This window comes from Episyrphus balteatus, chromosome 4, assembly GCF_945859705.1.
Source record: "Episyrphus balteatus chromosome 4, idEpiBalt1.1, whole genome shotgun sequence".
Taxonomy (NCBI): domain Eukaryota; kingdom Metazoa; phylum Arthropoda; class Insecta; order Diptera; family Syrphidae; genus Episyrphus; species Episyrphus balteatus.
This window is the reverse complement of record NC_079137.1, coordinates 36,827,363-37,109,813: the sequence shown is the minus strand read 5'-3', so window position 1 is coordinate 37,109,813 and position 282,451 is coordinate 36,827,363. Positions and strand designations below refer to the sequence as shown.

Sequence of the window (282,451 nt, the reverse complement as noted above, 5' to 3'; positions counted from 1 at the left end):
GCTGATGCACTTTTGAAGTACATTTGTCTGTACTATTAATGGAGGGGAAATTTATTTCATCTTGCATGCAAAAAAGAGATAGCTGCTTCACGTATTCTTATATACAGAAAGTATATAACTGAGTTTTTTCCCGAGCTCCTATCTTTTTTCAGTGGAAAAGAAGTACTTCTTTTACGTACATATTTCACTGGTTTTTTCTGTAGTTCTGCGTTTGCTGGGAAAACACATCTGAAACGCGTCCGAAACGCGTCCAAAACGCATCCAAAACGCGTTTGAAACGCGTTCAAAACGCGTGTGGGTGGTTTAGTTTTTTTTTTAATTGATAACACTGGTCAACAAGGTTTTTGCCACAAGAACCAAAATATACTTTCCTAGTAGTGTTGGATGTGTTGAACTCGAATCTGAAGTCAAAATTTTTTTATTGGCATCCGTTTTTGAAATATTACCGTTAGAAAATGCCAAAAAACGTCATTTTGGTTGTTTTCGAAGTTATGTTTTTATTTGGGGTAGTTCATTATGAATAAATTTGTAACGGTGCCTATATTAACTTCTAACTTCTCTGCATGCACAATCTCAGATTTTTCTGACATATTATCTGATTGCAACATGAAGAGCTTTAATGGCACCATCTCGTTACTAAACTCTGGTTCGATGTCGTTGGAATAATAATCGAATAGACCAGTATTTGTCTTGGTATTTAAACGTGATATATTTTGAGCTGACTGTTCTGGGTTGATTTTCCATTTTTCCCTAATCAAAAATACCGAAAAAAAAACAGGAAAAAATCCTTTAATCTGGCATCGCTGGGTTGGGCCCTTCAGGATGGGATGGGAGTCATAATTCATTATAAACACATGTATATTAAGGGTACCCAAAACCCTTTTAGTGCGCGCTCATTATAAAAAAAAAAAAAAAAAAAAAAAAATAGAAGATCAGTGGTAGAAGTAGAAGATCATGTGGTAATTATAGTACTAGATCAACTCATGAGTAAACTACCACCTCCAATGAAACGGGGCTAATGTTTAATGATTTGCAAACGTTTTTTTATTCTTCTTTTTTCTTATTTTTACTAATACAAATGTAATGCTGTTTTTTATTGAAGGTACAACTCCAAGAAATTTTGTTTGTTCGTAGTCGGGGCGAGGGGCCCCTAGCTGAAGTGGGGCCCCTAGGCAGCTGCCTAGTTTGCCTTGAGGCTAATCCGGCACTGCACCTGTCAGAAAAATCCTTATAACTAGTGATTTCGTAGGATTTATTCCAAATTTTTGCTCTTAAGGCATTCAGATGTGGAATTTTTTTCATACAATTACCCGTACCGCTACCGCTTGTACCCTTCAGTGTGGCCAAGACTTTAAGGCTTGGCCACATTGGAGGGTATGCGGTAGCGGTACGGGTAGCGGTGAGGGTACTTGTATGAAAAAAATTCCAAACTGACACATCAACGTTCAGGTGTGGAATTTTTTTAGTACAATTAAGGCTTGGCCACACCGGAGGGTACGCGGTAGCGGTACGGGTAGTGGCAACGATATTTGTATTAACAAAATTCCACACCCGAACGTTGATGTGTCAGTTTGGAACTTTTTCCATACAAATACCCGTACCGTTACCTGTACCTCTACCGCGTACCCTCCGGTGTGGCCAAGCCTTTATCGTTACCGCTATACCGCATACCCTCCGGTGTGGCCAAGCCTTTAATCTGTTCTTTCAAATGTCTCTCCTAAAATTACAATATTCTTATTATTCTTGTTATTCAGTTTTCTTAGAAAAAAATAAGTTTTTGTGAAGTGATCCAATCGGGTATGGTTTTTTTTAAATTTTACTGCCAAAACCTACTATCGTAATAAGTGTTTTGTGGAAACAATTTCGGAGCTAATGCTTTGAAATGTTGTTTCTCTTATTAAATATATATTATTCTTCAAATAAAATAGGTTTTAAATAGGAAAAAGATGTGAATTTTGGTAATTTTAAGGGGGGAAGGAGATAGAGCACAAAAAAAAGCTTTGAAATTCAAGAGTTTCCTGTATTGTTTCCTTTTATTGATAAAAATTTAAAAAATGGGGAAAAATAAATATACTTTTAAATCATTTGATGTTATAACTTATTAACAATCAAAATTGTTTCTAAATTCTTAAAACGCAAAAATTTAAATAAAAAACATTCAATTTATTTAAGCTTGACCTTATAAAGTCAGTGGCCGGAAATGGGACACTTACTAGATGGCCGAAAATAGGAAACAAAGGCCGGATTTATTAGAATCCGACTTTTTAATACAAAAATTAAATAAAATATTTTTGGGAACTATTAATAACTATTTTTGTCTTCATGAGCTTTGGTTGTGGAGTCTTTGGGCCTTACCAATAATGAATCGCTAAACACACGTTTAAGTATCGTCGGGTTAAATTTTACCGTCGCGTTAAATTGGGTGTATACTAATAATCAAAATAAACACGCGTTTAACTAATTGTGCTTCTATTACCAGATCTATTACATTTGTTGTCAAAATGACATCATTGAAGTGACTTTTTTTGCATGTAATGTAATAATGAACAAAAACATAACTACAAAATACCTACATACCTTCATATATTTTTATTTTGATTGTAAAAGTTAAAAAATGGAGCCCAAGAAGGCCAAAAGTGCATAAAAAAAAGTTCATTTATCGTGAAGTACGACGATGAATATGTGCAGATCTATTTCTTTTTAAGTTTTCTTTTTCAGCCTATTCTGAAAGTAATGAATATTTATTAATAAAAAAGAGTAAACAAATTAATGTTTCCATTTACTTATTTAATAATTTGCCGCCAATACTTTTAATTTTTCTCAACAACTTGTTTACTTGACAAATGTTTTTTTTTTTGCTGTCAAATGACAGTGCAAATCGTGCGTTTTAATTTAACCGTGCGTTTATAGTTCAGTTTCCCAACTATAAAATTAACGTGGCGTTAACCCTTAACCTGACTATTAAATTGGTTATTGGTATGGAGAAATATTTAAAGCTCAGTTAAATATTTAACTGAGCTTTAAATTTGATTATTAGTAAGGCTATTTAACTACATCAACGCAAACAAAAAGTTAAAAGTTATATTCCTCTATAACATCCCTGCAAAAACACAAACAAAACGAAATGAGAAATGAAAAATTAAAACGAAACAAAAAATGTGCCAGTTCCATCATATGTTCGAGATCCGGCTGTCAAATGTCAAAAGTTTTTGTTTAGCTTTTTTCTATTTGTCTCCAAAATCCTCCCCCTTCATGTTTTATGTTTTTTTTTTATTGAAACTTGATTTCATGAATTTGCGCAGTATAATCAAAATAAATCTATAATTTTTCAAATATCCGTTCTTCCAGGAGAGAGATCAATTCGAACTCAGTTTGCTAAGGGATGTCCATTCAACAACAATGTTCGGAATTAAATAGAACAAAAGAAAAAATCATTCCATAAAAAAGTGAACAACTTTTTTTTTTTAATCAATATAAAAAATGTCTTAACAAAAAAGTACAAATATAATATATTAATTTTTTTTACCAACATCTGTGTGCTATAAATTACTTAATTCTGACGAAATCCAAACTCGAAATAGTGGGGATTTACACAAAATATACAAAAAAAAGTAATTTCCTCAGCGAAAACTTTCCTGTTCCATAACTTTTTCCATCGTCGTTTTGGTTTAACAGGAACGGAAAAAAAGAATCCAAAAAAAGATGGCGTTAGCCAGTGGATCCTTGTTAAAAGCTCAAACACCATTGCAGCAATTATTGGAGGATATTAATTTTCAAAGAACAAAAGAAATGCGACAATTGTTAAAAGATGGTAAGTTTTATTATTTTCTTTTCTTTTAAAAATTATCTCTACTCTTCTATTGGCAAAATAAGTTGGTATCGTTTTCAAAGGACATTATTCCTACCCTACCCAAAAATTTTAAGTCTGTTATCGATTTTATCACAGAGACTTCTTGATGCCACCAACATAACGTCGTCTCTCGTCTGTGTAGGTATACGTTAAATAAAATATTTATATGAAAAAAGGGTAGTGGGACTCCCCTGTGCATCTCGCTCACCTTGTGCATTTTAATGACGCCCAAACAAAAGATGAGACACGACAGGGTTGAGTTTATTGTCTTTTCACAGATAATAATAAATCGATTGATTGAATTGTTTGTAGAATAGAAAAAAATCCCCTGAGTGTAGGAGTCATTCATAATAAAGATCCATGATTATAGGTAGGAAGGTATTTCGAGAATTTTTTCATTTAATACATATTTTCTGGGTTTTTTATTTCTACCTCATTTTTTTTTGTTTTGTGTTCGTTTATATTCAAATGCTTCTCTTATCTTCTCTTCATAGAAGATGAAGATGGCATTGTTCTTTTATGACTCGTTGAGAGGAGATAATGTAAAGGCATCGTCTTTCTCTTGTGTTCAAAACAATTTACCCCTTTAATACTTCCTGAAGAACTGATAAGTAGGTAAAATAGATGACAACTTTTTTTTGAAAAGCTGTTGACTCCCAATCATTTTCAAAAAAAACTTTCGTGTAAGTTCCCATTTTATTATGAATGTTTATTAGGGTGGGTCAAAAAAATATAAATTTGTTTGTTTGATCTTATAAGTACTCCGTAAAATCAATTGCTAGTATATACACACCTCTAGAATATACTCACCAAACATGAGCTCTTTATATTAATGAGAAGGCTCTCCGCTTCACATTTTTACATCAATCTTCTACTAAAAAAAAATTTCTTTACAAATATTCTTGTAGAAAATTGAACGCTCTACAAAAAAGGCTTTGTACACTTTTTTCGTTTATCTAATCGTTTAAAAGATATTTGAGGTCCAAAAATTGAGAAAAATTGGGTGATTCCCTTGAAAATTTTTTTAGGACCAAAACTAACGGTACCTGACATAAAACGGAAATAGAAAAGTTAAATTATTTCATAAACGGCTCTCACGATTTTGATTAATTTTTTTCTATTTAGAGTTACACATAAGAGCCTTCTTTTGAAATAAAAAAAAAAAAATATATTTTGTACCGTTATTAACGGTACCTACCATAGAACGGTTTTTTTTTCTATTTATGAAAATCATGTAAACGAAAAAGAAGATTTCAACCAAAATGTTTATACAGAAACGTTAAAATAAACGTTATCTTCGTTGCACTGAGTTGCAGATCTGCAACATACCTCATTTCACGGTATAAAAAATGTATGTATCGTTTTTTTCTAAATCTAGGCATGACCTTTGTTCGAACCCGCTACATGACTTGTGCTCTGTGCTCTCATTTGTCAAAGTATATTTTTAGCCCAAAACCCAAAAATATTGGTTTTACACAAACTTTATGCGAAAAGTGTGCAGTACGCCTATGCAATAACAAAACAAATAATTGTTTCAAAGATTTCAATTGCAAGTGCTTTGTTAAAAAAAAATGGCACAGAAAGTGAAATTTGGAAAATCTGCAACATTAAAATTTTCTCAATAAAGAAATAAAAAAAAAAAATTAAAGTTTAATTTTTTTAATTATTTTTCCTTGTATTATAACTGTTTTTTACGTCTTTTTTGAAAATTTTACCAAAAACTGAGTCATTGCGCTACGAAAGATTATATAAAAGTTTTATAAAATTTTCTAAAAAACACATTTTTTTTGAAAAAAATCAAATTTTTGAAAACGGGTTGATGAATTTTATTGAAACTTGAATAATATTTTCTTAAAAATGGCATACCAACTTTTTTTTTGAAATGTTGGAAAATTTTTATATATGAAAAATTATTTATTTTTTTTTTAAACGGCTCTTACGATTTTCGAAATTTTATTCTAAAAACTCTCCGTTATACAAAAAAAATCAAATGACATGCTTGGTTTTGTGTAAAAGAGCATTTAAAACGGCATTTAATTAATTGAAGGATCCAGGGGAAAAACAGCACAAGTCCATTCCAACTCATTTCGAGAAAAACGTATTTTTAAATTTTGTTCTCCATACAACTTAGTACTAAAAGCAAACAATTTATTTATTTTTTCAGCAAGACTTAAATTTTTTTATAAAAGTAAAGATGCCACCAGATAGTGCTCAGTAAGTACAACAAGACCTCATCATTAGTTTATTTATGGTAAAAAGTGGACATGTGCCGTTTTTCCCCTGGAACCTTCAATTATAAAAACTAATATTGTTCAATAAAAAGCTTTAATATTAGAGTTACTTTTCCCATAAGAGCAAGTACGTTCGACCCCATTCATGCATTTTATTTTGTTTCATCTTCGTTTATATTCAAATGCTTCTTATCTTTTTTTCATAGAAGATGAGGTTGGCATTGTTCTTTTATGACTCGTTGAGAAGATAATGTAAAGGCATATCGTCTTTCAAAATACCTATTTGTGTACAAAACAATTTTTACCCTTTAAAACTTCCTGAAGAACTGATAAATACAAAAGATTTTCATAATTTTATAAGAAGAGAGACAATTTTTTTTTTGAAAAGCTGTTGACTCCCAATCATTTGCTACTAAACAATGAGATTCTTATCTTGACAAAAAATAAAAAAAACTTTCGTATAAGTTCTCATTTTATTATCAATGTTTAATATAATAAAAATGTTTTCAAATGGTAACACCCATAGACGAAGTTAAAACATTTTATGGGGATTAAAAAACAAAATCAGTTAAAAAAAAAAACATTTGAACCAAAAAAGGATATCTTCAAGAAATATAAGGACCTTTAAGGGGGGAAAACCCTCTGGAATTTTTTAATTTTTGCATTATTAATTTTTTGCCTAAAAAAGTCATTTATCAGCCGAAGAAACTATTTTAGTGGTCTTAGCCTTCAATGAAGCCTCAAAAGTCCCCAGATAGTCCTGAAACCCATGCATTACGACCCTACCACGGTACAAAAATGAAAACTTTAAACGAATTTTTCTCGAAACACGTTTTTTTTCCGCGCCGTGCAAGGTAACTCAAAAACTAATGAAGCTATCAACTTGAAATAAAGTGCAAATTACTCGTTAACTCATTGGTCATTGCATGAACCTAAAAGTTCAATATAATTTTCACAATAAATATTTTTTTTAACAATTTGTTTATAAAAAAACATTGTGTTTTTTCGTTTTTTTAGTCTATAATTTTTATTTTAGACTTTTTTTTTGCTAAATTTAGGTTCATGCAATGCGTATAAATATATTTTAAAGGAAAAAAATTTCTCTTTTGATAATAAATAATTAACTGCACCTGGGCATTGCACGGCGCAAACGCGAGGCATCAACTTTGAACTGCTGTAGAGCCGCAATTTTGTTTTTTTATTACTTCAAAAAAATTGTGTTAACACTTCATGATTTCAATAATATCATGTATTTTCCCAAATTTAAACAAATGCTTTCGGTTTTCCAAAAAAAATTCTTGAAAAACCCGTCGTCCAGAGGGATTTCCCCCCTTAATTTGCAAGCAATTAGGTATATTATGTTTCGATAAGCCAGGTGCCAGAAAATAGCTTTAAATAAATGGCAAACTGAGCCAAAAAACACTTGCATTTCATTCAAAAATACTGTAGGATATTTATTTGTCTTCTCAATTTCATTCTAAAAACGTACAGGAGTGCAAAAAAGGTATTATGTTAGCATCTAGCCAAAATTGGTTTGAATGTAATAGCATAGCTTTGAATTTGTGTAAAAAAAACTGAAACATTTTGTATTTATTTTGTAATCTAAATTTTAAGCATTGAACAGGATTTTTAAATAAACAAAAAAAAAACTTAACATTCCTAGATTTACGAAAACCCACAACTCCCACAGGTTAAAAATTGCATGCTACACCACTGCACTGACAACACCATTTCTTTTATTTTTATCTTGAATACAAAAAATCCCAGTTGCGATTATTGAAAAATGATGCCAACGAACGATTGAGCATAATAAACGTAGAGCTAAGGAAAAGTCAGGCTAATCGGATTCAGTAAAAATGACACAGATTCATAGGAATAATTTAGTTTGTTGGCAGTTCATATAGTAGAAATCAAATTAACTCCTTATAGCAGTAAAGATTTTACCGTTATTGTGCTTAAAACAGTTCGAGTGTAGATTAACCAGTTAATGTTAAGATTACCTACCTCCAGTGCGAAAAAATAGAATTATCACATTCTTTTTCCTTTTATTCGGCACTGTTTTTATTTTGATGTCGAGGATATTATAACTCTTAAATTAATACCCCTTTAGTGTTCGATGGGTTAATATCAGAATTCAGCAGCAAGCCAACAGAATGCTGGTGTTTTTGTATTCGCTTATAACATGAGGTTTTAGGCGTACCTTTCTTTTTAGTTCTCAATTGTATTGGAAGTATGTATTTTACTCGCTTTCTATCCGTATATTACGTATGTCATTTGTCCTAAAACGAAAACAAAACGACTCCCTCTAAGAGCGCCAATTTGCATTAAAGTATGTAAATCAGGCCCATTTCTACCCCCTGTTGACATTTAATCACAATAGCTTAAAGACAAGTCCAGCTTGGTACCACAGACAGGTATGCAAAGATAAGTACCAACTTAACAAACTTTCCATTTAAATCTTAAAATCAATTTTTATTTGAAAAGTTTAAAATGCATTCAAATTGGAAATTGCTAAAAATTACCGTATACGTTCTTAAATAGGCTCAAATGGTTTTAAATCAGAAGAATATTCTAAAACTGTCATTTGTAATTAAAACATTAACTTCATGTTAAAATTAACCACAATTTAACACGATATTAACAAAAATCAGCATGTGTGTTGATAACTCCTTCTTTATTGAACAAGAAATGTGTTAAATTGTTGTTTTGTATCAATAAATCCATGTTTTAAACAATACGAAACACTTCCTTTTTTGACTTATTACTATTAAAATATTTCATTAAGTTATTCAGGCGATTCGAAAAACTGTTGTCATATCGATAATACAGACTGTGATTTGAAAAATATTGATCCAGTCTTTAACGTTTATTTAAATTATAACATTTCAAGTAGTTGAACAGAAATACACCCTTTTTTCAAACACACAATCCTAAAGCTGTATTAAAAAAACTGAGGAATAGTCAGCCTTGTTCTCCAATATTATTGGCCTCAGAAAACTTACATCTCTTCCTGGCTTTTCTTATTACTGTCATTGTTAATGTGTAGAATTGGCTTGTATGTTTGCCAATTAGCATCGATAAGAGTCAATGCTACTTACGTAATAAGATGCGTTTCAGTGTCGATGTATTTTCATTGCCATTCATCATCTTTTATGATTTCAAATTACCCTAGAAACATTTTTTTCATTTGATGTAAATATTTGCTATTTTTCTAGAATGTGGCTTTGTGGTACTCCAAGGAACAACCTATTGGACAGATCTTTTTGTGAGACATTTCCTGTTTCAATCCGAACCAGTTCATAGTATTGACTCTGATGACTTGTTATTCTTTGTTAGAAAAAAACATGTCAAGAGTTCTTCCAGGCATATGCCGAAATATGAGGTAAGTAATCTAAAACAGAATTATGACCTAGAATAATTATTTTTATACTCTAAATTGTTGTATTTTCCTTTTTTTTAATACAGACTGAAGTCGATGTGTTTCGAAAGGATTCACGTAAACTACCCATTGGTGACCCAGATGTTGATTGGGAGGAGACAGTTTACTTAAATATGGTCATACACCAATTTGACTACACACTAACGCTGGCAATTTGCACAAGAACATCCCCAAAAGAATTACAAGTTCTAAGGAGACATTCACAGCGTGTATATGCCTCGCCAAGTCGTAGAAAAATGGACACAAAAGGTGAAGGCGAAGAGATGACTTATCCGCACATTTGTTTCATGGTCGACAATTTCGATGAGGTGTGTAGTTGTTGGTTGTCCTATATATCTTCTATTTTGTTGTGTTCAGTTAAAATAAAAAACCCACACACAAAATTGCTTTAAGGCAGTTTATGGTGATTAGCAGTAAAATACTTTTATTCTTTTGTTATTTTTAGGTTTTTAGCGACATTTTGGTTCGTGATGGGGAAATGGTTTGCGTCGAGTTGGTTGCCAATGACAAAGATGGTTCTGTACAAGGTGTTATATTTTTGGGTTCTATTCGTTATGATGCCTTAAAAAAGGTCTACGATGCAAGGGTGAGTATTTATATCTCTTTTAATAAAAGTCCTAAAAAAATGTACACCTTTTTTAGCAATCAAGTTTAAGCTCTAAAGTTGCTCAAAGAATGTCATTCGGGCTGTTTAGTAGTGGTGCTGGAGTCCAGACACGTTGCGAATTCGTTCGTATGAAAGGTCCACAGGGAAAAGGACACGCTGAAATGGCAGTTACAAAACCAAAGGGATCTGGTGTTGAAACACCCACTAGTGAACCAGGGTATGTCATCCTATTTGCATAATCTTTATTTCAATTTCAATAATATTTATTTTTGAATCAGTCAAGTATTACATTTTGCTCATTGAAAACAGCTAGAACTCGTTAGAAAATCAACATTTTCGACAATTTGCACAAACAAAAATGCACACCCGTAACACATTTTACATGAATTTTATTTTATTCTTGCTACCCCAGACGAATGGTCATGAGGAATTATTTGAGGTATCATCTAAAGTAGAGTAAAGATTTGCTGTATTGTTGTTTTAAATTTGAAATGTGAATGACACAAGAGCAAAGTCTAGTTTTATAATGAAATTGATTGCAATATAGAAAAAGAGTTATGCACAATCATCTTACATTTCATAGCACGATCGATTTATTTCAAATAGTTAAGCTCGATTGTAAACATGTCAATGTATGAATCATTTATTTTTTATAATTCGAAGCACTCATTGTTCAGGGAGGAATACTTTCGACATGCAGTTTCAATTGATTAGTTAGAAATAATGACAACTCAATGTTTAAGTTCTCCTTGTGAATTCAAGCTACAATTTGAGAGGACAAGAAGATGTAGGTTAGGTTAGGTTAAGTCTGCGCTGTATGAATTGACATCATTTTTTTGAAGAACACATTTTGCCTTATTAAAATAAGTCATTTAACTGTTAAATCATAACTTCAGTTGTTTCAGTGATCGATATAATTCCCAAAAGAGTAAACATATAACACATTTTCAACTATTTTTCTTTGTCTTCCCTTTAAATAAATTATAATTATATTTAACTGTGGTCTTACTTCCGACAACACACAAAACTAACTATCGCGTAGTTGTTTAGACTAGTAGGAAAAAAAGACATTCTTTCACTTTCTTTGCCAATGTCTTGCCCTGGCTTCGAAGAGAGCACTTTTTCTGTGGAGTGAATTTTTAAAATGACATAGATCTGCTCTCAGAAATAAAGATCAAAGACTTGATCAAATTTTTAAATGCAACAAATAGGACAGCCTTCGAGCACCGGGCTGCTCTCCCTATGTTGGTAGTACAAGCAGGTATCTAATAAAGGTGAGAGACTAGTTTTCAGGGGAATTGTTTAAGACCATTTTTTATTTTTACATTGCCGTAAAAATTAACTTATTACTCAAAGGTTTCATCAGTTTTGTAATCAAAACGGCGCGCGCGCGCGGCGCATTCCGCGCTAATTGGGTAATAAAGCGAGTGGAGACCCCCATCTCTATTTTAAGTGAGTCAATTAATAAAAATGTATACAAAAAATACGTGGTCCTGGAAATACTATGTTATAAATAAAATCTAAAACCTTAAACCTTATATGCTCAAGAATTTCAAAAAATTCAGTTTTTATCTTTCTTCTCAAGTTTGACTACGATACTTACTTACATAAACAACGTTTATTTACGAATCCCTCGATTTATTAAAAATAATGGCTGAGAAAAAAATTTTAAACGATACCCAATACAAAAAATGTCAATTCAAGCTTCCATTCCATTTGGAAGTCAGAAGACATGAATATTTTTCTTCAGTTCATAAAAATTCAAATTTCTTTATTGATTGAATCGTTTAAAATATTTTTCTCTGCTAATTATGGAGACAATATTGTTACCCTAAGCTGAAAAGATCAATAAAAAATAGAAAAAGAAAGAAAATATCCACAAAAAAGTAAAAAGAAAAAGACATTTTTTTTTTTTTGGTGAATAAGAAACTCTCAACGATGTAAATTTTATTTAAACGAATTTACCTGTAAAGAAAATTAAAAGAAAATTAATTAATAAAATACAATAAATAAATAAATTAATAAAAGCTCAAGCCAATAAAAAAGCAAATCGCACAAACGATTGTTATTATTGACTGAAAGCCCATTTTTCTCTTTAATATCCGCTTAAATTTCCAAAATTTCATCTTCACCCACTGAACAAACAAATTATATTTCTGAAAATAAAAAAAAAAACATAGCAATCAAATGTCAAATAAATAAAAAATATTATTATAAAAATTAAATATCAAAAATTTCAACATATTTACCGAGAAATGGACCCTCCTATGTATTCTAACCACCCTATTCCTGGTCACAATTATATTTTCCCGCGGGAAATAAATGACCCCTATATTTGGCTGGAGGAAGAAAAAGAAAATTTAAGAAAAATGTCAAGATTTTTAGGAAATAAAATTAAACAAATATGAGTCTAGGGGCTTACCAGGACATGTGGCCCATCCCCGATTTTTTAATTTAAAATTCAGATTACCAAATTATTGGGCCTCCCAAACCAGGTCCTTGGATTGGACCACTCCCTGCCGCGGAACTAAATTAAAAATAAAATATAATTAAAAACCATTGTTTCAATACCAGAAATAATTAAACTTACATGTCTTATAAAAGCTCTATTCATTAAGTTATCCATTTCTTTAATTCTTTTATATCGATTTCTTTTTTCCTTTTTTAAAATTTATTTTTCTGTTATCGATTTTTTTTTTTGTTTGTATTTATCGATTTTCACTTTTTCGTCCGATGACACTGAAAATATTCATCAAAATTGCTGCTTAGGTACAACTTTTGGCAGTAAGTGGCTGTGAATTGTAAGATTTAAAAAAAATAAAAATCGATATACCAAACTTAGGTTTGGGTCTTTACTAAAAAAAATACCGATATATTTTTTTGGTAATCGATTTCGTAAGGATGATAAAGGAATTGTTGAATTGCCTTAAGAGTTAACAGTAAAAGAAATACTGGCAAATTGTTAAGAGACATCAACTGCACTTTTCCCACTTATCGAGACTTTCGTTGAGTTAGGAGCAAAACTGCAATGGCGTTGCATCGGAAATGGTAAAAATGCATTAGATGCACTTTTTTTCAAAATTGTTCAAAACAGCTTAACCGTAATTCTTTCGTTGAGTTAGGAGCCAAAATGCAATGGCGTTGCATTAGAAATGGTAAAAATGCATTAGATGCACTTTTTTTCAAAAATGTTCAAAACAGCTCAACGGTAATTCTTTCGTTGAGTTAGGAGCAAAAATGCAATGGCGTTGCATCAGAAATGGTAAAAATGCATTAGATGCACTTTTTTTCAAAAATGTTCAAAACAGCTCAACGGTAATTCTGTCCTTGAGTTAGGAGCAAAAATGCAATGGAATTGCATCAGAAATGGTAAAAATGCATTAGATGCACCTTTTTTCAAAAATGTTCAAAACAGCTCAACGGTAATTCTTTCGTTGAGTTAGGAGCAAAAATGCAATGGCGTTGCATCAGAAATGGTAAAAATGCATAAGATGCACTTTTTTTTTCAAAAATGCTCAAAACAGTTCAACGGTATTTCTTTCGTTGAGTTAAGATCAAAAATGCAATGGCGTTGCATCAGAAATGGTAAAAATGCATTAGGTGCACTTTTTTTCAAAAATGTTCAAAACAGCTCAACGGTAATTCTTTCGTTGAGTTAGGAGCAAAAATGCAATGGCGTTGCATCAGAAATGGTAAAAATGCATTAGATGCACTTTTTTTCAAAAATGTTAGAAACAGCTAAACCGTAATTCTTCCGTCGAGTTAGGAGCCAAAATGCAATGGCGTTGCATCAGAAATGGTAAAAATGCATTAGATGCACTTTTTTTCAAAAATGTTCAAAACAGCTTAACCGTAATTCTTTCGTTGAGTTAGGAGCAAAAACGCAATGGCGTTGCATCAGAAATGGTAAAAATGCATTAGATGCACTTTTTTTCAAAAATGTTAGAAACAGCTAAACCGTAATTCTTCCGTCGAGTTAGGAGCCAAAATGCAATGGCGTTGCATCAGAAATGGTAAAAATGCATTAGATGCACTTTTTTTCAAAAATGTTCAAAACAGTTGAATGGTTTATCTTTCGTTGAATTAAGAGCAAAAATGCAATGGCGTTGCACCAGAAATGGTAAAAATGCAAAAAATTCACTTTTTTTCAAAAATGTTCAAAACAGCTCAACGGTAATTCTTTCGTTGAGTTAGGAGCAAAAATGCAATGGCGTTGCATCAGAAATGGTAAAAATGCACTTTTTTTCAAAAATGTTGAAAACAGCTCAACAGTAATTCTTTCGTTGAGTTAGAAGCAAAAATGCAATGGTGTTGCATCAGAAATGGTAAAAATGCATTTGATGCACTTTTTTTTCAAAAAATGTTTAAAACAGCTCAACGGTAATTTTTTCGTTGAGTTAGGAGCAAAAATGCAATGGCGTTGCATCAGAAATGGTAAAAATGCATTAGATGTATATTTTTTTTAAATGTTGAAAACAGCTCAACAGCAAATCTTTCGGTAAATTAAGACCAAATTGCAATGGCATTGCATCAGAAATGGTAAATGAATTTAATGGAAATGGAAAAAATGCATTAGATGCACTTTTTTTCAAAAATGTTAGAAACAGCTAAACCGTAATTCTTCCGTCGAGTTAGGAGCCAAAATGCAATGGCGTTGCATCAGAAATGGTAAAAATGCATTAGATGCACTTTTTTTCAAAAATGTTCAAAACAGTTGAATGGTTTATCTTTCGTTGAATTAAGAGCAAAAATGCAATGGCGTTGCACCAGAAATGGTAAAAATGCAAAAAATTCACTTTTTTTCAAAAATGTTCAAAACAGCTCAACGGTAATTCTTTCGTTGAGTTAGGAGCAAAAATGCAATGGCGTTGCATCAGAAATGGTAAAAATGCACTTTTTTTCAAAAATGTTGAAAACAGCTCAACAGTAATTCTTTCGTTGAGTTAGAAGCAAAAATGCAATGGTGTTGCATCAGAAATGGTAAAAATGCATTTGATGCACTTTTTTTTCAAAAAATGTTTAAAACAGCTCAACGGTAATTTTTTCGTTGAGTTAGGAGCAAAAATGCAATGGCGTTGCATCAGAAATGGTAAAAATGCATTAGATGTATATTTTTTTTAAATGTTGAAAACAGCTCAACAGCAAATCTTTCGGTAAATTAAGACCAAATTGCAATGGCATTGCATCAGAAATGGTAAATGAATTTAATGGACTTTTTTTCAAAAATGCTCAAAACCGTTGAACAGTAAATCTTTCGTTGAATTAAGACCAAATTGCAATGGCGTTGCATCAGAAATGGTAAAAATGCATTTGATGAAATTTTTTTCAAAAATGCTCAAAACATCTGAATGGTAAATTTTTGTTTGAATTAAGAGCAAAGGAGCACTGGCATTGCATCAGAAATGGTAAAAATGTGCACTTTTTCAAAAATGTTCAAGACAGTTGAATAGCAAATCGTTCCTTGAATAAAGATCAAAATTGCAATGGCGTTGCATTAGAAATGGTAAAAATGCATTTGATGCATTTTTTTAAATGTTCAAAACCGTTGAACAGCAAATCTTTCGTTGAGCAAATTGCAATGGCGTTGCATCAGAAATGGGAAAAATGCATTTGATGCACTTTTTTTTTGAAATGCTCGAAACCGTTGAACAGCAAATCTTTCGTTGAGTTAAGAGCAGTTATTTATATAATGTATTTTATTTTATTTATTTAAGCTTAGTACAAGCTATGACTTAAAACTAATTAAAAACTAACTTAAATTACCTTAGACTAATTTAACATTTTTTTTTTTTTTTGGTTCTTGTTTTGTGTTGTTTTTATTGTATTAAGACCGGGCCCTAAGGCCCACCTTAATGTTGTTTTATGGGAAACAACAAAAACGAAAAAAAAAACCAAAAACTTAAACATTAAACACCAAGCTTAAAAAATAAGGGGATTTGGATGGAGGTGTTCATATCGGGGCATAAGATGGGAATGATTAGTGCAGCATTATATTCCGGAGATTTTTTCTAAGTGACGATTTACTTATATGGAAGTCAAAGGAGGGCATTGCTTCGTTCGAGTGCCTTAGCATTCTAGACATAGGTTCAAAGTGGCCATAATTGGTTCGATGACGGGTAAGGTATGCACTTTTGATCTTAATTTAACGAAAGATTTGTTTTGGAGCTGTTTTGGGCATATTATGAATAATAATAATTACATAACACAAATGGATTCAGAAATAAGAAGCCAGTAAGCAGGAAATATCTATGGTATAGAAGGCGCTAAATACGCTTTTTAACAATAGTAACTTCGAAGTTTTTGAAAATATTTAGTTTTGTTAATTAAGAAGAGCACATTTTATGTTGTACATACATATCTCCTTCAGAAATAGTTATAGCTCATAAATACGTTTCCAGAATTATTTTCAAGTGTGTGCGGAATTCTGGATAGCCATAGATCAGTTAGATATTTCAGTATGTAAACAACATGCCCAATAATTTTACTCATTCATTCGAAAACACATACCAAAATCAATTCGAATCAAAAGAAACACTAAATCATACAAATATCTATTTATCCTCTTGAGCTTTATAGCCATTAAACTCTTTGATGCTAGTTCATTGTTTTGCCTTGCTTATCTTTTTCAATTAATAAGTTTAAAATTAAATTTAACATTACAGATTCTGTGCCACCGACATGTGGGAAGATTGGGATGAAGATCCCGACGACTATTATAACTATCGTCATCAGCGGCGACTCAGTGATCCGAGTGCAAATCTAAATAATTTCTCACGCTATGGATGGCGTGCAAAGAATACCACCGACACAACTGCCGGCTCGAAGGCACGTTCTGAAAATGAAGGTCTAGATTCATTGGCCAGTGAAGTGTCTGAAATTGAAGCTGGCGATTTAAGAGATGGTAATTATTATAAAATGAAATTATTTAGTTTTTTTTTTAACATTTTGTTCTTGCTACCTGTTTTTTCGACATTTTTTTTTATTTTTGTCTCTATTATCTCTCTCTCTCAATAATCATAACACTACACAAGTTTTTTTTAAATCTTCCTTTAAATTGTTATTTTTTTATTTTTTTATAATTTGCATTTTTAATTCATTTTGTCCTGCAACTTTAGTATCGCATGAATTTTTTACTTTAATTTGTCAAAAATAAAAAAAATTATATATTCCTCGTTATTTTATATAATCTCTATCTCTCTTGTTGCTTGCTTTTGTACGAAATAAATATTAATAAATGCTTCAGAAAAAAAAAAATTAAAAATAATTTATGAAAAAAATAAAAAAAAAATAATAACAATTTTGCCGGGAAAGCAGGACTCTCTCTCTCTCGGGGATGAAATATATTTTCTCTCCTCTACTTTAACCCTATTTTAAGACTCAAGACAATACACATACACTAACTTACCACACACACAAACTAATTGCTTTAGTGCGCTCTGTGCCAAATGCAAGATTTGCTTTCAAGTTTTGTTTCCTTGACACTACTTGCCCTCTGCCCGACAATCCTTCCTCTCCTGCATTCCTCTCCCCTACCTGGTTTGATTTGAATTGTGATTTGTTTCTTTGGTTCTTCTTTTCTTTTTTTTTTTTGTTTTAAAAAATCACATGTTTTTGATCTAATTGTAGATCTTCGTCCTGCTTTCTCGGCATCGGAGGCAAAATTGAACGCAATCGACAGCACTGCTAACGCTACCGCTCCAACTACAGCTCAAAGTATCGCAGACAGCTTGACTTCACCAACAACAGGTGGTTGTGGTAATTGCTTTGGACGGGGCTCACCTTGCAAGCGATGGTCTGACACAGATTCTGCACAAATGTCTGATGTGTATTGTCGAGCTTGTGAAGATGAAGCAGCGACAAATTCTACTCCAGCCTGTCTCAATAATATGCCCAATAAAAAGTCCAAACCCAAGCACAAGACTATTTTGAGTGTAGAAAGTGAATTGGTTGTTGCATCGTCTTCTTCTTCTTCATCGTCGGAAGATAAGTCACGATCAAAGAAGGATAATAAAAAGAGTGCCAGTCCGAAGAAGGACAAATCTGGAAAGTGTGCCAAGGAGAGCCGAGCAGAGAAAGCCAAATCGTGTGATGCATCACTGAACGGTTCCAATAACAATTTGAAACCGCAACAGGAATATGAAATAGCCGACGATGCTACATCCCTAAATGGCGATATAGGAAGCGAAACAGTAGCATCGTCGGGTAAAATTGCAATTCTTAGCGAAACGGAAAGTAAACTAATGATAAGCGTTCGAGGAAAAGAAGAACTTCCCGTGGAACAAGCGCAAAAATCCTATTCATTTAAAAAATGCGTACCTGGACACTCTGACAGCCATCCACTACAACAGTCGAACGAAGATAACGACGATGTTTTTACGTCCCCACCAACCGAACCCCTGAAAAATTCTCCAGAAACAAAAGTTGATGACATCGATGTCGATGGAGATAATGCCACAGAAAGTACACCAATGTTGAACAATAATAGCCATAACGATTGCAATGGCAACAACGAAGGAGTAACGATTAATAAAAATTCCGCAGAGTCGACAAGAAAATCTCTATCCGAGACAGCAGCCAATGCAGGATTGGCTGACAAAGATACAAAAACCTCAACGTTACCCCGTACGGGAGGGGCATCAAAAAAATCCTCCGTACATCAAAATTTCTATAATAAGGCTCTAAGGATGGTGCCAAAACGAAGGACACCCGATGGAACTGATATATATTACTGGTGTGATTTGCCAAAAAAGGCGTTGAAAGGTTGTTTTTTTGGTTGTTCAATATAATGTATTAGTTTTTGTTATATTTTTTTTCTTGTTGTTTATTATTATTATTTAGTTGTTGTTGCATATTTTCATTTAAATTTATGTTTTTGTTATTGTAAATCGGTGTTGTTGTTTGTATTTTTTTTTTTGTTTATCACTGTTGTTACACTTAAATTTATCATTTTCCTCCATTTTTATATATTGGGAAATTTGTAGTGTGAACGAGTTTTTGTCGTTTTGTTTTGTGTTTTTAGGAAAAAAATAGAAAAAATAAACTAATTTTGTTTGTTTTCGATCGATTTTTACAGAACTTGATGATGGTGCTTATAATCCACTTTGGGCAACAAGAGGATTTACACAAACATTTCATTTTTGGAAGGAAAACCGAAGGCAACAATCGACACCGTTGAATGCGTTTTTAACTTATGTAACACTGCCATGGTGGAGTATTGCTAAAGGTAAATATAATGGTTATCTATTTTGATAATTTTTTTTTTGTTTGTTTAGGTCAATAGGTATTGAAGAAAATTGTACTATTAGAGTGTAACAATATTCGAACCATTTTTGTTTAACAAAGTGTTTCAAAGTAGAATGCGTTACAAGAAGCAAATTTAATCTCTATTTTGAATACCTACACTGTTTGTAATCTCCTATACGTACGTTAAAAAGAAAAATATGTTTTGATATCAATTACTCCCACATAAATTATAATCAGATTAAAATAAATCTTTAATTTAGAAAATTTCAAAAGGAACGGGTCGTTATACTGTATTCCAAAATTCTGTATCTAAATAAAAAATTCTGCATGAACATAATTCTGTATTCCATTATTCTGCTCTTCTTTTAATTCTGTATTTCAAAATTTTGTAAATCCAAAATTCTGTTTTTCAAAATTCTGCAAATCCATTATTCTGGTGTATAACAGTGTATATAAAACCTTACAAAAAAAAGAAAAGATTCTTCGCTAAATATTATTCGTTACTTAATAATCTTCGTTTTTCAGATATAGTTTTATTTGTTTATTATGATATGTCAATAGCTTTACTTCAAAGTTCTGCAAATAAAAATATCAAAAAATCTGTACTCCAAAATTCTGTAAATGATAAAAGAAATTCAGAATTTTGTATTTACAGAATTTAAGAATCCAGAATTGTGTCCCTAGAATCAAAAACAATCTATTCCACTTTTTGCGAAAAATGAGTTAGAAACGCAGTTTATCTCTTTCTTTGAGTGTGGTTAAACACTTTCAAAGCCAACTTGTTCCAGAGTTATTCATTATAGAAATATTATGGTTTGCATCAAAACGAATGTATTCCATATTTTTTGAGAATCAAAACAATATTATTCCTGATATAAAGCAAAATAATTTTATTGCTAAATTTCAAAACTAAACTATTCCTATGCATGGCTTTCAAAAGAACTCTATTCCAAAAGGAATTGTTAAATACTTTTCGAACGCGTTGGGTGACAAAAGAAAGCATAGTCAGTTTAAAATCAAAAATACAGTTTAAAATCAAAAATACATGTTTAATTCGATTCAGAAGTTGTTTTTTTAATAAAGCGTAACAAAGTGCTTAGGAACGTTTTTTTTTTCAAATAACTCAATTAAAGAAAAAGTGGAATAGATTGTTTTTTAATCTAGGGGACACGATTATATAATACAGAATTTCAAAGTACAGAATTTTAAATCCGAGTTTTATCACATACAGAATTTTGCTTTCAAAAACAAACAGTAGCAATGATTTTCATTGAAAAAAAAAAATATTTTAAGTATACTTGCTACCAAATCAATAACATGAATCGAAATTTTCGATCGAATAGTGCGAGTATAACAGAACATTGTTTTAAGAACGGAGCTCGTAGACATCACTCAATTCCGAATTTTCTTCTATTTAAGCAAATTCTGGAATTCCAAAGTATGGCAGCTTTAAATCACGGCTTTATATTGTTTTTAGGGGGTTTAAAAACGCTTCACAATTGATATGAGTATGCACACTATTTCACAATTTCACATTCTGATTTTATGGGATTATGCTCTGTCATTTTCCCTAAGCCTTAAGAACTCAATCTCGGCTATGTGACAAAGCTTTTAAACTAGCGATACCGGCTTAATTTTTACTGTGAATTTAGTCTGTTCATAGGAATTGCAAAACTTGCGTTTTTTAAACCCTTGAAATCAATATCATATATATATGATTTTAAGCTGCCAGACTTTTGAATTCGTTATAAGAACGCTTAAGGCTATAAAAGTGCCTACTCACATTTTTTTTATATCTCCACTCCCATGCTGTCGGCTTTTAAACTAATAGTAGAATTAATTAATTCATTAATTCATTATTCATAATAAATTAGTTCATGGCATTTTTATTTTAGCTTTTTTTTAGATTCAGCAACTCAAAAATCCTATAAATCAGGCCAAGCAATTCTAAAAACGTCAATACTGCCCATATCGGTTTTGCATTAACTCAAGTCTCGGTATTTCTTCAAAAGAACCAAACACGAATTTCTTTCACTCTTTGGAACAAATTGTGAAAATTTGAAACTTAAAAATTGAAAAATATTCAATTATACAGATTTGAAAAATTTACAGTGTAAGGAGTAGCGCCGTTAATCCTTACCCTATAAATTTTTTAAATCTACAGTACAGGGAATATCCCAATTTTTACATTTATTTAAAATTTGTTGAAAACTGTTATATTTATAATATAATTAATCATTCTTATTTTTTTACTTTTCAGATCTGCTTGATCACCGAGAGACGCCAATACTGACATTTTAGTATTACAGAACATCATCGATATTTCTTTATCGTTTAAGTTTAAATACGTTTTTTTTTTGTATTAATATATTGCGACATATTTATTTTTTTTTATTATTTTTAAAACATTTTATTTGTAAAAGGCATCTTGTGTTACTATTTGATAGTATTTACAGTTTAAATTGTGATCTTATTTGGTATTTTTTAATTTAATTAAACTAAAATACATTTATTTTATTATTTTATTTTTTTTATATAATTATAATTAATATATTGGTAATAGAAATAATTCAAAGGTATTTTATTTTATTTTTTTATATAACTTTATTTGAACAAAAAAAAAACTAAAACAGAATTATGGTTGATAGAAATTTAATGAATTTTTGAAAATGAGCATATTATACCCTGTCGATTTTAAGGGCTAAACTCATTGAAAGTTCATTATATTTCTATCCATATCCATAACAAAAAAAAAAACTATATAAAATATGACATCTTTGTAAAAAAAAAATCGAATTATGTGTGGTATCCGACTACCCAACTTTGCATTGTCTATTTATTGTATACAAACAAAAATAAATTATAATTTAGACTTAAAACAAAAAAGAAAGAAAATAAAAAAAATCTCAAAAATTTGCAAAAAAAAAGAGTTGTTTTATGTAAATTAGTATCAATCAAACAATTGTAAACACTTTGTCCTTCTTCAATTGAACGAAATCGAAAAGTTGTCCAAACAAAACTATTCAATCCAAATATAGAAAAATTATCATTTGTTATAATAATGTATCTGCACTCAAATGCGTGTAGAATTTTCTTTATAAATGCGACACACAATTTAAATCCAATTAAGAAATGCCACCAGTGTGGAGTGATATGGATGAAAAATGAGGATATATTACCTAGATGTATGTACATAAAGTTTTGTGCAATGTATTTAGAAATGAAAGGGAAGCCAAGGAGAAAAGAAAACTGAAATAAAAGGCCTCTAATGATTCTCAAAAGATGAACATCGTTTGTGGGGTAGTTTAGCATGCATGCGTTTGCATTATGATGACTATAAGTGCGTCCAAAGATCAAAACGAAAAAAGTATCATAGCGCGAATATGTTTGTCATTATAGATAGGAAAAAGTTGAAAGTACTTTTTGTGGCGAGGATATGTAGTTCCCAATTTACTTTGTGGAATTAGATGGACCAAATTTTTGAAAAATTATAGATACTTTTATGGTCATTGACCTACAGAAGGGCGATTCAAATTAAGAATATGAGAAAATTTAATAATTTCGGCAGCGAATTGATTACACACACACAAAATTAAAAGTTAAAATAATTTGGTTCCATCTGGTCCTGGTTTCCAAAATGACTAAATTGCATGATTTTGGTTGGTTTTTTGTACTTTACTCAAAACCTGCACCTTACGGGTCAAACGAAGAATCTAAAACCTTTCGAAGGTGTGGTCACATTCATAGACAACTTTTTTGTTTGTGTTTTTGTGTGCGACGGCAGAGGTTCTCCAGCACCAATGAAGAGTGTGTGTAAATTTTGCCGGGCCCAACTACTTAGGGCCATGTGTTTCACTGAAACCAAATCCGAGGTCCGTTTGTTCCGTAAAGGCACTGTATTGAACAAAAAAAAAAAAAAAAAAAAAACTAACAATTGTTTTTATTAAGTGGTATTTTGCACTTTTCTTAAAACCAGGATCTGATGGTGTTAAATAAACTTTGGATTCGAATTCAGTGCATCGAAATTCAAATTCATAACTCTAGGTGGGTAGTTTTCGTTGTACACGCCATTTATGTTTATATACTATACTACCCTTAGAGGTCACTATGGCGTATGCGTAACCTTTTTAAAGATATTTTTTACTGTTAATACCAATTAATCTATTCCTGAGTAATTAATCAGGAGGGATGAACCATTTTTGCATTTCAAATCGTTTAATTGATCATCAATTAGTTTCAAATAAGGAAAGTAGAGAATCTGCCGCATAAAATTCAATATGACACCCCCTGTTTGGTTTTAAAAACTTCTATTTTTATATGGAAAAGCGTTGGTTGTTTTTTTTTTTCAAAACTTCAGACAAAGTTAATTTGATTTTACTGCCATTTGAACGCTTTTTATTTGAGACTTTCAAGTGAATCGAAAAGCAGAATAGTGCTGAACTTTTTCAAATGTTCACTTCCTGGACTAAAAAAAAAAAATAAAATGCACGACTGGGTCGCACGTACTTGCTCTTGCAGGTCAAAGCACCTTTGTGTAGTTATTTTGCAGATTATAAGAGCTGTCTCTTTAATAAATTTTAAAGAAATATGGTTGATGTACGGCAAGAGCCGACATGGAAAGCAAATTTTTGTAACACTTTTTGTTATTTAACTTTTTGAGAATAACTTAAAATGCAGTTGTATTACAATTGCTTTGAATATGCAGAGGTTAATAAAAATCGTTAGAGCCGTTTTCGACAAATTTGCTAAAATTTGAAAATTTTGTATGGGAAGTAGACGTTCTAAGCTAGATATACAAAAAACAACTTTCAGAATTCCATAAAAATCATCTGTACCAAATTTTAAGAAAATCCATCTACCCATTTAGGCTGTGGAAATGTGTACTTATGGACGCGCAGACACCAGACTTCTTCTCCATCATCGTAATGTTGGTTTTGATTAAAACCTTTTTTTTTGACACGAAACCAATACTTGCCCTGTAGAGCAAGTTAAAAAAGTTGGAGAATTTTTTTTTCCGGTAGCATATTGCTACCCGGATTGAAAACGGCAAACATTTTTCGGATTGTAGATCCGTTCCGAATTGTGTTCGAAAAACCTATGAATCCGCAAAATGCTTTCGAATACGGAATTCGGAGCAACTAAAATTCGAACGGAAATCAGAACAGCCGTGATAGAATTTAAAGAACATACTACTTTTATACACCGAAAAAAAAAACAATTAAAATATCAATTTTGATATTTTATCATATCATTTTGACATTTTTTAATTTCAGGTGGAATAGTGAAAATTTCACTTTGACAATTAAAATATCATTTTGACATTTTTTTAAGTTTAAGTGGATAGTGAAAATTTCACTTTGACATTTAAAATGTCAATGTTGACTAGATTTTACGTTTTAGTTTGTTATAATGAAACCTATTTCTTTCCTTTTCATTTTTATTATTTTTATTATTTTAATAATTTTCTTTCTTTTTTCAAAACATTACTGAAAGGGAATATTCTTTACAAAATAATGGTGATATTATTTTTTCTATTATAGGTGATATAATTGTTTTGTTATTTTCTCCCAAACTATGTGAAGTAAAATCTTAGTGCCGATCAAAATTTCTCAGTAAATCATACATTTTACTTCGAAAAAACACAAAGCGCCTTTAAATTAGTACACATTAAGAATATTTTATTTAATATTTTTCAATAATTTGGAATTAGAAATTGATATGAAAAATTGATAGTAAAATATCAAAAAAAATTTCCAAAATGTGACATTTAAATATCATCCTGATAATAAAAATGTTGTTTTAACATTTTAAATATTATAAAACACATTTTATAGAGCATTTTTGGCTGATATTTAAAAAATGTTAATTTGATATTTAAAAAATGTTAAATTGATATTGGTTTTTTTTTTCAGTATACTCAGTTTAAATTATAATAGGTTGGAATATGTGGCTGTGGAAAAAATATATATATCATCAACCGTTATTTAATCGGTAGGATACCCTTGATGGGCCAACTTTTGGTTAGATAACACTATCTTGAGGATTATCACCATTTTGAATAATTAGCCCTATATTACTTTACTTTTGTATGATGGATATGAGTTTGGGTAAATTATAAATATTATTTTGAATTAATTTAATTTAAAGATTCATTGATTCTAAAAAAATTGAAAGCGTTAAAAGATGAGAGTTTAAAGTATTGGCGAAAAAGGTATGAATAATTGAAAACTTTGTTTTTTTATAGAGCAAACAATATATAAAAAAATTTGTTTTCATTCAGTCCTCGTATACGCATGTATGCAACATCTGGTGTGCAGATTTTTGTCCAGATTTCATAAATCCATCTCCACTTATGAAAACGCTTATAAGAACGCTCAGAACTCACAAAAGCTCACATAATTACTGTTGGAAAGTCTTGTACTGCATTGTTTTAATATTTGCCAATTATAAACTTGAGAAGATGCATATAAACCTTCAAGCAGCATAACTAATTATTGTTTCCCTTTCGTTACTGTGAACTTTGAAAATGCGAACCAATTAGCATTAAGGTCGTTCATGTCAATAAACGCGCTCCTAATTTATTATTGACCACCCTACCCGATTTTATGTAGGTATTATAAAGTGGTATTGTTCCAAAACAAACATTTAAAACAAAACCATGTGTCTTTCTCTTATGGTTGGTTCTGAAGTTAACTAAGTGCGGGCGGCGAATAAGTTTCTCTCGCACATAAATATACTAAACGGACGGAAGGAAAACAATAAACATACTCATACCGTTTATACGTACAAATACAAGAAAACATAAGACCTTTTATGAGATGAGACTGAAGGAAGCATCATTTCAATTGTACTTGATTATTATAATCTCATCACCAGCATCAACATCACTTCCAAGCGGGAGAACATATAGAAAAACGACGAAAATTCCACCGACCGACTTGGGGACTCGCCACTCACATCGAAAGTATCTCAAAAACAACCCCAGTTCAGTGAGATACTATATTGGCTTCTTCAGTCTACAAACGGTCGCCAATTAGACAAGTGAGTTTCTGTCTTGAGTTTCGAGACGTACTCCTTGGGGTTTACATTTTTTCTTGTTTTTGTTCGTTTGAACAAAAATATACAATATTTTTGTTTTATCTGTTAAAAGTTGAAAAGATCACAGAGCACACGCTATCAACAAATCCGTGGCTCTATATGGTATCGCATTTCATGCGAGTTAATTAGTTTCGAGGGGTGAATACTGAATATATACTTAGTTTTTGAGATACTTTTCCGTTGTGCATCATCATTTTGTAACCGTCTTACATTAGTGAGAGGTTTTTTAATAAAAGTTAAGTTCATGATTACAATGATGAATAAACGGAATTTCGTAACTAGCCTGCTCGTGATATTCAGTTTAATTATTTTAATCGGTGCGTGTCCTCGAGCTCCTAGCCATTTGCCACATGGTAGGCGGACGCGAGGTGATAATGGTTATAATTTAATTGTTGCCGACAGTCCCAATGGATATGTACCTGGAAGGACGTATAATAGTAAGTATAAAAGGATTAATATTCTTTTTTATTTAAAAAATACAAAAAAATGAGGTTGAATTTCCATGCTAAACAAATTGGCATGCTGGGAGAGATAAACCTTGTTGTGTTATCACCAGCAGCGATAACTTTCGTGACATTGCGGCATATTTATTTTTGTATTTTCTTTTTTTAAACATGAGCGTGAACTCATTCATTTATTGTTAAGAAATTTCTTTTTAACTAAGCTACATTTAAAAGAATTGATGACCTTTAGCTACTTCAAAGAGCAAATATGCTAAAACTCTGAAACTAAGTAGATATGCTCTGCAGATTTTTTTTTGTAAATTTGAACTAGGTACTTAGAGGATTTCCTGGCATGAAACAATTATTTTACATTTATAGCTTTCTTTTGAAATAACGGGAGACGGACACAATTCCCAAATTCTGAATCAAGAAAACTCCCAAAAACTCGAAAACCCAAAGCCTCGAAAACCATACATGCCGAAAACCCAAAATCCAGATGCGCAAAAATCCTAAAAATAAAATGGAAATAAAATAGAAAAAGGAACAAAGTTATAATGTCAAGAATTTAACAATAATAATGCCAGTAAGAAAGAAGGATAATTTAAGGGTTTTTTTTTTAAATACAAAAAAATTGTTTCACAGCAAGTTTTTAACTTTTATTCCCAAAACACAGTCCATCATCAGCATCACGACTCGTCCAAGCTGTGCAAATCTCTGGTTTTACTCTAACTATAGTAATGGGTGTGACTTTTCAACGTCTCACCCGTTACATCTTATTTGAAGATATTCTCAGACAGTACCTATTTTAATTTTTTTCCGAAATCTTCAATGCTGCGAATTCGTCAACACATTGGAGCAAATTCATGGTCAATTTTAGACTGGGGTTTATCTAATGTTTTTTGAATGTGATAAACTCAAGTCTTTTTTAGAAACGGCTTAGACAGTGTCTATGAATATGGCCCATTGCTTTAAGCCGCTATTGTAAAAGGTGTTTCTGATATTACCTTCGATTTTCAGACAAAGTGTTTTTTCCTACATACAAAAAGTGAATTAATTTTGTAGTTAAAACTTAACTTCGAACTGCAAGCCCCCTTGAAATTTTTTGGCTTTGGAAATATTGCTTAAGAAAATATATCATGAGCAAAAAATTTGTTCTTTTTCTTTGTATACGTATTTGTTCTTTTTCTTTGTATACTCTCCGAGTAATCGTCAACCTATTCACAAGTGTTTTTAGTTCGCTCCGCTTTATTAATTTATTAAATCGAATTTTAACCCAGACTCTTAATTCAAGTTGTGGTCTTTTGTTTGCCATTCAATTTTTTAAATCTGTACATATAACTGATTTATTTTCTTGTGTGAAAAGAGAATGTACTTTGCCGCTCTCAACATTTTTTGCTCCCGTTGATGATTTTTTGTTTCTTTCTCCCGGTGAGTGAAATTTTTAGCATATGTTCTGCCTATTGAAGCATTATTGAGACTACATTGTATCCGAACTTCTTGCCTACATTTTCATGTTGCTGCTTGCTACCAACTGAGCTTTGAACATAACCTGCTGCTGGCTCCATCCTGCATCGCATTTTGCATACCAGCCTGCCTGCTGCAATTAATTGTTTTCATCGTTCAACTCATCAGCAACAATAACAATTTAACAATATACTCTACTCATCGTCATCAGCTGTTATCTGTCATCAGTCATCAGTCATCACTCATAATATCTGCCATCTGTTTCAACTGCCACCTATCATCTCATATCATAACCAACATTTCAACCTCAAATTCATGGTTCGTGCATGAACTAAGTACAGGGTGTATCAAAACTTTTTTTTGGCAAGTAAAATTTAAAAATATTGATTTTTTTCATAAATCCAAAATTTAAAAACTAAACCAAAATCAAAAATATGTCTGCGTGTGCTGTATGTGATAATATTGCGGATTACCTTATTGACGCAATTATTTGTCATGGTAACTGTCGTAAATTATTACATATTAGATGTATTAATGCTCCGTTCAGCAGCATCAAACTTTTTAAAGAAAGGAAATCTTTTTATTTCTTTTGTGACGATTGCGATCCATTTGCATACAACAATATTGTTCGTGATGTACTACAAAATAAGCTGCATATCGAAAATCTTAATAACCAATTGCTCCAACTTAACAAGCAAGTTACAAATAATATCGCTTCTAGCCGCTCGCATATGTCAAACAAAAATAATCCCTCATCATGTGATACTGCACCCAATACCGACAAACGTCAAACGAGAAGTAAGACAAAAGTTAAAAATATTATCTCTAGACCTAAAAGCTCATCTAAACGCAAAAGCAATGAACTTGACGCAGATAACTCTCTTCAAAATCCATTAGTTAAAAAAACAGCAACATCAATATTTGATTCTGTTACACCTTCTCGTCCACTACAAAACTTCAACTTCAATTATGATGTACCAAACCCCCCGACCCTTCTTCCGTCGTCATCTATACCATTGCCTAAAACTCCAACTGAAAAATCTCCTACATCTGCTCACACCTCACCCAAAGTTACTGAACCAACAACAATAATAAAACCAACAACTCCAACACTGATAACCGGAACTGATGAATGCCAAATGTCCTCTAAACCAATAATTTTATCAGTTGCGACGTTACCAAACTTTCACTCAATGGGCGCAAATAATATTGATACAAGTAACTTTCCACTCCAAGCTTGTCATGTTCAAGAGCAGAACAACTCAAAAATGCCTTTTGAATCACGTTTAAAAATTGTTGAAGGACACAAAATTCTTTTCATTTCTAAGCTTGACCCATCTACTAATGCCTTAGACATAAAAAATTTCATAAAAAACAAGATTGGTACGCTACAAAGCATTATTGTAGAAAAAATGCTTCAACGGAATTATGCTAAGTACTCATCTTTCAAAATAAGGTGCTCAGATTCAGTTTTTTATCTTTTAAATAATGAATCTTTTTGGCCTTCTGGAATTGTTATGCACGAGTTTGTAAATAGAACATTGAAAAAGCAGCCAAACCATTTTCACAAACACCTGACAATGCAAACATCCAACTGCAGCAACTTCAACAAGTACTAATATACTATCAAAATGTGAATGGATTACGGACAAAGACCAATAAGGTCTACAAAAATGCAAATAACGTCTCACACGAAGTTATTGTCTTAACTGAAACCTGGTTAAACTCATCTATCGCTGATACCGAGCTATTGGACACAAGTTTTCAAATTTATCGCCGTGATCGTCATTCTCTTAATGAATCTGCTAAAGTTGGTGGAGGATTGCTGATAGCTGTCAAAAACTCTCTCGTTAGCACTCTAGTCGATGATTTCCTAGAGTCTACAATTGAAATTCTGTGCATTAAATTAAAGATGTCATCTGGTTACTTATTTGTAGTGGCTATCTATGTACCACCTAATTCCAAATCCGAGATATACGAAGGACTATGCAATTGCTTGGATAGCATTTCAGAGAAAACTGAATCAAATGATGAAATTATAGTAATTGGAGACTTTAACTTAGGAAGTTTACATTGGTCTTGGATAGATGAATTCCAAGAGCTACTTCCTGTCAATGCTTCGACTGCAAACGAATTCAGCATAATGGATAATATGGCATCATTAGGTTTAAAACAATTGAATGGAGTCAGCAATCAATTTAATAAAATTCTGGACCTTGTTTACTTTTCTGGATGTTTAACATCGGACAGCTATGTTGAACTTTGTGGCTCAAAACTTATTGAAGAGGACCGACACCACCCCGCATTATCAATTTCCCTGAGCTTGAGTGTTTATAATCTACCTAGTAATTGTAATGATAAATTAGAATTTAACTTTAAAGAATGTAATTTCAATCAACTTTTTAACTTACTTGATAGTATAAATTGGAATACCATATTTTTAAACTCAAACTTAGACGACATGACTATAAAATTTTATAATGTTTTATTTGATTGTTTTATCGAAGCTATTCCTTTACGAAAAATAAGAGAAAAACAAACTAATCCGCCATGGTTCGATAAGCATGTAAAAACTTTAAAAAACAAGAGAAACAAAGCCTGGGTAAAGTTTAGTAAGTCTAGGACTGATGAAGATTACAATGTATATTTGGAGCATAAAAATGAATTTGAAAACTACACTAATTTTATCTATTCAGAATTTATTGCAAAAGGTTCATGAGATTTTCGTTGCGTTTTCTTTCATGGTCCGATAGAATTGTCCTACCTCCATACTCGGATAGACTTAAACTTATTAATTTACCATCACTTTCAGTTCACAGAGAGTATTTGCAATTATGTTTTATAATTGGGATAATAAGAGGCTCAATATCTTCTTCAGTGTTGGATCGACTGAATTTTAATGTTGGGCGTGCTGGTTTAAGAAATAGGTTACCAATTTGTGTAGTTTTTAGTAGATCTAACTATGGCGTCAATAGCTCTATGAATCAACTAATTAATATTTTTAACAAAAACTTTCATATAATCGATTCTATTAATGATAATGTTAAATCCCATAAATTTAAAAATAGCTTCTTTAATCAATTTAATTAATTTACCAGAATGTTGTTTTTTCTGTTGTTATTTATATTAGTTTATTTAGTTTCAATGTTAATATATGTATATTTTATTGTGATTAATTGACAATTATTACTCTTATATTGAGTTTAAGTTAAATGATTCCATTGTTAGTAGGTATTTAAGCTTATTTCTAATGTTAGCATTTAACATATTAAATAAATAAAAAAGGGTATTTTGATAGCTGAGATAACTTCTGTTATTTCAATAAAAAAAAATTTTTTTAGGCTCACTCAAGTCTCAAAAAAGATTTTAAATCTTTAGATATATACATGTTTTTGTCTTAATGTATTTTCTTTCGGACTAACAGAACTTACATATTTCAAAAGTGATAAAAGTGGGAAAACTCTGTAGTTATAGTTATTCTTCTTTTAAAAAATATCTGTTTGTATTAGAAAAATGCAATTGGAAGCTAAAAAGGCAAGAATTAAAAGGCTTCATTTAAATATAAGATAAAAAAGTTTTTAAGAGGGAAAATGAAAAATAATTTTAAATTATAATTGAAGTTTTAGTTCGGAAATATTATAAAAGTCCCGTCAAATAAGGAACCCCGAAATGAATAGGCATAGAAAAATGCTTTGCCGAAGGAAATCATTTCGTTTTAAAACTAACTAGAACATTTACATATCCGCAAGTTCTTATTTTCCATGTCAAACCAGGTATAAGGTTTAGATTTAATAAAATGAAAAACAATTGTTTAGCATGAAAAAGATGCATTACTTTTCAGAGACATCCGGTTGTCTTGATTTTGGGTTTTTTTGGAATCAGTTTTGAAAAATACCTTTATATCATGTGGTGTATTTACTCCTATATACCTATGTATAAATCTAAAGTGTCGTTTTTTAGTTTTTTTTACTAGAATCTATGCTAGGGTAGGTAAAAAAATCAAAATTCGTTTTTTCGATTTTGTACTCCGAAAAATCAATTGCTAGACACCTCTAGAATATATACACCAAATATGAGCTTTTTATATTAATGGGAAGGTCCTCCGCTTCACAATTTTCCATTTTTACAAAAAAGGCCCAATACACTTTTTTCAATTATCTAACTGTTTTGTAGATATTTGAGGTCCAAAAATCGAGGAAATCTTTAAAAATTCTTTTTTTGTTCTTAATTTTGTAACAAATTGAAAAATTATAATAATCAAACGCGCATGACATATTCTTGTAGGAAACAGATTGCTCCACAAAAAAGGTCTTAATAACTTTTCATTAATCTAACCATTCTAAAGATATTCGAGGTCAAAGTTAAAAAAAAATTATAAAAACAATTTTTACTTTAAAAAAATTTTCCAATTCACTGAAACTTCATTATTTTCAAATTAACAAGATGTATTCTTGTAGGGGCTTAAACGTTCTACAAAAAATTTATTGGCATCAAATTGATTGCTTTAACCGTTTCGAAAATATTCGTATCCAAATCGCAATGCAATCGCAATCGCATAGATTCTATGCGCATACATTTTTCAACTTGATAATCTAACATCTAACTTTTCTTTAAAAGCTGTTTAAAAAAAAAATAGAGTCAATGAAATGATTTCAGGGGATTTTAGATCTAGCATTGAAGCTAAGATTTATTTTCGATGCCGATCATAAAAATTCATGAATCAATTTTTTCGGACCCTAGACCGTATCTTTCTATTTCTATCATAAGTACAAAAAAAATATATATTGTCTTCGATGGCCATTACTCCATTTAAAAGATCAAAAAGGTTTGATTGCTTTACTAATAGTCGACAAGAATGTGTATTATATATTTTCAAAAAAAAAGTTACACATACGCCACAGTGACCCGTTTTGGTATTATTTATATTAGAAGCTGTATCTCTCCCAATTATTTTTCGATTTTTAATGAATGTGATATTGAATGAAAGCAGACATAATAACCAATTATTGAACACATATTTATATTTCTACAAAGTATATTCTATATTTTTATATTTACACACATTCAAACATTTACAAAATATAGAATTTAGTCCTCAACATAAAACTTATTTCTCATTTCAGTTGTACTGCTTGGTTCCCGAACACATACCAAAGTTCAACATTTCACTCACTTTACAATCACAGCTGAGGCATTAAGTGGTTCAAGACGTTCATCCGTAGCAAGTCCTAGACGTGTCGGACGTTTCCAACTTTTTAGTGATTCACTAACCAAATTCAATGAGAAATGTGTTAATACAATTTCCGAAGCTGATGATCTACCAAAAACTGAAATCCAAGTAATGTGGGTAGCTCCTGAGGCTGGTTCAGGTTGTGTATCCATTTCAGCCATGGTCTATGAAGGCTCTCATGCTTGGTTCTCCGATGATGGACGTCTAACACAAAAGATGTGCGAAAAGAAATCCGACATCAAAACTGTTAAAAAGGAATGTTGTGCATGTGATGAAGCTAAATATAGTGTAAGTCTTCCTTTGTCTTCAAGTTATGACTTTATATTGAGCTTTTAAATAGAGCAAAGCATTTGTAGTTTGTATTCGAAGGAATTTGGTCAAATGAAACCCATCCCAAAGACTATCCATTTGCTGTTTGGCTAACTCATTTTTCTGACATCGTTGGAGCTTCTCACGACTCGAATTTCACATTCTGGGGTGAAAATCACATTTCTACTGATGGTTTTCGTTCATTAGCAGAATTCGGTTCACCATCGGCTCTTGAAACTGAGCTCCGTAGCAAGGGTTCAAGATTGAGAACACTCATAAAAGCTGCAGGTTTATGGTATCCAAATGTCAATCAAAATACTTCATCAAACTTTAGGACCGATCGGAAACATCATAAAGTCTCATTGGTATCTATGTTTGGTAGGTCTAAAGCTTAGAAATGCTTGAGTTTTGGCTAATAGATTGTTGTTTCAGGTCCATCACCTGATTGGGTTGTTGGTATCAGTGGTTTCGATCTCTGCACTGAAGATTGTTCATGGAAGGAGTCCATGGATTTCGACTTGTATCCATGGGATGCTGGTACCGATAGTGGTATAACCTATATGTCTCCAAATGTTGAAACAATTCCTAGAAAAAGAATGCACAAGATTACAACTATGTATCCTGAAGATCCTAGAGCACCTTTTTATAATCCCAACTCGAAGACAATGACTCCTTTGGCTAAATTATATATCAGAAGAGAAAAGATTATTTCAAGAAATTGTGACGATGACTTTTTGCAAGCTTTACAATTGGATGTTTCTGATGATTCTGAAGATCAGGATACAAGAAGTGAGTAACGGATAAAAAGGTTTTGAAAGGTTCTAACTTCATTTTCTTTGTTCCAGCTGAATGCAAAGTAACTGATTACTCCACTTGGAGTCCGTGTTCAGTAACTTGTGGAAAAGGAATAAGAATGAGGACCAGGGAATACCTTAATCCTGACAAAGCTAAGATGGTGAAATGCAGTCGTCAGTTGGTTTCAAAAGAAATGTGTGCAGCTGCTATTCCTGAATGTGGGTAAGTCCAAAATTTAGACTAATTTTTGAAATAACGACAAAATTGACAAGTTTTTTTCTTGTTTTAAAGTGCTCCAGCTGAAGAAGACGACGAAGGTGAGAATCTAGCCAAGAGCCAGATATCAGCTGGTGATGATGGAGAAGGTGCTGGAGTCTGTAAAACAACTCCATGGGCAGATTGGTCAGAATGTTCAGCAAGTTGTGGAATTGGAATTACAATGCGTACCAGGACCTTTATCAATCATTTGGGGCGAAAACGTTGTCCACATGTTACCATTGTTGAAAAGCAAAAATGCATGAAACCCGATTGTACTTTTGAACAAGTCGAGTTGCCTGATCCACTTTGTCCAACCACGCAATGGAGTGATTGGAGTCCTTGCACAGCGACATGTGGTCGTGGAGTGACCATTCGTACACGATTAGTGTTGGTTGAAGAAGATATGATGTCTAATTGTACCGCTCGCATGGAATTGAACCAACAGAAGGAGTGTTCAGTGCGTGCGGATTGTACTTTTAGCTATGACTTGGCGAAAGGTAATGAGGGATTGAAATTTAAGTTCTTAGCTTCACTGAATCATTGACATATTTTTGTAGAAATCTGCCGTGAGAAGTCAGATGCAGGTCCATGCCGTGGAGCCTATACCCGTTATGCTTACAGTCCTGAAATGGGTCGTTGTGAGTCCTTTACTTATGGTGGCTGCCGTGGTAATCGCAATAATTTCCTTAGCGAACAGGATTGTATGACTACTTGTAAAATGCTGAGTAAGTAACTGGTTATTTTAAAAACATTAAAGTTACAAAATTTTCCTAAAACGATTTTCTACAGGATCATCTCAGCCAGAAACCTTCCGCCCGTCCACAGAAGTAGCAATAGTTTATACTAAACAGGTCCTTCAAAAACCACCAGCAAATCTTGATTTACCCGAAGGATGTGTCATGTCAGAATGGTCTAATTGGTCTGAATGTAATGTTCGTTGTGGACTTGGTTATTCGGAGCGTTCTCGTTATGTTATAAGTGAACCAAAGAATGGTGGACAACCATGTCCAAAGAGAACTGTTAAACGTCGTAGATGTACTATGTCAGATTGTTAGAAAAAAACATAATTTTAAAGAAAGTTTTTAAAAGATCTTTTTTGATTTTGATTAAAATTACGGTTTTTAAAAATTATTATTATTATTTTTCTATGCTTTAATGCAATGTTATATTTTTAAATGGAATGCAATAAATACATCGAAAAGTTTATACAACTATATCCATAAGAGCTAATTTTCACCTACAAATGCTATTAGTTAATTTTTTTCATGAACTGGTGTTAATATATAGTACATAAAATCAAGAAATAAAAAAAAAATTGTTACACTCATGAAACTTGGCAAAAAGTTTCCTTTTGGTATAAGAACCAAGTACAAAAAAAGTCTATAAAAAAAAGTTGGGTAGAAAGGGTGTTTTTTTCGCGGACAAGAGGGAGGGGGTGAAGGTCAAAAATAAACTGAAAAAAATAGTTTGTCGAATATTAACATATGACACATGTTTTCAAGGTATTTTTTGATGCTGAACCTAATGACATAAAAATAAAGTCAATACGGCTGCTCTAAGAAAAGTTATTGCCGATTAAAAGCAAGGGTGCTTGTTTTTTGACTTCAACAAGTACAATATAACCGAAACCCATGTGAAAAACATGCTTTAGATAAAGCAGGGACAAGGGATTCATTAAGTTCTTAAAATTATTTTTGGCGAAAGGGTGTTTTTTTGGTGGGTTGAGTTGTGTGTGAAAAAGGTATCATAACAGCTGACTTATATTTTATTAATTTTTAAAACTTCGTGAAAAAGTTTTGTTTGGTAAAAGAATTAAGAATCCATAAAGTGCACAAAATTATTTTGAGTGAAAGGGTGTTTTTTTTTTTTAAAGATATGATGAAATTCGAAATTAGTACCACAAAAACTGGGAAAAAATTGTTACACCAATGAAAATTGGTAAAAATGTTTCATTTATAACAGAAACCAAGAACCCAAAAAGTCTATACAAAAATTTTAGGTAAAAGGGTGTTTTTTTTTGGGAAATAGGGAAAATCCGCGATAAGTCCGATAAAATCGATGGTATAAAAGGTACCCTTATGAAATTCATAAGATATGTTCTCTTCTCTATGAAATCTATAAATTTTTTTCATGTTTTCATGGGTGTTTTTTTTAGGTTTAGAGAAAATATGGGTATATTTGAAAAATTGAATAATACAAGAGTAATACTAGTGGTACCCTATTGAAATTCAGTAATTTTATTACTTTTAAGATAAGAAACAAGACTTCTAAAGGGTCTATAAAAATATCATGGTCAAAAGGGTGTTTTTTTGAGTGGAAACAAAAATGATGGGTCACCCTAATGAAATTTGGTAAACACATTGAATTTGGGATAGAAAGCAAGAATAAAGAGTTTTCATAAAACAAATTTAGGTGAAAGGGTGTTTTTTTCGAAGAGACAATACAATCTGTAATTGGTCCCAAAAATCCAATGAACAATTTTGTAAGTGTTATTTCTGGAACTCCAGTTATAAGATGAGTTAAAATAGAAATAATTTTTTTTCTCGATTTTTTTTTACAGATATGTCAATGGCAATATTTCGTTTAACGTTTTGGACAAAAAATATAATACAAAATATTGGAAAAATAACGTCCAACATTAAAGCATGAAATATTTGTTAGAAATCTTATTATTATTTTTTAACAATTTAGTACTTGAAAATTCACAGGGAAACGATATTTTTTTTTCTTTAAAAAAAAACTAATTTTCTTTAAAAATCATTGCGGGGGTTATATGGCAACTCTAATTTAGCTATAAAAATTGTTTATATACATTTTTGTTATTTTTTTTTTCTCATAGTTATTCGTTTTTTACAAATTCATTTTTGTTCATTTTTCAATGAACAAAATTCACCTCATCATTAAGTCAAAGAAGGGATGCTGAATTCTATTGTTTGAAGATGTTGGCAATAATGCAACCAAAATGACTTCTTTAATAATTTCGGCTTTTGGGTCATGCAATAAATTAAACAACATTGAACTTAAGGTACATTTTAAATCAATATACCTACCTAGAAAATTTGTTTAACTGCTATCTCGTAGCAGTGTTATCTAATAAAAACAATAGACATGCTCTACTTAAATTTTGTGTTTGATATTGGAACTGTTTTGCTACATCAAATTCACTTTAAACTTAGGGGTATAACTTGTTGCCTTATTATTACTTTTTAAGAGTTTTTGAAAACTCTGTTGATAGATATAGATATATTATACATATTCAGACTTAACAACTTAAGCGCCTACTTGTCTTAGAATTTAGAATACCAAAGTACAGGATTGTGTATGTATAAGTTCTATGCACTGATAAACTGGCCATGGAAAAGAAAGGACCTTTTTTTTTGTTGGATATTTGTTGCAAATGATATTTATGTTTCCTTTTTCAAGTTTGGAAAAAAGTTTTTAGAGAATACTAATACACTGACCTAAAAGAAAATTTTTCTTTTTCTTTTAAAAGAAACTAAAGTAGGTTAAGATGTCTAACTTTCAGTTAAATTAAAAATGAATTATACCGAAAAGGTTGTAGCAATTTGCACAAAAATGCATTAAAAAATGATATGATTTGCATTTATGTAAGGCGAATTTTTGTTAGAATTTAATAAGCTATTTGAAATTTAAATAACACACACACATTTTGTATTAGACCTTAGAAGTACGTTTTCGTTGCACATATGACAAGTCATCATGATCAGCCCACCAAAGAAAAACTTATCACAATTATCTTTTTTAATCAAGTAGTATTTTTTTAATAATGGAGTAACTAAAGCTCAAAAAATGGCAATATTAGGGAACCCTCTCGAACAGCTGCGATTTTGATGATCTTTTTTTTTTTCATACTTCGGTATTTCAAAAGACTTTAACCCCTATATATGTCAAAAATTGCCGCTGTTGCCGTATTTTTTTAAAAATTTTATTGAAGATTTTTTTGAACAAAAAAATTTGTTTCCTAATTTAAATTTCATAAATAAATTAATGCAAAAAGATAGGAAATTAAAGGAAAAAAAAAAATTGGGAGTGAAGGACAATCTTCCATCGTTTAGGCGATAGATGCAATTTTCTCACAAACTGACTTCAAACAAAAAAAAAAAATATTTTACAATACAATATTTAAATATACATTTTTAAAAAGCTAAAAGCTTATTCCTATATTTAAAATTAGAATTGAGTTAATTGAATCAAGTGTTTTTGCAAAACTGGTCTGAGGATTCAGAATTTTGAAAAAAAAATGTATTAGACAAATTTAAACATGTCGTTTTTAAAACTTTTTTGTAATAAAATATGCATTTTTGTTTTTCAAAATTTTCTAACCATATTAATTGTTATTTGAATTCATAAAAGAAAATGCCAATATGTAGATATTATAGTTTATGAAACAAATTTTAAAAGTATTTAATTTTCGAAGAACTTTTTTCAATACAAGAATTTAACTTATTTTTTTCTAAGTTCAACTTTTAAATATAAAGTTATTTTTCTTCATTCAACAGCCCTAATTGTTGAATGTTAAATAGCAAAAGTTTGAAGGTCTACGAAAGAGTTTAAAAAAAAGTATTTTAAAATTTTTTAAATAATATTTTTTTTCAAAATTCTGAGTTTGAGGACCATTTTTTTCAAAAACTCTAGGAATGAGCTTCTAGCTTTTTAAATATTGTTAGTGTTGCCATGTCAGTTTGATGTTAGTTTGTGAGAAAATTCCATTTATCTCTTAAACAATGGAAGACGTCCCTTACTCCCATATATATTTTGTCCTTAAATTACCTTAACAATCTTTTGGTATCATTTAATTAATAAAATTTAAGTAAAAAAATGTCTTTGTTAAGCCTGGACTACATCAAAACACAAAGTCAAAAAAGTACACAAAAGTAAACACGATGTTTTTTCTTCTTCCCTAGTAGCTTGTTTGTATATTTTTCTTTCATTTTAAAAAAGTATTCGATTCAAAAAGCTTGAACAAGACCAAGCTTTCAATTTTCACAAAATTTTAAAAACAAATACACTCAAACAATATTTTATATCCTTTCCGTAAGGAAGCTCTTCGATCACATAGTTCCTGTCATTTTGCGAAAAAAAAGCTCTTTTGGCAAACAATTGAAATTTCAAATACAGTCGGTTCCCTATAAGTCGTACTTCCTTTAGGTCAAATTTTCCTCTAATAAAATTTTTTTACCGTTTTTAATGAAACCGCCTGCAGCAAAAAGATTAAATAGATTCCTCTTAGTCGAATTTCCCTCTAACTCGAACCAATTTCGTGTCCTGTGACAACTCGACTTAGATGGAGTTGACTGTAATTTGTTTATTTTTCAATTTTTTTTATTTGAAATTTCAAAAACAAAAGAGCTTTTTTAGTTAATTTTTTTCCAATAGATGTCAGGTACATGTGATTTTTATATTAGGTCTGTTTAATGAAGAAAAACTAGAACAGAAAAGATCAGAACAGCACAAATTCTTGAAAACTGTCAGAACAAAAAAGATCAGAAAAGTACACCTTCCTATTTTATAGGGTTGACTTTTGCTTATCAGTTTTGAAACTTAAAATAAAAATATTTTTTTTTGTTATGACTTTTAATTCAAATAAATTATAATTATAAATTTTTCTTCATATTAAGAAGATTCTAAACAAATTTTCATTATTTTAAATTTATTTAAATATATTTTTGTAAGAATAAAACAAATCAGTTGCTGTTTGACACTTCTCACTCGTTTGCTCTACCTCAAAAGTAGGTGCAGAAAAACTTGAACTAATCTGTGCTGGAAAACTTCATGGAACACAAAATGACAGTTTGTAGAACAGTTTAGGGCAAGGTTTTTCTTCATGAAACACACAAACCTGTACTTTTCGGATCTTTTCTGTGCGGATCAGATTCATTAAACAGACCTATTTTTAACTTTGTTTACTTTTTCGTACTTTTTTGACTTTGTGTTTTGATGTAGTTAAGGCTTTAAAATAAATTAAATTTTAATTTAAAAAAAACTATACGGCAAGATCGAAGTCGGAGCTGTTCGGCCAGGTTCCCTAATAATTTGCTTTAGTTACTCCACTATAAAATTTCTTGTATCATGAAGTAAAAACAATAAAGTATACAATTTTATCCCGATACGTATTTCCATACCTCTCACATCAACGCCTTGTTCGAATGAATGATTCGTATACTCCATAATCCGCCACTGAATAAAAGCAAGTACGTACTTGATACACTTTTTCGTACTAAATCTCCTACACAACACATACGAAACACAAATGTACATCACATTCACATTGTCAACCCCCCATGATCATTCATTAAAAAGAAATTATTTAAAGTAATTTTTCTACATTCTCTATCCACCAACAATTACATTCACTTTTCTCTGTATCAAAACACAAAGACAAAAACAAAACATTATTCACCCAAAATGTTTCATCAACAATTCTCCAGTCAACATATTCCCTTATAATTATGTTGCATGCAACAAATCTTTATGTTTCATATGCATTTTTGTATCTCTCTCTCTCAAAAAAAAAAAAACATGTGTGTATTTATTCCTCCCCCCCTCTTATTGTTTATTTTTACCATTTTTATCTTTTCAACTTCTTCTTCCTCGTTCATTTCAACGTCATTATTTCATTTTTTGTTTAGTTATTTTCATTCGTCTTTTTTAAATTTCCTTCTGTGGCAGTGTGGCCTGGCCTTATGCCCAGTGTTTCTCATGTCTTGAAATTTGAGAGCAAACAGAAAAATACAAAAACGAAGAAAAAAAATAAAATAACAACAACTGAAATGTGGTGCTGCTCTAGAGCTAAACTAGGTGGTGGTAGGAGCTGATACGAAAGATTTTTTCCCGTCCAGTGTTATTTTTGGAGTTCTCGTATCTGCATCTTTGAATTTTTGTATGGATTTGGTAGTTAGATGTGAATTCATATTTTTCTTTCCTTTTTTATTTGAATTATATTGTATGCGCTCTTGTTGAACATAAACGAAAATTTGAGATACAATATACAAAATCGGTATAATCTGCGTGGGTGTTTTTTTTAATGCAATTTATCCAAGAAAAAAAGATTCATTCTTCCAAAAAAGAGAGAAGGTTAAACTGTTTTAAGGAAACCACAGATTTATGAATCAGAATCACATTAAAATTCCTCAAAATCCAACAAAAAAGATTAAATAGAGAATGTGGAAAAGTTTTTTTTAGGTAAAAAAGAAAAAAAAAATCTTGCGCCCAACGTGAGACCTCTTAAGAATCCATGCTTCTCCAGCTTCAGTGAATTAAATAAGAAGTGATAAAAAAAATAAAAAAACGAAAGAAAAAAACAACTAGCAAAACAAGAATTTAATTCCAAACCAGTTTTGCACTACACAATATTCTTTCTGCTCTCACAGCATTTCCAAGTTTCAATACAAAAACAAACCAGAAATTACGAATAAACAACAACAACAAAAAATATTGTATATTTAAAATACAAAAAAAAGAGAGAATCAAGATTTTTAAAAGCAAAAGAATAACCGACTTATGAATCATCGCGTAGTAGTTTTCCTTCAAACTCTGTAATTATATCTGCAAGAAGGAGTAACTTACAGAAATAAACAAAAAAGAGTTTAGTACTTAAATACGCACCTTCACGTTTGCCAAAAAAATTAAATCTCTTGTTTTTGTATGAACGCAGCTCCCCAGCAGCTACGTCAGCAACCCTTTTTTTTCTTCTCTTCGTCTCTTGTGTCGATTTCAGAACCAGTGTTCCAAATTAACGTGTTTTGTAGTCCATAAAGTAAAGGTACATACGTGTGCATTATAATTTCCGGTTCACAGTGCAGTGGTTCTCTGTTTTTTTTTCTTGTTGTTTTTGTTTGTTTCGTTGTTTTTTTTTTTTAATGTTTTATGGTTTTTTTCCCTTAATTTGTGCAGTGCTCATTATTATTTTTTTCCTTCTTCTTCTCTAAAGTGTTGGGTTTCAACGAAAATTAAAAAAGAACCCTCCCGGAACGGATCGGTAAATGGAAAATCCACTTTGCAGTAAGGGAATACAATAAAAGTGTTTTTGCAAGTTTGTTTGTTTGTTTTTTGGTCATTTCCGGAAGACCCATTGGAATTTTTTTTTATAATTTTGTAAAATCTTATGAGTCCTGTGAAAGTAGTTGTTGTTGGGTTTTTTGAATAAAAATTCAGTAATGTGCAATTGCAACTGAAATTTCGAAGGTGATTGTTGTTATAAAAAAAACTACCTACAATTGTATTTTTCCTTGGAGTAGAAGAATAATCTGTTTATTTTGCGGAGAATTTTGAATAGGTAAGTGCTGTTTATTTATAAAACAAAATAGAAAATCAGGTATAAAAGTGAATTTCTGATAGGAAGATATTTTTAAGAGTAATTTGCATAATCTTTCCATAACAATCTTAAGAATGAATATAAAAACAGTAACAATAGTTAAGTGGAAACTATTTTTTTTAAATGTTTCGATAGTTTCTTTTGTTGTGTGTGGTCGTTTAACATTTAGTTTTAAAAAGGTCGAAGGTATACAACAAAATCACCATGAAAAATTTGGATTAAATTTGTTATGCATTGAATATGAGGAAAACAAGATAAAGATGCTTTTTGAAAAACTACAGGAAAAAATTAATTAATAATTAAATTAATGACAAATCTGTTATCTTAGCAGCTAGGAGCTTTTACACTTTTTGCATAGTGAACTTGTACCTACTGAATATTCTCTAGTTATTTAAGATAAGGAGAAAAACCCAATCTTAAATTATTACAAAATTAAAACTGTCAAATAAAATTTGACTCCACAAAAATGAGCAGAGCGAAAGGAAATAATGTACATAAAAATTCAACCTTTTTTCAATAATTTATAATTTACAATTTAAAATTACAATTCGAGATCATTATAACAAAAAATTTGTTGCAAGAATTTCGTGAAAGGTTTTTTTGAAGTGAAAACTTCTTTAGTAGGTATCGTAGTGATTTGAAAAAAGATGAAACGAAAAAGCGATTATGATTGTGCAAAATTTCAATTAATTTCATATTCAAAATTCTGAGATAACGATGAAAAGATGTTCTTTTTCTAAACACGTTATATCTTTTGATCCAGAGCACATAACAAATTTATTTAACTTTAATACGCATGCTGATAATATTACCTTTCATTTGATATATCACACATAATGGTACGTGATCTACAAGTTATATAATCTTTAATTGAAAAACTTGAAAAATACCTCAAAACACCTGTGAAGATCTGTTGCCGATGACCAGCCACCGTAGTCTCAGTTCGAAATTTCTAAGGTTGGCTTTAAAAATGTTTACTTTTTTTGTAGGCATGGTAGAAATATGATTGAAGCGTCACATAAAAGGTGAAAAAATAATGATATAAAATTTATTATAGGTTGTCTTTTAAAAAATGGATTTAATAGCGTTAGAAGAGAAAAGAGATTGATTGTTTTGCTTTTTTTATGAAAACTAATTGGGTTAAAAAATTCTAACTCTTTTTGTAGATGTTGTATAGACATGGTCGATATAAATATTTTGAGCTGAGACAATAATCTTTCAGATGGTATAAAATGTATTGTAGGTTGTCATATAAAAAAATTGATGGAATAAAAAAAAGTTATGTTTTTCGATTTTTTTTTTTTTTTGCAAAAAAATGATTTTTTAAGGTTTCACTTCAACCACGAGTGAGTTGCACACATGATTTTTTTTTAAATGAGTTTTCATACCTAATTTTTCCTTATTTTGATATCAAGAACGATTTTTTGGGAGCGTTTTTGTTGAAATCATTTAAATCGTTTACAAAATCAGAAATCAAGAAAATGGTTTCATAATAATCTCTGTTAACAACTTCCTAAAAACATATTTTTTTAATCAAAATCGGGAGAGCTGCTTTTTAACATTTTAATTTTATTTTAAATGATTTTGAAATTGTATGATTTAATTTAATACAACTTTTAACATGTCCTTAAAAGCCTTGAAACTTATCTGGGTTATTTACTCTTTCATAATGTTGTTCTTTATTCGAATACATTTTTCATGGTGTAGTAACCAGACAAACAGAAGCTGGAACTAAATAATTGAAGAACATTAAAAAATTGAAAAACTTTCAATTTGCAACCACTGTTTTTGTGATTTCCGTACAAAGTTTTTAAAAATTTAAATACAACAATTTTAGAATTTGTAAATACGGGACAATCCCGGGACAAATTAGAAAATACGGGAAACTTATACGTCCTGGTTTTCTTAAATAAAAATCCGGGACAAGCTGTAGAAATACGGGACAGTCAAGGGTAAAGCGGGACGGATGGTCACCGTAACTATAGGACAAGTTTAGGATATTCGAGATAACAATCACACATGACATTACGATGTCATATGCAGTATACAATTATACATATATTTATAAAAAGTACGTAATGTAGGTTGTCGAAATACTGTGATGCTGTTTTTTTTTTTCAAATCAAGTGAACAATTGTAACACTTTTCTCTATCTGCAATCACGGTTGCCACTTCAAAATAAAAATTGTGACCAAGATTGTAAATAAAAATGACCAAACACAACTAAAAATGTCCAAAATAATTTGTTTCTGAAAACTTTAAACTAAAAACAAAATTGAAGGTTTTGAATGAACAACAACAACCTGTGTGTGTTACCACCAAGTTCATAGTTAGAGCCCCCGCACACTACAAACTTTCTATCGGCCGACAGTTTAGTCGGTCTCTTAATCAGAATGAAAATGTATGAGAGTGCGCACACTACAACGATTAAGTATCGGCCGATCAAAAAGTTTGTTTGATCGAAAAAAAAGTTTGTTTTGCTACACAAATACCTTCAAACTAAAATATTTTCTAGCGACCCGACTGTTTAGTCGGCTGCCTGTGCGCACACTAGGAGCCCAACCCGACTAAACTATCGAGCGATAGAAAGTCTGTAGTGTGCGGGGGCTCTTATAGCTATTTCACGGGGACCAACCCGATCATCAGACTCCTTTCAGTGGTGCTAAGTCGCTTATGTTCAATTAATTTTAAAAATTGCCCGAGTGAGGCTTGAACTCACGACCTAGCGGTTGGAAGGACGACGCACTATGCATCGCACCACCGCTGCCACTTGTGAATTCATAATCCCGAACAGGTTTTCCAATTTTCAAGTTCACTTGAACCGACTAGCATTTTTATTAACTCACACAAGTTCATACAAAATTTCGTTAGCGAAATCTTGAACGAAAAATCGTTTTAATAACGAAGAAAAAAATAACAAAAATAATAAAAACTTATTAAAATTATTTTTATTTTAAGTGAACCGATTGAATATAATTCAATTTATAAGTTCAAGTGACAGATCTAACTGATGAGCCCACTGTCGTACCTGGGCGAAACGCTTTATAAATTTTTGGAGTTGAGGTCACTTGAACTTATAAATTGAAAAATCGTTTTGCATTTCGTTTTTCAGTACGCAGCTTTAGCGAAAAATTGGAGAGTTTTCACTCATTTGTCACTTACTTGTTACTGTCCTGTACATTTTTCTTAACTCCAAGAGCAGTGTTGACGGTTTTTTCACTTTAAATTCATCTATTTCTTGCTTTAAAAATTATATTTTGTTGATTTTTCTTGATTTTATTAAATAATTTTTAATTTTTTCATTACGACTTTGACAGAATATACTCGATGATATTTTTTTGTTCGCATTTTCCTTGTCGACTTTGGAGACTTGAAAATTTTTCGTTTCGCATCAGCAGCGAACTAGGCTTTAGCACTTCAGATATTAGACCTTGCTTAAAATCTTGTAGAGTTTTTTATGATTACTCAAAAATGATCCTCATTTTTCGGGTTCAAGTGTCGCAACGGAACATTTTTTAAATAGCGGTAACTGTGTATTACACGAATTTTATCCCTTTCCAAGAAAAATTGAAATTTGGAAAATTATCTATATCCGAAATGGAGATCATTGATGTTACTTAAAATGTTTAAAGATAAAATTGATTGTTGTAGATTAGAAGTTTCTCAGCTTTGTTTACTATAAAAACATCTTCTGTTCTTCTAGACAAGAAGTAGGTAATATTTTGTCATATATTTATTTTCATATCCAACATGGCATACTTTCATTTTTTGAGGACATGAAAATTGAAAGTGGAGTTATACGTTGCTTTCACGTGAAGAAGTTTACATCTTTCCCTTCACGTTCGGAAAACTCCCCGTATTTCGAACTTTATTTCTGGTTATATGCTAGGTAGTCAACAACTCGTTTCCCACATACATTTTGGTGGCACACAAAAGAACTGTTCGAACAAAAATATTTCGGGTAAAAATTTTCACTGGAAACTAAAGATAGCGGAGGCTGATACTTTGTTCATTTCTTCAGAAAAAATGACCAAATGGAATAAAAAGTGACCAAATGAACAAGTGAACATTGTGGCAACCGCGTGTCTGCAATTTTCGTTCCAATAAAACGATTTCAGAATACTTCTGTATACTTCCAGACGGTTCTCTACATCCAATTGAAAACGGCATTAATTTTAATCATATCTTTTTTATTCCTAGATAAAGTATGAAACCCAAACACTTTGAAGCTTGAAAAAAATTTTAAAGTTATTGAAATATGTAGTTGTGAATAATATGTATCTTACCTGTCGATACTTTCCCTTCTAATACAATCTTTATGATATTTCTAACCAACTCCTACCACTCACGTCTATTATACTCTTAAACATTAATGTACCTTCATTTCCCACCTAAAAAAAAAAACTCTAATGTACCTTCGTGAACATTAAAAGGACAGTATAGAAAGCATAATGGTTAGTTAAAATTCAGTAAAACACAAGAATTATTATGAGCCTATGATTTATTATTTTCAGCAAACTTTTTATGGGCATCAAGCATCTTATAAAGGTCACAAAAAATGTTTTAATTAGCATCCAGATGATGTATACCTACGTTATTAGACCTAAGAGATGTGATGGTTTCTACGTGTTTCTTGAAAATTTTTATAATGAGATAAAGTTTTGTTGGACTATACGAATAAGTTAATAACCTAATGACTTTAAAAAAAAATTCTTTAACGTTATTTATTTTTATTTTTTTTTTATTGTGCCTCCCAGCAATTTTACCGTTTATCCCAACAAAATATGTCCCCTTATTTATTTAATATGTCTTCTGCCGTTGATAATGAAATCATTATAATGTATATATTGTTATAATGGCATGTTGAAAAGCAGTCGGCACTCAAGCCTCTTAAATGCAATATAGGGAGGTTTAGTGACCTTTCGAGCTTATGACTAATAACAAGAATTTTAAAGAAAGAACAACATATTATGTAGATATGCGCGGAGGAAAAAAAATAAATAATATAAAAAAATAGACATTGCAATCATTTTACATTATTCTGTGTTTTTTTTTTTTTTATTTTCTTCTTTTGACATAAACATAAAAAAAATGTCTGTGGTGAACAGATGACAATTGTTAAAAACAATGAGATCGTGGTGAGTATATATATTTTTTTCGATTTTGGTTTACAGCTGTGGTGAATTGAAAAATATTTCTTTCCTGAAAAAAATCTAAAAAATTCTCTCCAATAAGAAATGCATTGTTTTTTTTTTGCTAGAAGAACTGTCTTTTTGGTAAAAAAAATAAGTGGTGAAAAAAACAATTTGTTTTCTTGAAAAAAAAAAAAAAAATCTGTGGTGAATTTATTGAGCCCTGTACGGTACCAATACCTACCATCCTTTTTTGTTAATAACTTTAATCATTTAAAGCACTTATGTGCTTAAGGCCTTTCAAAGCTTATTCGTTACTCCAGCCCTGGAACATTCATATGTTGGTTGACACAAGGCAAACTGCAACATAAAAATAAAAATAAAAAGAAATGAGTAATTGTTGTGGTACAGTCATTTTTTTTTGCCAGACCATCACATCAAAGACACCACCACAATTGGATGAGTCAGTCCTGAAAAAAGTGAATCAACACAAAAATGACAAAAAGATATTCATACAAAAGATATAACACAAAATATTACTAAGAAATGCAACAAATAAAAGTAATGAGACCATTTCTATAGATACAAAAAAAAAGCAACCCCAAGTTAAGAAAAAAAAAAATGTAAACAAATATGAATACTTTCTTTTCTTACACAAATTAAACCAAAAAGCTAGACACTAGACACATTCGAGGTCATTTTCAAAATTATTAACAAAAAAATAAAAAAAAAAAACATTTTCCTGTCAAAAAATGAAATATGGAAAGTAATTATTTATATCCACTCCACAATGAATGCATTTTCTATTTTTAATTTTTTTCCTTAATGCACTTGCACCAACATCCAACATTCCAGCAGTTTCAACAAATCTTTTTTGTCAGATAGAATTTTCGTGAGAATATCTTGAGAAAAGATATTTATACGGATGTGTTACACTTGTGTGGGTTTTCGGTATTAAACAAACAAAAAAAAAAAAAAAATAAATTTCCGTCAGTAAGGTGCCATATGGAAAATTAACACGCGTATCAAATTACGGGATATTCAGAGACATCCTTTTTCATTTTTAAGGATGAAATCGAAGATTGTAGAAGTTTTTGGTTAACAAGGGATGTTTTCGATATAATTTATACGGATATAGGAGATAAAGTTTGTTTGCTAAGGATGAGGGTAAGATACATTTTTATTTGACCTTGACCGATTGCCAAATAAGAGGAAATACTTTTCAATACAAGTATTCAAAGTAGTTTAGGCTACCGCATTAAACAAACATGCCTATCTAGTTTTTACTTGTTTTTAAATCTTTCTTTAAATAAATTAGGGTGGCACAACTTGGGTCGCACGTACTTGCTCTTTGAAATCGAAATTGCTAAAACTTTTAAGACTTCTTACAAATTTGGTAAAATAAGAAGATCAATTCGTTCCTCAAATGAAAAAAAACTCTTTAAATGAAATTGAGCTCCAAAAAAAGTATGCAGTTTAATTCTTTTATAAAAATGCATTTTAAAGATAAGTATACAGTTCTTCTAGCAAAGAGAAAGTTTTAAGATTTTTTCCGAAAAAAATATTTTTCAACTCACCACAGCTGTAAAAATCAAAATCGAAAAAAAAATGTATACCCAGCAAGAATTTTTTTTTCGCTAAAAAATGTGCATCCCATTGTTTTTGCAGAAAAAACCTTACAATTGTCATCTGTTCACCACAGATATTTTTTTTTTTCAAGAAAAATTTTTTTTTTCACTAATTTTATCTTTATCGAAAAGAACTGCTATAGATAAAAAAAATTCAAAATCTTCTCTTAAAATACAAATTTTTCATAAATAAATTTAAAAAAAAAAGTTTTAAAATAAAATTGGTACCTATGCCATTTTCTAAGAAATATTAATCAATACCTAAAACCAAAATTTCAAAAAAAAAAAAAAAGGAGGTTGTCTATAAAGCCGGTTTACGGACGATGATTTTACGTGATAACGTCGTAAGTAAATATGTTTTGTGCTTTTGTTTGAAATGAGTCAATTGAACCGTTTATTTATTTCAAACAGTCATACATAATTTACAAGAAAAAGCTAAAAAAAATTACCTTTTTTCTTTTCTCATTTACAAAAAGAGCTGGAATTTTTTGAACTCGATCAATTTTCATCAAAAAAAGCAAAAAAAAAAACATATAATTTTATCTTCTTACGCTATTGAATCAATTTTTTTCAATGACAACCTATAAAAAACTTTATATCATGTGTAAGCTCCTTATTTCACCTTTCAAATGACGTTCCAATCTTATTTCTGCGATGCCTAGAAAAAAAGTAAGAATTTTTTAAAGCCAACCATGTTGAAATTCCAAACTGAGATTACGGTACTTCCCACACTGGTGGCTGTTCATGATCAACAGATCTCCACAGATGTTTTGAGGTATTTCGCAAGTTTTTTAATTTAACATTGTGTAGCTTGTAGTGAATGTACTTTATATATTATGTGTGATGTATCATGAAAATGAAAGGTAATATTATCAGGATGCTCAATTAAGTTAAATCAAATTTTTCTACTCTAGATCAAAAGATATTATCTGTTGAAAAATAAAACTTTATTTTACCGTTATCTACAAAATTGATTGAAATTTTCTATAAATAAAGTCCTGTCTATTATCTATCTACAATATAAATTTCATTCATTTATCTGTTGAAGAAAAAAAGATAAAAACAAAAAAACGGTCAAAAAACTTGGGACAAAAAAACTTGTCTTTCCCGTTATTCGGTCAAAAATCATTTTAAAATACCAATTTTTTGCACATATATGCGCACAATCATTGACTATATTTTCTTTAAGTTTGAGATTTTTTGAACGCTACGAAAAATTTAAAAAAATAAAAACTCACCCAAAAATACCCCAAAATAAGTAGGTGTTTTTCAAAAATTCACATTTCGAAACTCAGAGACTTAAAAAAAATCCTTATTAGACTCCTGACTTTTTTTTTTATTATCTTTTGAATGACGTTTTAAAAAATTGTTAAAAAATATTTCCCCTACCTATAATCACTACTTCGTCAAAGGTCTGGTTCATGTTTTAGTTTTAGAAAACCATTTATTACTTGGTTTTTAAATTTTTTAGAATTTTTTTCAATACCATTGTTAGAGACTTGTAATAAATTTATCTATCGATTAAAAAAAATTCAACTCTTTACATTGTTCGCGTTTAGAAAATAGCCAATTTTTTGCAATTTTGTTTTAGGTACCCCTATGTTATGTACCCTATTAAAAGATGAAATTTTTTAAAATCCTCCAAATGTATTCAACTTTAGGTTATTATCTTTCAAATAAGCTATAGAAGATGTTTGTATCTCTAATAGTTTATTTTTAATTTTGAATTGAAATTTTTGCAGCACTGCGAAAGTGCGAGAGTGGAACGGGAGAAAATGGCGTAATTTTTTTGTGGTGGCTGCCATGGTTCATCGATTTATAAGACGTAATCACGTCAAAAAAATCAATGACCCGTTTTCTAAAATTTGAAAATTGTTTTTAAATCCAAAAATTAATTCTTTCAAAGCTTTATTTTTGGCTTATATTAAGATTATATGTAGGTAGGTATGTTAGATGTATGTGTTAATGCTTTTTATAGAAAAATTTGTTGAAATCAAATGAGTAGTTTGGAAGAAAATCTGATTTTAAAAAAACTGTTCTTTGGTTTTCGAAAAAAAAAAAAAATTCACTAAAAAATATACCCTGTATAAAAACTAAGATTTGAATTTTTTGAAAAAATTAAGCCTTTCCAATCGGTATAATAACAGGCACCATTATTTTTGGTCCAAAAGAATTAACTCCAAAACAACACTACATACCGAGTTTTATGTTAATTAATGCATCTGTTTAGGCTGTAGTATAATAATCAATTAAACAATATTTAAAACAAGAGAAAGAAAGTGCAAGGAAGTAATTTTAAGGAAAATCATTTTCTCATACATGTGAATTTTTGATCATTAAATTTTTAGGTTTTGTTTGGGCTTTAATGATCTTTATTTTTGGATGCAATTAATGAAACACTAATTCATCTTTTTGTTACCCTACGTTTCGCCGGTTTCTTTCCAGCTTCCTCAGGGGATTTTTATTTGATTTTAGTGGTGAAAATTAAATTTTAGTACATTTTTATTATTGTTGTTTGAATTTAAAATTTTAAATAAATAATTTAATAAATTAACATGAAAAACTAAACAAAACACTGCAACAAAAACTTAGAGCTATTATCACAATTTCTTATCATACATTTTGGCTTTTTTTGATAACATTTCGAGGACGTATTAAGTGAATTCTATTTTTTTTTGTACCCAAAATTTTGTGGTTGAAAATTTATTTAGCAAAAAAACAATTTTTGCAAGAACTTAATTTAAACAAAAAATAACCCAATCAATTTTCAGCTTTCCATAAAGCTATTATGTTGTTAAATATATTAGTTAGTTTTAAATATTTTTGGTTGTGTTTTAAGCCATTTTGATGTTTTTTTTTTAAATATATACGGATGCAAATAGACCCTCTATCGGGTAAATCTTTTTAATAAAAAATTATAAGGAACACATAAAGTGTAATAGAAGTTTAACGTTTAAGTGATGCAGCACATCACAAGCTTTAAACTATTGCCTAATATAAGTGGTAGGTATCAAATATTTGACCAATTAAGGTAAGGCTGTTATGTAGGCAAGTTAATTAAATTAAGTGCCCAAATAGCTCCAAATCGTTTCATATACTTTATTAGATAATAAAATTGAAGCAGATGAAAAAACTAAGATACTTTCACTTTTGAAAATACCCTTCAAAATCACGTAGATATTTCAGACCAAATTTAATTGCATTAGACGAATTTTTAAAATTTGCAAATAAACTTTTATACAAAGTGAATTATTACCAAATAAAAAAAGATTCATGAGAAATAAATAAATACCTACAACAACAGCAAGCAAATAAGGTAAATTGCAAAATTTTCATTACGTTGCTACTTTGAATAAAAAAATTTAAAAAAAAATCTACTCACATTCACCTAAAAGTTTATGTGTTCAACATACTCTTTTTACTACTTTATGACTTGTGGCACAATTTTATTCAAAAAGATGCATTACAACAAGTCTGACTGCAAATTTAATTATATTATATTTTTGTCTTAAATTTTTTTTCCTTATTTTCTTAAGCAACATAACGAATTGTATCTAAATATGGTGATACTATTGTAAAGGTGTGTGCAATAATTGTATAGGTACATAGATAGATATTCTTGCCTCATGGTTTCATCTCTAAGAGCAACCTGTTTTGTTTTGTGCCTTTAGCAGCACCCACTAAGGCTATAAATTGAAATAAAAAAAAAAGAAAAATAAAGATAAAATTTATTATTGCAACTGCTCGACTCGGATCGAGTTAAATTATACTAACGTCACCTTGTAGTGAATGGTATTTGTTTGTGTTTCCATTTTTTTTTTCTTTCATTTTTTTTTCTAAAACATTTTGCAATCCAGATTCAATGAGTCACTTACTTGGAAATGTGGCTCTTGTCAGTGATGTTATATTCTTTTGTTTATACAGGGTGTCCCAAAAGTAATGGATCAAACGAAATATGCTGATAGGCCAACTTAAGGGCTCTCAGAATTTGGTAACTTGTTCAACCCAAATCCTTACGGTTTTCGATTTAATGCAGTTTTTGTGAAATTTCGAAAAATGCCGACTTTGCATCAGTATTTTGCTTCCTTCGCTCATAATTGATTTTTGTTTTTTACAATTCTTCCACTAAAACATTGCCTAATAATAGGAAATAATTAATTAATCAAAATATTTTTTATTTCGTACTCCATTTTGCTGCAAATTAATTAACAGTTCCATGTTTTATAAAAACTCAATTTTTTACTTTTATTTCAGAGCAGCATCCCGAAAAAAATTTGCATGGTGTGATACTGGTTTATCATTTTAAAAACTTGCCGTGTTATTGCAGTTTTCAAAAATGTATAAAAATTTCCAAAGTTGAAATGAGAACGAAAGATATTACAATTTAAATGCAACAAAACAGGGTTTTTCAGAGAAAAATAACAAAGAAAAATAAACACATTTTCTAGGCTGTTGTTTGTTTATTTCTTTTTGAATAAAAGTCTCGACTTTTGTTTGTTATTTTTCTCTGAAAAACCCTGTTTTGTTGCATTTAAATTGTAATATCTTTCGTTCTAATTTCAACTTTGGAAATTTTTATACATTTTTGAAAACTGCAATAACACGGCAAGTTTTTAAAATAATAAACCAGTATCACACCATGCAAATTTTTTTCGGGATGCTGCTCTGAAATAAAAGTAAAAAATTGAGTTTTTATAAAACATGGAACTGTTAATTAATTTGCAGCAAAATGGAGTACGAAATAAAAAATATTTTGATTAATTAATTATTTCCTATTATTAGGCAATGTTTTAGTGGAAGAATTGTAAAAAACAAAAATCAATTATGAGCGAAGGAAGCAAAATACTGATGCAAAGTCGGCATTTTTCGAAATTTCACAAAAACTGCATTAAATCGAAAACCGTAAGGATTTGGGATTAACAAGTTACCAAATTCTGAGAGCCCTTGAGTTGGCCTATCAGCATATTTCGTTTGATCCATTACTTTTGGGACACCCTGTATTCATTTTAGTATCTAATAATTGAAAAATCTGTTTATAGATTGATGAAAATTGTATGTAGAATGTAGATAGCAAATGACGCAAAGACGTAAATTAAATGTAAAGTCACACAATAATGATTAACTCTAAAGAAAGAGCCAATTTAGAATATAACAAATATAAGGTTTAATTAAAATATAGAAACAAGTTTATATTTGAAGTGAAAACTTCTTTAGGATCGTAGTGAATTGAAACCCAAAGAAACAAAGAGTAAAAATTAGTGATTTATAATAATAAAAGCAAAGCTTAAACTACATTAAAAAGATATAAAAATCGTTAATATCGTATATGTTGAAAATGAGCACTAAGAAGGGATTTTTTGAAATTCAAAAATTCAATAGGGTATACAGGGGTAAAACGACATATCAAAAAACAGCTATTTTCTAAACGGTAGAGATGTGAATTTCTTTTTAATCGTTAACTAATTTTATTGTATGGTAAACTAGGGTATTGAAAAAATTTAAAAACCAAATAATGAAGTTTTTTTTTAATGAAAACATGTGGTAAACATTTGACAAAGTAGTTTTTTTTTGACAATTTAAAAGATGCCACTGGAAAGTTAATAAAAAAAAGAAGGCGTCTTTAAAGATTTTTTTGTAAGGCGTTGCGTTTTGAAATATACATTTTTGAAAAATACTTATTTTTTGGGGTATTTTGGAGTGTTTTTTTTTTATTTTTAAGAGTTTTTTTTGTACATCTAAGAAAATGTTAAAACCGTGCAATCCATTTGGATATGCTTTTTGTCACAGTTTCTTTGGTACTTTCTTGAATTTAATGTTTGAGGTATCAATCAAAAACTTTAAATGGTTTCACTTCTTCCACGTGGAGAACTGCACACATGTGTTTTTTGTTTATACCTGTGGCCAAAATTGTACATCGAAAAATAAAATAAAAAAGGAAATTCAGTAAATTTAAAGGTAAATTTAAATAAAAGCCAATTAGTTGACAGGGAAATTTTCGATTCCTTTCCTTGGAAGTACCTATGTATGTTCTGCACTTTTATCTCATAGTCTTAGAGCTTGCACCAAGTTTCTTGCGTGAGCTGTTACCATTTCATAATATGTATTTAGTCATTATGATGATGAAAACAATCGACTCAGCATGTATTAGTGCCTTTGAGGAAAAATTGCATGAAAAGTAAAGTTTTTTCTAAAAATTTCGAATTAGTTGGATTCTGGCTCCCTCATTTTGCTGATTACAAAAACACCCGTAACAGACGTTTTAATCGCTTTTTTCCCGAGCTATGCATCTTTGACGCTCTTAGGAATGCTTAAATTTTTTTTAGTTTTTGGAAAATATTCGCTCACTCACGCTCTACTCTGGTACGTATTAATTCTAATTCCCACTCCTTTCCATGAGGCTCGAAGTTATTTATTTTAGTTTCATTTAACCCAATGATGGAAAAGAGTTGTTTTTGTTTTCAACCATCCAACTGCCAAAGAAAGAATACAAATGCATAAGGACGATAAAATACAGTGGAGGTTGCCTCTTGATGTGGGGATGTTTTTCGTATGAAAAAATTAATGAAATAATTTAAACCAGTTTGCTCATATTTGTCCAGAAAACCCGATATCCAATACAGACTCTTACTCTAATTGTAGATTACTCGTACTCATTCTAAAAAATAAAGAATTTGGATATTTCACCATTTAACATCTAAAAGTCATGCTAAAATGTGTAATTTGAGCCTAAAACCACAACTGTCTGTGAAGTATTGCTTTTTCGAAACCAAAGAGAAAATGATCTTCAAAAGTTGTATTAGTTACAACTTTTTACATTGTTTTGTGGTTTTACTTATATGAAAAGTGAAAAAAAAAATTTTAAGGAAGAAGTTTCAACGAAATAAATTTATTATAACAACTTAAAATAAGTACCAAGACTTCTTTTAAAGTTTAAATTATTTAATAAATTGTATTTTTAATATTTGTATAACAACCCTGTTGCATTCATGATGTATCTTTCTATCTTCTTCTACACAACCTCTATGTATTTTAATTTTTGTTGTTGTTGTTTATTTTTGTTTTTTTATTATTTCACCTGAATAAAAAATTCAAAGAGTTTAATTGTTTCACCGTTACGCTAGGTTCTTCCCTACTTACTTTTTTTAAACTTAAACAACAATCCACACCACAAAAAAGTGGAGTGTATAATGTCTGATGTTGGTGTGCAGAATTTATTATACCTACATTTTTTTTTCTTTCATTATTGCGTTACAATTACGATTCAGTGCACGACTTTATGATTTTCAATGTTTGGTTGTACCATAGTGGAGTTAGTTAGTTTAGACTTTTAGAGCTGTTATAAACGTTATAAAAAAAATATTATTATAATGTAAAGGTGCAGCTACAAGAAGAAACAAAAAAAATAAAAAAAAACAGGGGCGCTGAGAATTAATGTTGCTTGATTGTTAGTTTTGTTTGTACATACATTTATAGTTATAGTTTTTTTGTAGGTAATCGTTTTTATTATTACCTTCACTTTGATTTTCGATTTATGTTTATTTCACTTGATCATCACTATTTTTTTTTGTTTTATTTTTTTTTTCATAGAAACAAAAACAAAAAAAATTGAATTTGCATGTTGTGTAGCCATGATTGGCTTCACTTGCCAAATATACCTGCCGTTCTAAAGAATTTTAGATGTGAAAGTCAAGGCTGTGACACTAGGATTACGTAATCGATATCGAAACGTGCTCGCGATGTGTGGATTCGATAGTAGGTTATTAGGTGAATGAAAAATAAAAAGATAATAAATTAAACTAGGACAGAAAAATAAATTGCAATAGTGCATTAAAATTTTAGAGAAATTGCAACGACTTTAAAATTTGAGTAATTTTATTGAAATCGACAAATATGTAAATGGAATTTAATGAAGAAGTAGACAGTAAATATTGTAATGTTTGATTTAGAAAGCTTACGAAATTGAAACAGAGCGGATCTTTTAATTTCCTTTTTTCAAAAGAATTATTTCTTTAGCTTCTTCCTTTTTTTTTATTCACATTTATAGTAAACATATTTTTCCAATGTTTTCATAAATGCTATTGAAAAACCATTTGAAAATGATTTCCAGTTGAACAAATCGAATATATAACCTAAATAAAGTTCAAATATTTTTGTTTGTATTAGATGTTCTTTGAGTTTGTTTTTTTTTTCAATACACAATTTATTGTTCATGAGCTCTGTTTTATAGCCTTCTCCTATACCTTACAGTACTTGCAGCTTTACAACTGTTTGGTAAGTACAAATGCATATACACAAGGCAAACTCCATCTGCACGCTGTTAATTGACGCACAAACAAAACAATAACAAACAACTTTCAATTAAAATATACATTCCTATTAGGTATAGTTTCTATAACTTGAAGTTAAATAAAATAAGTAGGTACATTTTGTTCTCATAAATAAAGGTTGTGGGTGTTTCATTAATTACCCATTAACACACAATTTGTAAAGATAAAAAAAAAAAAAAAAACAAATAGTAGACCTTAAGGTAAATGAATTTTTCATTAGAAAAAAAAAAAAAAAAACAAACAATATCATATGGTGGAAGGTATAGCAGGTATTTTGTGAAGCTCGCTCTATTATCAAGGTTTATACCAATAACAAGTTTTACTTGAAAGAATTTTAAATGCATAATAAATTGATTTTGAACTATTTATGGTCATTGTTTTTTTTTATGTTACTGTTGTTCATAGTCAAGTCATTAAATTTATCTTCTTTTGTTATTCAGTTTTTTTTTTTTTTTTTTTTTTGAAATTTGGATCAAGTATTGGAACATGTTTCTATAACAACCTGTGTTTGTTTTTCTATGAAATTGTTTTGTTTTTAATTTCTTATTTTTTTTTAAGAGACTCAACCAAGTAGTTTTCAAAAATACACAATTTTCATAATTAAGGTTTACAGTTTTTTAGTTTATCAGATAAAGTCCAGTCAAACTAAAAAAAAAAAAAATGAAAAACCATAAACAAAACTCGCATAGAGCTGAAAATTATCAAATATTCCCAAAAATTCCATGTGTTAAAAAAAATAGTTATTCAAGTTCAAATTCTTGAAAAGTTCGTATGTAACTCTTAAAAATATTAATCCCTCTAATTCGATTTTTTGAAAAACTCAACTTGGCACCCCCAAATTCTAATTTTTTTCAAACCTGCCTGGTTCGATTGTCCAAAGTTAGCCCAGGATAGCCCAAGATTTTTTTTTCGCTAGCACACCCTTAGTTCTAAAATTATAAGGGAATAATTTTTTTTTCACTTCAAAAATCAACCAAAAAAAAAGAGGTTGGTAATTTGAAAAAAGTTTTTTTTTTGTCATAATTTTTGAACTAAGGGTGGGTTTACGATAAAAAAGTGTTTTAATTTGTTGGAATTACCAAGATTAGTTCAGAAAGGTCTAAAAAATTCTATTCGTGTACTGAAAAAGAAATCACTTCACACACCATTTTATATTTGTTGTTACTTTTGAAAAATTTTTGGATAAATTTTACTAAGCATGTAGCTTTTCTAGGTATACTTATATGGCAAACCAAAAAAATCAATGATTTTAACACTTGAAAAAATATTTGTATATTGTGGTTTTTATGGTGAAATGAAACAAATCAACTCAAGCATCTTAACAGGAATGTTATTGGATTACATTCAAACAAGTAAGAATTCGAAGTCAAATAAATTCTATTTATAATATTTATTTAAAAGGTCCCTGTGGTGTATGCGTACTATTTTTTTTTTGTGGTGAATAAAAATTAATTCTTCTATACCTAATTTTTAAACTAAGTGTAGGATAGCGAAAATAAAAGTTCGTATATACTGGGCTAACCTTAAGCAAACAAACCACGATTTTAAACTAACGATTTTTTGACAGGAAAAAAAAAATCACAATTTTTTCGGTTTCTGATATGAAAAAAGTTTTTTGTTGTGGAATAAAGAAAAAAAAAGCTGGGCGAACTTTGGGCAATCGAACAAGACAGGTTTGAAAAAAAAAAATTAACATTTGAGGTTGCCAACTTCACATAGCCCTCTAAATCGTACTAATGTTTTACATACCCTGAAAATTCGACTTACAGGCAGAGACCAGAAATAACAGTCAACCTTTATTTTCAATCGGTTTCTCTCTGAGAGTTACCACATTACTTTAAATAATTTCGTTTAAGGTTTGAGATTTATTTTAAAAAATCAAAAATAAAGGGTATCGGTTGAGATTTATTTTTTTATTTTTTTTAAATATCAATGGTTGAGATATTTACAAAAAAATAAATGGAAAATGCCCCCCTTTAATCGTTTTCGCTGAAAATAAATCAAAAGTGGTCAATTCAAAGGAAAATGTTGAATTTGTCAAGAATGTCTTTATATTGCAAAAATAAATATGAAAAGAATGTTTTTTCTAAGTTTATGTATTAAATAATGTATGAACTCTCAAAGTTCTTTAGACCCAAGATTATATATATCTCTTTTCGTTTAAAGTAAAATCTAAAGACAAAAATGTGTTTTCCACTGTGATTTGAGTCGCTGGGACGACAAGCATAACCAATGCAATTTCGATTTCCAAAAGTTCAGCTTCCAGAAACGTTTTCGCCCGCCCAACTTCAAACGGCTATATCTCGGAAAACGATGCCAAAAGGTAGCGGGGACTCTAACCTACATTTGGGTACAACTCCCATCCCTGTAGGTGTACGCGTTCTCAAACCGGGATAACTTAAAGGTAAAAAAAAAGTTAAGCCCGATTCTGAAAAAATAGGCATGATGTGGCGTTTTAACATGGAAGATGATTTTTTAACAATCTGACAATGTGCAAAGCGTAGGCCCATGACACAAGCTATCATTTGGCATCACTCCCATTGCTCTCAAGCTTCCAGGAGCGTTCAAAGATTCGGGAATTTTTCGAAAAAAGAATATAAGCTTTCAATACAAAATAAAGTTTTCTCTCAGACCTTGACCGAAATTTTTCTTTTTTAAAAATAAAGGTTATTTTATGACCTTTATTGAAAATGGCGATAAATAAGAGTTATTAAGGAACCTTTCAAAAGGTTGAGATTTATTTCTGATCTTTGCTTACAGGGATTTGACTGTGTAGGAGCAGTTGCTTGGAAAATATTTCGATTTTAAAATTATACAATTTCGAAAAAAAGAATCGGTTTGCGCGTATTACTCTTAAATCGTCTACGTTGTTGAAAAGTGGTGTATAAACAATTAAAACAACTTGTGCACCCGACAAACTAGCAGCTATTTTTAGATCTGTTGATATAAAAACGGATTTTTCCTTTAAAAAGTCAAATTTTCTGGTTTTCAAACTTTAGTTAAAAAATAAAGTTTTGTAGAATATATTTGATCCCGTTTATAAGCTATTTTGTTACTTGAAATTTTTTGTATAACGGTTTCTTCCTTTTTTACTCCAAAATAAATTTAGTTGACCAAGTTCCAGACTGAGTCCGTTATCAATTCATTTAACCTCGCCAACTTTCAAAATGAGGCCAAACAATTTCGCTGACACTTCAAATCGAAGCAACAATTATTGCATGTCAAACTGATATTCGATAAAATTAATAAATTAATTTGTATCGAAACGCATGGCAACAACACATAACATTTTGTTTTACAAGCAAAACATTATATGTACTAAAAAAGAAAGCTTCATAAGAGTTTAATTTCATAGAAAATAAAATCAACAAAGTAACAAAGAGTATATAGTCGATGGTCACACTACCAAATGAGGAGCAAAAATGCGTTAAAACAAAAAAAAAAAAACAAAATGCATTCTATGCTAAAAAATTTGTATGAAACTAATAGCTACGAGTCACGGATTTGCTGTATTTTTTTCTGTCTCATTTAATATTGCAAATACGATTTGGTTCATTAACCTCACCCACTAAAAATTTGATGTGGGAGTGCATTTAATTGAGACTCCAAAAAGTATCTATAGTTTTTATTAGGTATTGGTTTTATTTTTTTTTTGGTTTTTGAGTTTTATGTCACCCCTTTTATTTGGTAACAGAGTCTAAAAATATAATCCATTTTTTTTCACTTTCAGCTTCCAACTTATATGTACGATCAACACGCTGTTGGTTTTTAGTGTTTTTGATCAAATATCTTTTCAGACTCAATTAAGTGTTGTGTACATATTTTAAATTTGGAGTCAGTTGACTAATAGTATGAATGCTTCAAATAAAATATTTCAGTACGTGCTGATAGACTAATCGATAAATTTGGCGTCGTAGATGGAAAGAAGTATTTTTAAAGATGTTTTTCAAAATGTGGTAGTTTTTTTAGATTGAGTTGGCGTCTTGTAGTTTGTAACTTAATTTAGATCACGTAATTTTTGTTTTTGTCTTCAAAGAAGAGGGTTTGGAATGTGTTAAGAGATTTAAAGTTAATCATTTTAAATTGAGCGGCAGTCTTTTAATTTTTGTTTACATCTCTACAAAAATACAAAAAAGGACTAAAGTATTAATTTTGCATTCTTTTATGTAAACACAGAAATCAATTAATTTTGCAACTTTAAAAAGTAGGTACCTACATTTTAAAATCCTTAAAATGGGATTCCAAAAAATGTCATGGATCTGTTTTCGAAACACATAATCCAATTTTAATACTTTTTGTTTAAATTTCTTCAGAAGTTCAAATAAAGCCACCAGTTCTTTATTGAAATTTCCAAAGAAATTCAATCTATAACAAGAACACAATTCTGTCAGTTCAATTTACTTCTCAATATTTGTATATCCTTGAATGGAATTCGAATTGAATTAAATTGACGTCATCCATTAAATAATTGCTGGTTTTCACCTTTCAATTTTGTAAAACTTAATTCAATTAACTTCACAACAATGCGGTAGTCCTTGGACTTGGCACCACACATTCACAACACATCACACTACCGACCAATAACAATAAAGAAAATAATTAAATCCCATTCAATCCATTAACAAGAGAAGCTATATAAAAGATTTTTTCTCTCTCTCTCAATACATTTTTCTTTTTATTTTTCATTCAATACAAAATTTATGTTCAGATGTACCATTTAAACGCCCTTCACATATTATTATCGTTTGCACAGTTGCAATTGCAGCATTGATGATGGTATAAAGATTTTCACTTGAATCTTTACCACACGATTCAAAGTTTTGCTAAACCACTCAACATGACTTGCTAATTTAATTATCACATATATTAATGCCCTGCATAAAGTGCATTATAAATGTGGTATTGATGTACGGTATTCTCGTATTCACAACTTTTCCTTCAGCAAATATTATAGTGTATCCATTTTCATAAAAGCAAAGTCCAGACAGACACCATATACTCGTACCTGCAATATATTCGTGTTGAATTTCCATTGCACCATTTTTGAAACCACAAAAAAAAAAAAACATATGCAATGTTATAAGAGAAGATACTTGTATTTTGTAACCAGGGCCGTAGATTTGTGGTTTATGCTGACAAGAAACGAACTTGAGTGTTTTAAAAGTCAAAGGCTATTTAAAAAATTTTGAAAGTTTTTCGTTAATTGTTGTACAAAATTCAAAATTAAAGATGGCGCTATTCTAACTGACAGATTGAAAAAAACAAGCCTGTTTGTACTAAAATTATTTTGATACTTATGTTTTCGGTCCATAATGACCCTTTTGCAAAAAAACAAACTACCACACTGGATATAACTATTTCTCAGGAACTATGAAATTAAAAAAAAAAAAAAATGTGGGATGGAATTTTGAAGGTGAGGCTAAATTTTCATAAAATACACAGTAAATTATACAATATTTGTTAACATTGTTAAAAGTATTCAATAATTTAAAGCCAACCAATATTATTTTATCACCAGGGCGGTTCTTAGTTTCAAAAATTTGGGATTTATATGTTCCTAAAGGCTCATATACATAGCTGGAAATAAATATAAAAACAAAATATTTCCCCAGTTTCAAGTTTTTGAAAATAATTCTAACTCGTACCTCGAATCAACTGAATTTTCTTTTGGGAATAGCATGAAGTTTAGGTTCCAGCCAAACATGCATAATACATATTTTTAGCTTTTATAATATTTAAGTTTAAGTTTGTTTTTTTTTTTCAGTTTTTTTTTTTTAAAGAAAAACTGTTATAAATTAAAAAAAATAATTAATTAAAGAATATTAAATTAAAAAGTATAAATAATAAATTAAAAAAATATAAAATGCAAAATTATTTGTATACAAAATTGGTAGAGCAGACTCCTAAAATTTTGAAAATAAATAAATCTGTTATTTTTTTTTTTTTTAATTTATGTTTAAACTTAAAAACAATTAACCAAACTTTTTTGGAATATGTCAACAAAAACTCTACTGGTTCAGCAAATACCAACTTTTATTTAATTAGCACCCATCCCCTGTTACAATACAAAATTAATAACTTCATACAAAAACCCAAAGTTTGTGAGGAAAATTTCTCCGAAACGGCTGAACCGATTGACCTTATATTTTGAAATGATTTTCTTAGATACTTTTCCCAGGTAATGATCGAAAGAAAAATAGTTATTTTGATTTTTTAAGTCACTTTAGTTTTTTTTTTTTTTTTGAAAAAAGAGAACGATTTTTTTCTTTGAAAGCCGCCATATTGTCAAAAATCAAAATTTTGATTATTCATCCGATCATTACCTGTATTTATTTCTTTTTAAGTTAATCTTTTGGTTTTCTTAATTTTTGATATTTCGCATCACAGATTCCTCACTTTGTCGGAATTTTTCAACATAGTTTTGTTCTAGTTAAAAATCTAAAAAAAAATAAATGATTTCATAAAAAAAGTTGAACCGTCCCACAGAGGAGTATTCTACCCCAAAATCCGGTCACAAGTGAAAACAAAAAAAATAGCATTCGACCCGTTATTTTTTACTTTTCGCATTCCTCAATACCCATGTTAACTAAAACCGGTTTCAAATAATAACTGTTGACCCCCTCTAAATCTAGTCGATTTTATAAGCTCAGGCCACAAAAGCTTATTTTGTTTTTTAATCATTAACACTGCAGTCTTTTTTTTATTGTGATTTGTGATAATATTTCGAAAAATTTTTGATGCATGTCCAAGGTTAAGGTATGTACTTTTTGTAAATACAGAAATTTCCATATATTTTATTGAAAATATATTAAAAATTGAAATGACAAGAGTGCATAGAAAAACGTGTTATAGTCTCGGGTATGATCGGGGAAAAATTTTTCTTATATATTTAACTGTACATCTTTGTCATCTCATGCACATAAAAAAATTTCCACATGTTTCCACCTTTTTCTTTAATGGGTTTTTTTAGTCTTGAGGTATTTTATTATATTATATTTTAGTCAAATTGCCTTTCGTTACTTAAAAAACTACTTATTTTCAAATTTTTGTTTTCTTTAACCTTAAATATGAACAATATTTGAAAATTTCATATAAAAATTAATTATAGTAATGAATTAAATAAAATTGAAAAAAAACTTACTTAATTTTTTTTTTTAATTAACCCGAAATTTTTTTTCAGTGTAACTTTTTAATGCATTATAAGTTTTAAAATAATGTTTTAGGCCAATTCCAATAAGAAAAACATTAAAAATATTTTTGACCGGATTTTGAGGTCGAATACTCCTGTGTGCGTCCTAAGAAAGAATATGAAATAAAAACTATTTAAAGACTCTGAAATATTTACTGCTTTTACAAACAAATATTATATTTTTCATACAGCAACTAAAGAAATAAAATTGAAAAAGTTACTTTAACTTGCAAAACAAAATAAGACTCTTTCTCTTTGAATAACCTCGATGCTTGTAAACTTTTTCCATCACTTGCACGTTAGTTTCGATCCACTGAATTTCAACTTAAATTTCATAAAGAAAATTCCTTCCAAGGATAATAATTTATTTTTCTATACAAAACAAAACAAACCATCCAAACTTCCTAAAACCTTGAGCTAGCTTAGAAAACAAAACAAACTTACCTTTATCTCACATGAATAAAAAAAAACAAAGTTCAAAATAAATATACAACTTTACCTGTAAGGTTTTTACTTTATAAAGGTATCTACAAAAACTAGCAAACTGGAAACATAAACCAAATATGAATACCTGAGTAGAATAAAAAAAAAAAAAAAACAAATAAAATAATAATAGAACCACTTGTTCTAAATTTTTCACCTTCACAATATGTCTGGTGTTTCGTTTTTCTTATATTCTTCTACTATAAGTTTGTCGTCTGGTTCTGTGAGCTGCCTTCACTTAGTTTCTCAATTTTTCATTCCTTTTGACGGTTTTTGTTTTTTGTTTTGTTTTACACTCATTCGATTTTGAATTTGTTTTTAATTGAAAACCTTCGCACGGGTGAACACAACAATATCAAGTTGAAGTTGAGGGGCGTTAAGAGGGGCCGTGATGTGTGTAACGATTTTTAAGCCTAAATCAAGCCTCACATCCATAGCTTTTAAACAAAAATTCATTCTCACTCTCTAACCTCTCCCTACTGATACCTCTGGTGATGGGATGCCTCGGCCTCCGCCACCTTAGTTAACAAATTGTTTAAAAAAAATTATAAAAAAAAAAAAAAATAGGTCGAATATGTATTAAACATTGGGAACGTATACTCAAAGCTTATAGAGATATTTCCAAGAAGAGACAGACTTAAAGTGTTTAATGGAGACTTCGCTTCGTCTTCATTCCCCGACTGAAATTTCATTAATAAATAAAAATTTAAATCATGCGAGAATTCTGTTTCTGTTTGTTTGGATTTTCTTTTGCTGGTGAAAGTAAATAATAATTCTGACGGTATTTTGTTCTAAATAAAAATATAATAATTTGCTGCGATGCGTTGGTTGAATTTATTTTTTTATTTCCAATTTTGTTTTTGTAAAAAAAAAAATTATTGGGTTTTATGATGGAAATCGCGCTCACCAGTAATTAAAATGAATTGCGCATTGTTTCCAGGAACTAATTTTTTTCACGTATTGTTTTAATTTAATAATAAATACATAATTAGGTTTTTTATTTAAGGGCTTGCGCCAGCAGGCCATTCATGTTTCTACAAACAAAACAATTTTAGCATTTTTAGAAACAAAATGTTGGGATTATTCAAAATATTAGATATTCAAATAAGTTTGTAAGAATAATTTTGGAAATAATATTAAAAACAAAAAAAAAAAAAAATTTAAGAAGTTTTGTTGAATATTTTAACTTATGGAAATACTAAAAATAAATAGAACTTATAGTTTTGATAATTAATTTTTAATATTGGTGCCTTATGTTTTTTTTTGTTTCTATTTTGTATGCAGCTTTATTTATTTTGTAATTTATGTACCTTATTAGTTTTTTGATTTTATAATTTTATTTATTTTCTTCTTAAACATTAACTTAGATATAAAAATAAATTGAAAACTAGTAAGAAAGGGTTTCTCAAGCATTTTCTTTCAAAACATTATTAATTCTGAATAGGAAAATTGTTTAATGGTTCTTCTACTTATTGATTGATGGTTATGATAAATAAAAGTAATTATAAACTATCATTTATTTTAATAAGAAAAAATTTCATAAAATATTGCATAAAATAGTTTAGTATTTTTTTTATTATATTGTAAACGATAAAAGAATTAAAATGTATGAATTTCTCTAAGGACCGATTTTTCTTTAGCCAGGTAAACCTCAGATAGAGCTTATTTCGAGGAATAAAAGTTTTTTATTTATATTGACATTTAATACTTCTGATAGTCTAACTGACGATTAAACAATCGGAGCTAATTAAAATTAATAATTTTTTTTTAAATCCACTTCTTGATATTCGTTGGTATTGACGAATAAATAAAAAAAAAATAAAAACTTTAAAAAATAGAGAATTTTCTCTTCAATTAAATGCACTATTTTTGGATTTGTTCAGATCAAGAACTTGTGGTTTCATTTTAAGTGCACTTTATAACGGAAAAGTTTCCTTCATTTTGCAAAACAAATTTATTTTTCTAAATCAATCGATAACATTTCTTTGTGTTAAAAAATGCAAAATTTGTTGATTAGAAGATTAGGTCCAAAACTTTTCACATTTTGGTATCTCTATTGAGACCGAAAATAACTATAAATATTGAATAAAATTAAATAAATAACAAAATATTTTCTTTCATTTCGTGTACATAGATACATAATGTACTTGAAAGCATATTCAAAAGCATACAAAAGTATAAACAAAAAAAAAATTAATCCCGCTTTCGATTATTTGCGGTCCACAACTTTTATACAAATTAGTTTTTAATAATTTTGAAATCAATTTTAATATTATTGACCTTTTAATTTTCAATTTTTATTTCCAGTTGTTGTTGATACAAATTCAAGTGCCGTTGCTTCAAACAGATGTACACAATATGTCCATCCGAGATCATTGGTAAATAACAAATTAAAAATTTAAAAAAAATATATATATACAAATTAATTTCTACTTTGCGAATTGTATTGCTCATTCAATTCTTGTTCTCAAATGTATCAATATAGGGTGTTCTTATTTTCTAATTTTATATTTTTTAAAAACTATTGCTATTAATATTAAACCAATATTTGTTAGAACTTCATAAATTAAATTTAACCGAAAGTTTTGGTAGTTATGTTTAAGTAAAAATCTCCCGATTAACAGAGTAGCAATTTTCTCGAAAGTAAAAAGCCTATTTCATCAATTGAATTTTAAACGTCTTTCATATACTTTTTAACTTTTTTGTAAAAAAAAAACACATTTTTACTTGCGATATAGGTACTATATATCAAGTTATGCATTCGTACAAAAAAAAAAGTTGAGATAACATTTTTCCATGACATTACGATGGTAGAGAATGCCAAAAAAGTGGGTCCCGGAAGTCCGTCTGTCTGTCTGTATATGCAGCTACAGCCTAAACGGATGGACCGATTAATGTCAAACTTGGTATGTAGCGTTATTTGGAGACTCTCCAGAGGGATTTTTGGAATTAATTTTTTTGGACCAAAAATAACGGTACTTGTCATATACCGATTTTAGTTAAATTGAAATATCTCGAAAACGGCTCCAACGTTTTGTTTAAAAAATTCAAATGTTAGTTTTAAGCTAAGGTCTATCTCCTAATGAAAAACCTTTTTTTGGAAAATCATTATTAACGGTACCTGCCATAGAACCGTTTGTTTTTCAAATCCGATTATCTCCGAAATTGCTTATTCGATTTCAACGAAACTTTTTGTGAGGAAGCATTTATACAATTTAAATATAAACCAAAAACACAAATTTCCAAAAAAATAATTTTTGGATTTAAAAAAGAATTTTGAAAATTTTTTTTTTTGAAAAATCAAATTTTCGAAAACGGGACATTGAATTTTTTGAAATTTTATTTTTAGATGTTGATTATAGATTTCTACAAAATGGCATACCAATTTTATTTTAAAACATTTTTTCCAAAAAATTATTTATAAAAAATTAGTTTTTTAAAAAACGGATCTAACGATTTAAAAATTTTTTTTTCTAAAAATGCATCTTAATATATCAATCAAAACTGCATACTTGTTTTGGAGGGCAATTTGATTTCAGATTTTATTTTATTTTTTTTAAAAACGAATTTTATATTTTTTTTTCCAAATTTCTATATAAAAAGTCTTAAAAATTTAAGGAACTTTAACTCTAAGAGCAAGTTCGTGCGACCCAGTCGTGCATTTTATTTATTTTTCAAACTGAATATTAAAAAAATAAAAGGTATTATTTCAATTTTTTTTTTAAAAGAACAAAACAATATTTTTATTCAATTGTTTATACTAATAGGGATAATTTTTTTACCTAGGTACTAAACACAAGCAAAAAAAAAGGGTTAATTGGTACTTAATTGGTTTGTTTGTAGGTGGGTATGTTTGTTCCCTCATAGCTTCTAAACTACTTATCACCATTTGACGAATGAGGTATCGTTAAAAGTATCTTACTTGTCCGCTAGTTATAGGCTATGAAAAAAATGTTTAATGTGACACCTTTTAAGAGATAGTTTTGGGCAAAAAACGTAAAGAAGTTTCAGGTCAATTTTTGTAAAAGTTGTCTCTTTTTTCCCTAAGCGGGTGAAAATAGACTGCTGCCAGTCCTACAGGATTTTTTTCTTCAAGAAATCTACCGAAATTTTAAGTAGGTACGATTTATTCACAACATACAAATCTGTTGTAATTCCTATAGAACACCCTATTCATCAGACAAACCTCCAAACTCTATATCTACTTCAACTCACTTGAATTTACGGCAAAGTTTAATTACAGCTACGTGTATCTGTTTGGAAATATCTTTTGAACACATTCTCATGTAGATGCAGATATACGACCAACCACAACAAAGCCTGAATATATCTGCCTAACCTGATGATGGTGTTATTTAATCTCTCCGAGTTGTGTATAGCATTCGAATTGAATAAGCAAAACCAAAAAAAAAGTGGCTAACTCTAGTGTTAAGTTCCATCTTTTGGTTTTGGTCTCTGTGTTTTGTATCTTTTGTGTAGTGCTTTTTTGCCCATAGTGCCCGTATCTTAAAGAGGAGAAATTCGAACCCTTGAGCAAAATTGAAGTGTTTTTTTTTTTGAGGAGAGGTCACAATTGCAGTGTATATGAGTATAAGATTAAGGATCTACTTTATAAGAAAAATGATGGTATTTTGTACATTTTAAATGTAAGGAAAAAACTGAAGATAAAAACCATGTTGTGGTGAAAAATATTGCTTTTTCTGAATTGCATTCGTTTTTCTTTTTTATTTTCGAAAGAAATTTTGTGGTTTTGCTTTTTTGTGGCTTAAAATTTATTTAATTCAAAAATTTTTGGAATGATAAAGTTTCAAAGAATTCAGTCGGACAACTGTCAACAAAAAAGAAAACGTTCTTAAAACGAAAACACGATTAAAAAAAAAACCCTTTTTTATGAAAGGTTACTGTCCCCATTTATCTCATCATTTTAATCAAATAAATTATAAAAAAAATGATTGAATAACCTGATCTGTTCTACACTGCACCCAAACACACCTGTTCAAGTATCATTTTACTTTAAAAAAGCTGTTTTTCCAATCAATTAACAAAAAAGATTTACAATTGTCAAATTTATCTTTGGACAGGTTTTATAATTTTATATTTCTTTTTCTGTTTTTCCAGCTTCTAAGTCTGTGTGTGTTTATTTATTTTTTTTTTAAATTAAATTCTATACGCCGTTCTTCACATCGCACAATGACTCCAAACCATATATGGCTATGTGATGAAGCTACATCGCACAAAGCTCATTACTGCCTCCAACTTCCCGTGGCAAGAATAAAATCCAATCCCCAACCCGCATTATAGTATTCTATACGTATAACAAAAAAAAAAAAAAAAACACTCCTCCTAACATGTTCGTTTGTATCTCTTTTTTTACTCTTGTTTGTCTGTTGTTACATGTTAACGCTTCACTAACTCTTTGCCAGACCATTTTTGATGATACACAATGCCTAGCCTAGCCTAGCAGTTTGACTATCTCTATAGGCTTTCGCTGTTGCAAAGGGAGATCGCTGCCTCACTTCGCTTTCCATTTCCGTGCACAGAACAGAGTTGCCTTGTTCTTGATGATGCTTCAGAATCTTATAGTCTTGAATAGAGAAAAAAAAAGAGCGGCGACACACTAATAAGCAATTTATATGTTCTCGATACAAAATCCGCATCCGATCCAAACACAATGAACATATCTCATAGATTAGACTTTCTTGTATGTCATTCTTAGGTTTTTTTTTGTTTTTGGTTTTTGTTTTGACGACGGATTCTTCTTTTGTAGTTGTTCATTCTTTGTTGTTATTTGTTGGATTCTAAATGCCCATCCGGTAAAATGGTTGCTTCTTCATTGACCACGAATATATACGAAACCTTTTATTTTGTCGTCCTTTCTTTTCATACAGTTGTTGGTAGTTTTTTTTGTCTTCTTATAATTGCAATATAGGCACCTTAAGGGTATGTTGTGGATTCATAAACAAAAAAATAATTTAAATATTGATCACATATGAAGAAATTTGTTGTAAAACAATTTTATTCAAATATTGTGATATTTAATTGCATTTGATACTGAAGAAATGTGTAAGATTTTGAGATTTAAACATAAAATCTTCCTTGATTTAAAAATTTTAATAAATAAAAATAAATAAAAAAAAAAAAAAATTATTTAAGGACAATGGCAACACTTACAAAAATAAAAACTAATTTTTTTAAAAGCTTAAGCTTACACTACTATCTTATTTTTAAACAAATTTTTTGCAATGAGTTTAAAAAAAATTTCAAACATAAAATTAAAAAAAATTTTTTTTTTTAAGTTGAAAAAGTTTTTTTTTTTTAACTTACCCAATCAAGTTTTTTTCCAATTCTTAATTCTCTGATATAATGTGCCCTTAATTATGAAAGTGGACTAAGTAACTCCTAAAAATGGCCTCAAATCTAGCCTTAAAATAATTATTATTTCAGGTGTAAAGTTTATCTGAAAGCGAAATTGCAGTAAATAAAATTCTTTATTGCTCCTCTAGTGATTTCATAAAAGAAATATAATTAAATCGTTATAAGAAAATTATTATGTAAGTTTTTCTTTAAACAATGCAAAAAGTGACTTCGTCCACTTTCATAATCAAGGGCACATATTTTCATTCAAACATATAAAACTGAGTTCAACATAAGTATAAAATTAGCAGAAAACTGAAAATTACGAAATCTACTTCTTTTCACCAACGCCAACATTTCAGAGTTTTATTTTTACAGGATTTTCAAAATTAAATTTCACATCAAAATTAGATTTAATGAAAAATTGACTTCCCGTATCAAATTTGAGTTCAACTTGACTTGACCAATTTTAACATTTTAACTTAATTTTGAGCTTTTGTCATTAGATTTTAACGTTAAATTCTGTGGCCACAACCAATAACCGCTTAAGTGAGTTAAGACAAAAAATTTTCAGTGGTCTTATGATGCTTTCCAATTCAAAGTCTACATATTTTTACTGTTTTAACTATAAAAAACGATAGATTAAAACCATCTACATTGAGTTAATAAAAGATTGAGTTGTTTTTGAGGTAAATTAAAAAATGCGGTGCATTATAGTAAAACTTAATTTTGTTTTCTTTTTCGACTTAAGCGGTTATTGGTTGTGGCCACAGAATTATAAAGTATAACTGAAAAATAAAAAATTAAATTGATTTCAATCCAAAAGTATGTATGTTCAACGTATCGTTTCTCCAAATCGTTATTAGATCGTTATTAGGGTTGCCAACCGTACTCTAAAAAAGAATATTGTACTCTATTTCACGTATGTGTACTCTATAATCTATAACTCTGATAGAGTACGTCAAAATACTCTTTTTTTTACTTAAGGCTGAGTGTACCACCACATAAACATGAGCATCTTAACGTTTACAAATTGGTGGATAACTTTCATATTTCTAAAGATAGAATTGAATGAAAAAAAAAACGAGGCTAAAAATATTCGACCTTATAATTTCTAAATTTGAACAATTGTAATTTAGAGAGTACAAAACACTATAATTTTTTTCGTTGTTTTAGTAGGTACGACCTATTTGTTTTGTGTTTAGTCAAACTTAAAATTGAATTTTTTTACTAAAATTTAATTTTTTTTTTTAATTCAAATTCTGTTCTCTATTTTACTTTGTTTTGTTTAAGACCGCAAAATATTAGATTTTTTCTTGTAAAATATCAAGGTATTTAAAATTGAGTTAACCTTCTTATATATTTTTATTTCGATGAATTATATTGATAACTGCAAAAATTGTAAGCCATATTCTATCTGTTCTTGCCACTTCAGCATTCACGGAGAGAGAATTTTCGGTCTTGAATATGAAATGGCGAGAGGAGAGGAATAGAGCTTCGTTGAAATTGATCAAAAATGAGCTCTTAATGTATATGAATTTTGAATTTGAACGTTTAATCATACACGATACACATATTAAAAAAAAAAAAACAACAAAAAATTGTTATGTGCTGTAAGAAGCAACAAAAATTCATTTTCAAGACTTGAAATAAATGGTACTCTCCTTTTTTCAAATGTACTCTTTTTTTTCATCTCTGAAATCAAATATACTCTATTCCTTCTTAAAAAAGTTGGCAACCCTAAGCGGGACACAGAGGATTTCTTTTTTAAAACAATAACTTAAAAATGTTGCTAAAAAGTTAAATGCAACAAAATAATATTTCTATCCCTCTCCTCGTTTCATTACTGTCTACAAAAGACTTTTACAAGATTTGTTTTTAGGCAACTAAATTGAAAAATGTATACTCCTTCATATTAATCGAGGTGTGCCATATTTGCCCTTGCTTCTTTGCCAAAAAGTCATCCTCTTCAATGTGTGATGTTTTTCCATGGTGTGTTTTTGTATCATGCATTTTATGGTTTATGGGGAGTTGAAAAATGCATTTTTTCCGATTTTTGTGTGGAATATACACAGAGAAAAATATGACCCGCTAAAAACTAACAGATTGCCATATTGTTTTACCGTCCATACATTTCATAAGGAAATCTTATTAAAATCAACGATTAATAAGGTTTTTTTAAGGAGATTTCTTATTATTTTTATAGAGAAAATCTTATTAAAATTTGACTGAAAAGTTGATTTTTTTTTGCAACTTAGCAGTAGAACAAAAATCGCGATCAATATTTTCATGGCAGGTTGGTTCAGGTGGTAAGGTGGGCGACTAATGATTTGAAGTCTCCAGTTCGATTCCCAGAATAGTCATCGTTTTTTTTATTTTTTTGCAGATTTTAAAACAATAAGGAAAACCCGATTGTTTTAATAAGGTTTCCTTATTGGATGAAAACCATAGAGAAATCTTATTGTTTTTGTTCTATTTTATGTGGTCTATTTTTCTCTGTGTATAACCACTTTAATTCAAATAGAGCCGATAGAGGGCGATACCTTGATTCCAAAAAGTTTGGTCCCAGACGTTTTATTCGCAGCATTACCCTTGCCAGACGTCCTTAAAGAGTCGCGAAATAGCGATTTTCATACAAAAGTCTGAATATTATTTTTTGCAAGAAGTATAACCGTCTGGTGGTAACTCTTAAAAAATCACCACTAACTCTTGGTAGAAAATAAATTAGTGCCAGACGTTTAAATCACGGCATTACCCAACCATACGTCCTTGAAGAGTTCCGAAATAGCGACTTTTGTATGAAAATCGCTATTTCGCGAATCTTCAGAACTTCTTGAATAAGGATAGGAAGTTTTGGTCGTATATTGATCATCCTTTCTTAAAATCTACTTGTTTTTTTATTTATTATTTGGTTCATTGCATATACAACATTTGAGTGAACTTTACTTAATACTAATAGTGAAAAAAAAATACTTAGCATAAGCAAACCAGTTTTATTATTTATAAAATGTATGAAAAAAAAATACTCATACGCCACAGTGACCCTTCAAATTTAAGCTTTGACAATTGATACCAAAGCATAAGATAAAAGTGCGCAACTAAGATCTTGATATTTTTGTAACGAAAATGCAACTTCATTGTTAAAACAAAATTATCACAAATGAGTCCTTCAAAGCATTGCTCATTCTTTTCTACAACTTTTTGTCAAATCTTTCTGGTTGTGTTTGTGCCCCAATGAAAATTTAAGTGAAAATGTTAATTTTTTGAGTCTGTTTACGAATCAAGCCATCTTTTGACGCCTAAATGTGAGCGGGACTACTGATCATCATCCAAGTACCATAGAACGCTCAATCGCATCAACTAAAGTCGATATCGTCATTCATTGGATTCATTGGATTTCAGCAGTTCATAATTTAATTTGAAAAATTGGCCTTCTTTCACGCTGTCTGGACAGTTTTGATATGTCAAAATCAACCGACACTCGCCATTAGAGCTATCTATTGAAAAACGTTGGAAACTGAGTTGCGTACCTAACTTTTAATGTTCAATTTAATCTTAATCTGATCTTAATTGAATATTAACGTGTGGTTGAATGTAAAAATTGACTTTGAAAACATCAGCATCAGCATGCTTATATTGAAGAGGTAAATGTTTTATTTTTTTTTTTTATAAAATAATGCGAGCTATTACGAACATTATTCTAACTAAACAATTTACCCATCAGTCTTGATTGCCAATTCGTGCAACCCATTAGTTGACTTAATTTTGTTTTTTTTTTTTTGTAGATAATAAATCTCGTCTCGGATTATGGCGCTCGGTTTACATTCTGCATTTTCCTTGATATTTTAATGCGATTAACGTCATTATTTTGTAACTAGACGAGATATTATTATAAAGCTATAGATAAATCTACATTCATGAACAAAACAAAAATAGAGGAAGTACTTGTAGCTACACAATGTTTTTTAGTCTTTTTTTTTAGTTTTTTTTTTTGATTATATCCGAATGCAAGTATGTTGTTCATATCTCATTTCTTTTATATATTTTTTTTTTGTAAATTCATGTTGTTGTTTCTTTTATGAATGAAACAATGAACACTTATCTTTTTGTGTTTTACCATAAATGCCAAGGCTATAAAAAATGGCTTCTCAACGATAAAAAAAATAGATATTTATAAAGAAAACAAAACAGAACAGAACTTAATCACATGTAATGACTGGATAAACAAGGAAAATATTCTAGACTGATTGGCAACTAAAAAAGAAACGATAAGGATTTTTGGATTGGTTTAAGAAGTTCTTAAGGAAAAAGTCAATGACCACTTAAAGGTGATATTTTTCTTTTTTCTTATAAGATGCATTTTAATATGAAAAGTAGGTTCCCTTGAATGTCTTTGTAATATTTTTAGTACAGTATGAGGCAAATGAGGCAAATGTTTTGTATGTAAATACAAAACACTCAAGGATTTGTAAGACTAAACGATCCTTGAAGGTCTTTGTCATCACACAGTAATAATTCCACTATTTAAAATGAAAAAGAAGAACAGAATAAAGTATTAAGTGAAATTCTAATAATTAAATTGTGTATGACACCATTATCCTTGAGGATTTGTCAAAAAATTTATTTCGAGTTAAAGAGCGAAGGAAAAACTCTTATCCTCTTTTGGGGGACGTTTCTTAACGTCAAACAAATGACTAGAATTTTAAGACAACTAGAGTGTACTTTCATTGTATGTATAACACGCCTTTTTTTGAAGAAGGAGAAACTTTTTAAGCTGACAATGTTTCATTTTGTTCTTTCTGCAACTTTAACAGAAGGTTTTGTGTACTATTAGATACAGTCTAGTGGAAAGGCGATACAAAAAAAAAAAAAAAAATTAAAAAGAAAGGATATTTCTATTATTTTAGAAAACAATATTAAAATTTTGTCTCTTAGTTTAGAGGAAATATCAACTCAATTAATGGCGTTATAAAAGAAAGAAATCTCTGTAAGGAAGTTGCAAGACAGAAGTGGTTGAATCATTATTTCAAAGTTTTTAAATTTATATTTATTATGGTAAATAATTTAGAGCATAAATGACTTTATTGAGAAAACCTTCATTCGAACAGCGGCCAGAAATCTGAAAAATATCGACATACATAAGTATAACAAATCCCATGGCTCAGATAAAACCTTCACAGTAGCCCAACGTCCTGATGATGTGTTCTTTTTTTCTGGTAAAACATACTGCTTAAGCTGTTTACTAAACAGTGTTTAGTTTAGCAGAAAAGAGAGTTTTTCCATCTAAACCTTAAATTGTCAGTTAGCCTTAACATTTAAGTCTTCTTTTATGAGTACCATGTAGTGACAAATTGATTTCCCTTAACTCCACTTATCAACTGAACTATACTCGACTCAACTCGACTTAACTCGACTCAACTCGACTCAACTCGACTCGACTCAACTCGACTTACCTATCCTATAAAACAAAACGCTTTAAGTTTCAAAAAGAATCTATTTTCATTCTGCACTTTCAAGTTTGGCAAATCAAGTTCAGTTACTCGATACGGTTGTCACAAAGAAAAAATAAACAAATTCAATATGATCAGAAAAAATGACTGAGAAAAAAAGTCTTAAAACCAACTAGGTTAGGATATGATCAGGGGCCAAATTATTTTGTAGCCCCTCAAATCTTTATAATTTTTTTTTGGAAAAAAAGGTTGAAAGTTGTAATTTTTTACCAAGTGTTAAGGGGTTATATCTAGTTGTAAGTGCAAAAAAAACCTTCTTTTTTGTGGATTTTTTGTGAAGAGGCATTTAATTATATAAACATAAGGAATACATATCCATATAGCAAATTTAATGTATTAAAAGAATTCGCTGTGTATTTAAAAAAATATTGGGTTCCGTTATTTTTGTAGTAGATCTCCTAGACGACCTCCAAAAAAAGGTGTGTGGCGGTGAGCAAGATATCTCTGATCCAAGTCACTTAAAATTAAAAAAACCAAAAGATTCTTTTTCAGGATAGACGAATGCAGGTAATGAACGAAGGAATAGTCAAAATTTTGATTTTTGACAAAATGGCGGCTTCCCAAAGAAAAAAATCGTTTTTTTTCACGAAAATTTAAACTTTAAACTGGCTTACAAAATCGAATTATTGTCAAAAACTTTTTTCCTTCGTTCATTATCTAAGAAAATTGTGTAAAAATTTCAATGCGATTACTCCAGCCGTTTCGGAGAAATTTTGCTCACCGACAGACACCTTTTTTTTGGAGGTAGTCTAGGAGATCTACTACAAAAATAACGGAACCCAATATTATTTTAAATACACAGCGAATTCTTTTAATATATTAAATTTGCTATATGGATATGTATTCCTTATATTTATATAATGAAATGCCTCTTCACAAAAAATCCACAAAAAAGAAGGTTTTTTTGCACTTACAACTAGATATAACCCCTTAATCAACATCTAAAAATTTGTTTTTAATTCCAAAATTTTATTTTTTCAGAATTTATTTTTTAATTTATATTAAAGCTATATAGTAAATACTTTTGTAATAAAAACTTTATTGAAATTGAATTGGTGGCTGGTAGACCAGTGAAAATAATTTTTCAAAAAAAAACTTGCCACGTTAGATGCACTAGTGCTAGATTCAAATTCAGAATGTTAAATGCCATTAGAAAAGTATAATTTGGTTTCTGTATACAAATTTTTCTCGCCAATATTACTGTCATTTATTAAAAATACAATCTTAAAAATCGTATTTTTGTTTTTTCCATTTTTCTCAATATTTTCTGAAAAAAGGTGTAATTTTTCTACATAGCCTAAAAAGAATGTTTTAATCTAAATAACGGAATTCCGAATTTTGACAAGACAACATTTAAAATAGGTAAAAAAACATAAAGTAATTTTTAGCAACATTTTGTTAAAATCAAACCATTTTTGTAAAGGATAAAAATCGAAATGAAATAAATCTCATGTTTTCATTTTATTCAATATTTCTGATGTTATTAAAAAAAGGTAAAAGTTGTAGATCTTTTTGTTAATCCCCCAATTTGTTTGTGGGCAATATATTTTTTCCCTTATATACCATTTATCCAAAATTTTCCCTCCACCCTTATGCTGCTAATAATTTTTTTCAACTTTAGTTCCTTAAACAGACAGACAGACGAACTTACGAGACCCACTTTTGTCTTGATTTCTGTGTCTTCGAATTGAAAAAGTGATTATATGTTGAAATTGTAGTAGGAGAAAAAAAAACTATCGACGCGAAGAAACATAGTGTACAAAAAATAATTATCATAACAATTTTAATAATAAAATATTTTAAGTTTATTGATTTTAGTGAATGTTTTTGCACGCTTTGTATCTGTATCTTTGGGGCCCCTATATCCCGGGGGCCCTTTTACATGAATACAACTGATACAGCGGTAGCTACGCCACTGGATATGATAGTTTTTATATCAAAGTGGAACAAGGATAATTTTAAGTAGTTTTTTAAAACAAAAAGTACAGAAAGCGTTTTTATTCATCAGTTTAAATATTCTATCAATCATTAAATTTGAAAAAATGAATTCCTCAAGATAGGAAAAAAAAAAAATTAGCAATTCCAAATTATACAAATAAAAATCTTTTATTTTTAAACAAAAGTTAAAAATTAAAAAAATTAAAAGTTGCATACTTTGCGGCGTAAAAAAATATCAACAGCGTATAGCCGCTCGATGAAACTATTTACGAAACTGAACAGTTTGATAGAATTTAAGTAAAAAAGGTGATCTTTGATCGAACATTAACTTCTTATGATTTAAAAGAATAAAAACCAAAATTCACGTCATTAATTCGGTTCAGCTTCAGTAGCTAACAAAATCAAATGTCTTATTTTTCTGAACACACTGTATCCGCAAAAAGTAAAATTTTAAGTTTATAATACGACACTTAACACTCGTCTTTCACTTTCAAAGCTTGTGTAATCCTTTCGAGAAAAAAACCTGCACAACTGTTATAATCTTTTTCTTAACTTTTTTTTCAATCCTTACCTTCATCTTTTTTTTATTATTAAAAATATTAGAAATAAAAAAAAAAAGAAATGAACAAACTTTTTCTTATGTCAGCAACGACTGCGAAAGAAATGTGAAAGGAAAAAAAAATTAACTTCTTTTTTTCTCAAGTTGCTGTTTGTATTATACAAAAATCGTGCAAGAAAAAGTGTGCAATTTTTTATTTCCCTATATCATAATTTATCTACTCTCACCTTTGTTGGAGGATAGGGTCTTCTATATAGTCATTTTCCCGTAAAAAAAGAACTTAAAGTAAGAAAAGACACTTTAATCAGTCAACCATCAGTGTCTTAAGTTCATTAGTGTTCCCATAAGTCTTATAGCTGTCTTCTTTGTCTTTGTTGATGGTTCTTTAAGGGAATGAAAAAAATAATATGTCGACTGCGCCTTGATGAAAAGAATGTGGTTAAAAAAGAGTTATGTATACATAAATACCTCTATCCAACAACCCCCTTAAGTTCCATAGGCACAGAACAATTACGTAAGTTCGATAACCCTGTCTGTTGGCTGATGAGAATATATTGATCAAGCGTGTAATTTCGATTGTTGGCAGTTTTATTTCATGGCTGATGTGTTAACAAAAATTACAACCCTTGTTTTGTGTCATCGTCTAATAACATTGTATTAAAGCTTTAAAGGATTAAAACCCACCCAAAAATTGAAAAAAAAAAAAAAAAATAAAATAAACAAAAATAAAAGACAAACATTTTCTTGTTGAACAGGTTTCATTTTTGCAAGTGCTTATGCGTAGACTGGTAGGGAAATATAATAATTACAACTCGACCCTCATGAATATTTAAAGCAATTAGCGAAATTAATAAAAGAGTTGTTGTTTTATTCTACGCAAGTTTACTTTTTAACTGGTGAAGGAGAAAATGGTGTAAGCTCTGGTAACAAAAGGCAAATTATTATTATTGTTTGCCTACTTAACAAATTAATCTGACGTAAGGCTTATGACGGAATTTTTGGCGGTAAGACTGAGAAACTCTTACTTTTGTTTAATTTATTTTTGTTTTAGTTGTTCTTGCTACTTTATAAACATAGTTACGAGTTAAGCAGACATTGAATGTTTTAATTTATTTTTTTAGTCACGTTTGCTTCTTTTGTTATAATTTTATTCAAGTTTGGGATAAGTAAGTTATATGTGACTATTATGGCATATGCATATTACATTATAACTTTAAAACCCTATATTCATATCCTCCCAACATTATCAAGTCAAATAAAGTCACCACCCAAAATATTCGTTTGTCAACGCTTCACACAAATTTTAGGGCAAATTATTTTTTTTTTTGTATACGAAGTCTGAAAAATGAAAAATCGTTTAAAAAGCTCAACTTTTTAGATAGAACTATTTTGCAAAATTAATTTCTTGCAAAATATAATTTTTTATAAAACCCCAAGAAAATAATTTTTTTCTCAAAAATTCAAACGGCCACCGTTTGTCCACCTCGAAAAATGGATACAAATCAAAAATCATCGTTTGTCCACCATATTTTTAGGATGTAATGAAAATACAAATTTTCAAAATCTCAAAAAAAAAAAAAAGTTACGCATACACCACAGTTAGTACAGATAAAATAGGCATTTAAAAGAAAAAAAAAAAAATTGTTACACTCATGAAACTTGGGTAAAAGTTTCCTTTTGGGATAAGAACCAAGTACAAAAAAAGTCTATAAAAAAAGTTGGGTGGAAGGGTGTGAGGGGGTGAAGGTCAAAAATATACTGAAAAAAATTGTTTGTCGAATATCATCATATGACACATGTTTTCAAGGTATTTTTTGATGCTGAATCTAATGGCATACAAATTATTATCAATACGATTGCTCTATGAAAAGTTATTGCCGATTAAAATCAAGGGTGCTTGTTTTTTGACTTCAACAGGTTAAAAAATAACCGAAACCCATGTGAAAAACATGCTACACTGATGAAATTCGGGATGAAGGTTTTAGATAAAGCAGGGACAAAGGATTCATAAAGTTCTTAAAATTATTTTTGGTGAAAGGGTGTTTTTTTGATGGGTTAAGTTGTGTGTGAAAGAGGTATCATAACAGCTGACTTACATTTTATTAATTTTTAAAACTTGGTGAAAAAGTTTTGGTTGGTATAAGAATTAAGAATCTATAAAAAGTACAAAATTATCTTGAGTGAAAGTGTGTTTTTTTTTTAAGAAATGGTGAAATTCGGAATTAGTACCACAAAAACTGGGAAAAAATTGTTACACCAATGAAAATTGGTAAAAATGTTTCATTTATAACAGAAACCAAGAACCTGAAAAGTCCATACAAATATTTTAGGTTAAAGGGTGTTTTTTTTTTTGTTTTTTATGTTTTTTTTTTATGTGAAGTAAAGAAAATATGGGTATATTTGAAAAAGTGTGTAATACTTGAGTAATATTAGTGGTACCCTATTGAAATTTAGTAACTATGTTACTTTTAAGATAAGAAACAAGAATCTAAAGTGTCTATAAAAATATCATGGTGTTTTTTTGAGTGAAAACAAAAATGATGGGTCACCCTAATTTGGTAAAAACATTGAATTTGGGATAGAAAGCAAGAATAAAGAGTTTTCATAAAAAATTTTGGTGAAAGGGTGTTTTTTTCAAAGAGACAGTAAAATCTGCAATTGGTCCCAAAAAGCCAAAAAACGTGGAAGAACTTATCGATAAATGTTGAATTTGTCATCAAAACCATACATAATATGAATCATTGGCTTTTTGGGACCAATTGCAGATTTTACTGTCTATTCGAAAAAACACCCTTTCACCTATATTTTTTATGAAAACTCTTTATTCTTGCTATTTTTATGTCATTAGATTCAGCATCAAAAAATACCTTGAAAACATGTGTCATATGATGATATTCGACTGACAATTTTTTTGGGTATATTTTTGACCTTCACCCCCTCCCTCTTGTCCGCGAAAAAACACCCTTCCACCCAAATTTTTTTTTAAGACTTTTTTTGTACTTGGTTCTTATCCCAAAACCAATGTTTTTGCCAAGTTTCATGAGTGTAACAATTTTTTTTTTATTTCTTGATTTTATGTACTATTTTACCTGTGCTACCTAAGTGTATCTACGTACTGAAAATTTCAAAGTCCCCAAAAATTATTTTTTTTTGTCCACCTCGTCCCACATATATGCCAAATTTTGTCGTTAGTCCATCCAAAGTTTAAGAGATATTTAAAAACAAATGTATACTGAAAAAAAAGCTTAATTGACACATTCCCAACATGGAAATTGACGGTGCAGCATCGGATTAAGAAAAACGTTTTACTTCCAGATCACTTCCCCTACTTTGGATGCACGCACTTTGAATATATACATAATATTTTGCCTCAAACAAAATTAAAGCTTACTGAAAAATAAAACAACACATTTTGCCAAAATCTAATTAAAAACGAACTATTTTTGACATAAATACAAAAATTAAAATAAAACAAAAAATTTTTTTTTTTTAATTTTTCTATTTTCTATTGATCTTGTTTACGAATTTCTTTCGAACACCAAACAATTCCATACAACGTTTCTATACACCAAGTAAAAATATCACAAATGTTGGATTTGCAAATAATTTTGTATTAAGAAAAATAAAAAAAACTGCAAATAATATTAAAAAAAAAAAAAATAAAAAAAAAGAATTTGTCGATCTTGCCAGGAGTCGAACCTGGAATCTTCTGATCCGTAGTCAGACGCGTTATCCATTGCGCCACAAGACCGTTGAAATTGCTAGGTGAATTTTTTTAGCAGCAAACTCTTGAAAATGTTTCCCATAATATTTTATAAAATCACATTAAATTTAGATAATGCATTTTTATTTAATTTATTAAGAATTTATTTATAAACATGTAATTTTCTCAATAAATAATTCTTTAAATGATGTAAATTCTCCTAATAACATCACTAATTTAATCAAAAACCTAAACTCATCATTTTGAAACTTTTTTATTTCGAAAATCTTTCCAAACTGCAGCAGCTGTCTTGTTTGTTTTTTTTGTTTTAGAATTTTTCATCTGACATCAATTTTCAAAAAAAAAAAAAAAAACAAAGAATGTGTGAAGTTATGAAGTCATTCAATTATGATAAACAGAAATATCATAAATCACATTCTAGCCAAGACATTTTTTATTTACATTTGCTCACATAAAAACTGCGTGCGATCTTTTCCATGAGAGAATAGAAAAACAGAAAAAAAAAGTTGCACAAGGAAGTTTTGATTATTTTCAGTTCAGACATCATTTTTCACATCACACTAAATGGTTTCCCAACCAATTCACCACATGAATAATTTGTTTATGTGAAAAAACATTTCAAAACACCTAAATATGCATGTTTTTTTGTTGTTGTTGTTGTTTAACATATCATCTCACTTAAGATATGCGAAGTAGCCTCAGGATAGAAAAATACACATTTGAAGAAAGAAAAAACACTTATTTTATCCCACACCCTTTAGAACTCTTATATGTTTAGAGTTAATTTGAATTTTTTGTTAAATTTATTTTTAAACATTCAACACATTTCATGAGATGGAAATGAAAATGCAATGATGGCGATGATAAAACCTTAAGCTTATGGAATGTCAGAAAACATTATTGGATGGCAAGTTTATTAACACTTAAGTGTGAGCCAAAATAATGTTCAGACGTTGCCAAGAACCATATAGAAGAGTGATATAAAGGGAAGATATTCTTAAATTGCCTGGATGAATTCAGAATTTAAAAAAAGAGAAGAAGAAGAAAGAAACACACTTCTAAGGCTTTTTAAGTTATAATTTAATGTAAAACATTGCCAACATATCAAAAGATTTTGTTGACATATTAATGGTTTGAATTAAAGAAGGAGTTCTTGTGGTATTTCTTTGAAATTTCGATCCAGTAAAGCTTTTTAAGTCCGATGTATAGTAATGTCGGGGTTTTCCAATGTATTTTATAATTTGTTTGTTTGGCAAACGTTTATAGCTTCTATAATGTTAAATAGGCCTTTAAATGATTTAGGTCAACAAATTTGAAAGTAGTTATTTTGTTTAAGGGGTTATACCTAGTTGTAATTTTGAAAAAAAGATAAAATATTTTTTTTTGCATATTTTGAATGTACCTACATAATATCGTCGGCGTAAAGCAAAATTGTTCTAAATCCACTTTTTACCGAAAATGAGTTAATGATGCAGTTTTACTAACTTGAGGGTACTCTTTCCGAATTTGAAAACCGTTTTTGTCAAAAAAATTTCATTCCGCAAATAATGTAATTTAATGGGACATAGAACAATAAATACAGGGAAGTAGCATTTTGAAAATGAGCCCGAGTATTCTTGATTGTTCTAAGTCCCATCATATTTTGTTCTAAGTCCACTTTTTATTTAAGGAAAAAACGTACTTGTATAGGAATTGTTCTATGTCCAATTTTGGGTTTTTAGTTTTTAAAAATATTTAAAAATAGTATGCACCTACTAATAAGGTAAACTTTCAAAGTCGGTGAGCAAAATTTCTCCGAAACGGCTGGAGTGATTTGCTTGAAATTTTTACACAATTTTCTTAGATAATGAACGAAGGAATAAGATTTTTGACAATAATTCGATTTTTTAAGACACTTTAAAGTATAAATTTTCGTAAAAAAAAACGATTTTTTTCTTTGGGAAGCCGCTATTTTGTCAAAAATCAAAATTTTGACTATTCCTTTGTTTATTACCTTCATTCGTCAATCCTGGAAATGAAATTTTTTAAGTTTAGTTGATTTGGATCAGAGATATCTTGCTAATCGCAAGACACCTTTTTTTAGAGGTCGTCTAGGAGATCAACTACAAAAATAACGGAACACAATATTTTTACTTGCGATATAGGTACTATATATCAAGTTATGCATTCGTACAAAAAAAAAAGTTGAGATAACATTTTTCCATGACATTACGATGGTAGACAATACCAAAAAAGTGGGTCCCGGAAGTCCGTCTGTCTGTCTGTCTGTCTGTCTGTCTGTCTGTCAGTCTGTCAGTCTGTCAGTCTGTCAGTCTGTCAGTCTGTCAGTCTGTCAGTCTGTCAGTCTGTCAGTCTGTCAGTCTGTCAGTCTGTCAGTCTGTCTGTCTGTCTGTATAAGGAGCTACAGCCTAAACGGATGGACCGATTGATGTCAAACTTGGTATGTAGCGTTATTTGGCGACTCTCCAGAGGGGTTTTTGGAATTAATTTTTTTGGAACAATAATAACGGTACTTGTCATATACCGATTTTAGTAAAATTGAAATATCTCGAAAACGGCTCCAACGATTTTGTTTAAAAAATTTAAATGTTAGTTTTAAGCTAAGGTCTATCTTCTAATGAAAAAAATTTTTTTGAAAATCATTATTAACGGTACCTGCCATAGAACCGTTTTTTTCAAATCCGATTATCTCCAAAACTGCTTATTCGATTTCAACAAAACTTTTTGTGAAGAAGCATTTATATAATTAAAGTATAAGCCAAAAATAAAATTTTGAAAATTTTTTTTTGAAAAATCAAATTTTCGAAAACGGGACATTTAATTTTTTTGAAATTTTGTTTTTAGATGTTGATTAGTGATTTCTACAAAATGGCATTGGTATGCCATTTTTTTTAAACTTATTTTTAAACATTATTTTTAAACTTTTTTTCCAAAAAATTATTTATAAAAAATTAGTTTTTTAAAAAACGGCTCTAACGATTTTGAAAATTTTTTTTCTAAAAATGCATGTTAATATATCAATCAAAACTGCATACTTGTTTTGGAGGGCAATTTAATTTCAGATTTTATTTAATTTTTTTTTTTAAACGAATTTTATTTTTTTTTTCCAAAAAGTCTTAAAAATTTAAGCAACTTTAACTCTAAGAGCAAGTTCGTGCGACCCCAGTCGTGCATTTTATTTTAAATACACTGCGAATTCTTTTTATACCTACATAAAATTTGCTATATGTACATGTATTCTTTATGTTTATATAATTAAATGGCTCTTCACAAAAAATACACAAAAAAGAACGTTTTTTTTCGCACTTACAACTAGATATAACCCCTTAAGTAGGTACATATTCAAAAAAAAATTGTACATTTGCTTTAAAAGTTGAATATGAATGTGAAACGTTTGCTGAGCACAAAATTTTCATTAGAGGTTAGGCACTAAAAGCACTGTGAAATATACCAATATTTTATTAAAAGCATTAGAGTTCTAAATATTAAGTTGTTTATGTTTTACAACTTTTCCATTTAGAACAGAAAAGCACAAAATTCTTTTGTGTCATATTTTCGATTTTCCTAAATTTCAATATTCTACTTTAGTGCCTGGCTACACGGTGAATTTTCAATCGCCTAAGCAGTTTGTTTGTAGGCAAGACAGATTTGCCTCTTTTTTTCTTGCGATATTTTGATATACCTGAATATTCTGCTCATACATTTTTTTAATTTTTAATCACTTAAAACTGGTTTGGCGTTGGTTGTTCTTTAAAAGAATCTTTATTTAACATTTGAGCAAAGTCTTGCGACCCAGTAAAAATAATTAACGATAAGATTAAGATTTGTCATTATTTCCAATAAAAAATATTGAACCCGCAATCTCAACGGTCTTGTGGCGCAATGGATAACGCGTCTGACTACGGATCAGAAGATTCCAGGTTCGACTCCTGGCAAGATCGATGATAAATATATTTTTTTTAACTTCGTTCTTTATAATATTTTGTGTAATTCTTTTTATTTAAATACATAATAATGTCTTTAAATTACGTACAACTAAAATAAGAAAAAGTATTCTAAGTATTCAAAGCCAAGATACTGACAACATATAATTCGTAATTTTCCTACTTTACATTTTTGATGGTGATTAATGATTAAGATAAGAAAATTGCTATACAAACGATTTAGGTATTCAAAATAACATTTTTTTTCACCATTTTAAGCTAAAAATTGAATTTAATTAATTTAAACTATATAAGGAAATAATAAATTTTAAATAAATACCATTTTCCAAAAGTATACTACATAGGTATCTGCAAAATTCTTTTGTTCAAAAATAGTAACAACAACAATATTTAATTAGAAACTATGAATATCTAAAGCCACCTTACCTTTTGTGGTTGGCCATAATCGTTAGTACCGCAATTTATGCTGGACGCTTTACTGATGGTTTACCATGCAGAAAGACTAACTGACACCTCTTTGTATACCAATTAATTACACGCAACGTAGCTTTTAAAAAGAAAAAAAAAAAAAAAAAAAACGCAGAAAAAAAAGAAAATCCGCATGCTATTCATTCCAAGCTAAAAGACATAGTCAAAGGCCGGATTAAACCATTTGCATTGTGAAGGCCTTTATAATTATTTTCAAGGGAGCTTACTTTGAAAATCATTTCAATTAAAATCATTTAATTAAGAAATACGTAAAAGTGTAAGTGTTTCTCGAAAAAAAAACAAAATTTTCTAAAAAAAATTTATATTGAACCTCGACCCCTTAAGAAAAAAAACTAAATCCAACTTTTTCATTTCACCATATCGAAACCTAGTCCACCCATGGAAAGTTGTTATAATTAGTTGTTATACCTACGAGCTTTACAGCATTGACCCCTTTGGAGATTTATTATCATTTTTTTGTTTTGTTTTTTGTTTTTTTTTTCTTTTGCTTCACTAATTTAGGCGTATTATTCTCCTATCTTTGTTAATTTTTATTTTTGAGTTTCAACTTTTGGACAATAGAAATGTGAAAAAATAAATTTTGTTAATCTTAAAAAAAAAAAAAAATAAACAAAACAATCAAACCACAATACAAATTTTATCCAAAAACACACACTTTCTATTTCTTTTCAGATTCACTCATTTTATAATTCGAAAGGCTGTGCAACTGTGAAAAGGAATAAAATTTATAAAAAAAAGAAAAAAGATGCTTCAGATAGAAGTTGTTTTTGTGAAATTAACAGAACAATAGACAAATTATAATTAATAAATCCAGATGAAAAGAAGTTAGATTGAAATTTAAAGGTAAGTAAGTGTTAAGTAAGCGAATAATTTATGCATATAGTATTATAATGTTGCTTCTTTAGTAATAGATATGAATAGTGTGTTTATTACAAACTTACTTATAACAAATTATTTCATTCAGATCTTGAGAATATAATAATATATTTTTAAGGTTTCCAGGGGGTCAATTCCCGGTCTGTGAAACTGTAAAGTAATAAGTTTCATCACATTTTCGTAATAAATTCGATTTTGGATTAATAAAAAAAATTTAACTTCAAAAATTAAATATAAAAAATTAAAACAAACTTCAAAAACTTTTATATAAAGACTAAAATGATAAATTTTTTATCAGCGAAAAAAAACTTTACAAAAGCATTTTAGGTTAGGTATATTAAAAATAATCAGCAATGCAAAACAAATATTTTAGTACAGGTTAAATAGTACATAAAATCAACAAATAAAAAAAATTGTTACACTCATGAAACTTGGCAAAAAGTTTGCTTTTGGGATAAGAACAAATAATAAAAAAGTCTATAAAAAAAGTTTGGTCGAAGGGTTTTTTTTTTTCGAAGAGACAGTGAAATCTGTAATTGGTCCCAAAAAGCCAATGATTTTTTTTTAACTTCGAAAAATTCGTCGGAAAATGGAGCACTTTATTCAAATTAGTCGAACATTCAATTATTTAAGTCGAATTTTCTCGAAAAAAGTGGAATTTTTTGAAAAAAAAACCAAATTCAAGTTAGCAGAACATGAATTTGTATGGAAAATGAAAATATTTTTTTTTTATGGAAAATATCTTAAAATTATTCGGAAAATGGGATACTTAACTTAAATTAGTTGAACAATTAATTATTAAGATAATTTGAAATTTTTTTTTTTTCGAAAATCAAAGAAAACTAATTTTTTTTTTTATTCTTAGAGCACTTAATTAGCACCTAAATATTATATCATTTTTTACTAGCAGTTTAAGGCATTTTCTGGTAATTGCTCTGCTAAATTTAAATGAAGTTAGCAGATCATTCATTTTTTCCAAAAATAGTGGAGCACTTAATTTAATTTTTTGGGGCACTTACTTAGCACTACAAGATCCAATAACAAAACATATATGTTCTGCTGACCTTCCTCTGCTAACTTGAAGAAGATTTTCCCTATTTCCCCAAAAAAACACCCTTTCACGTAAAATATTTGTATAGACTGCTTGGGTTCTTTGTTTCTATTATAAATGAAACATTTTTACCAATTTTCATTGGTGTACAAATTTTTCGCAGTTTTTGTGGTACTAATTCCGAATTTCATCATTTCCTTAAAAAAACACCCTTTAACTCAAAATAATTTTGTACACTTTATAGATTTTTAATTCTTTTACCAACCAAAACTTTTTCACCAAGTTTTAAAAATTAATAAAATATAAGTCAGCTGTTATGATACCTTTCAACCCATGATATGATACTAACTCAACCCATCAAAAAAACACCCTTTCACCAAAAACATTTTTAAGAACTTTTTTAATCCTTTGTCCCTGCTTTACCTTAAACCTTCATCCAGAATTTCATCAGTGTAGCATGTTTTTCACATGGGTTTCGGTTATATTTTACTTGTTGAAGTCAAAAACAAGCATCCTTGTTTTTAATCGGCAATAACTTTTCTTAGAGCAATCGTATTGACTTTATTTTTATGTAATTAAATTCAACATCAAAAAATACCTTAAAAACATGTGTCATATGATGATATTCGACGAACAATTTTGTTCACTATATTTTTAACCTTCACCCCCTCCCTCTTGTCCGCGAAAAAACACCCTTCCACCCAACTTTTTTTTATAGACTTTTTTTTATTATTGGTTCTTTAACAAACTGCGTTAACAAACTGCAAAGGTTTTCATTGCATAAAATAATATTTTTTATAATTTTGTGTTTGTTTTTTACTAGGGTCACTATGGTGTATGTGTAACTTTTTTTTTATTGAAAAATCTTAACGGTTAATGCAAATTGTTCTATTGTTAAGCTAATTATATTAGACGAGTTGAGCTTTGTTGTTTATTCTTTGACCTTTCAAGTGGTCTAATTGTTCATGTGAATTTGTCCATTTGAGGTGCAGCAATTAGAATACAGTTGAGAATTTGCTAAAAAAAATGTGTAGCTTCAGCGATTTAGTTATTTTCTTTTTCTAAATTTCTTTGTTTTTTTCTGAAGATTTAAGGTAGATTCATATAAGTTTTATAAAAATATAACGTCAAGCCGAGAACTAAAGTTTACCTACAAAAAAAAAAAAAAAATAAATAATAATAATAATATTTGTATATCAGAACCAAAACTTTTGTCTAAATTTGTATCATAATTGTATCATATTGTATGCAAACTAATAAATTTTATATGAATTTTCTAAGCATCCTTCAAATCATTCAATTTTGCAATAAACCTACACATGGTTAAACACAGTTCGCAACCCTCAAAATTTAATGAACTTCATTCAAAATAATGACATCTTTTGACACAACCTACTTTTAAATTATCTCGTTTCAACATGAAGAATGTTTATACAATATAAAAGGGAAGACGACATCCCTTGTAGATGAATTGAAGTAATAAAACATGTTTATAACGCCGCGCCCGTTTCAATCATTTTGCAAAACGTAACGAACCTCCAAGGTGTCTTGCATGATATCGACACAGCTCTTAGCTAAAATTTACATTTTATTAGCACCAAACACATCAGGTATACTTATACTCTGTAAACTTGAAAGTTTATTTGTAAATTTTATATATCACTTTCCTACATCCTACAATCTCATGGGAATGGTTGGAAGATTCATATTATTTCTCTATACAGTCAATAAGATGAGCTCATTATGTCTCTTGAGTTGTGTTTTTATCACAAGAAGGACATAACATATTCACCTGCTTTTTTGAGAGTCTATAGTGTCATGATATTGCCACAGTATTCAACAAAAAAAAAAACATCAAATACGCACTTGTATATAATTTAAGTGTTTTAATAAATCTGAACTCTGCCATCAAAAATAATTTATTGGAAAATTAATTTTTCAATAAATTTGTTATTGAAGCTGTCTGATTGTTTTTGTCTGTTTATTTTAGTCGATAAAAGTCCTCCTTCTTGCTCATCAATTTCCAGGTCTTGTTAAATTCCGCACTAAAAGCTAATGTAAAACAAATCAATTTCATTTCATTGATCCATACAATAATCATCCATCGTCTATTGAATGCGAATGTGTCGATTTACAGGGTCGCAGTTTGTGAAAATGGCGATGGCGCCCTGAACATAAAATTTTGTTCTCTTATGGTCGCCTATAGCACCATTTTAGGAAGCCCTTCTAGTGAAGATGAAACAAGTTAGAAAATTGTGTCTGTACGTGACATTTAACTTATCGTTTTATTTAGATCATTTTACGAGATTTTTATAATTACAATTCTTAAAATGTAACATTATGGTTTATTTCACGTGATAACTTTAGCTTGTGTACTTTTTCGACCTCCATACAATTTTTGGTTGACCTTGCCTGTCTGTACGTGACGTTTTTTTTATTGTTTGTAAAAAGCTCAATTGTTATGTTTATTGAGTATGAATGATGTGTTCAGGAAAAAAAACAATATTTGTTTTCTGCCAATGAAACAGCCTAAAAATATGCAAAAATAATAGTCAGAATTGTCTGTACGTGACGGTGGAAAGAATTATTCAATTACAAAATTTGAAAAAAAATGCTTAGGTATTGCAAATCTGCAAGTCCAGCACTGCAAATTACAGACACACTTTGGCAATTATCCAAAATTGAAATTAATTTTGCCATATTGTCTGCGTATTGGTATACTTTAGCCTCAAGGATATCTTTGAAAGCTTAAATATTTTACTTATTATTGTTAGTGCTTCTAAAAAATTACATTAGGCAACATTTCTATTTGAATTTTATCACAAGAGGGTGGTATTGGCATTATACTTATACAAGAAATAATGATACTTATTCAAGTGTACTTGCAATGATTTTTATTAACTTCTTGAAACTTTTTTGTTTGTTTATACTTTTTTTTTTTATTTTCCTTTCAGTAATCTTTGTTATTATTTTCTGTTGTATATCTCTTTTATAAGAATTTATTTCAGTTTAGTTTAGAAAATATATTTTTTTTAATTGACCAGTGTAGCGTACATTTCCGGGAGATGTTTTTTATTTTGTGAAATTTTTATAGTTCAATAACTGGGGGAAAAGAATTTATAAAAAATAAAATAAAAACGAAGAGTTAAGTTGGATGGGTTCTGTCTGTTTTCTATGTACAGTAACTATTCTTTATATTCACTTACTGATGGTTTATTTTTTCTGTTGTTCAGGTTCAGTGATTTGACCCTCTTTGGTGATATTTTTTTTTCTTTTTTTACTTTTAATGACTTTGAATATGGGTTTTGAATATTGTGTTGCATTTGATTTTAATTTTTTTTACTTTTCAGTTTACTGGGCAGGGTGGATAAGTTAGGCATGTAATGAGGCGATAGCAAAATAAGTTATTGTTAAAACAAATGAATTACTACTTTCTTTTTACATTATGTAAAAATTCTTTTTAAATTGGGAACAAGGAAGCTGGATATTGGTCAGTACTTGGCTAGAAGATATTTTTTTCTTTTTTAAGTTTATTTTATTCCGTTAACTACTAACGATACACAGTGGCGTATTGAGGGGGGGGCTCAGGAGGCTCAAGCCCCCCCAAGCCTTCAAGATCAAGTTTTTATTTAGCTGATTTCATCAAAATGTACATGATTAACTGAAACTTGTTCGTAAATCTTAGAGATTTAGAGTCATCACATATGCTCAAGCCCCCTCCAAATTCTGAAACGGCTGTTTGGGTTTGTTTGAGTAAGAGCCTTAGCTGACGATGAGGGTTGTAATAATTTTTTTTTTTTTTTTTCAGATTTTAGTCCAATTCCGAATTCTTTAGATAATTTTCTTAGTATTTTGACGTCCAATTACATTACCGTTAAATTTTTGCAATACTTCTTATGCATTCTCAAAACGCCGTATTTGATCATATATTTACTTTTTTTTTAATAATATTTTTCTCAAATAGAAATTTTTGATATCTCAAAATCTAAGTGGTCAACAGGTTTCTTTAAGAAAATTGCAGTTTGCGCTTCCGATTTGGATTAAAGAGCAACATATTACGAAAAAACATATATATTTCGAATTAAACATCAAAAAGAATTTCATTCAAAAGTAGTTTTTGAGACTTTCACGTTCTGCATTTCACTTTTTGCGAATCCACTTGCCGAAAGTGAAATAGGTGTTCTGCATTTCTTCACTCATTTAGATTTTCTAATCGAATTCAAGTCACTTTGTTTCTGTTCGTGAATTTGGGGGCCTTTTTCAATGATCCTTCAGTTTTGACAATTAGAAGCAATTTCGAAGTTTTCAAAACCGATCGAAATGAAGAATATATATTTCATTTCACGTGAAATTAAAAAGTGATTTGATTCACTTTCGTTCGAATTGCGGAACATGGCCGCATATAACGAAAATATTGGTGAGTTTAGCCCAAAAACTCTTGACGTGATAGGAATAAATCTGTAAACAGTTCTGGATTCAGCACATGACAAAGTTCGAACGAAATAAAGAGTTTTTTTTTTAAGGATGACTCAACTCCTTGCTGTTTAAACTGTTTGGGACACAAGAACTTTGAAAAAATACTAGGTACCTACTCTGAATGTGAAAGGGGAAGACAGTAGTACGAATCTGTTTAGAGCAGTATAATGCTACTTTACCACTTTCAGTACCGCAGCACAGCGTTTAACTCTCGATGAAAGATTAATAAAAAGAAATGAAATTTTTTTCGCAGCCCCCTCCAACATTTTTTCTGGATACGCCACTGACGATACAAAGTTACATAAACTAAAATTAAAGGACTATTAGCACCGTAGTTTCATCTACTGTAAATGTTTTTAAAAACTCAAGGAAATAAGGGGGCTTTAAAATGAAAAAGGAAAAATGTTAATATTTTATAACAGAACATGCGAAATATACATACAAAAAAAAAAAAACAGAATTGTGGCCGTGTTTATAAATTATTCACAGTCAAATATTCAAACTATCAATTTTTCAATGTCAAAAATGAAAAAAATCATTTTTGCACTTTCCTCTCTTTGGATGTTGTTAAAAATAATTATACTCATTAAAAGAGATTAAAATAATTCGTACAAGAAGTTCTACGACAAATTTTTTGATCGATCTGTTAAAAGTTATTGCTATTCATACATCAAAAATACCGGATTTTCTATTTGCATTTTTAGGGTCACAGATCACTTGTAGGTATCGTAAAAAGAGCAGGTCAAAATTCTAACTTCAAAATTCTGCTTTTATAACGAAATTCTGTTTTTCAAAATTCAGTTTTTTTTTTCAGAAATTTACGTTTTAAAATTCTGCTTTTCAAAGATCTGCCAGAAAAGATTTAAAAAAATTAATGGTATATCTATGCGATAAAGCCGTTGACAACTACATATTTAGAAACGATGCTTTGGTGATACAAAATATTCTTTTACATGTTTGATAAATTAGAAATTATTATTTTTTTTTTCGAAATATTAAACATTAAAAAACTTTTCTAAATTATTAAAAAAAAGTGACAAAATAAATATGTAATGAAACAAATTTTGCAAATCTTGCTTAAATAAGAGGAAGATGATTTTACAATTTACAATTCTGCAAAAAATTTAAAAAAATTACTGACGGTGCTGTTCTAAAATAAAAGATGAAAATTGAGTTTAATTCATACTCCGAACTATAAATTAATTTTAAACAAAATGACATATAAGGTAAAACATTTTTTGATTTGCTTATGAACAATTTCTTAAAAATGGCATACGAACTTAATTTTTAACCATTTTTTTCAAAACTTTTTTTTATCAAAAATAATTATAAAAGACGCCCTAACGATTTTGAAACTTTTTTTACTTGCGATATACATAGGTAATATATATCAAGTTATGCATTCGTAAAAAAAAAAAAATTGAGATAACATTTTTCCATGACATTACGATGGTAGAGAATGCCAAAAAAGCGGAAGTCTGTCTGTCTGTCTGTCTGTCTGTCTGTCTGTCTGTCTGTCTGTCAGTCTGTCTGTCTGTAAACGAAGCTACAGCCTAAGCGGATGAACCGATTGATGTCAAACTTCGTATGTAGCGTTATTAGGCGACTCTCCAGAGGAGTTTTTGGAATTAATTTTTTTGGACCAAAAATAACGGTACTTGTCATATACCGATTTTAGTAAAATTGAAATATCTCGAAAACGGCTCCAACGAATTTGTTTAAAAAATTCAAATAATAAGGTCTATCTTCTAACGAAAAAAATTTTTTTTTGGAAAATCATTATTAACGGTACCTGCCATAGAACGGTTTTTTTTTTTTTCAAATCCGATTATCTACTAAACTACTAATTCGATTTCAACTAAACTTTTTGTAAAGAAGTATTTATATAATTTAAATATAAACCAAAAATAAAATTTCCAAAAAAATAATTTTTGGGTTTTTAAAAAAATTTTGAAATTTTTTTTTTGAAAAATCAAATTTTCGAAAACGGGACATTGGATTGTTTTGAAATTTTATTTTCTACAAAATGGCATACCAATTTTATTTTAAAACTTTTTTTCCAAAAAAATTTTTATATAAAAAATTAGTTTTTTAAAAAACGGCTCTAACGATTTTGAAATTTTTTTTATAAAAATGCATCTTAATTTATCAATCAATACTGCATACTTGTTTTGGAGGGCAATTTGATTTCAGATTTTATTTTATTTTTTTAAAAAAACAAATTTTATTTTTTTTTTCCAAATTTCTATATAAAAAGTCTTAAAAATTTAAGCAACTTTAACAATAAGATCAAGTTCGTGCGACCCAGTCGTGCATTTTATTTTTCAATGCACCTAAGAATAAGAAATCAAGTTGAGAAGTTTGTTTGGAGCTCGAATTATTTTAAGAAGTTATTTTTTTTTGTTTTAATTAATTAATTTACATTTACCAAAGATTTGAATTGTTTTAATTTCCGAAAATTCGTCAACTATATCAGCCCTCGAAAACCGAGAATAAAAACACAGTTCTTGGCTTATAATAACTTTTTTTACATCCCTTTGCTTTGGATTGGTCATTCAGGTGGTGACCAGAGAAGTTTCCAGGGAAACATAATCCCGCTTCCGCCTTTAATCTTTGTCGTCAACAAGCAACTTTATTCGGCAGTACCTATGTACATCGAAGAGTTCTCTATTTGACTACTTGCAACCGTCATGAAAATAATACTTTGTTCTTTAAATGATGTCAATATCATCAAGCTAAATAAAAAACAGTTGCTTGTCACCTTAAAACACAACAAAGGATTAATTAGTTTCCATTGTTAAATTCATCCAATAAAATACTCCAGATATCAAGGTTTTTTTTTTCAATTTATTGCTTCAACTTAATTTCTGTTGACTTTAATCCGCAACAGAAATTAAAAAAAAAAAATAAACAAAAAAACCTTGAACTTTAAATCGAAAGAGGCTTAAAACCGTATATTATACTCAAATGTTTTAAAGTTTTCATCTTAACCTTGACTGTTCGTGTATTCACATTTTCCCTGCTGAAAGTTAAAGCATTTAATTTTACAACAACAACAAGTGTATCACTACATTAGCTACCATATAACAATTTTTTTTTTTTGTTTCTGCAAAAGTCCAGGGACTTTCGATGCAATAACCTTGAAAATACGCGTTTTGCACTATACAGTTCCAGGCGAGGACATAACCAGGTCAAAATAGAGTAAACATTTTTCATCTTCACACACATAAATTCTCTCTTCATCTATGTCTGTAGTTTTAAAGTAAAACTTATTGTCAACAATGTTTCAGCAACATTTTACCTGTTCGTTTCTCTTTAGCAACATTGTACCTTTAATCATTTGACAGTTTACGATTTGACATTTCAATTAGAAAAACAGCAACAAAATTCACTTTCATCGTTTGCTTCATTCATATTGTTTTGCCCAAAAACCAACAAGAACAAACCCTAGAGAAAAGAGCGCAATTGAGAGAAAAGTAGAAAACCGCTCATCAAAAGCCGGAGAGAGTATGGAATAGGAATTATTTGTTTTTCTTCCTTATATGGAAATGTAGTTGAGTAGGTCAGAATGCCTTATGCCACCCGCTACAATGGCTCCATTGTACAATGGGTTGGGGTAGGTTTGCCGAACCCCAAAAAAAAAGCAACACACAGAATATCCCACATCTGATTTTACGACCAAGAGCGTAATGTTGTGTGTGTATGTATCTGCGAGAGTGACTTTTTCGTTGGTATTTGTAAATGTTGTTCTCGCTCTCCTTGACCTTCAAAAACAACGTCAACTCTACAACAACAATAAAATCCTTGTGCGAAACATTCTCCGCCGCCGTAAGGTGAACTCAGCGTAAACTCTCCACCATCACTATGATACTCCATCAGCATCTCCCAGCATCCCTTGCACATTTTTCTCTCCCGCAATAAAGTTGAATTTTCTATGTGTGAGTAGCAAAAAAACTCTATTTTGCGTATTAAAATCATAGTTTGTTTAGAGTTCTGCGATGAATCTCATATTGCTTCTGTGATGCGAATGCGAGTGGAAGAAATACAATTTTACAAAACTTTGTCAGGATAATATTTCTGTTGCGCTCTCGTCCTTGTCAATCGTGGTGACACACTGACAGAGTTCGGTCGGGTATCTCTCTGTATCCTACCTATTATCATCATCATATCTTTTTCTCACAGGATGATTTCCGTTTTTAATTTAATACGTCGTCCTCTTTTATCCAAATAGAGAATCGTCCTTTTTGAATAATTTATATGATTTTTTTGTATTTCCTTCAAATATCCTTGGTGAATTGAAAAATGAATCTCAATTAATTTTTCAATTTGAGTAAAAGAAAGAAAAAAAGTGTTAACAGAAACTTGATTGCCAAGGACGAAAAAAAACAGATTTAAATGTGAATGATGCACGTTGAATCAGCATCCTCTGATGACCATTTCCAACCCCAATGTTAGTGAGTGAGTTTGTTCGTGTTGAGGGTGGGCTATTGATTTTTTTTTTTGTTTGTTCTTCCGACAACGATGATGTTCTCCTCTGGGAAAAAATGGATTTAACGAATGAATACAATACAGACGGGGTGAATTTGTACCAAGAAATCCAAAGATTAGTGCGAAGAAGATTAAAACAAGGATATTGATAAAAAAAAAAACATTCGTAAAGGAAATGGATATACCTTTTTGGCGTCTGTATAATGAAATGGATTACGGTCGAAATTCCAAATTCTATTTAATCGAGTGAAAGATATTGATATTAACAAAAACAAAATAATACAACAAAAAAATTTGTATGTGTACCTACATAAAAAGGACTTAAAAAGGAACAAAACAAATTGTGTATAGACCAAGACCTGCTGTTCAATGGTGGTATGTTTGTTCATTTTACGTCATTTATATTATTGGTGTAGATGTAATTTTTTCTCTTTAAAGTTTAATGAATAGCCTGTAGAGATGGATGAACATTTTATGAGGAATTTAAGTGAAAATTATATATTTAAATACACCTTTTTGAATTAAATTTATTTGATTACGAAAAAATGTCCAGTCCGTATACAAAATTTTTCAGAGTGTTTCATGTACATACTTAATTTAAATGAGACATGATTAAAATTGGTGTGGAAAGGATAATGGAAAATATATATATTTTTTACAGTACGAAGAACAGAAATTCATGGCTTTAATTTGATAAAATTTACGCAATGCACAGAAACATGAATTACAATGAATGTCAATGAGGGAAATGATTTTCATTCGTAATTTATAAATTCTGTATAAAAGTATGCTTCAATTTTTCTTCATTAAAGAGTTACTTTTGTTGATCTTAATATAAAGGTTATCTTGCTTACTGTTTTTGAACTCCAAAAAGTAACAAAAGTACTTTAACAAATTAAAGTTTTCAAAGTTTTAAGTTTGAAATTTAGTTTTTGGGGTTTTAAAATAGATTTATTCAGAAAAAATTTGGGATTAATCATTAACTTTGAATGAAAATAGGAAAATTACATAGAGAATTCATTTCAAATGTATGCTCTAAGAGCTTAGTCTAAACGTTTAAAAAAAATTTAAATATCCTTTTGAAAAGTTAAATTAGATTCAAGATATTAAATTGAGCTCTTTTAGTTTTCATAAGAGTCAATACCCAACCAACATGCACCAAAATTCCAACGAAATTACCCACTAACTGGAATGATTGCACAATATAAAAATATAAAAACAAAAAGCGTTTAGAGACTCACTACAGGTCAAGTTGAAATTTTGTTTTAGGACCAAAATTTATTGTAAAACCTGTCATAGGTACATTAGTGTTGCCAATAGTGCAGATTTATCTGCATTTTGCAGATTTTAAACCTATTCCCAGACTTTTAATCACCATAAATCTGCAGTCCAGATTTTATCTGCAACTGAAACTTAGCGTTTCCAAAACGGAAATGGATTTCATTAAAACAAAATCCGTAAAATGGTAATTCAAGTAAGGCCAAGAACTTATTAAGACATCATTTATTTTGCCAAAACTATCATTTTTTCTATTTATTTAGCTTTAGTTTTTAAATCAGCTGGAGCGTGTTCATAATGTTCTATAATTTTCCTTCTTGATTTCTAGATTTCATTTTCTCAAATGCAAATTGTAACAAAAATTCAGTTCGATTTTGATTTTATAGAGGAAAAAGCATAACAACACAACTATTAAGAAAATTTAACAATTTGAGCGATTTATTAATTATCTGTTCGCAAAGTTTTAAATTGAGTCTCCCAAATTTAAAAAAAATCTGCATTGCAGATTTTTTTTCGTCGTTTCTGCAGATTTTACCAAACATTTTCATGGCAACACTGGGTACATATAACCAAATCGAAAAAAGATTTTAATACAATTTTTTGTGTGTATTGCGGAAATTATAGTCAGTAGATACTTTTTAAATATTTTTTTTTTATCCGTACATAAACTGAAGGAAAAAACGCATTGTAAAATTAAGTGTGAAAAAAAACGTTTTCGGATTAAAAAAGATTTTTTTTTGGAAAATTCAATTTTTTTAAAATGAACCATTTTTTTTAAATTTCGTTTTTATGTGTCGATAATCATTTTTTTTTTTCATAACTTGTACATAAAAACTTTTTCAATAAAAAGTTTATTTTTTCCAAAAATTGTTTTAAATCCTGTTTTTTAAACCCGACTCATTTTTTCACTCCACCGGTAATCTGTCACGATGCAATCTAATTTTTATCATATCCTTACCTATAATCCTAGATACGCTTATGTATCAATAATTTTTTTAACTGGCCTAAGCACCACATGTTCCAAAAAAAAATGGAAAAGGAGCACTTTGACTCGATTTTTCATTTAAAATCACGTTTGTTTGAACAGGTGCCATTTTACCCGGGTAAATTTAATCAGTGAAATTTGTAGACATCTTGAAAATTAAAAAAAAATTACTTTACTCACAAAGCAAAAAAATGTGAGAGTGATACATTAAACTTTAAAAAGTATATAGCTTTTAAGTTTGAATGTTACTCTTTTTCGAGGTATGGGACATTTTCCTTAGGGGCCCCCATACCTGCCCTACCTTTTTTATTTAAGGAAGTTGGCATCGCAACCATATTTAAATGATGAATGTTATGAAGCTGTCAAAGACATTTTTTGCTAAATTATTTAGCAAACGTTATTTTTGTTAATAAAATCAATACTTTAGAAACATTGCATACTTTTAGGGATACATATGAAACTTCGAATTGCATCAACTTCTAAACGGTTAATGTTATGAACAAAATTAAAAGCATGATCTCATGCACAATCAATTCTATTACAAGCTAAAGGTATATGTTTTGCAACGGTAAAGTAATTTTTTTTTTTTTGTAAAACTATATTTTGTACAGCAAACTAAATCGATAGGGCAGGTGGAATGCAATTGATTTTCGTCAAGAAAAACAGACACTGAAATGGTTTTTCATGACAATATTTATAATAAGTTCAAGCGTATTCTATGTCTGCATGCAGCCACTAAAACATTTAGATGAGAACAGATCATTGTGGGAACCATAATAGAACTCTTCACTATAGTTATAGTCGTGATTGTAGACAGTAAAAAAAGAAAAATAAGATAAAAACGAATAAATTTGGTAACAGTCGATAGTGTTTTTTTTTTTCTAATAGAGCTAGTAAGAGAAATTTAAAATAGTATGGCTTGAAAAAAAAAAATGCCAATAAAGCAAACACCACCAGAAAATATTGCTTCTCCATAACTTTTTTTTTTGTAACATAGACAGATTTATTTCGTTTCAATTTAAATTTTGGTCATAAATTCTACCCCATTGTCTGAGAGACATTATTAGTTTTTATGGTATAACTTTTGATTTTCCAAAAAGAACATAAATTTAAAATAAATCTTTCGTTTTGACCTCTGGTTAACCAATAAAGGGATTTAAAATGTTATATACATACGTAATTAAAATGACTATAAAATATAAAATTTCAAATGACATTAATTTAAAAATAATTTTCAATTATTTGTTCATTTGAGGATTATTCTTGTTTTTTTTTTTAACAATATAAATTGCCACAACAATAAAACAAATGCAAAACATTTTAATTAAATTTAAATATTTCAATTGAAATAATTTAATCCGTTTAATATAAATATAGCTTTCTGTATAGTTGTTGTTGGTGTTATTATTAAAAGATATGAATCAATAAAACAATCCATATAAACAAAATCAAATCCAATTGAATAAACAAACTGATTTATCTCCCTTTCTATAATGTTTGTATGCATAATTGTAGATATATATCCGTGATATGTATATCCCACATCTGAATTGAACCATGTCGCCCATTATTGAACTGGAGTATTTATAACTCCCCGTTAACACTCCCATATCAGAGATTACCTAATACAGGATAGGATAGGGAGATGAGATATAAAAGTCAAAACAATTTTTCAACTCGTGTCAGATAAATTTCATGTGTCTCATCGTTCTCCTCCGCAACATCACAGAAGATATTGAATTCATTCATCTTAATCGTTGGAGCTGTATACGTTGCTGCTTCGGGAATACGTGAGAGCTTAATCTTGTTTTTTTTTTTTTTCAAAGGCATTTTAACAACATATGCCTTTGGGCTTAGGCGTTGATGCCATAGTTAGGCCATGGTTTACTTTTTGTGGCACACGTGTATCAATGGAAAACATATCACAGTACCCACGTGAAAATAATGTGGGTAAACAAGATCCGTGTTTAACTCTTTGAGATGATTAGTAAAAGTTACTCTTAATGCACGAGAAAATTAAGCCTTAATGTTTTTTAACAATTTAGAAAAAATTAAAATTCCTTAAAAGATAGGAACGATGAAAAACCTAAACAGAGAAATGCAGACCGAATTCTTTCAACAGAAGATTCACATTAATCGAGCAATAAGAAAACCGTTTAGAATAAGAAGCTAATTTTAGCCCATGGCTTCTAATCCTTCTTATATGGCAGAACGGTTTTTGATGGTTTGGACCTTTTTCTTGAGATTTCTCCTTAATTTTGTAGTCCTAATAAAAAAAAAGGTTTAATAACATATTTAAATCTGGACCTTAATTTATTATAACTGCTGAATCTAAGCGTCTTTTCATGTAGAAGAAGGTTTTATTTTTGTTTCATCAATTTCATGCGACCCAACTTATACTCTTAGATAAAAATCTTGCAACAAAGTATAATTGCATCCAATATTTTCACCGCTTTTTATCCGTAACTAAATCCACTATGGCTTTCAAGTTTGGTTTATATTTATATTCATTCTGACATAATACAAGTAACAGAATAAATTACATCTAAATCCAGCAGCGTATATACGCTTGGTGCAGTGATTTTCTGCTATACACAGAGTTCCTGGGGAGTAGGAAAAACAAATTTAATACAAAAAAAAAAAAGTTGACTCGTCAGTGTTGGCTATGTGTGGTTTGGGTTCGGTTTGGTTTGGCTTAAAGTGCACAAACAGTGTAAGCTATATCTCTCCGCACTGTAATCCACATGCGGTCGTGGGTAACTTGAATTTTCAAATATTGAAACTTGAAATGCAAAAAAAAAAATCAAAAAAAAAATAATATAATATATATAAAAGCCGCCACTTTGGTTTGGCTTCTCGCAGATATAGTTTGTTTTGGTTTTAAGTTTTAAACTAATATACAAATATGTATATATGTTTTTATAAAACCAAAGTTCGACCTCAACCAATGCAGTAGCCAGAGGCGTATCTATCGGCCGGAAGAGCCTGGAAAAAAAAAACCATCAAGAGCTCTTTTTATTGTATATATTATAAAAAGATCTAGCTACGATCTCAGCTACGAGGCCAAAGTGAAAAGTTCTCGGCCTGACAATGAAAAGGATTAATTTTATCAGTTAAAAATTGTTTTATTCTCTACAAAATCTCTTTGAACCTCAACACACTTGGTCGTTCCCATTCTTCAAAAGCAGAATGGGAATTCCTTAACAATATTCATTTCCACTTGGAGCAGTTCCAAATTCTTCAAAAAGATTTTCAAAATTCTGATTTTTCACTATAATTCTGTTTTTTTTTTTTTTTTTTCAAAATTCGGTTTTTTTTCCTAGCGGGTCAAAATCTGGTTTTCAAAATTCTGCTTTTTTTGTTCTGTCTTTCAAAATTCTGCATTTTAGAATTATGCTTTTCAAAACTCTAATAACAAAATATTTGAATGAAAAAAAATTCTGCTAATTCTGTTCATTTTTTCATATGAAAGCATATACGCTTACTAAACAAAAAAAACCTACCCTCAATAAGTTTAGTACATTCCTTACTGTTTGTTGTTTTTTTGTTGTATTAATTTTTATTTGATAAATTAATAAATTTTTAATTATTTTTCAAAAATATTTAGCATTAAAAACCTCTTCTCAATATTTTTAAATCAATTGATTTATCAAAAAAATAAATATTAACAAAAAAAATGACGAAGTTCGTAGAAGTAATCAAATATGTTAGTACAGAAAATTTTGCGAAAATATGATTTTTCAAAATTCTGCAAAAAATAAGAAAAGGGTCTGGAAAATACAATAATAAAAAGCATAATTTTGAAAGGCAGAATTTTAAAAAGTAAAATTTTGAAAAAAAAAGGATTTTGACCCCAACCCTTTTTCACTTGTTTATTTGACCCAAATTTTGTGTATGTTCAGGAAAAGATGAAAGTTTTAGGGTATCAAATCAAAAGAAGAACGGGTGGACAAGTATCTGCATCATCCGCCTCAATCATTTTTGCAGGCTGGTGCGTTATCTTGGTGAATTTTTATTTCATTTCATGAATTTTGGTACCCAACTGATCAAGGAAGGTGCAGTAAAATTATCTTGTAATTGTTCTTCCCTTTTCGAAACATAGCTATTTCAAATTCCAAAAAACACTGGCCATAACCTTTTCAGGAGAGACAATCGACTTTGCTTTTTTTTGGCGCGGAACCGAAACGGCTTCGTTACAAGCACAAAATCCATCGGATATTTAACATTGCTCTAAAATTCTTTTTGATAAGTTGTTTTTAAAATAACACTTAGGAAAGGAACACATTTAAAATGCTTTTACCCGTCTTAGATCAGTGCCAATAATTTAAAAAAAAAATATTGGCAGCTATGGGTGGTAGAAGAATTTAGAATAAATGGTATAAGAAAGGGGAAAATAAATTGCCCACAAACAATTGGGGTGGTTATGGTCGAAATAAGTTGAATGCAAAAGTTATAAAAAGATCAAACCGTTTTTTATATAACCTCAAAAATATCGAGAAAAATGCACAAATACAATTTTTTGGTTTTTATTTTTATCGCTTACAAACACGTTGGGATTTTAACAAAACCTGGTAAAAATGTACTTTGTTATGTTTTTTTTTATCTATTTTTAATGATTTTTTGGAAAAATATTAATTTTTGGATTTTTGACGAACTTAATTTGAAAAAATAAATTTTTGAAAAGTTTGGAATGCAGTTATTATCTATAACTTACGCATTCAACTTTTTTCAATAGGAGGTCTACTTTTGACAGATATCGTTAAAAAACACTGTTTTTGACACCCACCCCACTTTTTCGCCCACCCACCCTTTTTCCCTAATTTTTTGTTTGTTTGTTTGTTTGTTTTTTTGATCGTAGTGCTGCTGTAGGTCACCTATGGTGCGGCTCTCAAAAAGCCGTGCGGCGGTTTTCAGTTGAACAAAGATTTCAATCTGGTTGAATTTGTGTTCCTGCTCGTTTGTGGAATTTTAATGGACTTGGGTTAAAATGTTTGCTCCAAATATTTATTTTTTCTTCTAAATTTACTTCAATTTTTACAGGCTCCACGGAGGGCAATTAACTGCTGTTGAGTGTTGACCTTCGGTAGAATTTTTTTCTTAAGACTTCATATAAAATAAGAAATTTTATATATCTCGTCGACTTCAAGCGATTCTAACTGTTTAGTCTTCTTCTGGAACATACAATATTTTTAATTCCTTCTATCACATAGAGTTATTGGAAGGTGCTAATTTTCTTTTAAAGCTGCAATATAAAGGCTTCCATTTTGACACGTTTTACTGAGCTCATTAGAAAACGAACTAATTTTTTTCTCGAAAAAAAATTCTGCCAATCGTAGTAATACTAGGATCCAAGGAAATCTTTTTTGAGATCTTAGCCCCTTTCGTAATCCAACAAAAAAAAACTTATGACAGTAACAAATGAAGAATGTCCCCCGATGTGCCATTGGCGCCTTTCCTCATCATATAGTGCCCACCTACATTGAATTGCCCCTGCATGCAGCCAACATCTATCACTGTTTTCATGGTTTCTTCGTATAGCACTCATTTGGTTGAAAATAAATGAAAAAAATATATTTTCCTATACAACACACATATATAATCCTTCAATAATGAGGAAATAATTCTTTTGAAAATGTGTATAAAACAGAAAATTAAAATTGGAATTCATCTTTAGACGAAGATTCTAAGAACTTTTCCATAAGTTATATAATAAATTCTAGATGAATGGGGGAAAACATTTTATTAAAATAAAGTTTATGCTTTTATAGTTTAACTTCAGTTTCATTTGAATTCATTAAGTTTTCCATTTAAATGGTAAAAGAAGAAGAAATTCAATATCTTCCACTTGATAACTATTTTTGATTGAAAATTTCTAGGAAACATTCCAGGTATTTAGTTTTACATTTTACTCTTGGAATACCAAAATCCTTCTACCACAACTTTTAAATTATTCACCCGAGTGGGTTTTTGTTTTCATTTCAAGTTTTTGAGGATATACAAAAAAAAAAACAACGTTGACACGCCAAGGGGTCCAATATCAGTTGTCATCTCCACTAACGAGATGTCAAAACCTAGGGCACGGTAACAACATCCCATAAGAACACCTTATAGTCTATCTTCACCAGTGAGTAACCTTTTCTATGATTCCATAGCTCGTGTTTCAAAAACAGGTAAAACAGGTCGACCATCCCGCATGTTAGACGACGACGATATGCACAAGTCCAGTCTCAGACATAACTTAAAACTATACAATCCGAGACATGCGTGCTCCCGCAGACTTCTTCATCCATTTAACTGTCCGTTATGTGAATGCATGCAACACCCAACTGCAATGACAGAATACAGCCTTGTATTGCTTGCTTATACACAACCACAGCACAGTGCAAGTGTCAAAACGGAATGCGGAATGCCATCTATTAGAGACTTGTCCGCATTCAATACACCAGGCATCTCAACACTGTACTCTATAGCAATGGGCCAGGCCGGAGCAGAGCACACGTGTGTTTTCACTCCTGGATGGAATCTAATTAAAATGTCAAAGGCCTTGTCCTGTTCTGTTCTTTTCTATATCTTCTATCCTGAATGTGCATCAGAGAATGTGTGTACATGTAAAGAAGCAGATAAGTCTATCGAGCCATGAATAATAGCAATCATAATGATATACATAGGTGGAGAAAATCTCAAAGAAAATTTATAATCGATATTCTTGGTTCTTGACAATGACAGCATGTTGTGTGATGAAAGATGGATTTTGTTGTTTTGAAAGAGCTTTATAGATTTGACAAACGATTTGATATTAAAATTTTGATTTTGACGATTTTAAAATTGACATTAATGGATTGATGAATGTGGTCTTATGAATTAATTGCTAACGCAAACCAATAAATGATTTATAAATGACCGTTGAACATTGAAGCATAAATTTATATAAATGTTTCTGTCCTAACAACAAGTGAGATAGTGAAAAAATATCGTCAACTACAGTAATTTTTGACATTTGACGAATTTGCAATCTGAACCGAATAATCGTCGAATAAATTTAATTTTTTTTCAGAATCACATTGACTTTTCAGCTAATTGATAAAGCAGCCACCTTTTTTTTAAATTGTTCTTTTTTAATATTATTGCTCGAGGTTATTCTCCATTTGTTCCGGAATGTTCCAATTTTTTCAATATTTTTTTTCCGGTAGAAAATGGATAATCCTGAAATGGCTGATAGGTGCACTTTTGACTGTTCTGAAACCGAATAGAAAAAGTTTCTATCGCAACCAGTTTAGAAAATATTAGCTTTTTTTCCTTCAGTGTATTTTAAATTTCATCATCTTACTTTTTCTTTAACCACAACGACGAATGAATGAATTTTATAAATTTCTTATTTTTATAATTTTCTACAATAATTGGCTCACTACATAAGAAGTTAAAAGATTTTATAACTGTTGCATCTTTTCTTTAAAAAAATTTTGAAATTTGTTTTTCGATGCAAAATGTGAAAAAAAAAATTTATGAAAATTTTCAAACACCTGTGGTATGAAAAAAAATCCATAGGAACGTAGGTGGCCAACTTTTTTAAAAATATGCACTTCCAAATGGGATTGCAAAATGGTTAAAGTTTTTATCAAATTTATAGTAACTAGGAAGTTATTGGTATCAAAGTGCAAAAAAAGCCTATTAATTTAATAAATTATTTTAACTGTAAAATCTTAAATTTTTCACATTGCTGCCACAAATGCATGGATTCTAACAGTTTTTTAATCAGTCATATTTTACAATAATTCTTTTTACACATAGCTAGGGTTCCCAGGTTTTCCAAATAAAAATCCCCTTTTTTTAACACCAAAACGTTTATTTTTTTCAGTTTTTTTCGTAAAAAAAACCTCTTTTTTCCAGAAAAAAAAATACAAGTATTAATTTTTTTTAATTTTTTTATTTAAATCCTTTTTTAAACATACTAATTTTGTATTTATTTTTATTCATAAAAATAATAAAAACTTTATAATGGACATAAGTAAATAAACAAAACTAACAAAAATGAAGCTTAAAGTACTATTTCATTTTCAAACTAAAAACAGTCAAAATAAAGTTTATGAATTATGAAACTACTTCATAAATTTTATTTTGAGGGTAAATCTAAAATATCAGTGCTAATTTAATAAAAAATGGATATTATTTTTTATATTTAGGCCCATTTGCTGAAACGAGTCTTAAATATTTATGTGAAACATAAACCCTTAAGTTATGCATATAGTGGTTTGCACGAACTTCAAATTGTGTCATAAATTCCTCTAAGTTTAACATAACTTAGGGGGAAGAAATAGTAGATCTTAAGGATTTTATGTTTTACTTAAAGTATTTTATTGACCAAAACAGAATGAACGCGGCTCCAAAAATTGATATATGTATGTAGTAAAAGAGGAAATAAATTATCAATTTAATTTATTATTTACTCACATTCATTAGCATTAACCATCTACCGATGGTAAAATTCACAACACACATTTTTGGAACACTGTTCATTTTTTGTTTTTATATTGGTCACATTAATTTTTGACAAACAAAAATATTAACAAAACAAATGCTGTCAAATGAATATTTTTTTCAATTAAATTTAACACATTTTTATAGCCACTTTCACTATTTTACACTTTTTTTCTGCAATTAAAATTGCCAAAATAATAAATTTGTTAAATTATTCCCGGTAAATTGCTCAAAAACAGTTCAAATTAACTGACGTTTGTGTCGTTTGACATTTTAATTTGAAATTCTCAGCGATTTATAGCATGAAAGTAAATCGTTGCTAGGTTGAATATAAATATTTTTTAGAAACTTAGAATAAACTAAGTTAAACATAGGAGTTATGTTCGACCTATCTAAGATTAGAATTTATGACTAGTATGAGCAAATGGGCCTTAATGTATTTTTGTAAATCATAGAGTATTTATGCCGATTAAGGCAGGCTTTTTTTAACAACGATGTCTTAAAAATGTATAAGTATTTTTTTTACTGCCGCGGCTGCTGGCTGAAAATTTCGTTATTGCGCTCGAAACTTTCAACAAACTCAAAAAAAACTTTTCGGATTTTTTTTTTTAATTTGTTTTGTATTCGAATTTATTTGAAGTCATATGTACTTCGACCCTCCGCTCCGGTGCATTAATGACATAACTGGGTTTTTATTCGAAACTCAATTTTGTTTTCAAATTCCATGACAATACCTCTATAAGTTTTTAAAAAAGCGCTAGTTTTTGGCTAGTGGCAAAAAAAAAATAAACGTAGTTTTTGAACATTTTGAAAAAATAAAATTACAATTACCCCTTTGTTTTTAATTTTTTTAAAACCTTATCTAACGATACCTGTGATCAAATATAATATTTCTCAAAAACTGTTTTAACGATAAAAACAAAATAAAATTAAGTGTAAGTTTTTGGACAAGGCCTATATTTTTACAAAAAAAGTTTTTTTTTTCGAAAGTCATTATTAACGCTACATGTCATAGAATCGTTTTTTGAATCTCTGAATTTCTCTCAAACGACCTTGTATCAAAATTTTTTATACAAAAGCATTTATATAGTCGGAATATAAATCAAAAACAAGATTTTGAAGAAATAAATTTTTTGATTTTTTGAAAATTTTCGAAAACGGGTCATTGGATTCTTTTGAAATTTTGGTTTAAGGTGTTGATCTATATTTACTACAATATGGCATACCAACTTTATTTTATTAAAAAAATTGAACTTTTAGGAATTGAACTTGGAACTCCGGGGTGTGATCCGAATACTCATCGAATTTTTTGAATTTGTAGGGTTTTGAAATTGCCGCTCAGGATTCCCGTTCAGGACGTGGCCACCTCTTCACTCGAAATTGCCGCTCCGGATTCAGACGCTCAGGACGTGGCCGTAGCCTAAGAAAAAAAAACTGAAATAAAAAAAAAATAGCGATTTTAGTGCACCCTTACCCCAATTTTTTTTAAATTTATAATTGCTACCTTACAAGAATTATTCTTACAAAGGTACGAAATTATGATTTTAACTGACTGCAGATGCAAAAATGTCAGAAGTCAACTGGTTTTATTATTTCTCAACAGCACAAAATTTTACATGAATTTTAAAAGTTTCAAGGGTCACTGTGGTGTATGAGTAACATTTTAATCAATTTAAACAAATCAAACTAACTCACTATTTATATTTCTCAAAAAATTGTATTTATTTATTTAACACAGCTAAATAGAAGCTTCATTCACATAAATGTACGAATTCATAAAAAAATTAATTCATAAATTAAATAATAGAGTAAAACTTTGATTCAAATTTAATTGAGAAAAAAAGCTATATTTAATTGAACATAACATTTAAATGAGAAAATCGTTCATAATTTGTACGATAGTTATAGAGAAAAATATTATATTTGGGACATTTCGGAAATTTTGTTGAGGAATATCGATATCACAGAGAATCTGCCTTTTTCAAGCCCCCCCCCCCCCGCTCCCTTTTTGAATTCTAAAAATCCAAAACATGGTAGCTCTTCTTAAACGTTGAATTTCTTAATTATTCTAACTGACATTATTCTTCGAATAGTCCAGCTATGATAACTAAAATTTACGAGCTTAACTAGAACTGAAATACCAATCTTAAAACCTAATTTAAATAAAAAATACTTTGCAAGTGCTGTTCATTTTGATTCCATGAATTTTGATTTTCCATGAAAATTATTTTCATATTGGGTGTAAGGTTAGTCCCCTTTCATTTTATTTAATAAATTACTCTGTTATTAGAAAAACATTGATCAAATTGACATTCAATTAAAAATAAATTAATAATACGTACCTACTTGCTTAAACGATTATTTAGGCGTAGTTTCTGACCTACATTCATTAAATTTCTTTGAGATAATATTCCTACCTTTCAGAATGTCTACACCTCAAACTTTCTCAAACTCCCATAACAATTCCTTAAGTTTAATTGAAGAATAATTCTTCAATTAAATCCATTTCCTCTGAAGGTGTTTGAGGCAAAATTATTTCAGCCAAGTTAAGTAGGTATTCATTCTTATACATCGCCACCATCATCAATGAAATTCTCTTTGTTCCCTATTTTCATTCCAATTCAAAGATGTAATTTCAAAGAAAAACCCCATAAATTGTGGTTTCCAATGAAAAGACTATAAGTTTTCTTTAAGAAGCAAAAAAAAAAGAAGGAGAAAAAAATCAACTTATAACCGCTCCCATTCTTCGAGTGCTTGGATAAATAATCCAAATTGCCTCTTGAGCTACTTATTCGTATTACTCTCCTCCTTCGCTAAACTTTATTCCTCATCGTCATCACTACCGACCGCCGAGATAATTGTTCCTTTCGAGGATAATTATTGCAACTGAATAAATTCATTTTGTATGGTCAATTGAATAGCTTCTTCGCTTTCTTCTTCTCTTTTTTTTTTGCTTTATGTCATTCATCATTATTATTTGATTAATACTCTCGTGTTTGTATCTTCTGCTCTGGAATTTAATGGAGTCAAGTAAAATGCCACACAGGACACTATTCATCGTTCCAGCTTCGACAACGATGAACGACAAGCCGACCGACGGAAGTGTTTAATTTATTAAGCGCATTCATTCAAAATGGCCGCATTTATCATTACACTCGATTAATTCTTATAGCACTGCGCTACTGGCGAGGTATTTGTTGCACCAACAAAACATCCAACAACTTACAACTAAGCTATCCTTTCCTGGCTGTCACAAGGGTCAAGTTCATTTGACACTTGACAACCATCAATTGTGGTTCTGTCTGTTATTTTAATTGTTCGGGTGCACCAATGTGGTGTCATAAAGTTTGTATACAATTTCCCCCCTGTGGTGGTGGCTGGCATTCTTTTGGGAATGGAGGATGGAGCTAGTCTAATTAAAAAGTTCAAGATGGCAGCAGCCAAAGCACCAACAACTACAGTAAACTAGTTCAACGGGGTTTTATGTTTTTTTTTTTTTAGTTCCATTTTTTTTTTTTTTTTGACAGAAAAGAGGTTTGGTTTGAAATTCTTTGTTTTTATTTTGCAAAATGTCTTTTTTAGTTTATTGTTTGTACCTACCAACGTATAGCTAGTTTGGGTTTTGTAAAATTCGTACCACCATCATCAGGGTGGGGCCTTTTGAATTGGGAACTCGGATCTGAACTGCGGAGCTGCTGGAGAAATGACAGAGCATTGTTTACTTCTTGATGTTGGCTGTGGAGCGGTGCGTGGGAGAGAGCACCCGTCGTCGTTGTTGGTGGCTTTTGTTGTACGAAAAGACTGAAATGTGCCTCTGAAATTACGTCTGCTTAGGTGATTAACCCAGTTTTGCGAAGCAAAATCTTTGTTTTGTTCAGAACAATCTAGTTTTTGTATTTGTGTGTCTCGAGGGTTCTTTCTCTCTCTCTTTCTCTATTTTAAAATGACAAAAGAAAAATCTTGTAATTTACAACGCGTCAAAAAATGAAATTTTACTCACACACAAAGTTTGATTTACGAGCACTTTTTTCATACTATAACGGAAGGAAGTTGGTATGGTGTTGTGTACTACTACACAAGTCTTTAAAGTTGGAGAACTATATTATAATAATTGAAAGTTGCTAGTTATACAAAAGGGTGTGCTTTTAATAATTGTTTGTTGCATTCAACTTTTTTCTAAAAGATGAGAAAGTTTATGATAGTGAAGTTTTACCAGCATAGTTTTAATGAAGATGTTTTTTAGATCATAATTAAAAGTGTATAGTTAAGAAAAATCTTACTTGAAATTTTGTAAATGTACCGACGATAGCCTACTTTTAAGACTTTTTAAGAGTTCTTCTGCTGGTTTGTATATTTCAATTTAATTTCAATTTCTAGCACTTATTTAGATATAAAAATAATTTTGAAGTGAAAACTTCTTTAGTATCGTAGTGATTTGAAACAAGATGAAACGAAAACGCGACACGAACATTCAACTTGTTATAACTTTTTTGTTTTAATAGATAAATGAATGAAATTTGTACTGTAAATAGGTAATTAAATACATACATACTTTACATGTACAAAATTTCAATTAATTTCATATTCAAAATTCTGAGATAACGATAAAAAGCTGTTCTTTTTCTACACACGTTATATCTTTTGATCTAGTGCACATCCAATTTGATGCGTATTTGGCTTTAATACGCTTGCTGATAACATAACCTTTAATTTATTATATCACAATTAACTGTACGAGCTCTACAAGTTACACAATCTTAAATTCAAAAACTTGAAAAATACCTTAAAACACCTGTGGAGATCTGTTGACGATGACCAATGTAGGAAGTACCGTAATCTCAGCTTGAAATTTCGACATAGTTGGCTTTAAAAAATTCTTATTTTTTTTCTAGGCATGGTAGAAATATGATTCATACGACATAATAAAAGGTGAAATAAACTTTCAAATGATATAAAATTTACTATAAGTAGTCATTTAAAAAAATATACTTAATGGTGTTAAAAGAGAAAAAAGATTGATTTTTTTGCTTTTTTGATGAAAAGTGATTTGGTTTGAAAAAAATAAGCTTTTTTTGTAGATGTTCTATAGACATGGACGATATAAATATTTTGAGCTGAAACAATAAGCTTTCAGATGATATAAAATTAATATAGGTTGTCATATAAAAAACATGTATTTAAAGGAGATAGAATAAAAAATAGGTAGATTTTTTCTTTTTTTTTTGCAAGAACATTTTTTTTTAAGGTTTCACCTCTACCACGTGTGAAGTGCACACATGACTTTTTTTTTTATATAGTTACTAATTACGTAAAAAATAATTTAGAATATCTCGAAGTCGATATTTTTAGTTAGCCAGGGGATTAATGTAAAAAAATATAAAACAAATTGAAAAATTTTTGAGAGGGTATACAGTCTATGTAATGTAATGTTCTTGCCGTCACGTACAGACAATTTTGATTTATTAATATTCATATACATAAATATTGTAGAGGATACCGCATTCATCTTTTACGAGCACAAAAATACTTAATTCTCTACTTTTTTATAATAAACAATAGCATAAAAAAAACAAGAAAACGTCACGTACAGACGAACACAGTCGAAAATCTATAAATGTTAAGAGGACTATAAATTTCCAGCAGGTTAAACCAATCAATTTGATGCTAAGTAATTTTTTGTAGAACGTTTAAGCCCCTACAAGAATACATCTTGTTAATTTGAAAATAATGAAGTTTCAGTGAATTGGAAAATTTTGAAAAGTTAAAATTGTTTTGATAATTTTTTTTTTAACTTTGATATCGAATATCTTTAGAATGGATAGATTAATGATAAAAGTTAAGAAGACCTTTTTTGTGGAGCAATCTGTTTCCTACAAGAATATTATGTCATGCGCGTTTGATTATTATAATTTTTCAATTTGTTACAAAATTAAGAACAAAAAAACGAATTTAAAAAGATTTTCTCGATTTTTGGACCTCAAATATCTACTAAACGGTTAGATAATTGAAAAAAGTGTACAAAGCCTTTTTTGTAGAGCGTTAAATTTTCTACAAGAATATGGAAAGAAATTTTGCTAAAAATTCAATTAATATTAATTAGTAAAAGCTTGATGTAAAAATGGAAAATTGCGAAGCGGAGGACCTTCCCATTAATATAAAGAGCTCATATTTGGTGTGTATATTCTAGAGGTGTCTAGTAATCGATTTTTTGGAGTACAAAATCGAAAAAACGAATTTCGATTTTTTTGGCCCACCCTAATACATAGGTATTCTAAACAAGCATTTAGATCTTAAGAAAATAGTGACTGATCACAAGGTAGTGTTTTAGGTCCAATTTTGTACTTTTGTTCGCTTAGACATTTTAGGTTTGTTAATTAAACCGCAATAATTGCAGTGGGTAAAACGATTTACAAAACTTATATTTAATTTTTTTTTAAATATAAATAAAATCCGAGGGATGTAGTTTAATGAACTAAAATCAGTTCGCGTGGACTTTATTTACAAAACTATCGTTAGGTTTCTCTATTTGCAAATGAATGACTCTCTTTTCCCATTTGACTTTCCGCCAATTATTATTTTGTTTAGTCCAAAACTGAGCCAATGAAAGTTTCTTTTTGGTTAAGAAAATGCCTTGGTAGATCAGTTCATTTATAACACGGTTGGAAAAGTCCAAAACTTCTATGAATACGTGTTTTACGGTTTTCACAGTGTTTTTGAAATTTTCAAAACCTACTCACTGACCAAAAAGAGGTTTGCCAGTCTAAACTGCTGTCTAACCTGTTTTTACATTGAGATTCGATGCATATTTTTATATCACAGTCCGTAAAAGCTCTTTTCTTGGCAAGGTTTTAAGATTGCTCATAATTCGTAGCTTTATTTCAATCTTTCACAACTTATGTGTTTTCTATGAGATTTAGGACATCCTATATTTTCTAGAGCTAAAACAAAAAAGCATAACGTTAATGTTTTTCTTTTGTTAAGGAACTGTACTCATGCGTTTGAACTGATGGGTAATAAAAATCATACCTATTTCAAACGAAAGAGAGTTTTTGTTCAAAATTTTTACAATTGTAAAAAAATGTTTTGCAATGAAATTTTCAATTCAAGTTTAGATTTTATGACAAACTTATAAAGAATACTTCAGTGACTTTAGTGAGTTTATATGGTACTTACAACCAATGAAATTTCTCCATATTTATTTTTATAACAATTCTTTTCTGTTCATTCAACTTTGTGCATTTTGATTCGATTAAAAAAAAGGGAGAAAAAACCATTTTTTTTTTTGTTCAAATTTAATGCATGAGTTGCCCACGACAATTCTCAAGTCTCAACCATAGAAATTTGTGTGCATAGAAGCACAACTCACATCTTCATGACAAATTGATGCATTGTACCATCATCGTTCGTTCTTGCATGTTTATTGTCCCAATATCCTTTTCATGTGTAATCCTTTATGCCTTCATCATGTATATTCACATCAGCCCACACCATATAGTAGACTCAACTGCATTCATCCTACAGTTCATATCCTTTATCAAATTTATATGATAAAGATATATACACATCGAGTTCCTTCGCTGCCAAGACGACACAACGACGACGACGACAGCAACGATGGGTTTTCATTTTATAAGTCAACTTATAGGGAATTACGATGAAAGCAACTTTAAATGTGTCATCAAGCATCTTTATTAAACTCTGCGACATGATTCTAATTGGCAACCATTAAGAATCCTCCTCCATCTCCTCAAGGGTTTCTTTAAAGTTAAATTATGATATACTTTTGTTATCATCTCTCTCTCTTGGTTTCAAGGATAATACACATCAGTGCCACTGTGGAGAGAAGAAAGAAAAAAAAAATGGAAGCCAAGACAACTTCTTGTCATTTCGAGAAACAATCAGAATCAGGTCACAGAATTATCATTAAATTCTTCAACATTCTTTCGAAATAGGTTAAAAATATTTCTTCTTCTTTTTTTTTTTTTTTGTTGTAGGTATTCTCTATTTGAGAAGAGATTGAGGACAAAATCCTGGGAGCATGCTTTCAAAAAAAAAAAGGAGGAATACAAAAAACGACAGCTTTACTGTTGCAATCGTCATTTATACGTGACATGTCAATGTTCTCATTTCGAATGTACGTATGCGATACGTGGTGCACGTGAAAATGTTTCTAGGTTTTTTTTTACATTTTTTTTTCTCTTGAAACAAAAAGTATTTTATATATTTCTCTGGATGAGATGCTTGCATATAAATAAATCTTCCAACTAAATAAAATGTTTGTACAATTGCTTTTTAAATTGTTGTGATATTGTGGGAAATACGAATTCTTAAGTGATTGAAAATTGGAATTGTGAATATGTATGCTACCTGTGGTACCTATACAATACACTTTGTATGAACTGAACATTGCATCATTGATCCTTTAGAAAGGACATATTGGCCGATCCACTTCAAACTTGGTATTTAGCAGTTTTTAGACACTGTAAAGATACATTTTTGAATAAGTTTTTTTTTTTTTACCAAAAATAACGGTATCATACACAATACGAACATTTTGGAAAAGTTTAATTTTTTCAAAAAAGATTTTGTTTAAAAATTTTTTGACTATTTTTGAAATAACTCGTTCAATCTTATTGAAGTTTCTCATGCTTTTGTTTTAAAATCAGGCAACATAAATTTGCCTGATTATAAATTAAAAACAAAATAAAAAAATAAATAATTTTAATACAGTCAAATAAGGTGAAAAAAGGGGTAAACCTCGGAATGAATGCTAATAGAAATTTTTTTGTTCAATACCTTCGTTTTAGCATTCTATAACATACCTAAAAAGTCTAAAAAAGTCTCATGTCCGCAAGTCGCGATTTTCAAGGTCAAAGCGGGAAATGGAGATTCTCAAAATTAGCAAAAATATACGATGGTATTATATACACATATGATACATGATTTCAATAAGGTATTTTTTAATGCTGATTCCAAAAAATCTAAAATCAAGGCAATCTGAAGTCTCTGAAAAAAGTTATACCTGTTTTTCATCTGTCAACCCATACTATTATAACAGTTGCTAACTTACTACCGAAAAACCCTTAAAAGTTATGGTAGCGGAACCAAATTTTGCATAAAGATTTTTACATTCATTATCATTAAGAATCAAGACAATGCAATGAAAAAAAAATTCATATCTATGAAAAATTGGTATTTGTTGAGAAAAGGTTAAATTTTGGGATACGCACTAAAAAAAACATCCTGGTACAATCTTGGAATTAGTGCTAATAGGCTAATTTTTTTGTTTCTTTGGATATTCTATAACTTATGTCAAAAATCTAAAAAAATCTCATGTCTGGAAGTCCTAATTTTGCAGGTTAAACTAAATTAGGTGCAGATTTAAAAAAATTAATAAGAAAAGTTTAAATTTTTATATGTATACCAACATAAGCGACATGATTTAAAGGTATTTTTTAACACTTATTCCAACAAAACTCACAAACAAGTCAACCTGACCATCCCTGAAAAGTAATGCACCTTATTCATGTTAATCTGACACAAATATCTGAAGTGTTGTTTTTCAATTTTTTAAAATCTGCACCTTATCTTCAAACCAGGAAAATTAGGACTTGCGGACATGAGATTTTTTTAGATTTTTGACATAAGATATAGAATATCCAAACAAAAATAGAAACAAAAAAATTAGCCTATTAGCACTAATTCCAAGATTGTACCAGGATGTTTTTTAGTGCATATCCCAAAATTTCCCTTTTTTTTTTTAAATACCAATTTTTCATAGATATGAATGTTTTTTTCATTGCATTGTTTTGATTCTTAATGATAATGGATGTAAAAATCTTTATGCAAAATTTGGTTCCGCTACCATAACTTTTAAGGGTTTTTCGGTAGTAAGTTAGCAACTTTTATAATAGTATGGGTTGACAGATGAAAAACAGGTATAACTTTTTTCAGAGACGTCAGATTGCCTTGATTTTAGATTTTTTGGAATCAGCATTAAAAAATACCTTATTGAAATCATGTATCATATGTGTATACAGGGTGTCCCAAAAGTAATGGATCAAACGAAGTATGCTGATAGGGGATCTTAAGGACTCTCAGAATTTGGTAACTTGTTCATCCCAAATCCTTACGGGTTTCGATTAAATGCAATTCTTGTGAAATTTCGAAAAACCCCTACTTTGCAACAGTATTTTGCTTCCTGTGCCCATTATTGATTTTTGTTTTTTACAATTCTTTTACAAAAACATTGCCAAATAATTAGGAACAATTAATTAATCAAAATATGTTTTATTCCATACTCCCTTTTGCTGCAAATTAACTAACAGTTTCAAGTTTTATAAAATTACAGTTTCTTACTTTTTTTTGAGAGCAACACTGTTAGAAAAATTTGTATGGTGTGAGAATGGTTTATTATTTTAAAAAGTTGCCCTATTATTGTAGTTTTCAAAAAAGTATAAAAGTTCCCAAAGTTGCAGTTAGATCGCAAAATATTACAATTTGAATTCAACAAAACAGGGTTTTTCAGAGCAAAAATACAAACAAAAATAGAGGCTTTTGTTCAAAGAAAAATAAACAAATAACAGTTCGAGAAAAAGTATTTATTTTTGGTTGTTTTTTGTTCTAAAAAACCCTGTTTTGTTGAATTAAAATTGTAATATTTTGCGATCTAACTGCAACTTTGGGAATTTTTATACTTTTTTGAAAACTACAATAATAGGGCAACTTTTTAAAATAATAAACCATTCTCACACCGTACAAATTTTTTTTGCGGTATTGCTCTCAAATAAAAGTTAGAAATTGACTATTTATTAAACATGAAACTGTTAGCTAATATGCAGCGAAATGGCGTATGAAATACAAAATGTTTTGATTAATTAATTGTTCCTAATTATTTGGCAATGTTTAAGTAAAAGAATTGTAAAAAACAAAAATCAATAATGGGCGCAGGAAGCAAAATATTGTTGCAAAGTAGGGATTTTTCAAAATTACACAAGAATTGCATTAAATCGAAAACCGTAAGGATTTGGGATGAACAAGTTACCAAATTCTGAGAGCCCTTAAGATCCTCTATCAGCATACTTCGTTTGATCCATTACTTTTGGGACACCCTGTATAATACCATCGTCTATTTTTGCTAATTTTGAGAATCTCCATTTCGCGCTTTGACCTTGAAAATCGCGACTTGCGGACATGAGATTTTTCTAGACTTTTTCTAGAATTTTTTTTATAATTTTGGTCTTAGGTGTTGATTAGTAGTTGCGCCAATGCAATGGTACCTATACCAACTTTATTTAATTTTTTTTTTTAATTAGGTATTTATATAAAAATTGTTTTTTTTTTCTAAACCGGCTGTAATGATTTTTCTTTTTTTTTATCTAAATATGCATCTTATTAGTAGAAATTAAATTGCATACCTTTTTAGGATCTCAATTTAATTTCAAATGTTGTTTTTTTAATTCGAAGAACGATTTTTTTTTTATTTATTTTGTTTTTCATACACATTTACGGTCCGTTTGAAAGAAAAAAAAAAAGATTATTTTGGAATTGTTTGAGTTTGATATTTTTTTTTTTAATTCAAAAATTAAATTTTCTTCAATTTTTTCTTATTTTTTAGTTTGCAGTTACTAAAAGGTTTTCGAACAAAAATTTTCGTTGACATCGGTAGTCGTTTATTAAAAAGTCAGAATTCAAGAAAATAGTTCGATGGCAATACCTTTCAAACGCTTATATGACGGAAAATAATAATTTTAATAATCATAGGTATTATATAATAACGGTTCGACGTTGAACGGCATGAAGTCCAATAAATTGTATTTTTATAATCTATTTACACCTTATTATGACTTCACTTGAGTCGATACACATTTGTTTAAATTTAATTTTACAAAAAACACTACATTTAACGCAAAACGATATAAACAAACACGTAACTAACCTGAATGCATTTCAGAGCGTATGCACTCCATCATCAGCAATCGCGACTAAGCTTAGTTGAGTTGCAAAAACATTGAAAGCGGTACTTTTCTCTTTTCTTTTAATTTTGTCTTTGGCACATTAGATTAAGTAGGCAAGACTCAATATTGCCGTTGTCTAAATTTAGTGCATTTGTGTCTTTTTGTATGTAAAACGATTCAAATGCATCCAATCGTCTGTGGTCATTTACTTGTTTGAGTAGGGTTAAATTTTCGATGTTTATGTTGTTATGTTCATCATTTAAAATGTGTGACGCAATCGCAGATTTTTGTGGCTGATTGAGACGGACACAATTCATATGTTCTTTAAATCTTGTCTCTATGCTTCGTTTTGTTTGGCCATAATATTTACGTTTGCAATCACCGCATTCAATCATGTAAATCCCTGACTTACTCAATGTTGTTGTTTTGTCTTTTGTAGAACCAAGTAAATTCACTAATTTTTTGTCATTTTTATACACCACATCCATTTCATGGTTATTAAAAACTTGTTTTAATTTATTTGTTATGGAAGGTTCAAAGGGCAACGCTACTCTTTTATTTTTATTTTTAACTACTTGTGAGAAAAAGGTTGTCATGTTGAAGTTTTTCACTTTTCGCGTATGTTTATAGATTAGTTTATCAATCATTTGTTCACTGAAACCATTTACACACGCAGTTGTTTTTATATACTCGTATTCTTTTTTATAATTGGAGATTGAAAGGGGTAAACGGCATAATCTATGAACCATAGAGTGATACGCGGCTAACTTATGTTGTAATGGGCAACAAGCACTATGAGAACTATTACTAGTGATTCTTTTTGCCCATTACAACATAAGTTAGCCGCGTATCACTCTATGGTTCATAGATTATGCCGTTTACCCCTTTCAATCTCCAATTATAAAAAAGAATACGAGTATATAAAAACAACTGCGTGTGTAAATGGTTTCAGTGAACAAATGATTGATAAACTAATCTATAAACATACGCGAAAAGTGAAAAACTTCAACATGACAACCTTTTTCTCACAAGTAGTTAAAAATAAAAATAAAAGAGTAGCGTTGCCCTTTGAACCTTCCATAACAAATAAATTAAAACAAGTTTTTAATAACCATGAAATGGATGTGGTCTATAAAAATGACAAAAAATTAGTGAATTTACTTGGTTCTACAAAAGACAAAACAACAACATTGAGTAAGTCAGGGATTTACATGATTGAATGCGGTGATTGCAAACGTAAATATTATGGCCAAACAAAACGAAGCATAGAGACAAGATTTAAAGAACATATGAATTGTGTCCGTCTCAATCAGCCACAAAAATCTGCGATTGCGTCACACATTTTAAATGATGAACATAACAACATAAACATCGAAAATTTAACCCTACTCAAACAAGTAAATGACCACAGACGATTGGATGCATTTGAATCGTTTTACATACAAAAAGACACAAATGCACTAAATTTAGACAACGGCAATATTGAGTCTTGCCTACTTAATCTAATGTGCCAAAGACAAAATTAAAAGAAAAGAGAAAAGTACCGCTTTCAATGTTTTTGCAACTCAACTAAGCTTAGTCGCGATTGCTGATGATGGAGTGCATACGCTCTGAAATGCATTCAGGTTAGTTACGTGTTTGTTTATATCGTTTTGCGTTAAATGTAGTGTTTTTTGTAAAATTAAATTTAAACAAATGTGTATCGACTCAAGTGAAGTCATAATAAGGTGTAAATAGATTATAAAAATACAATAGGTATTATAATTTCGAACTAAAATCTCGAACATTTTTTCTCTACGCCAAACCAATACTTACCCTTTAGAATAAATAAAAAAAAAAAAATTGGATTAACTTTGAAAATATGATATTGAATATTAAATAGGGAATCGTATCCCCTTCATAGAGTTCAATTTCAATTAAATTCATCCTTTGATCACACAAATTGCAGCTTGTTTTTCTACATCGATTAAAACTCTCATCAGTTGGTACATATGAATATTCAATCAAAACCACTTTCTGAGTTCAATGTGTTTTTATATGAATTTGAATCCTTGAAACATCAACCGCATTACCATGCATCATAATTTGATATCAAAAAATGAAAAAAAAAAAAAAAAAAAAAACAGAAATCAAACAAAAAGTTTATTCACACTTCAATCATGATCATGTCGGTATGGAAGCGACATACACTGACGCCTCAAACATGACGCTCTTTCTGTCACTACACCACTTTATTCCTTTACAATATTCACAAGCCTCAACCTCAGAGAGCTTATAACACACCCCTGTTTCACTATACTATAGCATCATCATCGCCTGCATGTTGTCAAACTGGCAGCAACTAGTGTCAGACTATATGTAGGTACAACGATGACTGCTATTGACACAAACATGACACTCGGATGGTTGATGATGATAATGGTCATGGAATTTTCATGTGTTTGTACCCTTACCCTCATATATAGTCATCGCCATCCACATCCACATATCAGGCATTCATCTGCATTGCGAATTTGTTTTTTTTTTTTCCTTTTTTGAATGTGGCGCCTCCAGTAATTCGTATACACACATTTCTCTCTCCTTTTTTGTTTTAATGGCAGTTTTAACGTTTCAAGATGTTGTGGTCTTTGTGGGGATCTTTTGTTAGTCTGTCCATTTTAGCCTTGACCTGAGCTTAAGTTGACATAAAGTGAGTTATTAATTGATAACTCATGCGTCTCTGTCATCTCTGGGGGTGACTATTTTCATACTTTAACACATTTCTATATCAAACCAGAAATAAATCACAGGGTCGAATGTACTTGCTTTCATCAACAAAAATTATATTATAAGGCCGAAAAACTTTTTGAAAGTTTCGCTGGAGTTTATAGTTTTTTTAAAAGTTCTTATAAATGTCAAATATTTTTTTAAAGTTTTTATCAAACCCTTTAACTTTTAACTAAAACGTTATTGAAATATTTTTTTTTTACAAATCCAATAATTTGCCTTAAGGAACAGTGAAAATAAATTAATCGAGCATGTTTGCTAACTAAACACTTGGTGTTATTTTGTTAATTTATTATTTGTTTGATGTTATGACTGAATCTGTTTCTGACATTTTTTTTTTAAACCCCTCAGGGCAATTGCAGACTTGTTATAGTGGTTATCTTTTTTTTTTTTGAGCATAAAACATTTAATTTTGAATACGAAAGCATTTGAAGAGCTGAAATACGAGTTTTTATTTCGTTTGTTTATTTATTTTTCATATCTCTTAAATTAAACTGGATTACTATAGAAACAATAAATATTTAGGTTTTTAGATAACACATTAACATTGAACATGACATTGAACTAAATGTCTTCGTGTTGAACAATGTTATTTGGAAAGTTACTTACATTTATTTGTTTTTACTGTTTGTTTTCTAATTTTATGTTCTTTTGTACACAAAGAATAAAAAATGTAACATGACATGTTGACCTTGAAGAAGTGGTTCAATTAACACCAAATGCGTGCCTCTGAATTTTTCTGGGAAAACGTGAATCACCAAAGACTAACAAACATATTTTAGTGTAGTACCTAGTTTCTTAAAAAAAAAAATAATTATGGGTAATAGCAAGAAATTCCTAATTGATCTGATTCAAATGAAGGTACCAACTTCGAGATGAATGAACTATTACGATCTAAAAAAAATACTTAGAAGAAAGTTAGTTCAACTTATGAAAACATTTGAATTCAATTTTATTATTCAGATAAGAGATTCATTACCGAAATCTTGTGGTTGTTTGGTGCCTTTTCCACATTATGTCCATAGCTTCTAAGTCCGAAAGTATTTTTCTCTAAATTGGTTTCTAAATAAAATGCACGTTTTGTTCGCACCTACTTGCTCTTATGGTTAAAAGTTGTTCAATAGGTAATACCTACTGATTTTTATAATAATAAAATACTTAAATGACGTCCTTTTAATAGAGTCCTTTTAAATATTTATCAGGCTTTTACATCCTAAAATGACGTTTATTCCATACAAAAAACTCCATTTAAAAGTTTAAAGGCCTGTTAAATGTTTTTCATTTTTTATCATTAACTTTAAAATAAATGTAAAAAAGTATTAAAAAGAAAATTCAGTAACCCGTTTTGAAAATACATATTGATTTTTCAAAAAAAAAATTTGATATCCTAGCCGCTGGAGTGATATTGATTTTTTTATGGCCAACACAAAAGGTACCTTCCATATAAAAATTTTCAAAAAGAAAAAAAATATCAATGAAATTTTTTAAAACGGATTGATGAGAGAAACAAAAATAATTGTTTAGTTTGTTTAAAAAATAGGACTTTTTGTACAGTTCATTTTCAAGGTACAGTTTAAATTAGTTTAGGTAAGTATGAAATAAATAAATGTAATGTCTTTTCTGTCCAAATATCGTATGATAATATCGAATACCAATTTAATTGATCTTATATGCCAGTGTTACATTACTTCAAATAGTTAAATAAAGCTTTCCAAAAAATTATTTGGATTTTAATATAAAATTCAATATTTTTAAATCGCTCAAGAAACGACCATTTCCCAAAGGTCAAAACACAAAATCAATTTTCTGTGAATATTTAAATTTTTCTAACATATAAATAAATAGAACTAAAAACTCTTTAAGAAACTTTAACCCAAGATGACGGACACTATACAAAAAATCACCACTTATAGATTCCCCCTTAACTCGAAATCTATGATTGTACCCACAAAAAACACAATTGCTGCATTCATAGCCCCCTTATTTCATTCCAAATTTGAGATAAGATATTCTTGTTAAATAGAAAAAAATAGTTTCTTTCCCATGTCGATGTCATCCTTTCTATACGAATGACATCTCTAACGAGATGAAATGGTTGAAAACAAATATATATGTATATATCCTTGATGCACCTTGTGAAAAAGATTTATTTGATATTTTTCTTCTTTTTTGCATTGAATTGCATTAAAAAAATATGACCACCATCATGATAGAACGGAGAGAAATCCATTCCATTCACACGACACGGTAAATACAAGAAAAATCTCATTTTCCTTTCAATGGTTTGATTATTTTGCTCAAATAAAAAAAAAAAATAATATCCTAGAGTATAAAACGTTTTCCTTTTTGAAAGAAGAAAATAATAATCCCACAAAGTCCAACCCACTTTTTTTTTCTCTCATCTTGACAGGAGATTTAGATTAATTTTTTTTTTCTTTATTTCAACTTGAGATATGAAATAATAGCTTTCAGAGATGATCATAGACAAGAAAAAAAAATGCACTTGGAAAATATATAAAAAGCGAACAACAGAAAATCGATTTATTCATATCTGGGTTTTCCCATCAAATATCAGAATGCGATTATAATAATTATACTTTTTTTTTCTTTCTGTTTGCTTTTGTATCTGGTTTAGGAGGAAAATTAATTACTCACTGATGTGTAAAACTATAAGGATCGATGTTGATTAATGATAAATAGTTGAAAGGATGTGGGGTTTTAGGGTCAAAATGAATATATTTCAGGCTTTAAATATAAATAATTCATAATTGTTTTTTATTGATTGAAAAGGGAATTTCGAACAATTTCAAAATATATGTATTTGCGAGGAACATCAAGATGAAAGGAAATTTATGATCCAAATTGACTTAATATAAAATAAAAATCTATTGACTTTTAATATGGAACTATCAAAAGCTTCATTTAAAAAAATTAAAAATAATATTTAATTTAAAAAAGTCTCCATATAAGTCAAATACATTTTTTTTTTGTTCACTACGGTGTATACGTATTTTATTTTATTTAATTCTTCGTGTCTTTTAAATTCTTCAAAAAATATTTAAATCCATTAACATTCTTAAAAAAATTCTATATTAAAAAATAAAAAAAAAATTGTTCACTCTAGCGTATACGTACTTTTTTTTTTAATTTTTTTGTTTCCTCTGTTGATTTTGTTCCATTTAACTAAAATTCTTATTTGTATTTTTTTGTTTATTTTGCAGAATGTCATCTGGCCTGATGTCGTGTGTACGAGAGAATTCTCCACCCTTAGATATGGATGGAAACGATTCCGGGGCTCTTTCTCTGCCAACGGTGGACGGAACAGCATCTTCAAATAATGCTCCTTCAGCTGGTGAGTAACATCATTTTCTTTTTCTTACTTTCTACTTTAAGTACCAGTATCGTATTTTTTTCTCTCCCTATGCAAAGTGCATTGTTATAAAACTAAAAAGTTATTTTCAAAGTGCAAAAGAAAGACACTCTTGAGCCTTTTTGTATGCAAGAAAAAAAAAAAAGAAAAGGTGAAGTTAGGTCAAGAACCAATCAAAAGTGGATCTTTATCATTGCTTTTGATTCTGAACAAATAGAAAAAGTCTTTCATTGAAAGTTGGAGTATTGGGAGGCGACATTTTGAAGTGACATTGATTGACACAGACAGTGTTTTTTTTTGTCCTCCCCTTTTTCTACTTTGACTTGATTTGATATGACGTTATTTTATCGAGTTAAAAGGGTTGAAATCAAAATGACACTTTAGATGAAGAAAAATATGAAAATTCAATATACGAGTAGGTACATTCTAAAGTAACGAAGTCTTGCTTTCTGTCTATCATGCATCGAAGATGTCAAAGCAAATTGAAAATTTTTGAAAACAAATTTTGTCTATAAAATATCCTGAAAGTGAATGAGCTCAGGGTTGCACAGTAAATTTAATAAAAACAACAAATGAGTCGTTAATAATGAAGGTGGAATAAGTCCATGTTCATTTTAATAGCTTTCAACAGTATTCAGTTAGTGTTTTGTTGTTTAAAATTTCATTTGACAATTTTTTTTATTCTGAACCTCAGAAGAATTAGTATTTAACTATAACTAAAACAAATTAAAAAAAAAAGAACTGCTAATTTACTTGTTAAGAATAAATGTATTTTGAAGAAAATATTATTTATACTTCATCAGCATATTTTTGTAACAAACAAACAAATCCAGAAAAGTGAGAATGCGAAAAAAGTTCATCCCGGAATTCTGTCTGTACATAAATCGACCTACAGACTAAGTCACTGAAGTAATTTGGTTCAAATTTGGTAGTAAAACGTTTTGAAAGTTTGATTTTCCAAAAACATTTAGTTTTGGTTTATATTAAATTTTTGAAAACAGGGATTGGAAAACAATACAAAATTTGAAAGAAAAGACAACGTTTGGAAATACTCTAACTTGGCATAGTCCAGATAAAATAAACATTAAAAAGGATAAACCCGCAAATAATTCGCATAGAGCTGAAAATTGGTGGAGAGAGCATTTAAATGTCTATTAAAGTAAAATGTCAAAAGTCCCCAAAAGTCCCATGTGTGCATAAAAAGTTATTCAAGTTTTAATGTCGAAAATGTAGGTATTTTATATATAACTTTAAAACGGGAGAAGCTATAAAAAAAAGTATATGGATGACTTCTAGGTTTTGTAATTCCCTAAAAAAAATGTTATGACACTATTTTTTCTACGAGATATCATTTAGAAGATATCGTGGTTTAAAAAAGGTCAAATGTCGAAAATATCGATTTTTTGTCTAATACTCTTAAACGATCAGTCCTATCGAAATGTTTTCTTTAAAAAAGTGGTAGATAATGAGCTAATTTATGTAACTATTTTTTTTTTGTTTATGTTTTTTTTTTTTTGTTAAAGTAGTCTTTCAAAAAGAAAAACAACTTTTTTGATTTGGTCAAAATTCAAAAATTGCTAATTTTTGTAGGTACCTAAAAATATGAGTTTTTGACATAAATTTTTAACTCATGTCATAGACTATAATGTTTTCTACAAAATAGCTGACGATATGCTTTAGTAACACTTATCGTTTTAAAGGTAGTAAAATAGTGGCATATGTAGAAAATATCGTTTTTTTTTTTGTCTATTTTCGTCAAATGGTCAGTGTTATCAAAAAAAAATTCATAGCATGTGTATGTGTAGATTATGAGTTTCCTTACATATTTTAATTCAGTTTTTATTTCTCAGAGCTATTATTAAAAACAAAAAATTTTTTTTAATTTGGACAAAAATCAAAAATAACACTTTGTCTGTCTGTCTGTACTTAAGTCTTCAAAAATGCAGTTTTTGAAATATATTTTAAATTTATTTTATATTACATACATGATGTTTTCTATAAAAAATATTAAGATGTGCTTTTTCATAGCTGCCCTATCGTTTAGAAGATATTGGCTTTCAGAGAAAGTACTATACGAATAAATTTAAAATATATTTCAAAAACTGCTTATGAAGCAAGTCGTGAAGTGTATTCATACAATTTTTGTTTGTTTTCAATTTTCAAATAATTTTTTTTTTTTTCAAAAAATATATAGGGAGAGTCGATTTACGAGTGCAAGAGATTCCCGTACATTTTGCACGTGAACTACTTCACGTCGCGATAGTTTAACTTCACGACGCGTCGTGAAGTTAAACTCTCCAATTTTTTTTTTTATCACCACGAAAGTTTACAGGAACGTTCACGGGTGACCAAAAACGTTCACGGGTGACGACTTGCTTCACCAAGTATGTAGGTACTAGGCTTTAAAGTATAAAATTATAAAGTATAAAAAACTGTTATTTTTGATTGTTGTCCAAATAAAAAAAAAAAAATTTATTTTTAATTACAGCTCTGAGAAATAATTTCCCCTCTAAGAAATCACTTAAAACCTTTATTTACGCTATTTTGAAAATATGTATTAAAATTTTGTTATTTGACACATATTTGAAGTTACAAGTCGATTTTTTAATTCTGGCATTGCACTGTTGTTTGTTTATAAGAGTTTTTCTGACTAATTAATCAAAAAATGTACTAAGCCAGTCACTTAAGACAAAAATTTGCATTAGGTAATAACATATTTCACTGTAGGTACTGACATTTTTTTAGTTTAACAGGTATCAACTTGAGTTATGAAGTTATGATATGAGGAAGTATGTTTTATTTCTTGTACCTTGAACTGGAAAAAATAATGTGCAGTACATAATATCTCTTGTACACCCTCTCTTAAAAAATACCAAGTGACCAATATCTGAAACTTCTTGTATATGAATATTGAAGCTTTAATTACAACGTGCAATAATTTTTGTCTAATGTTTCCAATTTGGTATAGTAATTAACTGAAATACAAAATTCCATACCCAATCAGGTATTAAAAAAAAACCTAAGTAAACATACCGAAGTTGAAAAATACCTCCGAACTACTCAATTTCATTCTATGAAGTCATGGTTTGCATTATTTTAGCATGGTAGTATCTTTCTTTTAGGCTAGGAATTACTTGGTATTAGTAGCAATATGAATTCCATAGGTTTAAATGTTTTTGCAAATTGTATCAATCTAATACGTCTTCCTCTGAGCTTGAAAATAAATAAAATGGAACAGGTTTTGTTATGTATTTTTACTTTGCCATATTTTTTACATAAATCACTTCAGCAAATATTCTTATGCAAAAGTTAAGTCTAATTCACTTAGCTACCAATTATGTTCCGCTAATCTTCTATTAACATGAAAGAAAACACCGAATAAATTACTTAAAGTAAAGTGGTCCTTGAACATGTCAAACTGTCCTGACATGAAGGTGAGTGATTTGATTGAAGAAGTTTATTTCTGGTTTAAATTCCTTTTTCCTAAACTGCCGACTTTATATATCTTTCAATTCACCGTTTCTACTTTAAATATCGTAAACTGCAGCTATTTCCTTGTTTTACTTTGTACACGATTTCTATGAATTTGATAATGTGAACCCCAACATCCTCACTCTTAAAATGTGTGTATTAGAATTTAAGAAAAGTAACCCCTAACTTATAATTTTCAAAACAAGTTCAATTATGTACGACCCATCCTTGACCCCAATTAATTGCTCTGTTTGACTTTTAAAACATCCCATTAGGATAAAGTTTTCGAACTCAGTTCAATATGTTTGGGACAAATTATTCAAAAGAGTTTAAAACTTTTTCATGGGTTTAATAAGGTCTTTGCTTTAAACCAGGTCATCCCATAGGTAAATCCCAATGAAATTTCTACCAGAGTTACCACAAAACTTCGCAACTTTTCAAAATGCCTCTATACACCTCTATATTATCTTCTTTGGAAAAGCAAAACAGACCACAATTTCAGTTCAATATCCGTTCAATTTCATGTTTATGTATAGTTTTCCCTTTCGACAGGCCAAAGACCCTTTGGTGGTCTTCACCAAGACCTCTTCATCCGTTTTATATCAAGTTTTCTATTTTATTTTTTTTTTTGTCTTTTTTAGTTCATAACCACTAGAGTACTTTGATTTTTTTTGTTTTAATTTTTTGCACTCTCGGATGCTGTGTATCTTTATCCCTTTTGTAGCTTTTTTTTTGAAGAGCATCATGCAATGGTGTGTGCATCGATCCAATAAATTTTTCCGTTTAACGAACTCGAAATCGGAATCTCAATCATCAGCTTGCTTCTTACATCACGATGAGGAGGATGATGATGATGAAGTAAACAAGACGAAGAAGCCTTTGAAAGCAATATATAATGGTGCGTGGAATTGGAATTGGAACTGTATCTTGTATCTTATGCAAAACAAGAAGACGAACGAAAATGATTTTATTTTTATTTTTTTTTTTCTTAATAATTATTCTCTATTTCAATGCTCAGATAGTTGGAAGTAATTTCTTGGTCTTTGGTTGTTGTGGTTTGTGTGTACCGAAAGAGGCATTTATTTCAAACATACGGATGTAGAGTATCTAGTACGTTTTTACTATTTTTTTTTTTCCTTTTATAGATAGAAACATTTTTTTTAGTTCCTTCACCATCACCTGAATGCGTTTTCTTAGTCGTAGTCGTTGTTGTTGTTAGATATCGTCGTCATCATCGTTGTGGTAACACACATCTTGCTAATGTTTTTTTGCGCGCGTTGAACTAAGTAGTGTCGACCGCAGTACCCCAGCCATAGTCAGCAGCAAGCAAAGGCCTCTCTTGTAGATACTTTCAACTTGCAGAACCACAAGAGTGAACTTTTAGTTATAAGGCTAAAGAATGCAAAGGAAAACCTCTTAGAAGATAGATGGTTAGAGAGCTTGAATGTGTAAGAGTGTGTATCGTGGATGTTGATAACGAACTGAATAAGGTATTGACATGCCTATAGGTAATGTATACCACTTGATGGGATACAGTCTTGTTAGTTTGCTTTCTTACAGTAAAATTTATACAAAATATACTTTTCCTTTTATATTTTTTCACTTTGTCCATTAAAATAAGAGCTTTATGAAACGTTATTAGATTTTAAGGAACATTGCATTTCCCATATTGGTACGCTTCTGAAATAACAGGTTAGTGATTTTCCGCACAATAATTTTAATAAAAGAAAGAACTCTATGAACTCACTAAAACTTCCCCGCAAGGATTACAGTCGTTTGATTGAAAATATTAAGAGCCCCGCACACTACAGACTTATCGGCCAAAAGTTTAATCGGGTTGGGCTCCTAGTGTGCGCACTTTTTGCATTTAATTGGGTATGCCAGCCGATTATATATATTTTATCCCCATTATTGAAAACTACAGAGGTGACATTGAAGAGAGTTAGCCAGCCGACTTTGGGTAATGGAAGGTAATCAATGTCCGCTATTCTCTAGTAGTACATAATATTTGATTTTTAAAAGATAAGAAAAATCTGGCCTGGAACTGGAATACTAATCGGCTTCTTTTATAATTGTTTTCACAATTTTTCTTAGATTGAACTTCCTTTTTTCTTAAATCGGTCTACACTGAGGGAAAAAACTCAATGTAAAATGTAATATGGTCAACGTTGATTTAACGTTGAAAAAAACTAACATGAAACATCTTTAAACTAAATTTGAAACAACGTAAAAAAATTTTTGATTTTTGTCGCACTTTAGCTTTTGTTGCATTTTATCACTCTAATTTTCAACAGTGAGATAGCACGGTGGTAAAGCATTCGCCTAGAGATCCAAGGATTGTAGGTTCAATCCCCATGGCTGCCAATTTTTTCTTTTTTTTTTATTTAAATTGGTGTTTTTTTCAAAATTGAAACAACTTTGATTTAAGTATGTTTTGTAAGTGAAAAACACTTTGAACTAACGATGTACTACTTTGATTTTAAAATTTTCGTCTTCAACGCAAAATCATTCCAAAAAAATAGTTGAATGAACGTGGTTTTCGTTAACTTTAAGATGTTTTTTTTCCCTCAGTGTAGAAGAAAAGTAACAAATTTAGCGTTCTTGCAATTTTGCTTCTATAAGGTTTTTCAGACGCCACAAAAGCATCTATAAAGCTTTATAGAAACAAAATTGTTTGTCAACAAATTGTTCAACCATTGTCTTGACTTTTGGTAAACTTAAAAATAATATGATACGAGTACAGTGGATATCAAACAGAATGTTATAATTGTTAACACATAAATGGCCTCATTGGGAACATCCAAGTATTTCAGATCGTGATAACTTCGTTGTGTGTTCGTTCTTCTAATCAATCGGTTTAAGTGAATTGACATAGGTATCTACATTGAACAAGTTTCATTTCCCAGATCCTCAAGATTTTCCAGATCAGTAAAAACCTCTTTTTGGCTTTTTTTAAGACAGTTGTAAGGTTTACAGTTCTTCTTTTTATGAAAGCTTTCACGGAATGGTTGGCTTTGAAGCAAAATATTTCCGATTTTGATGCCTCGAGTTCTCGAACTCGTTTAAGAGTGTTGGCATTATTGGTGATAAGAATATGAAGTATCCCTACTAACAATTTTGCTTCTATAATGCTTTACAGAAGCAACAATTGCATCTGTAAAGCTTTATAGAACCAAAATTGTTTGTCGGGATGTTATTATGAACCATCAGAATGCATGTGCTGTCAAAAGCCTCCTGAAACATCAATAAGTATGAGACTGTGACTTATTGGTTGTTGAGGTCTGCCCTCGTAATATCCTCTTTAAAACGAACAACTCTAATACAACAAGGTATTTCAATGCTTTCGAATTTGACCCTCTTCCAGTATTTCCATTCCCAGCTTCAAGTCGTTGGAGATCAAGTGATTCGGGGTTCTTCAAGCTTCTTGTACCATCTGGTTTTGCGTTTTAGATTTTACGGGCTAAAGCGTAAAGGTTCATCGTATAGTATCTTCTTTTTCACATGTTTTCCTTCCTATTGACGAGTGAAATTTCCTCCTCATGCGAGAAGTGAGAGATTCGATAAAATAGGGGTGGGTTTATGAGTGGTCTAGGTTTTCCTCAAAGGAACTTTATTTCTCAATTGCTTTCTCAGCCCATAAAAATGGTGAGCTGGATATCTGCGCTGATGATGAATTTGGCGAAGTGTATCTTGGTCTGGTAAGGTTTAAATAGATTATCAGTAAACGGCTCAAGAGCTTCAAAAGACAAGCCAACTAATCTTTTGCTAGTATGAAGCTTAACTGAAGCAACAATAGTATATGTAAGGCTTTAAAGAAACAAAATTATTAATCAGGTAATGTTCCTATAACTTTCGACAAAGAGTCGATAATCTTTTTTAAACAAAAACATTCAAAAACTAGAAACTACTGGTACCAAAAACTGTTTCAAATGTTTTTTTACACAAGTGGCCGAAAATGTTTGCTACATTTGCAAACAAAACAACAATTTGGTTCGTCAAATGCAGCCCACGCAGTTCTTTCTAGCCTCCTCTTTGTAAACTTGTTTAACCCATAACTAAGCATAACAAAAATTTTGAACTTGATGAGTCAAAAGCCACTATGCATAATTCCTCAAGAACAACCTAAAATACGTTTCTGACCTTGCTAAAGTTTAATTTAAACTAAAAAAGAAAACCTTTTTTTCAATACTTTTACCCACCACTGTTATCACTTCCTTCTTTGAAGGGCTCTCTAGAAGTTCTGCCTTCGATTGTACTTTTTTGTTCTTCTTATATTCTTCATACAATTTGCCTATACTACTATAAGCCTTTTATATGAAACCTCTCCTTGAGTTTGAGTGTCGTGTCATGTCTTAATGCCTTTTTTCCATCATCATCGATACAATACCTAAACTGATGGTGCATATACATACTTTTTTATACAGGAACAACACAGCTCAACTCTATACCAATAGCACCAACAACAACAACAACATCAACAAAAAAAAATATCGAATAAGAAAAAAAAAAAAAATCATAAATAAATAATAACAAATCAACAATACACAACAACGCCGCCGCCGCACCGCCAAGTCTCATAGTATCTCAGTGCCAAGTCAAGTCCTATAACATCGAACGCGCCGCACGTTGTTGTCGTATCAAATCATGTTGTTGTTGTTGTTGGTATTTTTTGTAGTAGTATAGAGAGATACAAGAGATATACCAAACAATCCAACGAATGCGAGTTCCATAGCATTTCGCTTTTGATTTTCATTCAGTTGGATTACTTCACCTGGTGAATAGGTGAGAGAAAGGTTCTGTCATTATATTACGGGCGTCGACGTCGTCGGTTTGATAGTGCTGAATAAAGTTGAATTTTATTAAACCACACTCATTTGTCCTAAAAAATAACAATTAGAGATACACACATTAGATTGTATCTGAATATTTTTTCAATTGTTTTCAAAAAAAAATTGTATCAAAACAGTGTTTTTGGTGAATAAATTTATTTTGGTTCACCGCCCTTAGTTAGTATAGAGCTTATGTAATTTTCAAATCAGGCCTTGAGCTCAAACCAATAAATCGCGTCATCTCAACACACTTTGGTGTCATCTCTCAAGCTCGTCGTCGTTGTTGTTCGGGATGAGACAGACACAAAACTCAATCTTTTTTAATCGCATGACACAAAAGATACATCATCTTTCCATCATCCTAACAAAGTGCTAGATAGAATTTGTAGTCAATGATGTGTGTATCTTCGTATCTGTCACCATTTGAAGATGCAATATATTGTAAGTGAAGATGCAGACGCGGATATATTGTTGTTCGAAATAATTATCCATCACACCATCTTCATAGTTTAGATAGTTTATGTCGCGTGTTAAAAGCGGGTTTCTTCTATTATTTTGTATCGATCCGGTTGTAACTAAAGGATACAAAAATTTTAGTTTTCATGTTTACTATTATGAAATATTTATTTGTGATACACAAAAATAAATAAAAACAAGCAAAATGCATTGTTTGATCGATATGAAAGTGAAATAATTTATGTTTGAGTGTACATATATCAGAAGTGGGATGTAATGATTTGAATTGTTCCTCCAATTTTTGTTTTCTGAGTCTCTCTTTCTAAATTGAGTATTTAATAGCATTAAAAAGTTGTTTAAAGTGATTTTCTATGGTTTCTATTGTCTAATTATATTCTATCAAAGAAATTACATTAATGAGGATACCTATTTGCAATTTTCTTCTATGGATTGAGAAATAAATCGATATCTACATCAATGGTAAGGTTATTTAAATTTTGTACCTACATTGTGATTTTTTTTTTTTTATTTTTATTTTTTACTCCGCAGTCGATTAATTGATTTTTCATTTTTTTTGTTTGTAGGCAAAAGAAAAATTAATTAACAAAAAGAGTATCTTGTATGCAAATAAACCAGATTAATTAGATTGTTTTAGCTAAATCATTATAAAGATAAAGAAAGTCAATGAAATATTGACGTAATTAAAAAAAACACACACTTATTGAAGGTTATCAGAAAAATCAAAATCTTATACCTTACTACTTTGAGTTTTAAAATTGCTTGTATTTTCAACTGAAGGACGCAATTAGTGATAAGATATGTCTTGCACTAGTTGAAATTGGTTATTGTGCCAATATATTTCTTGATAAAGTCCTACATACTTTAAAATTTCTGATAAAAAAGGTTTAAGTGCACGATCTTTTAATTTCGATTGATCCATCATCAATGTTTATTTTTAAGGAAAAAATGAGTAAAGTATAATTTTGAACAAAAAAACAATTAAAGCTAAATAATTATTCTTCTAAGTTTTAATATAGTCTTACTCAAAAAAAAAGTGAGCATAATGATTGGATATTATTGCCAGTCAACGTTTGTTCACCTCTTTGTTACTATTTTTAGGGTTTCGTTAAAACTTTAAATCGTTACCATACCTATAAAAACTCTTTTGTTGGAAAAAACGACAAGTTTTGTAGTCTACGAATCCAAATCCGAAGTCAAAATTTCACTGGCACATCACGTTTTTGAAATATTTGAATATTAACAGGTCAAAAACGTGTTTTTTTCGGTACTTTTGGTGTCGAATTACATAACCGTCAATTTTTTTTTTCAAAAATACTGCAATCTCAAAAATCCATATTTTATCGTCTTTAATATATATATTTTTTTTTTAATTATTGTTTTTTAAAGATATTTGAGGTATCATAAATTTTTATATCTCAAAATCTTAGTGGTTAACGTAACTTATGGTTTTTTGAAGCTGATTTTAAGTAAAATCCACTTTTCGATTCCTGATTTGGATAAAAAAACAAGCAAAATGTTGCTGAAAAATGTATATTTTAGATCAAGCATTAATAATCTTTTTTATCAAAAAAACAAAACCGACTTCCATGGATCAAAATTGGGTTTTATGGTTTTTCTAATAGTTGCTATGGATATAATTGGTTCACTCAGTCCAAAGTTAAGAGGTAACAAACATAAAAAAAAATTTAAAAAAAAAAAAATACAGGCGAATGAATACCTCCTCCTTTTTGGTAAAAAAGAATTTCATTCAAAATTTGTTTTTATTACTTTATAGCGAAAATAGTGATGAGTAGAGCTCAAAATCTGGACGTGGTGGAATAAATCTGTTTTGAATTCATCAAACTCAAGTTAATTTAAATCTCCTTGCTCTCGACTTTTTTTTTATGCTGACCAGTGTTATCAAACAGCTGGAATATTAACCCTTATGAACTGCAACCAAGATCTCTTTTTTTATTCAAAGGCAAGAGAGAACATAATTGTAATGAAAAAAAACCATCCTCTTTGTAGGGTTTTGTTTTTCGATAGGTTTCTAACAATAATTACTTAAATGAGCCTCTCCGGAAACTACCTAAACTTTGCACTCTTGCAAAATTTGGGTTTCCAGTTTGATCTCTTTCCTCATAAAAACGTCTCACACAAAAAAATGCAGATTCGTCAAAAAAATAGTTCTGCAAAAAAGTTCAATGTTAAATTATACTTTCTCCTACTGTAACTTGTTAAAACTTTGTATACGTTTAGATGAGCAAACCTGTGAGTAGCTGTCAAGCTTCTTAAGGTTCTCAGGAATCAATCCAAAAAAACACCTTAAATTTATGTGCAACTGTCTGTTTTGCCCAAGACAATGCTAAAAATTCAAGTTTAAACCAAATTACAAAGATATACAGACATAAAAAGATTCACTTCATTTTATATGGCTATCTACAAGATTATATCTTTAACAATATTCTCAAATTCTTATTTTGCGAGTTAAACTGGCAATCTCGTTTAATTCTCCAAACAAAAGGTAAAATCTATAAATTTTAAAACACATTAATGTCAAAAAATAATGTTATATCAAATTTTAATGATACTTATACAATAAACCAAATTCAAACATTTTTAATGACTTGAAAACAAAAAATCGGTATTTAGATCCGTTATTAAAAAAAAGTTTAGTGCGCAATGCAAATTGCAAGACACAGGAACTTCTTTTTTTTTTAATCCTAAGCAAGTTCTCTAAAAACAGAGTCTTACGTCAATATTAAAGTAAACAATAATAAATGGAATAAAGAATAATACCACACCCAAAAATATCTATCTATTTATTATTTGTCGCATAGATATTTGATATTTAAATAAACATTTGTCCAAAGAAAAAAATATTTTTAAACTTGAATCTATTCACTTCAAGATACAAACAAAAAAATAAATTAAATGAAATAAATTGCAATAAATTTTGACAAAATTGACAAAGAACACTTAGGTAATTCATGTCAGAAACAGTCTTAAACTAATTAATCTTTATTTTTAATTATATTTTCTTAAAAGGGTTGTGGGTTCAATCAAAATATGACGACCATATTGAGAAGTTTTCAACTCAAGGTTTCAACTTAAAATTTGTGATCAAGCACACTTGCTGGATTTTTTGTTTAAATGATTCTAGAATAATTAAAAGAGGTTTGACTGTTACAATATTCAAAAGATTTTTAGTTCCAGAATCCTTAGGACTTAAAAATCCAATTTTGATGATGATACATTTTCTTAAAGCTAAAGCTAAATTTATTTTAAAGGGATTTGTATCCCCTTTTTAAAGTTACTCCTTAACTTAAGCAATCACATAAACTTTTTTGGTTTATAAATCTCTTAAAAAAAATTCTTGTTCAGGTAGTCAAATATTAGATAGGTACACAAAATTTCAAGAATTCACATCTTTGACGGTCAATTTTTAAACAGTTATATAAACGAATTACGCCAGTAACATCAATTCATTAAAACTCCTTTAAACTGAACTGACGAAGAAGATCTGAATTCGAATAGTCGATTTATATGTATTTATCCTACCAGTTTCTGGTAAACTGATCTAGCTGAACTGTGTCGCATTTTCAAGTATTAGATTATTTTCTGTGGGGTCGTTCAGGGGCTTCAGAAAAATTGTAGGTAATTTTTCATCATTCAAGGAACTTTACCTCAGAAAATCGACTTTGTTTATCAATCCATTAAAAAAAAACACAATACCTTAGTGATTAAGTAAGTATCAATTTTTGCTTGGGCAGCTGGATACAATGATTTTCATGGCAGAAAAATTGCTAATGAGGCTTAGAGTTTCTTCAATGCTCGTTCAAAGAAAAGAACCAACGATCTTTTACTTTTTCTTAACGAAACTCAATTGTTATACAAAAAAATACTCTTATACAACGCAAAGACATAGACACAATAGTCTACCGCATAGATTAAGCAACTATTTTGTAATCGATAACTAACTCTTACGGAGCTTAGTACAAAGATCGTTTGATGCTAATTTGTTTATCTTAATTCTTAACCTTGCAATTCTAACTTTAAATTTGAATTGCTGTTTTTTTTTAATTTTGGTTTTGCAATTAAAATTAGTTTTGATGATTATTTGCCAAAACAAGACTCAAGACCATACGAAAAAAAAAATCATGAATCATTGACAAGATGATTTCAAGAACAAACTATTGATTATGTCATTCTTAAATATCAAAGCTAAAAAAGTTACTTGTTTTCTTGTGATTCATCTATTAGAAGCAAACCGGAATTTGTTTATATTTTTTTTTTCTTGCCATCTTCTAATGAATTTAATTAATTAGTAAAAATAAACATACAACGAAAAATCACAAGATACAATGTACATTGTACAGTATATAAAAAGCTTTTCAATTGCTTGTCTTTTTTTAAAGAAACTTTATCAATTTTTTTTTAGTACAAACCAAAACGTGCGGGTTTGTATTGTTTCGAAATGTTTCTCCTATAAATGGATTGTTTACATCATTTTGGGAGTCACATTTATAATCAATTTATTAAAAAAAAAAAAAAATATATTCTCAATAAATGATCATTGAACGTTATTGTGTCATAAAAATAAAATCGTCGAAGTCTATTATGCGTTGTCAGTTCTTTGTTACAAGAAAAAAAAATTAAATAGAAACCAAAGTGGCACACGAGTAGGAGTCTTAAATGTATGGTTTACATTTATTTGCACGATTTAAGCAAAAAAACTAAGCACCAAAGTATGAAAGAATTTTGTACGTACAGGTAGCTAGTTTCTTAATTGAAACTTGAGTTAAAAGTATTGTAGGCGAACTTAATTTAAAACTTCAAAACAACAATCACGATAAAGTTGGTCGAACTTACATAAATGGAGTTTCAAGAGTTGACAGATGGGAGTTATTTGTTAAATTAAATACTAAAAAAAATCGAAAAGTGTTCTTGGAATCAAATAATGATGGTGATATTAGACGTGATAATGTTGACCTTCAGTTAAAAAAAAAACATTTAAAAGTGCATAAAATTCTTTTATTAACTTTGAATAACTTTGAAAAAGAAAAACAAATATTTCAAATATTTTGTTTGGTTGCATAGGAGTAGTTTCGTCTTTTTGCTGAGTCCATTCTGCTTGCTAAGATCTAGCTTTGATCCTTGTGGTACTCCGGCTTTGATGTGTCTCAGTCCTGACCTTTCATTGTAAACCTGTATAAAAAGTGGCGATTTGTAAGAAATTTTTTGTTTATCTTAACCAAAAATTTCCGACGATTTTCTTAAAATAAAAAATGAAATCCCCATAAATTTTTTTCGAAAACCATTACTAACGGTACCTGCCATAAAACTATTATTTTTTTAGTTTTGAATTCCTTGCAAATGACTTTTTTAATTTCAATGAATTTTCTTATGCAAAAGCATTTCTAAAGTTTAAATGCAAATAAAAAAAAAAATGTTGTATTTTGTATTTTTGTATTATTTTTATTTTTTAACAATCAAATTTTCAAAAATGGGACATTAATTTTTATTGTTTGATATTTTACTTTTATGTGTTGGCTGATGATTAATATAATTTCTACAAAATGGCATCCTTAATGTATTTGAAATGTTTTTTTTTTTTTCAAAAATTATTTTTAAAAAATAGGTTTTTAAACAGAGGCTCTGATGATTTTGAAAATAGTTTTTCTAAAAATGCATTTTAAATAATACTCTTAAGGAAGACTACGTTTTAGCATATGTATATGAATTAAAATAGAAGATAATCATTTTTATCAAAAAACAAAACCGACTTCCATGGATCAAAACAGGGCTTTGTGGTTTTTCTAATAGTAGGCTATAACTGAACTATATTGAAATGGGACCACACTGCAGCCACCAGCTTTCCAATACAAAAAGAATTATCAAAATTGGTTCACTCAGTTCAAAGTTATGCGGTAACAAATATAAACATAAAATAAAATGCACGACTGGGTCGCACAAACTTGCTCTTCGATTTCAAGTTGCTTAAATTTTTAAGACTTTTTATATGGAAATTTTTTATACATATATAAAATCAAAAAAAGTTAAAAAAAAACATAAAATTCATTTTTTTTTTAATTAAAACAAAATCTGAAATCCAATTCCCCACCAAAACAAGTATGCAGTTTTATTTGATATATTAAGGTGTATTTTTAGAAAAAAATTTTCAAAATCGTTAGAGCCGTTTTTAAAAAAAAAAACTAATTTTTTATAAATATATTTTTGGAAAAAAAGTTTTAAAATAAAGTTTGTCAGTATGTAGAAATCACTGATCAATATCTAAAAACAAAATTTCAAAAAAATTCATCGTCCCGTTTTCGAAAATTTGATTTTTCAAAAAAAAAAAAAAAATTCAAAATTTTTTTAAAAATTCAGAAATTATTGTTTTCAAAATTTTATTTTTGGCTTATAATTATATAAATGCTTCTTTACAAAAAGTTTCGTTGAAATCGAATAAGCAGATTCGGAGTAAATCGGATTTAAAAAAAACGGTTCTATGGCAGGTACCGTTAATAATGATTTTCAAAATAAATTTTTTGTATTTAAAGATAGAACTTCTTTTAGAACTTACATTTAAATTTTTTTAACAAAATCGTTGGAGCTGTTTTCGAGATATTTCAATTTTACTAAAATCGGAATATGACAAGTACCGTTATTTTTGGTCCAAAAAAAGTTTCATTATTATTTACCACTGTTTGAGCTGACAAATTTAAATTTCCATAACATGTAACAATTCAAAAAAGTATCAATTCAACTCATTAACTCGTAGAAATAATTGTTGAAATCAGGTAGCCTGAAAGAAAGATAAGAAAATTGGGATTCCCTAATAATTAGGATTCCCTAAAATAATTATTATTTGCCTTTCCGTTTACCACAATGTCCATTAGGGTGGAGTGAAACTGCACTTTTTTTTCTTTTTTTTTTTTCTTCTTCTACATACCAGGGACGGGTGCCATTAGTCATCAAAAAAGAGCATACCAAATCTCAGCCCGATCAAAAAATATCTTGAGGGTTCACAACGCCCTTTAAAATTTACATGCTTGTTGGAAGTAATGTACTGCGAGCAATTTTCAAAAGAGATGGAGCAATGTGCCAAAAAGTTAGAGCGTGTAGGTTCGGTCGAGACAAGAAAAAAATCGTATGGGAGGAGGGTCTATTCAACTTCGTTTAGCGGGGAGGGGCAATTTAAAAAAGAAATTATTTAATTTGAAACAAAAAAATATTAAAAATCAACGGTTATACTTACAATAACGTGCTTTACCTTTTTGTAAAGCCAAAAACCTCGTCTTTTACAAAAATGTTTAATATAGCCATTTTCTGGCCCAGTTTTCGAAAAATTAATTTTCGAAATCAAAATTTTGAAAAAAAAAATTTCAAACTAATTTTTTTCAAAATTTTATGTATATAAGTACTACTTAAGTTTTTAACATTCGATGCTGTTATTTGTTTTCAAGGAAAAACAGAAAACCGAATCCAAAAACATCTTGTCATTTTCGAGAAATTAACAAAAAACCAAAACTATTTTTGTCTAAGAAATTTCTTTATTTTTTGTTTTTACGTGGCTGGATCATGGGGGTTGGGAGTGCTCGCCGCCCATGGATTCTTGTAGTAAGGGCCTTAAGTCAATAAAATCGCAATTTTTTAATGAAAATTGAACAATAAATAATAATGTACATGTTTTTCGAATCAAAAAAACTGAGTAAAACTGTAAAAACTCAAAAAACTCCATAAATTAACCTCTATGGTGTTTTCATTTTTTTCAAGTGACTTGTGAACCCTCTAAAACTTCTTTGATCGATCTGAAACTTTTTTGCCGTTATTTAAGTTCCAAATGGCACCCATCCTGGCTATGTAGAACAAAAAATAAGACAACTTTTTTTTTCACTCCACCCTAATGTCCATGTCTGCTTAAAATCTCAAGTTCAATTTGTTTATGAATTCAAAACATGCCCTATGGTACTTCCGAACAAATTAACCCTAAATAAACTATTAATAAATATTTTCGTTATTTCTACATACTTTTCAGACTCTTTAATTAACAGAATTTGTTTACCATCCAACTAGATAAAAACGTGACACCCAAGCCCTACTCAAATATATAAAAACAAATATAATTGTCTACAGTCGTATACATATTGAATTTATTTCAAATTAAAATATGCTAATAAACTCACCCACTTCACCTGCCATAGTCTTAAATCCTATTTAAAGGTGTCAAGAGAACTCTCCTCTCTCCCACATTTTTCACACAAAAATTGCGTGTCAAATTTTAATTCACCTTGATACACACTATAGCATTTTTTTTGCTGTTAGCAGAGTGTATTTTAGCACTTAATACCCTCTTATGCGATTCTGAATAGATTACAAACATTCTCACATGAACATATGAGATAAATTCTGCGTGTGATAATCCCTGTAATATATTTCAAATACGACGACAACGACAATGAAACGACGCACAACGTCGTCTTCTAACGAGACTTTGAGCCATCAAATTTCCTCAGAAACACGTTGTTTTCTTATCTCATCGGCCTTCAGGTTATTAAAGTGTCAGAGAGAGAGTATAGAAAAAAAATCTCATAAATTTGAACCGATAACTGATAATAGCTTTCTCAAAACCAAACAATTCCTTAAATAGGCATTTAAACTGTTATCATCAGTGCCAACAGCTAATCATGTCATTGTATCGTGTGTATATATTTCGTCAAAATGTCAATATTATGATTGCATGCGAGCAATAAGAAATAATATATTGAATGTTTATCAACACAAACACATATAAAAGCAACAAAGGTAGACTGATAATTTGTAGATACTTTTTTAAAGTCGGGAAATCACAAAATGTGTTAGGTGCGATAATACTGAAATTATTTGTATCGCAAGAACAACGTTTTGCTCTTCAACGAAAAGAAAGTAAACAAACAGAGGGTAGTTGTTGAGGGTTTTTCTTTTGCAATAATTTGTGAAATGAAGCGAAATTACGGAGAAAAAAAATCCCTTTATTGACAGACAACTTATACCACATCGATACATAACAATGTCAAATTGAGGGCTTTTGAGTAAATTTCCGATATGACATTCCGTAATTGATTTGGTTATGAAAGAAACTTATTCAGAAATTCATTCGCACGCAAAAAATAAACAAAACAAAAAAGTTGGAAAAGAAAAAGGTATTTCCTCTTATGTTTGTGTGTGTATTTGTATATTCATTATAATGGTAATAAAAATAAGGGTGTGTGTTTTTTTGCGTCTTGAATTCGACGACAAAGAAAAAAGGGTTGGTAAGAGGATTAGACGATTTGTTATTATTTAATTAAATGATATCATGATACAAATTTGAATACAAAAAACTTTTTTCATCATTAATTGAGATATGTCATTTTGTAAATGTAAACATATTAATAAAGCAGGTTTAGGTTATCGAAATTCTAGGGACTTTCGTAGTCTTGTGAAACTGAACACCATTTTTTTTAATATTCCCTGTTTTTTTTGAACAGTTATAAGATAACTATGCTTGTAAATTGGTTTCACAATACTAACTTGTTTTATGAAAAAATTCAATTTCAAGAATGAGGAAGGTAGGTCTTTTAATTGAGAAATCATCTTTGAGTGTTATAAAATAGGTGTGTTTTAGTGAAATTTATAGCTAACACATAATGATTACGTTGTATTGACTTTTCGATTAACATTTTCAAAGCATCAATTTTTTTTCGAACAGTTCATCTGCTTTTTGATGTGAATTGCTGTTGAAAAAAATTAAATGAAAGATTTAACTCAACTTCAAAAAAAATCAAAACAAAATTTCAAATTGGATTTTTTATATTATTTTTGAATTAAATTAATTAATTAATTAAGTTTAAAAGTATTTAAAAATATTTTAGTTAACGAATCCATTCATTTCCAGCATATAACGTTACGGCAGTAGCTTACTTTGCGGGTTTTTGTGAATTAACAATGAAAGTAGATATTTCTGGAATTAGGAAAATAGTTCATATATGTTTTGAAATGGTTTTCCACGAAGCCTTTTCCGACTGTCGTTCTTCATAAATAATGTTGTGTTCTAGAAGAATATAACAACTTTTCCTATTCTCCGTGCAAAATAATAGAAAACCTAATTACACTGGTTTACAGCCAAAATGAACACACAATCCCACTATTTTTTTCTTACGTACTTTGACGTACAGGGACCCGGAAATCAATTTTTAAAAAAATTACTATGGATACGTTTTCGAGTTATGAATTTTAAAAATTTTTGGTCTTTGTTTTTCCCAGCATACTTAGTATTCGAGCTATATCTAGAGTGATAAACGACTAATCTGAACAGAGAAGGCAGCGCCTGAAAGCTGTGTAAATAAACAAGAAACACTAGAACAACTTTTCTGGGTCACTCCAGATATTTAAGTGCTATGTATTAAAACATTTTTAAAACATCGATTTTATTTAAAGGAATTTTTTTGCAAAAAAAAAACTTTATTACTGAAAGAAAAAATCAAAATCTTTCGAATCCTTATAGTTTAAAATGTTTCATGTGTAGTACACTTTCTGGCAAAGATAAAAAGAAAATTTTCTTCAAAATCTATGGATAAATTATAAAGATATTGTAAAAAAACTTAAGAAAACCTATTAAAAAAAAAGAGAAAAAAAACTAAATTTTTGATGTTTTTACTAAATGGTCTATTGTTATCCTTTGAGCATATATAGATATTGAACATGTAGAGGAGAAAAGTTTTCTGGGCTCAAATCTATACGAAAAGTATAACGGCACTTGGAGTCCAAATTTTTTTTATTTTTTCTAAACTAGTATTATTATAAACTTTATGTATTTTACTTTCAAATGCAACTGCATCATCAGGCCACACAACCTGTTAAAATTAACTTTTAAAATTTTGCCATTTAGTGATGATCTCAGAGTTAAATACCTCCAAAATAAACCGGTTTTTAATTTGATACTCCATTAACAACACCTACAAATTTATATAAATAAAAACATACTTCAACGATCACTGTGGCGTATGAGTAACATTTTTTTCATATTTCTTTTTTTTTTTTTTTTCTTTAAAAATTCTTGATAGTTAAGAAAATATTTCCTTTTGCTATAAACAAAGCACATGACTTTAGCGGAGTTCTTTCTTCTTTGGAAGGAGACATAAAAGTGTAGAAGAGAATCATCGATATCACTTCATAAAGTAGAGCTCTAACGTGCTTAGGTTTTTTCAAATCATTTTTTTATGGACACTTTTTTGTTTGTGCACAGCATTCTATCAAATTTTCGTAATGTGCCGAATTTTATATAACTTTTTTTTTGAGTTGAGATAATTAAAATTAGTAAACTTTTAGATTTTAAGAATGGTGAAATGATAGGTTTACTCTAATTTGAGCCATTTCTATAAGTCTTTCTCGTTGTTTTAAACAAAAGCACGCTAAATATAAAGAGTTAAGAGAAAAACCATAAAAAATCATTTTTTTAATACATAGTTGTAAGGAATTCTTAGTTTTTTTTCCGAAGAAATGGTTGTCTATTGTCTTTTATGAACGGAACATAATAATACCATCATTTCCACTGCAAAAATGTGAAACATTTCACGCCCGTTTATTCCTTTACAATATTTCAACATTTTTCAAATCGATACATCAAACGATATCACGGAAATTATTTTGTCTCCTAATACCTATTCACCAAATGTCAAAACATGACAATTTGAGAAAATGATCATATTCCTAAATCATAACCTTCTCAACTATGCTCAATATACAAAAAAAAGTACAAACATTAATCAAATTATTACAAATCATACTTCCTGAACAATTTTCCATTTTTATATGCTTATGCGGTTCCAGTTACACTTACAGGCCGTTCAACCTAAACACTGTCTGTGTCTAATGTATGCTTTCCTCCACATATACTCACTGTGTAATTATAACCCACATCCATATCATCGTTAGTATGTCGTTATATTGTGTCACACCCAAGAGTGTGAGTTTTGCTTTTTGCACCAAATTTAGCAGTACTGCATCCGTTCCACAAACGTGATATTTTCAATCAATGAAATGAAAGGCAAAGCGTGCCAATCTATCAAGAAATACAAATCCGTAACTTAAGCTATCTATCTATGATAAATTATTATCAAAGCTATATAACAAAAAAAAAAAAAAAAAACAACAACAATTGAAATAAGTTATGAGCTCAATTCATATCTTATTCTGCACACACAACAGTCACACACCTCATTATTTTTTTTTCATTATTTATTTATTTTGCAATCGAGAAACATCACAACAACGATAGTAATTATACAAACCGCCAACAACAATAATGTCAAGTTGTTAATCATTATTTGTTTGCTGTTGTTGTTATTTTCTTGTAGAAAAGACTTACATCAAGGTCATTTGTATCAAAAGTATCTCTAGATATTTAAACGTAGACAAAGAAACAATCTACTTCAAACAAAAACCCACTCTTCGTTTACGTTCATTAAAATTAAAACAAAAACCAACAACAATAATGGAAAAAATGAAAAAAAGTTGAAGTGTCTAATTGCATTTTAGTGCAAAACAACTCTCTATATCTATCACTTGCAACCATATCGATACGATACACAACTAAATACCCAGCAAACGAAGAACCCAATTCCCACGCGCAAAAATTCAATTTATGACACTATAGCTCTACAACACACGTTTACGATCTTGGGTGCTAGTTTTTATTTCTTTTTAACAGTCAAACCTGAGTATAACTGAATTCGTACAACAAAATACATTGGAGTCTAAAATTGCTCAAAGTGTTTATTTTTTTTTTACAATTATTAAAAAGGACTTAGAGGAGTCACGGCCCGAAATTAGTTGTACAAAAAAAAAAACTACATCACCTTTTATTCTGTAACACTCTAAAACTTTCAATGCATAAAATGCAAAACTAAATACGGAACTCTTTTCTTGTCATTGAAAAGTTCTAGTATTTAATAAAATTTAATTAAATCTGTTGTAATAAGTAACTTTTAACTACACATTTAAATGAAAAGGTAGGTCCACTGTGGTGTATACGTAACTTTTTTCTTCAATAGAAAAATGTTTTTTATAAAATTTCTATCGCTCAACAATTATTCGAAAGAATTGATTTTTGTTGGAACATTTCTGATCTTAAAAATAATATTTATAAAACAGATCACAGAGAACTTAACATGTTAACTATCATTATACTTGAATTTTTACTTTTACTGGTGATAAAAAACAAAACAATAAAAGCTGCTATAACGATGATAAAGTTGTTCTCAAAAACCGTACTAAGGATTTTAACTCAACGATTTTGATTAAAATTTTTCAGAACAGTTTCACTGACCTTAATATGTATTAAAACAAAAATTTTCAACAAAACATACGTTTTTGATTTTTTTGATTTAAGTGTGAAGAAGATTCTCGTCAATTATTCCGGTATTGCATAGTTAATTAATTTTTTCGAAAACTTGTGTTTAAAATTTATATTTCCAAAACTATTCTTTGAAAGAATTTCATTTCAAAATGTTAAGCTATTTAGAAAGGTAGCACGTATTTGTTTAATGTTTTTTGATATTTTTACCCAAACGAAAAAAAAACTGTGTATTGTGTCGCAAGGTTACTTAAATAGGCCACCTACACACTTAAACCGTTAATGAGGTCCGAATTATTAAAAATTTAAAAATTTAAAGGCAAAAACTTTATTCTTAAATTAACCGCCAAACATCAAAAATAGCGAACGTTCCTTGAAATGTTAGAGGTCACTTCAAAATGACTTAAGGAATCTATAAATAGTATCAATTTGAAGTACTTAAATAAATAAAATATGTTCTTGTTTCGTCATTCAAGGACCAATTTCTATAAAACAAAATATTGTCAGAAATACCTTAACAATTACTGTTTTTTTCTTTAGTTTTTTTTATCGATTTCCAAAAAGGAGGAGGTATTCACTTCGTGTGTATTTTTTACTTGTTCCATAGGGCAAGTATTGGTTTCGTGTCGAAAAAAAAATTTAGGTTTTAATCAAAACCAACATTACGATGATGGAGAATTCCATCTGTACACATTTCCACAGCTTAAACGGGTGGATGGTTTTTCTTCAAATTTGGTACAGATGATTTTTATGGAATTCTGAAAGTAGTTTTTTTTTTTGGTTTTTTTTTATATCTCGTTTAGAACGTTTACCTCCCATACAAAAAAATACGATATTACGAATTTCTCGAAAACGGCTCTAACGATTTTGATTAAACTTTGTATACGTAATATTTAAAGCAGTGGCAATAAAACTGCATTTTTATTTTTTCTCAAAAAAGTCAAATAATTTAACAAAAATTTTGTCCCTAAATGTCGGCTCTTCCCCAATATCAATTTTTTTTTTAAATTTAGATCCAGCTTTTAAAATCTACAAGTAGACTAACATAAAAGTGCTTTGAACTGCAAGAGCAAGTACGTGCGACCCCAGTCGTGCATTTTATTTTTTTTATGTTTGTTACCTCATGACTTTGAACTGAGTGAACCAATTTTGATAATGTTTTTTTGTATTGGAAAGCTGGTACCTGCAGTGTGGTCCCATTTCAATATATGTTTTTTTTTTCACAATCTTGCTTGGCCTAACCCTTTAAAAAAAAAATAAACAAATTTCTAACGAAAAATTGATATAGACTACATGAAATTTTGATAAGTTTTTGTAGGAAATATAACTTTAAAATAGTGGCATGTTATTGAATTGTTAGATATAAAACTGAAATAATAAAATTTGAAGCAAAACGGAACAAGATATGAAGTTTTTTACAAAAAGAAAAGAGTTTTTTTTTGTCCAAAAACTATGTTTAAAAGTTCCAAAATAATAATTTTACTGATGGAATATCTTTAACAAATTGTTGTTCTACTAAAAGAACATTTTTATTTTATCTATAAATGTCGATACAAAACCAATAAATACTAAACAGGTATATATGGGTCTTTCTTAACTGAGCCAACTTTGAAAATCTAAGGACGACATCGTGTTCAGCATACTCGAATTATCTTCAGTAGATGGGAGTGCCATCTGTCGGAAAAAAAGTTGTAATTATTTTTTGTGAGACACTTAAAAATCTATAAATCGTCGGCGTAAAGCAAAATTTTTCTAAATCCACTTTTTACCGAAAATGAGATAATGATGCAGTTTAACTAATTTGAGGGTGCTCTTTCCGAATTTGCCCAAAAAAATTCTTTTCAGCAGATAATATCATTTAATGGGTCATAGAACAATATAACAAATAACTAAGGCGGTGAAAAATAATAACGGCATTTTGTAGAACAGTCAAATACAAGCATTTAGTACTATGGGGGTCCTTCAATTTCTATTTTTCTTAAGACTTAGGGTATGTAAAGTCGCCAGGCAGGCGACAATGTCAACATCGTTTTAATTAAAAGTATTTTGCCTGGTTCCCTTCGCCAGAAAAGAAACTAACCCCCCATTAACAATAACATCATTAAACGTGCAATACAATTTATTCATAAAAAAAGTAGTTTTCTTATTTTTCAATTTATTACCTTAAAATAGTTGTCTTTAATGATTTTGTTTCTAAGCCATTTGAATATCAGTTTTAGATTAATAGAAGCGTTCCGGGGATGTTTTTTTAAGTAAGTTTGTTAGATAAAATAAAATGAAAACGAAAACTTTTCTTACCAAAGTGAATAAATTGTTATCAATGACCTTCGATTTAACGAAACATTTTTATTAAAAAAAAAAAACTAAATTGAAAAAAAGAATTGTTTTTATTTAATTTTTAACGTTGAGTGCTCACGTTGCTTATCAAATTTTATACCGAATTTAACCGGGTTTGACCGTATCATATCTTTAAGTTTTTGTTCGTTGCATTCAAGTAAATTGGCACATTTAAGCTAATACTAGGAAAAGATTGCAATGTCCAATATATACCTATAAGAAAATCCAATTAACAAAAATTAATTTGCAGAAAACACACTTTCAAGTGCAAACCCTTTGAGTGTTACTAATTATGTTGTTTACGGTTTGTTATTTTTTTTTTTTATCAAGTACAGACTTTTGTTTGCTTTTGCTATATAACGTCGTTAAAAGCTTTGTGTAATGGTTGGTTGCTTTTTTATAAATCGATTTTCTTCTAGACGAACACGCAATTTATTTAATACACTTTGTCTTACACTCATTTCTTCTTACTAATTCAAAAATTTAAGGGCTCAATGTAGGGTACTTTAATTCTACAGATCATTGTTTTTGAAGATAGTTACTTTAAATTAATTGATTAGAATTGATTTTGCTGAAAAAATCAATCGATCTTCTATTTTTTTCATGCACTTAAGCGGAAACGCTAACTCAAAAGGACTAGAAGGTTTTTCAACTTGTGAATATGAAAATCAAAGGGGTTTATGTAGGCTTACCCTGAAAATGCTAATTGTTAGCCTTTAATCTTTCACCAACATTTGCCTCATGTTTCACCTTTTATTTATCTTGTTGTTGTTTTCATAAAAATTTCTTTTCAAATTTTATGCAAAACCTCAACAAAAACAAAACTTCAATAGCTCTTGAAAAGCATACTGCCTCTAGCAATGCTGGTATTTTGTACCCCTTCTATTTTTATAAATTTAATTATTCTCATATATGCAAAGTCAACAACAGCTGTGATTTGTATCCTATACCCAACCATGACAACGTGCTTTTAGTGTCTAACCTTGAATTATGTTATGTAAAATTTCCAATTGACTTATCTTATACCTTCCTTTATGGTTTTTTTTTTCTATTTTTTTTACAGAGCAACAAAAACGTCGACGATTTCATCCCTTAAGAAATCTACGTCGAATGTTTCGACGTCGCACTTTAACCAGTGTCGACTTGTCATCGCCGTCTGTCGTTGAAACAAATCAATTGTCCGCATCATCACCATCATCGCCGTTGCAACATCAACTACAGCAACAACATTCGCAACAGCAACAGCATTTGACCAAAAATCCACCCACCGTTGTTGGAAATACCTTATCCGTACCTGCGCACGGCTATGCCGGGACATCAGCCTCATCAACATCATTGCCTACATCACCCCTATCGCTGTCGCCGTCACCATCGGTAATAGCTGTTGGCAGTCAGAGTTGTGCCACCAACAAAGCTGCTTCGTCTTCGCCAAATAACAGTTACAATTACATGCAACATCACACGTCGTCAGACGTCACCAGTGCAATGTCACTCTCTACGTCACTACAACAGCATCATCAGCATCACCAGCAACAATATTCTACAAGTTCTTCAACCACAACCACAACAACGGGTCGTATCCTGGGTACTTGTGGTGGTATCGGTGTTTTGCCAGGAGCTTTCAATGGCCGCACATCGTTGTCGGGTGGATTTTTTGCCAGTAAGGATAAAATAATAGGGAATAGCAGCACAGTGGGCCTATTGGCTCGTGATACGAAGCTTAAAAGCACCGGAACAGATTCTAGCAATGATCTCGAGGGTAATCGTGAGATGACTGATAGCCAAAGAAGTTTAAGTGAAGGACGATTAGTCGATAGGTGAGTTTGTGTATATTTTCGTTAAAATTAGTTTTATTTCTGAAGATTTTAATCAGTGCAAGTAGTATGTTGAGAATGAATGTGAACTTTAATTTTTTAAAACAAAACAAAAAAAAAAACAATAAAAAAAAGGATTGCAAACAATGGTTAAACATTATTTTAAGTACGTTACAAAATTAAAAAAAAATATATATGTATGTATTTCCTTAAGTGGCGCCCGGGTGAAAATTTTTCTATTTATTAGAACTTTTTAAAACTATAACTGGGTTTTTCTTTTGTCTCCTCTCTTTTTCTTTCGATATTTTTTTTTTCTTAAATAGAGGGAGGAGAGTTTCGGCACAACACACATTTTTTTATTTTAGACCGAAGTTCTATAAAGTCAGTAATCAAATTGTTCTTATTTCACCGAAGTTTCAGTCGTTCAATGTCTTCAGGTTTAGTCATGATTCATGAAGAATACCATTAACAAACGAAGGCACTGAAATGTGGCATTTGGAAAATGTTATGGATTCAGTAGTTATCATTTTTCAAATTTTCGCTGTCGATTGATGCATCTAATTAAGACGAATACTTTACGTAACATTACGTTACGGTACATTACATTAAGTTATGTTACGTTACTTTACGTTATGTTAACCCTCTGTATCTGTAGACACACACGTGTGCGAATTTGGCTTCTACTTTTTCATGTCGCTAGAACTTTTTTATGTCTCATATTTTATAGAGAAAACGTATATGAAATTGATGTAGAATTTTCCGAGGAATTCGAATATTGTTTTCACAATTTAAAAAAAAATGTATTTACACCATTATAAAGAAAGTTTTTTGCACCCACTTTTTGAAAAATTGTAATTTTTTCATTTTTGGTGTGCTAAATTCGCACCCGTGTGCCGACAGAGGTAAAATTGCGTTGTTTTCCTTGGTCCAATGGTTCAATACACTGGTGTGTGTTGACTGAAATCCTTATAGGAAGTCGCTCCTAGTTATGTATTTTGAATCTCCCGAAGCAAAAAACAGCGAGTTTTAACTATAGACCAGTGCCAATAATTTTTGAAAATAAAAAAATTATTAGCAGCATATGGGTGGTTGGAAAATTTAGGATAAATGGTATATGAAAGGGGAAAAATAAATTGCCCACAAAAAAATTGGGGGAAAGTGGGTGGGTGGGCGAAAAAGTGGGGTGGGTGTCAAAAATCATGGTTTTTTACGATTTATGTCAAAATTAGACGTGATATCGAAAAAAAAGTCATATGTAAAAGTTGTAGGTAGTATAAATGTCTACAACTCTTACTCAAACAATTTTTTTCTATAACCTCAAAAATATTGAAAAAAATTCAAAAATACGATTTTTTTATTTTTTACTTTTATCTTTTACAAAAAAAGTTGGATTTTAACAAAACTTAGTTAAAAATTACTTTGTTATATTTTTTATCTATTAAAAATGTTTTTTGAGCAAAAAGTGATTTTTTGGACTTTTGACGAATTTAATTTGAAAAAATAGCCTATTTTTCAATCAAAAAAGTTACCCACAAAATTTTTGATTTTTACAAATTTTGGAATGTAATTATTTAGCTTAAGACCGTTTTTAAAAGATTGTGTGGAAAAACTATACTTTTGCTTTAGAAAATATTGAGAAAAATTTAAAAAGACAAAAAATCGATTTTTAAGATTGCTTTTTCCGTAAATGACAGTAAAATTGGCGAGAAATAATTTTCCATAAAAACCAAATTATACTTTTCTAATGGTCATTGACCTTTTTAATTTGAATCAAGCACTAGAATAGCTCTTACAGGCAAAGTTTTTGAGATATTGAATTTTGAACGTCCAAAACACTATTTTTCTGATTTTTGGCATGGTTAAATGTCAAAAACGTGATGTGATAGAATTTTTCTGACTTCGGATTCGAGCTCAGCGAACAAATTACCATTAGAAAAATATACTTTGATTTCTATAAAAAAAACAAGGTATTCTATTTTTTCTGCCCTGTTCGATTTCACTAGTCAAAAAAATGGTAATTTGTTCGCTGAGCTCGAGTCCGAAGTCAGAAAAATTCTATCACATCACGTTTTTGACATTTAACCATGCCAAAAATCAGAAAAATAGTGTTTTGGACGTTCAAAATTCAATATATCACAAAAACTTTGCCTGTAAGAGCTATTCTAGTGCTTGATTCAAATTAAAAAGGTCAATGACCATTAGAAAAGTATAATTTGGTTTCTATGGAAAATTATTTCTCGCCAATTTTACTGTCATTTACGGAAAAATCAATCTTAAAAATCGATTTTTTGTCTTTTTAAATTTTTCTCAATATTTTCTAAAGCAAAAGTATAGTTTTTCCACACAATCTTTTAAAAACGTTCTGAAGCTAAATAATTACATTCCAAAATTTGTAAAAATCAAAAATTTTTTCGGTAACTTTTTTGATTCAAAAATAGGCTATTTTTTCAAATTAAATTCGTCAAAAGTCCAAAAAATCACTTTTTGCTCAAAAAACATTTTTAATAGATAGAAAATATAACAAAGTAATTTTTAACTAAGTTTTGTTAAAATCCAACTTTTTTTGTAAAAGATAAAAATAAAAAATAAAAAAATCGTATTTTTGAATTTTTTTCAATATTTTTGAGGTTATAAAAAAAAATTGTTTGAGTAAGAGTTGTAGACATTTATACTACCTACAACTTTTGCATTTGACTTTTTTCGATATCACGTCTAATTTTGACATAAATCATAAAAAACCATGATTTTTGACACCCACCCCACTTTTTCGCCCACCCACCCACTTTCCGCCAATTTTTTTGTGGGCAATTTATTTTTCCCCTTTTATATACCATTTATCCTAAATTTTCCCACCACCCTTATGCTGCTAATAATTTTTGTTCAACTTTTGCCCTCTAAAAACCGGATTGGCACTGGTCTAGTAGACTTACATTTGAATACAATTTGTCAGTACTCAATACATACTTTAACAACAGAGATTTGTCGGAAGAAAACGTAGTATTTCGTTCCCAAAATGATTAAAATAAACGTTCCCAGAGTAGCTTATGCAAGTTCAATAAAATAATTGCCATGGAGAACAGAATTTCAAACTTTATTTTTTGATTCGATTAATAACACCAATCTTGACAGAAAATAATACAGTAAAAAAGATATGTCCAGAAATGAACGGGTCTTCCAAATCTTGTTCAACCTTGGCATGCGTTTGGCGTCCAAAGTATTTTTTAATCGCACGGTTTCTTATCTTCTTGTTGAGATCGTCGTTCTCATCTTATTTGCTTGCGTACTTGGGGTCAGGCTTGCTTCCCAAAAGCAGAATGTAGTGGGATTTGTACCACATTCACTATAATAGCATTCTTTACCAGCTTACTGGTACGCACCAACTCGTTGTTTGAGGCATTGTAGAAAACATCGATGAAAAGTGTCTTATGGTCAACACCCCCATTGCCGGTGTCCAAGTACGTCACGGGTGGGGACTTGGCTTGGTGGATGCCGGAACTAACGTGTTTTCTGTTGGAAGTCTAACTCGAACTTCCTACGGTGGGACCTGAGTTTGCCACCAGTGGCCTTTCGATTATGAGTGCTATCACGACTTATACCCATCTTGGAGTAAAAACAAAGATCACTTTCGGGAGAATTTCTACGAAATTTGGTTGAATCTCCTCGACCTCCCTTTAATCTGTTGGATTACCCTAGTTCTCTTAGCCAATAAATTGCTATTTTGACCTAATTCACCTGATAACTTTCGGAGTCGAACAAAATTATTTTCAGTAGTGGTTCTGCAATTCTTTTTTCGTCTTCAGCAGCACTTCCGATTACAATTCTTTCACTGATCTTGAAATAGTTTTTTGGTGCAGGCTATAGCCTCTTCAGATCGAAGCATTTCAACTTGGGAATTTCTCTGTTAGTTAAAACTTCTATCTTATTCTAATAACTAAGGACAACAAAGACTCTTTGTGAATATCGTGAAGGGGAATTATAAAATACTACTACTTGAGGTGGGTCGTTGATATTGTTTCACTAAAAAAACATCGAGAAAACTTAGGAAATTTTCCTTCAGTCTTCTCATGACCACAAAACCACACCGTAAAATCGGGTTCTTCTCATCAGTTTGACATTTTCCGTAACTAGATTCGCATTTGTTTCATCTTCCGCTCATCCAATTCCTAGAGTGCTGTTACGTCGCACAGTGGGGAACCTTGTATGGGAGAGTGGAAAAAACTCCGTAAAATCTAAAGTACTGGACCGTTTTTGATGAAATTTTCAGGAATAATAGGAAATAAGAAGATAAATCAACACCAGTAATTTCCGCCCACTGCCCAGCCCACTAAAGTGAAAAATGGCTATTTAAGTTGAAAAAAGTCGAAAACTAGCACTTTTGTATGAAATTTAACGAAGACAACGTGACTTGCAGTAACCAAAATATACTTTTCTGAAGGTTTTCAATGTTTTGAAATCGAATCCGAAGTCATAAAAATTAATCAGCTCCTGTTTTTGAAATATTACCGTTAGAAAATGCAAAAAAAAGTTTTTTATTGACTATTTCGGACCTTATTCTTTTATATAAGTAAAATTGTCTCAACATATTTAGTAACGGTTTATATAATAACTGATTTCCTTCTTTCAAGACCTGTTGAAATCTTTTCGATATCTTTTTTACTGCCTGAGATATTTTGAGTTGTTTGGCATGGTATATCTACCATATAAATTATACCGTCATTATCTCCTTTAATATATGAAGCCGAACCCACTTACTACATTTTAAGATATCTCGGGAAATAAAAAAGATATCGAAAAGATTTAAACAGGTCTTGAAAGAAGGAAAATAGTTCTAATAGAAACCGTTATTCACGTTGTATGGGGAACTGGAAAAAACTCAATTAAACCTTAACCACTGAACCGATTTTAATGAAATTTTCAGGCAAGATTATTAAAAGCAAGGGAACCAAAATAAGATTTTCTTGCAAGCTTAATTATTGTTTAAGACTTAGGAAGAAATTTAAGAAACAATTTGTAGGTTTTAATTTTAGTCATATCTTTATTTTAGTTTTTTTGTGCTCTGAGGGCCATTTGCTGAAACGAAACTTAAATAATTTAAGTTGAACATAAGCTCCTATTCTCTACTTTTTCCTCTGCGTAAACTGCTACATAAGAGTTTATTTAGAACATAAATGCTTAAGTTTCGATTCAGCAAACGGCTGTGAATCTAATATTCGTAAACCCCAGAAAAGTTTAAATAAATTGCACAAAACGTTGAAAACCGTCCATTTATGTATTTTTCGATTTTTTTTTTAATATGTAGGTATTTTCAAACTAACGTCAGATTTGAATTCATCGGATCAAAAAACATATTAAAACATATGATTTTTAAAAAAATCTTTCCATTTTTTATTATAATCTGCTTTTTTAGAAAATACGTTTTTCACATTTGCTTAGCTTCAAATTGCTCTAAAAAGTTTATTAGGACGAACTAGGATGAGATTCAACACTATCATATGATATGAGTCCGCCCACAGAGGCAAACAGAGGAAGTAGTTAAAACAATTTTTGAACTCAAAATTCCGGAAAATTATAAGTATTCTTAAAATGAAAAATCGAAAAATTTTTTTTCTGCTAAACTTTTAACTGATATTGTTAAACTGTTTATTTTTAATATATTTACAAACAAAATTTGTTTGAAAAGTCAAAATTTAACTGATTTTATACCATTTAAAAAATACTCGTATTTATATCAGTTTTCATAATTTTTCAACTTTGAATACAAATTTCTAAATCTAGAAATTTTTTTTGAAAGAAATGCTTTCACATCCTGATTCTACAACATAATTACTGTAAGAAAAACTTCCAACATATAAAAAAATCCAGCTATCACACCAATGAGTTTTTTCCACTTTTTTCCCACTGTGCGTCGGCCATTATTAAGCAAACGCCTCGAAAAGCTGTTCTGCTCGACGTGATTGGTCTAATGTACCAGTTATCGACAATATCAATGCATTCATCCGAGTTTTGATTACAAAAGAGTTTTTCCTTCATGGCCAGCTTTTGAGACCTGCTCAAGATTATTAAGATCTTTTGGTAGCTCATTCTCCCAAACGATATCTTACCTTGTATCCTTAATCCTGCTAAAGCAATTCAGTGTTTTCAAGTTTTTCGATTTAACATCGGTTTTAGTCCACCTTTCGGCTTGAAAGTGGAGTAAAGGTTACGATAAACATGTTGGCTCTATAATTTAGAAAAACAAATAAGTTCAAATATCGGAATTCGAATGGTGAGGTCTGTTTTGCTTGTTCTCTTAATTATGACAAAAAATGTTAAAATTAATGTTCAACCTTATCTATTTTTAAACACACATATCGAAAATTTGACTTTTTCTATCTTAGGAATAAAAACAAAAATTTTCCAATTGCCATTTCTGCGAACTCAAAGCCCGGGACTGCACCTGTTACAGTTTTGAAATGCATAAAGTGTAAAATTAAACACAATTCATACCAATGAAAGTGAATTTCCAACGAAATTACTAAAATTTAACCTTTCCCAACACATTGTTTAAATCCCAATTTGATTGCCATTGTAATTTTACATTTGAATTCCCAATTTCATTCGATTTGACTGCAGTTCGTTAACTTCCATAGAATTCCCACACTTAAAAAAACCTTTCCATGTGACCTAATTTCAAACACGTGTCCCTAGCAACTGGTATAAACACAACATACAACGCCAAACCAACCAACATCCTGATGATATAGTCCTGTCCTGGTTTCCATAGAAACTTCGTTGTTGAATCCTTTGTTTTCCAGAGCAAAAAAAAAAATAAATGCTTATCATTTTATTCTGGCCCCAATGCCTTTCAATTTGTCTGTGCATACAATTTGTATATATGTGGGAGGTGTATTTTCGTTGTTGTTCCTCATGCACCTCATCACACTCATCCACCTACCAACCTGCACTTGAGTAATGAGCAATAACATTTTGGCCCTTCTGGGGTAAGAAGTGGGAAGCTCTACAAGTTCCTATATTTCTATATACTACCTATACAACACCCGGCAAAAAACAACTTGATGATGGAGAAAACACTTTTGGCACAGGTTGTTGGTTGTAAAACACTGTGCAACTCAGTGCAACACTCAAAACTGCTATTTTGTGCAATTTTCTCAATCCCTCCACCTCCACCGTCGTCGTCTTTTTTTCTTCAGCAATCTCATCATCACTTAACATTAATCACAGTCTTGTTGAATAAAAAAGACGGTTGGTCGGTAGGTGGTAAAGCTGAAGTAAGACGCCGGTTACTATACAGTTGGTGTTGGTGGTGGCAGTAACAGTTTCCATGCCATGAATTCCGGAATGAATGTCGGGGGAAATCTGTTTACCACCATTTCCCTGTTTAGTGATCTTTTGTTTGTGTTACGTACGTTACTTGAGATAGCAGCTCACTGCTCTGTGATTATACAAAAGTTATAATCATCTTCGTCGTCACCATCATCATCAACGTCGTTGTCGTCGTCTTATCGTTGTCGTCTGCTAACCTATGTGTGTCTTTCGCATGGAAGTTGCACTCTATTCAAATCAAACGCATTAATTTGCCAGTTGCGTATATGGAAATGTTATCAAAGGGGTACTATTTAAAACGTAAAATTAGCAGTTCTGTTTGCTTAAACAGATCTGATTGTGATTTTTGATTGATGAGTCATCATCGTTCTTTTTGTTGACCATTAAAATGTCAAGATCTGGGATAGCTATAACAGTCCTGGACTCCCCCCCCACCCTCCAACACACTGTTTCACCATTTTATTTAAATTTTCTTCATCTCTTATCAAAACACAATTCTCATAACACCTATTTCAAAAAATTTAGACAAAATTTTCTTCTTTGGGGTACTATGACCCCCCTTAAAGAATCATACATCTCCGTACCTGTGACAAGCTAAACTTTTTATATGCTTGAGAGATTCATTAGATTTTATTTGTACTGCTTAATTGGCAAAAGTTGACAAAAGAATTGATTAGTATTTTTTTTTCTCTGCTCAAGTTTGAAAAGTATTATTAAGCGAAATTAGTTAAAAAGAGTGGAGAAAAGACGATGACATTGTTTATGCGTGAAAGTTGTAAATCATTTTGTTTGTAACCGGAAGTAGACAAACATACATATAATTATGCATACGTTATGACATTAATCAGTTTATTAATTGGAAAAGACAAAAATCAATAAAAATTAAACAAGACAGCGAGAAAGAGAGAAAATAATGTTAAATAATTGTGAAAATCTGTTGATGAAATTTAAAGTTAACAGCTGATAAATTGGCACTTAGTTTGAGGAAGTTTGTAAGAAAAACATCAACAAGAAAGTTATTTGATTTTAATTAACAAGATGTAGTAGATATAGTTTTGGGAAGTATTAAAAATAAATTAACAAGTAAGTTGGAATGATTTGAATTTCCGGTATATCTGTAGGAACTGATCATATACTGATATAGTCTAATGATCGATTTCTCATTGTGTAAATATCTATTGTGCTAGTGTGAAGAAGATAATAAACAAATAAGTGAAATCTCTAAGCGAAATGTTGGTTTTTCTAAAAAAAAATCCTACTTTTTAAATTACTTAGGGCTAATTTTTCAATAGTCAGATAACCCTCAGATAGAGCTTATTTCTAGGAATTAAAGTTTTTTTTATATTGACATTTATTTATTAACGAGCTCGCAATACTTGAAGGATTTCCCCATGAGGCTTCTGATATCAAGATTCCAGTCTTCTCTGGGCATTAAGGACATTAAACCTGATGGTCAATTCATTTTATCACTTCACAGGCAACCCTTTATGCGATTCTCAAACTCAATGTGATAAGATGTGTACTAAAAAGTACTAAATGAAAAAAACTTTCATTTTTGAAAAAAATAGCTTATATGAACAAAAGTTTTCATAATAATCAAATTCGAATTTGTCTAGTGAGTAAGGCGGTTGCCTTTTACTCTATCGACCTAGGTTCGAATCCGGGTGTAGTTGAGATTGTTTATTTTTTTTTTTTAATTTTGTTTTTTATTTGTTTATTATTTTTCACAAGAATATTGGGTTGTGATAAATAATTTATCATGTGAAAAGATTTAGACATTTGTTTTATTTCTTTCACAAATCAAGAATCGAATTTGTTATGAAACCGTGATAAAACTTATCACTTCACATTTTCACAAATCGGGAATTGACCCCCTGCAGACCAGAATTTTTCCTTAAGGGTAAAGTGCTATTATGAAAGCTTAATTCTCTATGACTCTTTTAAAGAGTTGTCGTACAGTCATCTTTTTCCTCTATTGGAAAGGGAGGGGAGGGGGGGTTATAGTGCAATAGATAAGCTTAGTATTATTTTTAATTTGGCATTCACTTAAATTCCGAGAGGTCACGATTCTTGGGTTTATTTTTCTTTTATTTAAAATTCACACCTGAATATCGAATAGCCCTTAACATTTTTCTGTTTAAATACCAAAAGTAATATAATGAAATGAGATAAACGTTGACATTTCTGTTTGTTCTGTAATTTTATTAACCTAACATGAAAATCCAACCAATCAAAAATCATGTAAATGAACAGAATAAGACAAACTAAATGGTTCAATTAATTAAAAACAAATGTTACGTATACACCACAGTGACCTTTTTTTTACATAAAATGATTTAAATGAAAACTTTCCTTTGGTCAAGGAACAAGAGCTCGCATATTGAAAAGGAATTAAAAAAACTAAAAATTTATTTATTTACTATTTGCTGTACTGAGTTCTTTAACCTAAAACAGAAGTTTTTTCCAAAATATTTTAAAATTTGTTTTTATTTTTATTTTTTTTTTTTTATTCTTTTAATTGCTTTAAATTTCGAAAATTTGCAATTTTGACCATTTTGATTACCTCAGCTTCAGTATTATAGTTGAAATAAACAATTTACACTGCGGTTCACTTGAATAAACGAAAATTCTTGTAAAAGCGACGAAAAAGTTCTGTTAATTGCATATAAATATTGTTAAAATTCTTAAGTGAAGTAAAGTTTTAGAACTTCCTAAAGAAAAAATTGTGCCCTTAATTATGAAAGTGGACTAAGTCACTCCCAAAAATACCATCAAATCTAGCCTAAAAATAATTATTATTTAAAGGGTAAAGTTTATTTTAAAGCATTAAATGATTTCATAAAAAAAATACAATTAAATCGTTATAAGAAAATTATTATGTAAGTAACTTTCATAATCATGGGCACATTTAATTCGTACACATTTTGCATTAAATTGTTTTTAAATGCAGAAAATTTTTTATTTGCAATAATGTTTTTTAATGCAAGATTTTTTTCATTTGCAAACAAAATTTGTCAATGTTTTTTTTTTTAATTGCAGTTAATACCTAATTGTTTTTAATTTAAAACGCATTTGTATGAATTTATGTTTTTACAACCCTGTTTTAGTTTAATGAGAATAGTATTTTGATCTTGGTTTTAGTACTAATCCAAAAAATCATTATTTCATATGTTGTCGTCTATCAGTGCAAAATGGTTTACCTTCAATTCATTATTTGAAAAACGATGTGAAAAATATTCCATAATTCTAAGAGATTTCAAAAGTTCAAAAGGATACCGACAGATAGAATTAGTTCTTAAATCTTGTTTTTGTTTAAAATCTAAACAAATTTAATTGAATACATAACCGAAGTAATATTTTAACTTTAATATTAAGTTTCTTTTTTTTTATTCAAAAAATTTTCCAGCATTGAATTTTATTTTTTTCGTTTTCAGTGATTTCAGTCGAGATGGTCTCTCACAATCGCACGATAGTGTATTTTCCGAATCAGCAACAGCCAGCAGTTTATCTATTGTACTTAAGGTGAGTTAATTTAAAAACAATCATTAAAATGTATTCCCTTACTCCAAACTATCAATATATCGTCATTGGACTTTAAAGTTTAAAGTCATAAAAAAAATAAACAAAACTATAAAAATTAAAACAAACTACTCAATTTCGAACAACGCAATTTCATCACACACCCTTCTCCAGGGGTGTCTTTTTTTTATTACGTGTAAAAAAGTATCTTACTTTAATGCAACAATCTTAATAACAAAGTTACGATGATTCTATCTGAAAATACAAACAACAACAACAAGAAAACAAATGTTTTATTATATCGTGCACAATGGCAAATTGATTTTAATCAAAATCAATTTTGATTACATGACTGACAATCACCAAAGTTACTCATGTATATGTCTTACTAGCCATATAGTGCTGTTTTTATTTTTTTTTAATAGTTGCAAGACAACGAGAAGTACAATATCTGCGCAATACTGAGCGCATTTTAAATTCATGAATCACCTTTTTTTGTTATTTGATGTTTGTAATAACGTAACTATAGTAATTGGCAATCAGAAAATGTGATGTTGATGTACATTGTTCCAACAGTCTGTTGTGAAAGTTAAGATACTTTCTATGTAAAGTATGAGTTTCAAATAAATATTTAGAAATTGACTAAACAAGTTGAGGACATTTAGTTTAATTTATCAAGTTTAAACATCAACTATAACTCCTTTCAAACATATATTGGTTAAATGATAAAAAAATGGCAAAAAGTTATTGTACCTATTCTAATATCAGTGCAAGAAGCAAACATATTAAACCTATAAAAAATGGCGCCCGGGTACTTTATTTTTCAAAAATATTTCTGGAACAAACTGGGCCAAATAATTGATGTGTAGGCAATAAGACATGACATTACGAATGAAAAAAAAATTGGGTCTCGCAATTCTGTCTGTCTGTGTGTCTGCCTCTATCTCGACCTACAGCCCAAACTACTGAACCGATTTTCTTCGAACTTGGCAATTAATATTTTTTGGTGATTCTTTAGACTGGAAATTGATTTTACTTTTTTTCGAAAACGGCTCTTACGGTTTTGATTACAAAAAATACATGTACCTAAAAAAATAAAGTCTTACTTTTGAAATAAAAAAATATGTTTTGAACCATTTATTAACGTTACCTGCCATGGGACCGTTTTCTTGATTTCTGACTTTCTCATAAACCATTAAACCCATTTTAACCAAAAATTTTTACACAGAAGCGTTTGTCTTAAAATTTTCAAAATTTTCAAAATTTTTTTTTGAAAAATTAATTTTTTGAAAACGGTTCCATAATTTTTTTTTTGAAATTTTGTTTTTATGTGTCGAATAATGATTTCTTAAGAATATAATACCAAATTTTTTATTTAAAAAAAAATGGTTCCTACAATTTTCGAAAAAAAATTTTATGTTGTACAAGAAATAAAATGGCATACTTAGTTTGGAGATGTAAGCCATTCTAAAAGATTTTTTCTCGTTTTTTTTAAACCATTTTTACATTTTTATAAATAAAATAAATTAAAATTTTAATTCTGTGAAGCAATAAAAAACTTTTACATTTTAAGCAACTTTTAATTTTATTTTTTGTAGAATTCTTTTCTGAGAAACCCCAACAAATATTCAGCCTTTGCTGATTATTAGATGGCAATAATTTTTTTAGATCGATTGAATATTGCTAAATACTGCCGATACTCGCTCAAAGTTTTAAAATTCTCTGTTTTTCACTGTTTTGCGAAGTATAGTTCAGTTTGTTGATTTGCAACTTACTTGAATGTGTTGATCAACCAAATGTGGACCCTGCATCAGATCCCACATATTTTCCAATTAAGTAAATGCCTGTAATAGACCTTTGTGAATCAGAAACTGAACAGTATAGATTTTTTATAATTTTCGTACTAATGCGGTATGCTTTTTTATCCTCAACATTCTCCCATAAACTTAGTGCTCGTTGCATGGATTGCCACTTATGATGGCTACATTATGAGCAAAGAATAACTGATTTTTTTTTGGATCTCACCTTATATTAAATCAGAAAGTCAAGAACTGTGAAAAAGAGCATTGGACTCAAGGAACTTCCCTGAGGCACACCAACTTTGATTGGGATGCCTTCGGTGACTCGTGCGGCACCTTAACTTCGTTTTTGCATATTTCTAAAAGTCCATGATCATCCACCAGTAGATTTCCCCAACCCCTACTTGTCTTAGGGAAACACATATCAAATTTCGTGACTGTCTATCGAATACCCTTTTCAAAATCAAACAGCACAATATGTTACTTGCTCTGGAGATATCCAATTGATTAATATAGAACGCATGGGAATCATAAGATTAACAACACTACGCACTTGAGTTATATTATTCAAACGAATTCTGCAGTTAACACACAAATTATTACTACTCATTTTATCAGTTTGTATTAAAAAATATGCACTTTCACTTGATATCAATAAAAAGTATGATTTTTTATGCTTTTTCCTCACTTAGTTAAATGTACTCTTATTATCAATTTTTTTCCGATCAGCTTGCTGAGTGAGTGTCAAGCGTCGGTTTCTAACGGTCGAGAACAAAATATTATCAAAAAAGCTTACCTATGTGTAGCATTGAAGAATCTTTAACCTGACAAAATATTACCGTTGAAAAGAACACCTGGTCAGCCTAATGTTAAGAAGAATAAAATGTTTTTTATCGCATTTTATTTGTGTGCATATTATATTTTTTAGGGCTTATAATTATTTTCATTAAAGAAAAACCATAGTTCTTTATTATCAATTATTATAATTAAGGTTTGAATAAAATAGAAAAAAATGATATTAATTTTTTTTTAATTAATTTTTTTTTTTGTAAGTTATTTTTGTTTATAATATGTTTTTTTTTTTTAAGTAATGTTACTTTTATGTATATAAATAAAAGGTTATAAACTGAAGATTGCATTGGTGTAAAAAAAAGTGTATGTCATAACTTATTTTTTCGAGATATCAGTCGTTGAAATCAGTGTTACGGAATTTTTTTCAAAAAAAAGTCTAAGAGCCATATATAAAAAAATACTGATTTTAGGAAAAAGATATGAGTATCAGTCGAAAGGTATGACTCTAACCTTTCATTTGGCACCAAAATTGTTTTTCTAGGTTCCATATTTCGGATGCTATGAAGAGTTGTTTCGAAAAATTCCGATTTTTTTTATTTTTCCGTCCGCAACTTCAGACTCAAATATCTCGAAATTCCCAAAAGCATTTTTGAAAATATTTGGCTCAGTACTAGAGCTCAATATAAGCTTTCATTTAATACTAGTCTCGTCGGTGTACGCCCTGGGCCCAGGCTCTATAGAAGAATGGGTCATCTCCTTTAGGTTGGGATTTCCATTCTGATTCTTATACTCTGTTTGGATCTGTAATTGATTTACCTCAAACAAACCTGGAGTAATCATCATTAAAATCTAAGCTTTTTGTATCATTTTTGTAAGTTTTCACTTTTGTACTTTTTCACTTCTTAAGCCAATGTTGCTAAGGCATAAGACTGCGCACTAGTAAAAATTTAGGGTCTCGTGAACTCGTCTTATTTAACTGAAAAAAAAAGAATGTAAATCATGATTATAAATCTAAAAAGTTTAAAATAGGTATTACAAAACATTTTTAAGATCATTTTTAAAGGAACTTTAATTCACAAAGATTTTCTTCTTACCCGCTTGTTTAAAGAATTTTCACAAATTTGCATATTCATATAAGATGACTCAGAAAAAAAAGTTCCTACACATTATTTTTCCCACCAGACTGTCCTCTAATCAGTCATGATTGGCATTGTAATAAACGATCATGATGCCTTCAATTCGTTCGTTTATTCGTGGCATTCGTTTTCTGAACAACCCTATCCAGAGTGTCAAATAATAGAGAATATGTCTCTCTCCCTGGGGGGTGTTGTTAGTTAGTTGTGTGTATATAGCTTTTGATTAAAGGTCTGCAACCCAAACTCTCGAATCATCATCATCATCATCACAATCTAGTGATGATGATGGTGGAATGCAGGCGAGCGAGGCTTCATCATCCAATTCAATTAGATTAATCTATTCTCGTTGTATTTTAATTTGAAAACAAATTCAAAACACAAAGCGAAAAAGGGGTTGTGATGTGATTGTGATGATGTGCACTTGCTTTGCCCGCGAGGTCTTTTTATATACATTTCAGATTTAAATTGTTTTAATCGATTAAAAGGGGGTTTTTGAATATGAAGTATGAGTAATTGAGTAAACAGTATCAGTATAGTAACCAGAAACTCAATTAAAATAAACTCTTCCAAAAAAGTATATAGAGGGCACTCAGTTATACTTTTTTTTTTGTTAGAAGTTAATCTAATCTAGGAAGCAATTTTCACAAACCAATGATTTTCAAAATACAAAAATTAATAAAAAAAAAAAAAAATATCAGCAATATCACACTTCACTTGAATTCATTGCACAAGATAATAGAAAAATACAAAAAAATTGAAAAAAAAAAAAAAAAAATTACAAGAACCAGGTGAAATTCCACCGACGAAACAGACCAAACCAATCGGTGGCGCACGACTTTGAATTTTTGCACATCCACACCATTTACTTGCAGCAGCAACAACAGTGGCAGAAGGCAGCAACACCACCGTCAAGTATTGACGTTTTAAAGTGATGTGAGCTCTCACTGGGTTTTAGTGCTGAGCCTCATTTCTATCTTGTATCTAGTAGATACCTCGCAAAAATAACAACAAATTCAATACTTATATGAAGTTTGACAAGCTCAAGCCGACATACGAGTACACACCATGACTTGATATCTAGGTACCTGTTTTGCTTTAAACCATCATCATGATGTTATACTTTTCAAGCCAAGTTTTTCTTCCTTTTAATACCTACTCTATACACCAGACTTTCCAGTTCTTTTCATATTGGCATAGCGCCCCACAATGGATTAAAATTGAACAAAAGAAGAAGAAAAATTGCAAGCCAAAGGCAATTTGATCAAGAAGAAGAAGAACATGTGAGGCAAAATCGGGGAAAATTAATATAAAAACAAAAAGATATAAGCTAATAGATATTCGCGTAAAAGATTACTATTAAAGATACACATTGCACATCTTACGTATATGTATGAGGATTAGATAGACACTAATAGAAAATTTGAAACAAAAAAAAAGAAGTTTAAAACAATCTATACTTGAGTAACCGGGAAACGGGTCTCACTATATTGGCTCCACAAAGTCGTCATCATCAGTAGCAACATTATTATCATGATGAAGATGTCGGCAAAATAGGAAAAAAAAAAATGAAGCAGTAGTAAACGAAGAAGTCTTCAAACTGCCATAGTTTGTTAGAGTAAGCCATCTAATCCGGTAGGCTGAAGTTTCTGCAAATTTAGTTTGGCTTGAGACGTTGAGATCGGATGTATCTTTACTGATTTTTTTCTGTGTGGTTTCTTTTATAAAAAAAAAACAAAAGAAAAATCTATTAAATAATAACAAAATTTCGGTTTTTTTTTGTTAATTTATTTAATTTATTAGTAAAGTTTCATAAATAAAGTTTATTTGTGAAAAAAAGTAAAGTGATAGAAAAAAAAAAACTTTATGATTACTGCGAATTGTTGGTGTGATTTAAGTAGTCTCTTTACTTGTATACCAAAATCTAATGCCCTTTTCTCTAAAAGAAAAAAAATCTTCAGCTATATGAGCAACTAATTATATTGACAAATTTCTTTTGTAACTTTATATGGAGACACTACTTTCTAATTAATAAGATTCAATTGATTTTTTTTCTATAACGTGACCTGTTTTTCTGTTCAACATTTATTAGTGTTTGAATGTGTTTGTTTTGAACATTATTGATATAGTGAACTAGTATAAGCTGTATGACCGTTTTAAGCTATAAAATAAGTTCGATCGATATCCTGCTTAAGCTTTTGTAAATTTAATCCATCTGCACTACATTTTTTGTGAAATTTAAAAAGTTAATTTAACAATTAATGTCAAAAAATATGGTTCCACAATTTTAATATATAGTGCAGTAAAATATTATTTAATTGGAATGTAAACAATAGTGAATAGCTGTTTGAAATCTTCCTCTGCTCCTATATTATTCATAGATGTGGAAACTCTCCAAGCTCTCCAACATCAAATAGAAGTGAAAAAAAAACTGTGAAACTATATTTGTTTGACATTTCACGCAAGTTGTAAAAAAATTACTCTGTGAAATTCACCTTTTTATAGTTCAACGTTTCCACATATTAATGTTGCAATCCTGAACCTGTTGTTTTTATCTTGGATAAAATTTTAAAATTAAAAAAAAAAAAAAAAAAACAGTTGCGGAATATATTTTTTTTAAATGAGTTTATATTCAAATCTGCTAAATACAAAAGTTTCTATCAAAATATACAACTTTAAGAAATCATTAAACTAACATAAAATCACGACAGTGGAGAATGCATTTTTTTTTTTTAAGTTGATCAATGTTTTGGCTTGAGAATTTGTTGCAAATTTACCTTAAAATTAACATATTAAACTAATTTTTTTCTCCAATAATGCAAAAATGTTGTTGATTAATATCATAATCAAAAATCAAAAATGACTTTATTCAAATTGAGATTAAATTTTCAAGAATTAAAATCGATTTTTTAGAAAATTCTTCTTAATTTTTACAGTCGGTTTTTTTGTTACAAAAAAGTTCATTGAAATCGGTTGAGTTGTTTACGAGAAAATCAGAAATGAAAAATATGATTCTGATAATAGCGGTTTAAAAAAATGTTTTTTTTTCATCCATTGGAAATTTTAGATATAAGAAGAAAAATGAAAAAGAAAATTCTTGTAAAAAATATATTTTTTTAAAAATTTTATTTTATTATTTTTTTTTTTTTTTTAAGTTTTGATACAAACAATTTTTTAAAATGATAAGAAATCTAGTTGTAAATTTTGAATAAAATCGGTCCAGTCCTATATACGCCATAGTCCATATATACGAGATATATACGCCAATTAAAAAAATGTCAGTTTTAGCAAAAAACGACAATTCCATATTTCACTATCAGAATTTTTTTTAAATAAGCAAATGGTTGTTTGCTCGTTTCATCTAGATGACTGACTACAAACTTTTTTTAAACATAACCTTAAATATATTAGGGGTATTCACGTAAACGCAGAAAACCCATAGGTAGAAACCGTAGAATTTTCTACCGGCAGAAATGAGCTGTCAAAATTTGTATGGGAAAAATATTCTGCAAATCATAGAATTTTATCTCACTAATTTGAAGCAGAAACCGTAGAAAAAAAATCTGACAAACTTTGGGTGTGTTCAATCACCTATCGGATAGGCTATCTGAGATACCCGTATCTGGAATATGTTTTTGAACGCGATTTATGTCTTATTATTCAGATAACCACAAATATTTGAGCAAATTACATTTTTTTTATTATTGTTGCATAGTATTTGCAAAATTAGCTTGACATATTTTTTTTTAATTAAACAAGTTCAATTTGACGTTTAACAAACAGCTGTTTGTTTCCCTTGTTTACTCTATTATTTTCTGCTGGGGTGTTCATTTAAACTTTTTGCGGAATTTTCTATTTTTCTGCAAAGTAGAAAATTATCTCGTTACTTGAATACCCTTATTAAAAAGCCCTTTCCTTAGACCGTAAATTATATAATTTCGCAAATTAGATCACTTCGAATGTCAAATTAAATGAGATATTTTGCGAAATTATCTCATTTGAACTTTCGTGAAAATAACTTTTAAAACTTACTTAAAATTAAAATAAAAAAGGACTCCTGGGAGCTACATTTAAAAGACTAAAATTTAGGACATACAAAAATATTACTTTTCTTATTTTCGTCAGATTATTTCAGTAATTATTTTAGCGGAAGTTTGCAAAAAAAAAAAAACCTTTGTGGCTATAAAAATTTGTCTACCTTCAGCCTTATTTAACTCAAAAACCATGCGACCTAAAAATTTGTGTTTTGCACAAAAAATAAGCATAAAATAAGCTTCAATTTCTATGATGAACATAAGGGGTATTCATGAAATGCTGCAAATTTTGGGTAAACCTGGTTAACGTTGTAAAGTTTCAAAATTAATAATAATTTCAACCAAAATTTTGAAACGAAAGCAAAAGTTGAAAAGAAATTTATAAAATGAATAGACTTTAAGGATAACGATCCATGAATCACTTTCTGATATTCTTATTTCATTCATAATTTCTTCGAAAATTGAGAATAAATCAATGAAAGTTATTTGCGGCTTTTGTCTTCTATCAAATTTAACATTTTCCAAATACAAGTTCCTGAATTTTCAACATATTCTGTAGTTATATTTGAACTTCGTTGAAAAAAATCCTTTGCCGTACGTATCTTCAATACAGCAGCACGAAGTTGAAGAAGCTGTACAAAATAAATAATGAAAATAGTTTGCTACAAGATATTATTGCAGCGCATTTAAAAATTGATTTAGGTACATTTTTAGGAGAACGTGACCCGAACTTTAAACACTGTACATCCATTATTGCTTCAATTATGCAAAGTCGTTAATAGTTTTCCAACCAACAACCACTAAACTTTTTGGGAAAACCAAAAAAAAAAAATCTTCATATTTTTACAAAGTAATGAATACTTAATCTATTACTACAGCTTTGTCACTAACAAATACAATAAAACCACAAACCAACCAACCAAAAACCCATCAATTTTGTCCAAAATCGTGTGCACTTAATACTCCTTGTGTTATTCAATCAAAAATATATCCGCACTAATAGCCTTTGTTCCATAACAAATTCAATTATATACCAACATTATTTTTTTCTATCTCTTGTACATATTTTTGTTTTGTCTTCAAAATTCAGCTCACGTTCCAAGTGCACCTACTAACTTGCATTCGAATTTGACGTGAAGTTGTCAATTTCTGGTGAAAATTTTAGCACATACATTCACCATTATGTCGCAGTGACAAACTTCACCATCGCCATCATTGATTTTCAATTACATTTTACAATCCACTATGAGTTTTGTTTGTGTGTGTTTGTTCATGATGATGACTGCGATACAATTTGGTATCTAATAGATAGTTTTCACTTCATCACGAAGTCAGTAAAGTAGGTAGAGGTTCATTACAAATACAATTACATATTATGCCGGTTGTATAGTTTTACAACAGCATTTCACCATTTCCCCAGCGGCGAGCGTGCTCTGCCGATGGCGGGTATCGGAGACAACTTGTTGCATAGTGCAACAAGCACTACAAAAGAGACACACTCTGCAGCTTACTCATTTGTTATTTGATTTAAAAATGCACACAACCTAGTTACCAAAGCAACCAAGGTCGGTCTGGAAAAAAAGCGATTAGTTAGGGCCCCTGATCATAGGGGGCGTAATAAGTGGAGTGCCGCAAGAGGCAATTCCTGGTCCAGTATTGTTAAATTTGCATTTTCTTTATGACTAAGACTAAGACTAAGACTAAGACTAAGACTAAGACTAAGACTAAGACTAAGACTAAGACTAAGACTAAGACTAAGACTAAGACTAAGACTAAGACTAAGACTAAGACTAAGACTAAGACTAAGACTAAGACTAAGACTAAGACTAAGACTAAGACTAAGACTAAGACTAAGACTAAGACTAAGACTAAGACTAAGACTAAGACTAAGACTAAGACTAAGACTAAGACTAAGACTAAGACTAAGACTAAGACTAAGACTAAGACTAAGACTAAGACTAAGACTAAGACTAAGACTAAGACTAAGACTAAGACTAAGACTAAGACTAAGACTAAGACTAAGACTAAGACTAAGACTAAGACTAAGACTAAGACTAAGACTAAGACTAAGACTAAGACTAAGACTAAGACTAAGACTAAGACTAAGACTAAGACTAAGACTAAGACTAAGACTAAGACTAAGACTAAGACTAAGACTAAGACTAAGACTAAGACTAAGACTAAGACTAAGACTAAGACTAAGACTAAGACTAAGACTAAGACTAAGACTAAGACTAAGACTAAGACTAAGACTAAGACTAAGACTAAGACTAAGACTAAGACTAAGACTAAGACTAAGACTAAGACTAAGACTAAGACTAAGACTAAGACTAAGACTAAGACTAAGACTAAGACTAAGACTAAGACTAAGACTAAGACTAAGACTAAGACTAAGACTAAGACTAAGACTAAGACTAAGACTAAGACTAAGACTAAGACTAAGACTAAGACTAAGACTAAGACTAAGACTAAGACTAAGACTAAGACTAAGACTAAGACTAAGACTAAGACTAAGACTAAGACTAAGACTAAGACTAAGACTAAGACTAAGACTAAGACTAAGACTAAGACTAAGACTAAGACTAAGACTAAGACTAAGACTAAGACTAAGACTAAGACTAAGACTAAGACTAAGACTAAGACTAAGACTAAGACTAAGACTAAGACTAAGACTAAGACTAAGACTAAGACTAAGACTAAGACTAAGACTAAGACTAAGACTAAGACTAAGACTAAGACTAAGACTAAGACTAAGACTAAGACTAAGACTAAGACTAAGACTAAGACTAAGACTAAGACTAAGACTAAGACTAAGACTAAGACTAAGACTAAGACTAAGACTAAGACTAAGACTAAGACTAAGACTAAGACTAAGACTAAGACTAAGACTAAGACTAAGACTAAGACTAAGACTAAGACTAAGACTAAGACTAAGACTAAGACTAAGACTAAGACTAAGACTAAGACTAAGACTAAGACTAAGACTAAGACTAAGACTAAGACTAAGACTAAGACTAAGACTAAGACTAAGACTAAGACTAAGACTAAGACTAAGACTAAGACTAAGACTAAGACTAAGACTAAGACTAAGACTAAGACTAAGACTAAGACTAAGACTAAGACTAAGACTAAGACTAAGACTAAGACTAAGACTAAGACTAAGACTAAGACTAAGACTAAGACTAAGACTAAGACTAAGACTAAGACTAAGACTAAGACTAAGACTAAGACTAAGACTAAGACTGAGACTGAGACTGAGACTGAGACTAAGACTAAGACTAAGACTAAGACTAGACTCAGAAAACTGTCTCGAGCCTTCATCCTAGAAAAATTATGATCCGCTTCTGTAAAACAACAGAAGGAAAGTTTACATAAGCTACTGGGACTGAGATGCAAACTTTTAGATACGCCACCGACCGACCGGTGTGTGCGGTAGGTCATTGTTGTATAACAAAAAAAAAAGAAAAACAAGTCTTTTGTAGAATTATCTATTATCTGGCAACCATCTCGAACTCATTCACTATAACTCCTGGACCGAAAGTGACTTCCTGAATGTCCATGATAAAAGGAAGTAATTTTACCATCAAAGCTTTACTACAAAGAGCCTTTTGGAACTTTATAGTTTGATGTGAGTGATCTCTCTTTTCCTTGATGTTTTATCTTTTCCTTACGGCTGATTAATTGAATGAACTTTTCTAGGACCAGTTTTGTACTAGGTAAGTTGTCGTTGATGTAGAAAAAGTCCAGTTATCTTTGAAAACAAAACACAACAACAACAAAACAAAAACTAGGTAACTAATGTCAAACAACATTGCGAAAGAGTAAAATATAGGTTGGGAAAAAGTGCTTTAACTTTATATTTTGTTGTTGTTGTTGTTTAGTAGGTTTACACGCAGAGAGAAAGGAAACTTGATATACTTTGTGACACATAAAACTGCCGCTCAGATGTTGCTCTGTTTGAAGCTGCATGGAGATGCATTCTGGGAAAAAAAACTAAACATATACACGTATAAAAGAAAGACACTAGAAAGATTGTGAAGGCTTAGTTATGCAGCACTCTACATTCTACGACAATCACCGGTATAGACAGAATTATGTTATAATTCCTTTGGGGGTAAAATATTAAAATGGAGCAAAGATGGTTGATGTGCCACTTTTATGTGAAGTTTTAAGAGATAAATTGGTTGTAGTTTGTTTTTTTTTTTTTCTTTAATGCAAAAATCCTGTTAGGATGAGAGTTTAATGGAATAAGTTTTTGATGATTGAAAATAATGTTTTTTTGCTGATAGACTGACTGGAAACTGAACTGGTATCTAGTTTTGATTTATCTTAATGTACTTTGTCAATTTAAGTGGATAATGCGACAGGATTGAAATGTAGGTCGAAGTAACTAGTTTTGGCTTGCGGCAATAGGTTTATAGCAAGATTAATCTTTTCCCACCTTAAATTTAAAAAAAAAAATCAAATAATATTTTAAGCTTTTACATAATTTGGATTTAAATGAAACTTTTAATTAAGATAATGAAGAGAAGGATTTACTCGTAGATTTTAATTTTCTATTAAAAATGTTTAAAAGCAAATTTTTAAATAAATTTTTCAAACTTCACAGTTTCACAGATCGGAAATTGATCCCCAACAGGCTGTGATCCCCTCAAAAAGCTTGAAAACCTTTTTTCGAATCCTGAAAAATAAACTGGCAGTTACTTGGGATCGATCCTACAACTTTTGGGTGACTAGGCGAGTGCTTTAAAATCAGGCTATCTCACTGTTAAAAATTAGTATATCTAATAAACTACAACTAAAGCTGAAGTATGTTCAAAATTCAAAAATTTGTTAAAGTTGTTTTAACTACCAAACACTAAGACGATTTCCACATTAAATGATTCAAATTTTTTAAGAAAATCTTTTAATATTAATATTTTGGTAGAGTTTTTTTAAGATGAAAATTCTTATCAAAATGGAATGAAGTTCATTTTAAATTTAAGTGGATTCTATGTATTATAAAAAGTAATCTTATTGTTTCAAGAATATGGGATTTAATGTGAGCGTCATCTTATTTTAAGGTGTCTTTTTTTTCCGTGTATCCACTTAGCAGTTTTACTCTATTTTTTTCAAAACTTGCCACCAGATTTTGGAAAAAAAATAACAACAAAATCGATAGTCAAAAATCGGTTTGTAACGATTGAAGCCAAAATGTCATTCTAACATATGAAGTTTAAATTTTGGGTCCTGTTGCTGAGGGAAATGGGCATCTCTGTTTTGCCAATTTTCTCAAAAATTTGTATGGAGAACTCTAAATCCCGCACTGAAAGAACATAAGAAGTAAAAAAAAAGAGGTTGTCTGTAAAGCCGGTTAACGGACTATGATTTTACGTGATAACGGCGTCAGAAAACAGGTTGTGTGCTTTTGTTTAAAATGAGTCGATTGAAGCGTTTACTTTTTTCAAACAATCATAATTTACAAGAAAAAGCTAAAAAAAAAACATATAATTGTATCTTCTCACGCTATTAAATCAATTTTTTTCAATGACAACCTATAAAAAATTTTATATCATGTGATATATTTCACCTTTCATTTCATAAAGCCACACTTAAATTTTTATAATGTGCAAAAAGTATAAAAATAATTTATTGAAAACAATCATTTTCATCAAAAAAAAGCGAAGAAAACATGAATTTTTATCTTCTCACGTCATTAATTCCATTTTTTCCCTAACAACATATAAAAAATTATACCATCTGAAAGCTTATTGTCTTAGCTCAAAATATATATATCGATCAGGTCTACGAGACATCTACAAAAAGAGCTAGCATTTTTTGAACTCGATTAAATTGCATTAAAAAAAGCAAAAAAAAACATTTATTTTTATGTTCTCACGCTATGGAAACAATTTTTTTGTTTGACAACCTATAAAAAATATATATTATGTGAAAGCTTATTATTTCACCTTTATTATGACGTATCAATCTCATTTCAAAGAAGCCTACAAGAGAAGTTAGAATTTTTTAAAGTCATATATGTCGAATTTCCAGACTGAGATTACGGTACTTCCCACACTGGTGGCTGTTCGGGGGGCAAGAGATCTCCACTGGTGTTTTGAGGTTTTTCGCAAGTTTCTTAATTTAACACTGTGTAGCTTGCAGTTACTCTATCGTTATGTGTGATATACCAAATGAAAGGTAATTGTATCAGTATAAATAATAAAATTTCTATCTGCTCTTGGTCAAAAGTTATAACCTGTTGAATTCTAAAATTTTATTTTACCGTTATCTCAAAATTGTGTTTACAAAAATGATTGAAATGATCGCACACATATAGTCGTAGTCATGGTCTATCATTACTCCATATACTTTATTCCTGTATCTGTTAAAGATAAAAATAAAAAACGATGAAAATCTGTTAAAAACGATAAAAGAATGTGTTTTTTAAAAACTTGTTTCTTCCGTTATTCAGTAAAAACTCACTAAACTATTCCAAGTTTTTGCACATGTACGCATAAGGCCAAAACCTACATGTCCTATAAGTTTGAGCACTCCAAAAAAAAGCTAAAAATCAAAAATTACCCAAAAATACCCCTAAAAAACAAGGTGTTTTTCAAAAATTCATATTTCGAAACGCAGAGTGTTGGAAAAAAAATCCGTATCAGACGCTTAATTTTTTTCCCTCATCTTTCACCTGGCATCTTTGGAATTGTCAAAAAAAATTTCCTTTACCCAAAATCATCATTTTGTCATAGCCCCAACACGTGTACAACGATCAAACAAAACGTTATAGCTTAGTTTCAAAATTTTTTAGAATTTTTTCTTAAATGCAGTTATTCTTAAATTAATCTCATCTATCTATAGCAAAAAAAATCATCAAATTCTCTACGAATTCGCGTTTAGATTTTATCCCAAATTTCATCTTTCCATTTTATCCCTGTTTATCCTATTAAATGATGATATTTTTAAAAATCCTTCATTTGGATTAAGCTTTAGGTTATTATCTTTCAAATAAGCTATAGAAGATTTTTGTATCTCTAATAGTTTATTTTTAATTTTTAATTGAAATTTTTTGCCGCACTGCGAAAGTGCGAGAGTGTAACGTTAGAAAATGGCGTCACTTTTTTGTGGTGGCTGCCATGGTTCATCGATTTATAAGACGTTATCACGTCAAAAATGTGTTGTACGCTCATACGAGTAATTAAGTGGCAAACTGAAAACGGTCCGATTAAGTGTTATGTGATCTATTTAAGTACTTTCAGTGTTCTTGCTAGGAACCTTGTATCATCCGTTAAAAATATCAAACACCTTTTCTGCTCAATTCAATAAAAATTGTAAAATTATGACGCCTTCGTCAATTTGTTCGTTATCTTTAATCAATGGATGGGATAGTTGGAAAACACCGCAGTATTTTCTGATTACGCTTGATTTTAGTCGAAAAATAGCTAACAACTTTAACAGTAGTTAACTTATAATTCTAATCTTTTTTCACTTCAGCATCTTAATCATGCATTCCCTTAAACAACAATGGTGAAAACATAGGTACAACCTTGTGAAACTCCACTTTGATATAATATAGCTTTCTTACAGCCTCGCAAAGTACTATAGATTTGGAAAAGTGCACCTTCATAGTCGGGACAAATGTCATCAGAGGTAACCTTCATTATCAAAAGCATGAAACCTTTGGTTCAAGTCTGCGACAGTAGTTTTATTGTCTGAATTTAAAACCACTGTTATTAACAGGCTTAATTAACAACATTATTCACGCTTAAGTGACATAATATTACGAAAACTTTTTTTTTTTCGTTTCTATGAAAAATGAAAGAGTTACTCATATTTTTGTGTTGGTACAATATTTGGAACCAACAGTCTCCGGAATCATCGTTGTGTATATTCCACGCTAAATATGGTTAAGTTAGGCAGACTTTGAATATATTGAACAGGTTGAGGGGTTCTCCTTACCTGGGGTATACACGATTACCAAAACTTACAAGATACGTGTTGAAATTCAATACACATTTTTTTCAATATTTTTTTTTTTTACATAAAGAGCAACAACAACAACAACAAAAGATACATGCTCCAATGGTATAGAGAAGATAATCTTCTGTCAACTTGACAGGTGATTATGCAGTTCCACTGTAAGACATGCTAAATTTGCATAAGCCACATGCAGACAGACCTCCATAAGAAGAGTTACATAACAGTTCCACTTCACAAACAACTGACTGGCTGGTATTGCTGCACTGTGCACTTTCGTGGTGTTTCGGTTGGTGGTGTCGCATTTTCAAATTATTACGAGACGACGACAACAGAACCCCCGTCAGATAAAAAATTATATGTAGCTTTTCTTAACTTGTTTGGGTATAGAAGATATTGTATCTAAGAGTCTTTAAATGGGACGCATAACCGTTTATCTGTCGTCTGGCCACCACAGTCACTCTGGCTGTAACCACCACCGCCTGACGCTCTGTCTTACTGGTTGAGGAGGTGTATATTTGTGTTTCCTTCTTTTTTGTCCAAACTCGAAATTGAACAAGAAATGTAAAACCTAAAGTATCTGAATCTGTAAGTTTTATCTGTATGCGTGGTGTATCATTTGTGAAGCCGGTTTGGCAAAACAAAATTTGGCACAATGCACTCTCCATCTATACCTGAGAGATCTTTAACCAGCTTGTGGTGGTGTCGTTTCGGAGTTCATGGATCTACAAAATGTGCATTTTGTATCGAGAACGTGTTTTTTTTTTTTCTTCTACCATTCAATTCCGCTTTTAATGGTGCAGCAGTTTAGAATATAATTGATTGCTGTCTTACATAATTCCGAATTGAGCTGGCTTGACCATTATAGTTGATGGATACTTCCGGTCAGAGTCCAATCGAAATTGGTTGGTTGGATTTTCGGGAGTGGACTTTTGAAATAGGGTAAAAGCGGGTGAGATGGCATACCTTTTTTGTTTTTGTCATATTTTACAAAGTAAACCACATTTCATATTTCTAACAATGCAAAAATGTTCTATATTCAATATCCAACGTATTATTTGGTTTACAGAATTTTATATTTTAAATTTATATTTTTAAATTAATATAGAAAAAAAGTTTAAAAAAAACCATCTCCCCCTATAGGGTGGGTGAGATGGCGCATGAGTTTGTTTAAGGTTTCTATTGCCAAATTCATTGCACAAATGGTTGAACGATGTGAAGGAGTCAAGCACCAATGCATTCCATATAATAGATTGCAACTAGTCGTCTTTTTTATAAAATTTGAGCTTGGCTGAATTACTTAAAAAAAATATTTCGAGGGTGATATGGCACATGCTAACACTATACTCAATTGAAAAATTCTTGTACGGAATGCGCCATTTCACCCGCAAAAAACTGCGCCATCTCACCTTTTTTCGCATAATTCCTATTCGTAAGCACCCATAAAAAGCAGATAGAACTAGAGCTCAGATTTCATGCGCAATCCATAACTTATACTCTCTTGTTTGTATTGGTGTATCAAGGGCATCTAAGATCCCAACGACTCACAAAATATCAGAACAAAAAAAAAAGAGCGAAAAAAAAAATTCGAAAAAAATCATCACATGATTTACTTTTAAATTTTTTTTATTTTTTGTATCAAAGACAAAGAAACGAATACTGGCTACTTCGATTTAAAATATTTAAAGAAAGCTAAAAATATTTTTCATACATTTTTAGAGCAATAAATGTAAAAGATATTTAAAGTGCGCCATCTCCCCCGCCGCGCCATCTCACCCGCTTTTACCCTATTGTTTCTGGCTATGAGACCTATGATTAATGGTAAAGCCTTAAGCTCAGTTCAAGTAAGTTTCAAAATAAGCCTGTGGGTCAAACCTTTTTGGGTAGATTTGTTTCTATATTTTAATTGAAATTTTCGACAAGGGGCGTGTTCAAGTTTTAGATTTATTTACTTTTTTAATTGGAAAATAATTTTTTTTGGGTTGAAATGGGTGTGTTTTGGTAATTGAATGAAGTGGTCTTGCGGCAGTATGCCAAAGAATTATTTAAAATCTATCTCAACTAACTATAACTCTTTTGATCTAAATTTTGACAAATATAGTGCAATGTGCCTGCTTTCTTATATGAAATCTTAAAGATAACACTCTTTATACTTTTTTATATTGACTTTGATTTATTAGACACTTTTAAAACTTAAATTTTTAATCTTATCTAAAAACTTTTGTCCACTTAAAGTCTTTTCCAATCGGCATTGAAGTTAGATAAGAACGAGTTACGTTTGACATGCTATCGGTCAACATTTTTACTTAATCTTCGATATTGTATGTATTTTCTTGCAACAAAAATTTCTAGCTCTTGAGGAGTGTGTGCTTAGTGAACTTAATATTTTCCTATCAAATTATGACATGGTGCTGGGGTTTTTATCAATTGAAGATAAAATCTTTAATTTTTTTCTTACGAAACAACACTTTTCAAACTAAAAGAGAAAGTTGGTCTCAAGGGGACTGAAGGCGGTGTTAAGGGGACTGAATCCTCTGTAGGAGGAGGGAGCAGACCATTCTGAGGTTCCATATTATGCTGGTTATTCTAGTCAAAAAATTTGATCTTCTAAAACGGGTTTTGAAAAATGCAATATTATAGCCAGACTTCTAACTAGATGAACTGTAAAATGCACCTACAGCAAGCTATACAACCTCTTAAGGGTAACATGTCAAAAGTAGCCCATTTATTGCTGATCTACGAAGCGCTGCACCGCGGAGTTAAATTGCTCCAAATAAATCGGTTTTTAATTGGATACTCTTAAGAAGAGTAAGCTTAAAATATTTTATTGGTTTTTTTTTGCACTCGAAAGCCTTCGATCGTTTCAATAATTGGTTAAGTAACGGTTTATTTCTCCCAAAAACAGCTTATTTTCAAACTTCAGCATCATTTTTGATTCACGTGCATTCATCAAAAAAGTTAATAGGTTTTAAAGTGTGAAATACGACCTTTCCAAAAAAGTATCATTCATCCGCGTACACCCGCGTCCCTGCTGGCTATCACTGTTTGTTTCAAGCCTTTTTACACACAATTTATGTATATGAAAAACGCACTTTTTGAGTTATAAAAATAACAATCCTTAGTGTACTTATGTGACAAAAACTTATAACCGAAATAAAAAATGTTTTTATACACTATTTACTTGCCAAGAGACTAAAAAATAATGTTAAAAGAAAAGATCATAAAAATCAGGCCGTTTTTAATTTTTTCCATACTTTGCACTGAATTAACGCACTGTCCCACACACAGTGCGTAGGACTTCTTATTAGGTTATTCGAGACGTGATCGGAAAAGGTCCTAGTAATCTTTTGCGATTCTAGTCTTTCGTGGTTAATTGTGTTGGTGATGGTCTGGATACCCGATTTATATGTATGTCTCTTTGTCAATAAGCCTAAATCCGTCATCAGAAGTGTTGTTGTATAGGCTATGTTTTCCGTCCGTATTTCCAATGATGCCTTCGTTTCCTAGCTTTTCATTAAAATCACGAAAGACAATGTTAAAAGTCATAGCTATGGGTTTTTTAAGCAGGTTTTTTTTTCGAGGAGCTCATATAGTAGAATCTTTCTTTGTGCTATCGTCTTTCTCATCCGTAGAGGCGTCACAGTGAGCCTGAACAAGTTTAAGGTTGACCTAAAATGACGACAAAAACTAAAGATGAGGCTTTGTTCCTGAAGGCCTCAGCAATAATAATCCTTTCTTACCAAAATCGGATTAGCTTCCTTTTTTGAGATACCCCCCGTTAAAGTGTTTTTTTTTCGAAAAAAATTCATATCAACGCAAGGCTCGAGTGCGATAACTTAGGCGCCAAGAATTGAAAACAGTTTTTAGTAGAGGTATTCAATACAAAATAATTTTTTGTTATGAGAGGGAGGGTCTATGTCCCCCCCTTTAGGCGGGAGGGGAAATTTTCTAAAAAATCATACAAAAAATTATTAAAAAACAATGGCAACACTTACAGTTATGAATGATACCTTTTTCAAAAGCTAGAATTGTACACTTAATTATAAATTTTAAATCAAGTTATTTTAATCAGTTGTTTTCGAAATAATCGATTTCAAAATCAACAGTTGTGAAAAAGAAGTTTAAAAAAAATACATTGAATACTATTTTTGTCAAGGCTTTGGATTTCATTACGGGATAAATTGATAAAGTAAAGTACCTCAATAAATTCCTTATCAAATACTTAAAACCATATATTTCTTTGCCTTCTAGTTTTTAAGAAAATTGAAAAATAGGAAAACTACTTTCTATAATAAATTAAAGGAGCATGGCAAATTCTTAAAGTAAAGGGATTATTCTACAAAAAAAAGTTCTGTAGGTACTTTTTTCATTAACCCTCTGTCGGCACACGGGTGTGAATTTGGCAAGACAAAAATAAAAATTGGTCATAAAAAAGTGTCTTTGGGTGATAATACATTTTTTTGGAACTGTGAAAACAATATTCGAATTCCTCGGAATATTCTTCATCAATTTCATATATGATTCTCTATCAAATAGTGAGACCGAAAAAAGTTCTAGCGAAATGAAAAAGTATAAACCAAATTCGCAAAAAAGAGGTGTGCCTACAGAGGGTTAATCTAACCATTCGAGGTCAAAGTTAAAAAAATTTATAGAAACATTTTTTACTTTTTCAAAATTTTCTAATTCACTGAAAAGTTATTATTATCAAATTAGTAAGATGTATTCTTGTAGGGGCTTAAACGTTCTACAAAAACATCCTTGGTCCCCACTGAATTCAATATAGTTTTCTTATGACCAGTGTGCAATTTTTTGTTTTTAAATATATTGCAGTATGATGACTTAACTTGTAAGATTTTGGATGTCTATAAGTATATTTTAAGCTTATTTGAAATTATTCAGGGTTCGTTCTGTCTCCTGTAGGGAGTAAGTTTCATAATGTCAAAAACTTTCTTCTTTACCTATTTTATTTATCCTGTGAGTCACTTAAAAATAAACGCTTTCATTTAAGCTAACTTTATCCATAATATCGTATTTAATAGATCCCATGACGAAAAGACCATTCACGGGCAGTACATTTTTAAATATCAAAAATCCCAAAACATTTATGTAAGCATGTAATTTCTTTTTATTTCAAAACCGTGTTTATTTTTTCTTTAGTTTTTTTTTTTTTTGTAGGTAGGGAAAATCTTTTTTGTGATGATAAACGTTGACATAAATCATATCACATAGGTATTAAACATTATAAACCAAACTAAAGACCGCCTTTGTCTCTTCCCTCCAGTTCACTTTTTAAACATCAAATAATTTATCTAGAAAATTGTTTTACACCATCTACCATCAACTTCATAAGTAATAGAATGAAAAAGTATTTTAAAATTCCAAAACAAAAAATTGAAATAGGCTAGTCCCAAACCGAAAAACGTTTTTCCCTAAGCCACTAAAAAGGTAATTTTCCTCCCTCATTCTTCCACTTATAGCAATTATACCTCAAAAAACATACAGATACAAACATATAGATACAACACCGACACCGTAGCATAATCCATTAATATTTAACTCAAGAGAATTATCCTTGTTTTCGTTCCCATTAACATCTTCAACACACATCATGTCAACGTTCTAATTTTAAGTGTGGAATAGGAAGGAATTTTGGAAGTTTTTCTTTCAAAAAACAAAAAAAAAAAAACATCATCTCTTCAGTTTGGAATTAGGGAAGGTTCTAGATATACCTAGCTTCCTACTACACACCTATGTATCTATCTACCTAAATATCTACACCCGGAAATCTGCATCCATATTTTATGATTCTTATTGTTTTTATTTTTGGGATGTTATTTTTTTTTCTCCTGGCTTTTCTCTTAAGGAATTAGGAATGATTGTGTTCTTTTTACTTGCGATGTAAGTACTATAAAAGTAAGAGGGTAATGTATTGGTTTTGAAAAAAAAATTGAGTTCGGATTTTTTTTTTGAGAAAGCTTTAATTAAAAAAGAAAGTTTAAATGATTATGAGAGTATATAACTGAAAGAAAGTGTAGGATTTCAAAAATTCGGTAACATTACCGAAAGTTAACCTTTTATCTGGTCACCCAAGTCTTTCTTACTAATTTAGCATCGCTCATTTTAAATATGCAAATAACGGGAATATTTCGGAAACTCAAGCTGATAAGAAAATTCTGATTTATGATTCGAGTTCAGCACACCCAAAACTTTTAAGAAAGTATTTTTTGTTTCTGAAATAAAAACAGTGTAAGCTAAAAGCCACTGCACAGTGGTTTGGGTTGTATGGAGATGGCGTCATAATTCAATAACTTCTGAACTACTTGTTCAATAGGGATGAAACTTTCAAGCATGATATAAAGTCTCAAAAGAATTCACCACACCAAATTTCCGCCCACTGACACGCCCACTCACAAAATTTTTTTCTGTTTTTTTTGTTTTATTAATTTTTTTTAATAGTATATTCAATTTTTATTTCAAAATCAAACTCGAAAAAGTAATTCTCATGTTAAAAAAATACAATCAATTATTAAAAATACGAAATTTCAAAAAGTCAAAATTTAACCTTTTTTTCTGGAGAATTTATATTTTCTATGACGGAATTGAAATTTTGTAATTTTTTCTCAACTATCTCGCCACTTTTTACTGCCCAAATGTCATAGACGTTTTTTACACACTACAGGCAAAAATAGATCGTACCTAAGGAAAATTAATATAAAAACAAAAAATCAAAACGGCTCAAAAAGGCTCAAAACATACAACACTTAAACCTCAATTGCGCAACTTGTGGTCGATTGTGGGTGCTAAGATTATGTTTTTCTTAAAGCTGACATATCACTCTTTATAACAAACAACTTTTTTTGCTTAAGTTAATTTAAGAACTATTTTAAAAGTTTACTTGAAGATTGACAAAAATAGAAAAAACGCGTAAATGGTACATGACTCTACCCACATAAATATAAAATTAAGCGTTCAAATATGACAAAAAAATTAATAAAATAATCTACACACCTTCCTTTTGTAATTCCATTTCAAAAAAATATTGATAACTTCACTTTTATAAAAAATAAAAATACTTGAATTTTATCAAATTTATTAACACCTGTTTTCAACGAAAATTGAATAATCAGTTCACTTTGAAAGCTAAAACAAAAAATGTATGCAGCAGTAAATATTGAACTATTATTTATTAGAATAAGTCACTTGGGACAGAAAAAACGAACTTTATTTTTTTTATTTTTGTCATATGGGCGAAACCACAGTGCACTGTAGCAAAAAATCGATTATAAGGATCTTATAACGAAATTATCTCGAAAATGCGAGCTGATAGATTTTTTTTACTTCGGATTCGAGTTCAGCATCTCAAAACCTTCTAAAAAGTTGATCAAACTTAATAAAACAAAACAAATATTCCATTTTGCAATACTCCAGTAAATTTACTTTTTTTTTCAGAAATTTTAACTTTGTACAAATCATTAATAATATGAGCAAATTCATGAAACTCATCACTACCCTTAAATGTGTTTTTACTGAGTTTTGTAAAAATAGATTCATTCCTCCTAGGTAGGTATAAGAAAGTAGGAAGGAAAAAAAAAAGTATTTCCCTATCCTTTCTCACCTTTTATTTGACGTGTTGCAACTTGCAATATTCATGGATGATAGCGTGTGCCGGCAGTGTTGACATGCTTTCTGTAGTATCTAAATATTGAATTTTTTTTTTTTTGTAAGCATAATATGAATGTTACTATATCTTAGGTATATTTTTATGAAGATATTGTACGTATTTAGGATTAGACTGCTCCTTATCTATATGCTTTTTCTTTGGAAAAATTGTTTTCTTTCAAAATTTTTGAAATTGTCTATAGAGAGAGATATTATTTTTCTATTTGGGATATTTCAAGAGACCTTCAACTTTATGCCTGCCAGTAAGATTTTTATACTCAAACGGTGCAGTTGGATTTTGGATATTTATTCTTTTTTTCTCAAATCAATGTTGGTTTCGTAAATTTTGTTCGTGAGTTGTTTTTATAAATATGACTAGGATATTGACATTTTCGGTAAGAATCTTAAACCAAGAACTATTAATTTTATTCGATATTGCCAATAAGTTTTAAAAAACAGCTTTGCAAAAGGACAAAATAAGTGATTGGCTTAAAATCATTCTATGTATATTTTTTAACTACATAACATACAGAATAAAAATTGTAGTCCTGTGCAGGTATCTATTTAAAAAAAAAAAAATTACCACAAAAATTCAAATTCTTAAACCATTTTGTGATATCCATGTGTGATAAAATTATAAATAAATTATTGCCAATTTTGAAGCAAAAATCTACCATTATAATCTCAAAATATTGCGTTATACATAGTTGAAAAAAATAAATATTAAAAAAAAAACAATAATGGTTAAACTAAGCAACCAGATCTCAATGAAACTCATATGTTCATTTATTAAAAAGCTTTAAAAGACCTTTGTTTTAACATCTTACTCGATCAATTTGCGGTAAATTTTTTAGAATGCATTTTTTCTTAAAGGGGTACCCCTTGATTTTTTTTTTTTCGAAAACCTGCAAAAATTAATTCGTAAATTAAAAACTTTGAGCATAGTGAACTTTAGAATGTTGTTAAATTTTGACTGCAAATAAGTAAGTTTCTTAAAGTATTTTAAACGAGTTAAAGCTTATAGGCAATAGATGGTATAAATAAATTGCAAGTGCTTTGGTTTACCTCTATCAAAAAATGATTTCGCTCAAAAATTTGCTGTGCCGGGTTCAGGGGCACTAGAGGTTTTTGTTAAGTAACGAATTTTCTCAAAAATTGATTTCATTTGACCAATTTTTCAAATCGATTTCTCAGAGTAGGAAGTAAGATTGCACAATTTTACTACGTATACAGATCTTAAAAAAAATATTAATAAATTCGTAGAATGGAGAACTTTGAGACTCGGTTTGTGTAGTTTAAAAAATTAACTGTTACACTGATAAGCCTCATATCTGGTGCACTTATTCCATGATATAAAATTTATATATCAATAATTGAATCCTTTAATTAACATAAAAAAAAAGAGTGTGTGTACACATGTACATGCGACTGAAGTTATACTTCTCACTCAGTATATTAAAATGAATTTCATTTGATATTTTTATTATTTTTGTTTTATATTATTATTAAAATAACACGGTGTTACAAAAATGAGGTTTTAAAATATACGCGGGCGGAGACCTATCAGGTTTTGTAGAGCTAGTCGCACTGAATACGAAACGGTATTTAAAAATCCCCTAACACCCCCAAAATCTGGAGTTACGGGCAAAAAACGGTTTTTTGGACCTTCATCCATTGAAAAAATTCTAGCTTCGACAATTTTTTACCCATTTTCGATTTTTTTACAGTTTCTGATAGAAGATAAATATACTTTTTTAACAATGTATAAAACATGTAACTCGGTTAAACCACTTAGAATTTATAAGCTGTCAAAGTTCAAAAATTCAATTTTTTTTGTCATTTGCCCAACTTCGGCATCAATTTAAAGTATATGTTTTCAAAACAACATGCTATTTAAAAAATATATTCTAAAACTATATCTATTTCCCAATTGATCGAGGTATTTTTTATGAAAATCACTTCAAAATTGGCTTAGAAAAAAAAAATTTTCGATTTCAACCCAGATACAGAAATTGGAACTTTTAGGTATAGAACAAAAATGTTGTTTCGGCACGTAGTAGGATAAGTTGGGCGCCAGGATTTGATGAAAGGTTTTTGTAGAGGAGCTCAATACAAACATTTTTTTTCTTTGGGAGGGGGGTCTATCTCCCCCCGTTTAGGTGGGAGGGGGCATTTTTCTAAAAAAAAATTATCAAAATAAAAAAAAATTATTAAAAAACAACGGCAACACTTACAGTAATAAATGATACCATTTCCAAAAGGCAAAATTGTGCATTTAATTCTAATTTTTAAATCAATATAATATTCCCAATAGTTTTTGAAATAATCGATTTCAAAGTTAAAAATAGGGGAAAAAAATTTTTTTAAAACTCATTTTATACTATTTTTGTCCAGACTGTGAATTTTAGTAAATAAATTACTTAAACAGAAAACTGCCTCAATTGATTCCTTATCGAACCGTGAAAACTATATGTTTCTACGTCTTCTAGTTTTTGGGAAAATTGAAAAATTATTTTATCAGATTTTTCTTTTTTCAAAATATTTTTTGTTTTTATTTGTTTTTATTTTTCAATTTTCTCAAAAACTAGAAGACGTAGAAACATATAGTTTTCACGGTTCGATAAGGAATCAATTGAGGCAGTTTTCTGTTTAAGTAATTTATTTACTAAAATTCACAGTCTGGACAAAAATAGTATAAAATGAGTTTTAAAAAAAATTTTTTCCCCTATTTTTAACTTTGAAATCGATTATTTCAAAAACTATTGGGAATATTATATTGATTTAAAAATTAGAATTAAATGCACAATTTTGCCTTTTGGAAATGGTATCATTTATTACTGTAAGTGTTGCCGTTGTTTTTTAATAATTTTTTTTTATTTTGATAATTTTTTTTTAGAAAAATGCCCCCTCCCACCTAAACGGGGGGAGATAGACCCCCCTCCCAAAGAAAAAAAATGTTTGTATTGAGCTCCTCTACAAAAACCTTTCATCAAATCCTGGCGCCCAACTTATCCTACTACGTGCCGAAACAACATTTTTGTTCTATACCTAAAAGTTCCAATTTCTGTATCTGGGTTGAAATCGAAAATTTTTTTTTTTCTAAGCCAATTTTGAAGTGATTTTCATAAAAAATACCTCGATCAATTGGGAAATAGATATAGTTTTAGAATATATTTTTTAAATAGCATGTTGTTTTGAAAACATATACTTTAAATTGATGCCGAAGTTGGGCAAATGACAAAAAAAATTGAATTTTTGAACTTTGACAGCTTATAAATTCTAAGTGGTTTAACCGAGTTACATGTTTTATACATTGTTAAAAAAGTATATTTATCTTCTATCAGAAACTGTAAAAAAATCGAAAATGGGTAAAAAATTGTCGAAGCTAGAATTTTTTCAATGGATGAAGGTCCAAAAAACCGTTTTTTGCCCGTAACTCCAGATTTTGGGGGTGTTAGGGGATTTTCAAATACCGTTTCGTATTCAGTGCGACTAGCTCTACAAAACCTGATAGGTCTCCGCCCGCGTATATTTTGAGTGTTACACCGTGTAATTAAAGAGCGTATTTTCTTAACAATCTGAGCTTATGGTATTCATAGGAAATTTTTTGATGCTATCTCCGTACCTTAACCCAAGACAATCTGACTTCCCTGAATATAGTTATGCATGAAAAATTTATAATTGGAAATTAAGAATCTTCATACCAATTTCCGGGGCAAAATTTTTGAGAAAAAAAATTAATTTTATATCTACGATTGATGGCCTTAATATCAATACAAGTTTAGTTTTAGTCTATGTTGTTTTCTTTTTCTTTTATTTATGAGTATTTACGTTTTTGTTTTTGTGGCAACTTGACACATGCAACTTGACACACGCAACTTGCCACATGCAACTTCCCACATGTAACTTGCTACACGCAACTTGCCACACGCAACTTGCCACATGCAACTTCCCACATTTTGCATACTGAATGCCACATGCCTCGTGCTACTTGCCATATGCCACATGCACTTGCACCATGATTCATGCCACATGGTAATTGCCACATGCCACATGCAACTTGCGACATGAAACATGCAACTTGCCATGTTTTGTATGTTTTTTTTACCGTACTGCGGCGTACTGCATTTTTAAATACTAAAGTACTAACAACTTTAAGGGTGAAACGACATTCCTGTTGCCCAATTGTCTCGGAGATGGCGATCGCGTCATAATCCCTTTGACATTCTTGTCAAAAAAAACAAATTTTCATACCCGCCGTCCCATAAGAAGTATAACTTCAAAAACAGTCGAAATTTGGTTATTCCGGGTGCAGGGAAATAATTCCACGGGAATCTGCTCCACATGGGAATTTATTCCACCTCATGTGGGAATCTGTTCCACTTTTTGAAGTGGAATAAATTCCCGCCTCGAGTGAGAATTTATTACACTTTTTATTGGGAAATAAATTCACCTTCAAATTTGATGATTTATTCCTTGTCACTTTGGAGAATGATTCTACTTTATGTTTGTATTGTATGTGCAATCTGGAGAAAAGCTGGATTTTGCGGAAAAAGATAGTATCTTAAGGTACAAATATCGTATGTAATTTTGAATGAAAATTATAAGCTTAGTTGATTTTTCACCTTAGAAAATTGTTTCAAATAGTCAGAAATTTATAAACCATTTTCATGCCTAGAAAAGTAGAGCTCTTTCCAATTCGATCTGGGAAAATAATATATATTTCATAGCAAAACAATAGTTTACTGAAAAGAGGAAGAAGATTTCTTTCAAGTCTCATAGATTTCAGTTCGCGTGATTTGAATAAATATCTTACAAACAAAGCGGACAAATAATGAGAACTTAATGATCAAAAACATATCAATCCTTCTTGTAATAATTGGTTGAAAGCGAAGCATAAAAAAATTTGCTCACATGAGAATCTACTCAAATTTTACAACCGAAACGCGAAGCGGAAAAAATTTTGACCACGGGAGAATCAATTTTGAGGTGTAGATTCTCATGTGAGCAAATTTTTTTCCGATTCGCGTTTGCCGGATTATATGACATATACAATATACATAAATGTACATTTGTGTTTCTATTAAATATCAGTAGGTATGTTATTAAACACATACAAACTCAAATGTCCCGGCAAATTTATGTCCAAATGTCAAACTTTCATAAGACCAACTTGAGAGAAAACGTATTTTTTGAAGAATTGGAATTATATAAACATTTGTGAATATTTCAGTTGAAGGAAAAACTATTTAATCGTTTGTTTTGAAAAAGAATACAACGTCGTTTTTTAAAAATAAAATATTTTGGTAAAACTAAACCTTCTATTTCCGTATACATAAAGTATTGATTAACATGAATTCAAATATGGCTCTCAAAATATTCAGAAATTTATCTATTTTTCAGATTTTTGGTGGGTAATAATTCCACAAAAAAATTGGTGTAATAAATTCCCTTATACGGTGAGAATTTATTCCACTTCAAAAAGTGTATTAGATTCCCACTTGAAGTGGAATAAATTCCCATGTGGAGCAGATTCCCGTGGAATTATTTCCCTGCACCGTTATTCCGTAGTTAATAAGATTTTGTTTTGTGTGGTATCTGTATGCTTTCGAAAATTATAAAATTTTAAAATGATGTCAAAAAGCTTTATTAAGAACCTTTAAAAACAATATTTGGCCAAAAATATAGGTCTTCAAAAACAAATTAACAAAATTTAAAATTAAAAAATAATTCATAATGCCCCACTCACCATAAAATACATTTAAAACCTACATTTTATGAGGTTGAAAACTTCTACATAACTAAGTGACCTATTCACAATAAAGTATTGCCTATTTCGTACAAATAAATTGGAAATTATCTCACTTCAAAATTGAAATTTGTATGAGTAACTATCTTTTTTGCCCTAAATGTTTTTAATAAAAACATTTCAAAAATACAAAAAAAAGTTTTTGTATCCTTTAGTAACTTTTCGATACAATAGCCAGTAAATTCAAACAGAAATTGAATTGTCAAGTTGTGTTTTAATTGCGTTAAAATTTTGGGTTGGCAATGAAATAAATATAAATAAATAGGTCTATAATTGCTTGGGTTCTTATTTGCATATAAAGCTCAATCGTTTCATATTTTCTCCATGATTTGTAAAGATCACGGTACTTGTATCTAATATACCAATATAACCGTCTTATCTTATTGAAAACACAAAATCAACTTTAATTTCTTAAAACTCAAAAACAAATCAAATGTGAATGAAAATTGAAATTTTGTCCCAAAAACTCTTTTAATTTTTTTTTAATTTGAATCAAAGTTCCAGTCAAAATTGTTTAAACTATTTCTTTCGGTCAAGATTAACTAACTGTCCTTAAATCACATACAACAATTTGCAGTTGAAAAATTACCAAGTCCAACTATCATATTTAATAATGTTTTGAACAAACAAAAAGGTATCTCAAGCATAACCAACAATGATCGAATTCAAGAGACATCCATTTAAAATGAAAATAAATTCGGCAACAACGGAGAAAATTGGCCGAAGTTGCCTGCGAGCAAGATTAGTTTTCTCTTGGAAAACATGGGTAACGACCTTTCGAAAATAAAAATTCTTCTTTTTCATTAATAATCTCCCATTCATACGATCTTTATTTCAATTTGTTTCTTCTTTTATATATTTTCAGGCTGAGCTTGCTGATGTCCTCCGCAAACGTCGCAATCGACCCGATGCTTCAGACGAAGATTTGGGACTGCCACGCAGTCCAACGACCCCACAACGTCGTGAAACTAATAACACAACCAATCAAAGTGAAGTCTCATCGCTGAGCATGCTCAGCATGAATTCCACCATTGATTTCGATGATGAATTACCCTCATCAACAGCCAATCATTCTGGAGACTTTTCTTCGGTAGCAGATCGAACATCATCGAGTATTTCGAGCAAATTTTCTGGCGGTGATAATTCTCGATCGGAAGATGTGGAACTCTTCTCATCGAATTGGACACGTCTGTCTCATTCAGCTGCTAAGCACAAGATGGCTGTAAGGCCTGTTAAAAAGAAGGGGCCAACTAGACATCGACGAACTTTGGAGGTAAGTTATCTATTTCAATAAAATGTATGGTTCCTTAACCAACTTCTGTCTATCTTTATAGAGTTCTGTATTACCATCAACTCCAGAAGTAAATGAAGATCAGACCAAGGCAACAGCTTCTGCAACCCTAGAAGTTAAAGGTTAGTTCTTATACCTCAATATTTCACAACTTGTATTTATTTCTATTCTTTTCATCCTCGCTTAGATATCTCATTGGACAAAGCTAAATCCCGATCTCTGCCACCAGGTGTCAATGCAAAGATCCTTGAACAACATAGCACCGAAATGAAACAAGCAGTCAGCATTAAACGCTCGAAAACCGAAAAAGGCCCATCGCCGAACTCGACCTACGCCATGCGTAGCAATGCAACTAAAAGTTCCATATTCGAATCAGTATCGCCTAACGCACAGAGTTCCCCAACCGATACCAACAAGGACGATGAAAGTGGCTTCTTCCGTCGCTTCGTCTATAGAAATTCCAAACGCGGTGCTTCCAAATCAACCAGTACCAACAATGGTAACAACAAAAATGCCGACGAACTTGACAGTCAGCCCGAAAGCAAGAAGCCAAATCCACCGCCAACTGAAATTTCCAAATCAATTGAAACAAAATCTGCTGAATACTCCCAAAAGGTGGAAGAAACTCGCAAGGATATCCGCAGGGATATTTTATCTACAGGCAATTCGGCCCTCAGTGCAATGTTGAATACTTTCATACTCTCTCCCGAATCGGAGAAAATGGTGACTCATGCTACAAATGAGAATATAACCATCAATCAATCAGCTAAACCGAAATCCGGTCCCGCAGCTAGGCAGCGTTACATTCCAAAAGATCTCTCCCAGCAGCAACAACAACAACCACAACCAATGATGATGGATGTCGATGTAAATCTTAAACACTCCCGAACAAGTTTGGAGAGTTTTTCCGAAAAATCTGACTCCCACATGAGAGACGAATTCATTTCAAAATCTATTGCTCTTTCGAAAATCTCCAAATCCCACACAGAAGAGAGCTTCCAATCGACTACACTCGTCAGAGAAATCAATGCTATGAAAGATCAGCAGAAGGAACACTTTGAAAAGAAACCAAAGATTCTCGGAATGAGTGCGTTCCAACAGAAAATCTCCCGTTCCAATGATTCTTTCAACAACACCAGTTCAAGTACTGATTCAGTTGAGTTTTTATTAGGAAGTGATCTCAGAAAACGTGGAAAATCTGTTGAAAAATCAAAGAGCTTTCGCACCTATATTGAATCGAAAGAGGACAAAGAGATCGCATCATCATTGAGAAATCAAGTGCCAAGTCTTCCTGATTTGTCGCTAAAGAGCGACAATGATTTGGAAGATGAAAAACACCTATCACTAGGATTTGAGATCAATGACAATAACCTAGTTAAACAGAAATCAAGTGAATTGCCACTTACCCATGGAATCTATACGAAAAACATCATACTTACCACTTCTAAGAATATGCCGTCTAGAATTCAAACAAAGTCTCCACTTTTAGGCACATCTGCTTGTAGCACGAATATCTCCGAAATCGAACAGAATATTGATATGCTGGTGAAGTCACCATTTGTAAGTGTTTTACGGAAATCGGCAACTATAAGTGATTCGGTGTCAGCTAAACTGGCGCCCAACGTGACGATCAGTCCGATACCAAACAAAAGAATCGATACAATTGCCAAAGTTGAGAATAAAATTGACAGAATACTCAGAACAGAAGATAAAGATATCTTCGTTCCACCGGCAACACCAGCTGCTCCACCACCAACACCAGCAACCCCTCCACCGGCATTGGTTGCTCCAATAATCATACATTCTCCCACAAAGGTTCAAATGCGAGAGAAGCCAAAAATTGTTGCTGATAGTGAGAGTCGAAAGTCTTTGCGGGAGAGAAATTCGTCACCGCAGACAACTATTTCTTCCAAATCAAATAGCTTCCATCGAAGCCGCCGAAGTTCTTCGGTAATCGAATCATCTGCAAGTAACAACAAAGGTGTACCCGAATTCATGAAGATTCAACTTAATCGAGTTGATCCAATTCGACCTAAGAGCAATGTGGTTTTGTCGAAGAATGTTCGTGAAAGTACTGAAGACCTAACTCGTCGATTCAGTAATGAAAGTGTTGAAATCTCGGAGGTTAAACCTCCAACTCCAACCGAAGATGATAGACCCACCGTTATGATACGTTCGAATAGTTCGACCTCATCCCGATCCGATGAATCACTACCAAAAAGCCCTACAAAGAAGACCTCCGATGAGGAGAATAATATTTTACGTATTGATACAAATACTCCTTTCAATAATAATATTCCATTGCATGAGCGACGTAGGTTGTTCCTTAGTGAAGATAAACTGAAAAACGATCGTAAAATCGAAGAAATGAAATTGGAACGTAAAAAATCGATGTCGGAAGAGGTCCGTAAGATGCCTACGGAAGAGGAGCCCGTTGTGGTGGTTCTTCGAAAAAAATCCTTCGGTGTTATTCAGCCTTCGGCCAATAACAACAAAGACGATCCCACACCAGAATTGATGAAAGTCTTTGCTAGAAGATCTCTCAAGATCAAAGATGAAGATCTTCCAGACCCTCCAATAAAAAAATTTGTCCCTAGTGTCGATAGTGACAAAGAAAATCAATCGTCCAGTGAAGAAAAACTCGACAAACTCTCAGCAATTCAGCAACAACAAAATGGTCTCCCCAAAACAGACACTGACATTTCCAAAAATCGTAATTCTCTAGCGGATTTCCGTAACAACAAATCACAGTCATTGAATAATAATGGAATCGGAACACCGACAAAAACATTTCTGCCACCAATCCGTCTTAGTGGGCCATTTCGTCAATCATCGCAAGGATCACCGGTAATGGTTGGTAAAAGTATTGAATCAACGACAAACAATAATAATAACAACAACAACAGTTTGACAAATAACAATAATAATGTGTCAACAAAGCCAGTGGAACGTCAGTCACTTGCAACTGTAACAGTACTTTCGTCATCAGTGCCACCAAGCGTAGTTAATACTTCTACAATTGAACAGAATAGTTTCTCAACTTCGACAACATTCACAAGATCGACTATTGAACGTTCAGCAACGATGGCAACCATGAATAGGGTGGAAAGTGAGTTTAAGGGTATCCATCAGCGTCGGGCCGAATGGGAGAAACGGGCCAAAGAAGCTTTGAAATAAATTTATATTGATAAATGCATTGATAAATTGGATGATGGCATATGAATTGAATGTGTGAATGAATAATAAAATTGGTTAAATATGACTGTGGTGAAAATAGTTGTATGAATTTTAGTAGGTGAGGTGAAATTGGTGACATTGTTGAGGTGAAAATAATAATTTCCTGCTTATCTAAGAAAGGATTTTAATGAGTTTCTTAAAGAAATTCAAAAACAATTTGACAAATGTAAAATGATAAAATCAAATGACAGTATTGAGGTGAGAATAAGTTTGAAGGATACTTGCACGCTTTTTTATAAACATTCTTTGAAATGTTGATGAATATTTCTTCAAAACATCTCTTTTCATTCAATATATCTAAGGAGAAAATATTTTTAAAATATGTCACTGCTTTAGATTTTGACACTTACGAGGTGAAAAATCACAAACAAAAATTTCGATCGAGGTGAATTTTTATTCAAATGGATGAAAGCATAAATGAGGTTTGTAATCTAATTGAAAAAAGAAATTATGAAACATTTTTTAGTCCCCGAGTTGAATGCACTTCAACACTGATTCACCTCCATAAAACGAAATTCAACTTCACCAAAGTCATATAAAACAAAATTGTATTATGAAGTGTGCAAGTGATTATTATTTACGAATGAATTGACGAAAAGCTAACTGTGAGAAGATGAAATAAAATTAATATAAACATTAAAATTAAAGATTAAAAAATGATTAAAATAAAAAAAATAAATTATATAAATGTTTTCTTATTATTGAACAGAAAAAAATTGACAATTATATTTAAATTTACATAGCAAATATACAAATATATTTACATTTTTAAGACAAAAATTCAAAAAAACAAAAATCAAAAATAAGAAACTGCTACTGCAAGAAAATATATAATATTTTGTTAATAATAATAATAGTTTTGTTAATATTTGATTTATTTTATATATACAGAGAAAAAAAACAACAAAAAATCTTATTTCAAAAAAAGTATACTAAATTAATTTATAAAAGAACAAAAACACAATTTCTTATAATGTGAAAATAATATAAATGTTAAGAATGATAAAAAAAACATATAAAATTATAACACTGTTAACTATATTAATGGAAATATAAAATAAAATTTAATAAAATAAAAAAAAAAAAAACATATATATTATTCATTTGAGTTGTATTATAGAAATTAATTTTTATTAAAATCTTACTAAGTTTATTAAGTAAAAAATTTATTGATGTAAAATATAAAATTATTAAAACAAAAAACTACTACTATACATAATAATATGATATTACAAAAAAATAAAATCAACAACTAAAAATTAAAATTAAACAAATAAATATAAAAATAAAATAAAATTTGATTCATTATTTTTTTGAGGAGATATCGAATTTACAGCTAGTATACGAAATCATAATTAAATATCGAGTGAAGTTGTTTTCAGAGTTCGTTTACTTTTGACTTTATGTGAAAAATTTTATTGATTGCAATTATTTATTCGTTTTATTTTCATTTAAATTTCGATTTAAATAAAAAATCAAATATACATCTCACTTCCAAACTAAAAATGTGCTGTGATTTTAAAATCGACTTAGTTATAGGTGAATTTGAAATACCTCAAAGCTTTTTAGTTTGAGGAAGTTTTGTGAATATTATGAAAGTTAGGACAGTCAGTACCAATATTAATTTTAATTGGAAGCAGAGTTTCTTTAGATACATATCTTGAGAGGTTTTTCTCCTGAAAGCTCCTGTTCTTTGAGTTGATTGTCAAATATTAAAAATTGCGCTGAAAAGAGAAGACATTTGTTCCACCGTTATTAGATTGACGTGAACTGCTCGAGAGACTTGGTGTTGGTATTTTAACTGATATTCCTAAAGCAAGATAAAAATATTTCGATTGCAAATATCAAAGCAACCAGACCCCGTAGAAACTTTTGAAAATGTATTTTATTAGGCAAGGGGTTAAGCTTGACTTTTTTTTTCGAGAAAATTCGGAAAAAAAAATGTAATTTTTATAACATAAAAGGATAGGCCTGTTTATTGTGAACACGTATCTGTAAACCAATACTTGTTTCGAGTATTTGATCCGAAAATACCAGCTTTCGAAGAAGAAAAAAAAAAAAATATTTCGATCGCCAATAATTCAGCAACCAGACCTCGAAGAAACTTTTGTGTTTGCAGTTATGAATAGATATTAAAAAGACCTTTCTTTTGATGAATTCGGAGAAAATTTTTGAAACTGTATTTTTTTTAGGCAAGGGGTTAACCTTGATTTTTTCTCGAAAATCCGAAAAAAAAAAATAAATTTGTAAATTTTTACAAAAAAATATAGGCTTGTTCATTGTGAACTCGTATCTGTAAACCAAAACTTGTTTCGAGACTTTGATCCGAAAATATCAGCTTAGAAGAAAACAAAATATTTCGATCGCCAATAATTCAGCAACCAGACCTCGAAGAAACTTTTGATTTCCAGTTATGAATAGAAATTAAAGAGACGTTTCTTTTGATGTCTCACTCGATGGATTCGGAGAGAATTTTTAAAAATTAATTTTTTTTAGGCAAGGGGTTAACCTTGATTTTTTCGCTAAGATCCGAAAAAAAAATAAATTTGTTATTTTCCTTACACTAAAAGACAGGCTTGTTCATTGTGAACTTGTATCTGTAAACCAAAACTTGTTTCGAGACTTTGATCCGAAAATATCAGCTTTCGAAGAAGAAAAAAAAAATATTTCGATCGCCAATAATTCAGTAACCTAACCAGACCTCGGAGAAACTTTTAGTTTGCAGTTATGAATAGATATTAAAAAGATCTTTCTTTTGATGTCTCACTCGATGAATTCGGAGAAAATTTTTGAAAATTTATTTTTTTAGGCAAGGGGTTAACCTTGATTTTTTCGAGAAAATCCGAAAAAAAATAAATTTGTAATTTTTTACAAAAAAAGATAGGCTTGTTCATTGTGAACTCGTATCTGTAAACCAAAACTTGTTTCGAGACTTTCATCAAAAAATATCAGCTTTAGAAAAAAAAAATATTTCGATCCCAAATATTTCAGCAACCGCTTCTGATTCTGGATTCTGATTTAAAAATCAGAAGAGAAATTCTCTTCTTTCCAGAAGAAGATTTGTTATCCAACGCCAATAAAACACTTTCAGAAGTATCCTGAAGCATTCCGGACGACCAATCGAAAACGAAATTATAAAACATCTCATACATCATACCGGTGGAAACACCATTTTAAATCTCCTACGCTTAATCTAGATTTACTGTCAGTGGAAGATTTGGTAATGCCCCATACCAACAGCCGTATTTATTAGATTTGCTTAGATTGGTTCTCAAAGGTTGTTTAGTTAAGCTTGATTAAATAATTAATTCGCCTTTAAGCAACGTTGCTTACATTTTTATTTATAATCGAATTTACACTGATGATTAACTAATCGATAGTTGTGTCAAAAAATGAAGGGGAATTGACTAATCTAGTACAAAATACTATTACATTTATGAAACATCACGTGGTTTTTGACAGCTTGAGGGTATGTAAACAAAAATTCTTAACCTTGACCATAGAGGAAGGAATACCTAGAGACGCGACTTCGGTTGGTTTTTTCTTCCACCCTACAAGCTGCAATGAGAGAAAAAACTCCACAGTGCTTATATGTGGTAGTTTTCCCGTGCATTTTAAATGGCACCAACACATTCAACTGTGGAGTTGAGCTCAAAACAATTAAAAACAATTTAAGTGCTCAGTAGGAAATAAATTCATAAAAAAATAATATAATAAATTCAAAACACGAACCTTTTTTTTTTATTTCTGTACATATTTATTGAAAGGTGGGTGTCTGGAGTGAGCTATTTGAGCTATTCAAGTTCATGTACAAACCAAAATCATGTTTAAATTCAAAATTTGTGAGGACATCTACTGGTGAAAGGAAGGTATTAAACGAATTGTACTCATTGTATATATATTTCTATAGTACTATCAATCCATGAAAATACTTTAGCGACATCTTTTGGTAGATCTGCACTTCAATTTTCTGCATAAGGTTCAAACATAAAATAAACTAGCGATCCCAGCGGTGGCGACGCAAAATAGAAAATTCTACTTCATGAAAGTACTATAAGAATATATATACAATGTTGTACTTTTCACACGTATTCACAGATAGGAAAACAAGAGAAAAATAAGAGAGATTATCTGAAATTAAATTTGCGGGTGTTTTAGGTAAGGGGGGTACGAGTCGGCTCTCTAGGTATTCCTTCCTCTATGACCTTGACTGCAAAAAAAAAAAACACATAAGGTCGTTGACGATGATTTTGCTTTCGTCGGGTTCCTTAATAAAATGCACAGAGCAAAGTCAGAGAGCATTGATTTTTTTTATTTCGTCGCCTGAGAATTGTTTTGTCGTATACGCCAATTTTGGAATTTTGGGAAATCGCATTTTAAGGTTTGAACTTTTATAAAAAAAAAACTGGCCGATAGATTTTTTTCAATTTTTAATTGAATATTTTGTGCGATATCTTCTTCATATTTATGTTGTCAAAATTGTCACATCTATTTTAGTTTTCAAATTATCAAGGTTTTTATCCAAAATCAGTTTGTCGTAAACGCCACCAAAATCAACTTTTTTTCCATCCCATACACGTACGACAAAGTAGGCGCACGTACGACATTCCAATACTAAAAAATAAATAAAAAAATTTTCACAGTTCGTTTTTATTTATTAATTAAACATTTAAAAAATAGTTTCTTATTACATAGAAGTAGTATTGGTTTGACTTAGAGGCTCAATTATTAAAATAAATAGATTAAAAATAAAGAAAAATCAAAAAATATGACCATAAACATAAAAAAAAATTTTAAAATGTCTTAACAAAAAATAAAAGTCATCCTATGGCTATGAAATATGAAAGAAATAAAATAAAAATAAACCAAGTTTGGTTTAATTAATAAATTAATATATGGTCATAAATAAAAGTAAATTAAATAAATATCAAACTAAAGAATTTATTCTAATTTTTTGATTTGAATAACGCTTCATAATATTCTTGGCCTGATTTAGGCATAATTATGAAAAGGCTTTTAATATCAATGATCTTATCCTTAGTTATCGAGTTAGATTTTTTAGTAATTTGAAGACATTGGCTGAACAAATTTACAGGAGTTGCTATGGTACACTTTTTGTATGTTTTAAATATTGATGAGCTTTTATATTCCACTTTTCTACCGCTCGCTTTATAAAATAGTGTAAAAGTATCATCAGTATCATCAATTTGCTAAACAAAAACGCAAATTTAGCAAAGAAAAATGGCGCCTTAAAAAAATAATTTTCGACCAGCAGGTGTTTTTTGCGAACGGGTGCAATAACAAAACTCACAGCAACCCTTTTTCGCTTCACGACAACGCGCGTGAACGAAGAGGCGCCACGGGATCCGCGCCTACGACTACAGTCGACTTGTTGATCTTGTGTGTTCGATACAAGATCAATAAGTATACAGCAATAAAACAGCAACCTTTTTTTCACTTTACTTCGTTGAAGACAGCGCGCGCGAACGAAGTGACAAGATCAATAAGTGTACATTGTACAACAATAAAACAATAAAACTGCGACCTTTTTTCACTTCGCTCAAGACAACGCGCTTGAACGAAGCGGCGCCCGCGACCGACGGTCGACTTCTTGATCTGGTGTTCGATAGAAGATCAACAAGTGTACATATTTATAAGCGGTACTTGCGACCGAGATCGACAGCGACAAAAATACTACAGCAACGAGCGACTTTACGAGGAAGCAAACATCATGACGTTTGAAAAGTATCTGCTGCAATCTGCAAAGAAACTTGTCGGAAGCATCGCCAACCACCCCAATCAGCTGATGAGAAGCATGAGAACCCAACAACGACATCCCGAACCCAGATACCTTAGTGCTTTGGATATTCTGGATGAGCACATAATCCCAACCGACAACGAGGAAGTAGTTTACTTTTACGCCGATACGCAATCGGCCTACTACCGCGGCTAAATGCCATACCACCCACCATTATCAATACCACAACTGGACAACCGGGACGGAACACCCCGAGGATAACCTAGTCAGCAGACTTGTAAAATTAAGCCTATTCATGTACTATATTTATGTATATATATTTTATCTTTTATCCATTGTATAAGGTAAGGCCCCATATGTGCCAACAAATTTTAATATCAATCAATGTATCTTATTAGAAATAAGTTAAGCTTAAGTCAATTGTATATAGTATGTTCAATAAAACAAAATTGAAATTGAATTGAAATGACTTGCGACCGAGGATGAGGTCAAGTATCTAGCGGCAGGAACAAACGACAAGAACCATGACAAAATTAAATACAACATTTGAGATGTCTCTCAGATGCACTTTTTTCTTCCTTGCACCTCTAGGAATAGTGCAAAACCTCAAGTAGCGCAAAGCTTAATGGAGCCCTTAGTTTTTAAATTCGTTGTTCTTATAGCACATGAAGTTCTTATTTTCAATAAATACTTTTCTAGTAGGTTTATTATATTTGTTTATATTCTATTTGGGTCATATACCTACATACATGTAAGACAAAACATGTTCCCTATCTGTTTTGTACGACGTACGACAAACCAATACTGAAGAAAAAAAAGCTGGAAAATACATAGAATTTTTGTAGTAAACGCCAAAAGTTGGCGCTTACGACAAACCAACGCTAATCCGATGCTTATTTTGTGGATATACGACAAAATGCACACTAATTATCTCAGTAACGGTAAACGATAGGACAAATCTGATAACAGAAATGAAAAGAGAACGTTCTAAAACCTATTACTACATATCCAGTTTAAAAAAGTGCATTTTGGCGTTTACGACAAAACAACTCTCGGGCGACGATTTGTATTATCATTTTAATTTTGTTTTTAACATTCTTTAATTTTAATTTTAAATTCAAATTCCTTTTAGGGAATAATTTCATACGCCTTCACCCCACACCCTAGATAAATTATTACCATGGTACTGAGCTCACGATCTTAGTAATAATTCATATCTGGTCAAATCAGTCTTAAAATGGCTCTAAGCAAGCTCTAAACCATAGAGGAAGGAATACCTAGAGACGCGACTTCGGTTGGTTTTTCTCTTCCACCCTACAAGCTGCAATGAGAGAAAAAACTCCACAGTGCTTATATGTGGTAGTTTTCCCGTGCATTTTAAATGGCACCAACACATTCAACTGTGGAGTTGAGCTCAAAACAATTAAAAACAATTTAAGTGCTCAGTAGGAAATAAATTCATAAAAAAATAATATAATAAATTCAAAACACGAACCTTTTTTTTTTATTTCTGTACATATTTATTGAAAGGTGGGTGTCTGGAGTGAGCTATTTGAGCTATTCAAGTTCATGTACAAACCAAAATCATGTTTAAATTCAAAATTTGTGAGGACATCTACTGGTGAAAGGAAGGTATTAAACGAATTGTACTCATTGTATATATATTTCTATAGTACTATCAATCCATGAAAATACTTTAGCGACATCTTTTGGTAGATCTGCACTTCAATTTTCTGCATAAGGTTCAAACATAAAATAAACTAGCGATCCCACCGGTGGCGACGCAAAACAGAAAATTCTACTTCATGAGAGTACTATAGGAATATATATACAATGTTGTACTTTTCACACGTATTCACAGATAGGAAAACAAGAGAAAAATAAGAGAGATTATCTGAAATTAAATTTGCGGGTGTTTTAGGTAAGGGGGGTACGAGTCGGCTCTCTAGGTATTCCTTCCTCTATGCTCTAAACGCGGTGAATGGCGTTTAAGTTAAGCAATCGTTAAACAACGTTTCTTAAATGTGTACATTTTTTATAAATACACATTTTGTACTTGAAAGCTATTTAGAGTTTGTTTAACGTTAAACAACATTTCGTCGCCTCAATAAAATATTTTTTTCTCTTTCATTCTGTGAAATCCGTTTTTCGATATCTGTCTTCGTTTCCGAGATAATCAGTATCATAAACAAAAAATACCAAGACTGGAAACTCGGCGGTCAACTGACGTTTGCCTACAAGATGCGAGGTGTGGTGAATGTCGTGAACCTATCGTTGTGTTCGTGTCAAATGTGTGGTGAATGTCGTGAATCTATAAATGTGTGCGTGTTAACGTCATTTACCAACGTGGTGGCTTGGGAAAGACGTACGAAAGTTTCCAGTCTTGGTATTTTTTGTTTATGATCAGTATGCATTTATCGTATGTGTAGGTTTACAAACATTTTCAGTATCTATTTGTCGTAAGTGCACTGAAAACGTGCACATACGACAAAAATTATCACATACTACAATTTTTTCATACAAAATCTGTGTTTTTCTTCGTTCGGTAAATAATTGTAGTATGTGCTATTTTTGCTACACATACGACAATATTTTACTGGAATTTCGGTAAACGTTTGTCGTATGTCCCATAAGGAAATACACAGACGAGTGTAATTTCAGTCGCAATCAAGATGTCGAGCAGGGCGGACGAGTCACCTGCGCCAAATTTATCGGAGGAGCTTTATGCATAATATGATAATGCATACTAAATGCTTAAAAAGTGGTTTTATGATTTGATTTTATTTAGCATGAGCAACGAAATATTGGATGATGAATTCCTCGATGTCGATCCATTAGGTTCGCCCAATGAGTGTTCGGAATCCAGTGACAAGGACTTTTCAGAAGACGATGAGGATAACGATCCCACGTACCAGTTAGAAAATCAAAATGAAAACTCGGCCATCCGAAATTTTTATGAAGCTGCACATGATATTGTTATGTCTATACTCCATCCACATCAACAAATAATCAACCCAACGATCGGAATCTACCATTCTAATTCTAAAAATTGTTCAAAAATAACATAAAAATGTTTTATTTTTTCTATGAATTAAATGTGATTTTAAGTTTTTTTCTGTTTAGACAAAAAAGTATAGGTATTTAAAGAACGGCCATTTCACAAGGAGAAGACACAAACATTGAATTTGTTTTCAGTCTATCTAGTTGAAGAAGCAACCTTTTTTCTTGAAACTTGGTTGGTGTTAAGGGCTCATAATAAAGTTGATGTTCTAGAAGTGTCACGAAAAACTAATTTAACGTAGCCAAATTATTCACAGATAAAGCGGTAACGGAGAAGACGCGTACAAATCTTCTCCGTTACCGTCTTTGTCTGTTAATAATTTATCTATTTTGAACTCGTTTTTCTTGAAACTTCTAGAACTTTATAATGTGCCCTTAAGACTTACCAAGTTTCAAGAAAAAAGATTGCTTCTTCAACGAGATAGACTGGATAATAAGCGTGAAAATGTCCTAAAAATGCGAATGGAATGGTCGACAATTAAAAGTTCATCTCATGAATTCTAAAAATTGTTGAAAAATAACATAAAAATATAATTTTTCCTGTGAATTAAATTTTATTTTAAGTTTTTTTCTTTTGTTTAAACAAAAAAAATATATTTTAAGAATTAAGAGTTAAGTTGTTCTACTTTAAAATAATAAATTAACGTAAACCGTTTTAAAAGAAAAAACCTTGTTCTATGTGTTTTTTTCGCATCGAACTTGATTTCTATTTTATGTCGTATGTCGTAAACAAGTGTAGGATTAAACTTTGTTTATTTTTTGTCGTATGTGTCATCAATTTGTCGTATGTGTTTCACTAACAAATTTTTTCTGTGAAAACGTTACATACGACAACGGCATATTGGCCAAAATTGACTATTATTTGTTTCTGGATTGGAATATTAGCCGTTTTTTATTATCACTTGATCCATATAGATCATTGATTAAAATGTATTACAACAACTACATGAGATCTTGCTTTTCATCAGGATCACGAATCGTGATCTTGCAAGATCTCATGTAGTTGTTGTAATACATTTTAATCAATGATCTATATCCATATAGATCATTGATTAAGTGATAATAAAAAACGGCTATTGAAATAATTCTAACGCAATTCAATAGGCAAATGTGTTCTGTATATACCATGATATTTTTAAAAAAATTCACCGTACAGTTTTCGAGAAAAAAATTCTGAACTTTGATTGCGTTTTCCCAAAAGTAGCCGAATGTAACATACGACATTATTTTATTGAGGCGACGATTTAAGATTCTTTTATAAATATGGCTGCAAATCTTCATTTATGTTGATTTCTATTTGCGATAGGGAGTCAGATTTGTGAATCTGATAACTAAAAGAGACGGCGAAGAGGGGAAGAAGTGGAAAAATCTCAGATTATATGATCTATTTGCGACTTTAGATTCCAAAAAATGGATTCGAGATTCAGATTTATGGATCTGGAATCACACATACAAGCACACGCATTTTCACACACACTCCTCTGTTTGACATTTGTCTGAACATTAATTGTTGTTTTATTTTTAAATGTTTTTTTCTTATATGTACACATTTGGTACACAATTACAAAACTAGATTTCATATTCTGTTTGCGAGGAAAAATTTGAAATTTTTACACGAAAATCTCAAAAGCAAATAGAAGATATGTCATTAAACAAATTTCTATGCTGAACTCGTTCATTTTAACCATCCGCTCACACACCCTTACGAATATAACGACCAAATCAGAGAAACACCGATAACCGACAAACCAGTCCAATTACGAATGTAAACACAAAAAAGAAAAACAATTAAACGTCATCGCATTCTTTCCAATTATCACATGTTCTCTCTACACACTGTCATTCGTATATACGTCATCCTTCAGCAGCATTTCACACATCGAAAAAGAAACCAAGAAACAACACACAAAAAAGAAAAAGCTCTTGCAATTAATTTTTTCTTTTCAATGAAAAATGAATTAAAAAAGAATAAATCCCATTTCTGTTCTGTGCTCTGCTCGTCTGTGCATTTATAAAACAAAAACAGTAGAAATTCAACTCGATAAGCATTCGGAACACATATTTAATACTCGTCAAGTAGGTAGAAACCTTTAGAATAGATAGAACTCTAGAGCTATTATAATATTGCCAGTAGACAAGGCCGTTCCATCTAAATCCATCGTCTGCTTTTTTTTGTTTTAATTTGTTTTTGAAAAAAAGAAATGCGTGCGGGCAGTTCCGAGAACCAAAAGCACCTTCAAGATTCAAAGTGAAAGTTTCCCAAAAAAAAATACAACTAAATTATTTTAATTACTTTCCTTTTGTTTGTTAAGAAAACGGGGGTAGAAAAATTTAAATAAATTTTTTGCAATGCAATGCGCTCAACCCACCGCAACCGTTGTCATTGCGGCCGGTAATGATGCCCATTCTGTCAATGGAAATGGCTCTTCTATAAAAATCGAACAAACTACGTCGGCCTCTTTGACCGACATCACATCATCAATCGATAATATTTATTACAAATCCTACCACGATCTAGAGAATCTCTGTTTGCAAAACGGTCTCCATTTCAAAGATGACCCATCAGAGCGAGGACAACGTCTCCATGCCGCTCTCTTGGCCTGGGTCGATTGGATTCATCTAGCCAAAGAGCTAGTGGGTAAAATACGCATATTCATGCATGAGTATGACTTTGACGAACACACTCCTGGCAATGGTTATCGAAGTTTCGTCACTGTCACTAGTGCCTGCATCGATTATGGACTGAAAATATTGCAGAACTTAACTGCAACTCGAAGTACGATGTTTTTTAGGAAGAAATTCTACATGAAAGAGGTGGAGTCATGTAGTCAGCTATTGCTGAGCCTTTGTACGTGCCTCAAATATTTATTAATACTCCGTGAATGGTCACCAGATGGTGATCTATTCGCTAAGGGCGAACATAGCGCCGAGGAGCTCTTTGAAATGGGTGACACTATCAATCAGTATTGTTTCTATGGCCGGTGTTTGGGATTTCAGTATACCGATTCGATTCGGGGTGTGTTGAGATTCATATCGATTAGTATGGCTGGTTTTTCTGAATCGTTTTACAGCGAAGATGCTGATGGGCCAATTGCCAAGACTACACGGTCTGTTTGGACTGGTAGCAAGTATTTTCTGAATCCAGAGCTAAGAGCTCGAAGGATAGTTAATATCTCTCAAAATGCCAATGTAGACTTTTGTAAGTCTTTTTGGTTTTTGGCTGAAAGTGAACTGATGCATAAAATTCCCAGTATTGTTGGGAGTTCAATAAAAGTTAATAAAATCATCGAAATTCCATCGGAGCCATTACAACTCCGTGTTGTTGCTAAACCGGAGGAAGATGAAGAATTCATCGATATACCAGTGCCTAAGAGTCATTTGGGACCAGGAACCGTATCGGTTCGTTTGTTGAGCTACAATCGTCGCCAAGGAATGATTGGTGAAGGTAATCGCTGGCGAAAACTTCTTCCACCTAGCAATAGTATTTTATTCCATTGTCATGGAGGAGGATTTGTTGCACAGAGTTCGAAATCTCACGAATTGTATTTACGTGATTGGGCTGTGAGTTTGAATACACCGATACTCTCGGTAGATTATAGTCTAGCTCCGGAAGCACCATTTCCAAGAGCTTTGGAAGAAGTCTTTTATGCCTATTGTTGGATGGTTAAAAATGCAGCTTCCCTTGGTACTACTGCGGAGAGAATAGTTTGTGCTGGAGATTCAGCTGGAGCAAATCTTTGCATTGGAGTTGCCCTCAAGTGCATTGAGTTTGGAATTCGAGCGCCTGATGGAATATTCCTCGCATATTCGCCGACATTGGTGAGTTTTGTACCAAGTCCGGCGAGATTGCTGTGTTTGATGGATCCTTTGCTTCCTTTTGGGTTTATGATGCGGTGTCTCCAAGCCTATGCCTCGCCAAGTAAACAAATAATCGATGAGAACAAAAAGAAAACACAAATCCTGAATAACATCACAAATGCATCAATGAACAACATCACTTACTATCTGGATAGTAATGTGAATCCTTATGCAAGTTCGCAAACAAGCCGGCGTACGTCATCGACCAAGAGTCCAGTTTCTTCGGTAGCTGAGAATTCCAACTGGGAGAATATAAAAGCTGGAGAGATTCGAGATGGAACTCCGATTAATGCAACGGCTTCGGGAACTGATGAGAGTAGTGACACTTTTGCTAGTGCATCGTATCACAGTCAGACAGTTGAACGAACTGATTTACTATCTCCAGAAGATAATAGTTCATGTGTGTCCTTTGAATCGGATTCACAACCAATTGTCCATATGCCACCTGCAACAACTAATGTGGAAAATGGAAAACCTTCACTTCTCACATCGGTGAATATCGAAAAATCTGATTCAGAACATTATATTGATCGTTTTGTTGACAAATACGTTGTCGATACGAATAGTGTTGAAGCTAAAGAGAATGGTTATCCTACGCTACTGAAAAGTTCAGCAAAAACTTCTTCTGAAGAAAATCTAATGATAGAAACTGGGAAAGAAGTTATGGCTGTGGAGAGTATACATGGAAGGCTGAATAATGCCGTTAACAGTATTTCATCGACTTTAAGCAAATACATCACATCCAGTGAAATTAAAACTGGACACAATAGACATCGCATACAAGACTTGAGAAATTTAGATGCATTGATTGCGAGAAGTCCAAGTGTGGAGTTTCAATTTGATGTGCCGAAAGATCCATTTTTGTCACCGTATTGGGCCAAGGATGATTGGTTGGCTAAGTTTCCAGCTACAAAGATTTTGGTGAGTTTTTTTTAAATATTATTTCTTTTTTATAAATCACTTTTAAATTTAAATATTCAAATTAAGTTGTTCAGTAATATTGTCGTGATCGAGAATGATATCATTTTTTATACAGATGAATAGATATATTTTTAGATATCGGAGATAAAACTGTAGTTTCCTTTTGATTCTTAACTAAAAAAAAATATTTTAAATGAAAAGTGATTTTTTTCTAATTTAATTGTATTGAGCTTAGTCACATGTCATTTTATGAATCGTCTCAATTATCTAAAACGAATTATGTTACGAATTAATACAATTTTTTCTAAATAGCTCCTCTTCCTCCCAAATTTAAATTAATCATTTCATATTACGTTTCTGAAGTGAAAAAAATAACACATAGTTCAGTCAATTGGGAAAAAATCTTGTGAGGTTTTCGTTTTTCAGTACTCAACTTAATGATCGAAATAAGTCTGTATGTCGTGAAAGAAAAAAGTTACAGTGGTTTCACTTCTTGTGAGACCACTTTGTATGTCTTTTTCATACTTTCAGTGATGCTACCTTTGTAATCGATTTATGTTTTGAATGAACAACAACTTTCGCGTGTTAGTTAAGTTATTTTCTTTCAAAAAAGATGATAGATTTCCAATTTTTATATATGTATGTTGTTTATCTATTTAAATTTTTCGTTTGGAATTTTAAATCGGGTAGTTCCGGACAGTTTTAAGAATTACCAAACGAAAATGCTTTAAGTCTAACTGGGACAGAAAAACTATCCCTGAATTAAAAAAAAAATCATAGAAAAAACAAATCCTTAAATAAAACTTAGCTTCAAACAAAAAGAAATTTCACGTTAAAAAGAAATTGAAGCTTCTTGTTCTGAAAGAATACTTCAAGCAAAGAAAGAGAAACTGGCGTGGAACAATTTAGCTGTTATTATAGAAAATATTGTCAACAGCTAAAATAAAAAAAAGCATATTTGAGATCGATTTTTCTCAAAAGAGTATATTATTCTTAAATCGGCCATTCCAAAGTAACGGAGAAGACATATGGACGTTGTTTCCAGTTTATCTCGTTTAAGAAGCAATCTTTTTTCTTGGAACGTCTTAATGGCTCATGATAAAGTTGATGTTCTAAAAGTTTCACGAAAAACTAATTAAACGTAGCCAAATCATTGACAGATAAAGCAGTAATGGTGAAGACGCGTACAATTCTTTTCCCTTACCGTCTTTGTCTGTTAATTTAGCTATTTTGAATAAGTTTTTCTTGAAACTTCTAGAACTTCGACTTTATCATGTTTTAAGAAAAAATATTGCTTCTTCAACGAAATAAACTGAATAATAAGCGTGAAAATGTCTTAAAAATGCAAATGGAATGGCCGAAATATACAAATAATAAAACAATTATTTTTTTAAAAATCAATATTTTTATTATCTATGTATTTACTTATTTAATTCAAAACTTATTTTAAAAATTTGTAAATCGGTATTTTCTAGTATAAAATTTCAAAAATGCAAACAAAAAACTATCAAATATTTATTTAGAACTTTTTTGCGAAAATCCTAAACCCGGTGAAAAACTGTGTTTTCTGAGTTTCTTACTTTTGTTAGTATGTGAATATCTTTTTAAGAAAACCGAACTATCAAAATAAGCTATCAATTACATCCTTTATCGTCTCTGTAAAATAAGTTGTACTTTTTCAATAAAACAGCATTTAAAAAATTAAGTTATCAGAATCAATAGAAATTTTCATACTTCGTACGGTTTCGGGCTAAATCACGTCCGGTGTCAATAAAATAACATGCCAGACTTATAAATTCGGTATAAAAATGTACCTTAAAAAAATGCGTTATCAGAACAAGAAGACAATTGGTCAGCTAAAATCCGAAATATTTGCCACATTTTTTTTACTTCATAAAACATCACCCTTCCGGTCTAGACATTTTATTTTAAATCAAAAAAATGATTATTTTGCTCGAATAAAATTTCAAACAACCTCTTATTACAGCACATTTATGTAAGATTTTAAAGACACACTCTAATCTTAACGTTTATCAAAACAAATTCGTCCCATTTGTTTTAAATGTTCTTATATCATATCGCAAACAAAATGAATATTTCCAGTTTTGATTGAAAATTGTATATATGTTGTACATACATAATAATAAAATTAAATTGTTGGGTTTGATTCAGCAACTCCTGATATACATGTCTTGTAGGAAACTTCTGATTTTGAGCCCTAATATTTCTAGAATATCAATTTTATCAGTCAACATGAACAATACTGACCTACATTTGACTAACTTGCGAAAAGTCGGGAAATGGAATATTTCACGGTTAAACACATTTTTATAATTTCGCTCTTATTTATTTTGTATGCCCCAATTCGCGTTTTTTTCTGATAAGTGTTTCTAATGTTAACATAGCAATTTTACGATAGGCTTTGTTAAATTGGTCTCTCGCTAATGCATTGAAAAAATGCTTGCAGAAGAAAATGGTTTATTTCTTTTACGCTTAAAAAGATATTAAAAAGTTAATACATATACATATGTACTTATTTTTTAGGATTGGAATAAAGTCATAGGCTTTAACACATAATGAACCAGGGTAGATATCTTTCAACTTGATTTCTCTTATTTTCAAACTTACTATCAAACAAGCATTATAAAACACGAAGAGTTGTTTACATGGCCCTCAACTTGAATCACAATATTTAACAACATAGAAAGGTCATGTGCTTTTTAGTATCAAAAGGTTTCAATGTAGAAATGTTTGCATTATAATATTTTGTTTATATTTATCTTTCTATTATATTATACTATTTCTTTTTTTTTTAAAGTTACCTACGTGGGTTCACAATGTTAAAATATAAACAAACTTGACTTTGACATTGCAGACTGACCTCATAACCGATTATCAGAAAACAAAAAACCGCTGCAAATGCAGATTTGCCAAACGATTAACCATCTAAATTTATATTTACGTTATGTTGTATAATAAAAATCAAAAATCCATTTAATGCTCAATTGCTTTTTTGATAAAGCCGCAAATTTCCAGATTTTGCTGAGGTATGCATGCACTTCAGTTTGATGGTCACTGTCGCTAAACGATAAATCATTTTTAATTTTTTTTTTGTTTTGTTTTGTTCCTTTTTTTAATTTTTTTGTTTTGTTTATTTAACCAACGATTTTCGATGATGCATAAACCAAGGTCGAATTTAAATACCTGTTGGAATAATTGGGTAATTTGGAAAGTTTATTTTTTAACCAGAAAAAAGATAAAATAAAAATTAAAAAGGAATTATTTATATTATTTCCGATTTATTTCAATAATTTTTGCATGACTACGAGATCACATTATCGATATAGTTTTTATAGTTTAAAAACTAATTTTATGAATTTTGATAAGATTAAAAAACGTCTGCAATGGTTTACTTATTTTCGTTCTATCACATCACAGTTCAAAGTTTGACAATAACTCAGACCGATAGAAATACAAAATTATTAAAACCACGAGGATTGAATGTATACTATGTAGGTACATAAATTGGCAAAAGTAATCAAAACAGTACTTTTTTTTTGTTTCTGTTTATAGTTTTAAATTTAAATGCCCTTTGGTTTTTATTCGAGTGATTGTGGTAAATTTACTGACGTAAACTGACCTCAGTCATTATGGCAATATTTATATCAGACAATCTATGTAGACTAAGCACAAAGAATCTAATTATATATTTGAATATTCATACCTCTTGGGTGCATTTTTGTCCTCTAAAAAAAAAGAAAACAGAACAAAACAAAATATAAAAATTCGAAACAATAAAATGAAGAGGTATTGACTCATTAATGAATCGGAATCGCTAGACGACTTGTTTTTTGATTAAATTTGCACAAAATGTGCATTACGTAAAGTATAGCAGCAGATAAGAATTTTGCTTGAAAGCTACGTTAAAGTACATATGTAATCCAAATCCCCCACGTGAATATTATCAAATCTCGAGATTAAACTAAGTAAGTCAAACAACTTTGGTAATAGTAATCTTTGCATTTGAAAAAAAAAAAAAATTGATTGAAAGTTTGTTAGCTTTTTGAAAAATTGATGAAATGGGCAGTATTAACTTAAAACAACTTGTAATTAACATATAAAAGTTCAACAACTACTGATGATTTTTTAAGAAAATTCACACAACATTTAAGTGTAAATATTTCCCTATAAAATAAATTTAAAAAAAAAGTCAAACAAATAGTGTAAGGTTAAAAAATGAAAATAGAATTGTTTTGTTCAAATAACAAATAAACGAACAAAATATTTGTTATTTACACAAAAGCATTCTATTTTAATTTATTTCTTACACAGAACACTTTTTGTTCGACTGTGAATTTTTATATGTTTTTGATCTAAGCTTTAGTTTGTTTATCTTCTATGGAAACTGCATAAGCAGAAAAAGTCTTAAAAAATAAATGAGCCTAGTTAAAATAGTCATTGGTATTTATCAAGGCCTTATCGAGAAGATCCTTAGCTACTAGGTATCAAAAGTGGAAATATCTTGGGCTGCTATATTGAAAAGCTGTAGGTGATGATGGACCTTATAAGTTACTTCCAAAGTAGCAGCTAAGTCTCCTGGATGATGGTAACGACGAAATTAAGCTTTCTTCAAAACGGCTGCTAGTTGAAGCGGAGCAACTAGTTGAATTTGATTCCCATATTTATTTGACATCAGTTTTGGTTTAAAGATGCACTCCATCAGAAAGGGTGATTGTAATGCTTCTGCAATGCTAAGCTGGTCGTCTGAGGCATATTAGTTCCGAATTGGTCGAGTTTATTTTGAAGCTCCAAAGCTGGTAGAACTCAAACAGGTGTGACCGGGTTATATGCACCTGGGAACACATTCTTATGGGCGCTTTCACGCGAACAAACCGTCTTCGAGGTTCCTCCTAAATTTGCCTCGCTGTAGGCTGCCGAGTACTATGTATATGTTTTGCCAAAATCCGTTAATTGGACAGGTTACCCGGTCTCCGGCTGCTTGTGAAATCCAAGAACTTATTGTACACTACTGAAAAATTATAAAGAACCAAAAAACAAAAATTCTAGATTTTTAACGATCGACGTTTCAAAAAATTGATATAATGTATTGGAAATGTAAAAAATAATTTAAGATTAATGTCTTAGATTTTAAGACGAAACAAATTTTCCAAAATAAAAAAAGACTTTTACAATAAGTTAAAACATTAGATTAGAGAGTATGGCTGCATATGTTGTAAAAAAAATCCATAAGTTAGCAAAAAAGAACTTATGAAGGGGTGTTTGTATTTGTACTAACAAATTTCGTAGAAATCGCTTACATAAGTAACATACATTGAATAAACTTACGTATTTAATCCCTTGAGTAATACAAACATATGGAAAAATGGAATTGATATATAGAGAGTACCTACATTTTTTGTATAAATATTTATATAATATTACATTTTGTTCTGCAAAAACTCCAGACTCACACCTACGTTTTGCTATTTTTATATTAATTCATTCATAAAAGTTATCACATTTGAGTTGCATATGCATCAATTAAAAAGCTTTATAGTTGAGTATTTATTTACTTTTCATTGATGGAAGGAAACGACAAACCCAGCAAAAGTATATCTTGTCACTGTCGAGAATTATGATGAAATATCTGAATGTACGTACCATTATTTCCTTTAAAATGCTTAAATCAATAAGTTTTTGTCACTAGCACTATTATACATTAGGGTAATTTTTATTTTAGATTTTTCTGAAATCTTATAACGTAAACATCGTAAAGCTGTCGTTTAAACTCAATCTAAAAAAAACGGTAGTTTAACGCTAAAACATTAGAAGCACCCTAATATATATCAAAGTATATTTTATAGGTACAATGCATATATGAATAATATAGAACAAATGATTTTTTTCTCAACTTCTTAATGGATTTAAAGGAAATATAACAGTTGCAAATAAAGTTTTGGACCGGAAAGACTATTTAACAGTCAAGATAATTGTCAACAATTTGAAATATTTTAGGTGACCTTAGAAAGGTGATTTAAATTTAGTTTATTTGCCAACATGGATGACTGTTTTCAATCCTTCTAAAGCTCTGTTTTTCTACATAAAAATCATTTTATATGAATTACAAAAGCAATTACAAGAGCCGTTTTAAAGAAAATTGTAAACTGAGTTACATGAAAGGGTATCCGTTTTATCTGGGTCGCATGAACTTGCCCTTAGAGTTCAAGTTGCTTAAATTTTCAAGACTTTTTGTATAGAAATTTGATTAGTGTACATGAAAAAAATACATAAAATTCGTTTTTAAATGAAAAACAGTATCATAAATCAAATTAAGCTTCAAAACAGGTAGCTATGCAATTTAAATTCTTTTATTTAGATGTATTTTTGGAGATAATAATTTCAAAATCGTTGAAGCCGTTTCTTTAAATATTTTTTTTTATGTCGGCTCTTCCTACTCCAATGTAGTACATTATACTAAATATCGTATTATGCCATTACTTCTGCAAACTAAATTAATTCTGCAACTCAATAAAAAACGCTTTATATTAAAAAATTAAGTGTATTCGGAACCGCGAATAAAGTTCCGTCAGATTGGCCAAATTGCACAAAAATATTTGAAAATAGATCGGAAACTTTTCAAGCCAACTTTATAACTTCACAAAGATAGTTACTTCTATTTAAATGATCCGCTTAAACCTCCAATGTTTAAACCATTAAGCTCAACTATGGTACTTCAAAGTAGTTATTTGCCGCTTCGTTGTCGACAGCTTTCAATTTATATGATTTCATCAAAATAACATGACTTGCCAACGTGATGTACCAGAAATCCATTCAGTTACCTTTATGGAAAAAATAATGTGAATGGTTAAGATGTATACATAGTTGCATCATCCAAATACAGTATAACCTCATTATTTCGGAAAGCAAAGTTAAGGTTGAATGTCCGGTTTTTTTTGAGACAAGTATTAAAAAAAAAAACAGTCTGAAGGGACCTTTGCACCACAATTTTAAACTTCATAATTTATATGATATTAAAATTGTTTTAAGTCAAATCTCAAAAAAATTAAATTAATTTCTACATACTTTGTTAGAATTTATAATGAGAAACTTCCATACAAACACGTTGTCTTTGTTTATTTTTGAAAAAGTAGCCAAGCAATAACGAAGCTTAATCAGTCATCCGGATGAAGGAGACTGTACTATTAGTAAGAAACCATCCATTTGAATAAACATGTGAATTGGAATCTTTTCTTGAAGTTTAGCACATTGTGGCCATGAGTCATTGTGCAAATCTTACATCCAAACATCTATAGGTACTCATTTATATGTAAATATTTATTTTAACACGAAGTTTGTATGTTATTGCTTTTTCATATGAAAATAAATAAATAAATGAAAACCAATTTGAAACGAAACATGCATAACTGAAGCCAAGTAATTGTTTTGAATTCCAATACAATTTTAAAGATTAAGGAGGTGACTTTATAAGCATAATTTAATGGATTAAATTATTTTAAACCAAGACATCATTTCAAGTTGAAACCTTATTTAGTTTCTATTTGATTTTATAATGGAAGATAAACATTATTCAGCATGAAAAACTATTATTCTATTGTACTTGACTTGAAACCACATGGCTGTAGCTTAACTTCTAAGGTCTTAGAAATATTACAAAGCTCTTTGAATAAAAAAAATTCTATCTCAGTAATTGTGTTGATTTTTTTTTGTGCAAAAGAATATTATCTTGATTTTTTTTTGGAATTGTATACATAAACTCACACCAAAGCTTAACTTGTTGTTTATTCTTGACTTGCTTTGGGGAAGTTATTTTTTTTTCTTTTTTTTATTAAATTAAATATAATATACATAATGTTAGTTTATAACATTAATGTGCTATTAAATTAAAATCAGATATCTGAAATTAACCTCGAATTTATTACAACAAAAAAATGAAACCCTCCATGATTTGAATCGTTTGTTAAGCCATGCAATGTTACGTCTGTTGAAGTAGATGATATTATGCAAGATTAAAATAATTATAACTCTGGGGACTTACATGTCAAGAAAATGTGTATAGGAATTAATTATCGTAAATAGTGCACTATGGTTGCTTGTTAAATAATTTTAATGATTGAAAATAATTATGGACCATGAAATAAGTATTTTCAATTTGTATTTATTTTGAAGTTTGTTATCATGCATTGTCCTTAATTTATCCGTTTTGATAAGTAAACTTCCCAGTTGAACACTATAATCAGTTTATAGTCCAGTAACGTTGTCGATTTTGTAGCAGAACACCGTGCTCCAAATCCGGTAGTTCTGATTTATAGCTATGGTAGTTTTAAAATTAAAGCTGTTAAAAAAACCTGTTCATGTTTTTTGTACAGCGTAGACATTAAAGGAAAGGGGGTTTTTAAACTCTATGCAAAAATGAAATCCAAAAAATTCTTTAAGATTTAGTTCCTGAGTTATTTGCAATGAAATATTTATTTTTTTCTTACCTCTTGAAATAGATAACTTGCGATGAAAGTCTTTAAGGCCCATTTGCTCATACTAGTCATAAATTCTCATCTTAGCTAGGTCGAACATAACTCTTGTGTTTTACTTAGTTTATTCTAAGTTGCTAAAAAATATTTATGTTTAACCTAGCAATGATTTACTTTCATGATATAAATCGCTGAGAACTTCAAATTCAAAAGTCAAATCAATAGAAACGTCAAATAATTTAAATAGATTTTGAGCAATTTAGCAATTAATATACAGCAATATCGTTAAATTTTCAAGTTTGTATCTTTATCTTGCGGAATAAAAGTGTAAAAAAGTATATTTGAGCCAAAAATAAGTGTTAATTGGTTAAACAAAAATTATTCGTGTGTGTGTGTAAATGTGCTGGTGTGTCAAAATTAGTCAATGAAATATGACAGCAAAATAGTGCCTCATACAAAAAACTGTGGTGTAAATTGTACCATCTGTGGATGGTTTAAGTTAATGAATGTAAGTTTATTTTTATTAAATTGATAATAATTCGTGTCCTTTGTACTACCGACATCAATTTTTGAGCGACATTCTTGCTTTTTTCATAAAATAAAAGTGCCTAGGTAGAACATAACAGCTTAAGTTCTACTATTTCTTCCCCCTAAGTTATGTTAAACTTAGAGGAATTTATGACACAGTTTGAAGTTCGTGCAAACCGTAATGTAGAACTTAAGGGTTTATGTTTCACATAAATATTTAAGACTCGTTTCAGCAAATGGGCCTAAGTAAGTTTTGAATAAAGATATGAGTTCATAGTGAACATGCCTAGGCATTTAGGTACAAAAATTACAATTCTGTTTTTTTTTTTTTTTCATTTTCGAAAGTCTCGAAACAAGTTTTTGTTTACAGATATGTATAAGATAGTGGAAAACAGGTCTATGCATTTAGATAAAAAATAAAATGTTTTTTTTTTTTTTGATTTTCTAGATTTCAAGGTTAACCCCTTACCGAAAAAATTGCATTTTAAAATATTTCCTATAAATTCATCAAGTGAGACATCAAAAGAAAGGTCTCTTTAATCTCTATTCATATTTGAAAACCAAACATTTCTCTAGGGCTTGGTTCCTGAGTTATTTGGAATGAAATATTTGTTTTATATATATATATTTGTTTTTTCTTACCTTTTGATTTTATTAATAACATCTTATAAATATAGGATGTTATTAATAACCGAATTTATATAGTAAATAATTTTCTACTATAAATTAATTAAAACTATTTATTTGAACATAAAATTAAAAATTGCTAACCGAGCTGACGTCAAAGTCATAGATTTTAAATTCATTGTTTTTGTTAACTATGCTAAGAAAAGTAGAATAAAAATGAATTAGTTACTTACATACTTACTTACTCTTACCTTTTGATAACTTCTGATCAAAGTCTTGAAATACGTTTTAGTTTAAAGATGTGAGTTCACAGTTAACAAACCTATGCCAACCATATCTAAACAAGTCTCTCATCTTTTTTTATCCTTATAACCCAAAATCTGTGCCTACTTATCTCTTAAACTTCTCTTATCTTTTCGTAACTTAAAATTTATAACACTTCTTATTCAATTAAAAAAAAACAAGCTCTTTTACAAAAATTCTTTTTTTCGTAATTTTTTTTTTGCAGACACTAGATATGGATCCATGCCTTGATGACTGTGTTATGTTTGCCAAAAAACTCAAAAGCCTAGGCAGGCCAATTTCTTTGGATATCCTTAAGGGTCTTCCTCATGGTTTCTTAAATTTTACAATGGTAACTATTTTCAAATATTCACAACTTTATACAAATTGGTAATATTTTTTCATTTTCTAATTTCGTTCTAGCTCTCTGGTGAAGCAATGGATGGCTCAAAACATTGCATTAAATGCATAAAAGAATTATTAAATGACACATAAATTTGCATGAGGCGTATTGTGATTTATATAATATACAAATATGTTTGTTTAATTTTTATCGTTGGCTTAAGTATTTAAAATGAGCAGCTTGCACCGCTTTTATGTTTTTGTTTTTATTTAATTTAATTTTATTTATCATTTAAGCAACACTATATAGCTTATGTAAATGCACGAATAATAATTGCATTTTATTATAAAACATTTGTAATGAATACATTACTGCAGCTATTTTTTTTTTTTTTTTAATTCTATGTAATATTTTATTTATACCATTATAATGGATCGATTTTAAATTTTACTCATATTATAATTAAGCTTATTGTACCAAGACACCACATTCGATATACAATTTAGCATAACATTTATATTTATAACGATGTATAATTATTATAATGTAGATTAGGTGGGTTTTACACAATTTAATTGGGTGATATACATTTATCTACATAAAAAAAATAATGCTATTTATTAAAAAAAAAGAACAAAAAATAATAATAAAGAAACCATTTACTTTTATTGAAATATGTTTTATGATTTAATTTGAAGAGTTTTTTTTTTCTGTAGCCCGATCATGACGGGCAGGTACTTCGTTTGAAATTGGTTTGAGCCAGTAGTCCAGCTAAGATTTTCAAATTGCCAAAACTAATACAAAATTAAGGCAGAACGAAATGAGCTAGTCGCAAAAAGAATAACTTTCGTTTCATAACTTATATACTGCCCATAATCTCGTAAAGGCCCTAACTACACTTTTCTTACTTCTGAGTTATAGAGGGAAACACGCAATTTGCATATAAAAATGAAAAAAAATCAAAAGTACATTTTGAATTTTCTGACTTATTTGAAGACCTAGGCTAAAAAAAAAAATGAGGATAAATCAGAGACAATGCCCTAACTCCAAAATCGAAAATTTTGTAGTTAGGGCCTTTACGAGATTATGGGCAGTATAGAACGTCTTATAAACTAAATTTATAGAAGAAAAAGTTTTAAAGGCCAAGGCCCTCATGGAAAGCTAAAAGGCTAAGTTATAATGGGGAAACTTTAAATTTATCATTTATTCAAATTTAAAATTAAATAAAAGGTCGTGTGCCATTCTGGGAAAACGGTATTTTATTAACATTTCCCTTTCTGTCCAACTTAATACGAGGCTTCAAAGAGAATAGCTCTGCCAAAGCGTATGGCCGTTTACGAAAATGGCCTTGCATTAAAAATGCAATTACAAGATGTTCTTAAGCGTAAACTGCAAAAGTGAAATAGCAGTTGAATGCAACTTTAAATACTAAGCAGTAGATAAATGCACCCAAAAGAACCTAGCTATTGGAAAATATCAAAAGAATATTTCCACAGATGGATACAGATTAAGATTGAAAAAAAAATCAAAATGACCAAGAATGTTATTGCCTTATCTTTTTGATTTTTAAAAATTATATTTAAAATTAACGTTTACTAAAATAAGCGGATGTCCGGTTATGTACTAGTCAATGCAGCAACCAATTTTATATTTCGAAAATAACATAGCGGATAGATGGCGCTTACTAATATCAAGTTTTTAGTACTTCCGTTAAAATTAAATGACTTGTTCCTGTTGAACGGTTATCATTTCAAATAAAAATTCGAATTTTTTAGTATAAGAGCTGGAAAGGAAAAATTAATCAAAAAGTTATAGATATAGAATCTCTGTGCAGTGTGAATCTCAAAATTTGATATTACAAGGTTATAAAATTATTTTTTGGACATCTACTAAGCAAGTCGAAAGTTATTCAACTAAAGGTCTTATGGTTTTTTTTTGCAGATTTATTTTCTGGTGAGTACGGAGTTGATACAAAAATTTATTTCATTAACTTTTAAAATAATGAAAAAAAAATAAATAATATTTTTTTGTGGACAATTTAACACGTTTTTAAATTCGTTTTTTTTTTTTGTGATTGTATTCATGTACATTTATTTTAATATACATATTCCTTAAAACCAAAACATGTCATGTCAAATTTAAAGCAGCTATCATGAAAAGGGAAATTCCTCAAAAAATCTGGATCTGCAAAATCGATTTTAAATCAAAAAATAAAAACATAATGGTAAAACATTAAAAAGCATATTTTTGAATAAAAATTACAAAAAAAATGTCATAAAAGTAAAATAAGAAAATTCATTTAAAAAAATAAAAACTCCTACAGAATTATGCAAATTCAATGCACATTGTACTCGTACATATGTAGGTATTTTTACAAAATCCAAAATTGATATTTTTTAAAATATTTTTTAAATTAGGGTTTTTCTTTAATTTTTGTTGAAATCGGTTTAATGGCTTACGAGAAGTCCAGAAATCAAGAAAACCGTTCAATGGCAGTTACCGTTAAGAAAGGCCCAAAAAATATTTTTTTATTTAAAAAAAAAGTCTTATCTTATGTGTGAACGTATTTAAAAAATACACCTTTTTGTTCTTTTGGTTAATCGACAAGTACATTATAGGTAATTTTGATCCAAACCTAATTTCAAAGCAAATTTCTTCAGTGGCTTGGGTTGAAGCTTGAGATATAGACAGACAAAAAAACAGTTAGACAGACACATAATTGCGAGACCCACTTTTTGGCATTCACCATCGTCGTAAAAAGATGTCTCATTGTTATGTCGAGTTCAATTTTTTTTTAACGAATCCCAAATTTGCCCTATATTTACGGTGACCATCCGTCCCGGTTTACCCGGGACTGTCCCGTATTTCTACAGCTTGTCCCGGGTTTTTATTTAAGAAACCCGGGACGTATAAGTGTCCCGTATTTTGTAATTTGTCCCGTGATTGTCCCGTATTTGCACATTCTCTGATTTTTGTATTCAATATTTTAAAGACTTTGAACAAAAAACAAGAAAACAGTGATTGGAAATTAAAATTTTTCTAGTACGCTGCTGAAGCAAAACGAAAAATTTTCTAAGTCTCCAAAGTAAAAAAACGATAAAAAAAACTCCCCATATATTCTAGCACAGGTAAGAATTTCGTTGCCTAAGCTGCGTACTGTGCAACGAAAAGCAAAATTTTCGTTTACGATTTCGTTGTGATGATTTTGTATGAAAATTTTCGTTTTGCCTCTAGACTAGGCTTTAGTTTTTTTTAAATGTTCGTCCACTCGTATTTAGTTCCAGCTTCTGTTTGTCAGGTTGGTACACCAGGAAAAATGTTTTCAAATAAAGAACAATATATGGAAGAGTAAGGAACCCAGATAAGTTTCAAAACTTTTAAGGACATGTTAAAAGTTGTGTTAAGGTTTATACAATTTCAAAACCATTTAAATAAAAATGTTAAAAACAGCTCTCCCGATTTTGATTAAAAATATATTTTTTTAGAAGTTATAAACAGACATTATTAAAAAAACCATTTTCTTGATTTCTGATTTCGTAAACGACTTAAATGATTTCAACAAAAACGCTCCCTAAAAATCGTTTAGGAAATCTTAATATCAAAAAAAGGAAAAATTATGAAAACTCATTTAAAAAAATTTTAATTTTTTATCCGTCCCGGGTTTGGCTTCCAGAAATATGGTCACCGTACCTATATTACCTATCTTTATTGCAAGTAAAAATAATAAAAAAATGGAACTTTAGGCCGAACTTCATCATTATTAAATATTTCAGTTCTAAAAACCATCATCTCCCAAAAGATTAATACACTAAATTTTCCTGGTGTAAAAGCCAAAAAGGAATATTTCGAATGGGAAAATATATTCTCTTTATAGTCTGTGAATAGATATTTCCAGCAGATTCAATTAAGTCAGGGATAATTTTATTTTAAATTAATGGTTCACTTTGGCGTATGCGTATTTTGTATTGGCAGTTAATGACAATATTTTCTTACTTTGTATTTGTATAATTTTTTAAATGTGTATTTTATTTTGTAAGAAATCCTACTTTAGGTACTTGCCCAACTGTCTAGAGTCAAATAAATTAGAAAATTTTAAATTTTTCCGAAAAAAATTAGTAAAGAAAAAGATAAATAACTTCCGGGTTTTCCACAGAACCATTTAAAACCATTCATCGCCCATCAGAAATTCATTGACAAACATTTATTAATAAAAAAAAATTAAAGCATGTTTGAGAAAAACTCACGAACGCATTACAAATAAGTACAAGTGAATATTTTAAGCCCTAATATGTATCTCTACAAACTAAATACCCTTCACCACTCAAAATAAACCGGAAGCTTTGCATGACTATGAACATGAACGAAAACTTACTAGGCTAGCGTTCCGATTTATGTCTCACTTAAAGAAACGAGTAGAATTTCATTTCTAATTGATATATCGATTATCGAATTTTGTGTTGGCTGTTGTTATAACTTGATGCCGCCAACACACTGCATCCTCAACTCAACCCCTAATAATTGCGCAATACCTGCATAAAAGTAACTTCCACCCTCACAAAAGCTATAAGCTTCTAAATAAAGGCCATCAGCTGAACTTGGATTCTTGGATTTGGATTGGATACCAACCAATTGAAATAAAAAATAAGGTAAATTGTCCAATTGTTGGCATCGTTCTATTTATTATGCTAGAAAAAAAACTCTGCTTCCACACGTTCGTCGCTATTTGTAAGTCCTGATTGAGTTAAGTGTATATTCAGTCGCCAGATGAGTATAACCTACTTTTAAAAGGTGTTTTAAAAACAGTAGGTACCTATATATTTGGCTTTCAGATATAAAAAGTTATTGCGTGGACTTATGTTTAAATTTCCTTTGTTCTTGAATAAGCGGATAGGTCTCTTCATTCTTACCACTGTTCCAACTGAATATGATTTTTACCGACTTCCAAAAAGGAGGAGGTATTCAATTCGACTGTATTTTTTTTTTTGTGTTTGTTCATAACTTTGGACTGAGTGAACCAATTTTGATAATTCTTTTTGTATTGGAAAGCTGGTGGCTGCCATGTGGTCCTTCTGTCTGTATACGAAGATACAGCCTAAATGGATGGAGTAAATAACATCAAACTTGGCATTTAGCATTTTTTTGAGAACCTCCAGAGGGCTTTTTTAAATTAATTTTTTTGGACCAAAAATAACGGTACCTGTCGCATAAAAATTTCAGAAACGTTTAATTTTCTCGAAAACGGCTCCAACGATTTTGTTATAAAAATTCAAACGTTAGTTTTTAGATAAGATCTATCTTTTTATGAATTTTTTTTTCGAAAACCATTATTAACGTTACCTGCCATAGAACAGTTTTTTTTTTCAAATCTACTTTTCTGACAAACTACTAATTCAATTTCAACGAATTTTTTTATACAAAAACATTTATATAATTTTAATATAAAAAATAATTTTTGGATTTTTAAAAAATTTTAAATTTTTTTATTTTTTCAAAAATCAAATTTTCGAGAGCTGGACATTGCATTTTTTTTTGAAATTCTGGTTTAATATTTAATATTTATTATTTAAAATTTTTTCTCAAAAATGATTTATAAGAAATTAGTTTCTTAGAAAACAACTCTAACGATTTTGATTTTTTTTTTAATGTAAAAGCGATGAAATTGCATAGGTACTTGTTTTGTAGCTCAATTTGATTTTAGATGTTTTTTTTTTTTCTTTGAAAAACGAACTTTATTATTCTTTTTTTTTCATATAAATTTAAGGTTTTTATATAAAAACTCTCTTTTCAAACAGTTTTGTAACTTGAATCTAATATTTATAATAAATCCAAAGAAAAAACTATCAATAATAGAATAGTTCACCCTACTTCCTGTTCAAATCGTTGAATCATGTTCTGTGTAGCCAACACCACTGCCACATGTCTCTGTCAAGGCTCGTCGCTCGAGGGTAACATTATAGGGTCAATGTTCCAATACCAGGGGTAGACCACTCATCCACCATTCACAATAATTATTTCTATTCAATTGTCAGTATCGATATCTTGTTCTATATTTTTTTTTGCAGCCCTTCAAATTTCTATATCCGTATATTGAAAGAGAAATGAGAAATAAAGTGTTTTATAACATTGTAACAACATATGGCGATGGCGACTCTTTAAGTCATGTAAATTCTCAAGGTCTTAAAATTCAATGCAAAGAGGGACTCGTACCTATAATAATTTTGTATGCAATGTTCTTCATTTTATAAGCTTTTCCAACTATTATCGTCGTCATTATAGTCGCCGTCGTTGGTCTTGGACATTATTGTCGTTAGTCGTAACATAATAAAACAAAAATATTCCATCCACTTGTGGGCTTTCTCCATTATATCGAACAAGCAAAGTATATCAAAAAGTATGGCGAAAAGGAAACTTTTAATTTATTAGCTTTTCAGTGTTCAGTCGATTTCATGCATTTTCCGGGGTTTGTTTTGCTATAACATTTTTATTACATTACATTGCCGTTCGTATGTCTCAATTATAACTTTTCTATACGGATCGTGCCGCATTAAGTTCTTTTCTATAATTTTGTGTCCAATGTAAGTAAAGTACGGATATAAAATTTTTAATTTTGTTTATGAAATTTGTAACGCAAAACAGTAGCATTTATGCAAAATAGTTTATACTCACTTAATTAGTATGTTGTGCGTTGACTTGGAAAATTAAAAAGTGATAGTAGTTGTGATGATAGTTGTTTTAAAAATGCTATTAATTCTATATCAAGGATACATTTTCAATAAAATAAACCTAACTTGGAATAGTTTTAAGTGGTTTTCTCTGATTTATGGCTTCAAAATGGACTGTTTTATTACTATGGCATAGAAAATGTATGAGTAGGTTGCATCCTATTTCGTCCTTGCACCTGTCATCATCAATTTTTAAAAAGAAAACTTATGTGATAATGATGGCAAACTGTCAATTTTTACTTGTTATAATATTAGCCAAGCTTTGAAGGTTCGGAGTAAAAAAAAAAACCACTCAGCTACTATCTAACGAGAAAAATCTCTTTTTCTAAGCCGGATGGATAATCTTCCATTCGTTTATATCACTCTTTAGCCCATCTGTGAATTGGGTAAAAATTTTCACCTTGGTTCAAATTTTATTTTGCTCTATAGCAGAATAAATTTTAACGCAATTCACACACGACCTATAAATGTGTGTCGAATTGTGCGTTTTAGACCTTTCGATAAACGGATAATCGTGTTGGATTTGTCTTTATTTAATGGCACTGAAATACCTTATAAAATTAAATTATTTACAAGTAAAGAATTAAATTAATAACAAAAAATTAAAAAAAAAAGATTTGTGCAAATTAAAATAATTTGGTTTTTTTTTCGTGATGTTGCTGCTGCAAAAAGGTGTTGGTTTGGTAACTTCATGCAAAAAGTGGGTTTGTCAATCTGTCAACCTATCTAACACTTAAAAATTTTGAAATTTTGCCAAGTAAAACAATCAAAATTTAATCGATAAAATATAAATAAAATAGAGGGATGGATTTCACACTTTTTATTTCAATTATCAATAACTGTGTCTATAACTACTAAAGGGTGTTTTTAAAACGTGTGGCTTTTCAAGGTTCTAATTTTAAAATGTGAGTCTCATATGTGATTCATGACATGTGTCAAAGTTAAACTTTTTCAAATAGCATGGTTATTACCTATTAAATATTGTTATTATACTTAATCAATCGCTTACTTAAATTGGTAGATAAATCGACCGTTTCAGTTTTATTTTACACTTGGATTTTTGGTACTGCCTCTTACGAGAACGATGCATTATTGGGTAACCTTAGTAAGGTATAGGTAAGAATATTAAACTTACAATTAAAACAAAATTATTTTTTAATTAAATCTTTAAAAAAGTTCGAACAAAGAAGGAGATAAGAAGCAAAGTATTTTTTTAAATAACATTTTAAAAGCAGAATCATTAAAAGTATATAGTTTTGGTTTTGAGTATAGTTGTGAAACAATGCGCTCCTTCTTTAAAAATAATGCTTAAAAATTATTGTAGTAAATTTAACAAGAAATTTAAAATTTAATGCCTGATTTACAATATTGCGAGACGACAAGTTTTCGATGTTTGGCCAAATAATTTCCTTCTTTTCACACACATTCTTCTATATCCTGTCAAAACTAAACAATTACCCAAAACAAATTTTAAAATTACCGAAAGGCTTACAATTTAAATAACCAAGAAAAAATCTCGTCTCGCTCTCTCCGAATAACAATTTTGCTTCTATAAGGCTTTACAAGTCGTCGGCTTAGAGTGTAAACCTGCTAACCCCATTAAAGTAAATTTTACAGGAGAGAGAAAAAACTTCTCAAAATGGTTTTTATCAATTTATAAGATAAATCCAAAATGCCATTTTGTGTGTTGAGTAGTGCTCTTCATTTCTAGGTATACGAAAGCAGATTCAAAATCAAAATTTGGACAAAAAAAATTAAAAAAAAAAATTAATGCAAAACGTTAATTCCCTTCTAGGAAAGAACAAAATATTTCCGGGTGGAAAATTGTCCATGTAAAACCCAAAACAGGGCTGATTGACACCAAGAAGAGTATAAAATAATAATGTGTAGTTCATTTTAACACGTATCAGTGTCAAATACAGAATGGAACTGGGTACATAATGCGGTTCTTATTCAGACGGACTCTTTTGCATTAGGTTTTTTTTCATCATCTCTCTCAGCCTCATGTTAACTTCAGGTGATTTGAATGCCAACCATGTAATCAAGAATGCAGTTGTTCTTACATATTATGAGAATAGGTACTCTTATTTCTTATTTATTAATGAGATAACTGTTGATTTAAGAAGTTTTGATGGAGTTAGCAGGAACTCTTTGGGAATAACGGAGTTAGCTGTTTTACTCATCACGCAATTTGTCTGACTTATAAGTGGAGTTGAACGAAAATTTTGATGTCAGACAATATGCGCCTTTCTTAGACCTTTCAAACTGCATACCTAACTCAATTTTGTCCAAAAGTGGAGTTAGCAGGTTTACACACTAAGCCGACGAGATAGGTTAGGTTAGGTAGCATTGGTTGTCAGGCAAGTTACCCGACACACTTAGACCCTTATGGATCCATTGTGATACCACAAAAGACTAGCAAGTTGGAACTCACTAGCAGTGGAGTATCCAGAACAAAATTTGGAGGGGACTGAAAAATTTTTCAAAAATTTTGTATAGAGTACTTAAATGTAGGAACATTTTTTCTCTTTTTTTTATTCGTCTTTGATCGAGAGAAAAGCGCTGTGCTGCAGTACTGAAAGTTACATTTTACTGCTCTCGACAGCTTCGAACTACTGTCTCTTCCTTTCACAGTCAAATTAGTGTTTTTTCAAAGTTCTTGCATCTCAATCATTTTAAACAAACAGCAAGGTGTTGAGTAATCTAAAAAAAAAAACACTTTATAACGTTTGAACTTTGTCATGTGTTGAATTCAAAACTGCTTACGTATTTATTCCTATCACGCCTTGTTTTTGAGCTATACTCATTACCTACTATTTTCCGCAATTGGACCGAAAGTGAATTGAAATCACTTTTCAATTTCACGTGAAATGGATCTTCGATCGATTTCGACAACTTCGTAAATGCTTCGAACTGTCAAAACTGAAGTATCATCCATTTTTATTTTGTTTCTAAAGTGAAATTACTGCTGCTTTGAGCATGGATGCAATTTTATTTAAAATTTTAATGAAAAAAAAGCAGAATTTAAAAGAAAAAATAAGTAGATAAACACATTTTTCGAGACATATCAAATATGTATGTAAGTGAAAAGCAGAACATGGGCGATATTATTGCAATTTGTAAATACTCAAATAAAAATTAATTAGGTAAAGTGTAAAGCGAATGAGGTGCAAACACAGAGGCAGTGATGAATTATGATATAAATAAATTAACAACAAATTTTGTCCAAAGATTGCAGATTCATTGAAAAAGGCACCAAATTCACTTACAGAAACAAAGTGCACTAATTTCGATCAGGAAATCCAAAATTAGTGAAAAAATGCAGAACATTTAATTTCAGGGATCGGGTCAGAATTCTGGCTTCAAAATTCTGCTTTTCGAAATTCTGCTTTTTTAACGAAAATTCTGTTTTTCAAAATTCTGCTTTTTTGGTATTCTGCTTTTCAAAATTCTGCTTTTTAAAATTCTGCTTTTCAAAATTCTGCCAGCATTATAATTGAACAAAAAAATTCTGCCAATTCTGTTTTTTTTATAGCATATGCGCTGACTAAAGAAAAATACACCTCATTAATGTAATTCAACATTGGTACTTTCCTAAATTTTTTTGTTTAAGTGTCGCAAATATTTTTTAAAATGCATAGACTGACTTTCTTTCAAATAAAATCTATGTTTAACTTATTGGAACCGATGTTGTTTGATACAAAATATTCATTTTCTTATTCAAATTTTTGAGTATTCATCTTTATTTGATAAATTAAAAAAATTTTAATTATTTTCGGAAATGTATTAAAAACCTTTTCTTAATATTTTAAAATTTATTTATTTATAAAACAAAAATTAGTTTGCTTTCAAAGAATGACAAATTATGAAGGTAAGTAATCAAATAAGCAGAAAATTTTTCAAGAAGATGATTTTACAAATTTTTGCAAGAAATTAAAAAAGGATTTGGAAAATGTTAAAAAGCGCGCGCTTTTTAACATTTTCCAAACCCTTTATTAATTTTTTGCAGAATTTTGAAAAACAGAATTTTGAAAAGCAGAATTTTGAAAAACAGAATTTTGAAAAACAGAATTTTGAAAAGCAGAATTTTGAAAGCAGAATTTTGTAAAGCAGAATTTTGACACAAGAATTTTGACCCCGGCAGAATTTTGACCCCAACCCTTAATTTCACTATCGGCAAGTGAATGGGCAAAAAGTGAAATGCAGAACATGGAAGTCTGAAAAACTAATTTTCAGAAGCGCAAACTGGAATTTCCTTAAAGAAACCATTAGTGTTATGTTGACCACTATGATTTTAAGATACCAAAAATTTCTATTATCTTTGAGAAAAATATTATTTTGAAAAAAAAAGTAAATATACTGAAGACGATAAAATACGGTGTTTAGAGTTTGCATAAGAAGTTTTACAAAATTTAAGGGTGATGTAATTCGACGCCAAAATACCGAAAAAAAAGATTTGAAGAATTCCGAATTGGAATAAAATCCAAAAAAAATGTATCCTAACATTCTGCATTCTGTTTAAATTCAACAAACCCTTTGAACGTTTCAAGTCTATACAAGCCCATATTTGTTTAGTAGCTAGGCAAGTATTACTCTGAGTCCATCTGAGGTTGGTTTTCTTTAAAGCGTCCTGCTTTAGCATAAGTTTACATGTAGCGATAGGTGTTCCTTCCTATATTGTTCCTTTCGACGAGATGGTATTTAAGCTTCTTTAAAGCTTTATAGAAGCAAAATTGTTGGGTCGTCTCGTCTATAATGCACTTTCTAAAACAAAACAAGTTAAGAAATGATTTTCGTGTTTCAGAAAAGTGAATATGTTTTGAAACTTTCCAATATTAAAAAATTAAAAACAAATCTTAACTTTTAGATTTTGAGATTGGAATTCTACATTTCGTCTTTTTCTTTAAATGACAACGTTATTTAAAATTAGCTCATCAACAAGTTTGTGCAACATTTTTTCTCTAAAACCTACAGTTTTAAAGATAAAGTTTCTTCGACTAGCGGACAAAGGAAAATTCAGGACATTTAACAGATTGCTAACTACCTCATATAAATTATAAGAAATATGTATTAATTTTTTTTTTTTACAAAAAGAAAATTTGACCTAGTTTCAGTGTGCCCATATTTTTAATACCTTACTGTTATTATAACAGCGCTACGCATAAGTTTTCGAAAATTTCTTAAAGTCAAGTGAGAAGATTAATGTTTCTTCATAAATTATAATAAATCATTGTTTCTGTTTCTAAGTTTTCCTTTCTTTTGTTGGTGTAAACAAAAACATCAACAAATATCAACAGCAAGATTTGAGAAATCGCTTATCTTATTTTATTTTTATCTATAAATGTGTTGAGTATATAGCTTCTACAAATATTTTGAAAAAAAAAACTCTTTTACTAACGAAAATGAATGTTTCAAAATGGTAAAAATTAATTAATCCAATTATCAAAATATTATAAGCAAAAACGATCTTAAACATTCATCAAGATCGCCCATCAAGTCCAACATAGGAATGCAAATTCAGAGATAATGAATACTACTTATCTACCTTCTAATGTAGCAAAATGTTAACTACAAAAACTGCGATAAAGCACAAGTTAGGGGTTGAAAATACAAAAAAAAGAGCAATCTAAAAACATGCTTATATCAAAATGTCATGTTTGGTTGTATGAACTCGCTCACGAGGACATTATGGACAAAATGTTTGAGAACAATTCAGTCCATTTTGAAGACGACAGTCTTAAGATCCGTCTATGAAAGCTATAGATAAATAGACCCTCAAACTTCGGTGATCCCTAAAGAGACATAGGACCTTAACTGCACTTGAGATCCGTCCAGCTCTTCAAAAAGTGGCGGTTACTTTTTTCGCATTTGTTCTCCGCCATGAGCTTCTCTGTCTCCCATCCAACTCTTCTTTATTCAGGCTGTTAAGAAATATTTATCCGAAATTATAACCGGGTTCCGCGAATGATATCATCTTTGAACTTGATTTGATTGAGATGTATTTCCAGTGGCGTACGTTGAGTTGCCGGGGCTCCGGGGCAAGACTAAATTTTGGGACCCCTTTGATAGTTAGGTCCCATTTGATATAGAAATTAAGAACAAATAAAAAAGTACTTATACGCCCTACTAATTTTTTGTTTTTTTGGGTCCCTGATGTATCATTCGTTGGTCGCTAAGATTATTCAAGTATAGTGCAGGTAAAATAGTAGGTACATAAAATCAAGAAATAAAAAAAAAAATTGTTACATTCATGAAACTTGGCAAAAAGCTTGCTTTTGGGATAAGAATCAAGTACATAAAAAGTCTATAAAAAAAAGTTGGGTGGAAGGGTGTTTTTTCGCGGACAAGAGGGAGGGGGTGAAGGTCAAACATATACTGAAAAAAATTGTTTGTCTAATATCATCACATGAAACATGTTTTCAAGGTATTTTGTTGATGCTAAATCTATTGACATAAAAATAAAGTCAATACGATTGCTCTAAGAAAAGTTATTGCCGATTAAAACAAGGGTGCTTGTTTTTTGACTTCAACAAGTAAAATATAACCGAAATCCGGCTAAAAACATGCTACACTGATAAAATTCGGGATGAAGGTTTTAGATAAAGCAGGGACAAAGGATTCATAAAGTTCTTAAAATTATTTTTGTTGAGAGTGTTTTTTTTTTTGATGGTTTAAGTTGTGTGTGTGCAAGGTATCATAACAGCTGGCTTAAATTTTATTGATTTTTAAAACTTGGTGTAAATGTTTTGGTTGGTTTAAGTATTAAGAATCTATAAAGTGTACAAAATTGTCTTGACTGAAAGGGTGTTTTTTTTTTTAAGAAATGATGAAATTCGGAATTAGTACTAGGAACTAGGAAAAAATTGTTACACATATGAAAATTGGTAAAAATGTTTCATTTGGGTTGGGGTTGAAATTCTGTATGGGCCAAAATTCGGATTTCAAAATTCTGTATTCCAAAATTCTGTATTTTAAAATTCTGTAAATTCAAAATTCTGCATTTTAAAATTCTGTAAATTCAAAATTCTGTATTATAAAATTCTGTAAAAACAAAATTCTGGATTTCAAAATTTTGTATTCCAAAATTCTGTAAATGATAAAAGAAAAATTGTTTGGATAATGAAAAAAAGTGCGCACTTTTTTTCATTATCAAAACAAATTTTCTTTTATCATTTACAGAATTTTGGAATACAGATCTTTGGTATTTTCATTGAAGAAAATACTTTGTAGTAAAGCATCTCCAAAATTAATTTGCATATGGCAATGACATACCCTGAACACCAAAATACGAGTAATATTTAGCCAAGAATCTTCATTATGTAACATATTTCATCAAATTGTTTTTTGTTATTTTGTAGATATTTGTTTTTTTTTCAAAGATAAGGGTTTATTTCTTTTTTTTTGTAAGGTCTTTTATTGCCATTTGCTGACACAAAACTGAAATATTTAAGTAGAACATAAACTCATATTCCCTAATTTTTCCTCTGCGTAGACTGTCACTTAAGGTTTTATGTAGAACATAAATCCTTAAGTTTCGTTTTAGCAAAAGGCTCTTATACACTGTTATACTTAGTTTGTTAATTGAATATAAATTGTTCAACAGGCAAGATAAAAATGAATTTTGGAATGCAGAAAAACGACCCGTTCCCGTTTCATTTATAACATAAACCAAGAGTCCGAACAATCTATACTAAAATTTTAGGCTAAAGGTTTTTTTTTTGGGAAATAGGGAAAAGTCCGCGATAACTCCGATAAAATCAATGGTATAAATGGTACCCTTACGAAATTCATTAAATATGTGAAACATGGGAATTACGAATAATGAAAGTCTATAAATTGTTTTTATGTGAAAGGGTGTTTTTTTTTAGAAGTAAAGAAAATATGGGTATATTTGGTAAAGTGAGTAATACTAGAGTAATATTAGTGGTACCCTATTGAAATTTAGCAATTATGTTACTTTTAAGATAAGAAACAAGAATCTTAAGTGTCTATAAAAATATCATGGTTTAAAGGGTGTTTTTTTGAGTGAAAACAAAAAAAGATGGGTCACCCTAATGAAATTTGGTAAAAATATTGATTCTAGTTGTCACAGCACAATTACACTTCAAGTCGCTCAAGTGGATATTTACATTTTGAAAAGTTATTTAAATTCTTACTATACGTGAAACAAAAATTGATATCAGCAATACTTAGTGGTTTTTGATGTAAGATTAAAATGTATTTACACAGTGCTACCAACTCAAAAAATAGATATGTAAAAAGGTTATCAGTTTATTTTTACTAACATTTTAATAGGCAAGAATGGGAAAGTTAGGTTTTGGTTCAGTAAATGCTTTTTATTCAATTATTTTTTTTTTTACGAATCCAAGATGCGACTTTATTTATGTACATTATCTATAGACAGCATACTGCAAATACAAAACAACAAACTAATAGTTTTGTTCAGTATCACGCCGGCAACGGACTAAGTTGAGTGTTTTTGATTGAATTATAGCAAAAAAATCTTTAATAAAGTGAGCACGACAGCGACCTATTATACAAAAGCCGGCCGGTAAAAACAACAACGCTTTTATTATTGCATAACAACATGTCTATGATAAACAATTGAATATAAATTCGTTTAAGTATTTAATGCCAAAATAGTGTTAAACTAATTAAGTTCAATAATAATAGTTGGAAACAATTTGTTGCTTTTTAAAGTTCGAGAATGTGTCAATTATTGGTTAGGGACGCGAAATTATGTTATATCGGTCAATCTGACCTTATTGATCTAAGACTTTCAGTTCTCTTGATTGATTTCACTTTAATTTTGGGTTGATTGAAATTGGTGCGAAGAAATTATTATCTGTGTTATTGTTATTATCTATAATAGTCCAGTAATTTTAGGTTTTATCTGCGGAAAAATTCCTACTGGGCTCGATTTTGGTATAGACCTTCGTTACGGCGTTGTTATGAAGATGTGAAAAATCGACATTGATATCGTGTCCGCGTTAAGAGTTATAGGGGTCAAAAGGTCACAAAAACTGGTTTTTCACGATTTTCAGCAAAACGGTAAGTCTTATCAAAAAATTTTCAATGCAAGAATTGTAGACCAGATTATTATATATAAAAAGTGTCATGACACTTTTTTTCCTAAGACCCACCGTTTCTTAGGTATAACGATTCAAAAAGTTGAAGTTTAGTTGTAATCGTCATAATCCTATTCCTGAAAAAAAAACTCCTAACTGAAAAGTTCCTGAAATTTCATTATTTTTTTAGCTTGAATTTCGTTCCTCAACTGTTAAGAATATGGGGAAACAAAAAAAAAAAAATGGAAATTTTCGCCATTTTTCCGATTGGGGCCCTTCTCCCGAAACCATTTCCCTGGGAATTTTTGTTTAGAATATGTCTAAAAATATACAGGGTGTGCAATAGAGAATGGACAACCCTAAAACGGCTTATAGCTACACTTATGATTGTTCTAAAAACAGATAGAAAAAAGTTCTATCGCAACCAGTTCATAAAATATGGACTTTTTTTCGTTCAGTGTATTTTAAATTTTATCATCTTATGTTTTCGTTCACTACAACCACGAATGAATGAATTTTATTTATTTCTTTTTTTTATAATTTTCTACAATAATTGGATGAGTACATAAACACTTTAAAAATTTCATAGCTATTGCACATTTTCGTAAAAAAAATTTTGAAATCTGTTTTTTGATGCAAAATGTAAAAAAAGTATTTTATGAAAAATTTTAAACACCTGTGGTATAAAATAAATCTATAGAAACCTAGGTGGCCAACTTTCTTAAAAATATTCTGGTATAAGGAGAATATTTTTAAGAAAGTTGGCCACCTAGGTTTCTATAGATTTATTTAATACCACAGGTGTTTAAAATTTTTCATAAAATACTTTTTTTACATTTTGCATCAAAAAACAGATTTCAAAATTTTTTTTACGAAAATGTGCAATAGCTATGAAATTTTTAAAGTGTTTATGTACTCATCCAATTATTGTAGAAAATTATAAAAAAAAGAAATAAATAAAATTCATTCATTCGTGGTTGTAGTGAACGAAAACATAAGATGATAAAATTTAAAATACACTGAACGAAAAAAAGTCCATATTTTATGAACTGGTTGCGATAGAACTTTTTTCTATCTGTTTTTAGAACAATCATAAGTGTAGCTATAAGCCGTTTTAGGGTTGTCCATTCTCTATTGCACACCCTGTGTATTTTTAGACATATTCTAAACAAAAATTCCCAGGGAAATGGTTTCGGGAGAAGGGCCCCAATCGGAAAAATGGCGAAAATTTCCATTTTTTTTTTGGTTTCCCCATATTCTTAACAGTTGAGGAACGAAATTCAAGCTAAAAAAATAATGAAATTTCAGGAACTTTTCAGTTAGGAGTTTTTTTTTCAGGAATAGGATTATGACGATTACAACTAAACTTCAACTTTTTGAATCGTTATACCTAAGAAACGGTGGGTCTTAGGAAAAAAAGTGTCATGACACTTTTTATATATAATAATCTGGTCTACAATTCTTGCATTGAAAATTTTTTGATAAGACTTACCGTTTTGCTGAAAATCGTGAAAAACCAGTTTTTGTGACCTTTTGACCCCTATAACTCTTAACGCGGACACGATATCAATGTCGATTTTTCACATCTTCATAACAACGCCGTAACGAAGGTCTATACCAAAATCGAGCCCAGTAGGAATTTTTCCGCAGATTGGGTTAAAAAATGTCTAAAATTACTGGGCTATAAAATGTGTTAATTTTTTAAGATTATATTTAATGACTATATGAGTAAAAGTACATAAAACATCTGGCTATTTGAAGGGAGTTTTTGTTTTTGTAGTTTTAAAAAAGTTTTCCAGTCATAAACATTTGAAATATTCATATAGATGCGTCAGACTAATGATTTATGACAATTTAAATGCATTAATAAATGCGTTGTGGTGGGTTATTTCCTTGCAAGTTAACTAAGTGTTTTTTATTTACTTAGTTGTACATTATGTACATATATTTATAAATTCTGCATTTGTTTTTTTTTTTTTTTATTTTGCGATTTGTTTTAATTATCTGAGCCCTCTTTTCCTTATTTATATTGAGGTTGTTGTTCAGGGGTCAAAATTCAATTTTAATTAGACAACATTTGTTAGTTTAGTGTTGCATCTTTTTCTGCAGGGAAATTTTTATATTCATATGTTCGTTCTTCTGTGCCGGGGTTTTCAATAGTTTATTTTGTGAACATATATTTGAAGATTTTGTAAAACCGGGGTTTTCATCTATCCTTTATAAAATTGGCAATTTTTGAATTTTTGTTGCATTTTTTCATTTTATTTTTTTTATTTTTAAGATAAAATACTTATCTAATCAAGTGATATAATGTTAGGGTATTTAAGACTAGAGAAAAATTGGTTATCATGGATTTTCATAACAAAAGGTAAAACTTTATCAAAAATTTATTCAAAATATTGGTATAGTGTTGAAGTTTATTAACAATTTTAAATTTTGAGAGAATGTGAAAAGGAAAAGTTGCTAAGAATAAAAAGCCTTGCATTTAAAAATTTATTAAAAAATAATTTTATTTTCGTTTTCAACAATTTCGACCTCAACAATTTCATTTAGTTTCTTGCAAAACAAATTTTTTTTAAATGATTTGAGCCTTTTTTTGATTCATGAATCCGTTTTCAAAAAATTTATTTTTTTTAACAAAAAACTTTCTCTTTGATTTTTTTGTCTATTTTATAATTCCAAATTTAAAAATTACAAGTACGGGACAAATATGAAAATATGGGCCACTTCAACATTCCGGTCTTCTGAAAAAATAAACCGATGTAGGTTTTTGAAAAACGAGGAAAAAAGAAAAAAAATATTTTTTTTTTTTTGGTTTGAAATGTCAATAATACCATCTCAATTTTAGGAAAAATGTGAAAATAATATTTTTGACACGAATTGAATAATCATCGTGTGTCCTTGTAGGTATGTATTATATATTGTCCCGAGTAAAAATGGAATTCCACCGAAGCAACACTTTACGCCGAGTAACGGTGAATACCGCTGAACTACCACCGACCGACGCACCACATTTAAATATTACTTGTTGGCTAAATCACAAATGAGCCACCGATCACCACATCACCACGATCAAAAACGCAAAATTTCGAAGAACCACAGCATCACCACTATCAAAAATTACTTATTCGGCCGTTCTCAGAAAATTGGAATTCAGAAAAAGGGGTTATTTAAAGAAAAAAATGTGTGCAAGCTTTTATACAGGGTGTCCCACAGTCACCGCCCCAAATGAAAACCATGGATTCCTGAGGTCATTTTAAGTCGAAAAACTTAAGAGGTAATTTTCTCGTTTTCGTCCCGTTTTCGAGTTACCACGGTTTTTATGATTTTTGCTCTCTTGTCCTTTAACTGGACTTATCTTTGCCAAAGAACGTTTTATTCGAAAGATTTTTGTTAACCAATCAAGAATTTATTACAGTTTTAGTTTGTCTCAAAACTTTTTTTTCTGCGGACAACCGTTTCTCCACAATTTTGCATCAAACACAATTTTCTTCGTTTTTTAAGTTGTTTTTTACACTTTCATATCATTTAAGTCAAAAAAACACGTTAACGAGTATTAATTTTTTGTGCTTTTTATTAAAGCCCAGTTTATTTTCATAAAAAAAAATAAGTTTTATTTCATAAAAAAGGCTACTGAAAGTAATTAAAAAAAAAAAAAACAAACTGAGTGAATGAAAAAAAAAAAATAATTTTTGAATAAAAAATTAATTTAAATGAATTAAAAACTTTTTCTGAGCAATTGTGGTTAAGAAAAGAACAAATAGATAAAGCTCAGAAAAAGTTTTAATAAATTTAAATTAATTTTGTATTGTTAAAATATTTTTTTTTTTTTTTTAATTCACTCAGTTTGTTTATTTTTTTTAATTACTTTCAGTAGCCTTTTTTATGAAATAAAACCTATTTCTTTTATGAAAATAAACTGGGGTTTAATAAAAAGCACAAAAAATTAATACTCATTAACGTGTTTTTTTGACTTAAATGATATGATATGAGTGTAAAAAACAACTTAAAAAACGAAGAAAGTTGTGTTTGATGCAAAATTGTATAGAAACGGTTGTCCGCAGAAAAAAAAGTTTTGAGACAAACTTAAACTGCAATAAATTTTTGATTGGTTGCAAAAAAAAAATCTTTCAAATCAAACGTAGTTTGGCAAAGACAAGGCCAGTTAAAGGACAAAAGAGAAAAAATCATAAAAACCGTGGTAACTCGAAAACGGGACGAAAACGAGAAAATTACCTCTTAAGTTTTTCGACTTAAAATGACCTCAGGAACCCATGATTTTCATTTGGGGCGGTGACTGTGGGACACCCTGTATATTTAAGTGTTCACATAAATAAGTGATTGAAAATTATAACTGCTAGAGCGTCAGCGTGTACAAATGCCTTTTTTATTAACAAATCTATCAGTTTTCAACTTTTTTACTTCTACGGTCACTATGGCGTATACGTAATTTTTTTTATGTTTTTTTTTTTGTTAGTGTGTTGTGTTTCAACAAGTGACTCTATTCACATTATGTAGTCACAAAATTATATAAAAGGTTATGATTTTTAGGGTTTTCCCGAGGCACATATTGACAAATATAACGAGATCTTTAGTAATGAGCTAGTGCTTTTTAGATTAGTCGATTGTGTGATACCAAAACCGATTTAATGTTACTGAAGGAAATAGAAATAATTCTACAATTCCCTCTTAAACAACAACTCACATCGCAGCATTACTCTCAAATGGAATGGACAGACACCTTATGATCAATAGTCAGACACTCTTAATAAAGTCTTAATCCAATCGATTTAAAAAAAAAAACAACATTCAACCATAATTCTTATTTTCTAATGGAAAAGTGTTCATTACTTAATAAACCCTGTATTATTTACAATTTAATGTAAATTAATTTATTAATTCTCGAGGGACAATACATTTATATCAGAAAAATCAAAACATTACCTTATAAGTCATGGTACAAAAAAATCAAATGTCTCTTAACTTAATTGACAGTTGAATATACAAACATAGATGTCATTTTTGACAGGAAGAATAAACAGCAAATTGATTACTCTTCTCATAGTTAATTGTAAATAATTCGAGCTAACACTCATCAACCACCAACCAACAATACAAATATCGACAAAAAATCTTCTAGGATTTCTTAAACATATGTCTATCTCTTTCACTTTCCCATGAAACAAAAGTTTCTTTCTCTTTCTTTTTGCTAGCTTTCTCATTCACTCTTTTTTCTCATAGCTTGTTTTGTTTCATTTGATTTGTAAAAAACAGGTGCCAGAGAGCTAACATTTTAAGAGAACATTTTTAACATCAAAAAGAAAAGCTTTCACTCACAAGACAATAAAAAAGTGAAAGTTGCGCTCTGCAGTTGTATGACGGAGAAAAAGCAAGCACGCTTTTTTCTTGTTCTTGTCGCATAATTGAAAAATACCAACCAGTCTGCTAAGCACCGCGATTCATATTTGATTTAATTTTTTCGTCCTTTCCTGCTAACAAAACACACAACTACAAAAAAAAAAAAAAATACCAAACTATTTTTTGCACTAAAAATATACCTCCAACATAAATAAATTAAATTTTTTCTCTTTTCTATTAAATTTTAAAAACTTCTATAAATATTAAAATGAAATTTATAAGAAAAATGTATCTTTAAATTTAAATACACACGTCAGTAGGTCTTTCAAGGACGCAAGAATATTTTTTTTTATGATTTTTTTTTTTTCTTGTTTCCAATTTTTTCAATATAACACAACTTGCTTCCCTATAGAAGCCCCTCGGGCCCACGGTTGATACATATTTTATTAGTTTTTTTTTTTTTTTTGCTTTCGAGGAATAAAGCTTCCGTTGTTCTTCAATAAAAATTTAAAATTGATTTGTTTTGTGGTCTAAAAATAAAAAATCTGTGTTCGTGTCCTTGGTGCAGGACAATAGATGTTTTTGATGATTGTGATGATGATAATGATGCACCATATTGTGATTAAACTACATCCTCGTATTGTTGTATAGTTCTTGTTCATTTCCGTTTAAATTAGAAAAAAAAAGAAGACTTGTGATTTATGTGTACCTATGTATAGGTATTAACTTCCTACGTTTCTGCAGAAAAAATCATTAAAAAAATACCTACCTACAACAAATAAAAGTTTTGAAAAAGTTTTGAGAATATTTCGAAAATGTATTCTCGGTGAAATAAATCAAACACAAAAAAAAGAAGAAGAAGATTTTTTTCGACGACAAAAAATTGAGATAAATATGACATAAGTGAGGATAGTTTTTTTTTTATTTTTGTCATTTTTGTATTCTTCCAAGCTGGGTGAGAACTTATTTTTTTTATTGTGTTATTTTCTGAAGAGCAATTGTGTCGCAACCGGAAGGCGACCTTAACCTTGTGCGACATAACCTTTTCATATAGTACGCTTTGGTTTCATATATGATACCACTATAACCTATAGGGTGGAGGAAAACATCATTTTCACCAGTTGTATCTACAAAACGGTTTTGCGGTACGTGTGCCTGATTCGAAAAAAATAAGGAACTTCAAGGTACGTACCAACAATAAATGTTAAAAGGCATACTTTGAGTATATGGAAGAGGGGTAGTTTCTAAAAGGTTTTGATGCGCATTTGCATGTGTGTGTGTGGCTGAGTCTTGGGGCGAAAATAATTTCTAAACTGGGAGAAGAAAAAAATATTACAAATAAATATAAATCAGTGTTGCTGTGTTAGAATCTTGATATTCCTATTTTTGAAGAGAGAGATTAATAGTTTATTTTTTCTTAGATTAATAATGTAGGTTCTTAGTTGATGGCAGAAGATTTATATGATTTTTCAAGCTTTCAGCTAAAAAGTATGATCAAGTTCAATTTTTTTTCTCTTTAAGAAAAATAGTTTCAAGACACTATTCACTATTTATCAATACATAGTATTGTTCTTTTAAAAGTTTGTTGTGAGCTTTTATAATTTATTGGAGATATAGTAGGTGTTAACTTATAAGCAAAGTAATTTAATACAACTTTAAGAAATACATCTGGGGGTCATTTTTATATAATCGGAATTTAAGAAACCATAGACAAAAACCCTACATTAGGGTTAGAATAGGGTTATTTTCATGAAATATGAAAATATTTTTCTTCTAAAGCAAAAATCTGGAATTAGGAAAATTTACTAAACTAAACCAAAAATTTAATAATTTTCATAATTTTCAATGACATTTCTTTTTAACCGACTTAAACAAATAGGAAGTTAAAACAGAACTTTCGACTGCGTGAACCGATTTGATGATTCTTTTTACTTGAGTTATAGATAGATACTATAGAGCAAGTTTAGGATTCGCACAAAAAACCGAACTCAACAATCAGACATGACATTAAGATGATGGAGAACTCTTAAAATGTGAGTCCGGCAATTCTGTCTGTCTGTCTGTATGTACCTCGAGCTACAGCCTAAAATACTGAAGCGATTTTTTTCAAACTTGGTAGTAAACAGTTTAGAGCATAAATTGAAATTTTTGTTTTTAGGACTAAAACTAACGGTACCTTTCATAAAAAAGAAAAAAAAAAATTTTAATATTAAAATTTTTGCGTGGAGTATTACAAATAAGAATCAAGTTATAAAATGAAACAAATATTTATGTATTGTTTTTTTTTTATTTATGAATTTTTCGTTTATTACCAATCCGATTTCAACCAAAATTTTTATACAAAAATCTTGAGGGTATCATTAAAAAATGTAAAAAAATTTCAAAAAACGCATTTTTGGATTTTTTTAAAAATATTTCAAAATTTATTTAAAAAAAAATATTTATTTTTTGAAAACGGATTGATGAATTTTATCGAAATGTCCGTTTTTATTATTTGAATAATATTTTCTTGAAAATGGCAAAGAACGAACTTTTTTTTGAAAAATGTTAGAAAATTGTTATGCATAAATAATTATTTTTTTTTATTTAAACCGCTCTAACCATTTACTAATTTTTTTTATACAATACCTAAATCAAATGGAATACTTGGTTTTGTTTAAAGGATCATTTAAAATCGGTTTAATATAAAAACAGATTTTTTTTCTTTTATTACATAGTAACTTATGAAATGTCTTAAATAAGTCAAATTATAAATTTCCCTAAATTTGTTCACAAAAAATACTATGCTATACTATCCATGAGTTCTTTCTCGTTTTTTTTTGTAAAAATGTTTTAAAAAAATGAAACAAAATCGCTATTATTCTTGATTTACGGATGTATTTAGTAGTAATTTACCTCAATATTTTAATTTAAAAAACAAATAAAATTAATTTTGGGTACAAAAAAAATCCAATATTTTTTTTAATTAAATTTTTTGATAACAAAATATACTTAAAATTTTATTTTTATGTGTAAATTTATATTTCCATTTAAATAGCATAGAAAAATCTTTTTAAAATAAACTATATATTATACATGTATAAATCAAATATACTAAAGTTAAAAAAATAAAATGCACGACTGGGTCGCACGAACTTGCTCTTAGGGTTAAAGTTGCTTACATTTTTAAGACTTTTTATATAGAAATTTGGAAAAAAATAAAATTCGTTTTTTTTTTAAATAAAATAAAATCTAAAATCAAATTGCCCTCCAAAACAAGTATGCAGTTTTGATTGATATATTAAGATGCATTTTTAGAAAAAAAATTTCAAAATTTGTTAGAGCCGTTTTTTAAAAAAACTAAATTTTTATAAATAATTTTTTGGAAAAAATTTTTTAAAATAAAATTGGTATGACAGTCTGTAGAAATCACTAATCAACATCTAAAAACAAAATTTCAAAAAACTTCAATGTCCCGTTTTCGAAAATTTGATTTTTCAAAAAAAAAATCCAAAAATAATTTTTTTTGGAAATTTTATTTTTGATTTATATTTAAATGATATAATTGCTTTTTCACAAAAAGTTTCGTTGAAATCGAACAAGTAGTTTTGGAGATAGTTCGATTTGAAAAAAACGGTTCAATGGCAGGTACCTACCGTTAATAGTGATTTTCAAAAAAAAAACTTTTTTCTATAGAAGATAGACCTTAGCTAAAAACTAATATTTGAATTTTTTAAACAAATTCGTTGGAGCCGTTTTCGAGATATTTCAATTTTACTAAAATCGGTATATGAAAAGTACCGTTATTTTTGGTCCCAAAAAATTAATTCCAAAAACCCCTTTGGAGAGTCGCCAAATAACGCTACATACCAAGTTTGACACTAATCGGTCCATCCGTTTAGGCTGTAGCTCCTTATACAGACAGACAGACTGACAGACAGACGGACTTCCGGGACCCACTTTTTTGGCATTCTCTACCATCGTAATGTCATGGAAAAATGTTATCTCAACTTTTTTTTTTTACGAATGCATAACTTGGTATATAGTTACGGTGACCATCCGTCCCGGTTTACCCGGGACTGTCCCGTATTTTTACAGCTTGTCCCGGGTTTTTATTTAAGAAACCCGGGACGTGTAAGTGTCCCGTATTTTGTAGTTTGTCCCGTGATTGTCCCGTATTTGCAAATTCTCTGATTTTTTCATTCAAAATTTTAAAAACTTTGTACGAAAAACAAGATAAGCAGTGGTTGCAAATTTAAAGTTTTTCTAATTTGTTCGTATAAAAGCGTCAAGCCTAGTTTGCTGCCGAAGCAAAACGAAAATTTTTCTGAGTCTCCCAAAGTAAAAAAAAACTCTTTTGGAGCAAGAAAAATTATCTGCACCGTTAAGTATGAGTGACAAACGATTGAAAACTCTCCAATTGTTCTTGCACAGGTAAGAATTTCGTTGGTTAAGCTACGTAATGTGCAATGAAAAGTAAAATTTTCTTTTAGGATTTCGTTGAGCTCGTTTTATAATTTTCAATTTGCCTCTAGACTAGGCTTTAGTTTTTAAAATTTGTCACCAATTATATTTAACTCCAGTTTTTATTTGCCAGGTTGAAAAGCTCCATCAGGGAAAGTTTTTTCGAATAAAGAACAGAAGAGTTAAGAACCCACGTTGTCTAGTAATTTCAGCTAAATTTCAAAAATTTTAAGGACATGTTAGAAGTTTATTTAAAGATTATACAATTTCAAATCATTTTAAATAAAATTAAAATGTTAAAAAATAGCTCTCCGATTTTTGAAAAAATATTTTTTTAGAAGTGATTAACAGTACTTATTAAGTATAAAAACGCTTCCTTTATTTTGTATATGACTTAAATGATTTCAACGAAAATGCTCCCATAAAATTATTTAAGAAATCTTTATATCAAAATGGAGCAAAAATTATGAAAACGCATTTTAAAAAATTTCAATTTTTATTTATATTTATGTTTTTAAAGAATCAATATTTTCAAAACCATCCGAAAAATTTTGTATGTGTCCCGGGTTTTGCTTCTGGAAATATGGTCACCGTATATATAGTACCTATATCGCAACTAAAAAAACTAAAAATACGCTTTTATCACGCACTCAGAATTATAAAATAATTGAATTCATTTATAATAAAAAGCGTCGATCGCTTTATTCAAGCTTACACAACCGAAAGACGCTCTAAGCTTTTTGATCTAACCATTTGACATAGGAGAAGCCGATTCTTGTCGTTAACAATGGTGTGGCCTCCTCAAGAACGAAAGATTCTTTACGACCTTTATAAAATTTTACAACAAACATGTGTCTACTTTATTAACATAATTTGCGAGAACTTCTTTTAGTGTGAGAAACCAAAGACGTTTATCTAAAACTATAACTCATGACCTTAAATTGCATATAAGAACAATCCTTAAAACTTGTGTGTTTCGACAAACTTATACATTATATTCTTAAAATGTTCCAAACACTTAAAAGAAAAACCCTAAAAATTCAATTAAAATCGATGGAGGTTTTAAATATACTAGAAATGTGGGTTGGGTGTGGCAGTGGGTGTACTTCGTTGGTATTTTTTTTTTTTTTTTCATAAAGTTTTCATCAGTTTTTTTTCAATTTTTGTTTATGAGAAAAATACTGTATTATCTTCCCATAAATATGGTCAAATTGTCTTCTTCGAGCTCAATACAAAGGGTACTTTTGCTAACAATGTTTTTGATGAAAGAATGGCATTTCCAAATTCAGACTTTTTGGAGTCAATCCCCGATTTAAAGTGAATTCTTCAAAATGCGTCTATTTTTTTTAGTGCATTTTTTTCATTTTTTGTCCATTAATGGTAAATTTTGAATAGTAAAATATTGTATAATTATATTTTTGTGTTTTCATATTTGGTAATTTGTTCTCCACAGATTTTTTAACAGACACACCGAAATTATGACTTGCAACAGAAGATGCACTAATTTCAATGTTAAGTTCCGCCGGTTTGCCCAATTTTTTACAAATCGGGGCCCTAACAAGTCTGTCAGTTTTATACGTGCTTGAAACACGTAAAATACATTACCTTACCTTACCAACGCACATAGGGGTATTTACCAAATTTAGGCGGACAAAATTATTTTTCCGGTTTATCTTCATCAACAAGGTATTTAGTACTAAAATAAAGTGTTTTAAGTGTTGATTTCAATGAAAACATTTTTCTTCCTAAACCACTTTTTGATCAAACAAAAAAGTGTCAAGAATGGATCCCAATGGTTTGTTAAAACGCTTATAAATGGAGTTCTATTAATAATATCGCCAAGATAAAGGTCTTAAAATTTAGGAAAAATCATAAGGATTCAGGTTCTGTAATTCAAAAAGTTGAATCTTTAAAAAAAACTTAAAATATGGATGCTGAATACAAGGTAACCATTTTTCAAAACCTAAAACCTTTAAGAAGGGCAAATGTGTCGAAGTTGCACTTAGTTACACCTATTTTTTACAGATTCAATTAGATAAAAGTTTAACCTTTAGAAAACATAAAATTTTATCAGACAATAATGTGAAATTGTATAACTTATCTCCTTACCAACACAGAAATTTACTTTTTTTACGATTAATTTATATTAAGATTCAACATATCACTTTTTTATTTATAAAGTAATACAACATTACAACAGCTAGTAGACAGTTTCGAATCTCCTTATCAATATTCCATAAAAACTTTTTTCTAAATCCACTTAAAAAAAAAGTACTTACTTAAGCACAGACAGTAAATTACAAAAAAAAATTAATTTTATCTTTGGGCTGAAAACTTTGAACTCTAGACCGCTGCTGTTAGTCACCTGAAGTGATAATCAATTTTAAAACTATAAGAAAACGCTAAGCAAGTTATCTACTTTTAGTAGGATGTTGATTTTTTACGTTTGGATCAGTTTAAAATTTCGTGTTTTGTCCGCCTAAATTGACTAAATACCCCTATGTGCAACGTTAAAAAAGAACGTTTGTCAAAATATTTTTTTTCCCTCAAAAATTAGTACTTTTTATACAAAAAATGCAGCCTCGAAGCATAATACCAACTATATGACTAACATTGACCATCATGAGATTCACCATAATATACTTAATAAATAACAGTCAACTTACTTATTTTATGTTTAACCGTTACAGATTATTCTCATCAGTTAGAAAAATTTTCATTTTGTCAAAATACTTTTTCCGACTGTTGTAACTTTGTTTGTGATAGTTTTCAAATGGAGGTTGACAATTTTGATTTATATACCTACCAACTTTAAGACAGATTAAAGCTCTTAAGAAGGAAATCTCAGTCAGTTGGCCTCGTATTGTTTTCTTTTACTTAAATTTATTTAAAAAGGCTTAACCATTCAAATGATGTAACAAGATGTAACGAAATAAAATCTAAAAAAAACTATTGCGTAACAATGCACCAGAAGTAACTTTACACCAATACTTGCCTTTTGACACGTGTTTACAATCTTGGCTGCAAGAGTGCTCCTGACACACGTGATTGCAATCCAAAATAATATGAAGTGGTATGTTGTTTTTCTACTTTTCTGGGTTTTTAAGCTTGAGAGAATAATATTTAAAGAGAGAAAAAGCTTTTTGGTTAATGGTGAGAGTATGATATTATTTTAAAAAGTCTTCTGAGAGCGCTATTATAATTATTATTAATAAAATATTTTTTTTATGTTTAAGGAAGTCGTTGTATATAATAATAAAACTATTTTTTGTCATCTTAAAAACAAGAGAATTATTTGACCAAGAGAATTGAATACGAAAAATTACACATTCTCAGTTAAATTAATATTTTAAAAAGATTTCACAAATATGCAATGCACAAATAATTCAAGTTCATTTTAATAAAGCTAAGGTAATCAAAAGTGAATTAATAGATAAAGGCAAATAAATAAGTACAATTAATTGTTTAATTCTATTTTTGTTGTTATTCTGTATGTTCATTTGTCACAAATCAACCCGCAAAAGTACAACAGACAAGTTGGTTAAGTTCAAGGCTAATATTGTTTGATTTTTGTATTTGAATTCTTCTCTTGCTTGGTTGTACGTACGTAGGTATAATATGTATATGTAAATATGTTTATTTTGACAGAAACATAAACATCACATAGATGTATGTATGTATGAATAAGAAAATTATATTTACTTGATATATAAATTCATTTGAAAGTTCATCGACCATCAATATAGTTTTTGTATTTATAAATTTATTGTATACATTTTAGTTCTGTTGGACTGCTGCCAAAATTTTTGTTTTGAAAATTGCTCTTCATATAGTTTTATTGATTTTTTTATGACTTCGCACTTCGTTCTACTTATACAATTGTTTTATATCCCAAAGGTATATTTTCTGATTGGCACAAATTCAATATAAAGAAAAAATAAACTTTTTCTTTTATTTTTTATCTACATAATGTACCTACTTTTCGGTGAAATGAAAAATAATATAATTAATCATAATAATAAATCAAATTAAAATTTTTAAATAAATCAATCAAAAAACATTACTTGTATTAATTTAAGTAGTAAGAAGTCAAACTTAAAACAATAAGTGAGGTTGGTTGGTAGAAAAAGAGTAGGTACAAGGGGCGTACATGTCAGGACCCAACGAGAAAATATTTAGTAGGAAAAAAAAAGTTTTAGTAAATAACAAAAAAAAAAAAAAAAAAAACAGATCTAATGTCCACTCAGTGTCCTAATTTTCACCTCAGATTCTTATATTAAGGAGGATCGAGAACAATAACCCCCCTGATTATAGCCCCAATGCAAAAGAAATATTTTTATAAAAGCAATTGGACTTAATATTACTACTGTATGCTACTTAAAATCAAAAATTGAACGTATGTTCAAAGCAAGTTATACGCCGCATACCATTATTGGGGCCCCACACCTTTATTGGGTTCTTGAAAAAAATTAATGGATTTTTTAAAAGCGAAATAAAATTCGAAACCCCACTCCAAGACAGCCCAGGCGATCTTAAGAAGTATTTTAAAAACTAACGTTTTAAGACAAACAAGCATATTTATATGACTGACGGACAATTTTCTACTATCTCATACTATATAATAATCAAAAACTATTTCAAGGGTCTGCAACAAGCTTTTATACCTCGCTCTAGAAAAAGAGAATGATTACCAATCACCATAAAAATTGTACAAAAATCATATTCACTGAATTAAATATGTACAAACTAGTGTATTGAACTACTTGGCCTGGTGTGGGCATTGGGTTGGCACGAAAAAAAATGGTTCACTATGGTGTATACTTGTTTTTTTTTATTATTTTGTTTTCTTTAAAGAGGCAGCGATCGTGTGGACTGCGGTTCCAAGAAATTAGACCCCAGGAAATAAAGCCCCAAAAGAAAAAATGAATTAAGGCCCCAAATTGGGGTATTTTTTCATAATGAAAATATGCCCCAATGAAACAAGGCCCCATCGAAATGAAAAAATGCCCCAAAAATAAATGAAATAAAGCCCCAACTTGTTTTGAAATTGTTTAGAAAAATGAAATAAGACCCCATTTTTTCTTTTCCACCCCAAACCAACAGAACCATCTTTATGGACGGAACTTTTAAAATTGTTCCTCAAGGATGTTTAAAACTGTTGTTGTGTTTTTTTTCGGTTATTCTGTTACTTATTAATGCTTTTTTCAATGATCGCTGATGGTTTACTGCACGATCTTTACATTGAAAGGCATTAGTTTGCAGTGCAACACGATGTTTACATTGAAAAGCATTAGAAAGTAACAGAATAGCTGAAAAAATAGCGCGATTTTTAAGCTATACTGTTACTTACTAATGCTTTTCAATGTAAAGATCGTGCTGCAAACCAACAGGGAGTCCACAATATGCGGTACTTTGCTAATTCTGGTAAACAATTTGGCATATTGAGAGTTTATTAGAGTATTAATATGGCCAGATAATAAGGCTCACTACCACCCACTTCTGAAAAAAATGCTCCAAAGTTTTTTAAGCAAATTCAGTTTAGTTTATTTGTTATGGCCTTTAGTCTAAATAATGCGTTTGGCCCAGGCACAACAGTTGGGCTCATCACTTAGATGCATTTATTCCCTTCTAATGCAAATTTTTTAATTGATGATTATCAATTTAATTATTTTGAGGAATCATCATTGTAAACTATTTAGCAACTCAAATAACTATACTCTCAACAGACAACAAGGTTTTAGCATTTCTGATTTTAACATAATAAATGGAATATGTGCTAGGTTGCGTTTTGGTCACATGTAGGTCGGGTCTTGGTCGCGTCAACCCAAAACCAATAAAATGCATTATTTTAAGTGATTTTTGGACAAAACAGACTGTTTTTGCATCTGTTTTACGATGTTACAACTTACAAGTTAAATCAAAACGTGAACTCACACAAAATGAAAAAAACTGAAAAAAGTAATATAAAGGTGAGCTTCAAGAGCATCAACGATTTTACTGTATTCTGGTATCCATTGGACTTAAGTGTGTTTTCTGAATTTTCTTAAAAATAGTTGATTTCAGGCTCCACAAGTTTTTTGAAAACGAATTTTTAGTTTGTAAATGTGTTTTATGATTTTGTTTTGACCTAAATTATTAGAAGTGTTTTTTTTTACCACTCTAAATTTTTAATGTTTAAATAAAAAATAGGTAATAAACTGCCTGTTTTTTCAGAAAAAAGTTCTTTTCTGAAAAAAGTCAAGGACTGGCTATTAACTGTTGAAACGGAGCATATTGAATCCATTTTAAGAATCTCAAATAAATTATTATCAGCACAAAATATCAATAATTAATTTGTCTTTTAAATCTGTTAGGTTGATTTTCTTTTTTTTTCTTTGTTTTGCATCTTAAAATAAATAATTATTTCTAGATTAAAATATTGTGTTAATTTCTTATAATTATAAATAAGGAATTTACTTAGTACTGATTGTCACCGCACATCAGACCTTTATTGGAATTTTTTTTTTTTTGGAACGTGTCATTCAACACTGTCTTAATAAGTTAAAGAATGATAACTATTTTTTACTTCATTCAATTTTATTTGAATGAATGAATAAAAAACAAAATGTAACTGAAAAGCTGAAACTAAAATTTAAAAAATAATAAATAATATACCTAAACTTAAAGTGTATACTTAAACAAATGTGTATGTTGAAAAAAGAAAAAAAAAGGACTTAAACCGTTTCTTTTCAAAATATTTAATTTGCACCAGCTGAAAATATTGTATAAAAGTTAGTCCACCTTAATATATGTCAGTGAAAAAATTAATACAATTTGGTTGTTGTTTTTCTGATAGATAGAGATAGAGAGAGGGAAGGTAAAGTCTTTCCCGATAATAACAAAATTATAAAATTCTTTTCCACTTAAGTTTTTCAATACCCCTTTTTCATTACCTTTTAAAATTAAATTGTTTTTGATTCAATAATAAATTTTGCTTATAGTTTTCACTGCACACCGCATGCAAATGTGCTGGGAAGAAAAAGTTAGTTTAGTTTACTGATAATTGGCTTTAAATTTTAAAATTAACAAGTTGTTTTTGTTTTTTTTTTTTTTTTTGCAGGAACTCCAGGCGTTAAAAACAAAAAAAACCAAAACCAATAAAGATTCTTCATCCTAAATTCTTAAAAAAAAAAAAACTTCTTCTTCTTTTGAACTCTTCAATCTGTTACTTGATGCTTAAGATTTCTTCTTTCTCATCTCACTTCCTACTACTTATCTAAGAATATAAAAAAAAAATTCTAAAACTATATCTCAAAAATAAATTCACAATGGATTGGAATTGGGCTATTGGTGGAATTACTGATGAAGTACCACGAACTGCTGGTCCAGATTGCATTGAATACATGACAACTCAACGCCGCATTATTGAGGCAATCATCGTGACAATTTTGTGCCTATGGGTCACACATTGGTCCTACAAACGTATGGATCCCATCGAAGTACCAGCCGGACCACCTGAACCACATTCGCCTATGAGGCTTTTCCTTCTTATTCTAATGTGCTTTATATTTGGAGTTGAAATGGGTTTTAAATTGGCTGGAGAATCTGTGATATTTGTTCTCAATCCATGTCATATCCAAACAATAATTCAAGTGAGTTTTGTAAATTAACTTTAGCTTTATTTCAACTACAAACATTTCCTATTGTAGATATACCTCTTGGCAGCGAGGCCTAGTAAACTTACAATAGCCTTGTTTAGGATACAAATGAGTTATGTAAATGGACCGTTCTTGGCTTCTTTGTTTCCTGAAGTTGAAAGCAGGACGTATGCTTTTGAAAAATGTACCTATTGGATACAACATGCTTTGTTGTATCTTATACCTGTTTATATGTTAAGAAGTGGTAAGAAAAAAATTCTATTTACTTAACAGCAATTTACTGCTGACAAAAAATTATCCCCAATAAAACATTATTTACTATAACTTTTGTATCTTAGGAGCGTATAAGGCGGAAAAGTTGAAAGACTTTTACTGGGTGGCCATTGGTGTGTCAATTATGTTTCTTTATCATTTCAATTTCCTGACATATATATCGGTGGTAAGTAAAAATTATAGGTAGGACTTTTAAAAACATATTTTTTGCTAGGCAAAGCTATATGTGCCTTTCTGTCAATATTAAGTGTTAAACAAAATTTTGCATAGTTCAGATATTTTTCTCAAAATTTCTAACCAATACCTACTGTTATTTTAACAAAAATACGACAGTCTTACCAATAAAAATTTATAAATGTTAGTTAGAATTACTCTCCTTTAAATTTTCTTTGATTTAAATAACTCCAGAACTCTTAAAATAATATTTGCTTGATTAGTGAATTTAAGTGTTACAGTCAATTAAGTTCGCAAAATTCGTAAATCTACACGTTTTCAATTAGCACACTCTATGAACTTTTTTTCATTTCTGTTTGCGAATGAGTTCTAAAATAATTTCCATTTATTAAAAATGGAGTGATTCGTAAAAGAACATTATTACCTTTATAGAAATTTGAAGCTTAAAGGCTTGGCCATACCGGAGGGTATGCGGTATAGCGGTAACGATATTTGTACTAAAAAAATTCCACACCTGAACGTTGACGTGTCAGTTTGGAATTTTTTTCATACAAGTACCCTCACCGCTACCCGTACCGCTACCGCATACCCTCCAGTGTGGCCAAGCCTTAAGGCTAAGACTAAGACCCTGTGACTTTAAGCGGGCTTATGTGTATAAGCCAGCAAAACAACTTTGTAAAAATGTTATCGGCAATTTTATGAAAATAGTAATGACTTGACATTAGAGCCAAAATGTTTTTTTTTTTTTTTTTGAGAAGTAGAAAGATTGCTTAAAGTGAGGAATTGGTATCAAAAACATTTTCGAACAAATGTTACACTTGTGTTATTCTATTAAAAAGCCTCTTTTGGCATAGACACAAAAAATAGGGGAGAGTGGGGCACTTTTGAACCCGGGGCACATTTGAACACTGCATATAAATTTTTAGTTTATCAATCTTTTTTTAGAAGTTATTCGATATTTGAACCCGTCAACACAATATCCATAAACGTCAATGACTTTCCTTGGTTATCTCAGATGGCTTTCAGATTTATAGGTGGAAGGTGATTTTTATAGTGGTTTTGCATTATTTCAGTTTTTTAGTTGTAAGAGTTTAACAAAAATTCGGTGCGTGATTTCAAAACGCAATACAATTTTTGTTAATGTTTAATAAATTTTAAACTAAATTATGGTAAATTTTTGAATGAATATATTAGTGTTAAATATTTATTCAACATTTAATGTCGTTGACACATTTGGGGCAGTTTTGAACAAGTGTATTGGGTCACTTTTTAACATGTTCAAAACCGCAACAAGCTGTTTGTATCAGACATTTTAAGAACACTTTAATGTGTTTTATTTAATAAAGCGTAATTTTCTTATAAAAAGAATAATGAAACATCAATTGTGGGCAAAATTAAAGAAAAAAATGGAAATATGTACAACATTATTGAAGATTGAAAAAAAATATGACTGAATTCTTCAAGTTCTACGAGTACTAGACTGATCTCCTTGAATATGATGTAATAATTAATTTTGAGTTTGTGTATGTTGTTATTGTTCTTATTAAAAATCTAATAAAAAATTGAGTGTTATTTATTCATTACAACGAAACTAATACTTCTGTTCAAAGCTGCCCCATACATGGGGCACTTTTGAACACAAAAGCCTATATTGGTTAAACATCAAAATTTAATTTTAAATATTTCGTCTAACTAACCAAATGTTATTTGAAATCGAAGTTCAATGTTGCTATTCAATGTTAGTAAACTTTACAGATCAAGAAAACGAACATATTTCGTTCAAGCAGCTGCGAAAGCAAAAAGTGTTCAAATGTGCCCCACTCTCCCCTACATATTCAATTTTGTATAGGTACACTGTGTCCGGTAGAGAACGGTTAGCCCTGAAATAGTTATTGAAAAAAAAAAAGAAAAAAATCTATTCTAAAACATTACATAAAATATGTATTAGCTTCTTATTTCAATGTATTTTTTCATCATCTTACGTTTTCGTTCACGACAACCACCAGTAAACCAATCTTATCAATTGCTTTCTTTTATAAGAAACACGTAAAACTCTACAGTACATTGAAAAAAAGTGAAAATATTTGTTTTATAACCAATATTGAACAGTTTCAATACTTTTTTGATAGAAAGAAATTATGTTAAATATTATCACAACAAAAACATTACTGTTAACAAAAGAGCCAAGTTCTCCTATGTTGAAATTATGCTGGCACAAAAAGTATTGAGATGTAAAAGTGTACCAAGTTCTAAAGTTTGGGTTCAAATTCGTATCAATTAAAATTTTGATTGTTCTCTTGACAATTTTTCTTTTAATTACCGATTTTTAAAGTTATTTCAAAAATTGCCAAGTAAACAATCAAAATTTTAGAACTTGGTACACTTTTACATCTCAATACTTTTTGTGCCAGCATAATTTCAACATAGGAGAACTTGGCTCTTTTTTTAACAGTAATGTTTTTGTTGTGATTTCACTACTTTTTGCAAGGTATGGCTGTCGAATTCAAAATCTCTATATTTGATGAAAATTCAGTGAAAATGGGCGGTTGCCACGCCCCCTGGCTGAAATTCTCAAATTTTTAATTTTTTCCTTTGTATAAACTACCAGTTCTACCATTCCACCAAATTTCAAGATTCTACGATAACACTGGTTTACAAGGGTTCTGTTGCCGGAACAAAAATATACTTTTCTGAAGGTTTTTGGTGTGCTGAACTCGAATCCGAAGTCAGAAACAACTAATCAGCTCCCGTTTTTGAGATATTACCGTTAGAAAATGCAAAAATACGTTTTTTTTTAATTCTTCGGACCTTCTTCTTTTGTATAAATAAAATTGTTTGAGCATATTAAGTAACGGTTTCTATAAGAACTGTTTTCCATCTTTCGACACCTGTTTAAATCTTTTCAATATCTTTTATATTGCCCGAGATATCTCAAACTGAAGTAAGTGGGTTTGGCTTCATATATCATATAGAAGATAATGACGTTATAAAATTTATAAAAATACCAAACAACTTAGGATATCTCGGGCACTAAAAAAGATATCGGAAAGATTTAAACAGATTTAAAAAGGTGGTAAATAGTACTTATGAAAACCGTTACTAAATATGCTCAAAAAAATTTCCTTATATAAAAGAATAAGGTCCGAAGTACTGCATTTTCTAACGGTAATATTTCAAAAACGAGAGCTGATTAATTTTTTTTTTGACTTCAGATTCGAGTTCAGCACACCGAAAACCTTCAGAAAAGTATATTTTTGTTTCGGCAGCAAAAAAAAAGTTTAATTTTGTTAACCAGTGTAATCAGAAGTGCTCTATAATATTTAATAATAATTCAGCGGAAATGGGCGGTTGCCACACCCCCTGCCTGAAATTCTCAAATTTAAAATTTTTTCCTTTGTATAAACTACCAGTTCTACCATTCCACCAAATTTCAAGATTCCACGATAATCAGAAGTGCTCTATAATATTTTATGAAAATTCAGCGGAAGCCCTATATCTCAGAAACTACTCATCGTAGGAGGCTGAAATTTTGTGAGGTGTTTGGTTTTGACTAGCTCAACAAATGTAGCGAGTTTGAAATTTCTAGCATCTTTGGTGTGGAAGTTAGAGGGGTGTCGAAAATGGCCTGAGTTGTTTCCTGTAAATAAGGGTGTAGTGCCAAAGTTGCTAGAGAACTTGGCTCGGCACTACCGTGCCCCTTGATTAAAGACAACCGATATAAATCATTCATTTGCAAATAATGTGTTGTGAATAAAGCTTAGACAATACAAAAAAAAGAAAAAAATACGCTTTTTTTTGCATATTGGTACCAATAACCTCCTTATTACCATTTATAAATCTCCTTTGGACAAGAATATTTTTGAAAAAGTTGACCACCAATGTTTGAAATAACTTTAAAAATCGGCAATTAAAAGAAAAATTGTCAAGTAAACAATCAAAATGTTATTGATACTAATTTGAACCCAAACTTTAGAACTTGGTACACTTTTAAATCTCAAACTGCTATGAAAATTTTTAAATTTTATTTAGTGATTCTCAATACTAAATTATTGTTAAAGATTCATAAAAGAAAGAACTTTTAAAAAATATTCAATAATTTAAGGTTGTTATGAACGAAAACGTAAAAAAAATGTTTAACACATTAAACGAGGTAGAACAAATATTTTATAAACTGGTTGGGATTCATGTTTTTTTTTTTTCCTTTTTTTTTAGAGGAGTCATAAATGTAGCTCTGTATAAGCCATTTCAGGCTTATTCATTCTTTACCCGGGTACCCTGTATAAATAAATTCTGTCTTTCAGAATACAGTTGAAACTCGATTATCCGGGATTCGATTAACCGGAACGCTCTATTATCCGTGATGAAAATATTTCAACAATAGACACAATGTTATTATTTAAACTCTGTTATCCGTAATAAACTCTACTATCCGTAGCATAAAACAGAACCGAACAAATTCCTTCACTTTAATTCAGCACACGGAAAAGGAAGTTACGTTATATGTGCTGTTTTTTTTGCTTTTTTCGAGGACCTTATGTTTGTTTTCGTTCTGTTTATTACATTTTTTAAATAAAAACTTTGACATATATTAATTTTTGTTTGAGAAAAGAAAGTTCTATTATTCGGGATTTTCGAATATCCGTAATGAGCTTCCCGACCATCCCGGTTAATCGAGTTTCAACTGTAATTTGTTATTGGAGACACTTCGGGTTATCGTAGGTTTAATTTTGTTAACGCATGTACAGTACATTAGGGCGTTCGTTATTAAGGTTTTTTTTCGAGAATCAAGTTCCTAATTGGAAATACTGTTTCTAAAAAATAAAAAAAAATTCTCTAATTTTTTCGGATTTTTATTTTGATACTAGATGGCGCCCCAAGAGGGTTACATGTGTTGACTGATGAGGCCATTTTTTTAGATATAGACTTAAATCAAAATTTTTTGATGAAGTTCTTGTCTACATTAAACAACGTTATAAAAAAGGTATAAACCATTTTTCTAGGACCAGGGGTTATGTCAAGACATGCATGTTTTTATTTTTGTATTTTATTTTTCACGCTATTTCATATATTCTTGTTTTAATAAAACATGTTTGCTTTAATAAAACCTAAAAAAAACCATACATGCCCTTACTAAACCCCTGGTCCTAGAAAAATGATTTATATCTTTTTGAAAACGTTGTTTAATGTAGACAAGAACATCATCAAAAAATGTTGATTTAAGTCTATCAGCCTTATTGTGCTTTACAACTATTAATCGATAGTTGATAAATACTGAAATTTGGTATTTTTAAACGTTATTTATAGGAAAACTGGTCAACTTTTTAATGGAATTTTGTAGCTTTCATTTATTAACGGTTAGGAGCTTTCTCTGCTTTCAAAACTTTTCTAATTAAGTAATAAGATATCAAAATTTTATTTTCTCAACTATCGATTGATAGTTGCAAATCGCAATAAGGCTGTATATCTAAAAAAAAATGGCCTCGCGCGAATTTTTATTTTCACACCTCAAAATTGATTCTCCCGTGGGCAAAATTTTTTTCCGCTTCGCGTTTGGCTTGTGCAATTTAAATAGATTCTCATGTGAGCAAATTTTTTTCCGCTTCGCGTTTACCGAGATATAACTTGGTGTGCGGTATTATCATACAATTGCCAGAACGGGATTTTTTCATTTAATGTATTCAATGTTTATTCAAATGTATTAAAAAGCTTTTGAATAATTGTATAAATGTTGAAAATTATTGAAGTAAAACCAAGTTTGAAAGTTGGTCTTATTTCACTTGGACTAATTTCATGACACCAATTGAACATTTAATGAAGAAACTTTCGAAAATTGACGAATGTTCAGGTTTTGAATACTTATTGAACTAATTTTCTAAAATTCACTCCAATTTAAAAGAAATTTGATCACTTTTTTTTATAAATGTTTTGGAGAGATATTGCGAAGAAAATTAGAATATGAGAACTCAGCCGCATTATGAATTTTTGTTTTCCTAATTGGTTATAAATTTTTAATCGAAGGGCCAAAAGTCCACAGGAATTTTGTGTGAACTTTTATGGAGCTATGACCCACACTAGTGAGCCAATAGTCAATTATGGACTTTTGGCCTGTGAACTTTTGACCCTGCACCAATTCGTACAATGTAATACAAATTTGTATTTGTAAAAACTTTTAGGTATGGCGAAAATATTAAATTTAAAAATTTTAATGAAAAATTCGTTGAATTTTGTACAATCAAGAAATAAAAACAATTAAGGAGTATGTCTTAATTATAGACATTTAATTTTACCCCTTATCAACCGCAGAATAATTGACAGAATGGCACTTTGATAAAAAAAAAAATAGTCATAATATATAATAAAACAAACAACACAAAAAAACATTGTTTTAATCAACAGTTATCAGGAGTGAATCTCAGTCATATGATGTGTGCAGCAATAGCAGATCCTTTTCAAGGCAACAACTATCGCATAGCTGCCTTGTTCCATGAGTCAACTCTATGCCCGATCCTCAATAAACTAACAATCATAATGTTCAATAAACCTGAATCCGATGAAACGTCGAGTTCGCATGTGAAAAAAATCTTACAAAATAAAACCCAAGGAGTGGAAACTATCGAGCATAATATACTGACAACTAAAATTGATTAGTATTTAATTAAAAACAAAAAGAAAAATTAGCAAAATTATTATGTTGTAAAAGTTTTGTTTGTTAATTCTTATTCCTAGCTTAAATTAAAAAAAAAAATAATATAAATAAACATTTATTTCAAAAGTTGTGTGTCTGTAGAAAAATATTCTAAGAGATTTTGTTCTGTTTTAATTAGAAATTATTATATTAATAAGCAAATACTAACTTAATTATTGTTCAAAAGATTTACATTATATTATAGTATGTAATAGCTCAAGAAAAGATACAAAAATATGGATATTTATTTTCCAAAAAGATGTGATTGTATAATAAATAGTTCAAACAAAACCAAAAACAGAGTAATAAATGAAACAAAAACGATTACTAAAATCTGAATGCAAAAATGACTTATAATTATTTAAAAACGACTTTGAATTATGGAATTAATTAAGGAACATTATGCAAGTGGTGAATGCTTCATTTAATTTAATTTTCACTTCTCCGCACTGTTATTTTAATTTAACTTAACCATTCAATGAAGTATTTTTGAGTTCTTCCTCGAAAGTTCTAAAAACTATAGTTTGAAAAGGATTATGAACATGGACACACAATGGGTCATAAAAAATAGTAAATTCTTTTACTGAATTTATTTATTTATTTCTTTGATTTAGTTTAAAATTTTAGTTTTTGACGTGATAACGTCTTATAAATCGATGAACAATGGCAGCCACCACAAAAAAGTGACGCCATTTTCTCCCGTTCCACTTGAAATTTTTCGCAGTGCGGCAAAAATTTCAATTTAAAATTAAAAATAAACTATTAGACATACAAGATTTTTTATAGCTTATTTGAAAGATAATAACCCAAAGCTTAATAAAAATGGAGGATTTTTAAAAATTTCGTCATTTAATAGGGTAAATAGGGGTAAAACAAAATTGCAAAAAATTGGCTATTTTCTAAACGCGACAATGTAAAAAGTTGAATTTTTTTTAATTGATAGATAAATTCATTGCAACACTGACAATGGTATTGAAAAAAATTCTAAAAAAAATTTAAAACCAAGAAATAAATGGTTTTCTAAAACTAAAACATGAGGTAGACCTTTGAAGAAGTAGTGATTATAGGTAGGAGAATTTTTTTTGACAATTTGAAAAACGTCATTCGAAAGATAATAAAAAAAAGTTAAAGGTCTAATACGGATTTTTTTTTAAGTCTCTGCGTTTCGAAATATGAATTTTTGAAAAACACCTACTTATTTTGGGGTATTTTTGGGTGAGTTTTTATTTTTTTAGATTTTTCGTAGAGTTCACAAAATCTCAAACTTATAGAACATGTAGTCTATGACCGTGCGCATACATGTGCAAAAAGTTGGTATTTTAAAATGATTTCTGACCGAATAACGGGAAAAACAAGTTTTTTTGTCCCAAGTTTTTTTACCGTTTTTAATCGTTTTTTATTTTTATCTTTTTTTATTCAAGAGATAAATGAATAAAATTTATATTGTACATACATAGATAATAGACAGGACTTTATCTGTGCAAAATTTCACAATTTTGAGATAACGGTAAAATGAAGTTGCTATTTTTCAACAGCTTATATCTTTTAATCTAGAACAGATACAAATTTAATTTAATTTTATTGAGCATCCTGATGATATTACCTTTCATTTGATATATCACACATAATGTACATTGACTACAAGCTACACAATGTAAAATTAAAAAACTTGCGAAATACCTCAAAACACCTCTGGAGATCTGTTGATCATGAACAGCCACCAGTGTGGGAAGTACCGTAATCTCAGTTTGGAATTTCGACATGGTTGGCTTTAAAAAATTCTTACTTTTTTTCTAGACATCGCAGAAATAAGATTGAAACGTCATATGAAAGGTGAAATAATGAGCTTTCACATAATGTACAAATTTATATATATTTATAGGTTTTCATTGAAAAAAAATTGATTCAATAGCGTGAGAAGATAAAATTATGTGTTTTTTTTTTGTTTGCTTTTTTTGATGAAAATTGATCGAGTTCAAAAAATTCTAGCTCTTTTTTTAGATGTCTAATAGACATGATCGAGATATATGTATATTTCGAGCTTAAGTAATAAGCTTTCAGGTGGTATAAAATTTATTATAGGTTGTTATATCAAAAATATGGATTTTCGGGTGATGGAAGTGATTTTTTCACTTTTTTCATGAGAAATGAATGTTTTTAATAAATTATTTTAATACTTTTTGCGCATTGTAAAAAATTGAAAATGGTTTTATTTTTAATTTAGAAGAAATATTAGGCTTTTTATTGGTATAATTTTTTAAAATAAAAAAATTAATATAATGAGAAAAGAAAAAAGGTAATTTTTTTTAGATTTTTCTTGTAAATTATGATTGTTTGAAATAAATAAACGCTTCAATTGACTCATTTTAAATAACATGTTTTCTTACGACGTTATCACGTAAAATCATCGTCCGTAAACCGGCTTTACGGACAAACTCTTTTTATATTAAACATTCAAAATGCGCTTGGACCTGAACAACCCCAGATAAATATATGCCAGCAGATTCACAAAACAAAAACACCAAATAGAAATATTTTTGCTTTATGTATTACTGTTCACTGTGAACTCATATCTCTACACCAACACTTGTTTGGAGGCTTTGGTTTGCAGATATCTGGCTCCGAATGTACAAATAATAAGTTATGAACAGAACTTAAAGAGATCTTTCTGTCTCACTTGATCAAAATTTGTTTTGCCCCAGGGCTCCGGTAGCTCAACAAACGCCTCTGACTTCACTTATAATGCCGATATGACAAACAGATTTCTTTTACGAAAATGCCATTTCTTTGTTATTTCATTTTTTTTTTTTTTTGCTTGAGAAGAAATAAAAATCATGTGTACCAAATTTGAAGAAAAAAATCCATTTGTTTAAGCTGTCGAAAAAGGTACAGATGGAAGCGCAAACGTGCAGACACACAGACCAACTGACGCATGGATGTCATGACGAAATCCACTTTTTTTTGGTTTCTCCATCATCATAATAATGGGTTTGATTAGACCTCGATTTCGTTTTACTTGCTCTATAGCAAATTTCAAATTTGGTACAGATGATTTTTATAGAATTTTGAAAGTTTTTTTTTTTTTTATATCTCAGATAGAAAAATTTATATATAGAGGCAGCTCTTAAAATCTACCAGTAAACTAACATAATAAAAGTGTTTTGAACTGCAAGAGCAAGTACGTGTGACCCAGTCGTGCATTTTATTTTCACACGAAATCAATATTTGTGCCCTTAATTATGAAAGTGGACTAAGGGCCAGTTTGTTCACAGTCGATTATCTTTTAATCAAGGATTATTCCATTGAAAAATCCTTGATTAAAAGATAATCGAGGGTGAACAAACCAGCCCTAAGTCACTCCTAAAAATGGCATCAAATCTAGCCTAAAAATAATTATTATTTGAGGGGTAAAGTTTATTTGAAAGCGAAATTGCAGTAAATAAACTTCTTTATTGCTCCTCTAGTGATTTCATAAAAATAAAATTAAATCGTTATAAGAAAATTATTATGTAAGTTTTTCTTTAAACAATGCAAAAAGTGACTTAGTCCACTTTCATAATCAAGGGCACATTTGTCCTATAGAGCAAGTAAAAATAGTCACCTTCAACCAAACTAATTTTTTTTCCAGCAAACTTAGGGGCATATTGAAAAAACAAGAAATGTATAAAATGTAGGTACTAGAGGTCCCCAGAAAAGTTTTTTTCGTTGCCACATTGGCAGATTTACTAGCAGGCTTAAGGATATCTTCGGGTCGGCAAATTTGAAATCCGATTCGATAGTTTGTTCAGTAGCAAAGATTCATGTGCAAATTGTGATTTTTCAAGGGGAATCTCGTAATTTTTCCGGAGCCATACGTGATTTTAAAGGACCAAATTATTAATTTTACCGAAAGTACCGAACGGTTTTTGTTCCATATTAGTGTATTAAACTCGGCAACCCGTGGTTTTAACGAAGCTATACGTGATAAGAAGATGATTTTTGCAAAACAAAAAACATATTTCTACAACAGCGACCCATAACTAAAGTGTAGAGATATGTGTTTTACTGTTTTCGGAGTGACCCGTTATTTTGCATTTATATTACCCAAAATTTTCATGATTGTAGGAAAAAAATTGAAATTTAACCGAAGTAGCTACTGAAAGTAAACAACTGGCTCTATCTTATTTTGTTTGATGTGGGATGGCAGGTTTCGTCTGTCCAGAAAATGAACAATGAATAATGAATAATAATTTCATTTATACTTTCAAAAATTTGAATATTGTATTTCACTACAACTTTTCATAGTTTGCTTAGTAGTACCTATTATGTACAATACAAGATGGCAACACTTGTATTACCATCCAAGGGCTTTTTTCAGAATAATATTACATGGCAACATTCGCCCTATTACATATACAAAATTTCCCATGTAAGAAAATCCTTGTAATAAGAGAATTACATTATGAATGTGAGTTCTGTTAAGAGTTTAAGTAAGAGAAATACCACAAGCAAAAAAAAAGGGAGTAAAAGCTCACAACTAAGTTTACTTCTAAAATATAAAAAAACCCATCATCTATACAAAAAGGACATAGCCTTAGCCATACCGCTTTTTATATTTTTTCAACGTTGCATAGTTGCATTCATCTCCTTCCCGTTGCAAGTTTATACATCCACGAGTTAAACGTCAAAAATGTGCAATGAAGTAATTCTAATATTTCCAACATAAACTTTTACAAAAACAAAACAATTTCAGAGAAAAGAAAAAAAACACTCATACGCCCAGGTGACCGAACAAAAAAGAATTAATTTCAGTTTAGAAATGCAATTTTAGATTAAAAGGACATCACAGTGATTATATATACATTGTATTTGAGTGCATTTCTCGGTTTTGTGGTTTTGGTTTATATTTCGTTTATGTTGGACATTCGCCAAATTTCGGATGTGTATGATATAATTGCAACAAATTTGCTCTATGATATCCTTAAAAACTAAGATAAAAATCTGTTCATCCCGTGGGTAGATGTTTTTTTTTTTTTTGCTTTTTTTCTTATTGAATCGTGTTGTTGTCCCTTTTATTATTGTGATGAAAATAATTACGTTCAATTGAATAAGTTTTGCAAATAAATTTCTCAAATGGAGTCAAAATCTGACCGGATATCTGGCTGCCACAGAATAAATAATAGCACAGTAATTGGAGAAGTAGGTAACAAATGAAAACAAAAAAAGTGCAGTCAAAAACTGCGGCATTAATATTGACATTTTTTTTTTTTAAAGGTGTGCATGTGTCTGATATGTGTACCAACCATTAGCCCACTTTTGGTTGGTTGCAATAATTTGTTTGAACTTTAATAAATAATATTTGTTCAGAGTGTGTGGAGGCAATGAATGTTTACCCAAAACCTTTGGCGCTTTCAAACTAAATAAACTGAATTTTTTTTTATTTATTTTTTGTCTTAAAATGAGAACCTTTTCTACAGCATTGTGTAGAAAAGTGCATTACATCATACAAAAATCTATCTTGAACTTTTTTTTTTTTTGTTTTTTCTTTTTTGGTGTGGCATTGGCTTAAGTATATGTCAGGCCAAAGGAGGTTGAGATTTTGTGACTGTTGATTGTGTTTGTGACATAACTCTTTCCAATCTCTTTTGAATACCTACTTTTATTTTAGTTTTTCGTTTATTTTTTTTATTTTAATTTTCTTTTCAATAAAAGATGTTTACAATTATTGCTATGAACTCTGAATTAAAGTTTAATGACCTATGGAGTAAGGATATTTTATTCCTGCAGGTCACGTGCTAGATAGTTGACTTTATCTATTTTAAAATCACACACCCACTTCAATGCCTCCCGTAATGATAAATTGAGCACTTGCAAATACACCTTAGATAAGGAAAAAGGAAATAAACAGAAGCTAAGTGCTTGTGAGCCATTAAAATTTCGAACAAAGAATAGAAACGAACGATGTTCTTTGCCTAGTTTCACCAGTTTAAGCGTGTAATTAATCAGCTTACGGAATGTTTGCATTAAGATAAAAAAAAACATTAGTGAAATATATATGAATAATATGAAAATGAGTCAATTTTTATTATAAATCAAACAAGTAGATACTATATCCAATATTCTTACTCTTTTAGTGAAGGTTTTACATCACAAATTGAAAAATAAGTTATTTTAATAAATAATCATTTTTACCAAAAAAACAAAACCGACTTCTATGGATCAAAACTGCGTTTTATGGTTTTTCTCATAGTTTCTATAGGAATAATTGAACGAAATGGGACCACACTGCAGGCCCCAGCTTTCCAATACAAAAAGAATTATCAAAATTGGTTCACTTAGTCCAAAGTTATGAAGTAACAAACATAAAAAAAAACAAATACAGACGAATTGAATACCTCCTCCTTTTTGGAAGTCGGTAAAAAAGTAAAAAAAAAAACAGGTATAATTAATACGTAAATAAGTGAATATTTGAAAAAAAAGCATTTTTTTGTTTGTTTTTTGTGACGAATTTATTTTAATTGAATTATATTTACTCGTAATTAAAATAAAAAAATTAAAAATAAATCAAAACAAATCCAACTTCCATGGTCTGCTATCTCGCATTTTTCTTAAAAATCTGAACTTTTTTTGCAACAATTTTTCTTGAATAATTTCACAAATGAAGAAAAAAAAAACTGAAAAACATTTGCATTGAAAATAAAATTTTTATTGCAAATAAAAAATTTTCTGCATTAAAAAAAATGCAATGCAAAATGTGTGCCTTAAATATTTTTTTGTTTTAAATATCCGTTGAATTTCTTACAATTTTGACTATTTGACCATACATTAGGTTGAATGTTATAGTTGACATAGCTGATGTATGGTCAAATAGTCAAAATTGTAAGAAATTCGTCGAATATTCAAAAAAAAATATTTAACGCACACATTTTGCATTTATCTTGTTTTTTTTTTTTTCAACGCAAGACATTTTTTTTTGTAATGCAAAATATGTATTTTTATTATTTGCAATACAAATTTTATTTTCAATGCAAATATTTTTCAGTTGCAATAAGACTTTTTTTTAATGCAAAATATTTTTAATTGCATTAAATATTTTTTTTTAATGCAAATATTTGTCAGTTGCAATACAAATTTTATTTTGAATCCAAATTTTTTTCAGTTGCAATAAATGTTTTTTTTTTCTGATGCAATTTTTTTTTTCCAATAATAATTTTTTTTTTAATTTATAATGAATTTTTTTTAATTGATATTTTTACAACCCTGCTTGTTGTGACTAGGGGTAATGTTTTTTTTTTTGTCTATTATATAATAAAATATTCGTTAAATAAAATGTTGTTTTGATTTAAAAACAATATGTCTTGATCTCAAATTTTCCACCCCGAGCCTCGACAAAAAAAAACATCAAAAAACCAACTATCTAACAACTTAATCTGCAAATTGAACTGTAACCTAATTTTTTTCTTACTAAAGCTAAAAAAACTGCAATTTTGTACTTTTAATCAAGTTAAAAAGCACATATCTTATTTTTCAAAAAGAAAACCAAAATTAGAAAAAAGAAATACTTATTTGAATAGAGGTACAATCTTGAAATTCGTAGCAAATGACTTTTAACTTTTAGTAAGCATTCACCGTTTCAGAGTAAAAATATTTTTGAACTTTTCTTTAAATTGAAATATTTTCTAAACGAATTTTAATACAAAGACGTAAATAAATTCAACTACAGAAACACAAGGAAAAAAACCTTATAGAGTTCAGCCAACAATAAGAAAAAGAAAAGTCAGCTATGATATGAATATCTATTTAATGCATTTATTAAAAAAAAAAACTAAATATTTATTAAGTTCAGTATACTAAAACAAATAAACACTATTAGTAGGAGAGCTAGTGGCACATTTGACTAAGGTAGCTCTTTTAAGGCTGAAAATTCGTACAGTGGTAGTTTTCAGCATGCTTAGTAAGAAAATCTTGGTCTGGCAGGCCTCAGCGGTGCACATCATATATATATTTGACCTTGAAAGTTTAATTTTCAACTTTTTTTGCCCAAAATTTGACTTTGAAATCGATTATTTCAAAAAGTATTGATCAAAATAACTTGATTTAAAAACTAATATAAAGTGTAATATTCTGCCTTTTGAAAAATGTATCACTCATAACTGTAGGTGTTGCCGTCGTTTTTAAATAATTTTTTTTTTATTTTGAGTTACTTTTTTAGAAAATTGCCCCTCCCTCCTAAACGGGGGGAGATAGACCCCCCTTCCCATAGTAAAAAATGCTTGTATTTAACTCCTCTGCAAGAATCCGTTACTAATTTTATTTTGATCAATACTTTTTGAAATAATCGATTTCAAAGTCAAATTTTGGGCAAAAAAAGTTGAAAATTAAACTTTCAAGGTCAAATATATATATGATGTGCACCGCTGAGGCCTGCCAGACCAAGATTTTCTTACTAAGCATGCTGAAAACTACCACTGTACGAATTTTCAGCCTTAAAAGAGCTACCTTAGTCAAATGTGCCACTAGCTCTTGGACTATAAGAATGCTTAACAGTCGTAGTCAAAATACATTGAACTTAGATTGAATGTGCTTTTAGCCTTCAAAAGGAAAAAATGATAAAATTAAAGTGCCTTTGCGGAAGTCAAATAAATTAAAACTAAAATTTTGGGCGCTTTCTTCTTTAAAAAGAAATAAGGCTACAAAAACGGGTATGTTTGGTCTTAGTCAAAATAAATTGAACAACGATTGGGGGCGCCATCGTCCTTTAAATGAAAAAGGGATGAAAATAGGCACGCATTTGTTGAAAAATAATAAATCGAAAAAATGATTGGGTTTGCCTTCGTTTTACATGCAGAGAAAAAGAAAAGTCCAAAGAAATGGAGCCCTTATTCTGTTCGTTCATTTCCCTCAATTTCACTGGTGTCCAAACAACCCAGATAAGGGATTCACCGATGTTAGAATTTGAACATAAGTGATTTCATCTCAGTTCTAAAGGGCTACTTGTATACACATCCATAAGTATTAAAAAACTTTAGTTTAAAAACTTCTGTGTTTTATTCCAAAAAAAAAACAAAAAAAACAAAAATGAAAACTTAAATTTCGTTTTTGTTTTTTATTATTTTTGTTTTTTGTGTTCACGCCTAAGTTAATACTGAGCCTTCATCAGATTACAGACTACTTACAAATTATTTATTCATGGACTTTTAAAGTTTTTTTTTTGATTTCTTTTTTTATGAATAAGTACAGAACTTTGTATAATCTTATTGCGTTAAACGTTTATTCAAATTTAAATCTCTTTGTATGCTCCACTGCCAGCCAGCGGCCGAGTGTAATGAATTTTATTATTTAGCGTACAATGTCCATTCTATATGAATTTATTATATGGATTTTCGTTCTTGCAATAAATTATGTAGGCATTTTTTTTTCCTCTGGAGGAGTCATTGAAAGTAAAATTTTTGTTTTTGTCCAATTAAAAAAAGATTTCAAGGGACACAGTTAAAAGAAATACGTTAAACAATATATTCAAACTACATCTATATGAACTGATGTAGAAAAGTTTTTGTCGATATTTAAAATATGTATTTGACCTTATTTTTAAGTATTATGTTTTATTTAACGAGGACAGTGGAAATCGTACCACAAATGACTAATTGATTTTTATCAAGCTTAGTGAATCTACAAAAGCTATTATCAATAATAATAATAACAGAAGCATATCATTTATGTCTTGGTGACCATAATACCCGACAAACAATTTTGTTTCTATATGATACTCAGGGAACTAATACATTAATTTTTGTAAGCTGCCAGACCCGTCGGATGGGCCTAACACCTTGCCAGACACGCATTTTAGTATTCGGGAAAGTTAGATTTTGTTATATGGAGGTCTGGGAAAAAATGTATAACACATTTTGACTTCAGGACTCGAAAGAGTATCAAGACACGAGTCGAAAACCACATTTTGAACAATCGCATCTAGAGTCATTTGGCCGCCATTTTGTTTTTTTAATAAAAATTTCAATTTTTCACATAACTCATGTATTTTTGAATCTACAGGAAAAAAATGTATCGTAAACTTGAAGATAATATAATTTACTACAATATATGTTAAATTACTTTTTTCGATTATACCTTCGGTTTAAGAGTTAGGGTGGTTTTTTTTTTTAAACCATATTTTCGTCATATCTCTTTTATTTGAGCTTTTTTTAAAATTAACTTAAAGTAAAAGTTGTAGATCTTTTTATTACCTTCAATTATTACATTAACGATTTTTGGATTTGACAGTCCGTTTTTGATCTGTAGGAAAAAAACTTCAAAAAGGTTGCAATTTTTTAATATAGGAAAAATGTTCTAGTACAGGGTAATTTGCATTAGATGTAACAACAACCTAGGCGTGTAGGTTGCACTCAGACAAGAACAAAATCGTATAACTAACACTGCCAGACCCATTCCGGCAGCCATTTTTTTTGCCAGACACCTTAAAGCTTTGAAAAAAAATAGTTTATTAATAATCTAATGAAGAAAATACTAAAAATGCTGAAGATGATGATGATGAAGATATTCAATACCAAGCTTGGATCGATGATGACACCAATGATATTTAAAACAAAATAATTTGAAATAATAGTATGTCCTAGCACTACGTAATTCCATACATTTTTTTCTTGAGAAAATAAGTAATGTCTGGCGGCCCTGGGATCTTGCTCTATTATTGTTATCTGAGAGAAATACCAACTTATGGAATTCAATGCCGGGACAAAAGGTTGCGATTGCCAGATGTCTTCAAAAAAAAAAAAAAAAAAAAAAAAAACAAAAAACAGTGTTAAAATAAAATTGGTAGATATATCATAAGAGCATTCGTAAAAATTATGATAAATGCATATGAGGATGCAATTGAAAAACTAAAAACAAAATATTAAAATGAAGTTGATTATACCTAATTGATGGCTGAAATTTGGAACAAAACAACAATAGCCTTATTAACATATTGGAAAAAGACTAATTGGCAGAACAGTTGGGACAAAGATCATCTAACTAGTTATATGATCTTTGGTTGGGAGTTCTATAGGGTTCCAGAGTTGCAAGTCATAATTTCGGTGTGTTTGTTAAAAAATCTTTGGAGAACTGAATTTATCACGGGAAACTACAAATTACCAAATATGAAAACACAAAAATATAATTATACAATATTATAATATTAAAAATTTACCATAAATGGACAAAAAATGAAAAAATGCACTAAAAAAAATAGACGCATTTTGAAGAATTCACTTTAAATCGTACCCTTTGCATTGAGCTCGAAGAAGACAATTTTACCATGTTTATGGGAAGATAATACAGTATTTATCTCATAAAGCAAAAATTGAAAAAAACCTGAATACTCATTCATTCAAAAACAAAGTTTTATGGACCAGATTCTCACTAATTTCTATCTCAATGATCCGAGAAACGTAAAGGAACTGTTGAAGCTCTGTACAATTTTGGTCAAGTTTGTTCCAGAAGCGAAAAGCACTACAACATGTACATACCTTTGAGAATTCAATTTTTTTTTTCGATTTTTGCTTTATGAGATGAATACTGTACTGCACCTATGTACCTACTCTTATTGCCTGGTTTTACCTTTGAAGAAAATAAATGGGAAGAAGAAGAAGGAACATTTTCTTTTTCAACCACGGGAAAAATGAAAACTGACCGTGATGCTAAAATGATTTTTCATAAAAGTAATTTTTGATGCTGGTGCAACAAATTACATCACTTTTTTCAAATTACCAACCTCTAAAAACCAAAATTTGTTTTTTTCATTGTAAAAATTGCCCTTTTTACACTTTTTCTCATATAACCATGGTAATTATTGCAACAAAAAATACGTTTTTTTTGTCATAACTTTTGAAGTAAGGCAGGGCTAACGGCTAACGAAAAAAAGTTCTATTCGTGTACTGAAAAAGAAATCACTTCACACACCATTTTATATTTGTTGTTACTTTTGAAAAATGTTTGCATAAATTTAACTAAGCATGTAGCTTTTCTAGGTGCTTATATAGCAAACCAAAAAAACCAATGATTTTTACACATGAAAAAATATTTTTATGTTGTTGTTTTTTAAGCTGAAATGAAACAACTTAAGCTTCTAAATAGGAATGTTATATGGACTACATTCAATCAAGTAAAAATCCTAAGTCAAATAAATAACGTTAGAGGCGAAATGCCAACACCAGTAGATTTAATTTTTCTAAATTATAAATTAATTAATTTTATAATTTTTAAACTAAGCGTAGTATAGCAAAAATAAAAGTTTGGCTATCCTGAGCTAACTTTGGGCAAACAAGCCACGGTTTTAAACTAACGATTTTTTACAGGGAAAAAACTCACAATTTTTTCGGTTTCTGATATGAAAAAAAGTTTTTTTGTTGTATCTTTTGAAAAAATAGTGGAATAAGACAAAAAAAAAGGTGGGCTATCCTGGGCTAACGTTGGGCAAACGAGAGCAGCAAACGAGAACCAACAATTTTTATCCTTTTTAAAGTTGCACCTCCATCCACAAATGAGTGGTATGTATATCTTTTTCGAATTAAATTTTGGGAATACAAAGTAATACCACTTAACAAAGTGTAAATTTACTTTAAATTTTTAATTTATTATAATTACTGTAGCTTTATGCCTTCCTAAAAATTTATAAAGCATGATCCCGCTCAATCAATAAAACTTAATTATCTTTAACAACACTAATATGGTTAAAACTATCTATAAAAATACCTACACATACAATAAATTGCATAGTTTAAAACTAAGCATTAGGTATTTTATTGATGAAAAACAAAAATTAGGTTAGTCAGTAAAAAACCAATTCCTTTGACACGCGAGGTATAATGATTTTTGCATTAAAAAATAAGTCCTTCCGTGCATTTAATTGACCGACAGTTTCAATAATATAAGGTAATTCCGATGAGACCATACAAACAAAAATATCTTTATTTTATATTTGGCTTGGGGACATTGATTTTAATATGATTGGTCTAAACTTTTAAGTTAGGAAAATATAAAGGTAAGAGCCACTTATTGTTAGCACATTCTAATGAGTCACAGGAAAGATTACAAAAGCAATTTTATTAATTAAAAATAAAGCCAATCTAAAGATTTGTTTTATTTTATTTTTTTTTTCCAGATCTTCCAGATACTCAAATGTTGCTACATTCTTCACTAGTTATCTTCATCTATCTCCGCTGGATGCAAGAAAATTCCACATTACTCAATAACTTTCCATAGCTGTAGCTTAAATTTTTTGAGTACCTATACACACTTTTTGAAATCCCGAAATCCATCAGATATAAAATAACCTATCATGGATTGGACTTGGGCTGTTCGTGGAGTTACCCAGGAGATACCACGAAATGCCGGATTAGAATGCCTTAACTACATGACAAATCGACGTCGCATTATTGAATCGATATTTGTAACAATATTATGCATAATGGTTATGCGATGGGCCTACAAACGTATGGATCGCATCGAACTACCATCCAAACCACATCGGCCACATTCAATCACAAGACTCTTCCTTCTTATCCTTATGAGTTTTATATTTGGAGTTGAGTTTGGATTCAAATTGGCCCGAGAATCTGTGATATTTGTATTGAATCCATGTCATGTGCAAACGATAGTCCAAGTATGATAAATTACCTTTTAAAACTTTTTTTTTTTTTATTGATTACTTTCTGGGTAATTTCACAATTTTAACAATTATTTTTTTCTTGCAGGTTTACCTCTTGGCAGCGAAGCCAAGTAAACTAACAATAACCCTGTTTAGGATTCAAATGAATTTCTTAAATGGGCCGTTCCTGGCTTCCTTGTTTCCTGAAATCGAAAACAGAACTTATGCTTTTCAAAAGTGTACTTTTTGGATACAACATGCACTGTTGTATTTTATACCAGTGTATATTTTAAGAAGCGGTATGAGAGAAAATATTTATTATTTTGAAAAGTTTTTTAATCATATAAATCATCTTTTATTTAGGTGCCTACAAATCGGAGAAATTGATGGACTTAAATTGGGCAGCAATAAGCATGGCGATAAATTTACTTTATCATTTCAACTTTTTGGCTCCAATGTCAGTGGTAAGAAAGTTTTTTTATTTATGAATTTTCACTTAATTTTCGATAAACGCGTATTGACAAAAAACATTTCAACTCTGAATAAACTTTCGCCTTGGTACACGGTAGAACCAGGTGATGGTAGTTGATTCATAAAAGCAATACAACGCCATTAAAGTTTTAGTCAATACCAACATTTATGGCCGATTTCATTAAGCCGTTTTGAGTAAATATCAGGCTTTTACATACAAAAATGACGTTTTTTTCCATACAAAATACGCCATTTAAAAGTTTAAAGGCCTTTTGAAGGTTTATCAAATCGGCCATTAGTCTATTTAATAGACCTGAGCTCCGGAGCAAAGATAAAGAAAATTCGTTCAAGAGTTGTTATTGCTGAGTATGATTCCTTGCCATAAAAGTATGCTTCAGCCAAAAATGCTACTAAATTTACTGTTGCATTTCTGAGAAAACGGCAACACTGCTCGGTTTTTAGTTTTTGTTATTCAACTCGATATCCAAGCCTTACTTTAATATGGTTTAAAGAGTTTTTTTTTCATAGAAAATTCAATTGTCCATCAAATTAAGGAGGTTAAAGAATTTAAAAAATTAGTTTTGACTAAAATTTTGTTTTTAATAAATCACTTGCCATTTGGTGATAGTACCTATTTTTAATTTTTTTTTAGAAACGACAGAAATGTACCTCATAAAAAATCAGCATTTTTTCTTTATTTTTGAATCAAATGCAAACCAAACATTAAACAATAATTATTTTTAACGTATTTTTTTTATTTGCAATAACATTTTTTTAATGCAGAAAATGTTTGGTTTGCATTGAAGTTTCCTTTTTAATGCAACTATCTCATTTACCTACAATAAATATTTTTTTTGTAATGGAAATCAAATGAATTTAAAACAAAATAGGTATGATTTTTTTGCAAACTTGCTCGAGTAAAAAAAATGCTAGGTATTGAACGAAACATTTTTTATTGAATCTAAGACAAAAACAAAATTTTCAATTTATTCATTAATTTACATAAAATGAAAACATCAGTATTTTATCAATATTACAATCAAACTTCCATAGTTCGAACTCACTCAAGTCGCATTTCTATGAAAAGAGAACGATGAATTTACTTCGTGTTTGTTTAAAAACGAAATAATGTAAGATCCGAATATGGGCTTATTTAAATTTTAAAACGAAATGATACCTATCAAATTTTGAGGAACTTGGTCTTATTTCACGTCACCGGATTTTGACTTCAGGATTGGAAAAAGTATCACGAGAGCCAGAAACCACTTTTTCAATATCTGCACCTGGAACCGTTTGGCAGCGATCGCGAGTTTATTTATCAGGCAATCTCGATTTCCTCATATAACACTTGTAATGAATATTGTATCATAAACATGTACAAAATTCATTTACTAAAAAATGTGCCTCCGAATGCAAGAAAAAAAAATGTTTGGAAGCAAATAACTTAACAACCAAACATTCAAGATACTTTAGGTTTTTAGTTATGAATAGAGCTTAAAAAGACCTTTCTTTTAAAATACATTTTTTTCGCCAAGGGGTTAACCTTGATTTTTTCTCCAAAATCCCCCAAAAAAAAAAAAAACATGTAATTTTTTTACCTAAGTACAGGACTGTTCACTGTGAACTCATATCTGTAAACTAAAACTTGATTCGATACTTTCGTCCACAGATAATATCTGCATCCAAATATAAAAAAAAAAAAACAAAATGTTTGAATGCAAATAACTCAGCAACCAATCCACCAAGTTATGAATAGAGCTTAATCAGACCTTTCTTTTGATTTGATTACACTGCCCAACACACAAAATTTTCTAGACGGTTGTTTATCATTTCTTGCTAAATTTATAGAGTGCTGATTCCAAAAATAACATTAGTTTTTTTCTAGCAGCTCTAGTTTTTAAATTATTCATACATGAAAAGGCATAGAAATTCTTAAAATTTTTTTTTTTTTGTTTTTTTTTTAATTTTTTTTTATTTAAAAAATTTTTTTTTGTTAAAATAAGCATAACTTTAAAATTAGTACGAAATTACCCCCAAAATGTGCAAAACTTAAATATTTCAAAAAATAGAGCTCCTAGAATTATATGAATGTGATTTTTAGGTTTACTGACCTTAAATACATTAAGTTTAATATACATTTTTCTGGAAAATTCTAATAAACGCTCAAAATAAGGAAAACTGAAAAATTAGTATGAATATTCCCCAAATATGAAAAATTAAATATTTCAAAAACTAGAGCTGCTAGAAAAAAAACCAATTTGATTTTTGAGCTTAGGTACTGGACCCAAATCCATAAAATTAGATATAAATCTATCTGGAAAATTTTAAAAAGTTGAAAATTGTTGGCCAGTGTTATTTGATATAAAACAAATAAACAAATGTATTTTTTCTTCCACAGTTAACTGGAGTAAATCTCAACCATATGCTGTGTGCAGCAATTGCTGATCCCTTCCAAGGTGAAAACTATCGAGTGTATGCTGTGATACATCAGTCAATTTTGTGCCCTCTCCTCAATAAACTAACCTTCCTTATATTTGCAAAATCAGATGAAAAAGTTGCATATCTCAAAAAATAACACACAAGGAGTGCAAGCTCTCGAGCTAACTATAATACCGTCTACCAAAACCGATTAGTATTATTAAATAATTCAATTCGTAATTTATAGTATAGGTTTAGTTTAGTTAAACAAAAAACAAAAGAAATAAAAAAATAATAAATAAAAATGACCTGCGGTATGTATAAAAAAAAATATAGGTTAAAGCCATTGTATAAATTATGTGCATTGGAAGAAAACACTTAAAGCTTAAAAAATAAAAATTTTGTTAAATGAATAAGCTACCTGCTGATTAAAATACATATATAATAAATAAGGTGAAGCTACAAAATACTTCTCCAATGATCTTTTGAAAACAAAATTTTAAAAGCCTTTCAAACTCTGCCAAAATTCCAACCAAGCAAAATACCAAAGTCTGCACTCAAGCACTCTTCATCCAAAACCACCAACCTACTTGTGGATGCTAAAGGTTCTTAAGGTAGGTGTGTAAACTAAAAAATAGCATCGTAACCGTAAATCGTTTAAGCGAAAGTCAGCCATTTTGGATTTTGATGAAACCAAGGCGAACAAAATTTTGTATCATAACAAGCTTGATGTAAAGCCATTTTTATTTTGCTAAAGTGGTTTAGAAAGTTGGGCTACCTAGTCTATATCTGCCCTTGTGTATATGTATACCATGTTAAGTTATATAGCAGCCAGAAGAAAACAAAAAAAATAAATAAAGAAATTCCAAAATTGTGATTGTTATAGAGGTTAAATTTAAGCTTAAATGAATTAAATTGTAAGTAGGTAAACTATATAAAAGAATTAAACATTAAAAATATAGATCAGAAATGTTGCATAAAAATTTAATATGCAATCCGGATCATGATGTTGGTTAACAGAGACAATGTATATAAATAAGAAGTAAAATTTAAAGAAAAAATAATAAATAAAGAAAATAACAGAAACGCCTTAAAACCTTTCTTGATCCTGCTTGTTTTCAATGCAATATGTGATATACAAATAATTATTAAAAAAAAAAAATTAAAAAAATTAAACATACCTGCAAATTTTACTGGACTTGATATAAAAAAAACAACACCTTTTGGTTTCCATTTCTCTTTATTATTATTTATTTAATAATTTTTAAGCTGAATAAAATTAAATTAAAAAAAAAAAGAAACACTTAAACTGTCAAAAATATGAATATCATTTTCAAGACAAAACAAAAAACACGCTTGAGCTAATTTTTTTCTCAATTTATTTATTATATGAAACCTTTAACGAAATATTTAATAAAGTGCTAGTTAAATTATACAACACAAAATGTTTATGTTTTTTTTTCTTCTGAAACTCAATTGCTGCTGAAATTAAGGACGGTAGGTAATTTTGTCAAAAAGTTACTTCAAAATCATCACATATTAGATCACATACATAAGATAGAAGTGAACCGATCCACTGCATGCCGACACACAGTGGTGCCTTTTCGTCTTTTTGGATACAAAAATCATTACCATTAGGGCAATTCCATGGTAACGCACGTTACATTCACAAAAATTTTCAACACATAAATAATTTTTTTTTTTTTCAATTTTAATGTAAATTGATACGAAATTACTATCCATGAATGGACCATAACTATTACTTTTATAATTACCTAAAAAAATTGTCTTTATTTTTAACATTTGCTTGGGAAAAATAAAAGTTTGATGGTAACTCACGTTACAAAAATCGGACACGAATTTTAAGAGTCCGACAGTATGAAGTTTTTATGTGAAATTAAGAATCCCTATTTGTTTTCAATGAAGATTCCATACATACAAAATTACAAGCTTTTAATATGAGTGACAAAACCAAACATTTTTTCAATATTTCGAGGAAAAATTTTAAAATATTTAAGTAACTCACGTTACATTATTTTGGTAACTCATGTTACCTGCGATTTGTGGTTCCAAAAGTAAAGAAAAGATGCATTTTCACTCAAGTTTTTTTTTAACCGATTAGTGTGTACCGAAGCTTGCTTAAATGTTAACTTATTTTAGCACTCACGAGGGGATATTGTCATCGTCACTATTAGACTCATCATATTTTCAGTTTGCTTGTTTTTCCGTCATTTTCATGTGAAATTCTTCTGTTGTTGGCAAGCTCATGCTATAAAAATGCTAAAGATTATTAAACTCCCTGAATCTTATGTCTATCCATAAGGGAATACAACAAAGAATCTTTACTTGCAACTTGCATAAAAGTTGCCGTTTGTAAATAGTAATTTGCTAATAAAAAAAGTAAAAAAGACTGCATAATTTGTTCAAAATTCGTGTCCACTTTTTCATGGAATTACCCATTATCATTTTTCGACGAAAAGTAACGAAATTTGTTATACTGAAGATAGTACTTAAAGCTGCTTTAAACTGCTTTTTCAATAAAGAAAAGTGCCGACTTAAAAAGTTATAAGGGTC

The 282,451-nt window shown here is 29.9% G+C and overlaps 6 protein-coding genes, 1 long non-coding RNA gene and 2 other non-coding genes across 16 annotated transcripts; 7 read left to right on the top strand and 2 right to left on the bottom strand.

Moving 5' to 3' along the window:
- Positions 1–3,234: 3,234 nt before the first annotated feature.
- Positions 3,235–21,887, top strand: LOC129918359 (uncharacterized). The gene is made up of 9 exons (XM_055998838.1): positions 3,235–3,811; positions 9,297–9,463; positions 9,547–9,828; positions 9,966–10,106; positions 10,163–10,344; positions 16,790–17,028; positions 17,754–18,887; positions 19,201–19,350; positions 21,631–21,887. The coding sequence occupies exons 1-9, from the start codon at positions 3,703–3,705 to the stop codon at positions 21,669–21,671; spliced, it is 2,445 nt and encodes an 814-aa protein (XP_055854813.1). The 5' UTR covers positions 3,235–3,702; the 3' UTR covers positions 21,672–21,887.
- Positions 21,888–26,374: 4,487 nt separating this feature from the next.
- Positions 26,375–36,098, top strand: LOC129918393 (spondin-1). The gene is made up of 8 exons (XM_055998888.1): positions 26,375–26,905; positions 33,499–33,893; positions 33,962–34,292; positions 34,347–34,703; positions 34,760–34,931; positions 35,001–35,464; positions 35,525–35,692; positions 35,757–36,098. Exons 1-8 carry the CDS (start codon positions 26,713–26,715, stop codon positions 36,020–36,022), a joined length of 2,346 nt encoding a protein of 781 aa, XP_055854863.1. The 5' UTR covers positions 26,375–26,712; the 3' UTR covers positions 36,023–36,098.
- Positions 36,099–42,456: 6,358 nt separating this feature from the next.
- LOC129919851 (putative mediator of RNA polymerase II transcription subunit 26) lies at positions 42,457–199,702 on the top strand. Of its 4 annotated transcripts, XM_056000936.1 has the most exons (10): positions 42,457–42,750; positions 42,919–43,263; positions 68,369–68,439; positions 89,252–89,422; positions 128,153–128,283; positions 153,836–154,589; positions 165,344–165,431; positions 195,482–195,889; positions 195,951–196,029; positions 196,095–199,702. In XM_056000936.1, exons 5-10 carry the CDS (start codon positions 128,154–128,156, stop codon positions 199,082–199,084), a joined length of 4,449 nt encoding a protein of 1,482 aa, XP_055856911.1. In that variant the 5' UTR covers positions 42,457–42,750; positions 42,919–43,263; positions 68,369–68,439; positions 89,252–89,422; position 128,153; the 3' UTR covers positions 199,085–199,702. The 4 variants fall into 4 exon arrangements, with proteins under 4 accessions (XP_055856911.1, XP_055856912.1, XP_055856913.1 ...); XM_056000937.1 differs by lacking the exons at positions 42,457–42,750; positions 42,919–43,263; positions 68,369–68,439; positions 89,252–89,422 and adding an exon at positions 98,994–99,845; XM_056000938.1 differs by lacking the exons at positions 42,457–42,750; positions 42,919–43,263; positions 68,369–68,439; positions 89,252–89,422; positions 128,153–128,283 and adding an exon at positions 136,508–137,537.
- On the bottom strand, positions 84,101–84,173 carry Trnar-acg (transfer RNA arginine (anticodon ACG)). Its single transcript has one exon. It is a non-coding gene; the product is annotated as a tRNA-Arg (tRNA).
- Positions 88,015–88,087, top strand: Trnar-acg (transfer RNA arginine (anticodon ACG)). Its single transcript has one exon. It is a non-coding gene; the product is annotated as a tRNA-Arg (tRNA).
- LOC129919853 (uncharacterized) lies at positions 142,070–145,859 on the bottom strand. The gene is made up of 2 exons (XR_008773125.1): positions 143,644–145,859; positions 142,070–142,265 (listed from the first exon to the last, which is right to left on the bottom strand). It is a non-coding gene; the product is annotated as an uncharacterized LOC129919853 (long non-coding RNA).
- Positions 199,703–209,832: 10,130 nt separating the features above from the next.
- LOC129918524 (hormone-sensitive lipase) lies at positions 209,833–223,585 on the top strand. Its single transcript, XM_055999119.1, has 3 exons — positions 209,833–212,741; positions 222,891–223,016; positions 223,088–223,585. Exons 1-3 carry the CDS (start codon positions 210,312–210,314, stop codon positions 223,157–223,159), a joined length of 2,628 nt encoding a protein of 875 aa, XP_055855094.1. The 5' UTR covers positions 209,833–210,311; the 3' UTR covers positions 223,160–223,585.
- A 5,744-nt stretch (positions 223,586–229,329) lies between these two features.
- Positions 229,330–280,861, top strand: LOC129918033 (transmembrane protein 164-like). Of its 4 annotated transcripts, none has more exons than XM_055998340.1 (5): positions 229,330–229,582; positions 276,503–277,003; positions 277,095–277,287; positions 277,352–277,452; positions 279,858–280,861. In XM_055998340.1, the coding sequence occupies exons 2-5, from the start codon at positions 276,680–276,682 to the stop codon at positions 280,032–280,034; spliced, it is 795 nt and encodes a 264-aa protein (XP_055854315.1). In that variant the 5' UTR covers positions 229,330–229,582; positions 276,503–276,679; the 3' UTR covers positions 280,035–280,861. The 4 variants fall into 4 exon arrangements, with proteins under 4 accessions (XP_055854315.1, XP_055854311.1, XP_055854312.1 ...); XM_055998336.1 differs by lacking the exon at positions 229,330–229,582 and adding an exon at positions 245,204–245,339; XM_055998337.1 differs by lacking the exon at positions 229,330–229,582 and adding an exon at positions 267,860–268,545.
- On the top strand, positions 238,176–263,395 carry LOC129918032 (transmembrane protein 164). Of its 2 annotated transcripts, none has more exons than XM_055998335.1 (5): positions 238,176–238,280; positions 255,698–256,229; positions 256,287–256,479; positions 256,574–256,674; positions 263,079–263,395. In XM_055998335.1, exons 2-5 carry the CDS (start codon positions 255,906–255,908, stop codon positions 263,328–263,330), a joined length of 870 nt encoding a protein of 289 aa, XP_055854310.1. In that variant the 5' UTR covers positions 238,176–238,280; positions 255,698–255,905; the 3' UTR covers positions 263,331–263,395. The 2 variants fall into 2 exon arrangements, with proteins under 2 accessions (XP_055854310.1, XP_055854309.1); XM_055998334.1 differs by lacking the exon at positions 238,176–238,280 and adding an exon at positions 245,201–245,339.
- Positions 280,862–282,451: the final 1,590 nt, after the last annotated feature.

Excerpts from the sequence above, each read along its gene's own strand:
- LOC129918033 (XM_055998340.1), top strand. The coding sequence starts at position 276,680 with ATGGATTGGACTTGGGCTGTTCGTGGAGTTACCCAGGAGATACCACGA. Across the intron at positions 277,004-277,094 it reads ATGTGCAAACGATAGTCCAA|GTTTACCTCTTGGCAGCGAA; the intron begins GTATGATAAATT and ends TTTTTCTTGCAG. Across the intron at positions 277,453-279,857 it reads TTTTGGCTCCAATGTCAGTG|TTAACTGGAGTAAATCTCAA; the intron begins GTAAGAAAGTTT and ends TTTCTTCCACAG.
- LOC129918032 (XM_055998335.1), top strand. The coding sequence starts at position 255,906 with ATGGATTGGAATTGGGCTATTGGTGGAATTACTGATGAAGTACCACGA. Across the intron at positions 256,480-256,573 it reads TGTTTATATGTTAAGAAGTG|GAGCGTATAAGGCGGAAAAG; the intron begins GTAAGAAAAAAA and ends TTTGTATCTTAG. Across the intron at positions 256,675-263,078 it reads TCCTGACATATATATCGGTG|TTATCAGGAGTGAATCTCAG; the intron begins GTAAGTAAAAAT and ends TTTAATCAACAG.
- LOC129918393 (XM_055998888.1), top strand. The coding sequence starts at position 26,713 with ATGATTACAATGATGAATAAACGGAATTTCGTAACTAGCCTGCTCGTG. Across the intron at positions 35,465-35,524 it reads TAGCTATGACTTGGCGAAAG|AAATCTGCCGTGAGAAGTCA; the intron begins GTAATGAGGGAT and ends ATATTTTTGTAG. Across the intron at positions 35,693-35,756 it reads GACTACTTGTAAAATGCTGA|GATCATCTCAGCCAGAAACC; the intron begins GTAAGTAACTGG and ends GATTTTCTACAG.
- LOC129918359 (XM_055998838.1), top strand. The coding sequence starts at position 3,703 with ATGGCGTTAGCCAGTGGATCCTTGTTAAAAGCTCAAACACCATTGCAG. Across the intron at positions 17,029-17,753 it reads AGCTGGCGATTTAAGAGATG|ATCTTCGTCCTGCTTTCTCG; the intron begins GTAATTATTATA and ends ATCTAATTGTAG. Across the intron at positions 18,888-19,200 it reads GCCAAAAAAGGCGTTGAAAG|AACTTGATGATGGTGCTTAT; the intron begins GTTGTTTTTTTG and ends CGATTTTTACAG.
- LOC129918524 (XM_055999119.1), top strand. The coding sequence starts at position 210,312 with ATGCAATGCGCTCAACCCACCGCAACCGTTGTCATTGCGGCCGGTAAT. Across the intron at positions 212,742-222,890 it reads TTCCAGCTACAAAGATTTTG|ACACTAGATATGGATCCATG; the intron begins GTGAGTTTTTTT and ends TTTTTTTTGCAG. Across the intron at positions 223,017-223,087 it reads GTTTCTTAAATTTTACAATG|CTCTCTGGTGAAGCAATGGA; the intron begins GTAACTATTTTC and ends ATTTCGTTCTAG.
- LOC129919851 (XM_056000936.1), top strand. The coding sequence starts at position 128,154 with ATGTCATCTGGCCTGATGTCGTGTGTACGAGAGAATTCTCCACCCTTA. Across the intron at positions 154,590-165,343 it reads GAAGGACGATTAGTCGATAG|TGATTTCAGTCGAGATGGTC; the intron begins GTGAGTTTGTGT and ends TTTCGTTTTCAG. Across the intron at positions 195,890-195,950 it reads GACATCGACGAACTTTGGAG|AGTTCTGTATTACCATCAAC; the intron begins GTAAGTTATCTA and ends CTATCTTTATAG.